Source organism: Rutilus rutilus, assembly GCF_951802725.1.
Source record: "Rutilus rutilus genome assembly, chromosome: 11".
Classification (NCBI taxonomy): Eukaryota; Metazoa; Chordata; class Actinopteri; order Cypriniformes; family Leuciscidae; genus Rutilus; species Rutilus rutilus.
The window spans coordinates 1,130,389-1,377,431 of record NC_140216.1 but is presented as its reverse complement, the minus strand read 5'-3'; the positions used below and the strand labels follow the sequence as shown (position 1 = coordinate 1,377,431).

The 247,043-nt window shown below is 40.4% G+C and overlaps 4 protein-coding genes across 4 annotated transcripts; all 4 read right to left on the bottom strand.

Annotated features, from left to right (window-relative positions):
- Window positions 1–5,765: 5,765 nt before the first annotated feature.
- On the bottom strand, window positions 5,766–193,031 carry LOC311300016 (uncharacterized protein). Its single transcript, XM_084424072.1, has 19 exons — window positions 192,908–193,031; window positions 192,327–192,389; window positions 190,577–190,641; window positions 142,775–142,807; window positions 141,677–141,962; window positions 141,375–141,511; window positions 141,262–141,288; window positions 133,832–134,111; window positions 106,025–106,161; window positions 105,912–105,938; window positions 59,698–59,977; window positions 59,426–59,562; window positions 41,474–41,506; window positions 14,573–14,852; window positions 14,255–14,391; window positions 14,141–14,173; window positions 7,471–7,750; window positions 6,241–6,377; window positions 5,766–6,139 (listed from the first exon to the last, which is right to left on the bottom strand). Exons 2-19 carry the CDS (start codon window positions 192,335–192,337, stop codon window positions 6,126–6,128), a joined length of 2,334 nt encoding a protein of 777 aa, XP_084280198.1. The 5' UTR covers window positions 192,338–192,389; window positions 192,908–193,031; the 3' UTR covers window positions 5,766–6,125.
- Window positions 38,991–47,722, bottom strand: LOC311300037 (fucolectin-1-like). The gene is made up of 8 exons (XM_084424111.1): window positions 47,619–47,722; window positions 47,095–47,157; window positions 44,899–44,963; window positions 44,691–44,723; window positions 42,314–42,442; window positions 41,903–42,182; window positions 41,591–41,727; window positions 38,991–39,061 (listed from the first exon to the last, which is right to left on the bottom strand). The coding sequence occupies exons 5-8, from the start codon at window positions 42,423–42,425 to the stop codon at window positions 39,057–39,059; spliced, it is 534 nt and encodes a 177-aa protein (XP_084280237.1). The 5' UTR covers window positions 42,426–42,442; window positions 44,691–44,723; window positions 44,899–44,963; window positions 47,095–47,157; window positions 47,619–47,722; the 3' UTR covers window positions 38,991–39,056.
- Window positions 59,212–69,123, bottom strand: LOC311300038 (fucolectin-1-like). Its single transcript, XM_084424112.1, has 7 exons — window positions 69,035–69,123; window positions 68,047–68,106; window positions 64,816–64,880; window positions 64,580–64,612; window positions 62,128–62,410; window positions 60,948–61,084; window positions 59,212–59,327 (listed from the first exon to the last, which is right to left on the bottom strand). The coding sequence occupies exons 2-7, from the start codon at window positions 68,055–68,057 to the stop codon at window positions 59,323–59,325; spliced, it is 534 nt and encodes a 177-aa protein (XP_084280238.1). The 5' UTR covers window positions 68,058–68,106; window positions 69,035–69,123; the 3' UTR covers window positions 59,212–59,322.
- LOC311300029 (fucolectin-like) lies at window positions 185,522–188,551 on the bottom strand. The gene is made up of 7 exons (XM_084424098.1): window positions 188,413–188,551; window positions 188,028–188,304; window positions 187,355–187,491; window positions 187,240–187,272; window positions 186,080–186,359; window positions 185,808–185,944; window positions 185,522–185,723 (listed from the first exon to the last, which is right to left on the bottom strand). The coding sequence occupies exons 2-7, from the start codon at window positions 188,180–188,182 to the stop codon at window positions 185,719–185,721; spliced, it is 747 nt and encodes a 248-aa protein (XP_084280224.1). The 5' UTR covers window positions 188,183–188,304; window positions 188,413–188,551; the 3' UTR covers window positions 185,522–185,718.
- Window positions 193,032–247,043: the final 54,012 nt, after the last annotated feature.

Sequence of the window (247,043 nt, the reverse complement as noted above, 5' to 3'; positions counted from 1 at the left end):
TGATTTCTGTTCTGAATTTCCTGAAAGAAAAGACAAGAAACAAAAAAGGTTTTATTTTTGTAAAAAAAAAAAAAATGTATATAAGTCAGATTATTTTTTAGATCCTTTACCCAGATGGCAGATATCAGGAGTGTTATGCAGAGCTCAGGAAAACACACACACACACACACACACACACACACACACACACACACACACACACACACACACTTGAGGGGCAAGAGCGTGAAACACATCACTCAAAACACCTCAGTATAAGCATTACTATTTACCAAGCTCAGTTGTGCAAACATCATCAGCATGGCTTTGACATTACTTCCTGTTGTTCAAACTAATTCAGTGCTTTGATAAAGCTGTTATTAATCAGAGCATTGGGATTTAACACTGTAAATGAGACAGGACCACAAAGACCTGCTGACTCTGATCTCATCTGTCCAGATGAATGAGAAGTGAATGAAAGAATACTATAAAAAAAAATAGTATGAAAATAAATGCGGCACATCAACTGTTTGGTGACCAACATTCTTCAAAATATCTTTTGTGTTTTCACAGAAGTTTCATTTTGAAGTGAACTAATCCTTTAACCCTCTGGGGTCTGAGCTGTTTTCTGGGCCCTGGAGGTGTTCTGACATGCTCTGACATTTGTGCTTATTTCTGTTACTTGTGACATTTTCATGGCTAAAGTCTGATTACACTCTATTCAGCACAAACGCTGCTACAATAATATATCAGCAGCATGTATGTAAAAGTTTGTAGTTTTGAGATAATGACATTTATGCGTGGTTTGTAAAAAAAAAAAAAAATTTGTCACTGAAATAAGGTCATGAAACCCATACTGATTATTTCTTCACACGACTTTTGAAAATTGTCTCATGTAGCCTAGAATATTTGCTCCAAAACTATGTGAAAATCATCCTGACTGCTCATTCAAATGAGACAATATACTGATTTAAAATTTGTAACACATGTTTTGTTTAAGAAAGCTTTATGCGAGGAGGCGTGAACACATCATGAATATTGATGGATTTCACACCTGAGAAAGACAAAGACCCTCCCCTAATGGCCCTATTAGGAGCTATCAGGCCCTATCATTCTGAGGAACCTTGCACAAAGAATGAGGAGATTTAAAAAATAATGGCTTTTTGATTGTTTGGATTTATTTATAACATAATCCAAAGATACACAACAAATGACAAAAAAGCACATTATTTAACACACTGATCTAAAGACAGAGACTTGAACAGTCACACACCTTTGTGCCATTCCTGAAACATAGTACATACCTGTCATTTCCAAGGTGTTTCCAAGATTTTTCATTTTACCATGTTCATGTACAGAGACTGTGAATGTTGAAGTCAGCAGGACTCATCAGTGGGGCATCTGGTCCCTGTAAAAACAACAGCAACAAAAACAGCTGTGAACATGCTGATATCAAGAGAAACTATAGGGCTGCACGATTTTGGGAATACATTTTAGATTTTTCTGGTTAAAATGGCTTTTTTAAAAATCACAAAATACACACACACACACACACACATACATACACACATACATACATACATACATATATACATATACAGTGGGGAGAAGAAGTATTTGATACACTGCCGATTTTGCAGGTTTTCCCACTTACAAAGCATGTAGAAGTCTGTCATTTTTATCATAGGTACTCTTCAACTGTGAGTGACAGTTGCAAAAATCAAAATCCAGAAAATCACATTGTATGATTTTTAAATAATTAATTTGCATTTTATTGCATGACATAAGTATTTGATACATCAGAAAAGCAGAACTTAATATTTGGTACAGAAATCTTTGTTTGCAATTACAGAGATCATAAGTTTCCTGTAGTTCTTGACCAGGTTTGCACACACTGCAGGGATTTTGGCCCACTCCTCCATACAGACCTTCTCCAGATCCTTCAGGTTTCGGGGCTGTCGCTGGGCAATATGGACTTTCAGCTCCCGCCAAAGATTTTCTATTGGGTTCAGGTCTGGAGACTGGCTAGGCCACTCCAGGACCTTGAGATGCTTCTTACGGAGCCACTCCTTAGTTGCCCTGGCTGTGTGTTTCAGGTCGTTGTCATGCTGGAAGACCCAGCCACGACCCATCTTCAATGCTCTTACTGAGGGAAGGAGGTTGTTGGCTAAGATCTTGCGATACATGGCCCCATCCATCCTCCCCTCGATACGGTGCAGTCGTCCTGTCCCCTTTGCAGAAAAGCATCCCCAAAGAATGATGTTTCCACCTCCATGCTTCAGGGTTGGGATGGTGTTCTTGGGGTTGTACTCATCCTTCTTCTTCCTCCAAACACGGCGAGTGGAGTTTAGACCAAAAAGCTCTATTTTTGTCTCATCAGACCACATGACCTTCTCCCACTCCTCCTCTGGATCATCCAGATGGTCACTGGCAAACTTCAGACGGGCCTGGACATGCGCTGGCTTGAGCAGGGGGACCTTGCGTGCGCTGCAGGATTTTAATCCATGACGGCGTAGTGTGTTACTAATGGTTTTCTCTGAGACTGTGGTCCCTGCTCTCTTCAGGTCATTGACCAGGTCCTGCCGTGTAGTTCTGGGCTGATTCCTCACCTTCCTCATGATCATTGATGCCCCATGAGGTGAGATCTTGCATGGTGCCCCAGACCGAGGGAGATTGACCGTAATTTTGAACTTCTTCCATTTTCTAATTGCGCCAACAGTTGTTGCCTTCTCACCAAGCTGCTTGCCTATTGTCCTGTAGCCCATCCCAGCCTTGTGCAAGTCTACAATTTTATCCCTGATGTCCTTACACAGATCTCTGGTCTTGGCCATTGTGGAGAGGTTGGAGTCTGTTTGATTGAGTGTGTGGACAGGTGTCTTTTATACAGGTAACGAGTTCAAACAGGTGCAGTTAATACAGGTAATGAGTGGAGAACAGGAGGGCTTCTTAAAGAAAAACTAACAGGTCTGCGAGAGCCGGAATTCTTACTGGTTGGTAGGTGATCAAATACTTATGTCATGCAATAAAATGCAAATTAATTATTTAAAAATCATACAATGTGATTTTCTGGATTTTTGTTTTAGATTCTGTCTCTCACAGTTGAAGTGTACCTATGATAAAAATTACAGACCTCTACATGCTTTCTAAGTAGGAAAACCTGCAAAATTGGCAGTGTATCAAATACTTGTTCTCCCCACTGTATATAGCTCAACATGATGAAATGTTAGAATATGATCAGTCTGTTATTCTAATGTTGATCTAGCTTACTGCTAGTCTCATACAGACAAACGATCACAGAATTTGCATTACCACACAAGTTTCATTTGTCAAATAAACTGACCTGTGTGAGTAGTAATAAAGCACTTTAGCAAGTTAGTTCGGTAGAATAAAATGTCCTTATTCTGTTATATTCGCGGGACTCGCGTGTGGCACTGATATCTGTCTCTTATTAGCAATCACGATCTGCTTCACACCACAGTAATGTTAAAAAACATCAGTGTATTCACTCATCCATAAACATTATTAGATCCTTTCTGCATTATCAATCTAGGCCTTTGTTATTGTAAGAGGTTAGCGACCCCTATCGGGGAAAAAAATTACATAATGTGGTTTCATTTTATAGAATTGTTTTCGGAATTGATTCATTATTTTTCGGAATGTTTACCTCAGCTGTTAGACACCAGACTGACTAGAAAGACATTTTATATTATATTGCTGGAAGGCCTACTTAAAAAAAAAAAAAAAAAAAAAAAAAAAAAAAATATATATATATATATATATATATATATATATATATATGAAGAGTTCAGATGCAAAAGCCTCTAAGTGCCATCTGAAATTTTCTTCTAGAATGATCATTTTTATAAAGCTTGTATATATATTTTTTTTATTATTATTGCAGCTTTTAGACATTTGCAGGGTTTAAACATTGTTGACACATCTGAGCTAATACAAATTGCCCAGGTACAAAATATACATTAACATACATTATTACCAAATACATCATTACAGAAAAAGAGAAGAACATAATAATAATAATAATAATAAATGAATAAAATAAAATAAAAATAAAATAAATAAATTTACATCACCGTTGGATTGTTATTCAGTCCTTCCACACCAGGTTCTGTAGACCCAGCGTAAATAGGTGTCTCTCTCCAGCCCCAAGATAAGAAAAGAAGGGGTCCCATACTTTATAGAATTTAAAAGGTTTGTCTTTTAATGCTGTTGAAAAAGCTTCAAATGGAATAAGACCTTTGATTGTGTTAATCCACTGTGCTATTGACGGGACTTGGTCTGTTATCCAGCATAGAAGTATACACTTACGGGCACAGTGGAGTAAGATTTGAAGAAGGTGGGTCCCTTGGAATCTGGACGGGAGTTCCTGGTTCATGCCAAGCAAACAAGTCATTGGTCCTATTTGTAATGAGCAACAAAAAATATTCTCTAGTTTCTTTAGGACGTCCCTCCAGAATTGTTGTATTTTTGAGCAGCTCCAGAAACAGTGGATGAGGGATCCTTCTAGACTTTTACATTTATTGCAGAGGTTGGAGAGTTTTGGGTTTACTTTATGTCTTTGGCCAGGAGTCACATGCAGACGATGAACAATTTTAAACTGCATTTCCCAGGCAGAGTTATTGGCAAGATAGGACGGCATCTCACATATGGTTTCCCAATCAGTTATCTGAATTTTTTCTCCAAAGTCCTTTTCCCATAGCACCCTAGTTTTGTCTGAGCTATCTGTATTTACCCTTATCAAAATACTATGGAAGATTTTGGATGCAGATCGAGATGAAGTAAGTTTATTTAATTGTTCCTCCACTGGACTATATTAGGACTTGGGCGCTAAGCTAGCGCCGACCCTGTCAAACTAAAACAATGCATGCACTGAGACAAAAATGCATTTGCCCACCTATCTAAATGTAGGAAAGAAGGTGAATAAGCCCTATTTCAAAAAACGGTGGAGTGTTCCTTTAAATGGCAATGCAAATTACCTATTAACTGTCATTTAAGTGAAATTACTTAACTTAAATATACAAGCTTTATCCCCAATCCCTATTAGGCCGTATTCACCTTGTTAAAATGAATATTCTTCCCCGCCTTCTTTACCCATTTCAAATGCTACCAGTTCTCATTCCTAACAAAGCACTAAAACAGTTACGTGGCTTCATTATTTCCTTTATTTGGCGGAAAAAAAGACCAAGACTGAGATATAACTTCTTAACACTACCGAGCAGATGTAGAGGCCTAGCAGGAATGCATGCTTCATGCCATTGCTTCGACCCTGCTTCGTTTGACTGCATTTATGCTTTACTGTTTGCTGCCTGCCCATCGACTACGATTGTGGACTGCCTTAGATATATCCTTTGCTGGTGATTGACCCCTGCCTGATTGTGTTACGTTTACTATTACCAATAAAGATACTGCAAATGGATCTCAAGGACACTGCCTCATCATTACACATAAGTTATTAATCACTTCATGCCATTGTTTCGATGTAGCCTTGTTTATAAAACGTATATAAATTTATATAAAGTAAGCAAAAGCAATATTTATATTGTTTTTGCTGATGTCCACTAAAAACCTTTATCTGCATTTATTTATTGGTCTGTTTTATTTTGTAAGAAATTCCTAGTTACATGGTGCCAGATGTTGGTCTCCATGCCCATACCGGGAAAAAATTGAAAAGCTAATATTGGTTGATTTGGTGGTTGTGTTGTTGATTCTGGGACAGAAGGTTGGAAATCCTCGTTCTCTCCATGGTTTTCTTTTTCTTTCTCTTTTTTACTTTGTTACCAGCTCTTCATCCCTAGATGGGTAGCTATGTAACACTATACCTCCTCCTCATTGTAAATATCCAAATTTTTTATCCAGAAACATACAATACAACATGCAATGCTGTAGTAATTTATTGATGTAGAAAGCAGAGAGATAAACAAAGATAAGTAAATACACAACCCCCTGGATCAAACTGGGGTTAAAAATCAGGTGCATTTAAAACCATTACTGAATGTGCACTGAAACGTATCATTTATCATTTATAGGTAACATGAAAACAATGAAAAAAGTGCAATATTAGTATTGCTCAGAAAACAGTAGTTTGGTATTTTGCTTGTAGGATCAGTGGACTGTGGCGTAACATCCTCTCATTCCACTTTATCTGGCAATGAAATCAGAAAAGAAAAATTATTAAGGCAACATACACATAGTATAAATAGTAAAAATGCCTACACATCATCTCTCTCTCCATTTATTGCTCACCTGAAAACACCTCAACCTCACACAGAGTGAGATATTCACTGCGCCCAGGTATATAAATGTTGACATATCGGCCCTTAATAGGCTTAAACTCAAATGTTTTTGTCTCTCCAGGTGGGATGGACACAACAGTCACAGCCCTGTGAAGACACAGAGTAACAGAGAAATAGAGAAGGGCGTTTCAAAACATCATGAAGCATATTAAATATACTTCTTTTCAGGCTACTATTGGTTGGTTGGGGTCTATTTAGTAAGCCTATGATGGCTAGAGGCAGAGCATATATACAGTAACTGCTTTGTGGTTAATCATATCACAGAGCTACTCCCTTTCCTTTCCGGTTCCATATGCCGATGCCGATATATATATATATATATGTGGTATATTTACAAAGGGAGTGTTTTGTTTTTGTTGTTTTCTTTTGTAATTGTATTTTGCCTTCAAATGCTTATTGGGTTTTCTTTTGTTGTAGTTTTGCTAATTCTTGTATATTTATGTTGACAACTTAAAGGATTATTTTGTGTGTTTGTTATTTTATATTTATGTAGGCTAGTGTTTTCTGTGAACTGTGTATTTAATGATTCTATGTATGTGGTTCTGTCACTTATTTTCCAAAAGTGTCCAAAAGCAAGGGGGCGGGACTTGACTCGGGGTTTATCTTGTGATGTGCTGTGTATGTGCACCGGTGTGTGTGAAGCTGATGTACTGATTTGGTTTTTCCTTTCTTTGTTTTTTTTCTACTTATTTGAGAGTTGTTGGTGCCCATTGAGTCTCCCCCTGCTGGCCACCTTCAGTCCTGTTGTCTGATTTATTTTTGTTTTTCTTGAGTGCTGCCCTCCTGATTAAGTACATTTCTTTTGTGTTATTATGTGAAGTTTGTACTAGTCGGCACTGTACTATTCTTTTAGTACATTGAACATCTTTTTCTTGCTTTATTTTTATGTTTTGAATTATTAATTATATTTTGGTCATTTAATAAAAGTATTATATATTTATTCATCTACATCTCTTATCCTTTTAAGGGAAAAATCTGTGCAACCTATTTATTGGGTTGATATTCCTGGGTTGATAATTCCCAGGTGGCGTAGTCATTACACTGGATCTTTAGTAATTCCTCTTTTTGCCACATTCTGTCAAAGGCAAGTTTTTATATTAAAAGAATTTTATTATCTTATGATCTTATTTAGTAATGTTCTAACCATTTGTGTAAGTATTAAGAGAGAGACAATACTTACAGCTCATTATTGTTGCCATTATTTCCCAGGCTGTTGCCGATACGGATCTGAGCTCCATTTATCCTTTCTGCACCAGCATCTCCACCATTAGTGATGCTAACCCTGGTTACCTTGAAGACTTCCCCCAAGTCAACTCTCCACCAGGGGTTCCAGTCTGCATTAGTCACACTGCATGACCCATGAATGAAATTTGAATCCCTGTTGCCATCGACAGCCTTTTGAGCTACTGCTTGAGAGTATGTGGAAGACTGGACAGCTGTGGCTCCAAGAGCAAGATTCCCTGTATAACATAAAATAATAAACAATAACTTTTCTTTTTTTTACTTTCATGTGCTAAGGTATAAACCCAATATAATGGGCAAAATAATGCTATATGTAATCCAAATGATTATTATACAGCTCTCTGGAATACTTGAATCTGATTGGTCAGTCGCCACATTCCGAGGTCTGATATTCCCAGATAATGACGTCATCAACAGCAACGCTGGATAACACACAGCTCATCCGGGTTTCTGGAGACGGCCTTATTTAATGTTTCTTGTATCAAATGGTGAAACCTGCTCTCGTTTCATATTGTTCATATAGTTATAGTTATTGATTGTATTCAAATACCAATATTGTATTGAATTATTTTTAGTATTAAGAGTACTGTAGTGTTCGTCTGGTTGCCCGAATGATTCTTTTTGTACACTGTAACAGATTTTTCAAGTTTATCAGTTTCATCAAGTCAATATATCCATGTAATTATTAATTTGTTGTACATGACTGTACATTATACCAAATGTTTGTTTTCTTTGAACTTGTTCGTTTGTCTTGCTAGGAATATTTTTTACCCCACGGAAGCTTTGTGTTTATTACAAGTGAGTTAATATACTCAAATTACTCAAATTATATTTTGTGTCCAAAATTATTTATTTGTGGTTAGTAGCCATTAGGGTTGGGCGATGTCCCCTAAATTGGCAGTTGACGATGTTTACAGTAAAATATTTGCGATGGACGATGATATCGTCGGGTTTCAATAAAATTTCAACGGTAGTAATTATTAGGTCCATAGACAACTAAAAACAAACAAATATTCAGCAAACAATAAATAAGTTGCAATATATAAATATAGCTTCGAGCAGCGATTACGGGCCCAAGCCGGTGGCACCGCAACCCCGGTGCCTTTGGCGGTGCCGTCGGCTTTGGCCCTTCATCACTGCTCGCAGCTATATTTATATATATAAGACAGAAAATATTACTTGTCTTACCTTATTCTGATTTTATGATATACTCAAAATATTCCACAACATTGATTAACGTTGATTAACCTGTTGATTAACCGGTGGTAAAATATTCTCACCGTCACATACCTAGTATATTTTTATATAGATACAATAGGCCTTACCTGATTTTGAACACAAGAGGGCAGTATAGCACTATGAATGACATGATTTATTTATTTTTTGGACTAAAAAAACATTCTGGCTGTTTTTAAACTTAAACAATTATTAAATTGAAAAAAAAAGTTTAGTTCTGATATTTGTATAATTTTATATAGAAACAAATGGTGTATAATTACAATTTTAGAAGATATGAGGCTTTTAGTGTTTCCATTTTTTGACATTATTTGAATCCCTCGCCATAGCAAAGCCGTTTGAGATATGTATTATCCGTTCACAATTTAGCATGTTTAATGTATTTTCATCATGTTGAAAAAGTTTGATGTGAATAAAATAAACCACTTAGGAGGAGTTGCTAAAAACTCAGAGTCTGAAATATCCAAAAAATCCACATTCAAACCAAAATATCTGACTTCCTGTTGGTCGGAGCTAATGACTGTAAATTAGAAAGTTGTCCGGCTCGATGAGACCAATATACGTACTGATTTTTGTAACTGTGGGTAAAACTAACCCCCCCATTTTTGTCAAAAGCATTTTGAAAGTGACACACTTCCTGCTACCAGTTGGTGGCGCTATAACTTTGACTCACAATAGTTACATCCATCTGATTGGCCTCTTACCACGAACACACTGGTGAAGTTTCATCAAGATCAGTTAATGTATGCAGAAGTTATACCACTTCGTGTTTCTCTTTTCTCGCCATAAATTCTTGTCCTCGCCACGGCCAAACCGTTCGAGATATCAAAAATCCTTCTGCAATTTAGCATCCTCAGTGTCTTGACTTCATGCACAACGAGTTTGATGGCGATTTAATTAATTCTCTAGGAGGAGTGTTTCAAATTCCACAGCAAGCGTTCTCCAAACAACCCATAATAGCTGACTTCCTGTTGGGCTGGCGTATAACTTAAGAGTGCGAAAGTTGTTCGGCCCGATGAGATCTATATGTGTGCTGAGTTTCATATTAATTTATGCAAGCTAGTTTGATCTATGGACCAAGTTTTTGGACCCCATTCAAGGGGGCGCTGTTGAGCCCCCCTGGCACGCCCGGGTACCAGCTTCAGCCTGGCCCTGATGGCCGCAGGTTCTGACCTGTGTGTAAAGTTTCAAGAGTTTTCGAACACGTTAAGGGCCCCAAAAGCCCCTGAAACCTTGAAAAACAATTATAAAAGCAAATCTCTCCTAACAGACAAATCCCCCACACCCCACACACACACACTGAGATACAGATACAGAGAGAGAGAGAGAGAATTCTCCAAAAAATCACATTCAAACCAAAATATCTGACTTCCTGTTGGTCGGAGTTAATAACTGTAAATTAGAAAGTTGTCCGGCTCGATGAAAACAATATACATACCGATTTTTGTGATTCTAAGAAAAACTAAGCCCCCATTTTTGACTAAAGGTGGCGCTACTGAGCCCCTCACCATGCCTATTTCTGAAACTTTGCCATGTCTACTGGATAATAAATGTGATGTGTCTGTCGAGTTTCATGCATTTTCAAGCATGTGAAGAGTCTCAAGCATCCGAAAAGAATATTAAAGTTTGATGCATTGCCACGGCAACAGTATCTAAGATATCAATAATCCTTTCACAGGTCTACATCTGCCATGTGTCTACATTATACACATAAAGTTTGAAGCAAATCGGGTAAAAATAAGAGAGTGATTTCAAAGCATTTTGAAAGTGACACACTTCCTGCTGCCAGTTGGTGGGGCTATAACTTTGACTCACAATAGTCATATCCATGTGATCGGCCTCTTACAACGAACACACTGCGGAAGTTTCATCAAGATCAGTTAAAGGCAGGGTAGGTAGGATTTTTCTAAAAAAAAAACATTCCAAATTTGTTTAAACTGTCTTTATATACCAATACATAATTAAAATGTAAGTACTCTGAAAAAGAGAATATAAAAATCGATTGACTGTAGACCTTTTAGTCTGCAATAAACACAGCTCATTATTTCCATTCACTCCCACCCCCTCCCTTCTGAGCTCCTTCCAAAGCCACGCCCCCAAAACACATGAACGCGCGACGCCAAACGCTCAGGCTCAGCTGAAAGACGCATTTATTACCTGAGACAAGTGGAGAGGAAGGAGCTCAGTACATACAGTGACATCATGTCAGAATCACATGTAATAAAATACCTAACTTTATCACTATGAATATAAACAAATAAGATTTCTTTTAGTACTCACTATCAAGCAAGCATATCGATACTGGTAAAGTTTGATTCGGTAACGAGCTATATTTATAGGTAACGAGCAATATTTATAAGGCAAAACTAAAAACAGGTTGCATTGATACACGTTTTCCCATTACCATCAGTTACACTGTGATGAAGGTGAATTTCGTGTAAGATTCATAACATATACGGTGTTTTGCATGTAAGAGTTTCCATGATGAAAACATTGTTGACTCTAATGAAGACTAACATACACTCCGAGTCCGGAGACAAGTACCGCATCGTCAGCTCGAGGACAGGTCCGGGGTTGAGGGCGAAGCAGAGGAGGTCGTTCAAGAGTGCGGGCAGGGTCCGAGGAAGTAGTTTTTGCCTTGTTTGCCTTCGCTGACTGCATATGCAGGTGCTTTGAGCTGAATATTTCCGGGAACGGTGACATGTGATGAGTGCACGCAGGGCAGCGCACGCAGTGGGGCACGGGCACGAGACATGAAGGCATCTGATTGGTTCTTTACACTCGGACCGAGTGGCAGTGATTGGTCAGAGTTTTTACTGTCCTGCAGCTGCTACAGAGGTCTGATTGTTTTCATTCCTTTTTCTGAACACATAATGTATTGACTACTCTTAGGATGGAAGGACCATTTCACCCAGTATAAAAAAAAGTGTTTCTGAACAGGATTACCTACCCTAGCTTTAATGTATGCAGAAGTTATAACACACTTCCTGTGTCCCATTATTCGCCATAAATTCGTTTCCTCACCACGGCCAAACCGTTCGAGATATCAAAAATCCGTTCGCAAGAATTCATCCTCATTGTCTTGACTTCATTCACACCGAGTTTGGTGGCGATCGGATGAATTCCCTAGGAGGAGTATTTCACATTCCATTGTATGTGTTTTCCAAAGAACATATAATAACCGACTTCCTGTTGGGCTGGCGTAAAACTTAGAGCACGAAAGTTGTTCGGCCCAATGGGATCTATATGTGTACTGAGTTTCATATTATTACATGCAAGCGTGAAAAATAATCCTTACGAAAACAATAGGGCCTTCGCCCTTTCAGGGCTTGGGCCCTAATTAATTGTCCAGGGCTTTCACTGTGAGGTTGAGTAACCAACTGATGAGCATAAAACATCTTTGTGTGTGTGTGTGTGTGTGAGAGAGAGAGAGAGATAGAGAGAGAGAGAATGCACACAGTACTTGCATCTACTGTCTTTACGGGAATACTCGACTTGGCATTTTGATATAATATTTCTCTGGTTATTTGGCCGTTTAGGCGTGCAACCGAAGACAAAGGCTACTATGCTTGTCCGTGTTGCGCTCGGAGCGCGCGCACAGCATCCTGTCAGTAGAATCCAGTTCTCTTTCGCGACTTATCGCGCTTTTAATATTTCTTTTCAATATAAAGCACATCCTGCTCTTTTCTCTCTCATTCATTCATGTTTTGTTATTAATAACTTTAAACAGAATTGTCAACTGAAATCTGGACGGATTATCACAAATACGACACATTTATAGGACATGAAGGGTCTCTGGGGCAAAAGTGAAAGTAGCCTACCAGCGGCCAGTGGGTGAAATGTTTCGAAATGTCTCTTTGCACAGCAAAGCACCCGTTTCAGTAAAATGATATATTAAAGTTTATATAGCCTACTTGTACATTTTTCGCTGCTGTTCTAAAATGGTTTTCACCATTACCTTAAACAAGCTGCTCTGCTTGAATCCCAGTGCAGGAGCTGTAGGTTACCACAGGAAAGTAAGCGGTTAGTTGATTGCTGTGGTGACTCGTGACACTCGCGAACAGCACTGAACACGCACTTTTGCCGGTACAATTTGAATATTATTATTATCAGAAACTTTTCATCAACTTCGGTAGGCTGTACAAAAAGGGAATTGTAACTGGCTGCTTTTTCTGCAGAGAGCTGATCTCTGTTGATGTGTCTTAATTATTTTATTGATCGTTTGTTGGTAAAGGGTGGGAAACCTTGCCATAGGTTTCCAACCATTGGTGTACACGAATCAGTAGAATAAATTACGTGACCATTTCACAAACTGCCGTGAGACTGGGCTGGTCTGACAGGGTGAGGCTCTCTATCGTGATGTCGGTCAGCCATCGTCCATCGGCACAACCCTAGTAGCCATGTAATAAGACAGGGTCCTAATCACCCTTTCAGGGTTTACTGTGCGATAACAACTGTGTTGATTCACACTATCCCTTAGGTCGGCGACACACTGGCTGCGTGGCGTGAGCGTGGCGTTTCTGTTGCGTGTCAGCTGCGTGGCGTTTTCTATGTCTTTGCACACCAGAAACGTGTCTGACGCGGCGCTGCTGCTGATAGGTGACATATGATAAGCTTCATTGGTGATATATTCGACATATGGGGAGAGTTGTGGAAGGCCTATACCATAGACAGTAAAATAAATGGACACAGCGACCCAATTGGATTCAACAGAGAAAAGTGAAGTCAATTAGAAGCACTCACTTCCTGATGGCTGAGCGTACTGCGCAGACTCAAACTGAGCTTGACGACGTATATGTGAAGTGAGCAACCCATCTGTCTTCTAGTAGCTGTGCCAAGAGAATATATAGAATATATATATTCTATATATAGAATATATAGAGAATAGAAATAAATATATAGCAGCAAAGACAACCTCGGCAGTATTGACGGTAAAATAGGCTACAGAATATTTCGTTCTGTATTGACAGGTGCAATATTTGAAAATCGATAATATATATATTTTTTATTACATTTATATCTGCATTTATGTCAAAACCTAAAATTTCAAACATCAAAATGTCATTTATTAATATGTATTCGTGTCAAAATGACATACAAACATCTTTTCCTATTCTATTTTGCCTGGAAACGCTTCCAAAATGCTTGCGTGTCGCGTGAAAAATAGGCGTCGGTTCTATTTCTAGCATGCATGCGTTTTCCAGACTCAACGCAGGCAGTGTGCAAGCTCTAACCTGTTAACATGGGAGCAGAAATAAAAACGGACACGCCACACAGCTGTGTCGCCGGCCTTATTGGTTATCAAATGTTCAGTAAGAATACTGTGTTATATTATGTTACTGACAACATTGAAAGTAATGAAGAACCCTTACTTGGAAAACAGGTGTGCGTTGATGTGTACATTTCTGTTAATAAAATAATAACAGTTATACACACATTAATAAGAACATTAACAAATGATAGTGTCTTCTCTCACTGTCCCTTACCTGCAAACACATCGACTTCACACAGTGTGAGATATTCATTGCGCCCAGGTATAATAATGTTGACATATCGGCCATTAAAAGGCTGAAACTTAAATGTTTGTGTGACTCCAGCTGGGATGGACACAACAGTTGCAGCCCTGCGAAGACAGAGTAACAGAGAAATAGAGAGGTGTGAATTAAAATGGCATGATGCATGCTAAATGTACTTATGTCAAAGGCAAGTTTTTATATATGAAAAGTATTTATTAAAAGTAATTTTATCTTATTTAATAATTTTCTAACAATTTGTGTAAGTATTAAAAGAGAGACAATACTTACAGCTCATTATTGTTGCCATTATTTTCCAGGCTGTTGCCGATACGGATCTGAGCTCCATTTATCCTCTCTGGACAACAATCTCCACGATTAGTGATGCTAACCCTGGTTACCTCGTAGGCTTTCCCCAAGTCAACTCTCCACCAGGGGTCCCTGTCCCCATTAGTATGAGTGCATGACCCACCACCCCAATTTGAATCCCAGTTGCCATCGACAGCCCTTTGAGCTTCTGCTCCAAATAATGTGGAAGACTGGACAGCTGTGGCTCCAAGAGCAAGATTCCCTGTTTAACATAAAATAATAAACAATAACTTTTTCTTTTTTTACTTTAATCTCCTGGAAGTATGATCCTAATAAAATGGGCAAAATAAAGGTATAAACTAGAGTTGTCAAAAAGTACCGACTTCAGTACCATACAGTAGGCTACTGAATCTTTTAAAATGTGACGGTTTGAGTGGAACCGAAAACACCTCTGATTGGCCATTGTACTCACGCACTTATCAAATGTGCCTGTGATTGGCTAAAATGAGCAGCGCTTCAAAAACATGCTATAAATATAGATCAATGACGCTCTTCACCGAGCACTTTACACAGAAACACACGGGAGTGTTTGAAAGCTGGCATCTATCAGCAGATCGGTCCCCTGATAGACGCTTGCTTGTGCTTTCAAACACTCCCGCTCCCGTTAAAAAAAAAAAAAAAAAAAAAAACCTTTTCAAACACTTCCGTGTGTTTATCATTGTAGCAAAACACAGACAAATCCGCTGATCGTGTGAGTACAATGGCCAGTCAGAGGTGTTTACGATTTTGCTCAACAGAGCTCAAAGCGTCACAATTTTTTTATTTCAGTATCGTTTGGTACCGAAGTCTGTACTTTTTGACAACTCTAGAGCAATGTAATCCAAATGATTATTACACGGCTCTCTGGAATACTTGATTCTGATTGGTCAGTCGCGACATTCAAGGTCTGATATTTGCAGAAAATGACTGTCATCAACAGCAACACTGGATACCACACAGCTCATCCGGGTTTCTGGAGCCAGCCTTTCTTTGTTTTCGAACCACACAGACACCAGATTTAACTTCATCCATCCTTTATCTCCACTTGTACGTAATGACGTTGATAACGTCACATCAACACACAACATCCCCCCTCTACTTGAATGTGAACTTACCCCAACTAAACAAGTTCTCATTCACATTTCAGTTCAGTTCAGAACATTCAATGTACATGTAACACTGTCTATCTTAATAGAACATCAGCAATGCTTTCTGAACAAGTGCACCACACCACAACATAACTCTTAATCTGATTTTTACTTGTTACATAGCCTAGCCTTTATCAATCACTCAACAACATAGTCTCTAAACCTTTCAGGCAATCTGATTCGTCTCTGGGGTCTGCAAGGTTTAGGAATCTGTTCCTCTCTCTGAAATGTTTCACAGTTCTCTTTGCATTCCTCTGAACTTCCCTTTTGCTCCTTATCATAACTCGGCTCTTGAGCACATATCATTTCACCATGCAATGTTGGTGTTTCCGCAGACAGAAACTTCTTGACTTAATGTCGTATTCCGTGCATACTTTGCTCCAGTGGGTGACTGAACGACAACGCTGTTACCTTCTCTGCCTAAAAACTTGTGAGGAGTGCTGTGAAATGTTGTTGAGAATTTGTCTGTTTTATCCTGTTTCACAAGTACTTGATCTCCAACCTCTATGTCTGATGTCTTGGCACCTCTGATCTTCCTCTGAAAAAGAAGTTCTGCTGGGCTTTTGCCCGTTGTGGCATGTTGTATGGACCTGTAGACAGTCACATATTTGCGTAGCTCTTTTTTCCAATCCTGGCCCTCAGCTTGGGCAATCCGTACTCGTTTCATCAGTGATGCGTTTTGTCTTTCCACTTCTCCATTTGCTTGCGCCCACTTTGGAGTTGTTTTGATGTGGTGTATTCCGTTCTCCTGACAAAAAGCCTGAAACAGACTGGACTTGAATTGTGGGCCACAATCTGACCTGATTGTTAAAGGAAGTCCGTGCCGACTGAAAATGTCTTCCAAATGGTCAATCACTTTTTCCGCCGTTGTTGACTTGAGGATTGCATATTCATAGTACCTGCTGTAATAGTCGACAACAACCAGAATCGAATGTCCATCCGGTAAAGGAGCAAGTAAATCTGTGGCTAAGTTTTGCCATAGCCCTTGAGGCATCACTGTGTGTGACAGTGGTTCAGGAACATCGTGTTTCGCTACTAACTGACAACCATGACATGTCCTCACAAGTCTTTCTGCTGCCCTGTCCATTCCTGGCCACCAAACCTTTGTTCTCAGGTGTTGTTTTGTTCCTACCACACCAAGATGACCCTCATGTGCCAACTGTAATGCTCTTCCTCGCAGCGACTGTGGCAAAACTATTCTTGTTCCCCTGAGTATTATTTGGCCAATGACACATAGCTCACCTGCAATATGTCTGTATGCAGGACAGTCATCAAAACAACCTGTTTGAATAGCAGTTCTCAGTCTCTGTAATTCCACATCATTTGCTGAGGTCTGCTCGACTTCCTTGGTTGTGAGGGCGCTGGGAGTCGCATAAACTGCTATAAACTGCTATAAACAGTTAGTATACGCACATACTCAGAGCTGCACCGACTCAGAACAGCATCCCTTATTTGTCTTTATCAGCTCCAAAATCACAATCTTTTGCCACTTGCCTTAAACATGTGGTAAACTGTTGCACGGTCTGTCCCGTTTTCTGCTTTAGCTGATAAAACGTCTGTCTTGCAAACGGCGTGTTTACCTGAGGCACAAAGTATGGGTTCAGTGCTGTTACTGCCTGTGCGTAGTCAGTTGGCCCTCCTGCGAGTGTGGAGAAAATATCCTGCACATCTGTCCCAGCGTGATGTAAGAGCAAGGCTCTCAGTCTTTGCTTTGTAGGGTCGGGTGCATCGTCAGTCAGGATCAAACCCTTTCCATCGGCAAAAAGTTCAAATGCATTTAACCATCTTGTCTACCGCGGACCCAACGTGGCTGGATCGCTGTAGCAGTTGAACTTGGGAACAGTACCGTCCATCTTTAAAGCGCGCCGCCTATCTCCACTAAACTTTTCAGTTAACTGAGATTAAAATCGTCGGCATGACGCACGTCTATCTCACTTTCAGATTTAACTAACGAGTGAGTCCTTGTTGCAACATCCTCGTCGCCAATGTTGTAACCTTTCTAGTTATTTCGGATCGAACCACACAGACACCAGATTTAACTTCATCCATTCTTTGTCTCCACTTGTACGTAATGACGTTAATGACGTCACATCAATACACAACACAACATACATTTTTCGTCGTAGTTTCTGTTAACGAAATGAACACTGCTATAACACATATATATACACTGCTCAAAAAAATAAAGGGAACACTTAAACAACACAATGTAACTCCAAGTCAATCACACTTCTGTGAAATCAAACTGTCCACTTAGGAAGCAACAGTGATTGACAATCAATTTCCCATGCTGTTGTGCAAATGGAATAGACAATAGGTGGAAATTATAGGCAATTAGCAAGACACCCCCAATAAAGGAGTGGTTCTGCAGGTGGTGACCACAAACCACTTCTCAGTTCCTATGCTTTCTGGCTGATGTTTTGGTCACTTTTGAATGCTGGCGGTGCTTTCACTCTAGTGGTAGCATGAGACGGAGTCTACAACCCACACAAGTGGCTCAGGTAGTGCAGCTCATCCAGGATGGCACATCAATGCGAGCTGTGGCAAGAAGGTTTGCTGTGTCTGTCAGCGTAGTGTCCAGAGCATGGAGGCGCTCCACCTCCACGTCTCCTGATGTACTGGCCTGTCTTCTTGCTGTATTTTAGTGTAATTTATTAAGAGAAAGCACCACCAACTAACTCTGACGAAAGTGACTTGAATGGATTTTCTGTCAGGATTTTCCCAGGAGGACTTGAACGCACCATTAGGCTAAATCATCAATTGGAATTATTTGGGATTAAATCAAACAAAAGGTGCATCATGTGCACAGCTAGTGAGACACATCTCATGCATTGTAGATGCGTACACAGAAGATAACTGTTTTTTTAATGTATCTTCCAAAAACAAGGTTGACACCAATAGAAACAAACTTTCCCATAAAGAGGTGATATTTCCACTACAAATGTATTTCCAGGGTCATTAAACCTTATTAAATATATGAATCATCATCATGTCAAAGTCTTAATTTTTATCGATCAATTCAGTTAGAATTATAAAGCACTACTATAGGGCTGTTACCAGTAAAATAAAATCCGTATCAACAAAATCTACATATTTTGATTGAAGTTGTGGTGGTGAGTTGTCTTCTGGTGCCAGACCATACTGGCTTAAATAACTGAAGGTGGTGGCAGAAAAATGTATTACAGTAGGTTTAGGATTAGTTGAGAGGGGGTGGGGTTAGGATTAGGCAATCAGGTACTGACGTCAACGAGGGGGGTAATGATTTGGCAGGGGGTTGAAATTCGGCACAAAAACCTGTACTGAGACTCGAAAAGCCTATTTTGTGTCCAAAATAATTTATTTGTGGCTAGCCATGGGTTATTTTGCAATAACAACTGTCTTGATGATGTACATTATCACTTATTGGTTACCAAATGTTCAGTAAGAATATTATTAATGTGTTACTGATAACATTGAAAGTAATGAAGAACACTCACTTGGAACCAAAGAGCACGATGGTGTGTCCATTACTGTTCATAAAACAATAACAGTTATACACACATTAATAAATCACAGTCTTCATAAATAAATAAATCACAGATTTTCGATTACCATATTTCAGCCTATAATTTAAATAAATGAATGTGATTAATATGTAATAATACACAATGATTACAGATTTTTAAATCCAGCTATTTTTACTTGTATTATTCTAAACGTACCTGTGGAATCAGCGACGCACATCCCAGTAAAAAGTGTCAGAAACAAAACCAGACGCATGTCCATCCTGATATAAGACATAACAACACATCTCATATCAGCATATGAAGGAATCATTTTCAATTTCTCCTCCTCATTTAAACAAAGAAATAAATTATATTGCTATTGTAATTGTAATTGTAATAGAATGGAAGAACCGCATGACTAAAAGTGAGTGTAATGTGACCTGACTCAGTTCTTTGGATTTGAAATGTCTTAGCGGAGTTTGCTCTACACCCATGATACTAAGACAATTTGGTAAAAGTTTACAACACTATTATTATAGTTAACTAAAATCATAAAAATCTTCTTTAGCTTTAATAAGGATTAATCTATATTTAATTTACACATTTTAGTATTTTGTACCTGAATATTACTGTAAGACCTGAAGAACTTGTTTGTTTAATTTGTATCTTTATTCTATTGTATTTATTTGTGTTGTTACTTGTAATTTAATTATTTCATATTTTTTAATTACAGACTGTTAACTTTTCTTTATTTAACATTACTTATCAAATACTTATTTTTCAATTTCATTTATGTTTCTCATAATTTATCTTTTGGCTGCATTATGATTTCATAATTCAAAATGTTATCAAAGTTTGCGTAAGCAGATGTAGCTCATGTGGACATCATAAATATTTATCATTTTGCCTTGCTTTGTTTTAAATGCAGGAAGTAATGCAGGACTAATGAGTAGTTCTACATGAACACTTCAGCTACTACTGTTAACTAATGTAGAAACAAGCAACTAATCAGTAAGTAATATTTTAGGTAAGTAAGTCAGTAAATAACGAATTTAGGACTAAGATAGTTACTTATTAGTTAATCAATAATTACTGAATGATAGTAAGAACTAATAGGTAATTATGACAAATGATAAAAAATTACTAATTAATTACTAATCACAACATTAACGTGTCTGAGACATTAGCGATTGTCCTTTTTTACTCTCAAACGTGGTCATAAAATGCATCACTAATTACTTAAGTACCTGGTCACTCTTATAGGACTAGCAGTGATCTGGACTGTTTATCACTTTAAAATAATTGCCCAGATCACAAGTAGTTCCTGCATAGTGACTAGGTAACACTTGAGTATTTAGTGATTTATTTTATGACTATATTCAGAGTAAAAATGATGACTTAATTTGTCAGTTAGTTAATAGTAATTAATGAGGCTAATCTCATTCATTAAATATTGATTACCTAATAAGGAAACTATCTCCTAAATTTGACATTACTTACTGATTAGTTGAGCTTGTTTCTACATTAGTTAATAGTAGTAGCTGTGTTAATGTACTACTCATTAGTCCTGCATGACTTCATGCATAGTTACTTAATTAATGAAGGACCATTATTATAGTGTTACCGGTGGAGTCTTGATATAAGGTGTTTAATTAGATCAGCATCACGAGAGGAATCAGGTGTACTAAGTTTTATTTTTCTAGATCAAATGGTTCAACAGTTCACTTCAATGTAAAAAGAATTAACTGTTTGGTGTCGCTATAGAGTTTGTCCTGGACACTCCAAAGTTCGTCCAATTACTGTTCTTTACCATCACTACAAGTGTGCCAAAGTGTATAATTTTCCTACTTACGGTTCATATGGCTGCCATTGACTCTCATTGGGGAAAAATAATAAGAAAACGTACTAATTTTACCATTTTGACCCCAGTGTAGAGAGTGCATAAACCTTCAACTCACCTGGAATTCGTCAGTGTATGAACCTCACAGAAGACCTTCACAAATCAGCCGGTATCTGCTTTTTTTTGTAAAAAAATACATACATTTTTATTTTAACAACAAAAACAATATTAATATTTGTTTATAAACAATTGCTATATATTTTTTTTTTATCCAATATATTACCATATGAGTTATATTATGCCCTGTCAAAACATTTCAAACAAAAAATGTCCTATTACACATAGATATAAATATTAATACGAACCAGCAGTCTGAAGATGGTCTAGTTGAATAAAATTGTGCTCAGAAATTATGCTCTATTTATTGTTGAATTAAGGCCCTCCCAACCAAATAAGTCTTATCTGATATCTGTAAAATAAACATCAAATGGACCATTACGGCCAGGGTTATGTTTGTTTTTGATCTGTTTCCCTGTTCTGGGGAGCGTTTCCGTACGTCGCTAACTCAGTAAGCTGAATTTGATTGTTGGTGATTTGGCATGATCTTGGATTGTTTGGTTCTTCGACTCATCCTGGACTTGCTGTCATAGCAACATGTGTGTAAGCTTAAACCTGCTTACGAGCAGCTTATTTCATGCCAACAAGATTAGATTGCGGCTTTATAAGCGGAGCTGATGCGGGAAGTCCTTTAGCGCAGCGCGATAGTACTTTTTGATAGATATTGTTTTTCTTGTGACTCGTGAGGGTCTCATTTACTTAATTTGTTGGAACAACACATTAAATGTTCGACTCGTCGGAACGGCACAAACTCTGCAGTTTTTTTGCAAGTGGCACTTTCCTTTACACTATTAGAGAGAACTTGGTGAAAAGTGCTGTCTGTCGTGCCATTCGCAGAGTTTACCTGGTGCTGAAGCAGTTTTTAGGGGTATTTCCAAGCCACTTAAGACCCATGGTTGTAAAGCAGATTTTTTATTTAGTTTTTTTGCCAACACAGCTAAACTATATTATAATTTTTAATTAAGATCATGCAATCATGACAATGCCAGTAAGTATGACTTACAGTATGTGTCCCTCAGGCTTCACTAATGTGATTGGTGCCAAAGACTGCACACACGAAAGGGGGTTCACAATGTAAATGTGCAGACAAGTTACTATTACGATTCTTAATATTCCAGATTAGTAATATTATATTCCATTTTTTTTAAAGGAATAGAATCAAAAAAGTATGCAGTGGACTGACCAAATTCTCTTAGATGGTGTGTAACCATATCACAAATGTGGAAGCAAAAGGATCTGTGCATGACTGTGCATGACTGAGTCATATTTATGCACATTATTTGAACGTGGTAAGGGAAAATATAAATATCAAGCTCACTGTATTACATACACTTGCTGATCCTAACAGAACTGCATTTTTCCATTATACAGGAGATTATGATGGGATCCTGTTTGGAGATAATGGCTATGCCTACAGGCAGTATTTTATGATGTATTCCCTGACCCAAACCCCGGACCACAAATCTGTTACAATGCAGCTCTAGCCAGGAGAAGGGCACGCTTTGAAATGACCTTTGGGCAACTAAAGGGAAGATTTCAGTGTCTGAAAAGCCTAAGGGGTTGCACCTGACAAGGCCTGTGACATTATTGTTGCATGTGCCATATTACACAACATTGCCACATCAGAAAGGAGAGGAGCCCTTTGGTGAGGGTGAAGCCTGATGATGACCTCCGATCATTCATTCCTTCTTTCTTGTGAACAGAATTTGCTTATGCAGGAACTTCTTATCATGTCATCAGATACTTAATGTGTGATCTTGTGATCAGGATGTGATCTGTGTAATTTGAGCTTTGTTTGCATTATGCCACGTGTTTTGCAGGAATAGCACGGACGCTTTGGTCTCAGAATTTTTGGCAAACTGACATAACTTTTAAGTCATAATCACCAGTTTAATTTATATTAAAATAAATAACATTGGCCTGCCATGTTTTGTCACTTTCTGTCTTTTTAGTGAAATAGTCTAGGACTGAAAATGCTACAGAGACAAACTTGTAGGCAAGTACAATTTTATAACATATTTGCCAGAACGAGACATTTAAAACACTCCAAACACTTTTGCTGCAAGTTCAGTTTACTTATTTGAAATGAGTTGCAACATTTGATTTCATTACACTCAATTTACTTAAAATTGTTAAAGAATCATGCTTTTGAGTTGGAATAAACTGAATCATTTTTTGTTGACAGCTGAAACACACAGTCAATTTTCCAGCATGCTCCGCATGGGATTTTGATACTAAACTGAAAACATCCTCCATTACATTCAAGTTTGTCAGTATATTATGATCTTACAATGCAAATTAACTTACAAAACACTTTGTTAGTGTGAAGTTCTTTCAACATGTACATGTTAACAGGATTTGAGTTAAATTCAGGTACAGTTCAGTACCATTTACTGATCACTGTAATAACTGTTATGCTAACATTTCAATTTTAAAACAATAATATCATTATTTATGTTCTTAAATCACAACACTTTTTCTGGCATACAAGGAAAAAAAATATTCAAATATTGTGTAGTTCTGTCATAAGAAAAGGATGTGTGCTCAGTGTAAACAGTACTCTTTTATTTGTGCAGTTCTGGTTGTCTGCTTTCTCATTCAATAAGGAAGAAATGTGGCGCTCAGTAAACATAACATCAGCACAATGTAAGCCTTTCAAGACTTTGGACATATGCAATTCAATCCTCCTTCAAAAAAGATCGTCAGCAACGGAAGATAATTGATTTTGAAAGGGCTGTTTTAAGCATTGTAATTTTTTCTACCATTGTTTTTTTAAATAATTATTATTACTGCCTTTAAGTGTATTGGTTCTGGAAAAGTATCAGTCACTGCTAATAGGTTTGGTTTTATTTTTCATTTTTTTGCCAGACTTCACTATATCCTGCAAAGTCTCCCCCTTTTTGGTGTTATAGAAATGGCCATTAGGGCTCTCTCTCTTCACTTCAATGTCCCCCTTCGCTGCTCCTCCACATGTACGTTTTACAGCTCTTACTTCATCGTATCGAAGAAAGGCAGGGGGTTACGGCCTTTTCTTGGATCTGCATGTCTTAAATCGGGCTTTTCACAAGCTTCCGTTTAAGATACTAAAGCATAAATGCATCCTCACTTGAGTTCGTCCCCAAGATTGGTTCGCACCAATAGACCTGAAGGACGTGTACTTTCACGTCTCGATTGTACCTCAACACAGACTGTTTCTTCGGTTTGCCTTTAAGGGTTGGAGTACCAGTACAAGATCCTCCCCGTTGGGCTCTTTACTAAAGTCCTGCCCTTTCCCCGTTCAGGGCCTTTGAACTCTCTCTCTAACATGTCCTCTTCTAACCTCTTTCGCATTTGAAACTATCTCGACGACTGGCTCATTCTAGCTTACTCTTGAGATCTGTTGTGCAAACACACGGACCAAGTTCTCCAGCCCCTCAGTCATCTGGGGCTTTAGGTCAACTGGGAAAAGAGCAAGTTCCCCACTGGGCAGAGAATCTCTTTTCTCTGTATGGAATTGGACTTGGTCAATATGACAGCGCGTCTCACCAAAGAGTGTGCTCAGTCAGTGCTGGACCACCCGAATACATGCAGGGAGAAAACAGCGGTTCCACTTAAATAAAATTGTGAAGTTAACGTATCATGCTTTTGAGTTGGGATAACATGAATATGTTTTTGTTGACAGCTGAAACTGTACAGTCGATTTCCCAGCATGCTCCGCATGGGATTGGATTGGGATGCTAAACTCGGGATCACAAACTCAAAACATCCTCCATTACATTCATGTTTGTCAGTATATTATGATCTTCCAATTATTTTTTTTTATTTTTTTTGTTAACTTTTTGTTTGTTAGTGTGAAGTTCTTTCAACATGTACATGTTAACATGATTTGAGTTAAATTCAGGTACAGTTCAGTACCATTTACTGATCACTGTAATAACTGTTATGCTAACATTTCAATTTTAAAACAATAATATCATTATGTATGTTCTTATATCACAACACTTTTTCTGGCATACAAGGAAAAAAATGATTCAAATATTGTGTAGTTCTGTCATAAGAAAAGGATGTGTGCTCAGTGTAAACAGTACTCTTTTATTTGTGCAGTTCTGGTTGTCTGCTTTCTCATTCAATAAGGAAGAAATGTGGCGCTCAGTAAACATAACATCAGCACAATGTAAGCCTTTCAAGACTTTGGACATATGCAATTCAATCCTCCTTCAGAAAAGATCGTCAGCAACGGAAGATAATTGATTTTGAAAGGGCTGTTTTAAGCATTGTAATTTTTTCTACCATTGTTTTTTTAAATAATTATTATTACTGCCTTTAAGTGTATTGGTTCTGGAAAAGTATCAGTCACTGCTAATAGGTTTGGTTTTATTTTTCATTTTTTTGCCAGACTTCACTATATCCTGCAAAGTCTCCCCCTTTTTGGTGTTATAGAAATGGCCATTAGGGCTCTCTCTCTTCACTTCAATGTCCCCCTTCGCTGCTCCTCCACATGTACGTTTTACAGCTCTTACTTCATCGTATCGAAGAAAGGCAGGGGGTTACGGCCTTTTCTTGGATCTGCATGTCTTAAATCGGGCTTTTCACAAGCTTCCGTTTAAGATACTAAAGCATAAACGCATCCTCACTTGAGTTCGTCCCCAAGATTGGTTCGCACCAATAGACCTGAAGGACGTGTACTTTCACGTCTCGATTGTACCTCAACACAGACTGCTTCTTCGGTTTGCCTTTAACCCTCTGGGGTCTGAGAGGTTTTTGGGGTCCTTGAGATGTTCTGACATGCCCTGACATTTGTGCTTTTTTCAGTTGCTTATAAACATATTAATGGCAAAGGTGTAAATTCACTCTATTTAGCACAAACAGGGCTACCATAATATGTGAACAACTTGCATGTACATGTTTGTATTTTTGAGAGAATAATGTCATGATGCATGGTTTTTTTTAAAACAAAAAACTAAAGTTTCTGAAATAAGGCCATAAAACACATTCTAAATATATGTAAATAAGACTTTTGACTAATGGATGTCATTGCCTACTGTTTTTTCTTCAGAATTATGTGAAAATCATCCTGCCTAATCATTCACATAACACAATACATTGATTTAAATCTTGTAAAACACTTTTTGTTTGGAAAGGCCATATGCGGGTGGGCGTGATTCACACCTGCAGAGTCAATGGAGCCCGCATAATGAGGCTGCATACGTAATGAGCCTTTCATTCAGGTGTGTGACTGAGCCACAAGAATGCAAGGACAATATATAACTGGTTTGTTGTTTTTTCCACAAATTTTGCTTGCAAATTGTACAATATCCAAGGTAAACATTTCTAGTAATTGTGCAGTTAATTGTTCTCATACTGTCAGATTTGGAATATATTCTCTTCCCAAATGTGTCACTAATAAAGCATAATAAAATTATTTAAAGAGAAGGCTTATAATGACCTTTTAAGATTTTGTTTACATCTATCCTTATATAGGCCTATATATACGTATACGTATATATATATATTAAGGTTATACAATTACAACAACATTTAAAATTGTAACAGTATTTCCAGTGTAATCTTTCTTTGTATTCGCGATTCATATTAAAACAGTATTTTTGCCAGCTGTAGTAGCTCCACAACAGCGCGCATCTGTGCGTTCATTCATTCCGATTAGAACAAAGCAAACAGAACTGACCTATTCCTCAGCGGGATCCGTTTGCTCCTCGAAATGATACTTCCAGAACTTCTGAGGTACATTTTTGCAGGATTATTATCAAGATAGTATTATTCCTCACAGCATCGTAAAGTACATACGTCTGAAAGTGAACTCGCGGTGTGTGTTATCCAGCTGATGTGGGCGTTTCACAGGTTTGTTTGGATCGCCTCACATTTGCGTTTGAATAGCGCGCGCTCTCCGTGGGCGGAGCACATTATAACGTAATTAGCTGAGATGAGAACGACTGACATCTCTCTCTTTGCATACATATTACATAAACTGTGAATATTTGTTTTTTATAAAAATTACTTCATTTAAAAGGAGAGAATTCAAGCTTCATGTCTGTATGCCTGTATGCCTGTTTGACTGAGTATTCGCTGAGTTATGGTTCATTTTCGGACGCGTTTCAGAATGGACTACACTGAAAGAGAGGAGGCAGAACTCGCTTCGTTTTTATTTTTCTTTATTTGGCAAAAAGCACAACACTTTGTTTTTATTGTGAGTATACACAAAAATAATACACATTTAACAGAATCTATTGATGTATGAAACTCCAATGAAAAATCTAAGTCAACAGAGTATTCATGAGTTTCTTTTACACTGCTAAAAAAAAAGCGAGCTGGTATCGCCGGCGATACCGCCGACCTCAGGGGGTTAAGGGTTGGAGTACCAGTACAAGGTCCTCCCCGTTGGGCTCTTTACTAAAGTCCTGCCCTTTCCCCGTTCAGGGCCTTTGAACTCTCTCTCTAACATGTCCTCTTCTAACCTCTTTCGCATTTGAAACTATCTCGACGACTGGCTCATTCTAGCTTTTCAGGAGACACAGGCGTAGAGTCAGCCATCTTGTCTGGAGACGCAGGCGTAGACTGAGGGACGGTGGACGCCTTCTTCCTCCTCTCCCTCCGTTTATGATGGTGAGGCGGTGGCATCAAACTTACCGCCTCTGGGGGCACTGCAGCATCTTCGGCCTCCTCTGGGGGTACTACAGTCTCTTGCAAGGGCATGGCGGCCATCTTGCCTGGAGAGACGGGCGTAGCTGGTGTTGCCCATTGGCTACGATGATGTAGATACATAGTGAAACCCCAAAAGTCCAGGATTTCAAGCCCCTTCATCTCCCACCAAGGCAAAGGGTCATCAAGGCAGTTATTAAAAAGATCCTTCAGTGCTGCATCATTATAACCCATGCCTCTCGAGAGAGTCCAAAATGCCTGAGACAGACAACCCACCGTCTGGCCCTGCTGATGTAGGGTCGCTAAATTACAGAGTCGTCCCCTCCTCTCCTTCTCAGTGGTTGGGGGACGGACACGAAAACCCGTACTGCTGGATCTATACATTCTGATGGAGTCCTTCTGTCACGAGATGCACACAAAAAGGTAAGATCCATGTGCAATTTAATGGGGTAATCCTTAATCATAAACCAGCCAGGCAAAGGGTCAAAATCCACACAAAGACAGTCCAAAAACAAGAAACAAAACAGGAATGGAACTCAGAAGTGCAATCAAACAAGGACTCCATGACAATAACTGAAACAGACAGGGAATAAATAGACAGATACAAACAATGTGAGTGGGAACAGCTGTGTGCAATGATCAGTGATGAGTTCAGACAAAGGATTATGGGAAATGCAGTTCATGAAATGGTGGTGACGGAATGGGGAAGAGACCTCTACTGGACACCTAGGTTACACCAACCAGACACTGTGACAGTTTTAGATGTGTCTGCTTTCTCATTCAATAAGGAAGAAAGGGAGACAACAGCAGTTCCTCTTATATATTTCACATCGATCTGTCGCTGAACTTTTAAGCCCTTGGTCAGAAAAGTCACAAGTCCAATATAAGGAGAAAAATCCTGGAATGTTTTCCTCAAAAACCTTAATTTCTTTTCTTTTTGGGGGTGAGTAAATTATCAGGAAATTTTTATTTTGAAGTGAACTAATTCTTTAACAACACAGGTCGTGGCTAAAAGGAGAACTGAAAAATGGAAAGAGAAAAACCACTCTTCCCATACATGTCCAAGGAACAGTAGCTATGACGGTCTCCATGGTAAGCCCCGTCCCTTCCACCCCACCCCCAACTATCACTGTAAACTCGTGCTCGATCGGCCCAAAGTCCGGCATCCGACCAGCGCGGAAGGTCTCTACGTGTTACTGTCTTGTCTCGTGGCAAAGTATTTTTGATTAAATGCAATACATTTTCTCATATGTATTTTCTCGTTATTTTATCTGACTCCTAAATGAAAAGGTTTTAAAAGTGAGCGAATGTTTGACTATTCTTTTTAACTCTTTAATGAAAATAATGTCAAAGTCGGTTAGAATAATCAAATATAACAATTTATTATGTCAGGTAAATGTATCATGCCAATTACATAATCAGTTCAAAGATAATCGACACAAAACATCAAATGCTCTGGATTAAAGAGAAGAGATGCGAACCCAACATTAAGAAATACATGAAGCTGAGAGTCTCGGCCGCTCTCAGCCTCACGGGCTGATCTGAAGTACAGAATCGCGCCAAGCCCTGTGCTGCATTTCATTATATAGACATAACCTCTTTCACATGGAAACATCTGTTATCAATGGGAATTTGCATTCAGAGGTTACACCTTTTGGGGGTAGGAGACCATTTGCCAGGAGACCACCTTCCTTTGTGTGCCAGTTATCTCTAAACTCTTAAAAACATTATTACCTTTTGTTTTACTTATTTGGGAATGAGACACTTGTACCAGTCGCACTGAGACATTTCAAATGATACTAAACATGTATAATCCTCCAGGATAATCATTCACATTAAACCATTTAGATTCTTGGGTGAGTTTTTGGTGATCTTCGATCTTCGATCTTTGGGGGATGAGGGAAAGAAATGTAGATTAGGATGACTCGAAGGTGAGACTTTCGTCTCGATAGTGCACAAGGGTGAGTTCAAATGTTAATTTCCAGAGGGGTCCTTTGTCCTCTCAGAGCCTCAAGTAGACTGCCTGGCATTTAGGCATTTCAGTCTTACAGAAAACTATCACTGAGGGCTTATGTGGGGTGCTGGGTAAGTTACGTCTTAAGAGAGCAACTGCCAAAAGGGCACGTTCAACTTGCCAAGCATCTCTAACACTAGTAACACTGTTCAGTGGTTGTGGCACTTTTCATAGGGACCCCATTTGTCAGTGGACATAACGTAGTAGTTACTGACAGATGGGAAACATCTTGATCACTGACGTAACCCTCGTTCCCCTATGGAGAGAGTGAGATGCATGTCCCTCCTGCCACAACCCTAAACCACCCATCTGAATTACCAGGACCACGTCTCCAAAATCCTGAATGACTGGATGCAAGCCTTATATCCCAGTATGTACGGGGAGTGGCTTGTCATGCAAATTCCACTCTGCAATTTCATTGGCTTTTAGTCCCCATTTGTCAGTCAACACAACGTCTCTGTTTCCTCCATTGGGTAACAAGGGCCATGTCAGTTACCAAGACATTTTTAGTTATTAATAAAACCCCAGATTTCCACAATAATTAATTCAAATGTGCTGTTTTCTTTGAGCAATGTCATTCTGTATTAGACATCCACTCACTGTTGTATATACCTTGTCAATGAGAGTGTGTGCTGCTGTTATGCACATTAGAGATTCACGTTGCTCTTTAAGGTTTGCGTGCTACAGGACCGCAACACAAGCTCACACACTTCCGATTACCTGCTCACACACATACACACCGTCATAATCTCTCTGCCCAGGGCAAACCTCATCGATGCATTGATGATCAAGCTCCTCTTTCCTCCAACTCACACCATTATTAAGGGATAGAGCATGGAAGTCTTTTTTAATTAATAGTTTGCATTTGAAGAGCTGGTGTCCACGTGTTCTCACTCCTCACTGAATTCTGCTAAAAGAGGAGCTGCACTGATGGGTTGCCAGGTATTTGTCCCAGCCAAACAAAGAGAAAAATGTGGAGCAGTTTGAGAAACAACGTCACAATGACTCCATCTGCTGGTAAACGCCCAGTACTGTGACTTTAGCAGTCATTCTGCAACTGGTGAACAGTGTATCATTTAATTTATTAAAAAGATTTAAATATAAATATAAGCCATCCAGACTCCAAACTTTTGAACGGTATTTCAAATGTTCCATGTAGTGTCAACTTATAGTACACAATAATTATGCAATTGTTAAGAAATAACAAAAGTAATTTTTACATAATTCAGTTTCTTTTTTAGATGATCCTTTACCCAGAAGGCAGATGTAAATGAGGCAGGAGCTGAGGCTGATCTCACCTGTCCAGGTGAACGAAAGACAGTCTGCCGTCCGCTGCCATCCGTGTGAGAAGATGCACGTAGGAAAAAAATAATACTATGGAAGTAAATGGGGTACATCAACTGTTTGGTGACCGACATTCTTCAAAATATCTTTTGTGTTAAGCAGAAGAAAGAAATTCACACAGGTTTGAAACAACTTGAGGATGAGTTAATGATGACAGAATTTTCATTTTGAAGTGAACTAATCCTTTAATGAAACCCCCGCTCCCTGAAGAAGGGAACGGAGACATCACGTCAGAACTGATTGACACATTGAGATCTTGCCTGAGAGCCCAATCACCTTCAATTAGTAACAAAAACAAGCCAATGTACACTGGCGAGCGAGATTTGGTGGTAAGCCACTCCCTTCACATATGGGTATATAAGGCAGCATGCAACTAGCTCATTCAAGTTTGCTGAGGGGGTCCCAGCCATTCAGCAGTAGTACAGGGGTTGTGGCAGGCGGGACGTAACTCTTCAGGGAACGGGGGTTACATAGGCTAGTTGCATGTGGCCGCCATGTTGGATTTCTGATCAGTGAGTGTGGGGGTAGACACTTCCGGTTTCGCATTACACCCGGTGCAGGGAGCCGGAGAAAGCTGAAAATGATCTCTTATAGTTGTTGATATAATCAATTATATCACTTAAAATACTACTAAGATCCATATTACTATCACACGAGCCAATGGCAATTAAATGCACGGATGCATAGTCAAATTAATTAATGAAATACAACTGTTCACGAACAGAAGATTGTATTTGACTCATGCTGCATATGCATACTCAATGACATTTATGCCTACTGTAAATATAGTTACAACTACGATTAGAGTTGTTTGCATAAAATGCACTGTGAACATTCACACGTTTGCCCTGTGATAGGCTACAATTTATCTCCATAAATACTATTTTCTCAATTCTGCGCATATATTTGCACTTACATCAATTGCTCAATCAATATTATCATCACATATTTTACATTTACATTTTTAACTGTAGGTACCACAAACAATTTAATATAGCTAAGTTTGTGTATATTTTACACGTAGTAAAATACTGTATGTGCTGCTTATAAACACCAGACAGATAATGATTCATGAAAAAGATGGTCTTTACTCATCTCACTTGCACAAAATAAATGGAGTAATAGAAAGCATACACTGTTAGACTTTTCTGTAATATATATATATATATATATATATATATATATATTAATATATATCAGAAATATAACGGCGCATCACTATACACTGTTTGAGATTTGTCGTGTCGAGCCGGAGCATCCAGTGTAATATCACTGGGTTCTGACTGTCTTTTGTTGGACCGCGCCGTTCGTGTCTGGCCCGGGGAAGAGATGAAATTCACTTCACCGAGAGAGAGACCAGCAAGCAAGGTAAAAAAAAAAAAAAAAAAACATTCTGTGTGTGTTGACAGGATTGTTCTCAGTTTAACCTATGTTATAACGTTAGCCTAACGTTACTTGTCAAAATGGCAGTAACGAACTTTACCACGGTAAACTGCGCTAACGTTTCATTTTACAGACTTTGTTAGATTATTGAATTGTCGAGTTTAAATATGCCAACGAGCAACGCTTAGTTTACATTAGCAATAAATTAACTAATGTGAAATTCTGTTTAGGTTGTGGATAATGTTGGACTACTGATGAGAACCTTTATAGTTTTAGCATTAGTTTGCAAACTATAATATTATATATATATTTTTTTATTTTTTTTTATGGGATTTAATATTTACTTCCATTTTTGTAGTGTTTAAAGGCAACTGCAACAAAGCGCCAATTCGCGCCAGTGACTTCTAGCAAGATTCCGGAGGTAGGCCATTTGTAATATATATTGAGATAAGTTTGCTGAAATGATTAGCAATATGTGAAAAGTGCTTTGAAGCCACTGGTGCAGACTAGGTAGCTTACAATATCTTATCAAATCTCTATAAAATTGGCTAACTTTATATCAAATAAGTGACCTTTGCATCATGTCTAACTTTATATTTATTACACAGCAAATGAACCAATCAGAAGATGGACCATTTTCTGTGTTCAGTCTAACCAGATTAAATGTATCCAGGTAAGCACTGCAGTAAAACTCTCAATAAGTCATTCATACCAAATCTAGCATTCTAAACAACTTAAGTTTATATTTTTGCATTATTTTGATATTTTATTAGGCAGAAGACTCTCTACCATTGCAGTCCCACCTGAACAGGAAGGTCCTAATATCAGCGTACAGGTGTGTTAACTACTGTAGGAAGGAGAACGATCATCACACAGTGATTTCTTGCATGTGTCTTACTGTGTATTTGTCTCAAACAGGAACCCCTTCACTGCAGACAAGCTGAAATGGGCTAAAATCATCGATTTCAGTCTTTCTCTCTATGGATCTCAGCATTTTTGGACAGAATTTAGGATTTGTAAGTATTAAAATTTAATCTGGCATAATTTAATTTAGTTCTTTTGTATGCTATTTATTGACAAAAGCTGTTTACAAATATATATTCTTAAGTTTTTGTGAAAATAATAATAATTTTTTTTTAAAAGGAGGTTTAAAATAATTTGACACTAATATTTTCTCTCTCTCTCTCTGTGTTTTATATAGTGTTGGAACCAGGATCTCCTCTGAAGGACAGAGTACATTTGTGTTTGTGGACACGCATACAGACCAGGGAACATTCTGATGTTGCCAGTCAAGTTCTGAACAGGAACCAATCTTTGGAGAAGTTCATTTATTCACAAAGGTGGACAAAAACATTGTGTTGGCTTTTTAAAGATTATTTTGATGATGATTTTTACTCCTATGCTGTAAAGATGGAGGACTAGACAGTCAGACATTGATAATAATAAGAAATGTTTCTTGAGCATCAAATAGACTTCTTTCAAAAACATTAAGACACTTAAATTCTTCTTTTGGCCACCAGTGTACATGAATCCAACACATTTTTGTAAATAAGTGAATTTATTTTGAAGGTGGGGTTATGTGTCATGTATTGTGAAAAGAACTGTGTTTTGTCCTGTGTTGGACATTTCCTTTTTGACTGCTTAAAAATGTATTTATATTCTGCAGTTTTATGAATGTAATGGTTGATATTTCATTATAATATAAGCTAAACAACCAATGACTCTACATTCATTTTGTCAAATGCTAACGTTTTGTTTATGGTTTTATGTATGTTTTTAACAATGTGTGCAGTGAAGGACAGCACATAATGTGTTAATTTAACACGTTTACACATCTTTGTGCTAACCTTTCTGACAAATTTACTTTGTTAAAATCATTAACACAATGAATGAGTTAAAATTAACACAAAAAACGTTATCCCTAAACTCACCCATTCATGTGTAAAAATTTCACACATCATTTCCAGCATTGGCATGTTTATTTTGTGATATATATGAAATGTTTTAAATAAAAAAATGGTATTTTGTGATAACTTTGTCTAATTGGTTTGTATGTCAGTAGTACTTATGTAGGATAAAAATAAAATTAATCATATATCAAAATTATGAAATCTAATTTATGTTTAGTACAAATAAAAAAAAAAATTACAGTAGTGTACTGATTGGCTTCGTTTTTACAGTAATGCACTGTATTACACAATTACAGTACCATAATGTAAAACTGAAATACGGTTTGTTACTGTAAATCTTAATGCCAGTAAGTTACTGTAAAAAAACCTTGAAAAGTCTAACAGTGTAGAAACGCACAGGTGAAATACACTGAAAATTATATGCATTTAAAAATTTGGTCGGGTTGAAGTCATCCCTCCGGATCTTCTGCATCCACTCAGCCCGTATCGCAGCGTCAACGGGGAATGCATGAAAGCTGACTTCTTTGTTGTAACGTGACGAAACGGTACATAACGGCCAGTGGTGTAGTGGTAAAAAAAGAGGTGGGTAAACTATAAATTCTGGTGGACCACGATGTGGTCACCCGGTAAGGTGGGCCACTGCCTACCGGTGTATGTGCATCCTGATGACATCGCTATATCATTTGATGGTATCACTGGTTGTTCCCTCATCATAGGTCACACAATCACTATTCAATTCATACATTAATCTAAGTTCTTGTTAAAGAGACTCAAGAAGGAATAATATGGTTGGAATCTATAAAGTTAATTGACAAAACAGAGAGAACAAAAATATTTAAGAGAGATCGAGAGGGAGGCTTATATCCAGGGCCTCCAATGCAATGCACTTGTGCATAATGATTAGGGATTTGGGATTATTTTCATAGTTGATTAATCTGTTGAATATTTCCTCGATTAATTGATTAGTTGTTTGGTCTATCAGAAAAATGTGGATCAGTGTTTCCCTGTAGAGGGAAAAGTCTTTAACCTGGTGCAGGCTTGATTCCCTCTGAATCTCTTGTACAGTTGGGTTTTGACATGCTCCCTACATTAAACCAGCTGCCTGTAATGAATAAAAAAAATCACTTTTTTTTTGCATCGTTTTAATGATTTCCTGTTGCGGCTGCGATCAAGTTTCATTCTCGCGCAGCTTGTTTAGTAACTTCACGAGCGTGTGTTTTCTGCTACGTGTGTGCGCCGTTCTCTTTGTTCCGTGTGTGTGTGTCGGCGAGCTGCGCGTTCTGCTCTGTAGTTAACGGCCCAAATGCTCGTATCATGTGCCGATCGGCGATCACACACTGGAAAAGCAAAGTCCGCTCAAATAATGTGAAATTTAGAGGTGGATAAATGCAATGTAGAGGTGGATAAACGCACTTTGGAGGTGGGCAAACGCTATTTCAAAATTTTGGGAGGTGCGTAAACGGCGTTTACGTGCGTTTAGCCTCTACTACATCCCTGAAACGGCACACAACAATGAAGTGCTGAGGCTGTCACCCTCTGAAAGGCAAGTCGCCTCTCTTGAATCCTAAAAACACTCATTGTGAAAAATTATCTCTCTGGTAACACAGAACGTTCCCCTAATGTTATTTTTTGGTTATTTTTTTGGGAACCATAAACTAACATTCTGAGAATGTTCTGGGTACCAAAAACTAACGTTATGGGAACCAAAAATTGTTAGCTGGGGAACTCGGTCGCTGTTGTCTCTCGCTCTCGCTGTCTCCCGCTCTCGCTGTCAGATCACCAGAAGTTTTCACCGGAAGTACTGGCCCACACACTCAAGTTTGAACGTCAACGGCCGCCATATTGTGTACGGAGCGACATAGTAACTGAGACATTCCCTATCACTCAGTCACGTTCAACGTTACTTCAGAACTGACTGAAGCATCTATGGATAGCGGCACAACCGCTGACCCTTCCCATGTAAGTCGCATAGACCTCCATACCCGTTGGGACGGAAGAACATGACTTTCCAAGGGGAAGATCGATGGCTGCTGTTCCTTTCTGTTTACCCTATACAGCCACGACTGGTTGGATAACACTGGGGAAGCGTGCCGAATCCAGATGGAGAGGGACACAACAGAGACCACATCCTCCCCATAGGAAGGCAACATGTGGAAATACACATATGGACTGACCCTGGGGGCAATGCTTAATACGGAAGATCTCTAGGTATCTCGGTAGGTCCTGCCTAGACAAAACAACATACAGTGAAAGAATACACGACCAAGAGGGAATCACAGCATATGGGGTAAATAGCCCATACAGGGGCTGATCGACTGGGCATGCACACGAGTACTAGGCCTAGCGTCGGATGCCCCACTGCATCTAACTCCCGAAGGATGCTTGGAGGAACTCCATCCAGGGTTCGACAGGTGATGAACTCACCTGTAGAGTAAATTAGACTCTTGTATCCCCATGAGAGGGGAATGGCGCTGCAGGCAGGACACCAAGCCAGCCTTTCCACATATTACCTGTTTGTACCTCACACATGGGAAAAAAACGGCTCCAACATGAGATTGTAGAATTTTGCGAATGTGTTGGGTGTTGCCCAGCCCGCAGATCTGCAGATGTTTGACAGAGAAACACCACACACCAACACTCAGGAGGAGGCAAAACTCCCAGTCAACTGAGCTCTCACCCCAAGAGGACATGGTCACCCTGGGACTGAGTGGCATCCACTATCCAGTGGCCAACCTCTGTTTGGAGACAGCCTTTCCCTTCTGCTGATCTCCAAGTCAAACGAAGAGCTGTTCAGAACTTCTGAAGCTCTGTGTGCGGTCCACGTAAATATGCAGTGCTCGAACAGGACACAGCAATGCAAGGTCTGGGTCTGCCTCCTCCATGGGTGGCGCTTGCAAGTTCACCACCTGGTCCTGGAAGGGGGTTGTGGGAACTTTGGGCACATATCCGGGTCGGGGTCTCAGGATTAAGGGAGAGTCAGCCAGTCCAAATTCCGGGCATGTTTCGCTGACTGAAACTGACTGCAGGACCCACATCCACTTGGTACATGTGAGCGCAGTCAGGAGTGCCGTCTTGAGAGACCGGGTTGTAATGGTGACTTGATAGCTAGGACGGTAACTGTAGCTAGTTGAGAATAAGTGACCACTGTGGTGCATCAGTAAGAATGCAATCGAATGCTCGAATGCTCTTCCATGGATTTATTGACAGCCAGCAGATGATTATCTGTCTTCGTGAGTGTACAGTATGTGTGGTTCTACACAATAGTAGTGTGACACTAGTAATACTAGGCATTAGCATGCTGCTAGCGAACTTTATGCTAACATACAGCATTTCAACTGTGTATCCCAGAATAGACAACACTCATAAAAAACCTAAGGCACCAAAAATACACATATGTAAACATTTACACCAGGGTACGCACATGTCTCTGAAAGCACACATGCACAGATAGCGACACAGACGACAACTATTCACTTCAGAAATATCTACAATGTGCTTCCCGGCCACTCTCACTAGTACTAACTCAAAAACGAAACTTATCAGTCAGCGCAAACAGGTGTCCTCTCTGTGACCCCAAAACGAAAGCGCTGATTGGCTGATCCCCGTTACCCCGAACATAAGGAGAGTCCTAAGAGGGGATGAGGCGTGGTCGAGGAGGATTCAGTCTCCTCGCCTCTCAGTAAATATGTTTTGACTCTCTTTGATATTTTATGTATGTTGTAATTAGCTTGTTTCTCCAATATTCTTATTTCTTACTTGTTTTGGGGAATTTAGGAGGAGGGTGCAACTTTTGTTTGTACTCCTGATTTTCTCCAGTTTATGGTTAAACAGGGAGAGAGGGAACAGTTATGTAAATTATTATTCTGGATTATCTTTCTCCAGGTAATTTAGAGAGATTTCTGGGGTAGTTCGTTTTTTGTATTGTTTGTTATTTTGGCCCGGCTCTCCCCTGAAGCTATTGCCCCTATTTTCATTATTATTCTTTTTAATATTTCTGGTTTGGTTATTGTTGCTTTTCTGCCTTTTTTACCATTTATAACAGAAAATTAAAAGTTATTATTTGTTGAATTGGTGGTTGTGTTGTTGATTCTGGGACAGAAGGTTGGAAATCCTCGTTCTCTCCATGGTTTTCTTTTTCTTTCTCTTTTTTACTTTGTCACCAGCTCCTCAACCCTAGATGGGTAGCTATGTAACACTATACCTCCTCCTCATTGTAAATATCCACATTTTTGATCCAGAAACATGAAATACAACATGCAATGCTGAAGTAATTTATTGATGTAGAAAGCAGAAAGATAAGGAAAGATGGGTAAATACACAAATCCCTCAAACTGGGGTTAAGAATCAGGTGCATTTTAAAAACCATTTCAAACCTTTACTGAATGTGCACTGAGACTTATCATTTATCTTATAGACAAAAGGTGCATAGTCAAAAAGAAAACAATGAAAAAAGTGCAATATTAGTATTGCTCAGAAGAAAAAAAAAAAACGTAGTTTGGTATTTTGCTTGTAGGATCAGTGGACTGTGGCGTAACATCCTCTCATTCCACTTAATCTGGCAATGAAATCAGAAAAGAACAATTATTAAGGCAACATACAAATAATATAAATAGTACAAATGTCTAACACACCATCTCTCTCACTGTAAAATCCAGCAGTGATTCTAACTAACACTTTTTAGTTAACTTACTTAATGTCTAAACTTAATTGTAAAAATCTAGTAATATGTACTATTCACATACTATGCCTTTTTGTACTCAGAAAACCCAAGTAAAGATTAATTGATTGGTTTGAGTTTGGCTTTTGAGGAGGGGAAAGTATTAATGGACTTTTCACTATAATTTCCTCCACTTCTGCAGTTTATTTTTCTCTGCTTGCATTCACTCATTTCCCAAAGTCACACAGACTTAAACATTCAGCATGCAAAACACAACAATCGTAACAATTATATTTTATTTAAAGTAAATTATCAAGTACTCTCTACAGTTATTTTTTAGTTACTAGAACTCTTGTGTAAGTGAACTATACTAACTAAGCATTTGTCAGTGCCACATACTATTCCTATTTCACTTTACTTGTTTTTTTTTTTAAGGCAATCAGTTTGCACTACAGTGCTCCTTTTATTGCTCACCTGCAAACACCTCAACCTCACACAGATGCAGACATTCACTGCGCCCAGGTATAATAATGTTCACATATCGGCCATTAATGGGCTTAAACTTAAATGTTTTTGTGACTCCAGCTGGGATGGACACAACAGTTGCAGCCCTGTGAAGACACACAGAGAAATAGAGAGGGGCATATCAAAACTGCATGAAACATGTCAAATATACTTATGTCAAAGGCAAATTTTTATATTAAAAGGATTTATAGTAAGTAATTTTATCTTATTCAGTAATTTTCTAACCATTAGAGTAATTATTAAGAGAGAGACAATACTTACAGCTCATTATTGTTGCCATTATTGTCCAGGCTGTTGCCGATACGGATCTGAGCTCCATTTATCCTCTCTGCAGAACAATCTCCACGATTAGTGATGCTAACCCTGGTTACCTCGAAGGCTTCCCCCAAGTCAACTCTCCACCAGGGGTTCCTGTCCGCATTAGTGTGACTGCATGACCCATGATCGTAATTTGAATCCCTGTTGCCATCGACAGGCCTTTGAGCTCCTGCTCCACCGTATGTGGTAGACTGGACAGCTGTGGCTCCAAGAGCAAGATTCCCTGTTTAACATAAAATAATAAACAATAGCTTTTCTTTTTTTACTTTACATTTAGAGGAAACAGGCAATGACTGTATAACATCAGATTGATCAGAGATGCATCAGAAGAAGGGAGGCAGATGGCATAAAACATAGTACATTACAGTATGTATGCCATGTGATACTGTAAACAGATTACCATGGTAGAGACTGACACATTACTGTAACTCACCCTTCATCTGTAAAGGTCAACTACAGAAGAGATTCAATCATATGTGTGTGTGTGTGTGTGTGCACACAGTGAAAACATTTACTGTATTGCCAGCAAACTCTGTTCTAGCACAAAACCTCATGGCAGTTTTATAACTTCATCACACCTTTTGATAACACACTAGATAGATACTATTACAAATGTAGCGGGTCCCGGCTAGGTCTCCGCTGGCAGATATATATATAATCCTCCTCTAGGAGTGCTCTGGAAATATATTAAATATTAAAGAGAAATCAGTGACGCAGGAACACAGTTGCTCATTCTCCATTGACTTGGATTATTCTGATTGGTCAGTCGCCACATTCCGAGGTCTGATATTCCCAGATAATGACGTCATCAACAGCAACGCTGGATAACACACAGCTCATCCGGGTTTCTGGAGCCGGCCTTTCTTTAATGTTTCTTGTATCACACTGTGGACCCGCTCTCTCTCGTTTCATACAAACACAACTGGTACCAGTTGCGTCTCTGTTATAGTTATTGATTGTGTTCAAATATTTAGATTATATTGAAGTATTTTTAGTATTAAGAGTACTGTAGTGTTCGTCTTGTTGCCCGAATGACTGTTTTTCACACTGTAATTGATTCTAAGATAATAAACAGGCATGAATTTAAAACTGTTTCATCAAGTCAATATGTTCATGTAATTATTAATTTGTTGTACATGACTTTACATTACCCCTTAAATGTTTGTCTTGTTTGAACTTGTTCGTTTGTCTTGCTAGGAATATTTTTTTTTCCTCACGGAAGCTTTGCATTTATTTAAGTGAGCTAATATAATATTTAAACTCAAATTAATATTTTGAGTCCAAATGTATTTATTTGTGGTTAGTAGCCATGTACTAAGACGGGGTCCTGATCACCCTTTCAGGGTTTACTTTGCGATAACAACTGTGTTGATTCACATTATCCCTTATTGTTATCAAATGTTCAGTAAGAATATTGTGTTATATTATGTGTTACTGACAACATTGAAAGTAATGAAGAACACTCACTTGGAAAACAGTAGTACGTTGATGTGTACTTTTCTGTTAATAAAATAATAACAGTTATACACACATTAATAAGAACAGACAAATTCTATCACAGAGTCTTCTCTCTCTGTCCCTTACCTGCAAACACCTCGACTTCACACAGAGTGAGATATTCATTGCGCCCAGGTATAATAATGTTGACATATCGCCCATTAATAGGCTTAAACGTAAATGTTTTTGTGACTCCAGGTGGGATGGACACAACAGTTTCAACCCTGTGAAGACACACAGAGAAATAGAGAGGGGCGGATCAAAACTGCATGAAGCATATTAAATATACTCCTGTCAAAGGCAAGTTTTTATATTAAAAGGATTTATTCAACGTAATTTTATCTTATTCAGTAATTTTCTAACCATTAGAGTAAGTATTAAGAGAGAGACAATACTTACAGCTCATTATTGTTGCCATTATTTTCCAGGCTGTTGCCGATACGGATCTGAGCTTCATTTATCCTCTCTGTAGAACCATCTCCACGATTAGTGATGCTAACCCTGGTTACCTCGTAGGCTTCCATCAAGTCAACTCTCCACCAGGGGTCTCTGTCCGCATTAGTATGACTGCATGACCCATGATCGTAATTTGAATCCCTGTTGCCATCGACAGCATTTTGAGCTCCTGCTCCACCGTATGTGGAAGACTGGACAGCTGTGGCTCCAAGAGCAAGATTCCCTGTTTAACATAAAATAAACAGTAACTTTTCTTTTTTTACTTTTATGTGCTAAAGTATAATCCCAATATAATGGGCAAAATTAAGGTAAAGTATGTAATCCAAATGATTACTACATGACTCTCTGGAATACTTGATTCTGATTGGTCAGTCGTGACATTCCGAGGTCTGATATTCCCAGATAATGACGTCATCAACAGCAACGCTGTTTTAATTGTAATTGCAGACAGAGTAAATGCATTCATGGCTCCTCTGCATTATTCTGTGAAAATAAAATCTAATGTCATTCACATCTGCAGTGCGAAGATGGATTTTGTTGATACGGATTTTATTTTACTGGTATAGCAGTGCTTTATTATTCTAGCTGAATTGAACGATCAAAATTAAGACCGTGACATACATGATGATTCATATATTTCATAAGGTGTAAAAAAAAATGCCCCGAAAATCTATTTATAGCGGAAATATCACCTCTTTATGGGAAAGTTTGTTTCTATTGCTGTCAGCATTGTTTTTGGAAGATACATTAAAAATGAAGTTAGCTTCTGTGTACGCATCTACAATACATAGGATGCGATGTGTGTCTCACTAGCTGCGCTTACATGATGCACCTTTTGTTTGATTTAATCCCGAATAATTCCAATAGATGATTTAGCCTGTTAATCAGTCTCTAAGAGCAGCATCTTTGGAATATGCGTTATATTTTTAAGCATTTGAATTGTCACGTTGCGCATGCAAAATATGGAAACGTGAATGTGAACTGAATTTGCAGTCGTGTTTCAAACGCATTGATCAATATGCTTGCGTAGACTTCAGTGAAATGTGCGCTGGTTTCTCTCCTCGTTCTGAGTTGGTGAGCGAGTCTCATCGACAATAAACAGCAAACCCAGCACATTTACATGAAATGTGTTTAAATAGTTCAGTTGATAATTTCACGTTCTTCCGTGTCAAAGTGTTTGTTATCAGCTGCTTCTGTTCATGTGTGCCAAGGCATTTTAGGATGTTTTACGGCCATGTCCAGAATAAAGAGTATAGGCCTATGTATGGTAACCCTATATGCATACAATTAGGATGATATTAAAGGACATAAACCGTGATTTAAGATTTTGGCCGTATTGCCCATCTCTAATTAATTCATTCCCTGTTTAACCTGTACAGGCACATCCACAAACCTCTTGCGTATCGTTTGGTCACACCACTAGGTGTCACTGTGGCCTTAAATCTTCAGCACTGCCACTCTGAGCTCTATTGCTATGTCTGAGGTAAAACACACTCCATAGACTCCCATTCATTTTGCACTCATGGGCGATCGCCCCCAGTGGAACTCTGGTGGAACTACAACCAACATTTGGTACAATAGGACTTAATAGGGAGTGGGCAGGCTCTCCGTAGACGGGCTCTGATAAGAGCAGCAATAACCCCCCTTAGGGTAAACAGAACAGAACCAACATGAATGTATGCAGATATCATTCATTCAAGATTTTAAAGTACAACATAATTCGAGAATGTATTCTGATTCAAGGGGAATCAGAATGCCAAATCCTGACTGACTGAGAGGAGGAGCTGGGGATGAAGGAGGGTAATTCGCTCCTGAGAAACACGATATCAGCTGATAATACTGAAGGAGCTTGTATACAGTGATAGGTGTCGTATTCCTATGGGTAGAAGTGAATCAGCTGAGAGTCAGCTGATGCGAGCTTGACTAACGTGACCTGCCAGAACTAACGCTATGCTTGATTTACATGCGTTTCTCAAAAATGCACTTGACATGAACGCGCAAGTACGCGCTGAAGTGCTGGAAAGTCCATTACTCAGCACTGTTACCTCATTACATCCTATAACTTTTGGCGTGATGTTATTTACCTGACCATAAGATGTTTCAAGTTTATTTTAATCAATGATGACGGCTCTCGTTGAAACGGTAGGCAAAAATGTGCGGGGCAGCAGAGGTGCGGATTCAGAGAGAACTTAGAAAAAGTGAGATAATAATGTTGGCAGAAAATTTAGATAATAAACTTTTGAACCCAAATTTTGAACTTGGACCCGCTCGGGTCGGACCTCGGGTTTTCGGATCCAAGTGGACCCATGAAAACATCTACTGTAGTGTTCGTCTTGTTGGCCGATTGTTTTTTTTTACACCGTTTAATAAATCGGTAAGAATTTAAAACGGTTTATCTCAAATCAATATGTCCATGTAATAATTAATTTGATGTAGGCTACTTGACTGTACCCATTAAATGTGTGTCTTGTTTGAATTTGTTCGTTTGTCTTAATAGGAATATTTTTTCGTCACGGAAGATTTGCATTCATTACAACAAGTGAGCTAATATTTAAACTCAAATCAAGCCTATTTTGTGTCCAAAATTATTTATTTGTGGCTAGCCATGGGTTATTTTGCGATAACAACTGTCTTGATGATGTAGACATTATCCTTTAATGGTTACTAAATGTTCAGTAAGAATATTATTTATGTGTTACTGCCAACATTCAAATGAATGAAGAATACTCACTTGGAATACAAGAGCACGATGGTGTGTCCATTACTGTTAATACAACAATAACAGTTAAACAAATGAAAAATTCAATCACAGTCTTCATAAATAAATAAGTAAATAATAGATTTTTGATAACTATATTTCAGCCTATAATTAATGATTAAAATGTAATTAATCAGATTTTTTAATCCAGACATTTTTACTTGTATTATTCTAAACGTACCTGTGGAATCAGCGACGCACATCCCAGTAAAAAGTGTTAGAAATAAAACCACACGCATGTCCATCCTGATATAAGACATAACAACACATCTCATATATCAGCATATGAAGAAATCATTTTCAATTTCTCATCCTCATTTAAACAAAGAAACATATATATTGGTATTGTAATGAAAAAATTGTATATGCTCGGAGACGGAGAGGATGGACCAGGGCCGGAGTGGGGCCACTTTTCAGCCCGGCCCACTTTTTCCATGGTGGAATTCCAAATTAGCACTTTTTCCAAATTGGATAAATGAAGCAACAGTTCAGCTCTTACTATTGTGTAGTTTGTATTAATAGGCTACCATGGTTCAACAAAAAATGTAAAGGTTAAATAATAATTCACTTAGACTTTATAAGAAGCAATTGCGACTTTATTTCACACAATTCTGACTTTATATCTCGCAATTCTGACTTTATTTCACGCAATTCTGACTTTATATCTCGCAATTCTGACTTTATTTCACACAATTCTGACTTTATATCTCGCAATTCTGACTTTATTTCACACAATTCTGACTTTATTTCACGCAATTCTGACTTTATATCTCGCAATTCTGACTTTATTTCACGCAATTCTGACTTTATATCTCACAATTCTGACTTTATATCTCGCAATTCTGACTTTATATCTTGCAATTCTGACTTTATTTCACACAATTCTGACTTTATATCTCGCAATTCTGACTTTATTTCACGCAATTCTGACTTTATATCTCGCAATTCTGACTTTATATCTTGCAATTCTGACTTTATTTCACGCAATTCTGACTTTATATCTCGCAATTCTGACTTTATATCTTGCAATTCTGACTTTATTTCACGCAATTCTGACTTTATATCTCGCAATTCTGACTTTATTTCACGCAATTCTGACTTTATATCTCGAAATTCTGACTTTATTTCACGCAATTCTGACTTTATATCTCGAAATTCTGACTTTATATCTCGAAATTCTGACTTTATTTCACGCAATTCTGACTTTATATCTCGAAATTCTGACTTTATATCTCGCAATTCTGACTTAATTTCACGCAATTCTGACTTTATATCTCGCAATTCTGACTTTATTTCACGCAATTCTGACTTTATTTCACGCAATTCTGACTTTATATCTCGCAATTCTGACTTTATTTCACGCAATTCTGACTTTATTTCACGCAATTCTGACTTTATCTCACAATTCTGACTTTATATCACGCAATTCTGACTTTATATAATGCAATTACGACTTTATATCACGCAATTCTGACTTTATATCACGCAATTCTGACTTTATAAAGTATAAATTGTAAACTCGCAATTGTGAGATAAAAACTCGAAATTATCTTTTAAAATGTTTTATTCTGTGGCGGAAACAAGCTTCCATACCTCCTATATAATATTAGCCTATATAATAGACTAGGCTATATAATATTTGTTTGCCATCTTCACATATTCTTTATTGTATATAATTGTAATTAATTATACTTAATATAAAGGAAAGAGATGTATTATCCAGCTACCGTTCCTCTTCTGTCTGTTTTTTTTTTTGTATGTTTATTTGTTTGTTTTTCTAGACCAATTGTGCAAAAGGGAGAGCGCGCGAAACTTGCCACTTGAAAGCGAAAAACTGTGTTTGAGACTCGTCGCAGCAGATTCAAGCAGTTGTAGTTTCGTAGCCTACTTGTGTTTGTCCAAGAAAAACATCAAAGACATTTGTGAGAAAATATTCTACAAGTGTGCAACTCTCATTGGATGAATTCACAAACTGATTTGAGGATGTGCAAAATTCCTCCGTGACTTCACATTTTTTGACGCGGGTGTGTGAATGCGTTTTGCACCATATTCACTGCAGCAACAGCAGCAAAAATGTGAGCGTACGGGTTTCTTAATTTGTGATTTGTAGATTAGGATTTGTGCACCTGTAATGAAGAATTTGAGAAGGTGTAACTGTTGTGTTTGTGGGAGAGAGAAAAAAATATACAAGTTTGAAACATTACTCTCTGTGACGTAAAATTTTCTGATACACATGTGGCTATTCTCTACAACTACAAATTCCACTGTCACAGGTGTTCAGTTGATTTGCACCAAAAATACCTTCATAATAATGGACATCTCCAATAGTCCACACTACAGAAAAACATGCATGAAAGTGCATAAACATTAAACTCACCTGAATTTCATCAATGTATCAACCGCAGTCACAGAAGACCTTCACAATTCAGCAATTTTTTTTCTTTTAAACAAAACATTTTAATACATATATGGAATTGATCATATTTTTATAACAATTGCTATATTTATAATGTATCCATTATATTATTCATATGAGGAATATTATGACCACTCATACGAATAATATTCAATTTCATAATTATATCACACAAACTCGCCAAAAAGAGACATCAAAACATCAAATTAAAGCTTTCTTAAGAATATCACTGTGTTATTTCACCGATCTAATATTTAACAATAGCATATATTATCAAAAGAATCACGAAGATGGAAGTGACTCCTGCGTCACACTCCTGCTCCGATCACTTCTAGCCTCAAACGCACCTCTTTCTTTAGGTTTTCTTCATCAAAATGAGACGATTTTCACTTGTCTGTGAGCATGCATGGCCAAACCACACTGTAATATGTCTCAGATGCGCAGATCAAAACATGCGATGCGAAGCAGCCAAAAACTTGTATTACCTGCCCGTAGTTAGTGATGAGCGATTTCGAAACACTGCTTCTTGAAGCTTCGAAACCTACGGATCTTTTGTTTTCGAATCAGTGGTTCAGAGCTTTTTAATAAAACTACCAAAGTCATGTGATTTCAGTAAACTTGGCTTCTTTACATCATAACTGTTCCAAAAAGTCAGTTTCTCAATACCATGAGGCCTACGCAAAGTTGGGTCTTGCGACCGTGGTAGTGTGGACTTGCCAAGTTGGACAAACGAACTCCCGAGGACTGAAGTCCGGTTATCTCTTTACGAAATATGTTACAAAACACCACTCTGCCTAATTACAGCTAGATTAAATTACATTAAAAACATCACAATTACTCATTGCACAATGAGTTTCATTAGGTGGCAATTCAGTCTATCGAATGGATCAGTTATACATATCATTAAATTGACAATTAAATAAATTTGTAATTTAATGCAACATGTGCTATAAATAGTACAAATGATTATATCAATCCGTTTTTATTAATAAAAAAAATAAATACTGTTCTGACAAAGAAGGCCTTTAGTGAAGAAGCTGTTAGTTGTGTTTCTTGGAGAGCATGATATGCAATGGAGGTTTCCAACACTCTTAAATGATCTTATGTCTGCTTGTAGATTTCATTAATCTTCAAAACAAAAAAAGGGGCAAAGTTAATTATTTGTGAAAAAAAAAAAAACATTCAGTCATCCATACAGCAAACAGAGAGACAGCATTGGTACATTTGTTCAGGGCTTGTGAATATAAACAAAGCAACACAGCAAAAGGATGATTAAACAAACATGTTCTTCAGTTCTTTCCAGGTAGGGGCAGAGTGGGGGCGGTTGCAACACTTTTTACATTTCCTTCAGTTTCTCAGCGATTGTTTGTATTAGAAAGACAAAACATATATATAAAACCCATATATGTCACCTACCTGCCCATACTGTTGCAACATGTGTACATATGATAATATGAAAGTAATTTTGTAATTAAATGGACCCTGACATTTTTTGCAACAGTCATTTAGATGTAATAAAACTCATACTTCGGCATCATTTTTCAAATCTTTTTTTAGTTTATTTGAGACCAGAGTTCATTGAGTTAACTTATTAAAGTAAAAAACAAGTACACAACCATGTAACACCTTTGTCAAAATCCCACAAACTGATTTATGTAGGCCCTAAGTAGGGCTGAACGATTAATCGCAATATTGTAATATTAATGCGCAGCTTGTCAGTGGAGTGCGGCTGATTGGTAATAAACACTGCCCCATCTGAACGCCAGAGGGCGCTCTCATGCAAACACGATAAATATGCCCCGCCGCAGAAGTACAATTATGCGCATCATTCCAGGACATCCCTATCGCTGTAGCTGAATAAACAGAAGATGAAAAACGCTTTGATTAAACATGACTTATAAATACACAACTGCCTTATTCTGTGTAAGAATCATCCAGTGCATGCTGGGACTTCTGCTTCTTCTGCAGTTCCTCCAGTGCATGCTGGGAGTTCTGCTTCTTCTGCAGTTCCTCCAGTGCATGCTGGGAGTTCTGCTGCTTCTGCAGTTCCTCTAGTGCATGCTGGGACTTCTGCTTCTTCTGCAGTTCCTCTAGTGCATGCTGGGACTTCTGCTTCTTCTGCAGTTCCTCCAGTGCATGCTGGGAGTTCTGCTGCTTCTGCAGTTCCTCCAGTGCATGCTGGGAGTTCTGCTTCTTCTGCAGTTCCTCCAGTGCATGCTGGGAGTTCTGCTGCTTCTGCAGTTCCTCTAGTGCATGCTGGGACTTCTGCTTCTTCTGCAGTTCCTCTAGTGCATGCTGGGACTTCTGCTTCTTCTGCAGTTCCTCCAGTGCATGCTGGGAGTTCTGCTTCTTCTGCAGTTCCTCCAGTGCATGCCTGGAGTTCTGCTTCTTCTGCAGTTCCTCCAGTGCATGCTGGGAGTTCTTCTGCTTCTGCAGTTCCTCCAGTGCATGCTGGGAGTTCTGCTTCTACTACAGTTCCTCCAGTGCAAGCTCAGTTCTCACCTGAGACTGTTAGACCCCACCCCAGAGCAGGACCACGGAAGATAACGAAAGCAAACGGTAGGAAAAAATGGAAATCGTCCATCTTGACAGACACCCCTGAAAAGGAGGCTTTGGAGAGTGAAAAAGCAAAAGTTAAGAGAAAGCTGACAAAAAACACACTGGAAACAAGCCAACAAACCAAAATTGAGAAGAAAAAGCATACAGAGAAGGACAGTGACTTTAAGAAAGAAGAAGATTTTTGCCTTGTCTGTTTGGAGAGCTACTCCAGACCGAGAGAGGTGTGGCTTCAATGTTGGCAGTGCAAGGCATGGGCTCATGAAGCCTGCACTGATGGTGGTTCCATTTACATTTGCCACAATTGTGAGTCAGATGCAGCCTGGAAATCCAGACCTAAATCTAAAAGATTAATGGTCTGGCGTCGACTAATGAAAATCGCCCAACTCGAGGGGCGGCACCAAGCATGCATTTGAAAATCTCACTGCACGCAATTGGATAACACTACGACCAATCACAACAATAAACCCCATACGCTTAGCTAGTAGCTACCAGCGGAGCTAACTGCTAGATTATACTCTTACCGTATCCGGTCGGCAAAACAGCAAAAACGTCCTTCTTGCAAAGTAACGATTCGAGCGCCGTCTTCTGTTCCTGTTTTAGATTAAAAGCCAAGTCTAACTCGTTCATTGTAGCGGCCAAAGCCGTTTCAAACAACTGGTATTCATCCAGAGCCATCTTGCAATGTTTACTAATGACTTCGACGTCACAGCGCTGTCGTCTTCTGTTTAGCTCGCCTCTGGCCCGCCTATATCAGATAACCCGATGTGATTGGTGCAGCTCAGATCGAGGGGCATATTTAATGAGCATCATTATTCGACACCAGAGTAACTCGCTGAGCAAATTCAACTTGTGCTCTCGCGAGAACTCTGGATTACCAGGGTAAGTCAGAGGGGCAATTGTGAATACTTGATGCTATGAAATAATCAGTTTGTGTGCTTTTGGTGGTGTTATGAAATTGTTACTGCTTGTTACTACAGTTGTAAACTTTAATATTTTGCCTTTTAAATATTGTTATAAGTCAATGAACTCTGTCTGGTCTAAGATAAATAATAGATGTGACAAATGAGTGATCCCATGATCCTTTATTTTAAGTGATTTTAAATTTTAAATAATCCCTTAGGGCTAGGGCTGAACGATTAATCGCACTTTACATGTAATTGCACTTAAATCGAGATGGCTTTTTAATCGCAAAGGCTGCGATTATTTTTTATGTGCAGCTTGTCATTGATGTACGGCTCTGTAAACGCTGCTCCATCTGAAAGCACTGTGAGTTTGAGTCACTTATAACATGCATTTGAAAAAACAACACGCGTCAAACATCTTTCCAAACATGAGAAGCATTTATGAACCTCTTGTCCAACAACAGACAACATTTAATAACATGCATTTACTCCAAACTCACTTGCTCATACTCCAGCTCCTCCTTCTGTGAGATGATGATGAGCATGCACTGGAGGAACTGCAGAAGAAGCAGAAGTCCCAGCATGCACTGGAGGAACTGCAGAAGAAGCAGAAGTCCCAGCATGCACTGGAGGAACTGCAGAAGAAGTAGAAGTCCCAGCATGCACTGGAGGAACTGCAGAAGAAGCAGAAGTCCCAGCATGCACTAGAGGAACTGCAGAAGAAGCAGAAGTCCCAGCATGCACTAGAGGAACTGCAGAAGAAGCAGAAGTCCCAGCATGCACTGGAGGAACTGCAGAAGAAGCAGAAGTCCCAGCATGCAGTGGAGGAACTGCAGAAGAAGCAGAAGTCCCAGCATGCACTGGAGGAACTGCAGAAGAAGCAGAAGTCCCAGCATGCACTGGAGGAACTGCAGAAGAAGCAGAAGTCCCAGCATGCACTGGAGGAACTGCAGAAGAAGCAGAAGTCCCAGCATGCACTGGAGGAACTGCAGAAGAAGCAGAAGTCCCAGCATGCACTAGAGGAACTGCAGAAGAATGCACTGGAGGAACTGCTGAAGAAGCAGAAGTCCCAGCATGCACTGGAGGAACTGCAGAAGAAGCAGAAGTCCCAGCATGCACTAGAGGAACTGCAGAAGAATGCACTGGAGGAACTGCAGAGGAAGCAGAAGTCCCAGCATGCACTGGAGGAACTGCTGAAGAAGCAGAAGTCCCAGCATGCACTAGAGGAACTGCAGAAGAATGCACTGGAGGAACTGCAGAGGAAGCAGAAGTCCCAGCATGCACTGGAGGAACTGCAGAAGAAGCAGAACTCCCAGCATGCACTAGAGGAACTGCAGAAGAATGCACTGGAGGAACTGCAGAGGAAGCAGAAGTCCCAGCATGCACTGGAGGAACTGCAGAAGAAGCAGAAGTCCCAGCATGCACTAGAGGAACTGCAGAAGAATGCACTGGAGGAACTGCTGAAGAAGCAGAAGTCCCAGCATGCACTGGAGGAACTGCAGAAGAAGCAGAACTCCCAGCATGCACTAGAGGAACTGCAGAAGAATGCACTGGAGGAACTGCAGAGGAAGCAGAAGTCCCAGCATGCACTGGAGGAACTGCAGAAGAAGCAGAACTCCCAGCATGCACTGGAGGAACTGCAGAAGAAGCAGAAGTCCCAGCATGCACTAGAGGAACTGCAGAAGAATGCACTGGAGGAACTGCAGAAGAAGCAGAAGTCCCAGCATGCACTGGAGGAACTGCAGAAGAAGCAGAAGTCCCAGCATGCACTAGAGGAACTGCAGAAGAAGCAGAAGTCCCAGCATGCACTGGAGGAACTGCAGAAGAAGCAGAAGTCCCAGCATGCACTGGAGGAACTGCAGAACAAGCAGAAGTCCCAGCATGCACTGGAGGAACTGCAGAACAAGCAGAAGTCCCAGCATGCACTGGAGGAACTGCAGAAGAAGCAGAAGTCCCAGCATGCACTGGAGGAACTGCAGAACAAGCAGAAGTCCCAGCATGCACTGGAGGAACTGCAGAAGAAGCAGAAGTCCCAGCATGCACTGGAGGAACTGCAGAAGAAGCAGAAGTCCCAGCATGCACTGGAGGAACTGCAGAAGAAGCAGAAGTCCCAGCATGCACTGGAGGAACTGCAGAAGAAGCAGAAGTCCCAGCATGCACTGGAGGAACTGCAGAAGAAGCAGAAGTCCCAGCATGCACTGGAGGAACTGCAGAAGAAGCAGAAGTCCCAGCATGCACTAGAGGAACTGCAGAAGAAGCAGAAGTCCCAGCATGCACTGGAGGAACTGCAGAAGAAGCAGAAGTCCCAGCATGCACTGGAGGAACTGCAGAAGAAGCAGAAGTCCCAGCATGCACTAGAGGAACTGCAGAAGAATGCACTGGAGGAACTGCTGAAGAAGCAGAAGTCCCAGCATGCACTGGAGGAACTGCAGAAGAAGCAGAACTCCCAGCATGCACTAGAGGAACTGCAGAAGAATGCACTGGAGGAACTGCAGAGGAAGCAGAAGTCCCAGCATGCACTGGATGAACTGCAGAAGAAGCAGAAGTCCCAGCTTGCACTGGATGAACTGCAGAAGAAGCAGAAGTCCCAGCATGCACTGGAGGAACTGCAGAAGAAGCAGAAGTCCCAGTGTGCACTGGAGGAACTTCCAAATGAGCAGAAGTCCCAGCTTGCACTGGAAGAACTGATGGTGGCGGCCGGTCTGTCACCAAAGATGGTGCAAAGTCACTGTCTTTGAATTTATCACGGTTATAAGACCAAATTCCAGTGCTGCTAAAGCCATTCTGCACATTGCCTGGTGTTCCAGCCAATGGGAGGGCCAACCTAACAATTCCAGGAATGTCGTAGATGGACATCGTCAGGCCTGGGTGACTTCTCATCTAGGTATCGCAAACAAGCTTGTGTTCCGTGTGAGACTGGTAGCTTGAGGGCACCGTATAGACAGACTGGGCTGTCTTTTCATGAACCCCATAAACCAATCCCGGCCAGCCAGGGAGCACTCATTCCAGGTTTCAGGGTAGGAGCACTTGTAGTAGACAGCCAGTTGGAAGGCCAATTGACGAACCTGCGAAATGGATGGTAAATGAAAATGGAGGTAGAATGGTAATTTCTCTTATCTTATTATTTCACACTCTCAATATTCTTATTTAATTCTCCCTACCAGCCCTCCCTTTAATCCATACACTGCTTTAATACCTTCCTCATGCTTACCTCTTTAGCGCTGAGACCATAGAAAAGATCAGCTGCTCTTTTTAGGTATTCTGCCAGGCTATCTTCCAGTTGGACTGAGAAGACCCTCCTCGGGGTCCAGTAACCTGTCCTCATCTCCTCTCCTGGACTTAGCCTCTCTCTCTTTTTAATAAAGCGGTAATATATATCTATCTATATATATATATATATAGGACCAAAAACCTCAACATGTAATAACCCAGAATACTGTCTAATATTACAGATTTTCTTCTCCACTGGAAATGTCATAGGCCCTTAATTTAACCTTGTTTGGGAGTCACACTTGTTATCTTCACGGTCATAAGTGACCGGACACCTGAAAATGAAACTTCCTCCACACCAGTAAAACCAATTTAATATATTTTTGTTCAATAATATTTTTTCTTTTGTATTTTGAGAGGATTTGATGGTACTTATTAATATTTATCCAATAATATGGTACATTTTTGGCATTGAAAATGTTTTTTTTTTTCAATTAATGCAGTATTTCAGATCAACATAGAGACTAGGCCTTTTAAATCAAGATGCCTGTATTGCTCTCTATGGAGAGGCTTGTGAATTCACTAGTCGTTTTTGGACAAAGTTACTTACTTTTAAGAAGTGGATTTGAACATATTTTTTTAGAAATTCTCAAATAATGGGGGGGGGGGGGGGGGGGGGGGGGCTACACTTTGAATAAATCCTTTTAATATGAACTTTGACATTTTTTTATATGCTTCATGCTGTTTTGATATGCCCCTCTCTATTTCTCTGTTTCTCTGTGTGTCTTCACAGGGCTGCAACTGTTGTGTCCATCCCAGCTGGAGAGACAAAAACATTCGAGTTTAAGCCTATTAATGGACGATATATCAACATTATTATACCTGGGCGCAATGAATATCTCACTCTGTGTGAGGTTGAGGTGTTTGCAGGTGAGCAATAAAAGTAGAGAGACATGGTGTGTAGACATTTGTACTATTTATACTGTGTATGTGTATGTTGCCTTAATAATTGTTTCCTGATTTCATTGCCAGATTAAGTTGAATGAAAGGATGTTACGCCACAGTCCACTGATCCTACAAACAAAATATCAAACTACGTTTTTTTTTTTTTCTGAGCAATACTAATATTGCATTTTTCATGTTTTTTCTTTTCATTTTACCTATATGCACCTTTTATCCTTAGAAGCATAGTTTCTAGTTTGCATGACATTTGGACTTATCTTGATCCTTGATCCTTATCTTCATCCTTATCTTGAGCAAAATAAGCAAGCTGACATTCAGTACAATCTCTATCTTTTATTTAGAATGCATACAAATGTCATTTACGTCTTTTAGTTTGTCAAGAGATTTAAAGCACCGTTTTTGAAGAGTGCGCATGTGTGAACGAGCTCTAGTGCGTAAGAACGAGTCTATGATTGAATCTGGAAATAAAGCAAAATATCTGAGAAAAATTTGAAATATTCCTCAGATGCCATGTCTGTAATTTATATCAAAACATCTAGCGTTACTTCGATTTCAAACAGTTTCATTAAAATAAGTTATTACTCCACCACGTGCGTGACGTCATAAACTAAGGTGGTTGAACGACCACTTTGCGATAATATGGTTTCCGGAAACAGTCGTGACGAGCTAGTTGATTTCTTCAATGATGCATCGTACTATGGTAGTGAATCAGCGAGCTACGTCGTTGTAGGGGAAACGCATCCCAGGTCGTGCTTTCCAAGTGACTAACCGTGAATTGCATTGTGATGTGCTGTGATGGAGACAACATTCACCTTCAAGATGGAGGGGGACAGCCTCCGCTCCAACCTCTCTTTCACAAAAGAAAGCACAGAGCTGATAAGGCTTTTCCTGGAGTCTTCCCTGTCTAACACAACTCAACGAACAGACTCTACTTCAAAGCATAAGCGTACCTAGTAGGGGGCTCTAACTTGAGTGATAGTGTGTACCACTGCTGGTAGTAGGCCACTTAAGTCCTACCCGTCTAGTCCAGAGACCACATGTGGAGGCTCCAGAGGTCTGGACACAGGTGCCATATGGTGCCTCGTTCCTGAGAAAGCAGGTTCTTCCAGAGGAATCCGTCAAGGAGGGGCCATCAAGACCTGCTCCTCATTTGCCCTCACTGGAGGAAACACATATTTGCTTCGACCCCGGGGCCAGCTGTGTGCCAGTGCATTTGTGCCGAGGGTCCCATCTCACAGGGAATAGAACAGCTGGCAATGGGAGGACTCCAGAGAGGTAAACAGGTCTACCTACGTGTCTCCGAATCGACTCCAGATCAGCTGGACCACCTGGGTTTGAGTTTGCATGGCTCTCGGAAGTGTAAGCTGTCGTGAGAACACGTCGGCTGCACGATTGAGCTTGCCCGGAATAGAAATGGTGTTCTTCAACACTGTCAAACCAAGCATTTTGTTTTTCTTGTTTTTCTTGTTCTTCAGGTGGGAGCATAGGAACCACAACACCATGAAGATGACTTGCTTCTCTAAACAAGCTCGATATATTTTCAAGACATATTTTTTCAGCATTATCAGCACTTTGCATTAGGTCTTTAATTTCTTTTATTGCACCTTTAATCTTTTTTATTTTTGCTTGCCGTTCTTCTTGGAGCTTTTCCAATTTATATTCAAAGACCCTGGGTGTAAGTGTTATTTGTCTTTTCTCATTAGACCTGGTACCATTCAACTCTTTTCATTTACAAAATAATCCAATAATCACAAAAAAATATCTGCTAATGACACTAAACACAGCGCCCTTTTATGACTTGTGTTTCCACTTGAACAAGGTACAATGCTTTTTCTTTGATTCCCCCTAACTTTCACCATGGCTAGGCTAAACTCAACCAATCATCAGTCTTCTGTGCATACTAGCGGTGGGTATTTATGTACCTCAATACTGATAGTCTCGAACCAGACTAACCGTCTTAGAACCAGAACTACGGCGGCACTCCCAAGCGCAATGCTTCACCCGCTTGACGCACGAACCAAAACACTACAAAAAGTCCCTGTGCCGGATGCGGTGCGGAGCTCACCTATGAGTGCACGGTCTGGGCTACGCTCGTGCATGTCCATGAGAGCCCTGGCCTGATGGACCTATAGCAGCGCCATGCACTCTCTCACTCACTCACTCACTCACTCACCCACTCTCTCTCTCTCTCTCTTTCTCACACACACTGTCTCATTCTCTCTCACTCACTCACACACACTCATATGGATATACGTGGATTTGCTTAGAGACAAATGCAACCTCACCTCTCCCCAGTTCGCCCCTCTTACCCACTCTCACTCACTCTCTCATTCATTCACTCAGACACACACACAAACACTTACCCTGTCATACCCTGTATCCTGTATATGGGGCCCTAACTACTTGTCTACTATATGACCCTAACTACTTGTCTTGCTGGTTATATTGATATTGATTTGATCTAAAATAAAAAAGAATAAACAGTGCTGGTTTGACTGGCATTTTGGCAAAAACAGGTGTTATCTGAAACCTTATTCTCTGTTGGATTCCATCGTGACTATTAGTTTGTGTAGTGCTACACTTTGTGTGTTCTCTGCTTTCCATCTTCATTTTGGAGTAAGGAAGTGTATGAAGGGTTTAAAGGGGAAGTTTTTTTTCTCCTCTCCAACCTTTACTTCCCCATGGATTAGCTTTACCCACCTATCCACCATTCAGTCTGTACATTTTTTTTTCGTTCTCTTTTAAAGATCGGATGGGGGGGCCCCTTACATACCTTCGCCCTTGGGCCCCCAATTTCCTAAATCCGCCACTGATATGGACTGGCCCTGGGGGAAGTGCTTCTTATGGAAGATCCCTGCGGTAGGTCCTGCCAAGACAGGGATGGAACCGTTACCAATGCAGAGACGGGACAGATTGGAATCCGCCCAAGGAAAGACACAGGTTTACCAACAGGGAAACCGTACAGTGGAAGAATACACATATGGGATTACCAAGAGGGAATCACAGCATATGGGGCATATAGGCCATACAGGGGCTGACTGACTGGGCATGCACACTAGTACTACGCCTGGTGTCGGATGCCCCACCACGTCTAACTCCCAAAGGATGCTTGGAGGATGCTTCGAACTCCATCCAGGGTTCGCCAGGCGGGGAACTCACCAGTAGAGTAAATTAGACTCCTGTATCCCCCATGAGAGGGGAATGGCGCTGCAGGCAGGACACCAATCCAGGCTTTCCACATATTACCTGTTTGTACCTCACACATGGGAAGAAACCGGCTCTACCATGAGATTGTAGAATTTTGAGTATGTGTTGGGCGTTGGCCAGCGCGCAGCTCTGCAGATGTTTCTGACAGAGAAACACCACACAGCAAAAAAAGTGCTGAAGTCATCAAAAAATGAATTGTGAAAAAAATTTATGTGGTTTCATTTTACTTTTTTTAACTTTTTTCTGAATGTTTACCTCAGCTGCTAGACACCAGGATGACTAGAAACACATTTTATATTATATTGCTGCTAGGCCTACTTGAAAAATTTTTTTTTATATTATTTTATTAATTTGTTATTAATTGCTTCATGCTATTGTTTCGATGTAGCCTTGTGTTTATAAAACGTTGTATCTAAATGTATATAAAGTAAGCAAAAGCAATATTTATATTGTTGTTGCTGATGTCCACTAAAAACCTTTATTTGCATTTATTTATTGGTCTGTTTTATTTTGTAAGAAATTCCTAGTTACATGGTGCCAGATGTTGGTCTCCAAGCCCATACCGGGACATTTTTGTTTGTAATCCTGATTTTCTCCAGTTTATGGTTAAACAGGGAGAGAGGGAAGAGTTATGTAAATTATTATTCTGGATTATCTTTCTCCAGGTAATTTAGAGAGATTTCTGGGGTAGTTAGTTTTTTGTATTGTTTGTTATTTTGGCCAGGCTCTCCCCTGAAGCTATTGCCCCTATTTTCATTATTATTCTTTTTTATATTAATATTTCTGGTTTGGTTATTGTTGATGTATACCTTTTTTCTCTCTTTATAACAGAAAATGAAAAGTTAATATTGGTTGATTTGGTGGTTGTTGTTGATTCTGGGACAGAAGGTTGGAAATCTTCGTTCTCTCCATGGTTTTCTTTTTCTTTCTCTTTTTTGTAAAATGTAATTCTTTACTTTGTTATCAGCTCCTCAACACTAGATGGGTAGCACTATACCTCCTCCTCATTGTAAATATCCAAATAAGCCTCTTTTTTTTTTTGACCCAGAAACATACAATACAACATGCAATGCTGTAGTAATTTATTGATGTAGAAAGCAGAAAGATAAGGAAAGATGGGTAAACTCCTGGATCAAACTGGGGTTAAGAATCAGGTGCATTTTAAAAACCATTTCAAACCTTTACTGAATGTGCACTGAGACTTATCATTTATCTTAAGGATAAAATGTGCATACAAGTAAAATTAAAACAATGAACAAAGTGCAATATTAGTATTGCTCAGAAAACAGTAGTTTGGTATTTTGCTTGTAGGATCAGTGGACTGTGGCGTAACATCCTCTCATTCCACTTAATCTGGAAATGAAATCAGAAAACCATTATTAAGGCAACATACACATAGTATAAATAGAAAAAATGTCTACACACCATCTCTCTCTCCATTTATTGCTCACCTGCAAACACCTCAACCTCACACAGAGTGAGATATTCATTGCGCCCAGGTATATAAATGTTGACATATCGCCCCTTAATAGGCTTAATCTGAAATGTTTTTGTGACTCCAGGTGGGATGGACTCAACAGTTGCAGCCCTGTGAAAACACAGAGTAACCGATAAATATTAAATGTACTTCTGTCAAATTAAAAGGATTTATTCGAAGTAATATTATCTTATTTACTCGTTTTTCAACCATTTGTGTAAGTATTAAGAGAGAGACAATACTTACAGCTCATTATTGTTGCCATTATTTTCCAGGCTGTTGCCGATACGGATCTGAGCTCCATTTATCCTCCATTCACAACAATCTCCACGATTAGTGATGCTAACCCTGGTTACCTCGTAGACTTCCCCCAAGTCAACTCTCCACCAGGGGTCCCTGTCCGCATTAGTGTGAGTGCATGACCCACCACTCAAAATTGAATTCCTGTTGCCATCGACAGCCCTTTGAGCTTCTTCTTGATCGTATGTGGAAGACTGGACAGCTGTGGCTCCATGAGCAAGATTCACTGTTTAAAATAAAATAATAAACAATAGCTTTTCTTGTTTTCACTTTAATGTGCTAAAGTATAATCCTAATATAATGGCCAAAATAATTCTAAAATATTTAATCCAAATGATTATTACACGGCTCTCTGGAATACTTGAATCTGATTGGTCACTCGTGACAGATATCTCCAGATAATGACCGTCATCAACAGTAACGCTGGATAACACACAGCTCATCCGGGTTTCTGGAGCCGCATCACACTGTGGACTCGCTCTCTCTCGTTTCACACAAACACAACTGGTGCCAGTTGAGTCTCTGTTATAGTTATTGGTTGTGTTCAAATATTAAGATTGTATTGAAGTATAATAGTATTAAGAGTACAGTAGTGTTCGTCTTATTGCCTGAATGATTGTTTTTGTACACCATAATGGATTCTAAGATAATAAACGGCCAAGAATTTAAAACAGTTTCATCTCAAATCAATATGTTCATGTAATTATTAATTTGTTGTACATGACTGTACATTATCCCTTAAATATTTGTCTTGTTTGAACTTGTAGGTTTGTCTTGCTAGGGATATTCTTTCTTCACAGAAGCTTTACGTTTATTACAAGTGAGCTAATATAATATTTCAACTCTTTTTCAAATACTTTGTGTCCAAAAAAAATTTATTTGTGGTTAGTAGCAATTTAATAAGACGGGGTCCTGATCACCCTTTCAGGGTTTACTTTGCAATAACAACTGTGTTGATTCACATTATCCCTTATTGGTTATCACATTTTCAGTAAGAATATTATGTGTAAGAATATATTAAGTAACAACATAATATTATATTATTTGTTACTGACAACATTCAAAGTAATGAAGAACACTCACTTGGAACACAATTGTACGTTGATGAGTCTGTTAATAAAATAAAAACAGTTATACACACATTAATAAGAACATAAACAAATTCTATCACAGAGTCTTCTCTCTCTGTCCCTTACCTGCAAACACCTCGACTTCACACAGAGTGAGATATTCACTGCGCCCAGGAATAAAAATGTTGACATATCGCCCCCTAATAGGCTTAAACTCAAATGTTCTTGTGACTCCAGCTGGGATTGACTCAATACTTGCAGCCCTGTGAAGACACACAGAGAAATAGAGAGGGGCGAATCAAAACTGCATGAAACATGTTAAATATTAGGGCAGCACAATTAATCGCACTGAAACCGCACACGATTTGGTAAAGGCTGCGATTATTTTATGCACAGTTTGTCAGTGCAGCGGATGATCGGTAGTAAATACTCCCTCTGAACACCAGAGGGCGTCTCACACACACTCCATCTGAACACCAGAGGGAGTCTCACACACACTACATCTGAACACCAGAGGGAGTCTCACACACACTCCATCTGAACACCAGAGGGAGTCTCACACACACACACACACACACACACACACCACATATCCATCTGAACACCAGAGGGAGTCTCACACACACACACACACACACACCACATATCCATCTGAACACCAGAGGGCGTCTCACACACACACACACACACACACACGCCAAATATGCCCCACAGAAGTATGATAACACACATCATTCCAGGAAATCCCTATCGGTCATCATCGCTGTTGCTGAATAAACAGAAGATTGAAACGCTTTGATTGATTAAACATGACTAATAAACACACGACTGCCTTATTCTGTGTAAGAAGCTCATCATCTCACAGAAGGAGGAGCTCAACTGTCGTTATGAAGTGAGTTTGGAGTAAAAGCATGTTATTAAATGTTGTCTGTTGTTGGACAAGAGGTTCATAAATGCTTCTCATGTTTGGAAAGATGTTTGACACGTGTTGCTTTTTCAAATGCACGTTATAAGTGACTCAAACTCACAGTGCTTTCAGATGGAGCAGCTCAGCGTTTACTGAGCCGTACGTCACTGACAAGCTGCACATAACAAACAATCACAGCCTTTCAGTTTTTAAAATCGTGATAAGCCAACTCGATTTAAGTGCGATTACATGGAAATTGCGATTAATCGTGCAGCCCTATTAAATATACTTCTGTCAAAGGCAAGCTTTTATATTAAAAGGATTTATTCAAAGTAATGTTATCATATTTAGTAATGTTCTAACTATTTGTGTAATTATTAAGAGAGAGACAATACTTACAGCTCATTATTGTTGCCATTATTTTCCAGGCTGTTGCCGATACGGATCTGAGCTCCATTGATCCTCTCTGGACAACAATCTCCACGATTAGTGATGCTAACCCTGGTTACCTTGTAGGCTTTCCCCAAGTCAACTCTCCACCAGGGGTCACTGTCCCCATTAGTGTGACTGCATGACCCACCACCCCAAAATGAATCCCTGTTGCCATCGACAGCCCTTTGAGCTACTGCTGCATCACCGAATGTGGAAGACTGGACAGCTGTGGCTCCAAGAGCAAGATTCCCTGTATAACAAAAATAATAAACAACTTTTTTTTTTTTTTACTTCAATGTGCTAAAGCATAATCCCAATATAATGGGCAAAATAAAGCTAAGCACTCTCTGGAATACTTGAATCTGATTGGTCAGTCGTGACATTCCGAGGTCTGATATTCCCAGATAATGACGTCATCAACAGCAACGCTGGATAACACACAGCTGGACACACAACACTGGAGCCGCATCACACTGTGGCCCTGCTCTCTCTCGTTTCATACAAACACTACTGGTGCCAGTTGCGTCTCTGTTATAGTTATTGTGTTCAAATATTCAGATTGCATTGAAATATTTTTAGTATTAAGAGTACTGTAGTGTTCGTCTTATTGCCCGAATGATTGCTTTTTACACCGTAATGGTCGGTGTTTCCTGAAACCATATTTCCAATGAACATTCGCTAACAACATCGCAAAGTTGAGTGGTTAGAAGCAGTTTCTTGTTTGCATGACATAATAAATACTTTTGAGACAAATAAGCAAGCTGACATTCAGGACAACCTACAGTATATATTTTATTTAAAAAACATACAAATGTCATTTACATCTTTTAGTTTGTCAAGAGTTTTAAAGCGTCGTTTTTGAAGAGTGCGCATGTGTGAACGAGCTCTAGTGTAAGAACGAGTCTATGATTGAATCGGGAAATAAAGCAAAATAACTGAGAAAAATAAGAGATATTCCTCAGATGCCATGTCTGTAATTTATAGCAAAACATCTACACTGTAAAAAAAATCTGTAGAAATTACAGTATTACTGGCAGCTGCTTGCCAGTAACTTACTGTAGATTTAAATTGATGTTATTTACTGGCAACAGTTTGTTCAAAGTTAAATGAACATTAAACATTAACAAGTCTGTATCTTTACAGAATAAAACTAAAATAACAGCCTCATGCAAAGCATTCTGGGAACCAAAATCTGAAGAAAAAAACCAGAAAAAGGTTGATGAAGATTTCTGGTTCCCAGAATGCTTTGCATTAGGTTGTTATTTTATAGTTTTTTTTCTGTAAAGACAAAGACTTGTTAATGTTTAATGTTCATTTAACTTTGAACAAATTGTTGCCAGTAAATAACATCAATTTAAATCTACAGTAAGTTACTGGCAAACAGCTGCATAACTACAGCAAATTTTTTACAGTGTAGCATTAATTCGATCATTAAAAGTAGTTATTACTCCACCACCTGTATGACATCTTTAACCAACGTGGTTGAACGACCAATTTACGACAATATGGTTTCGGGAAACAGACGTGACTAGCTAGTTGATTTCTTCAACGACGCATCGTACTACAGTAGTGAAGCAGCGAGTCAGGACTGATTAGTGACGGGAAACACAGTCCTGATTAGTGGGCAGACATTTCTGCTGCGGAGCGATTGGGGGTTCGGTGTCTTGCTCAAGGGCTCCTCAGTCGTGGCAAATGGAAGATAAGAGGTTAGATAAGTTCTGTTCATTCACTCCCACTTACATTTCCTGCCGGTACTGAGACTCGAACCTGCGACCTCCGAATTATTAGTATTAAGAGTACTGTAGTGTTCGTCTTGTTGCCCGAATGATTGTTTTTCACACTGTAATGGATTCTAAGATAATAAACAGACACAAATTTAAAACGGTTTTATCTCAAATCAATATGTCCATGTAATTATTCATTTGGGGCTTGGATCATTTACTGCCTTATGTAAAAAAAAATGTCACGGAAAGAGATGTGTAGGGGAGTCACTTGGCGATAGGTCCTTGCTTGTGTAGAGTTTGTTCTGTGTTCAGAATAAAACGAGAAAGAAGCCGGCACTGCGTCCTACTGATTTGTTTTACCGAAGCTCTAGCTACTTGAAGAGACAAGACATTCATGATCGTGCGTTGTTAGGGACATGAGTTCTCGTATTTCGCGCTAGCAATTAACTTAATGAAAGTACAATAGCGTAGTTTTGCTCCGGTCAGCCCCCACGCTCTACCGGATAACTGTCAGTTAGTACAATATTTTAACTCAAATCAATATTTCGTGTCCAAAATTATTTATTTGTGGCTAGCCATGTAGCCAACAACTGTCTTGATGATGTACATTATCCCTTATTGGTTACCAAATGTTCAGTAAGAATATAATAAGCTATGTGTTACTGACAACATTCAAATTAATGAAGAACACTCACTTTGATCACAAGAAGCTGATGGTGTGTCCATTACTGTTAATAAAATATTAACAGTTATACACACATTATTCAATACAAAAACAAATTATATCACAGAGTCTTCATAAATAAATAAATCACTGATTTTTAATAACCATATTTCAGCCTATAATTTTAATAAATTAATCTGATTAATATGTAATGATACACAATGATTACAGATTTTCAAATCCAGGCATTTTTACTTCTAAACGTACCTGTGGAATCAGCGACGCACATCCCAGTAAAAAGTGTTAGAAACAAAACCACACGCATGTCCATCCTGATATAAGACATAACAACACATCTCATATCAGCATATGAAGGAATCATTTTCAATTTCTCATCCTCATTTAAACAAAGAAACATTTATATTGGTATTGTAATGATAAAATGGTATATGCTCGGAGACAGGGCCGGATTAACCATTAGGGCAACTGGTCACTTGTCCAGGGGTACATGACATCTAAGGGGCCCTGACAGGGGCAGAGCTCAGTCAGATCCAGGTAAATAAAAATGTTTTTGATACGTTAAACAATTCTTCAATAATTAGCCTATTGTAAATGTGATTTGTTTTTGTTTTTTCATGCATTAAAACTCTATCCTAATAATATTAATAAGAACATGCTAATTCGTCTCTTCAGTTACGTCACGCCAGCGCCCAGAAGGCTAGTAATTTTCTTCTTCGCGCAAATATTCGGATTTTAACTAACAGCGCCCTTTTTATGTTATTACAAAAATTGCTTAACCGCTATCTATGATGCATTTAATAAAGAAAAACGTCTTGACAAAGATGACGGGACGCCTTAACAACTTGACACTTTTGTTGTTTGAAAAGAAAACTAACAGATAGGCTAAGTTTATAACGATGTGAACATGTTCAATTCAAAACCCAAACATCAGCCATACAAGCTATGGGTTTTTAGTCTGGCCCGCCGTGGCATGGTCATGCAATATTTTTTGCAGTATAATTGAAAGCTATCAATTTTAAAATCTATTAGGCTCCAAAAAATATAACAACTTTTCATTTAATTGAACTTAAAACAATCTTCACATAAGCCCATAATAATAAATGTCATACTGACCTGTGCTGTGCCCAACTGTCTACAGGTAGGAAATACACAGAAATTGTTATCAAACACTTTACAGTCTTCACTGCATAAAGTGCATCTACGCGGGTTCACGCAGACAAAGTCTGTCCTCCCTCCCCGCTGAACGCCATCGATTACTAATTCGTGAAATGCACTCCCGCTGGTTGAGCGCGTAAAGTTCGTTTTAGGTTCGATATTAGCCAGACATTTGTTCTATAGGGTCGGAAGTTAGTTTTAACCTTATGTGACCATTGTATATCGACATGATGAAATATTCATTCAAAATCATTCACGAGTTCACATGTTAATGAAATCTGATATAAAATGTATAATGCGTATTTGGCTTGCTGTCCGGGGGGAGGGCTCCGAGCTCGGAATTCGGGCCGACCCCAGAGAACTCCCCCTATGAATGTATAGATCGTAGGTATCTATGAGTAGACCCAGCCGAGTGTGAGGTGATGGGGTGGAGGCGGGATGCTGAGAAATTAGTCATGAGACAGGAGGTAAGGGAAGGCTTTATTTATACTGGCTTCTTCTTGTGCTGATTGGATGATTACCTGAACATGCTCCTCAGGTATAATTATGCAGCATTAATGCACGAAATGAAGTTTTATGTAACAAAGTTCGGGAGGAGCATGTTCAGGTAATCATCCAATCAGCACAAGAAGAAGCCAGTATAAATAAAGTAGTATTATGTAGTATTATGAAAATTTGACGCGTTTCCACAGCGCACAATGCTTAAGGGAACGTCTGCCAATTCCACCAACTGCGGTAAACGTAGCCTATAATTTGTTTTGTTTTTGTTTTTATTACTTTTAACATTTAAAAAGAGACGTTTTCAAATTCCAAAGCTTGCAGAAGATTCCTAATGGCAATACTGACTTAGGCTACAGCTTTAGCCTTGAGTAAATTAACTTGTCTAAGAAAATGATTCAAACGTATAAATATCAGCATGTTTAAATATCAAAGCCTATATTTACTTTCGTCACTGACAGACGAAAATGAAAAGACTATCAGTCAAAGTTCAGCTTTAGGAGGGGAAGAAATAGGCCAGGATAAGAAGACTGAGAGAATAAGAAATATGAAGATGGGGAGAGAGCAGGTATTGACAAATAATCTAATGACAAAGTTTTAAAGCTATTTCTTATAATTGTTTGGCCTTCAAAAGTCCTAAATTGCAGAGAAATCCAAATTTTCTCGGGGGAGCATGCACTCCGAACTCCCCTAACTACAGGGGGCCTTGAGTCTTGTTAATCTGGCCCTGCTCGGAGAGGATGACATGGCAGCCAAACTAGCTGCTAAATATGAATAGCCGGTATTCATATGTTACAGAACACATTCACAAAACCACACAGGCAAAAACCTCTTTAACATTTATATGTCTTTGTTAAACATGTATTTTCATAATACTACTTCTATTAATAATATTAGTAAATAAGGAATAACTCAATTAAGTTTTGTATAACTGTTCATTAGTTACTTCTTAGTTATTTTTCTTAAACCTTAAATAATAGATAATTAATAGTAGTTCTTGAGGAGGTATGACAGAATTCATTAGTTATTGATTAACTGATACTTAACACAATCATAAAATTCTATTACATACTGATTAGTTAACACACCTTCCTTAGTAGTTAACAGTAGTGAAGAAGTAGTTAATGAAGAATTACCTATTAGTTCTTCAATAATTCCTTATTAGTTATGCAGTAAGTAAGAAACAGTATTCTAAAGTGTTACCGAATAGGCTTTATCTTACACACCATACTAATATTTGTTTGCTATATACTTCACATATTCTTTATTGTAAATAGGCTAATTGTAAGGAATTATAATTAATATAAGGAAAGAGATATTTGAATGTTTATTTGTTTGTTTTTCTATTGTGGTGCAATTCTATTCTGTATTTAAATCTAATTAAAATATATATAGGCAATAGGCTACTATATTACACATATCAGGCCAATAAAGCAACAAACCTATCAGTAGACAAGCTGAACAGAATATTTAGATTAGTTTTGATGAGTTATTGTAATGAAAAAATGAAATAAGAGTGTTGGGAAAGTATTAAATGTTCAGTGTTATTTAATGCTATTTAGAATAATTAGCAAAAAACTGTATTTTCTAGCCATATTTGTAATTTGTTTAAATCTTAATTAGCGATAAATTGTCAATATAACTGGTTGTTGAATGTTCTTTTGTCATTATTGTATTTCTCTGAGTGCAACAAGACGCTTCTAGACTACTATATATTATATCTTTACACACTGACTTGAATTGTCCAAACAAAAGTTTAGTTTTATTAGTAAAACCTCCAATTTATATCATGCTCTATAGAAAGTGCATAAACATTCAACTCACCTGAATTTCATCAATGTATCACCCTCAGTCACAGAAGACCTTCACAATTCAGCAATAGATCTGCTTTTAAACAAAATACATTTTTATATAATAGGCTTCATAAATGGAATTAATTATATTTTTATAAACAATTACTATATTTATTATTTATCCAATATATTATTCATATGAGGACTATTATGACCAATCATACGAATAATATTCAATTTCACATTTATATCACACAAACACACCAAAAAGAGACAAATATCAAATTAAAGTTTTCTTAAGAGTATCACTGTGTTATTTCACTGATCTAACACATTACAGTAACATAATTATCAAAAGAATCATGAAGATGGAAATGACTCCTACGTCACACTCCAGCTCTGATCACTACTAGCCTCAAACGCTACTCCAGCTCTGATCACTACTAGCCTCAAACGCTACTCCAGCTCTGATCACTACTAGCCTCAAACGCTACTCCAGCTCTGATCACTACTAGCCTCAAACGCTACTCCAGCTCTGATCACTACTAGCCTCAAACGCTACTCCTGCTCTGATCACTACTAGCCTCAAACGCTACTCCTGCTCTGATCACTACTAGCCTCAAACGCTACTCCAGCTCTGATCACTACTAGCCTCAAACGCTACTCCTGCTCTGATCACTACTAGCCTCAAACGCCACTCCAGCTCTGATCACTACTAGCCTCAAACGCTACTCCTGCTCTGATCACTACTAGCCTCAAACGCTACTCCAGCTCTGATCACTACTAGCCTCAAACGCTACTCCAGCTCTGATCACTACTAGCCTCAAACGCTACTCCAGCTCTGATCACTACTAGCCTCAAACGCTACTCCAGCTCTGATCACTACTAGCCTCAAACGCTACTCCAGCTCTTTCTTCAGGTTTTTTGCTTCAGAACTAGACCCTTTTCACTGGTCTGTGTGTGTCTACGTCTCAGATGCGCAGATCAAAACATGCGATGGAGTCAAAAACCTTTGTTACCTGTAGTTGGTGATGAGCGATTTCGAAACACTGATTCTTCAGATTCTTCAAATCTTTGGTTTCGAATCAGTGGTTCAGAGCGTTTATAAAACTGCCAAAGTCACATGATTTCAGTAATCTAGGCTTCGTTACATCATAACTGTGTCGAAATGTTTCAAATGTCCGTTTCTCAATACCAAACTAGTTCGGTCTTGACCACTCTGCCTCTAATATAATACATACTAAATATAATATTAACACATAAATCACAGTCTTGTCTCTCTTTGTTAAATGTCAGTTTTAATGATCAATAATAGCCATTATAAAAGTATAAGTAAAAGGTATCAGAAGCTATACAATAAGAAATAATAATAATAATTTGTTACATTTATATTGCCCTTTTCTGGGTACTCAAAGCGCTTCACATATGAAGAGGGAATCTCCTCAACCACCAGCAATGTGCAGCATCCACCTGGACACCAGAACACACACACACACACACACACACACACACATACACACACACACACACACACACACACACACACACACACACACACACCAGCTTACTGGTGGAGAGGAGACAGTGAATGAAGCCAATTAGTTTATGGGGATGATTAGGAGGCCATAATGGATCAATCATATGCATCTATTCATGGATAGATTCACTTTTATGATGGATAGATGCACTTTTATGATGGATAGATGCACTTATGATGGATAGATGCACTTTTATCATGGATAGATTCACTTTTATGATGGATAGATGCACTTTTATGATGGATAGATGCACTTATGATGGATAGATGCACTTTTATGATGGATAGATGCACTTTTATCATGGATAGATGCACTTTTATCATGGATAGATGCACTTTTATCATGGATAGATGCACTTATGATGGATAGATGCACTTTTATCATGGATAGATGCACTTTTATGATGGATAGATGCACTTTTATCATGGATAGATGCACTTATGATGGATAGATGCACTTTTATCATGGATAGATGCACTTATGATGGATAGATGCACTTTTATCATGGATAGATTCACTTTTATGATGGATGCACTTTTATGATGGATAGATTCACTTTTATGATGGATAGATGCACTTATGATGGATAGATGCACTTTTATCATGGATAGATGCACTTTTATGATGGATAGATGCACTTTTATCATGGATAGATGCACTTATGATGGATAGATGCACTTTTATCATGGATAGATGCACTTTTATGATGGATAGATGCACTTTTATCATGGATAGATGCACTTTTATGATGGATAGATGCACTTTTATGATGGATAGATGCACTTTTATCATGGATAGATGCACTTTTATGATGGATAGATGCACTTTTATGATGGATAGATGCACTTTTATGATGGATGCACTTTTATGATGGATAGATTCACTTTTATGATGGATAGATTCACTTTTATGATGGATGCACTTTTATGATGGATAGATTCACTTTTATCATGGATAGATGCACTTATGATGGATAGATGCACTTTTATCATGGATAGATTCACTTTTATGATGGATGCACTTTTATGATGGATAGATTCACTTTTATGATGGATAGATTCACTTTTATGATGGATGCACTTTTATGATGGATAGATTCACTTTTATCATGGATAGATGCACTTATGATGGATAGATGCACTTTTATCATGGATAGATTCACTTTTATGATGGATAGATGCACTTATGATGGATAGATGCACTTTTATGATGGATAGATTCACTTTTATGATGGATAGATGCACTTTTATCATGGATAGATTCACTTTTATGATGGATAGATTCACTTTTATCATGGATAGATGCACTTTTATGATGGATAGATGTACTTTTATCATGGATAGATTCACTTTTATCATGGATAGATGCACTTATGATGGATAGATGCACTTTTATCATGGATAGATTCACTTTTATGATGGATGCACTTTTATGATGGATAGATTCACTTTTATGATGGATAGATTCACTTTTATGATGGATGCACTTTTATGATGGATAGATTCACTTTTATCATGGATAGATGCACTTATGATGGATAGATGCACTTTTATCATGGATAGATTCACTTTTATGATGGATAGATGCACTTATGATGGATAGATGCACTTTTATGATGGATAGATTCACTTTTATGATGGATAGATGCACTTTTATCATGGATAGATTCACTTTTATGATGGATAGATTCACTTTTATCATGGATAGATGCACTTTTATGATGGATAGATGTACTTTTATCATGGATAGATTCACTTTTATCATGGATAGATGCACTTTTATCATGGATAGATGCACTTTTATCATGGATAGATGCACTTTTATGATGGATAGATGCACTTTTATCATGGATAGATGCACTTATGATGGATAGATGCACTTTTATCATGGATAGATGCACTTATGATGGATAGATGCACTTTTATCATGGATAGATTCACTTTTATGATGGATAGATGCACTTATGATGGATAGATGCACTTTTATCATGGATAGATGCACTTTTATGATGGATAGATGTACTTTTATCATGGATAGATTCACTTTTATCATGGATAGATGCACTTTTATCATGGATAGATGCACTTTTATGATGGATAGATTCACTTTTATGATGGATAGATTCACTTTTATCATGGATAGATGCACTTTTATCATGGATAGATGCACTTTTATGATGGATAGATTCACTTTTATCATGGATAGATGCACTTTTATCATGGATAGATGCACTTTTATGATGGATAGATTCACTTTTATGATGGATAGATGCACTTTTATCATGGATAGATGCACTTTTATGATGGATAGATTCACTTTTATCATGGATAGATGCACGTTTTTCATGGATAGATGCACTTTTATGATGGACAGATGCACTTCAAAAAATATACAGCCATTCACTACCATTATAAAGCTCGGAAGAGCCAGGACATTTTTTAATATAACTATTAAAATAACCACTGGTTTATATATTCTTCTGAAAGAAGAATGTCATATACACCTAGGATGATTTGAGGCTGAGTAAATCATGGGCTAATTTTCATTTTTGGGTAAACTATCCCTTTAATTCATGAACATATGAAAAGAAGAAAGAAGCCAAGAAAAGGAGAAGGGAAGGTCCTCATCAGGAATCAGCCGTCTCCAAAGCAAGAGAGATTATGCGAATCATTAGACAACAAGAGTGATTGAATAAATGATTGTTGAGACTTATAAAACAGTCATTTGGGGAAAAACATATTGAGGAAAGTTGTTGGAAATATAAAGTGGAAAAATTGGCAGAGGGTGTAACACTTCAGCTGAAGTTTGACAACGCCTGTTGAGTATGTTTCTGCTAAGTCATGAAGTAAGTGTGATGTTTAACTCAGATAGGTATGAATAGGAATAGGGCAACATATCTTTTACATATATCCTGTTGCTTAAAAGAGATAAAGCTTGCAAAACTGCTGTTTTTGCAGGTCAGTCAAGGTGCATATTGAGCAAACGAGACACGTATAACTTCTGCTTTGCTATGATGTACTGAAGTGTGAAGGTAAAAACTGTTGCTGTAGCATTCCCGGCTGAACAGATGCAATTTACTCTCAGGAACTGATGTTTATAAAGGATTTCATTTCCAAAAACACTGTAAGAGCTGAATAAAAGCAAACAAACAAATAAACATTAGACATCTGACTGCAAATTGAATATAAATGTCCATAACAAATGTATAAACTAATGAATAGGCCTACACATTTGCAATCTAACTGGCTACACCATGTGACAATAAATCAAGTTTTTAGTATGCAGGCTAATGTAATAACCTTGCCTTACTGTACTGCAGTAAACCTGAATAATATGAATTACTTTTGATAGAGCTGATGATTTCAGTTTAGAGAGAATAACATAAAATATATAAAATGACCAAATAAAGACAGTAATTTACTGTAAATAATCAGAAGTGCAAATCAAGAGAAACGAAGCAATAATACACTGTGTTCTGCATGTGACAGTAACAATGAATCACACACACTCTCTACAGAACATCATAAGCAAATGAAATGGTCATCACTAGCCATCACATACTATGGTTATTCCATTGCCCTTCAAATGCCCAAATCGAAATTGCGAATTGAAAATACGCCCAATGGAAACACGTCAATTTCGCAAAAAACTCCCATATATCGCAAAAAAGTTGTTATGCTCGCATGAGGTGGTTTTTCATGCAATTCGTAAAAAGGAATATTTTGCAAAACTGCAATGGATATGTTTTTTTCGCATGGAGGTTAACAGGTAATTACGTAATTACGGGAATATAAGATTCCAAGCAACAGAGAAATGCCATCATTTATCGAGACTTGGAAGCAGACGTAAAGGACAAGGGCTTTGACAAGCCATGCCAAATCTTACGGTCCAAATGGAAAACTCTAAAACAAAAATATCTTTCAGAGAAGAGAAATCTTTGCAAAAGAGGTGCTGGTGGGAAAGGGAAAGTAAAATTCAAGTATTTCGACTTAATGGACTAAATACTTGGCCAGAGACCTATTGTGACGTCGATGAACACAGTTCTAGGTAAGCATAGGTAAGGCAAACATTCTTTTCTTTCTTGTTTTGGCATGAACTGATATAATATGAATTAGCCTGGTGTATTTTAGTTTTACAAGAATGGCTGTTATCCTCGGCTTTGTTCACGTAAAACTTTGATTGTTCCAATCATAATTCTTAAGCTAAAAAGGTTATTGCTTATCATGTCAATTTATGCGACCTTAAAGCTATACATGTGTTTGATGATATACTCTTGTTAATAATATAGGTTCTTAGTTCCTACATGTAAACAAATTAACATTAGATGACGAGAATGAAGATTCAGAGATGGCTGCCTGTTCCATGGATCCATCGTCGGATTCATCAGGTAAGTCACCGCATGTTTCAGTCATGTACACACACACACGCATATGTGTAGGCCTATGTATCTAAAATACTCAAAACACATATCCAATCTTTTGTATAAAATTTGTATATGTTTTCATTGTTTCATATTTCATACATCAGGTTTTTATGGCTCATATATGCAATACAACTGATTGAAAAACAAATAAACCTTTCATATTTAACATTTCCTTTTTAATATGAGAAAAATTAATTACTTATTTTCTATATTAAAAAAGAACTATCAATCAGAAGGGAACAGACAAAGAAGATGATCATGTTCATATTTCATAGTCTGAAGATAATAGATCATTTATAAGCGGTAGAAATTTGAGTATAAAATGATACATTAGGCTAATACATACATCCATTACATACACAACTCATAAGAAATATGCCTTTCTGTTCAAATCACTCACTCTCTCACACACACACACACACACACACACAATAGAAAAATGTGTTTCCTATAGTTATGTTTAATGGCAAGTTACGGTTGATTTTTTTTTATTCATTTTTATTTATTTATTTACTGTTTTTGTGTTGTGAGTGTTGTAAACAGGCTTACAGCAAACCGCAAGTTTATAGATGCTATGTACAAAAACATACTATTTGGTCATTGTTCTTATGTTCATTTTAATGGCAAATGTACAAGTCATTTAAAGCCATGCCATGTTCTGGTAAGATACAGAAATGTAACATCTGTACCTTTTTTTGTTTTTCATTTGGCACAGTGGCAAATGACTTAAGGCCATTTATTGTTATACTTCAAAATAACTGACAATTTGTAAACTTTGTATTCTAGAACTTTTAAATAAAGGAGGTATTTGAAAGAACAAAAATCTCTTACTGTGCTCCCCAAATTGCAACAACAGAAATAAATATAAAGACAGGTGTTTTAAGCATGTTTTTACACAGGTGGGTAACCTAATGTTGCCTGAGCAGGTGATTCACCAGAGCCTGCCTGATTTCAAGAGCCGGAGCATCAGGTTCACCCCGGGTGTGTTCCTGAGGCTGTTGAGGAGCTGGATGTACCTGTAATGCTGCAGGTGGTAGCTGCTGTTCCCTTTCGAAAGGGAACTCTACACTACGTCAGAATGACGCTATGGGGAACGCCTCAGGCGTGACAGGTGTCTGAAATCAAATATCATCTCACAGCAATCATGCTGACCGGCGACAGCCCATGAATCATTAGGGTGAATGATTAACGTGCAACCTGCAAGTATAAAAGGGGCGCTTTGCAAACATGACAACATCCTTTTCGTCTTCAGGGACTGTTTTTGTCTGTAAATTAAAAACGTCTACTCCAGCAAGGAAATGAAACGCACGTCCAAGGCAAGTCCTAAGGAATTTGTCAAATGTGTTGACCCGTGCCCAAGATATTTGTCGCCGGGTGACACTCACGAGATGTGCGTGTACTGTCTGGGTGAAGAGCACGCACGGGATGTTCTCGAGGGAGCATCCTGTGCAAACTGTGAGTGTTTTCCTATGAGAACGCTCCGCTCTCGTCTGGCTCTCTTCTCGAGGGGAGAGAGTTCAGCATCTGGTCCTCGCGGATCGGGTCCCGCTCGTGCCGAGGCAGAGCGGCGACGCGCTTCATGGGGCTCCCAGATGGAGCTCGCTGACAGTCTCGAGAGGGTTGTTCACCTCTCGGACGAGTCATCGACTGACGAGAGTGAGCTGCAGGTGGATGACGGAGAAGATTCTCCTACTGATACTGCAGCGAGTGCTCTTCAGGCTGGGCAAGAGATGGCTGAGGAGGATGAATCAGATCCTCAACCTCGTCAGCCATCCTGCCCCATGTACGCTGAGTTGGTGGAAGTTATGGAGCGCGCCACTGACAAGCTTCAGTTGCCATGGAAACAGCGCGCTCAGGGAGAGATCGCTCGCGGCCGGTTAGACGATCGATTTCTCCCTGAACATAGACCACCAGCTCAACGGAGCCTCCCATTCCTTCCGGATCTTCATTCTGAGATCGAGAGGGCATGGGAGAAACCATACTCGGCCCGTATTCATCGACATCAGCGGGGTAATTTCGCTGATGTTGAGGGGATCGGGGAGTATGGTTATGTGTCGATGCCGCCCATTGACGAGACGTTTGCGAACTATCTCGTATCTGGGCGGGCGTCGACACTAAAAGCTCCGACTCTGCCATCCAAGCCTCTTAAAGTCACGACTCGCTTGAATGGCAGAGCGTACATGGCAGCAGGTCAGGCTGGTGCTGCCCTTCACACCATGGCAGTGCTCCAAGCCTACCAAGCTGATCTGCTGCGGGATCTCGACCAGGGGACGGGGCTGTCCCCTGAGGCGGTCGCTGAGTTGCGCCGGACCACAGATTTGTCTCTCCGGGCCACTAAACAGACTGCTGCCGCGATCGGCCGGTCGATGGCGGCGATGGTGGCCACGGAGAGGCATCTGTGGCTCAACTTGGCTGATATCGGGGAGAAGGAAAAGGCCCTTCTCCTTGATTCACCAGTTTCGCCCACTAAACTTTTCGGCACCTCCGTTGAGGCGGTGGTTGGAAAGTTTAGGGAGGCGAAGGCGCGCTCAGCCGCATTTAAAACTTGTATACCGCTGAGATCCGGGCCCCGGCCCAGGCAGGCGGGAGGACCTGGTCCGTCTTGGTCCGAGGACCATAGACAGGGCCAGAGGTCTAGTGTTGCCTCTCGTGCGCCCCCTCCAGGGAGGAGTAGGACGCAGAGAAGGCGAGCCTCCCGCAAGAAGAGGGACTTAAGGGAGGTCATTCAGCGCAAGCGGAGCAGCGCTCAGCGGAAGTAAGGGTATGACCTCCCTGGAGGGCTTTTTCTACCAGCCCTCTCCCTCTTCTTTACTCCCCAGGCGTTTGCGTTACACCAGTCCTGGGGTTGGGCCTATGATGAGAACTATGTTCTGATGGCCCGCCGTAGCAACTGGTTGATGTGAGTGCCTCTTTTAGGCATGTAAAAGTGGTGGACCCCAGGTTCGTTGAGACCTTTCTGGTGAAGTCTTCACTCCGCACGCCGCAGGTGAACTTTTTTGGTTTTTGGAGAATTTGTGTGTATAACTAACACTTATTTGTATCTCTCTACAGAAGCCTTGTTCCCTGTATAGACCTAGGGGTCATTCTTAGAATAAAAAGGTAAAGTATGGAACTTCAGGGCCCTGAAGCCTCCCCAGTTGGTGGCTGGAACGATCTAACGAGAAGCTCAAGGAAAATTGGTTTCCGTTTTGAGTATGTGATGGCCTTCCTGTCATAACATTTTTTATGCGTGGTGGGCCACCGCTCATTTCTTTTTAGCCGCAGGGCTGTTAGCCACCCTGGGGTAGAGTAGTTGGTCTTCCTAAAAAAAAAAAAAAAAAAAAAAAAAATTTTTTGCTTTAGGTTTAGACTGACGCTGGCGCTTCAGATAGATCTTATGTCTTACCTATTGGTTTGTGACATTGGTATCCTGAGTACTTCGCTCCCCTGAGCTCTGTAAGGTGTCAGTAGGTGAGTGTTTTACAGCCTCTCAATTAAGTAGGCTGTGGCTCCTCCGAGCTCTCAGGTAGATCTATGCTTGTAGGTCGGCCCTAACCCGGGCCGCCTCTGTAGCTGGCCTAGGCTAGGTTTGGGATGTTGGAGGCGTTCTGCTAAGTATAGCTGCCACATTCATTATGTGTTAGGCTTCCTCCCCTAGATTTCAGCCTCCTCCCTTAAATGGGAGTTGTTGGCCAAGGCCCGCCCCTTTCACTGCATTCAGGGGTGGTAGAGTAATGCAGGGTGGTAGTTGAGGTATGATCCTTCAGGCAGGGTTAGGCTGTCTTTCGCTCTGCGATGTGATAGTTTGCCAGACCCTGCCGAACAGAGCTACTTGGATTAGGCCTCTAGAGCTGGCTCCACTCAGCCCGTTGAGCTGAACCACTCGAACGAGGGGTGAAGGTTGGTTGGCTTGCAAGCAAGCCCCGCTTCCCCAGGCTGGGCACAGGACAAATCCTTGTTACCCTTTGGAGCCACTTGCAGGCCCGCTCCCTGTCTAACATTTCAGGGGCATATGGTGTTACTCCCCCACTAAACGCGGGGTAGTTTTGAGTAATCCATTCTCAGCTCTGTGTTATCTACCTCACACCACGATGGCTCCGGTTGAGCAGGGAGTTCTAACTACATTTCATTCCGGTTTTTGAACTGCGCTCCCTTGAAGCCAGAGCATTGCCATGAGCTGACGCCCATGCATTTAGTAGGTAGGCCCTTAAAATGGGGCCTCCACTAGGCAGAGTGACGTATGTTGTACTCCCCTGCTATGAGGGTTTTTGCTTTGTGCTGAGTACACTGCCTTTGGCGATGTGGTTAGGTACCAGGATGCTGTAAGCGCTGTAGTAACAGTTTTTCTGCCTTGAAGGCTGCACAGTTAGGTAGTAGGCCCCAGCAGGCCTCCTTGACCGGGTAGCCCCTAAGATAGGGCTCCTAGGCCAGCTCACCTTCGTTGGTTGGCCCTGGTAGTTCGGGCAGAAGATTCACTACCGAGTAGTAGGTCTTAACAGGCCTCCTCGGAGGTGGGTCACAACATTGTGGAGCATACACTAGGTCAAAACTTTAGGAAAGTTTTTTATTAGTATGATTCCAGCAGTGTTCATTAAAGTAGCAGAAAGACTCGCTATCAGCTAGTAGGCTCGACCGGGCCTCCCTGTTAGGCGAGTCCCCAGCAGCAGTACACATCCAGCTGATTAGACCGTTTCAGGAAGTAGGCCTCTTCAGGCCTCCCTGAAGATGGGCTCCCACATTTTTTTGTGGGGATCAGGTAGTAGGCTTTACTAGGCCTCCCTGAGGGCTGAATCCCTCATACTGTGGTACTAAGTGGCCCTGAGGTTGAACTATCAGGTAGTAGGCCTCACAAGGCCTCCCTGAAGGCAAATCCCCATAGACTGGACTGCCAGTCTGGCCCATTGTCAGCTGTGGTCTTCAGGTAGTAGGCCTCTCCAGGCCTCCCTGAAAGTAAGCTCCTTCATGTCATGGTTCTCTGGTAGTAGGCCTCACCAGGCTTCCCTGGAGTTGAGTTCCATCATACTTTGAGTTTCCACTTAATGTGGTTTTTCTTGAGCTCCCACGTTCTGTGGTTATCAGATAGTAGGCTTCACCAGGCCTCTCTGAAGGAGAGCTCCCACATACTGTGGTTGTCAGGTAGTAGGCCTCTCCAGGCCTCTCTGAAAGTGAGCTTCCACGTTCTGTGGTTATCAGATAGTAGGCTTCATCAGGCCTCTCTGAAGGTGAGCTCCCACATACTGTGGTTGTCAGGTAGTAGGCCTCTCCAGGCCTCTCTGATAGTGAGCTTCCACGTTCTGTGGTTATCAGATAGTAGGCTTCACCAAGCCTCTCTGAAGATGAGCTCCCACATATTGTGGTTGTCAGGTAGTAGGCCTCTCCAGGCCTCTCTGTAAGTGAACTCCCATGCACTGGTTATCAGGTAGTAGGCCTCACTAGGCCTCCCTTAAGTTGAGCTCCCACGTTTTGTGGTTGTCATGTAGCAGGCCTCTCTAGGCCTCTTTGTAAGTGAACTCCCATGCACTGTGGTTATCAGGTAGTAGGCCTCACTAGGCCTCCCTGAAGTCGAGCTCCCACATACTGTGGTTGTCATGTAGTAGGCCCTACCAGGCCTCCCTGGAGGGTTAGCTCCCACTTACTGTGCGTTTCCACTTAGCATGGTCTTTAAGGTAGTAGGCCTCTTCAGGCCTCCCTGAAAGTGAGCTCTCACGTTTTGTGGTTATCAGATAGTAGGCTTCACCAGGCCTCTCTGAAGGTGAGCTCCCACGTACTGTGGTTGTCAGGTAGTAGGCCTCCCCAGGCCTCTCTGAAAGCAAGCTCCCACGTTCTGTGGCTATCAGATAGTAGGCTTCACCAGGCCTCTCTGAAAGTGAGCTCCCACATACTGTGGTTGTCAGGTAGTAAGGCCTCTCCAGGTCTCCCTGAGAGTAGTTTCACAGTGGTGCTGGGTTTTTGTAAGCTAGTGGCCGCTTACTTTCAGTTTAGCAGACCTTATCAGGCAGCTAGCGAAGGTGAGCTTGCGCCCTGGCTCGACTCAAGTTTTTATTCTCTGCTACGGGTTCCCTCCTGGAACCTCTTTTTCCTGCTACAGCCTGGTTGCCTACCAGGTAGATCTAATGCTCCCCTCACTGAGGGTCAGTATGAGTATGTGGTCTCCTGAGTCTGGTCAGTCGGTCGTAGGCCTCTCTTGAGGCCTCCCAGTTAGATCAGCCCTTAGGCCCTCACAGGCCTCCTCAGTGTTTTGAAACAAACACTGAGTTGATCCGTGGATTGAGTAGAGAAACTCCCCTCGCTGGCAAGGGTTGTAAAGCACTATGCTGAGTCATACTCTCCAGGATATCCCGTCTCTGAGATCCGGTCCGAGTGGTTCACTGCCTGCTTCACAGTCCCTCGGGTTGGATGCCTTCCTAAAGGCAAGTGTCCAGAGGCTCTGTCTTCGGACAGACAGGAAGTGGCCAGACTGTAGTGTCTTATATAGTGACACCAGGTCAGGCCTGCCTGGTGGCGTTTCAGGCGGCACGTTCCCCTGAATAGTGACTGGCTGGGGTTCCTCAGGTTCCCTAGCCACATTCCCTAGAAGGGACCCCTTCTAAGAAGTTGAAGTTGTGGTCCTTGGCCCTTGAGCAGGCCCAGGTAGACCTTTCACTAAACTATGTTTATGGAGGTTTTCTGTGGTGTCATTTAGCTTGGGCTATGACCGTAGGGAGTGCTGTCACTGACAGCTCAGTGTGACCTGGGGGTGAGTGGTACTAGCGTTCATTTGAATTGCCGGTTCTGACAGTTGTCACTGCCTTTTGGCATGCACTCCCCTTAGCATGGTGGCGTTGGTATATCGTTCCCCATAGCGTCATTCTGACGTAGTGTAGAGTTCCCTTTCGAAAGGGAACGTCTCAGGTTACGACTGTAACCTATGTTCCCTGAGAACAGGGAACGAGACACTACGTCTTCCTGCCATGCCTCGGGGCCTGCCTGCAACAGTCCCTTCAGACGATAGGATGTTGTCATGTTTGCAAAGCGCCCCTTTTATACTTGCAGGTTGCACGTTAATCATTCACCCTAATGATTCATGGGCTGTCGCCGGTCAGCATGATTGCTGTGAGATGATATTTGATTTCAGACACCTGTCACGCCTGAGGCGTTCCCCATAGCGTCATTCTGACGTAGTGTCTCGTTCCCTGTTCTCAGGGAACATAGGTTACAGTCGTAACCTGAGACGTTTTTCCCCTTCACATATATTCTGGAGAATGCAGCTATACTGTGTAGGTCACACATTTTGGCCAGGACACGTCATCTGGTTTTTAGGTGTCCAAATGTATGTTCACCTTCACACGGATGGTGCTGAGCTGCTCATTGAAAAATGTTTGTGCTTCTGTCAAATTCTGATATATTTTTAAGATGGAAAAATGCGGTTTTACAGATACTAGACACGTGACTTTCAAATGAAAGATTGGTATCAAAGAGCACACCCAGGTTCCTAACCGAGGACGAAGACTTGACAGAGCAGCTATCAAGTGTTAGACAGTATTCTAGGTTATTACGTGAGGAAGTTTTTTGTCCAATAATTAGAATCTCAGTTTTTTTCAGAATTAAGGAGTAGGAAATGGGGTGAAGAAATATACAGCTGAGTATCATCAGCATAACAGTGAAAACTAATGCCATGCTTCCTAATGATATCTCCTAATGGTAGCATGTACAGAGTGAACAGCAACGGTCCTAGTACTGAGCCTTGTGGTACGCCATACTGAACTTGTGATCGATAAGACATCTCTTCATTTACTGCTACAAACTGATAACGGTCAGATAAGTATGATTTAAACCATGCTAGTGCAATTCCACTAATGCCAACATAATGTTTGAGTCTATTTAAAAGAATGTTGTGGTCAATAGTATTAAATGCAGCACTAAGATCGAGTAACACTAATAGCGAGATACAACCACGATTGGATGATAAGAGCAAATCATTTGTGACTCTAATGAGAGCAGTCTCAGTACTATGGTACGGTCTAAATCCTGACTGGAAATCCTCGCAGATATCATTTCTTTCTAAAAATGAACACAGTTGTGAGGATACTGCCTTTTCTAGTATCTTTGACAGAAAGGCAGATTTGAGATCGGCCTGTAATTGACTAATTCTGTAGGTCAAGTTGCGTTTTTTTAACAAGCGGTTTAATCATAGCCAGCTTAAATGTTTTTGGTGTGTATCCTAGAGACAAAGATGAATTAATGATATTAAGAAGAGGATCTATGACCTCTGGAAGCATCTCTTTCAGTAGCTTAGTCGGTATAGGGTCTAACATACACGTTGTCGATTTAGATGATTTAACGAGTTTAGAAAATTCTTCGATTGCATCTATCCATCTATGATCTATTACACCTATATGGCTTGAGGGAAAAATTGGCAGAGGGTGTTAAACTTCAGTTGAAGTTTGACAACGCCTGTTGAGTACGTTTCTGCAAAGTCATGAAGTACGTGTGATGTGTAACTCAGATAGGTATGAATAGGAATAGGGCAACATCTTTTACATATATCCTGTTGCTTAAGAGAGATAAAGCTTGCAAAACTGCCGTTTTTGCAGGTCAGTCAAGGTGCATATTGAGCAAATGAGACACGTATAACTTCTGCTTTGCTATGATGTACTGAAGTGTGAAGGTAAAAACTGTTGCTGTAGCATTCCCGGCTGAACAGATGCAATTTACTCTCAGGAACTGATGTTTATAAAGGATTTCATTTCCAAAATCACCGTAAGAGCTGAATAAAAGCAAACAAACAAATAAACATTAGACATCTGACAGCAAATTGTGTCCATAACAATAAACTAGTGAATACACATTTGCAATCTAATTGGCTACACCATAAATACTGTGATAATAAATCAAATTTTTAGTATGCAGGCTAATACAATGCACTGTGTTCTGCATGTGACAGTAACAATGAATCACACACACTCTCTACATAACATCATAAGCAAATGCAGCACTAAGATCGAGTAACACTAATAGAGAGATATAACCCCGATCGGATGATAAGAGCAAATCATTTGTGACTGAAATGAGAGCTGTCTCGGTACTAAAAGAGAGGTGTCTTGGATAAAAGCGTCTGCTAAATGAATAAATGTAATGTAATGTAATGTACTATGGTACGGTCTAAATCCAGATTGGAAATCCTCACAGATATTATTTATTTCTATAAAGGAACACAGTTGTGAGGATACTGCCTTTTATCTTTGACAGAAAGGCAGATTCGAAATCGGCCTGCAATTAACTAATTCTGGAGGATCAAGTTGCGTTTTTTTAACAAGTGTTTTATCATAGCCAGCTTAAAGGTTTTTGGTACGTATCCTAGAGACAACGATGAATTAATGATATTAAGAAGAGGATCAATTGTAACAGATTGACCTAATTAATTGGGGTGCCAAGCAGGTGATTAAACCTACTAAATTTATTTGAGTCAGTCAACCATACAAAGGATTCAAACATTAAAAAAAAATGAACCCTTAATATGTGGATGAAGAATTAACACAAATATCAACAGGCTCAATTCATAGAAACTGTTATTCGGGTTTTTTTTTTTTTAGCAAAATAATATTCAGTGAGGGGAAAGCATTAATGATTCACAAAATGCAAAGTTCAACAAAAAAAAAAAAACAAGAAACCAAAAAATTATTCAATTTATAAGGAAAGGATCCCAGAAATTAAAATACTCAATTCCCAATTCTGGGCCCACTTAACATGACAAAATATTTAAACAAAAAGAAATCAGTTCATTCAAAAATTAAATTCAGTTCATTCCTTTTCAACTCATTTGGGGTGCAACCCACCAGTTTCACAAGTTCACATTAACAGTTCTTAACTGAGTTCTCAATCCAGCATAGTAGCTTAGAGTTCATATGTTCTTAGACCATTAAGTCCATTCAGACCAGCACTGAGCAACCAGTCCACTGTGCAGTTCAGAAAGAGGTTTTTTTTAGCACTTCAAACAATATTTACACAGTCCCATGGACACTCAACTGGCAAACCCAACATAAGAATATAAGAAAAAAAACAATACTAGTTTGGTTTTGTCCCGTCAGTCAGTCAGACAAATGATCTGTCCTCCATTGTCGTTTGTACCATTGGTAATTTCCCTGAACATCCAGCAACTTCCAAAAGGTCCATAAATCCCAAGGCAAGCAATGAAAGGTTCCTTTTACCTCACAGGTTTTTTGGAGATATGCAGGGATTAACTTCCTACTGCACAAGGCATTACCCTCTAACTGCCATCTGCCAACTCTCTTAAGCCATGTGCTCCCCACATCATGTGACTCAGTGCATCATCTGAATCAGTGCATCATGTTCGTTACACAATGACAGCTGGCATCTCTTTCATTAGCTTAGTCCAGGGTTCACCAATCTCGGTCCTGGAAGGCCGCTGTCCTGCAGAGTTTAGCTCCAACCCCAATTAAACACACCTGAACCAGCTAATCAAGGTCTCAATAGGTATACTAGAAACTTTCAAACAGGTGTGTTGGAGCTGGTTGGAGTTAAACTCTGCAGGACAGCGGCCCTCCAGGACTGAGATTGGTGAACCCTGGCTTAGTCGGTATAGGGTCTAACATACAAGTTGTCGGTTCCTCTCCTATAGCAATAAATTAATCGATTTTTCCTCAGGGAGACTACAATGCACTCTCTGATGCGATACTGTTGTAGACGGTTGCATAGTTATAATTTTCTCCCTGATATTATCAATCTTGTAAGTAAAGAAGTTCATAAAGTCATTACTGCTGTGTTGCTTGGAAACTTCTATACACTCTTGTAAAACAAATAAGAATGTCCACATTAAGTATTCAGCGAGAAACATTAATCAACTAAAGCAGCGGTCCCCAACCTTTTTTGCACCACGGACCGGTTTAATATCAGACAATATTTTCACGGGCCGACCTTTAAGGTGTGGCGGATAAATACAACAAAATAAAATGATACGACCGGCATAAAAACTGGGGTATTTTTTAAATATAATAATAAACGTGAATCCAATGTGTAGGCCTACTCACAACTTTATTAGCAGTGTCCTCGTAACATCGCGCCTAAAGACAACTGAGAAAGTCTGAACACAAACAAAATGCATCTCCATGTTTTGTTCTCCATGTCATGTGCTGATGCGTTCATGTAACATGTAAGGGTGGCGCTGCCAATAAAGCACCTAAAAGCTGTCACAAAGAACCGGCAAAATTAATGATTATGAATATGTAAAATATAGCAGGAGACATTTTAATTGTTTACTAATAAACAAGTGTTTTCTGTGTCAGTGTCGGCTGCAAAGTTGAAGTTGACGATGCTGACTCGCGATCTTCGCAGTAGTGAACGCGCCAGAGAGAATTTCATACGAATTACATAAGCAAAGAACAGTCAGTTTTCTTTCGTTTTGAATTGTTCTGTTTAAAAGTAGACATTTCAAGCTTTCTATATATGTCTCAGGTCTGTGAGGCAAGTAGGCTACCTTACCACTGAGTTTCGGTTCATTTATGAGACGAGCTCCAGGTTCACGTGCCGGCGCCTCCGTGGTTCAACCGTGCGTCGACAGTCGAGAGCGTTGAGGAGATGGAAGGCTTCAGAAGAGCTGAATGCGGCGCTTTCCATGACTTCGTTAGCTCGTCGTGAACTTCAGGAAATAAAGGAGCAGGCCTCTTCTGAGGGGCCTGTCGGCGCCTCTGCAGAAACCACTCATCCAATCTGATACGCGCGTGCTCTTCGGGCGAAGACCACTCGAGCCTGAGGTCTTCAACGGTCCTAGTCAGCACGTGGAGAAGCGAGAGAAAGGCTGTCATCCTTGTCATCCTCCTCGTCATGTACCAAACGAGAAGAGACCGGCTGCTCGCTGAGAGGGGCACTGGTCCAACTGTGTAAACAGGACCGGCGAGGAGGTTTCTCTGGGAGAGAGCGAGGCATGCGGGGACTGGGCCGGCGTGTGCTCGCTCGTATTCATCCGCTCCGGTATCCTCTGTGCGCGACATCTCACCATCACACACCCTTAGAGAGGGCAGCTTCCGCATGGTCACGGCCCAAACCGGAAGCGCAGAGGATGAGACGTCTCCGCCGACGAGAGGGCCTCTGCATGAGGCGCAGGTGACCATAGGCATTTGAAACAACGCCTAGAAATTTGCTCTTTTAAAAAGTGAGTCGGAGCGGCGAACACACTTAAATCTTAAAAGGATATAGTGTGCCGTATGGAGATTAAAGGAGATTAAAATCTGATTATATGCCGAAAATGGGGGCTTAAAGGCGAGACAGGGCAGGCAAAAACATCAGGGTTTTTTTACTGGTCAATTTTGAGATTTTTGGATATTTGTCTTCAATAACATGTCTTCTCTCAGACTTGTGGTGAAAAAAAGTCTGAAATACACATTTAGGTCTTTATTTTACTACACTTTGTCTGTTTGCGTCTGTAGATTTTTCATAAATTCAACAAAAGTTGGCGTTCTTAATCAACATGCTGCTCCGCGATCGCTGTCTGCTCCCTGTCATCACACACACCGCTGGAAAGCTCTCTCTCTCCTGTACAATGCTGTCAGATCCAAATATGGTCATTTTCTTTTTATCAGCAACCAATCGTGAAAGTAAAAGGGCTGAATAAAGCCCGTTTTCTCAAAATGATTTTTCTCTCATTCCCCAAGTCCGAAATCTCCACTTCAGCAGCACCGATATACACCAAACTTTCCAGTCTTGTACCTAGTTATTTTATGAAGACATTTACAGAGGGATTTGTAAATATATTATTCCTAGCCTGATTTATATAGCTCAATCCACTCATTGTTGTAACTTATATACCTTGATAATGAGTGTGTGTGCTGCTGTTATGCTCATTAGAGATGCTCTTTAAGTTCTGCGTGCTACAGGAACGCAACACAAGATCACACACACTTCTGATTACCTGCTCACACACACACACACCGACATACACTCTCGTCGATGCATTGATGATCAAGCTCCTCTTCATACTCACAGCATTATTAAGGGATAGAGCAGGGAGTCTTTTTTAAATTAATAGTTAGCATTTGAAGAGCTGGTATCCCCGTGTTCTCACTCCTCACTCAATTCTGCTAAAAGAGGAGCTGCACTGATGGGTTGCCAGGTATTTGTCCCAGTCAAACAAAGAAAAAAATGTGGAGCAGTTTGAGAAACAACATCACAATGACTCCATCTGCTGGTAAACGCCCAGTACTGTGACTTTAGCAGTCATTCTGCAACTGGTGAACAGTGTTATTATCGTTTAAATTATTAAAAAGATTTAAATATAAATATAAACCACCCAGACTATAGACACCCAAACAGTATTGCAAATGTTCCATGTAGTGTCAACTAATACTAATACAATAATTACGCAATTGGTAAGAAATCCGGATATGTGATTTCTGTTCTGTATTCCCTTAAAAAAAACAAGAGACAAAAGTTGTTTTTATTTTTGTATAAAAAAAATTACAAAAAAAATGAGGCTTCTTCACCCAGAAGGCAGATATCAGGAGTGTAATGCAGAGCTCACCATAGTATATAAGCACTATTATTTACCTCGTGCAAACATCATCATCATGGTTTTGACATTACTTACTCAAAACTGATGCTAATTCAGTGCTTTGATAAAGCTGTTATTAATCAGAGCATTGGGATTTAACCCCGTAAATGAGGCAGGAGCTGCTGAGTCTGATCTCCTCTGTCCAGATGAACGAGCCGTGAACGAAACACAGTCTGGACTGAAGATGGTGAGGTGTTTAATAGGAAGCGTGGTCATTTCCTCATGGTGAGCATGGCATTGACGTCCCACAGGAGGTTCCTCATCTGGTTACAGAAGTATAATTCCTGGAGCTCATGGATTTAATCCACAAGCTGGTTCACCCATGGTTATATGCACGTTTAAAACCAAAACAAAGGAAAAGTGTGATGTATTGCAGTGCACTAGTGTGTTCAGAGATGGCAATGAATAGGGGCTTTCGCACAGGGTAGTTCTAGGAACTCAGATATAGGAACTGGCCATCAGGACGGTTCCCCGAGAACTAATGGTTCCCTTAGGAACGTTTTCCTGGGTCCATTCGCACCGCCAGTAGGAACTCTGGAGTGAACCTGCTAATTTAGTCATAAATCGAGATTTTGAAAGATTCACAACATTAAATGATGTTTTATTAACAAGGTTCGGGAGGAGCACGTTCAGATAATTAACACAAGTGGAGAGCACTCAGCAATCAATGGTAAGAGGTGCATATATACTCAGCAGTCTCACCTCATTCCATTGACAGTTTTGCAGCATACTAGCAGCTATGTCTCAAACAAGCTCCTCTTCCGACGAAGACGTAAACATCACCAGGGATGCACCTTCGCACTCCGCCGATCCCTCGGTCATCCCTCCTACGCCGGTCGTCGCACTTGAGCCCCCCGGCTTCTCCTCGCGGCCGCACACCGGCCCGAACAGCCCGGCGCTCAACAAGACGACCAGTCTTCGCCGCCCCCAGCAAAACTCCCATCTTCTTCCCCAGCTTCCTCCTACCGCTCGGCCGTCCCGACGATCCCACCCATCGGGAAATGGACCGTAGCTGGACTGAGGCAAGCGCTGGGTAACTCAGACTTACAAGCTTCGAGGAAAATGAGTAAAGCGGAGCTGTATGCTCTGTATGTCTCCCTTCAGTCAACTCCCGAGACAACCCACAGGCAGAGCAAAGCCCGCAGGGCTCAAAATTCGCCTGCCCAGTCACCACCGTCGTCTTCCCGCACAGGACGCGGCTCGCTTCGGCCATCGAGTCGCCGCAGCAACAGGCCCTCAGCGAGCCTGGGCCAAGCTCCAGATTTCGCCATGGCAGGTCCACTACCACCTTTCGATGAGGCACAGCCCTCCACCTCTGCTTCCGCTGCCGCAGCGCCGCATGCAGCCGGGCCCAGCGGCCTCCCCACAGCCGCTCAGTTTTATTCTCCCGCTGTTCATAACCCTTTTCCTTTTCAGTGGCCTCCAGCTCCAGTGGCAGACACTAGGCAAGGCAAGGCAAGTTTATTTATATAGCACATTTCATACACAGTGGCAATTCAAAGTGCTTTACATAGAAGAAATTAAAATAAAAAGAAATAAGAATAATTAAAACAGTTTAGAAAAAAAATAAAAAATAAAATACAGTACAGTACAAGCAGTCGGACGAACATTGGCACAGTGCTCATTCATTAAATGCATAGTTAACAGAAGTGTTTTGAGTCTGGATTTGAATGTGACTACTGTAGGAGCACGTCTGATCTCCTCTGGAAGCTGGTTCCAGCTGCGGCTGGCATAATAGCTAAAAGCGGACTCGCCATGCTTAGAGTGAACCCTTGGTATTTCAAGCTGATATGATCCTAATGATCTGAGTGATCTGTTGGGTTTATATTCTGTGAGCATATCTGCAATGTATTGAGGTCCTAGGCCATTAAATGATTTATATACCAGTAATAATACTTTAAAGGAGTCATAATGTTGTTTTAACTTTGGTACCCAATGCTCTATTATAGTCTTTCAGGCACTTCTAAAAAAGAAAAGTGGGAAAAAAATCAACACAGAGCCCCTCAGACCCTTATTTCTAAAGGCATTATTGTCTCGCGAGATCTGATGCGATGTTTTGGCTGTCGTGGACGGTCATTATAATAATGCAAATGAGGGGCGCGTTGATTGGTTGCAGGAAGGAGGGGGGTTGAGCATCATTACAAACTGACATGGCGCAAGTTGTCAATGAACCCGACCCGGCCGCGACATATGGGATTCAACCGTAAGTTACATGTTTGAGCCGGACTCTGAACCAGAGCTGGAAAGGGAAGATGTAGAGTTGTTGGATGCACGTCTACATCAAGATGTCTCTGAATGGTAAAGACAATCATTTTGACTGAGACATACATTAACATCAGTTCGAGCAAAAACGTGTGTTGCTATTTTCTCCCACATAAATTTACCTTTTATTTAATGTAGATTAGCTACATTAACGGAGATGTAGTTTTTTTTTTTTTATCAGCTTACAGTGGTTTTGAGATTTTTACTATCATGTGGTGTTTTTGCCTTGTTTCACGTTGTGGTTATTTAGACATTCAATATGTTTCTTCTTTAGACATGCAACGTGATGTTATACTTGCATTTAAACAGTTTTAGCCACTGAGCATGGACTCCTGTACCGTCACTACTGTAGCTGCTAGTGTAAAACAAAGTGGAAAGATGTGGCTAGCATTCGTAGAGTCCATTCCCCGTGTTTACCTCGAAGGTAACGTTACATACAATAGCCGCATTAGCAGTTAGCTGGTATTTGTTAACCACAGTAGAGCAATAAAAACACAGTCTTACCTTTTCAATTTCTGGCAAGTCCCTGATGGTTGGGATGACACCTTTTCCCAAACGGAGCTTCGAGGCCAAGTTCGCCTGATATTGCCCCAAATTTGTAAATGATTCCGGTGTAAAATGTTTAGCGCACACACCTAACGATACGCCACTTGAAAGAGTTGTTGGGACAGCGTCATTAAAAATGAATTTCCTCCACTGTTCCCTGATAGTTTCGTCCGTTTTTGGTAGATAAAACACATTTGCATGTTGTTTGTGGCAGTCAACCACAGAGCATCTCAAGTGTAGGCTACACTCGGTTTCTCCATTTTTCTCGAGTCGACTAAACTGAATCTGAGGGGGAGAGGGGGAGAGGGGCGGGCTTCCCGCGGCATAGGTTTGCGGTGTCCATATTTGGTATATCCTCCCCCGTCTTGACGTCAAGAGGGGGAAGAAATCAAAATCTCGTTTTTTCGTGCGCGTGCACGTGGCCTATTTTACAAACCCTGAGGTAAACAAACGCTTCACTTTTAAATATCGGCTTCCCGGCCAGTGTACAATCATTATGCAATCATAACATACATTGATTCTCGTGGAAAAGTGAAATTTCTACATTATGACTCCTTTAAAATCAATCCTAAATTTAACTGGGAGCCAGTGTAAAGACCTGAGGACTGGTGTGATGTGTTCATATGTTCTGGTTCTGCTCAGCGTTCTGTATGAGCTGCAACTGTCTTATGGTCTTTTTGGGAAGGCCAGTGAGGAGTCCATTACAATAATCCACCCTGCTGGTGATGAAAGCATGAACAAGTTTCTCTAAGTCTTGTCTGGAAACAAAGCATCTAATTCTTGCAATATTTTTTAGATGATAGTATGCTGATTTAGTTATTGCTTTGACATGACTACTGAAACTAAGGTCTGACTCTAGTGTCACACCAAGATTCCTGACTTGATTTTTAGTTGTTTGACCCCTAGAGTGAAGGTATGCGTTCACCTTGAGAACTTCATCTTTGTTTCCAAATGCAATGACTTCAGTTTTGTCTTTGTTTAACTGAAGAAAGTTTTGACACATCCAACTGTTGACTTCATCAATGCATTGGCACAGGGAGTCAATGGGGCTATAATCGTTGGGCGATAGGGCTAAGTAGAGCTGTGTGTCGTCTGCATAGCTGTGGTAAGCAATTTGGTTCTTTCTCATTATTTGGCTCATTGGGAGCATATACAGGTTGAACAGGAGTGGCGCAAGAATTGAGCCTTGAGGGACTCCGCATGTCATGGATGTCCACTCAGACTTATGGTCTCCTATACTCACATAATAACCTCTCCCATCTAAGTATGACCTGAACCATTTTAGGACTATCCCAGAAAGCCCCACCCAGTTTTCCAGCCTGTCCAGAAGTATGTTATGATCGACAGTGTCAAATGCAGCACTGAGGTCGAGTAGTACCAGCACTGATAATTTGCCTGAATCAGTATTTAAGCGAATATCGTTTATTATCTTTATGAGCGCTGTCTCTGTGCTGTGGTGCGGTCGGAAACCAGATTGAAAATTGTCAAAGTATCCATTCGAGCATAAGAATTTGTTCAGCTGATTGAAGACAACTTTTTCAATGATCTTGCCTATGAAAGGAAGATTTGAGATCGGCCTATAGTTGCTTAATATGGTCTTATCCAGATTGCTCTTTTTCAGGAGGGGCTTGACAACTGCAGTTTTCAGGGAGTTTGGAAAACTCCCAGAGAGTAGTGAGGCATTTACCACTTCTAGAAGATCTGCTTCTAAACTGTTTAACACACTTTTGAAAAATGATGTGGGAAGTGTGTCAAGAGCACAGGTTGATGTTTTAAGGTGCTGTACGGTTTCTTCCAAAATTTTGCCATCAATTTCTTTGAAGTCAGACATAGTAACTACTTTCTCAGGTGGTTTGATGGTCTGTCTAACCCCAGGGCAACTCAAGGATGTGCTGATCACCTTTCTGATATTATTGATTTTCTCAGAGAAGTAAGAGGCAAACTCACTGCACTTGTTGTCTGAGAGCATTTCACTGGGAATCTGGCTTGGGGGGTTTGTCAGTCTCTCTACAGTAGCAAAAAGAGTGCGTGTGTTGTTTAAATTACTTTTTATAATATTTGAGAAGAAAGTCTGTCTAGCTTTGCCTAGTTCCATATTAAAAGCATGGATGCAGTCTTTGTAGATGTTATAATGGACTACAAGTTTTGTCTTCCGCCACATGCGCTCTACTTTTCTGCATTGTCTTTTCATATTTTGCACTGTTGTTGAGTTTCTCCAAGGTGCTTTTTGTCTGCCACTCTTCTTCCTGACTTTAACAGGAGCAATATCATCAAATACACTTTTAACTTTTGAGTTAAAAGAATCAAGGAGAAAATCAACAGAGTCAGCAGATATGCTTGGTGTTAAGGATATCCTTCATAAATAGTACACTAGTGTTCTCATTTAAGCATCTCTTCTTGACAGACACAAATCTAGCTTCAGTGGCAGGAGAGATCAATATATCAAAGAAAATACAGAAATGATCAGACAGCGCTACATCCTTAATAACAATCGATTAAATGTTTAGACCCTTACTGATAAGTAAATCTAGAGTGTGTCCACGATTGTGTGTGGGTCCATGTACATGCTGAGTCAGATCAAAAGTTTTTAAAACACTTTTGATTTCTTTTGCCATATTGTTTTCTGCACTATCTATGTGGATGTTAAAATCTCCAGCAATGGCAAAACAGTCAAACTCTGAGGTAATTGTTGATAACAGTTCTGTAAAGTCCTCAGCAAAGGCTGGAGAGTATTTTGGAGGCCTGTAAATAATGATAAGTAAAATGCGTGGAGCACCTTTTAACACAATACCCAGATATTCAAAAGACGGGTAATTCCCAAATGATATTTGCTTACATTGATAGATATCTTTAAAAAGAGCAGCTAGACCCCCACCTCTCTTAACAGCTCTGCAGACACTCATAAAAGTAAAGTTAGGAGGGGCTGCTTCATTGAGGATTGTTGCACTGCAGCTGTCTTCTAGCCAGGTTTCATTCAGAAGCATAAAATCCAGATTATTTGTGGTTAAGTCGTTGACTAGAAGTGATTTATTTTTAAGTGAGTGGATGTTAAAGAGTGCTAACTTAACAGACTTTCTTTTCCCCACAGCAATATTAGTTTGACGTGTAATAGGCACCAGATTAGTTTGGTTTGCTCTATGGCTATTGAAGGCCTTAGACTTTCTATCTTGTAATAGAACAGCAATAGAGAAAGATACAGGCACACTGGGTTCCCGCTTGTTCTGTAAACATTTGAGAAAGTTACTGTTATCATAACGGGGACCCGACACATATCACTGAGAGCTGGTATCAGTTGTTTTTGGTTCACCTCGAGCAGATGGAGGAGGGTGTGGGCCCTGACGTTGTGGCAGAGGCCAAAGAGCTCTCACAGGAGGGGGAGGGCGAGCTGGGCCCGCAGGCTTTGGTGGTAATGGTGCCCGTCTTTTTTGGTTGGTATCTGGGGGCTTGCAGCAAAAGAGTGGGATAGTCTGGTTCCAGCATACACCAGTTCTTCCATTTTCTGTGGGAAGCACAGAAGTGGCGATGCTGGAGAGAGGGAAAAAGTGTCTGGTGAAAGGGGCTGTTGCTCTGGTGTTATCGGAGGCTGTGATATGCGGTCCTGGCTTCCCTGGCTGTTTTCCAGGAAGTCGTCCTTGGGTGCTGAATCTTCAAGCAGTTCTGATATGTCTGTCTGTGGTGAGCTCTGTGGGCAGGGTTCAGCTGAGATTGAGTCCGTGAGCAGAGGTTGTTGTGGCGGAGTGGTGTTATGTCCATTTTGCTGCTGAAGTGAAGTCCCGTGGTCATTCATACTGTGTCCAGGTGTGTGTGTGCCGTTCAGATTGAGTGGATTGGCACACACTGCAGAAGGATGATTGAGGGAGAAGTAGATATTGTCCTTTAGCACTCTTGAACCAAGTTTGTTTGGGTGATGGCCATCCCGATGAAAAAGTTGTCTCTGACTCCAGAAAAGATTGAAATTGTCAATGAAGTTTACTGCTTTTATATTGCAGGTTTTTTTGCAGCCACGTATTAAGCCCAAGTAACCGTGAAAACCTGTTTGTTCCTCTTGCTGGGAGAGGTCCACTGATGAATGTTTGAACTTTCAGTCTTTTAAGTGTTTCAGAAAGTTCATGGAAATCCTTCTTAAGGAGTTCTGACTGCTCTTTATGAATATCATTCTTCCCCACATGTATGATGAGTCGATTAGCAGTCTTATGTTTCATCAGAATGTTCTGAAGTTCCCCGTTTACATCAGAAGTTGTTGCTTGTGGAAGGCAGCACGTAGTTGTATCCCTGCTGCTAATGTTTCTGATTATGGAGTCCCCCACTATCAGAGTCCTGGGCTCGGCTGCGCTCTGAGCTGAGTGCCGCTGTCTGTTCGACCTTGAGCGCCAGTTAGCATCAGTGTTAGCTACTGGCCTATTCAGTCTGTGTTCGATCACATTCATCACATTTGTGGATTCCTCATTTACATTCCTTAGTACTTCAAATCTGTTCTCAAGATGTATAGGCGGTGGTAGGAGACCAGTGTTTGCAATCCTTGTCAGAGCTGTATCTGGGGTAGAGGATGCTACTGCAGCAATATGTGAGGCTCGTGACAATCTGATGTCTCGAGTGCCTTTGGGTCTCGCTCCCTGTTTGTGCCATCGATTAGTAAGTTGATCGGCTTGTTTCTCTACCTGTCGACGAGCACTACTGTAGTTTCATGGGACTCACCGGCTATGCTGAGGGTGTCCATGACGAAGCTCTGTTGTGTGCTCCGTCTGGTTTGGTGGTTTCGTAAGTAATTTTGTTTCAAGAACTGCAATCCTTTGTAAAAGTCTGTGGCAGTTGGTGCAGCAAGTAGATTCCAGAAGAGGCATTTTCTCTTATCCTTGAGGCAATTGCGTTTTCCTTTCCCCGGAATGTAAGCTGGTCGGGTAAAAGAATTCTCAGTTTTTGTAGTAATCCAAACTTTGTCGTATGAGCACTGTGCTGATTTGCTGAAGTTCAAATTAGGTGATAAAAGGAAATAAAATAAAGGAAATAAAATATTAAAAAATAGGAGATAAAATGTAAAAGCAATAGAGCAAAGCGCGGAGCAGTAAGCAAGAGCGTCCGAACAGTAGCTGAGCAGGAAGCATGTGTAAAGCTGCTTTGAAATGGTGTATTGTGAAAAGCACTATACAAATAAACGATTTGGACAAAATTGGACAATTTTAAGGAGTAGCGAAAAAACTTAATCCTGTACTTCTCAAAAATGCCGCTACTGTAATGTGATCAGCATCATAAGAGGAATCAGGTGTACTGCGTTTTATTTTCTAGATCAAATGGTTCAAAAGTTAGAACCATTTCAATGCAACATTTGAACTGGTGGTGGCGCTATAGGGTTTGTCCTGGATACTCCAAAGTTTGTCAAATTACTCTGCTTTACCATCACAAGTTTGCCAAGTTTCATAATTTTCCTACTTCATATGGTTCATATACTTCAAATGGCTGCCATTGACTCCCATCAGGGAAAAATAATAAGAAAACTAATGGATTTGAATTATAATGTTAGAGTGTAGAGTGAAGAGTGAATAAACATTCAACTCACCTGGAATCCATCAATGTATCAACCTCACAGAGGACCTTCACAATTCAGCAGTTATCTGCTTTTAAACAAAATATTACTGTCACAGAGTGGTACAGGCAGAAGAAGTGGAAGAGGAGTCAAAAGTTCCATTACAAACTTTTACTAACAGTTAGTGATGAGAATCTCATTCACTGCGTCTGTCACATGACAAATGAACAAAAGGCTAGGAAGGTAAAGTAATTATGTTCCCTGTAAATTATTTTTATCTGCATTATAATGATTTCTTAATTCAGAATATGATCACGATTGTGCAAGTGGATGTGTTCAGGGAATTTGCCTGTTATAAGTATAACACTTAAAGCCCCTTAAATGAACAAAATGACTCAGAGATTCGCTAATTTTGATGAACAAGATAGTCAGTAAAATGATCCAAACTTCCCATCACTACTAACAATATAGTGCAAACAGGTACAGACAGGCAGAAGGTACACACACCTTAAATACAACAGAGATCAGACCAGGACTGACAGAACAGACAGAACTTAAATACAAACACAGATTACACTGATTAACAGAACACAGGTGAGACAGATGACACTAATGACTAAACAGGTGATACAACTGAACTGATAATGACGGTAACCGTAGAAACAAAGGAGTGGCGGGAAAAGAACAAAGGCAAACAGGAACCAATCAAAACTCAAACTGAAAGTCCAAACAAACACTGACACGTTCACAATTGTGTTTTTATATAAACAACTAATAGCAATTGTTTATAAACTATTGCTATATTTATTTGTTATCCAATATATTATTCATTTGAGAAATATGATTCCCTGTCAAAACATTTCAAACCAAAAATGTGCTATTAAACATAGATATGAATATTGATACGAACCAGCAGTCTGAAGAAGGTTTAGTTGAATAATATTTTGCTCAGAAATTATGCTCCATTTATTGTTGAATTAAGGCCCTCCCAACCAAATAAATTAATCTGATATCTGTCAAATAAACTTCAAATGGATCCATTACAAAAGAGTCCCCATTTTAATAAGCTGTAACCCTAACCTTTACATGTCCTCCTACAATATTAGTCTTGGTTAAACATGGAAATGATCACGTCATAATTGTCTAAATAAATTTATAATTCATAAATTAATAACCTTAATTACAGACTTTTGTGATTTTCTCCATTAAATATAAAGACTTAATATATGCAAACAAAGTTAACTTTATAGTAAGAAACACACAAACATATTAGTCCATTATTGCATCTGCAGAAAATGTCCGTTACACACAGTGTTCGAATTGTGTCAAAGCTCTTGGGGGTAAAAAACCCCCCCCCCCCAAAAAAAAAAAAAAAAAAAAACTAATAATATACATATTTTCATTTATTTATTTCATATAATAAAGTATAAAGTATTTGTGTGGATTGAGCTCGGTACCTCTAGGGGGGTCCGGGGGGTTACCCCCCGTAAGAAAATTTTGTACATTTTAAAGATAAATTCATTAATCTGGTGCACTTTGAGTCCCCAGAATCTGCTGTTAAAACTAAATAATCCACCCGCCAACCTCCCGAACCTATGATATTCTCTGATTTAGATATCTGCATCTGATCATCACATTTCAATTATTCAAATTCTCAGTGTTAAGCATGATAATATGATGAAATATCACAATGTAGGCTGATTTAAAATTAAGATTTATTTAAAATAAAAGTTCTTCTTTTGTCAAAATTACATTTCCAGCCTAAACAGAGGCTTTACTCCCTTCAAACTTAAATTGTCAATGTGTCATTACATCAGTGTTGGAAAACACTCTTATCAGAATAATTTTTTTAGCTTTATAAAGGGCATTTCTTTCCCTAATTTGTACTCTCTATACTCTTTCCCTACTCTCAGGGAACTGAGGTTACGTTAGTAGCCTAACCGAGTAGGCCTACGTTATTTCTTATTTTATTTTTTTGATATTGAAAATTGTTTTAATCAGGGCATTTGTCCGGTTGGGCAAGTAGGCTACAATTCTCTTTCACTTGTCCCTTAAAAAACACACGCACATGTCCCGGACAACCGTTAATGTCGAAATTCTATTCAGATCAGTAAATTACCAAACAATCATAAAAGAAAGAAATATTATCTTACTGTCATCGTGAGGTGAAAATGAGGATCCACTCTGCCAGACTCTCGTGAAAGTGCTTATCTATAGCACAAAATTTATTTCTCGTACCATTTATTCGCCAAAAATAGTTTTTGCGTGCATTTGATATGCACTTTATGGCGTGTAATACGCACGTACTCCACACCCCTAATCCTACCCAAGGGGTTTGCAGTGTGTATCATTTACACGCAAACAAAACAAAACAAAAAAAAACAATTTTTGGCATATAAATGGCACGATCAATAAAATGTATCTGTTTATAAATTTGAGCGTCTTTTCAGACGCAAATCTAATTTGAATTACTTTCTAATAGGAGCGTACTTTCTAATATTACCTAATAAATTATGTTTCTATTATTTTAGTTTTAATGAAAAACCAGGGGACCCCCCGAGGTAATTTTTTTGGGCCTTATGGGGGGTCCCTTGATGCTTATGGGGGGTCCCGGACCCCCCCAGCCCCCCCTCAATTCGAACACTGGTTACACATTCCCTGTGTGTTATATCAATATTTATGACATGTCGGACTTCTTGTCTAATGGATAGATTTTCACTGTTTGTCCTTTCACTATTTTCTCGTCTTGTACCATATATTAACCTTAACACAACAACCTGACACAAACGCTTGTGCTTTCTGTTTTTTGCACAATGATTACAAAGTAATTAAAAAAATCCAGAGCATTTTTTCACTGTATTGTGCATCTAAGCAAAAAAGTTATAATGTAAATTATTATCACCTAGTAACTGTATGATGTAAATCACTTTATTGTCATATTGGTTATTGTGTTGGTTTTATTTACAGTGTTTTACTTGTGTGTAATCGTATTAAACATTTTCGGAAACATCACTTAAAGAATTCTGACTGTCATTTTAGTGGGGTACCAACAGACGAATATTCATCTGTCCCTCACATAAAGCAATGCCTCAAGATTTAGTTTTTTTAGTTTAGAGCTTTATTTATCCCGTGGGGCAATTCGTTTGAGCTTACATGGTGCCTCACATAAAACACTGATCACATACATTCAAAGACATAAATACTTAAAAAAGAAAAAAAAAGTACAATTGCAAGTACAATCTATTTCCTGAAAGTAAAGTGATGTAAAAAAATTTTTTTATACAAGTCAGATTATTTTTAGATCCTTTACCCAGAAGGCAGATATCAGGAGTGTAATCAGAGTTCAGGGAAACACAGACACACACTCTAGTTGAGGGGCAAGAGCGTGAAACACATCACTCAAAATACCTCAGTAAAAGCATTATTATTTACCAAGCTCAGTCGTGCAAACATCATCAGCATGGCTTTGACATTACTTACTCAAACTGATGCTAATTCAGTGCTTTGATAAAGCTGTTATTAATCAGAGCATTGTGATTTAACCCTGTAAATGAGGCAGGAGCTGAGTCTGATCTCATCTGTCCAGATGAACGAGCAGTGAACGAAAGACAGTCTGCCGTCCGCTGCCATCCGTGTGAGAAGATACAAGTAGGAAAAAAAATACTATGAAAGTCAATGGGGTACATCAACTGTTTGGTGACCAACATTCTTCAAAATATCTTATTTTGTGTTAAGCAGAATAAAAAGAAATTCATACAGGTCTGAAACAACTTGAGGGTGATTTAATGATGAAAAAAAAAAAGTCATTTTAAGTGAACTAATCCTTTAATGGATCCCTGAAGGAGGGAACGGAGACATCACGTCAGAACTGATTGACACATTGAGATCTCGCATGAGAGCCCAATCACCTTCAATCAATTAGTAACAAAAACAAGCCAATGTACACTGGTGAACGAGATTTGGTGGTAAGCCACTCCCTGTACATACGGGTAAATAAGGCAGCATGCAACTAGCTCATTCAAGTTTGCGCAGAGGAGCTGAGACAGGGGTCCTGGCCATTTAGCAGTAGTACAGTGGTTGTGGCAGGCGGGAAGTAACGTAACATGAGTAATGGGGAGATTCCCTATCAGTCAGTGACGTTCTACGTTACATCAGAACAGACTGAAGCATTGGGATCCCTATGGATAGCGGCACAACCGTTGATCCTTCCTTTTTTAGTCGCATAGACCTCCATACCCGGTGGGACAGAAGAACATAACTGTCCGAGGGGAAGGACGATGGCTGCTGTTCCTTTCTGTTTACCCTATACAGCCATGGATGGTTGGATAATACTGGGGAAGCTTGCCGAATCCAGATGGAAAGGGACACGACTGACCCTCGGGGCAATGCTTATAATGGAAGATCCCTGCGGTAGGTCCTGCCTAGACAGGGATGGAACCATTACCAATGCAGAAACGGGACAGATTTGAATCTGCCCAAGGAAAGACACACGGCACACCTTGGGACTGATATGCCAAGACGATGGCATCAACTATCTAGTGGCCAACCTCTGTTTGGAGACACCCTTTCCCTTCTGCTGACCTCCAAAGCAAGCAAAGAGTTGTTCAGAACTGGGCCCGTGTTTATCAAGCCTCTGAGAATTACTCGCAAGAACACTGCTTAGAAGTGACTTAACCCTCAGACGGTCTTCGTTTCGGAGTCACATCCTGGGCCTTCCCAGTCAGAAGTGACCGGAGGCCTAAAAATGAAACTTCCTCCATCCCAGTAAAACCAATGCAATTTATTTTTGTTCTATAATATTTATTCTTTTTCATTTTGTATTTTGAGATCATTTTATTGAATTTATTAATATTTATGCAATATTTATGGTCTATTTTTGCCATTGAAATTAATTAAAAAAAAATATATATATATGTATTTTTTTATTTTTTATTTATTCAGTATTTTAGTTTAATATAGAGTCTAGGGGTGCTTCTCAATTCTTATTTGTGCATCCTCGTTTCCTCTCCTCGCTTCCTTTCCTCGCGTCTCAGCTCCGCCCCCTGTAGGATGCGAGGGAAGGCTGCAAGGAAAAGACACGAGGACGGAGGGATCGAATGAAAGCTTTTTTTATACATTGGAATCCTTGATCACTCGAGCGTCACTTCATCGCGTCATCAGCAGCGCTCAGATGATCTGCCCTCATGTTGTTGAAATTTGTTTATTTAAGAAATTCATAATAAATAATAATAAAGAAAGATACCCTGTTGAAATATGTGAGGTGTGTGGTTTATATAAACTGCAAAAGTAAAGTATAAATCAAAATGATTGTGACCGATGTGAAGGGGGAGGAGAATTTATACGTGCGTCACGTTTTAGTCGATAAAACTCTTCCGCAAAGGATACACCTGTGTATCCTCGCTCATGACTCCTCTGGAAGCCTCCTCACTCCTCGATCCTCGACTCCTCGCGGTGCAATTAGAGAATTGAGATGTCCTTCAAGATGGCTGTGCTCGATTGGTTTCCGGGTCATAGGATGGAGGACGGAGGAGAGAGGAGACGAGGAGGGATATTGAGAAGCACCCTAGGCCTTCAAAAAAAAAAATGTTTGAAGCAGATTAGCACCATCTGGTGAGAGTATGGAGAGAAAGCGTAGGAGCATGGTGTAACCACTAGATGGCATCTACAGTTCTCTATGGAGAGGCATGTGAATTCCCCAGCTGTTTATGGACACATTTACTTTTTTTTTGTACAGAATTTGTAACAAAAAATGCAATTCATTCAATTATAACACTTTTTGTAAAATAATAATAAAAAATTTTTTTTCTTTTTTTTTTTTTTTTTTTTTCAATTTCCCATTCATTTTCTATGGGGGTCATTTTTGACCGAAGACCACAAGTGTGACTATTTTTTTTTTACGACCACTTAGCATGCTCGAATCATGACCTCAATTTTTTTGTGTGTGCACATACCTAATGCCATACAAGTCACCAAGTTTCGTAACATTCCAATGAAGCTGTGATTTCTAAAAATTCAAAACAGATTTTTTGTAATCAAAATTTATTGGTGTTTATGTGTATAAAAGTGTGTGTGTATGTGTGTGTGGGTGGGTGGGTGTGTCTTTTTGTACTCTTGATGTTGTAGAGTGTCACCCCTTTACAGCGGTGTACTTTTTTTTAGGATTGAGGCCGATTTGTAGATTGTACACACAAAAATTCTGAGAAATTATTTTTTTTTGTCAATTTCCCATTTATTTCCTATGGGTCGGTCATTTTTGACCAAAGACCAAAATCGTCACTATTTTTTTTACGACCACTTAGCATGCTCGGATCATGACCTCAATTTTTTTTTTGTATTCACATACCTAATGCCATAAAAGTCACCAAGTTTCATAACATTCCGATGAAGCTGTGATTTTTAGAAATTCAAAACAGAAAATGTTTCGGTCAGAAATGACCGAGGACCGTCTAAGGGTTAAGAGTAAAACAATTATTGGCTCAAAGCTGTGTTTAAAAGTATGTTATCAAGCATCTCAGTCATAATTCAAGTGAAGTGTAGGACTAAATCTTAAGTGTCAGTCTTAGAGATGATTCACGACACTTTGCTGTGCCACAAACAGGATTTTCTATGATGACATAGGCATGGACCAATCACTTAATACATTTCCTTATTTAAGAATATTATCAGATAAATTCACATTGAATGGTGAAATTCCTAAGAGGAGTTTACATCCAACACACATTTTACAATACATCATTTTCAACAGAATACATTATGATATACACATTGGAAATGAAAGATAAGTATGTTTTTCACCATGTCTTAATTACACATTTTTAACCGGTGTGCTGTTAACTGACCATAACTATAGATTTTATGATATAATCAGCCACTTTGGATTCCAAAAGAAAACCGAACTGGAGAGAGGAAGAAGCGCTACTGCTTGCTGAACTAGTCGAACAGCGGAAACATGTTATAAAAGGCAAGTTCAGCCCAACAATTAACCAGCGCTTACAAAGATGATGCCTGCTCTGTCCAAACGATACCGTTTGATTAACTGCTCGTCATTAAACATTTATAAAACATTCTTCCTCTCCTGAAAGATTTGCGCACTTCTCTGTCTCTTTAGTGCATCACAAGCCCCTACTGGCAACTCCTAACCACTTGAGAGACCTCTCGAGCTGTCTTAAATAACTGGGAGAGTAAGAGTGATTCTTAGCTTTAAGAAATTTGTTAACTTGCTTGCGGTTCCCTAATAATGTTGCGGGTATAGGACAAAAAGCTGCTGTCCTCTCACCGGAACTGTACATCTCATCACTGTATACCGGCGCACACCGCCCGAAGGATTACACACTCGAAGTCCCAGTCTTTTTATGATATTATGTAGTTTGTTGGTTTGTATAACTTGCAGAAAAATGTATACGAGTGTCACACAAGAATATTATTTTTATCAAAAATTAAGCCAATAAAAAATGTATGTTTACCTCAGCTGTTAGACGCCAAACTGACTAGAAACACATTTTATATTATATTGCTGGTAGGCCTACTTAAAATGTTTCTTTTGTTATGTCATTAGTTTGTCTCAAAACACTGTTTGATGACTTTATGCTTCATAAGAAGTTATTAATCGCTTCATGCCATTGTTTCGATGTAGCCCTGTGTTTATAAAACGTATATAAATTTATATAAAATAAGCCATAGCAATATTTATATTGTTTTTGCTGATGTCCAATAAAAACCTTTATCTGCATTTTTTATGTTGGTCTCCATGCCCATACCGGGCAATTTTTGTTTGTAATCCTGATTTTCTCCGGTTTATGGTTAAGCAGGGAGAGAGGGAACAGTTATGTAAATTATAATTCTGAATTATCTTTCTCCAGGTAATTTAGAGAGATTTCTGGGGTAGTTAGTTTTGTGTTTTGTTTGTTATTTTGACCAGACTTCCCCCTGAAGCTATTGCCCCTAATTTCATTATTATTCTTTTTGATATTTCTGGTTTGGTTATTGTTGCTTTTGTGCCTTTTTTACATATAACAGAAAATTGAAAGTTAATATTGGTTGAATTGGTGGTTGTGTTGTTGATTCTGGGACAGAAGGTTGGAAATCCTCGTTCTCTCCATGGTTTTCTTTTTCTTTCTCTTTTTTGTAAAATGTCATTCTTATTTACTTTGTTATCAGCTCCTCAACCCTAGATGGGTAGCTATGTAACACTATACCTCATCCTCATTGTAAATATCCAAATATGCCTCTTTTTTGACCCAGAAACATACAATACAACATGCAATGCTGTAGTATTTTATTGATGTAGAAAGCAGAAAGATAAGGAAAGATGGGTAAATACACAAACCCCTGGATCAAACGAGTTAAGAATCAGGTGCATTTAAAACCATTTAAAACCTTTACTGAATGTGCACTGAAACTTATTTATCTTAAGGATAAAAGGTGCATATAGGTAAAATGAAAACAATGAAAAAAGTGCAATATTAGTATTGCTCAGAAAACAGAAGTTTGGCATTTTGCTTGTAGGATCAGTGGACTGTGGCGTAACATCCTCTCATTCCACTTAATCTGGCAATGAAATCAGAAAACCATTATTAAGGCAACATACACATAGTGTAAATAGTACAAATGTCTACACATCATCTCTCTCTCCTTTTATTGCTCACCTGAAAACACCTCAACTTCACACAGAGTGAGATATTCATTGCGCCCAGGTATAAAAATGTTGACATATCGCCCCTTAATAGGCTTAAACTCGAATGTTTTTGTGACTCCAACTGGGATGGACTCAACAGTTGCAGCCCTGTGAAGACACAGAGTAACAGAGAAATATTAAATGTACTTCTGTCAAATTAAAAGAATTTATTTGAAGTAATGTTATCTTATTTACTTGTTTTTCAACCACTTGTGTAAGTATTAAGAGAGAGACAATACTTACAGCTCATTATTGTTGCCATTATTTTCCAGGCTGTTGCCGATACGGATCTGAGCTCCATTTATCCTCTCTGCACAACAATCTCCACGATTAGTGATGCTAACCCTGGTTACCTCGTAGGCTTCCCCCAAGTCAACTCTCCACCAGGGGTCTCTGTCCGCATTAGTGTGAGTGCATGACCCACCACTCAAAATTGAATTCCTGTTGCCATCGACAGCATTTTTAGCTTCTTCTTGATCGTATGTGGAAGACTGGACAGATGTGGCTCCAAGAGCAAGATTCACTGTTTAAAATAAAATAATAAACAATAGCTTTTCTTGTTTTCACTTTAATGTGCTAAAGTATAATCCCAATATAATGGGCAAAATAATTCTAAAATATGTAATCCAAATGATTATTACACGGCTCTCTGGAATACTTGAATCTGATTGGTCAGTCGCCACATTCCGAGGTCTGATATTCCCAGATAATGACGTCATCAACAGCAACGCTGGATAACACACAGCTCATCCGGGTTTCTGGAGCCGGCCTTTCTTTAATGTTTCTTATATCACACTGTGGACCCGCTCTCTCTCGTTTCACACAAACACAACTGGTGCCAGTTGAGTCTCTGTTATAGTTATTAATTGTGTTCAAATATTAAAATTGTATTGAGGTATAATAGTATTAAGAGTACAGTAGTGTTCGTCTTATTGCCTGAATGATTGTTTTTGTACACCATAATGGATTCTAAGATAATAAACGGCCAAGAATTTAAAACAGTTTCATCTCAAATCAATATGTTCATGTAATTATTAATTTGTTGTACATGACTGTACATTATCCCTTAAATATTTGTCTTGTTTGAACTTGTAGGTTTGTCTTGCTAGGGATATTCTTTCTTCACAGAAGCTTTACGTTTATTACAAGTGAGCTAATATAATATTTCAACTCTTTTTCAAATACTTTGTGTCCAAAAAATATTATTTGTGGTTAGTAGCAGTTTAATAAGACGGGGTCCTGATCAGCCTTTCAGGGTTTACTTTACAATAACAACTGTGTTGATTCACATTATCCCTTATTGGTTATCACATTTTCAGTAAGAATATTATATGTAAGAATATATTAAGTAACAACATAATATTATATTATTTGTTACTGACAACATTCAAAGTAATGAAGAACACTCACTTGGAACACAAGTGTACGCTGGTGTGTCTGTTAATAAAATAATAACAGTTATACACACATTAATAAGAACATAAACAAATTCTATCACAGAGTCTTCTCTCTCTGTCCCTTACCTGCAAACACCTCGACTTCACACAGTGTGAGATATTCACTGCGCCCCGGTATAAAAATGTTGACATATCGCCCCCTAATAGGCTTAAACTCAAATGTTTTTGTCTCTCCAGCTGGGATTGACTCAATACTTGCAGCCCTGTGAAGACACACAGAGAAATAGAGAGGGGCTTATCAAAACTGCATGAAACATGTTAAATATTAGGGCAGCACAATTAATCGCACTGAAACCGCACACGATTTGGTAAAGGCTGCGATTATTTTATGCGCAGTTTGTCAGTGCAGCAGATGATTGGTAGTAAATGCTCCCTCTGAACACCAGAGGGCGTCTCACACACACTCCGTCTGAACACCAGAGGGAGTCTCACACACACACACACACACACACACCACATATCCATCTGAACACCAGAGGGAGTCTCACACACACACACACACACACACACACACACACACACCACATATCCATCTGAACACCAGAGGGCGTCTCACACACACACACACACACACACGCCAAATATGCCCCACAGAAGTATGATAACACACATCATTCCAGGAAATCCCTATCGGTCATCATCGCTGTTGCTGAATAAACAGAAGATTGAAACGCTTTGATTGATTAAACATGACTAATAAACACACGACTGCCTTATTCTGTGTAAGAAGCTCATCATCTCACAGAAGGAGGAGCTCAACTGTCGTTATGAAGTGAGTTTGGAGTAAATGCATGTTATTAAATGTTGTCTGTTGTTGGACAAGGGATTCATAAATGCTTCTCATGTTTGGAAAGATGTTTGACACGTGTTGCTTTTTCAAATGCACGTTATAAGTGACTCAAACTCACAGTGCTTTCAGAGTGAGCAGCGTTTACTGAGCCGTACGTCACTGACAAGCTGCACATAACAAACAATCACAGCCTTTCCGTTTTTAAAATCGCGATAAGCCAACTCGATTTAAGTGCGATTACATGGAAATTGCGATTAATCGTGCAGCCCTATTAAATATACTTCTGTCAAAGGCAAGCTTTTATATTAAAAGGATTTATTCAAAGTAATGTTATCATATTTAGTAATTTTCTAACTATTTGTGTAATTATTAAGAGAGAGACAATACTTACAGCTCATTATTGTTGCCATTATTTTCCAGGCTGCTGCCGATACGGATCTGAGCTCCATTTATCCTCTCTGGACAACAATCTCCACGATTAGTGATGCTAACCCTGGTTACCTTGTAGGCTTTCCCCAAGTCAACTCTCCACCAGGTGTTCCTGTCCCCATTAGTGTGACTGCATGACCCACCACCCCAAAATGAATCCCTGTTGCCATCAACAGCCCTTTGAGCTACTGCTGCATCACCGAATGTGGTAGACTGAACAGCTTTGGCTCCAAAAGCAAGATTCCCTGTATAACAAAAATAATAAACAACTTTTTTTTTTTTTACTTCAATGTGCTAAACTATAATCCCAATATAATGGGCAAAATAAAGCTAAGCACTCTCTGGAATACTTGAATCTGATTGGTCAGTCGTGACATTCCGAGGTCTGATATTCCCAGATAATGACGTCATCAACAGCAACGCTGGATAACACACAGCTGGACACACAACACTGGAGCCGCATCACACTGTGGACCCGCTCTCTCTCGTTTCATACAAACACTACTGGTGCCAGTTGCGTCTCTGTTATAGTTATTGATTGTGTAAGAACTGATTTTCCTGCTAAAACAAAACGCACCCTGCAATAAAGCCATAAAATGCACCCTGGACAGCAGATAGCAAAGACAGAGCACAGAACCTTGTCCTGCCCAAACTTATCTCCTTGTCCCCTTGTTTGACTTCAACTCATCCCCCCTCTCCTTCCTCAAGGCACTGAAAGTTCATTAAGAATGTCTATATAACACATATGGTGTATCTTGTGAATATGTTGTTTTTCCTTTTCATGTTTGGTATCATTTTAAGTGTCGCAGTGCGATTGGTAAAATGGTCTTAATTTCATTGCAGTCATTGGTTTAATGAGAAAGATTGAGAACTTAGGATAATCCTGTATCTCTCTGGCTGATATCTCTTTACGATATCCCAAGAAACCAGGTGCTACCCCCCTCGGGTACATGGATTGGCCCAAACAACTCTAAACAACATTTGTTTAACCCCTGTTGTTCTGGTCTGATATTTAAGGTGAGGTAACAGAGCAACCTTTGGGACTCTTTTACCAGGATCATCCCCCATAGTGATGTTTCAGTGCTTTCCGGTTGGAAAGCCCTGACACATTACTGTGTCTTTGTCAGGAAAACATTGCTTACTTTTAGAGTCATCTTTGAGTAAATGATGTCATATATTTTTGAATTGGCTTTTAATAATTTACTTCTGTAATTGGCATGATATATTTTTACCTGACAAATAAATGTTACATCTTGATTTATTCTGCATTCTTCTGAAATGTTGAAGGTGTTTCCGCAAAACTTTGTCCAGAATAGATCAAACTGGAGGCACTTTGAATGGACCATGGGGCACATCTTAGGAAGACCTCCTGATTTCTGACTATTCCCTGACTTAGCATGTTGTACGCTGCAAATATTATAAAAAATTACGCCTATGGGTCTGCAGTGAGCGGCTGCATAGGGTAAAATACTTGCACTGCACCCTCTGACTATTTCAGGACTGGCTAGTTTGTGATCGTGAGCGCGCAGTCGCGACGTGACGTCTCAAAGCGACACTAGGTCCGTGATGAACGAATAATTGAAAGTATGGGATAATCAGAATAATCAAAGATCTAAATTAATTCATAATCAATATTTATGATTATTTTCTAATCAGAAATACGATCTAAATTTGATTATCATTTGAAATTGGAGTCAGATTACGCATAGAGCTAAAGTAATACTAAAACTAAGTTCCAATAAATTAAGTGAACATCACTGGAGCGCTGAAAAGACATACACGCTTTAAACCTTCGCCAGGCCGTTGGATTCCGTCATTGGGCTAATGGATGGTCCTTACAATTGTATTGAAATATTCAGATTGCATTGAAGTATTTTTAGTATTAAGAGTACAGTAGTGTTCGTCTTGTTGCCCGAATGATTGCTTTTTACACCGTAATGGTCGGTGTTTCCTGAAACCATATTTCCAATGAACATTCGCTACAGCATCGCAAAGTTGAGGTTAGAAGCAGTTTCTTGTTTGCATGACATAATAAATACTTTTGAGACAAATAAGCAAGCTGACATTCAGGACAACCTACAGTATATATTTTATTTAAAAAAACATACAAATGTCATTTACATCTTTTAGTTTGTCAAGAGTTTTAAAGCGTCGCTTTTGAAGAGTGCGCATGTGTGAACGAGCTCTAGTGTAAGAACGAGTCTATGATTGAATCGGGAAATAAAGCAAAATAACTGAGAAAAATAAGAGATAGTCCTCTGATGCCATGTCTGTAATTTATAGCAAAACATCTACACTGTAAAAAAAAATCTGTAGAAATTACAGTATTACTGGCAGCTGCTTGCCAGTAACTTACTGTAGTATTAAATTGATGTTATTTACTGGCAACAGTTTGTTCAAAGTTAAATGAACATTAAACATTAACAAGTCTGTATCTTTACAGAATAAAACTAAAATAACAGCCTCATGCAAAGCATTCTGGGAACCAAAATCTGAAGGAAAAAAACAGAAAAAGGTTGATGAAGATTTCTGGTTCCCAGAATGCTTTGCATTAGGTTGTTATTTTATAGTTTTTTTTCTGTAAAGACAAAGACTTGTTAATGTTTAATGTTCATTTAACTTTGAACAAATTGTTGCCAGTAAATAACATCAATTTAAATCTACAGTAAGTTACTGGCAAACAGCTGCATAACTACAGCAAATTTTTTACAGTGTAGCATTAATTCGATCATTAAAAGTAGTTATTACTCCACCACCTGTATGACATCTTTAACCAACGTGGTTGAACGACCAATTTACGACAATATGGTTTCGGGAAACAGACGTGACTAGCTAGTTGATTTCTTCAACGACGCATCGTACTACAGTAGTGAAGCAGCGAGTTAGGACTGATTAGTGACGGGAAACACAGTCCTGATTAGTGGGCAGACATTTCTGCTGCGGAGCGATTGGGGGTTCGGTGTCTTGCTCAAGGGCTCCTCAGTCGTGGCAAATGGAAGATAAGAGGTTAGATAAGTTCTGTTCATTCACTCCCACTTACATTTCCTGCCGGTACTGAGACTCGAACCTGCGACCTCCGAATTATTAGTATTAAGAGTACTGTAGTGTTCGTCTTGTTGCCCGAATGATTGTTTTTCACACTGTAATGGATTCTAAGATAATAAACAGACACAAATTTAAAACGGTTTTATCTCAAATCAATATGTCCATGTAATTATTCATTTGGGGCTTGGATCATTTACTGCCTTATGTAAAAAAAAATGTCACGGAAAGAGATGTGTAGGGGAGTCACTTGGCGATAGGTCCTTGCTTGTGTAGAGTTTGTTCTGTGTTCAGAATAAAACGAGAAAGAAGCCGGCACTGCGTCCTACTGATTTGTTTTACCGAAGCTCTAGCTACTTGAAGAGACAAGACATTCATGATCGTGCGTTGTTAGGGACATGAGTTCTCGTATTTCGCGCTAGCAATTAACTTAATGAAAGTACAATAGCGTAGTTTTGCTCCGGTCAGCCCCCACGCTCTACCGGATAACTGTCAGTTAGTACAATATTTTAACTCAAATCAATATTTCGTGTCCAAAATTATTTATTTGTGGCTAGCCATGTAGCCAACAACTGTCTTGATGATGTACATTATCCCTTATTGGTTACCAAATGTTCAGTAAGAATATAATAAGCTATGTGTTACTGACAACATTCAAATTAATGAAGAACACTCACTTTGATCACAAGAAGCTGATGGTGTGTCCATTACTGTTAATAAAATATTAACAGTTATACACACATTATTCAATACAAAAACAAATTATATCACAGAGTCTTCATAAATAAATAAATCACTGATTTTTAATAACCATATTTCAGCCTATAATTTTAATAAATTAATCTGATTAATATGTAATGATACACAATGATTACAGATTTTCAAATCCAGGCATTTTTACTTCTAAACGTACCTGTGGAATCAGCGACGCACATCCCAGTAAAAAGTGTTAGAAACAAAACCACACGCATGGCCATCCTGATATAAGACATAACAACACATCTCATATCAGCATATGAAGGAATCATTTTCAATTTCTCATCCTCATTTAAACAAAGAAACATTTATATTGGTATTGTAATGATAAAATGGTATATGCTCGGAGACAGGGCCGGATTAACCATTAGGGCAACTGGTCACTTGTCCAGGGGTACATGACATCTAAGGGGCCCTGACAGGGGCAGAGCTCAGTCAGATCCAGGTAAATAAAAATGTTTTTGATACGTTAAACAATTCTTCAATAATTAGCCTATTGTAAATGTGATTTGTTTTTGTTTTTTCATGCATTAAAACTCTATCCTAATAATATTAATAAGAACATGCTAATTCGTCTCTTCAGTTACGTCACGCCAGCGCCCAGAAGGCTAGTAATTTTCTTCTTCGCGCAAATATTCGGATTTTAACTAACAGCGCCCTTTTTATGTTATTACAAAAATTGCTTAACCGCTATCTATGATGCATTTAATAAAGAAAAACGTCTTGACAAAGATGACGGGACGCCTTAACAACTTGACACTTTTGTTGTTTGAAAAGAAAACTAACAGATAGGCTAAGTTTATAACGATGTGAACATGTTCAATTCAAAACCCAAACATCAGCCATACAAGCTATGGGTTTTTAGTCTGGCCCGCCGTGGCATGGTCATGCAATATTTTTTGCAGTATAATTGAAAGCTATCAATTTTAAAATCTATTAGGCTCCAAAAAATATAACAACTTTTCATTTAATTGAACTTAAAACAATCTTCACATAAGCCCATAATAATAAATGTCATACTGACCTGTGCTGTGCCCAACTGTCTACAGGTAGGAAATACACAGAAATTGTTATCAAACACTTTACAGTCTTCACTGCATAAAGTGCATCTACGCGGGTTCACGCAGACAAAGTCTGTCCTCCCTCCCCGCTGAACGCCATCGATTACTAATTCGTGAAATGCACTCCCGCTGGTTGAGCGCGTAAAGTTCGTTTTAGGTTCGATATTAGCCAGACATTTGTTCTATAGGGTCGGAAGTTAGTTTTAACCTTATGTGACCATTGTATATCGACATGATGAAATATTCATTCAAAATCATTCACGAGTTCACATGTTAATGAAATCTGATATAAAATGTATAATGCGTATTTGGCTTGCTGTCCGGGGGGAGGGCTCCGAGCTCGGAATTCGGGCCGACCCCAGAGAACTCCCCCTATGAATGTATAGATCGTAGGTATCTATGAGTAGACCCAGCCGAGTGTGAGGTGATGGGGTGGAGGCGGGATGCTGAGAAATTAGTCATGAGACAGGAGGTAAGGGAAGGCTTTATTTATACTGGCTTCTTCTTGTGCTGATTGGATGATTACCTGAACATGCTCCTCCCGAACTTTGTTACATAAAACTTCATTTCGTGCATTAATGCTGCATAATTATACCTGAGAATGCTTTGACGCGTTTCCACAGCGCACAATGCTTAAGGGAACGTCTGCCAATTCCACCAACTGCGGTAAACGTAGCCTATAATTTGTTTTGTTTTTGTTTTTATTACTTTTAACATTTAAAAAGAGACGTTTTCAAATTCCAAAGCTTGCAGAAGGTTCCTAATGGCAATACTGACTTAGGCTACAGCTTTAGCCTTGAGTAAATTAACTTGTCTAAGAAAATGATTCAAACGTATAAATATCAGCATGTTTAAATATCAAAGCCTATATTTACTTTCGTCACTGACAGACGAAAATGAAAAGACTATCAGTCAAAGTTCAGCTTTAGGAGGGGAAGAAATAGGCCAGGATAAGAAGACTGAGAGAATAAGAAATATGAAGATGGGGAGAGAGCAGGTATTGACAAATAATCTAATGACAAAGTTTTAAAGCTATTTCTTATAATTGTTTGGCCTTCAAAAGTCCTAAATTGCAGAGAAATCCAAATTTTCTCGGGGGAGCATGCACCCCGAACTCCCCTAACTACAGGGGGCCTTGAGTCTTGTTAATCTGGCCCTGCTCGGAGAGGATGACATGGCAGCCAAACTAGCTGCTAAATATGAATAGCCGGTATTCATATGTTACAGAACACATTCACAAAACCACACAGGCAAAAACCTCTTTAACATTTATATGTCTTTGTTAAACATGTATTTTCATAATACTACTTCTATTAATAATATTAGTAAATAAGGAATAACTCAATTAAGTTTTGTATAACTGTTCATTAGTTACTTCTTAGTTATTTTTCTTAAACCTTAAATAATAGATAATTAATAGTAGTTCTTGGGGAGGTATGACAGAATTCATTAGTTATTGATTAACTGATACTTAACACAATCATAAAATTCTATTACATACTGATTAGTTAACACACCTTCCTTAGTAGTTAACAGTAGTGAAGAAGTAGTTAATGAAGAATTACCTATTAGTTCTTCAATAATTCCTTATTAGTTATGCAGTAAGTAAGAAACAGTATTCTAAAGTGTTACCGAATAGGCTTTATCTTACACACCATACTAATATTTGTTTGCTATATACTTCACATATTCTTTATTGTAAATAGGCTAATTGTAAGGAATTATAATTAATATAAGGAAAGAGATATTTGAATGTTTATTTGTTTGTTTTTCTATTGTGGTGTAATTCTATTCTGTATTTAAATCTAATTAAAATATATATAGGTAATAGGCTACTATATTACACATATCAGGCCAATAAAGCAACAAACCTATCAGTAGACAAGCTGAACAGAATATTTAGATTAGTTTTGATGAGTTATTGTAATGAAAAAATGAAATAAGAGTGTTGGGAAAGTATTAAATGTTCAGTGTTATTTAATGCTATTTAGAATAATTAGCAAAAAACAGTATTTTCTAGCCATATTTGTAATTTGTTTAAATCTTAATTAGTGATACATTGTCAATATAACTGGTTGTTGAATGTTCTTTTGTCATTATTGTATTGCTCTGAGTGCAACAAGACGCTTCTAGACTACTATATATTATATCTTTACACACTGACTTGAATTGTCCAAACAAAAGTTTAGTTTTATTAGTAAAACCTCCAATTTATATCATGCTCTATAGAAAGTGCATAAACATTCAACTCACCTGAATTTCATCAATGCATCAACTTCAGTCACAGAAGACCTTCACAATTCAGCAATAGATCTGCTTTTAAACAAAATACATTTTTATATAATAGGCTTCATAAATGGAATTAATAATATTTTTATAAACAATTACTATATTTATTATTTATCCAATATATTATTCATATGAGGACTATTATGACCAATCATACGAATAATATTCAATTTCACATTTATATCACACAAACACACCAAAAAGAGACATACATCAAATTAAAGCTTTCTTAAGAGTATCACTGTGTTATTTCACTGATCTAACACATTACAGTAACATAATTATCAAAAGAATCACGAAGATGGAAATGACTCCTACAGTACGTCACACTCCAGCTCTGATCACTACTAGCCTCAAACACTACTCCTGCTCTGATCACTACTAGCCTCAAACGCTACTCCTGCTCTGATCACTACTAGCCTCAAACGCTACTCCAGCTCTGATCACTACTAGCCTCAAACGCTACTCCTGCTCTGATCACTACTAGCCTCAAACGCTACTCCAGCTCTGATCACTACTAGCCTCAAACGCTACTCCAGCTCTTTCTTCAGGTTTTTTGCTTCAAAATGAGACCCTTTTCACTGGTCTGTGTGTGTCTACGTCTCAGATGCACAGATCAAAACATGCGATGGAGTCAAAAACCTTTGTTACCTGTAGTTGGTGATGAGCGATTTCGAAACACTGATTCTTCAGATTCTTCAAATCTTTGGTTTCGAATCAGTGGATCAGAGCGTTTATAAAACTGCCAAAGTCACATGATTTCAGTAATCTAGGCTTCGTTACATCATAACTGTGTCGAAATGTTTCAAATGTCCGTTTCTCAATACCAAACTAGTTCGGTCTTGACCACTCTGCCTCTAATATAATACATACTAAATATAATATTAACACATAAATCACAGTCTTGTCTCTCTTTGTTAAATGTCAGTTTTAATGATCAATAATAGCCATTATAAAAGTATAAGTAAAAGGTATCAGAAGCTATACAATAAGAAATAATAATAATAATTTGTTACATTTATATTGCCCTTTTCTGGGTACTCAAAGCGCTTCACATATGAAGAGGGAATCTCCTTAACCACGAGCAATGTGCAGCATCCACCTGGACACCAGAACATACACACACACACACACACACACACACACACACACACACACACACACACACACACACACACACACACACACACACACACACACACACATACACACACACACACACACACACACACACCAGCTTACTGGTGGAGAGGAGACAGTGAATGAAGCCAATAAGTTTATGGGGATGATTAGGAGGCCATAATGGATCAATCATATGCATCTATTCATGGATAGATTCACTTTTATGATGGATAGATGCACTTTTATGATGGATAGATGCACTTATGATGGATAGATGCACTTTTATCATGGATAGATTCACTTTTATGATGGATGCACTTTTATCATGGATAGATGCACTTTTATGATGGATAGATGCACTTTTATCATGGATAGATGCACTTATGATGGATAGATGCACTTTTATCATGGATAGATGCACTTTTATGATGGATAGATGCACTTATGATGGATAGATGCACTTTTATCATGGATAGATTCACTTTTATGATGGATGCACTTTTATGATGGATAGATTCACTTTTATGATGGATAGATGCACTTATGATGGATATATGCACTTTTATCATGGATAGATGCACTTATGATGGATAGATGCACTTTTATCATGGATAGATTCACTTTTATGATGGATAGATGCACTTATGATGGATAGATGCACTTTTATGATGGATAGATTCACTTTTATGATGGATAGATTCACTTTTATCATGGATAGATGCACTTTTATGATGGATAGATGTACTTTTATCATGGATAGATTCACTTTTATCATGGATAGATGCACTTTTATCATGGATAGATGCACTTTTATGATGGATAGATTCACTTTTATGATGGATAGATTCACTTTTATCATGGATAGATGCACTTTTATCATGGATAGATGCACTTTTATGATGGATAGATGCACTTTTATCATGGATAGATGCACTTATGATGGATAGATGCACTTTTATCATGGATAGATGCACTTATGATGGATAGATTCACTTTTATGGATAGATGCACTTATGATGGATAGATGCACTTTTATCATGGATAGATGCACTTATGATGGATAGATGCACTTTTATCATGGATAGATTCACTTTTATGATGGATAGATGCACTTATGATGGATAGATGCACTTTTATGATGGATAGATTCACTTTTATGATGGATAGATGCACTTATGATGGATAGATGCACTTTTATCATGGATAGATTCACTTTTATGATGGATAGATGCACTTATGATGGATAGATGCACTTTTATCATGGATAGATTCACTTTTATGATGGATAGATGCACTTTTATCATGGATAGATTCACTTTTATGATGGATAGATGCACTTTTATCATGGATAGATGCACTTTTATGATGGATAGATGTACTTTTATCATGGATAGATTCACTTTTATCATGGATAGATGCACTTTTATCATGGATAGATGCACTTTTATGATGGATAGATGCACTTTTATCATGGATAGATGCACTTATGATGGATAGATGCACTTTTATCATGGATAGATGCACTTATGATGGATAGATGCACTTTTATCATGGATAGATTCACTTTTATGATGGATAGATGCACTTATGATGGATAGATGCACTTTTATCATGGATAGATGCACTTATGATGGATAGATGCACTTTTATCATGGATAGATTCACTTTTATGATGGATAGATGCACTTATGATGGATAGATGCACTTTTATGATGGATAGATTCACTTTTATGATGGATAGATGCACTTTTATCATGGATAGATTCACTTTTATGATGGATAGATGCACTTTTATCATGGATAGATTCACTTTTATGATGGATAGATGCACTTTTATCATGGATAGATGCACTTTTATGATGGATAGATTCACTTTTATGATGGATAGATGCACTTTTATCATGGATAGATTCACTTTTATGATGGATAGATGCACTTTTATCATGGATAGATGCACTTTTATGATGGATAGATGTACTTTTATCATGGATAGATTCACTTTTATCATGGATAGATGCACTTTTATGATGGATAGATGTACTTTTATCATGGATAGATTCACTTTTATCATGGATAGATGCACTTTTATCATGGATAGATGCACTTTTATGATGGATAGATTCACTTTTATGATGGATAGATTCACTTTTATCATGGATAGATGCACTTTTATCATGGATAGATGCACTTTTATCATGGATAGATTCACTTTTATCATGGATAGATGCACTTTTATCATGGATAGATGCACTTTTATGATGGATAGATGCACTTTTATCATGGATAGATGCACTTTTATCATGGATAGATGCACTTTTATCATGGATAGATGCACTTTTATGATGGATAGATTCACTTTTATCATGGATAGATGCACTTTTTTCATGGATAGATGCACTTTTATGATGGACAGATGCACTTTTATCATGGATAGATGCACTTTTTTCATGGATAGATGCACTTTTATGATGGATAGATTCACTTTTATGATGGATAGATGCACTTTTATGATGGATAGATTCACTTTTATGATGGATAGATTCACTTTTATCATGGATAGATGCACTTTTTTCATGGATAGATGCACTTTTATGATGGATAGATTCACTTTTATCATGGATAGATGCACTTTTTTCATGGATAGATGCACTTTTATGATGGATAGATTCACTTTTATCATGGATAGATGCACTTTTTTCATGGATAGATGCACTTTTATGATGGATAGATTCACTTTTATGATGGATAGATTCACTTTTATCATGGATAGATGCACTTTTATCATGGATAGATGCACTTTTATCATGGATAGATTCACTTTTATCATGGATAGATGCACTTTTATCATGGATAGATGCACTTTTATGATGGATAGATGCACTTTTATCATGGATAGATGCACTTTTATCATGGATAGATGCACTTTTATCATGGATAGATGCACTTTTATGATGGATAGATTCACTTTTATCATGGATAGATGCACTTTTTTCATGGATAGATGCACTTTTATGATGGACAGATGCACTTCAAAAAATATACAGCCATTCACTACCATTATAAAGCTTGGAAGAGCCAGGACATTTTTTAATATAACTATTAAAATAACCATTGGTTTATATATTCTTCTGAAAGAAGAATGTCATATACACCTAGGATGATTTGAGGCTGAGTAAATCATGGGCTAATTTTCATTTTTGGGTAAACTATCCCTTTAATTCATGAACATATGAAAAGAAGAAAGAAGCCAAGAAAAGGAGAAGGGAAGGTCCTCATCAGGAATCAGCCGTCTCCAAAGCAAGAGAGATTATGCGAATCATTAGACAACAAGAGTGATTGAATAAATGATTGTTGAGACTTATAAAACAGTCATTTGGGGAAAAACATATTGAGGAAAGTTGTTGGAAATATAAAGTGGAAAAATTGGCAGAGGGTGTAACACTTCAGCTGAAGTTTGACAACGCCTGTTGAGTATGTTTCTGCTAAGTCATGAAGTAAGTGTGATGTTTAACTCAGATAGGTATGAATAGGAATAGGGCAACATATCTTTTACATATATCCTGTTGCTTAAAAGAGATAAAGCTTGCAAAACTGCTGTTTTTGCAGGTCAGTCAAGGTGCATATTGAGCAAACGAGACACGTATAACTTCTGCTTTGCTATGATGTACTGAAGTGTGAAGGTAAAAACTGTTGCTGTAGCATTCCCGGCTGAACAGATGCAATTTACTCTCAGGAACTGATGTTTATAAAGGATTTCATTTCCAAAAACACTGTAAGAGCTGAATAAAAGCAAACAAACAAATAAACATTAGACATCTGACTGCAAATTGAATATAAATGTCCATAACAAATGTATAAACTAATGAATAGGCCTACACATTTGCAATCTAACTGGCTACACCATGTGACAATAAATCAAGTTTTTAGTATGCAGGCTAATGTAATAACCTTGCCTTACTGTACTGCAGTAAACCTGAATAATATGAATTACTTTTGATAGAGCTGATGATTTCAGTTTAGAGAGAATAACATAAAATATATAAAATGACCAAATAAAGACAGTAATTTACTGTAAATAATCAGAAGTGCAAATCAAGAGAAACGAAGCAATAATACACTGTGTTCTGCATGTGACAGTAACAATGAATCACACACACTCTCTACAGAACATCATAAGCAAATGAAATGGTCATCACTAGCCATCACATACTATGGTTATTCCATTGCCCTTCAAATGCACAAATCGAAATTGCGAATTGAAAATACGCCCAATGGAAACACGTCAATTTCGCAAAAAAACTCCCATATATCGCAAAAAAGTTGTTATGCTCGCATGAGGTGGTTTTTCATGCAATTCGTAAAAAGGAATATTTCGCAAAACTGCAATGGATATGTTTTTTTCGTATAGGTGGGTTAACAGGTAATTACGTAATTACTGGAATATTAGATTCCAAGCAAAAGAGAAATGCCATAATTTATCGAGACTTGGAAGCAGACGTAAAGGACAAGGGCTTTGACAAGCCATGCCAAATCTTACGGTCCAAATGGAAAACTCTAAAACAAAAATATCTTTCAGAGAAGAGAAATCTTTGCAAAAGAGGTGCTGGTGGGAAAGGGAAAGTAAAATTCAAGTATTTCGACTTAATGGACTAAATACTTGGCCAGAGACCTATTGTGACGTCGATGAACACAGTTCTAGGTAAGCATAGGTAAGGCAAACATTCTTTTCTTTCTTGTTTTGGCATGAACTGATATAATATGAATTAGCCTGGTGTATTTTAGTTTTACAAGAATGGCTGTTATCCTCGGCTTTGTTTACGTAAAACTTTGATTGTTCCAATCATAATTCTTAAGCTAAAAAGGTTATTGCTTATCATGTCAATTTATGCGACCTTAAAGCTATACATGCGTTCGATGATATACTCTTGTTAATAATATAGGTTCTTAGTTCTTACATGTAAACAAATTAACATTAGATGACGAAAATGAAGATTCAGAGATGGCTGCCTGTTCCATGGATCCATCATCGGATTCATCAGGTAAGTCATCACATGTTTCAGTCATACACACACACGCATATGTGTAGGCCTATGTATCTAAAATACTCAAAACACATATCCAATCTTTTGTATAAAATTTGTATATGTTTTCATTGTTTCATATTTCATACATCAGGTTTTTATGGCTCATATATGCAATACAACTGATTGAAAAACAAATAAACCTTCTTTCATATTTAACATTTCCTTTTTAATATGAGAAAAATTAATGACTTATTTTCTATATTAAAAAAGAACTATCAATCAGAAGGGAACAGACAAAGAAGATGATCATGTTCATATTTCATAGTCTGAAGATAATAGATCATTTATAAGCGGTAGAAATTTGAGTATAAAATGATACATTAGGCTAATACATACATCCATTACATACACAACTCATAAGAAATATGCCTTTCTGTTCAAATCACTCACTCTCTCTCACACACACACACAATAGAAAAATGTGTTTCCTATAGTTATGTTTAATGGCAAGTTACGGTTGATTTTTATTTATTTATTTACTGTTTGTGTATTCTGAGTGTTGTAAACAGGCTTACAGCAAACCGCAAGTTTATAGATGCTATGTACAAAAACATACTATTTGGTCATTGTTCTTATGTTCATTTTAATGGCAAATGTACAAGTCATTTAAAGCCATGCCATGTTCTGGTAAGATACAGAAATGTAACATCTGTACCTTTTTTTGTTTTTCATTTGGCACAGTGGCAAATGACTTAAGGCCATTTATTGTTATACTTCAAAATAACTGACAATTTGTAAACTTTGTATTCTAGAACTTTTAAATAAAGGAGGTATTTGAAAGAACATAAATCTCTTACTGTGCTCCCCAAATTGCAACAACAGAAATAAATGTAAAGACAGGTGTTTTAAGCATGTTTTTACACAGGTGGGTAACCTAATGTTGCCTGAGCAGGTGATTCACCAGAGCCTGCCTGATTTCAAGAGCCGGAGCATCAGGTTCACCTCGGGTGTGGTCCTGAGGCTGTTGAGGAGCTGGATGTACCTGTAATGCTGCAGGTGGTAGCTGCTGTTTTTCCCCTTCACATATATTGTGGAGAATGCAGCTATACTGTAGGCATGAAATCATGGTCTATGTCACACATTTTGGCCAGGACACGCCATCTGGTTTTTAGGTGTCCAAATGTATGTTCACCTTCACACGGATGGTGCTGAGCTGCTCATTGAAAAATGTTTGTGCTTCTGTCAAATTCTGAAATATTTTTAAGATGGAAAAATGCGGTTTTACAGATACTAGACACGTGACTTTCAAATGAAAGATTGGTATCAAAGAGCACACCCAGGTTCCTAACCGACGACGAAGACTTAACAGAGCAGCCATCAAGTGTTAGACAGTATTCTAGATTATTACGTGAGGAAGTTTTTTGTCCAATAATTAGAATCTCAGTTTTTTTCAGAATTAAGGAGTAGGAAATGGGGTGAAGAAATATACAGCTGAGTATCATCAGCATAACAGTGAAAACTAATGCCATGCTTCCTAATGATATCTCCTAATGGTAGCATGTACAGAGTGAACAGCAACGGTCCTAGTACTGAGCCCTGTGGTACGCCATACTGAACTTGTGATCGATGAGACATCTCTTCATTTACTGCTACAAACTGATAACGGTCAGATAAGTATGATTTAAACCATGCTAGTGCAATTCCACTAATGCCAACATAATGTTTGAGTCTATTTAAAAGAATGTTGTGGTCAATAGTATTAAATGCAGCACTAAGATCGAGTAACACTAATAGCGAGATACAACCACGATTGGATGATAAGGGCAAATCATTTGTGACTCTAATGAGAGCAGTCTCAGTACTATGGTACGGTCTAAATCCTGACTGGAAATCCTCGCAGATATCATTTCTTTCTAAAAATGAACACAGTTGTGAGGATACTGCCTTTTCTAGTATCTTTGACAGAAAGGCAGATTCGAGATCGGCCTGTAATTGACTAATTCTGTAGGTCAAGTTGCGTTTTTTTAACAAGCGGTTTAATCATAGCCAGCTTAAATGTTTTTGGTGTGTATCCTAGAGACAAAGATGAATTAATGATATTAAGAAGAGGATCTATGACCTCTGGAAGCATCTCTTTCAGTAGCTTAGTCGGTATAGGGTCTAACATACACGTTGTCGATTTAGATGATTTAACGAGTTTAGAAAATTATTCGATTGCATCTATCCATCTATGATCTATTACACCTATATGGCTTGAGGGAAAAATTGGCAGAGGGTGTTAAACTTCAGTTGAAGTTTGACAATGCCTGTTGAGTACGTTTCTGCAAAGTCATGAAGTACGTGTGATGTGTAACTCAGATAGGTATGAATAGGAATAGGGCAACATCTTTTACATATATCCTGTTGCTTAAGAGAGATAAAGCTTGCAAAACTGCCGTTTTTGCAGGTCAGTCAAGGTGCATATCGAGCAAACGAGACACGTATAACTTCTGCTTTGCTATGATGTATTGAAGTGTGAAGGTAAAAACTGTTGCTGTAGCATTCCCGGCTGAACAGATGCAATTCACTCTCAGGAACTGATGTTTATAAAGGATTTCATTTCCAAAATCACCGTAAGAGCTGAATAAAAGCAAACAAACAAATAAACATTAGACATCTGACAGCAAATTGTGTCCATAACAATAAACTAGTGAATACACATTTGCAATCTAATTGGCTACACCATAAATACTGTGATAATAAATCAAATTTTTAGTATGCAGGCTAATACAATGCACTGTGTTCTGCATGTGACAGTAACAATGAATCACACACACTCTCTACATAACATCATAAGCAAATGCAGCACTAAGATCGAGTAACACTAATAGAGAGATATAACCCCGATCGGATGATAAGAGCAAATCATTTGTGACTGAAATGAGAGCTGTCTCGGTACTAAAAGAGAGGTGTCTTGGATAAAAGCGTCTGCTAAATGAATAAATGTAATGTAATGTAATGTACTATGGTACGGTCTAAATCCAGATTGGAAATCCTCACAGATATTATTTATTTCTATAAAGGAACACAGTTGTGAGGATACTGCCTTTTATCTTTGACAGAAAGGCAGATTTGAAATCCTAGAGACAACGATGAATTAATGATACTAAGAAGAGGATCAATTGTAACAGATTGACCTAATTAATTGGGGTGCCAAGCAGGTGATTAAACCTACTAAATTTATTTGAGTCAGTCAACCATACAAAGGATTCAAACATTTAAAAAAATGAACCCTTAATATGTGGATGAAGAATTAACACAAATATCAACAGGCTCAATTCATAGAAACTGTTATTCGTTTTTTTTTTTTTTTAGCAAAATAATATTCAGTGAGGGGAAAGCATTAATGATTCACAAAATGCAAAGTTCAAAAAAAAAAAAAAAAAAACAAGAAACCAAAAAATTATTCAATTTATAAGGAAAGGATCCCAGAAATTAAAATACTCAATTCCCAATTCTGGGCCCACTTAACATGACAAAATATTTAAACAAAAAGAAATCAGTTCATTCAAAAATTAAATTCAGTTCATTCCTTTTCAACTCATTTGGGGTGCAACCCACCAGTTTCACAAGTTCACATTAACAGTTCTTAACTGAGTTCTCAATCCAGCATAGTAGCTTAGAGTTCATATGTTCTTAGACCATTAAGTCCATTCAGACCAGCACTGAGCAACCAGTCCACTGTGCAGTTCAGAAAGAGGTTTTTTTTTAGCACTTCAAACAATATTTACACAGTCCCATGGACATTCAACTGGCAAACCCAACATAAGAATATAAGAAAAAAAACAATACTAGTTTGGTTTTGTCCCGTCAGTCAGTCAGACAAATGATCTGTCCTCCATTGTCGTTTGTACCATTGGTAATTTCCCTGAACATCCAGCAACTTCCAAAAGGTCCATAAATCCCAAGGCAAGCAATGAAAGGTTCCTTTTACCTCACAGGTTTTTTGGAGATATGCAGGGATTAACTTCCCACTGCACAAGGCATTACCCTCTAACTGCCATCTGCCAACTCTCTTAAGCCATGTGCTCCCCACATCATGTGACTCAGTGCATCATCTGAATCAGTGCATCATGTTCGTTACACAATGACAGCTGGCATCTCTTTCATTAGCTTAGTCCAGGGTTCACCAATCTCGGTCCTGGAAGGCCGCTGTCCTGCAGAGTTTAGCTCCAACCCCAATTAAACACACCTGAACCAGCTAATCAAGGTCTCAATAGGTATACTAGAAACTTTCAAACAGGTGTGTTGGAGCTGGTTGGAGCTAAACTCTGCAGGACAGCGGCCCTCCAGGACTGAGATTGGTGAACCCTGGCTTAGTCGGTATAGGGTCTAACATACAAGTTGTCGGTTCCTCTCCTATAGTAATAAATTAATCGATTTTTCCTCAGGGAGACTACAATGCACTCTCTGATGCGATACTGTTGTAGACGGTTGCATAGTTATAATTTTCTCCCTGATATTATCAATCTTGTAAGTAAAGAAGTTCATAAAGTCATTACTGCTGTGTTGCTTGGAAACTTCTATACACTCTTGTAAAACAAATAAGAATGTCCACATTAAGTATTCAGCGAGAAACATTAATCAACTAAAGCAGCGGTCCCCAACCTTTTTTGCACCACGGACCGGTTTAATATCAGACAATATTTTCACGGGCCGGCCTTTAAGGTGTGGCAGATAAATACAACAAAATAAAATGATACGACCGGCATAAAAACTGGGGTATTTTTTAAATATAATAATAAACGTGAATCCAATGTGTAGGCCTACTCACAACTTTATTAGCAGTGTCCTCGTAACATCTCGCCTAAAGACAACTGAGAAAGTCTGAACACAAACAAAATGCATCTCCATGTTTTCGGTGCTGATGCGTTCATGTAACATGTAAGGGTGGCACTGCCAATAAAGCACCTAAAAGCTGTCACAAAGAACCGGCAAAATTAATGATTATGAATATGTAAAATATAGCAGGAGACATTTTAATTGTTTACTAATAAACAAGTGTTTTCTGTGTCAGTGTCGGCTGCAAAGTTGAAGTTGACGATGCTGACTCGCGATCTTCGCAGTAGTGAACGCGCCAGAGAGAATTTCATACGAATTACATAAGCAAAGAACAGTCAGTTTTCTTTCGTTTTGAATTGTTCTGTTTAAAAGTAGACATTTCAAGCTTTCTATATATGTCTCAGGTCTGTGAGGCAAGTAGGCTACCTTACCACTGAGTTTCGGTTCATTTATGAGACGAGCTCCAGGTTCACGTGCCGGCGCCTCCGTGGTTCAACCGTGCGTCGACAGTCGAGAGCGTTGAGGAGATGGAAGGCTTCAGAAGAGCTGAATGCGGCGCTTTCCATGACTTCGTTAGCTCGTCGTGAACTTCAGGAAATAAAGGAGCAGGCCTCTTCTGAGGGGCCTGTCGGCGCCTCTGCAGAAACCACTCATCCAATCTGATACGCGCGTGCTCTTCGGGCGAAGACCACTCGAGCCTGAGGTCTTCAACGGCCCTAGTCAGCACGTGGAGAAGCGAGAGAAAGGCTGTCATCCTTGTCATCCTCCTCGTCATGTACCAAACGAGAAGAGACCGGCTGCTCGCTGAGAGGGGCACTGGTCCAACTGTGTAAACAGGACCGGCGAGGAGGTTTCTCTGGGAGAGAGCGAGGCATGCGGGGACTGGGCCGGCGTGTGCTCGCTCGTATTCATCCGCTCCGGTATCCTCTGTGCGCGACATCTCACCATCACACACCCTTAGAGAGGGCAGCTTCCGCATGGTCACGGCCCAAACCGGAAGCGCAGAGGATGAGACGTCTCCGCCGACGAGAGGGCCTCTGCATGAGGCGCAGGTGACCAGAGGCATTTGAAACAACGCCTAGAAATTTGCTCTTTTAAAAAGTGAGTCGGAGCGGCGAACACACTTAAATCTTAAAAGGATATAGTGTGCCGTATGGAGATTAAAGGAGATTAAAATCTGATTATATGCCGAAAATGGGGGCTTAAAGGCGAGACAGGGCAGGCAAAAACATCAGGGTTTTTTTACTGGTCAATTTTGAGATTTTTGGATATTTGTCTTCAATAACATGTCTTCTCTCAGACTTGTGGTGAAAAAAAGTCTGAAATACACATTTAGGTCTTTATTTTACTACACTTTGTCTGTTTGTGTCTGTAGATTTTTCATAAATTCAACAAAAGTTGGCGTTCTTAATCAACATGCTGCTCCGCGATCGCTGTCTGCTCCCTGTCATCACACACACCGCTGGAAAGCTCTCTCTCTCCTGTACAATGCTGTCAGATCCAAATATGGTCATTTTCTTTTTATCAGCAACCAATCGTGAAAGTAAAAGGGCTGAATAAAGCCCGTTTTCTCAAAATGATTTTTCTCTCATTCCCCAAGTCCGAAATCTCCACTTCAGCAGCACCGATATACACCAAACTTTCCAGTCTTGTACCTAGTTATTTTATGAAGACATTTACAGAGGGATTTGTAAATATATTATTCCTAGCCTGATTTATATAACATTTTATTCCAAAAAACAATGGCGAAAATAATTTTTCTAAGGCTATTGACAGTATATTCTGATTTACAGGATAACAAAAGTAGATATCCATAAATCCCTCTGTGATTTTTCTCCCCATCTAATATGTGAACACAATGAAAAAATATTTTTTAACCTGGCTTTATCCAATACTCAGATTTCGTTTTTTCGTTTTTAATTAGATATTGCCTAATTTGCATATTTAAACATTAAATTACAGAAAACTTGTAATAATTTTTTTTTCTCATCTTAATGTAGGTAATCAACTGGGAAAGTTTCATGGTGATATCTGCTAGTTAAAAATGTTACCCTATTCACGTGTAGTGTCTCGCCTTAAATAGGTATAAGGTTCAGGTTCAAGCCATGGGTTCGTGCAGTTGCCGCAGCCAGTGACCGCGCTAGACGTCTGCTGTGCAGCTGCACTGTGCTTAAAAACAAACTGGCTACAATAATCTCGAGAAAAGGAGTTTTTCCATAGTGTAAGCTCCTCACGCAATACGAGACCTCTCGAAAGAGAACTGTACATTTTAGATAAAATTAACTGTTGGATTTTTAGTCAACTATTTTGGTATGTTTAACTCAAACAATCAGGTAAATGATATTCAGAGATTTTATTAAGTTAATAAAGTTAAATATTACTGTGATATTTACTAAGCAACAGAATTGTTTTATAGGGCATATAAGGGCGCCTCCATTTCCATATGTGGATTGAGTGATCTGAACCACTATTTCCACGATTTTTATACAATTTATGAAGTAGACATCCTATTCAGAAGTAGTACTGGCAGTTTTATATGAATTCAACCTCAGAAACAGATATGTGCGTTATAGCTCGCTGACACATCCCAAATAGTGAATCTATTTTTTCTTTTTCTTTATATTAAAACATTTTTAGACCTTTTAAATAAATAAAAAAACATTGAATGGATGCTATCTTTTGAACTCTTGGCATGAAAACAAACTGAGGTTTCTACCAATCTTTCATGATTTTTCATGTTCATATTTCAAAATAAAGGTCACCGTGAACATATTCTTGTTGCAAATTGATAAATTATGCCTCCTCTGTAATTTATTTAGGAAATCAGTCACCCAAGAGATTGAGATTGTAAGCTTTCAAGCTCTGAGATTGTTTTGTCAAGATTAGTTCAGGTTTAGTCTAGGATATTACTGTTTTAAATATGCAATGGGAATGGGCCGGTGACACCGTGTTTTAAGCATTGTAATTTTTTTCTACCATTGTTTCAGTTTTTTGTCATTATTATTGCCTTTAAGTGTGAAAGCACCATCAGGTTCTTGAGAGGGGGTTAAATCCTCCTAGGTCATGCCTGTGATCTCTCTGAACAGTTGAGCTTAAAATCCTGTCTGTTAAGACAGAAGTGGCTCCTGACTGCGTTCACTTCCACTTGCATTTTCGGTCAACGATTCATGCCTTGAATTTGGGCCAGCTTCATCACATGTGATCCTGAGAATCTGTCCTGAATATATGCCCAAAGTTCCCACCACTCCCAATGTAACCAAGACATTTTTAGTTGGTTATTAAACCCAGTATCCACAAGAATTCATTTAAATGTGCTGTTTTCTGTGAGCCATCTCATTCTGTATTAGACCGGCATCATGAAACATCCACTCATTGTTGTAACTTATATACCTTGATAATGAGTGTGTGTGCTGCTGTTATGCTCATTAGAGATGCTCTTTAAGTTCTGCGTGCTACAGGAACGCAACACAAGATCACACACACTTCTGATTACCTGCTCACACACACACACACCGTCATACACTCTCGTCGATGCATTGATGATCAAGCTTCTCTTCAGCATTATTAAGGGATAGAGCAGGGAGTCTTTTTAAATTAATAGTTAGCATTTGAAGAGCTGGTATCCCCGTGTTCTCACTTCTCACTCAATTCTGCTAAAAGCTGCACTGATGGGTTGCCAGGTATTTGTCCCAGTCAAACAAAGAAAAAAATGTGGAGCAGTTTGAGAAACAACATCACAATGACTCCATCTGCTGGTAAACGCCCAGTACTGTGACTTTAGCAGTCATTCTGCAACTGGTGAACAGTGTTATTATCATTTAAATTATTAAAAAGATTTAAATATAAATATAAGCCATCCAGACTCCAAACTTTTGAACGGTATTGCAAATGTTCCATGTAGTATCAACTTATAATAATACAATAATTATGCAATTGTTAAGAGACAAAAAAGTTTTTATTTTTGTATAAAAAAATGTACATAATTCAGATTCTTTTTTTAGATGATCCTTTACCCAGAAGGCAGATGTAAATGAGGCCGGAGCTGAGTCTGATCTCACCTGTCCAGGTGAACGAGAAGTGAATGAAAGACAGTCTGTCGTCCGCTGCCATCTGTGTGAGAAGATGCACGTAGGAAAAAAAATACTATGGAAGTAAATGGGGTACAACAACTGTTTGGTGACCGACATTCTTCAAAATATCTTCTTTTGTGTTAAGCAGAAGTAAGAAATTCATACAGGTCTGAAACAACTTGAGGATGAGTTAATGATGACAGAATTTTCATTTTGAAGTGAACTAATCCTTTAATGAAACCCCACTCCATGAAGGAGGGAACGGAGACATTATATATGTCAGAACTGATTGACACATTGAGATCTTGCCTGAGAGCTCAATCAAAAACAAGCCAATGTACACTGGCGAGCGAGATTTGGTGGTAAGCCACTCCCTGTACATACGGGTATATAAGGCAGCATGCAACTAGCTCATTCAAGTTTGCTGAGGAGGTCCGGGCCATTCAGCAGTAGTACAGGGGTTGTGGCAGGCGGGACGTAACTCTTCAGGGAACAGGGGTTACATTAGTAACTGAGACATTCCCTATCAGTCAGTCACATTCTACGTTACGTCAGAACTGACTGAAGCATCGGGATCCCTATGGATAGCGGCACAACCGCTGATCCTTCCCATGTCGCATAGACCTCCATACCCGGTGGGACGGAAGAACATAACTTTCCAAGGGGAAGGTCGATGGCTGCTGTTCCTTTAACCCTCTGGGGACCACAAACGCGCCCGCGCGTTTTGCTCGTTTTTTTTTTTAGCAATGAAAATAAACACTAAATGCTCTGTTAATTTTGATCTTTCATTTTCGTGTAATACATCAATCGATCCTGTTCAAGTTTCTATTTTTTTTCTGTATCTGTATCTGTTTTGCTTTTTGACAAATAAAGAAAAATTAAGATGATGCGATTTCTGCCTTCTCTCTGTCAGTAAACTCCCATTTGAAACGCGTTCGAAAATGATCTATAACTCCGCGAAAATTCAGTCAAACAGGCAAACAGACCCACGGGCATAAAGCTTGAGATCGCATCTTTTAAATGAAGTCATTTATATAAAAAACTAATATTCTCAGCTTCTGTAATCTGTATAAAAAGAGAGCGACTCCAGTCGAGCTCATTACGAGCTAATTCACAGTAATGTGACCACTCCCCGGAGAGCGCGTGCTATTCAAACGCAAATTCTGAGAACTATTTCAGAGCTGTGAAATGCCCACATTAGCTGTAAACAAAGCGCGTCGCGACTCCTCGCGAGTGAGACATTATAGCCTACCTTATGGAGAAAAGATTCCTCAGAACAGTGCTGATGAGGAGCAATATCTCCTGAAATGAGGAGCAGATTCCGCTGAGGAGTGAGGTAGGCTGTTTTCTTTTCTCACGTGTGGAATAACGTTATGGAATAACGTTAGTGTAGGCCTATGTAAACCGCAAAAAGATGAATCGCATTTCTATAATATGACTCGCCTTTCTGTGAGATGAATGAAGGGGACATATTTGTAAAGACTGTTTAGCCTAAATATGAATCGCGCGTCTGTGTGTGAAAGAATAAACTGCTTTGCTATAGTCTACTGAGATGAGTAAAAATCAACTGGAATATGTTGAAATAAAATGTATTTGTATAAGCAACGTATTAAACTGCAAAAAAAATACTATTTTTGTCAAAAATAAATTCATAGACTAAGATGTTAGATGTTCCAATGTTGGCTATATTCAAACTAATGAATACATATGATAAAATGTAGGCCTATAATCTTTTTTTTTTTTTTTTTTACAAAGAAAGAGTACACTTGAAATATTGTTGAAATTGTAATTATTGTTGTAATTGTAACATTTTTAATAAAATAGCAAAACATATTTACAAGAGAGATGTAAGCGAAATCTTAAATGGTCAATATAAGTCTTCTTCTAAATATATCTTTTGTCCTTGCATTGTGGCTCAGTCAGTGTCACACCTGAATGAATGGCTCATTATGCAGAGTGGGTGGGACATTCATAATCTAAGGTGTAAACTACTCCTCCCCCTCGCATATTGGCTTTCCAAGCAAAACCTGTTTTACACCATTTAAATCAATGTATTTTTTTTTTGTGAACGATAAAGCAAGACTATTTTTACATCATTTTGAAGCCAGTACTCAAAGGTACAACATCAATTAGACAAAAGTCTTGTGGACACATATTTAATATGTATTTTGTGGTCTTAATTCAGCAACTTTCATTTTAATTTTTTCCAATAACCACGCATAAACATTATTCTCTTAAAAATACAAACATCTACATACACGTTGCTCGCATATTATGGTAGCCCTGTTTGTGCTATATAGAGTGAATTTACACCTTTGCCATTAACATGTTTATAAATAACTGAAAAAAGCACAAATGTCAAGGCATGTCAGAACATCTCAAGGACCCCAAAAACAGCTTGGTCCCCAGAGGGTTAACCTATACAGCCACGACTGGTTGGATAACACTGGGGAAACGTGCCGAATCCAGATGGAAAGGGACACAACAGAGACCACATCCTCCCTATAGGAAGGCAACATGTGGAAATACACATATGGACTGACCCTGGGGGCAATGCTTAATACGGAAGATCTCTAGGTATCTCGGTAGGTCCTGCCTAGACAAAACAATGTACAGTGGAAGAATACACGACCAAGAGGGAATCACAGCATATGGGGTATATAACTCCCAGTCGACTGAGCTCTCACACCAAGGGGACACGGCTCACCCTGGGACTGATACGCCAAGATGATGGCATCCACTATCCAGTGGCCAACCTCTGTTTGGAGACAGCCTTTCCCTTCTGCTGATCTCCAAAGCAAACGAAGAGCTGTTCAGATCTTCTGAAGCTCTGTGTGCGGTCCACACACGGTGCGCAGTGCTGGAATGCAATGCAAGGTTTGGGTCTGCCTCCTCCATGGGTGGCACTTTCAAGTTCACCACCTGGTCTAGGAAGGGGGTTGTGGGAACTTTGGGCACATATCCGGGTCGGGGTCTCAGGATTAAGTGAGAGTCAGCCAGTCCAAATTCCAGGCATGTTTCACTGACTGAAAATGCCTGCATGTCCACCACCCTCTTGGTACATGTGAGGGCAGTCAGGAGTGCCGTCTTGAGAGACCGGGTCTTGCAATGGCTCAAAGGGCGCTCTCTGTAGGGCTGTTCATACCACAGAGAGTCCTAAGAGGGGATGAGGCATGGCTGAGGAGGATTCAGTCTCCTCGCCTCTCAGTAAATATGTTTTGACTCTCTTTGATATTTTACATATGTTGTAAACAGCTTGTTTCTCCAGTATTCTTATTTCTTACTTGTTTTGGGGAATTTAGGGGGAGGGTGCAATTTTTGTCTGTAATCCTGATTTTCTCTGGTTTATGGTTAAGCAGGGAGAGAGGGAACAGTTATGTAAATTATTTTCCTGGATTATCTTTCTCCAGGTAATTTAGAGAGATTTTGGCCAGACTCTCCCCTAAAGCTATTGCCCCAATTTTCATTATTATTCTTTTTGATATTTCTGGTCTGGTTATTGTTGCTTTTGTGCCTTTTTTACTCTTTATAACAGAAAATTGAAAGTTAATATTGCTTGAATTGGTGGTTGTGTTGTCGATTCTGGGACAGAAGGTTGGAAATCCTCGTTCTCTCCATGGTTTTCTTTTTCTTTCTCTTTTTTTGTAAAATGTAATTCTTTACTTTGTTACCAGCTCCTCAACCCTAGATGGGTAGCTATGTAACACTATACCTCCTCCTCATTGTAAATATCCAAATACGCCTCTTTTTTTGATCCAGAAACATACAATACAACATGCAATGCTGTAGTAATTTATTGATGTAGAAAGCAGAAAGATAAGGAAAGATGGGTAAATACACAAACCCTGGATCAAACTGGGGTTAAGAATCAGGTGCATTTTAAAAACCATTTGAAACCTTTACTGAATGTGCACTGAAACTTATTTATCTTAAGGATAAAAGGTGCATACAGGTAAAATTAAAACAATGAAAAAGTGCAATATTAGTATTGCTCAGAAAAAAAACAGAAGTTTGGTATTTTGCTTGTAGGGTCAGTGGACTGTGGCGTAACATCCTCTCATTCCACTTAATCTGGCAATGAAATCAGAAAACAATTATTAAGGCAACATACACATAGTATAAATACTTCAAATGTCTACACACCAGCTCTCTCTCCATTTATTGCTCACCTGCAAACACCTCAACCTCACACAGTGTGAGATATTCATTGCGCCCAGGTATAAAAATGTTGACATATCTCCCATTAATAGGCTTAAACTTAAACGTTGCTGTGACTCCATTTGAGATGGACTCAACAGTCGCAGCCCTGTGAAGACACAGAGAAATAGAGAGGGGCGAATCAAAACGGCAAGAAGCATATTAAATATACTTCTGTCAAAGGCAAGTTTTTACATTAAAATTATTTTTTCAAAGTAATGTTATTTAATTTAATAAATGTCTAAGGGTATTAAGAGAGAGACAATACTTACAGCTCATTATTGTTGCCATTATTTTCCAGGCTGTTGCCGATACGGATCTGAGCTCCATTTATCCTCCATTCACAACAATCTCCACGATTAGTGATGCTAACCCTGGTTATCTTGTAGACTACCCCCAAGTCAACTCTCCACCAGGGGTCTTTGTCCGCATTAGTGTGAGTGCATGACCCACCACTCAAAATTGAATTCCTGTTGCCATCGACAGCATTTTGAGCTTCTTCTTGATCGTATGTGGAAGACTGGTTAGCTGTGGCTCCAAGAGCAAGATTCCCTGTTTAACATAAAATAATAAACAATAGCTTTTCTTGTTTTCACTTTAATGTGCTAAAGTATAATTCCAATATAATGGGCAAAATAATTCTAAACTATGTAATCCAAATGATTATTACACGGCTCTCTGGAATACTTGAATCTGATTGGTCAGTCGTGACATTCCCAGGTCTGATATTCACAGATAATGACGTCATCAACAGTAACGCTGGATAACACACAGCTCATCCGGGTTTCTGGAGCCGGCCTTTCTTTAATGTTTCTTGTATCACACTGTGGACCCGCTCTCTCTCGTTTCACACAAACACAACTGGTGCCAGTTGAGTCTCTGTTATAGTTATTAATTGTGTTCAAATATTAAGATTGTATTGAAGTATAATAGTATTAAGAGTACAGTAGTGTTCGTCTTATTGCCTGAATGATTGTTTTTATACACCATAATGGATTCTAAGATAATAAACGGCCAAGAATTTAAAACAGTTTCATCTCAAATCAATATTTTCATGTAATTATTAATTTGTTGTACATGACTGTACATTATCCCTTAAATATTTGTCTTGTTTGAACTTGTAGGTTTGTCTTGCTAGAGATATTCTTTCTTCACAGAAGCTTTACGTTTATTACAAGTGAGCTAATATAATATTTCAACTCTTTTTCAAATACTTTGTGTCCAAAAAAAAATATTTGTGGTTAGTAGCGATTTAATAAGACGGGGTCCTGATCAGCCTTTCAGGGTTTACTTTGCAATAACAACTGTGTTGATTCACATTATCCCTTATTGGTTATCACATTTTCAGTAAGAATATTATGTGTAATGCTGCGTTCACACCAGGCACGTGCACAGGTAGGGCTCAACCTGTGCAGAGCACATGCCCTTTTTGCCCTTACACTCCGAAGTGCCCTTTTTTGGGTGGTGTTTTTTTTTTTTTTTTTTTTTTTTTTTTTACATCAATGCTATTGGTTACCATTTACGTCTGTCTGTCTGTTTTACAAATATTTAGCAAATGAAAGTTCTTAAAATGACCTCGTGTAAATCGTATTCGATCCTCAAGCTGTCAGTATGCTGATAACTCCGCCCCCTCTATATTCACTGAATCCTGAAGTTCCACAGCAGCCGCACAGTAGACAGCAGCTGAACGAAGTTTTGCGAAGGGTAAATAAATATCTTGTTGTTTGAATAAGTAGGCTACTACTAAACACTATGTCTATAAAGGCTAGTATTTTATTTATTTTATATATAAATCAATAACTCACTGAGACTCACTGAGACATGTGGGACGTCGCCTGAGACTGAGAGGTACGGCTAGCATTTGCCATCTAGTCATAGCCAATAATACATTGACACTTAAATAGCCTGTGCATACAGTAGCATTTCATCTTTTATAAAATGCGATTTTGGCCAAATTTATTTTACAGCAGGAAAAACTGAGCGCCCATATAGGTACAACAAACTAGTTTGTAACCTGTTGATGAAAATGTAATGTGATACCGCCGGCGCCGTTTTAATGACGGACAAAAAATGCACATTTGCACACATTCGCTGGTCAAAAACTATATACTGATGATAAGTAATACAACAACATATAATTTGTTTTTACCATCGGAAAAATAACATGTGCGCCCCCGCGCTGTTTCGTACTGGAACTTACACAAAGCTACGAGTGATCCTCGTCACCTAGGTAACATATATTTCTAAGAAATTTCTTCTTTGATTTATGATTGCTGATACACTTAATTTATTAACATTTAGACTAATCATGTTATGGTTAATTCAAGGCTGTTAATATGCACGTATTATCTAGCTAATTTTTTAATCTATAGCCTATTCTATACTCTCCGCTCGTCCTCACATGGTTTTACTACAGTAATATTGTAGTAGTGACTTAAAAAAAAAAAACATTACAGAAGATCACTGTGAAATCTTTATATTGTATCATGCACAATGTAATTCATGATTTAATTCATTCCAAGGCTTCATTTATTTGATCCAAAATACAGCAAAAACAGTAATATTGTTAAATATTTTTTACAATTTAAAATAACTGTTTTCTATTTTAATATATTTTAAAATGTAATTTATTTCTGTGATCAAAGCTGCATTTTCAGCATCATTACTCCAGTTCAGTACTCTTCAGTGTCACGTGATCCTTCAGAAATGCTTTTCACTGCAACTGTAGGCCTACTTTTCACACTATTTTTTATTTTATTTTTTTATTGCTGGCTTTCCATTGCTACACCACAACTCCATTGCTAGACAATAATATTTTGGACCATTGCTACACCACAACAAAGGATGCATATCGCTCCGTCGCCAGAGCAGCTCTAGGACTTTCCGATCACTGCCTGGTTCATCTTCTACCAACTTACAGGCAAAAACTTAAAACTGCTAAGCCAGTAATAAGGACTGTAAAGAGATGGACCAACGACACAGAGCAGGTCTTACAAGCCTGTTTTGAATGCACTGACTGGAGTGTTTTTGAAGCTGCTGCTAGCGATCTGGACGAGCTCACAGAGACTGTAACATCATACATTAGTTTCTGTGAGGATTTATGCATCCCTACCAGGACTTACTTATCATTCAACAATGATAAACCATGGTTCACACCAAAACTCAGACAGCTTCGTCAGGTCAAAGAAGATGCCTACAGGAGTGGGGATAGGATCTTGTATAATCAGGCCAGGAACACATTGACAAAGGAGATTGAAGTGGCTAAGAAGAGCTATGCCAAAAAGCTGGAAAACCAGTTTTCCTCCAACGACCCTGCATCAGTGTGGAAAGGCCTGAAAGACATTACCAACTACAAGACACCATCCCCCAGCATCGACAGCAATAAGCATCTTGCGAACGAGCTGAATGTCTTTTACTGTAGATTTGAGACCCCCGATCAGACACCCCATACCCGCCCTGACCATCTCTCTACACAGCCATCAACACCTCCAGCCATCCCCCTCCCCTCCCCCCCTGCACTTCAGATCAGTGAGGATAATGTGCGTCAGATCTTCAGGAAACAGAAGAGAAGGAAAGCACCAGGCCCAGACGGTGTTTCACCAGCCTGTCTGAAAACCTGCGCTGACCAGCTGGCCTCTATCTTCTCACTGATCTTCAACAGATCACTGGAGCAGTGCAAAGTCCCTTTCTGCTTTAAACGCTCCACCATCATCCCAATCCCGAAGAAACCAAAGATCACAGGACTCAATGACTACAGACCTGTTGCCTTAACATCTGTGGCCATGAAGTCATTCGAAAGACTGGTGTTAGCATATCTGAAGGACATCACTGGACCCTTGCTGGACCCCCTGCAGTTTGCCTACAGAGCAAACCGGTCTGTGGATGATGTGGTCAATATGGGACTGCATTACACCCTACAACATCTGGACAAACCAGGGACCTATGCAAGGATTCTGTTCGTGGACTTTAGTTCTGCCTTCAACACCATCGTCCCATCACTGCTCCAGACCAAACTGACCCAGCTCTCTGTCCCTAGCTCCATCTGTCAATGGATCACCAGCTTTCTGACAGACAGACAACAGCTAGTCAGAATGGGCAAAATCACGTCCGACAGCCGCACCATCAGCACCGGTGCTCCACAGGGATGTGTTCTCTCACCACTGCTCTTCTCCCTGTACACAAATGACTGCACCTCTAAAGACACCTCTGTCAAGCTCCTGAAGTTTGCGGACGACACTACTGTTATCGGACTCATCCGGAACGGTGACGAGTCTGCGTACAGACAGGAGGTGGAGCAGCTGGCTCTTTGGTGCAGTTATAACAACCTGGAGCTGAACACGCTCAAAACAGTGGAGATGATCGTGGACTTCAGGAGAAACCCCCCTGCACTCCCTTCACTCACCATCACGGACAGCACTGTGACTGCAGTAGAGTCATTCAGGTTCCTGGGCACCACCATCTCTCAGGATCTGAAGTGGGACACTCACATAGACTCTATTGTGAAGAAAGCCCAACAGAGACTGTACTTCCTGCGTCAGCTGAGGAAATTCAACCTGCCACAGGAGCTGCTCGTACAGTTCTACTCAGCTGTCATCCAGTCCATCCTCTGCACTTCCATCACCGTCTGGTTCGGCTCTGCTACCAAAACCGACCTCCGTAGACTACAGCGGATAGTTCGGACTGCTGAGCGAATTACTGGCACTACCCTTCCCACACTCAAAGTACTGCACTCATCCAGAGTGAGTAAAAGGGCTCGCAAAATCACTCTGGACCCGTCACACCCAGCACACTTTCTGTTTGAACTGTTACCGTCTGGTCGACGCTACAGAGCACCGAGCACAAAAACAACCAGACACAGGAAAAGTTTCTTTCCCCAGGCCATCTACCTCATGAACACTTAAATGTTCCGCTACTGTGGAACAAACATGTGCAATACTTCCCTTAGACATTTCATTATAGCACCTTATAACTTTATATATATTTATAATTTATAATCTTTTTATTTTTATTTTATTTTTATTTTTTCTATTTTTTTATTTATACCTATGTTACTTGTCTTGTCACTTTATATTGTATGTGTACTGGAAGCTACTGTCACCAAGACAAATTCCTCGTATGCGCAAGCATACTTGGCAATAAAGCTCTTTCTGATTCTGATTCTTCTGATTCTGATTATTTTAGAGAAAGTGTAGTGAATAAGAGACCAACATCCCTGGCTCACAGAAGGTTGCTGTTAGGTTTAAAGAAGCCCTTAAAACATGTTTATCTATATTATCTATATTATTATTATTATGGTTGTTATTAATCGTGAATAAATCTAAAGCTTTATTTTGTGTTATTGAAAATGGGAGGTGGGGTGCCCTTTTTTTAGTTTCAGCACATGCCCCTCAAAAGGTCTGTGCACGGCCCTGGTTCACACCAAACGCGAATATGCGTCTGGCGCGAGTGATTTCAATGTTAAGTCAATGGTAAGACGCGTTTACCCGCGTCTGGAGATCTTGCGGCGCGAATGAGGCGTTTAGCGCGGCGCGGTAGACGCGAATTCGCCTCATTCGCGCGAATGACGCGAATTGAGCGTTTGGGGCGTTACGCGCGTTAAAGTAACAACATGTAGTTTTTCAACCTTCATAATATATTTCCAAGACCCTTGTGATGGTACATCGACTTACAATAGGTTGAATGAGACGTCTGCCAGAGCCTGGCGGGGTCTGTATCGCTTTTACTGGCACTATGTAACTTCGGGGTGCGGGTAGTAACCAGAGCTCAAAAAGAACTACAAAATTCGACTGCTTTACGGCATACGTCACTTCGCCGTGACAGGCCAACCAGCGCGTTTGTTTTCGTGCGTCTGTTTTCGTCATGGCTGAAGCAGCAGCGAAGAAGTCCAAGGTTTTGTCGGAGTAGAGTCGGAAGAGGAAAAGGGAGAGTGATAAACTGAAAGGCAGGACGAGGATCAATATTGGTCGAGCGTTTGCTCGCTGGCGTGAGCTTATCGTCAGACCGATGCTGACTTGGCCGTCATGCTGTTGAACTAGTAAGTAAATTGCTTGCATACTATCTTTAGTTTTTCTAATCTGTTGTCTGCCTGGCTACGTTACGGAAACTATCTGGTCCTCCATTTATCTTCATGAATCAGCTAACGTTAGTAGATGAGCGAATTATCAATCTGGTAGCTAGTAAACACTAACATGCTAGTTTTAGATGGTTAGGATGCTATCGCTATCATTCTCGTTCAGATTTGAGCATTGCAATCGACATGCAAATCGCAAATGTTTGAGTTAAAATGTTTAGTCTACTAAACATGTATAAATTATGAAAGGAGGAAGATTAATAATATTATCATTGCCCATATGAAAAAAAAACCTGCATGCTTCATATACAGTAACAGCCCGTTCTCATCCCAAGTCGTCATATACTGACGCTTTCAAAATTTCTTCAATATCTGACGCACAAAGCACCCTTTAGCGTCCATATGAGACGCATAACCCTACCACAGACCTAAACCTACCCATAACCGAAGCGTCTCATATTGACGCTAAGGGTGCTTTGTGCGTCGGATATTGAAGAATGTTTGAAAGTGACGATTTGGGGATGAGAATGCGTTGACAGTAACCGTAAATCATTTTACGACAGCGGTAATGGACAATTCCGCTTCCAACCTGTAGGGCGACCGCAGAGGAAAAGTTCCATGTTGTTGCTTTAAGCGCGAATTGTGCTTTTTGTGCATTCACGCGTTTGACGCGAATTTGCGTCTGCCGCCCGAGTTGAAAAATCTGAACTTCTGCGTCAATTCGCGCCGCGTTAACCAATCAGGAGCCTGCTTGCTGCTGTCACGTGGTGAACTGACAGTTTATAATGTTATTTTATGTTTGGCCTCAATAAATTATTTTGTAATATGACTAAAATGCACAACAAAGCACATAAAAACTCGATTTCAATATATGAGAGATACTCATTTTGTATTGAATGCTATTTATTCCATATTCTAGATTATATGAAACTTTATTAATCTAATGTAAAGACAACAAACACAATATAAAAACTTTTCAAAAAATCACAGGACAGGTTTCACTTTTGGAGGCTGGCTCCATTTATTATCAAAACAAAAATAAATGACAGATTAGGTGCGTGAGAGGGTGAACCTCGCGCCGGGCTGTACAGCGCGGGCTCGTCAGGCAGCGACCACTCGAGGCCGAGGCTTTATACGGCCTACGCTGTCCTCGTCAGCGTCCTCACCGTTAGGTCCACCAAACCTACCTCCTGAAGCAAATTGTGAAACTCCTGAAACCCTCCGGAGGGTTTGGTGGACCCGAGTACTGCGACGATGTCCCCTACGCAGCTGTTTCTGCTCTCCAGAGCATATACGAGCGGTGACTCTCTCGATTAATGCTATTGCTAATGCTCGATAAACATCTAAAAAAGATGGCCGCCAACAGGTTTCGAAACTTTCGCCCCCGGACTTCGCCTTTGACGCGCGTGACGCGCGTAAATTTCGCTTCAAACTTTTGATTTTACGCGCGTCAATTTCGCTCTTGACGCGCGAATGCACACAAAGTGGTCACGCGTATAACTAGACGCGGCAGGCGCGAATTTTGACGCAGATTCGCGTTTGGTGTGAACGCAGCATAAGAATATGTTCAGTAAGAATATTATGTTATATTATGTGTTACTGACAACATTCAAAGTAATGAAGAACACTCACTTGGAAAACAACTGTACGTTGATGTGTCTGTTAATAAAATAATAACAGTTATACACACATTAATAAGAACATAAACAAATTCTATCACAGAGTCTTCTCTCTCTGTCCCTTACCTGAAAACACCTGGACTTCACACAGAAGGAGATAATCACTGCGCCCAGGTATAATAATGTTGACATATCGCCCATTAATAGGCTTAAACGTAAATGTTTTTGTTTCTCCAGCTGAGATGGACTCAACAGTCGCAGCCCTGTGAAGACACACAGAGAAATAGAGAGGGGCGAATCAAAACGGCAAGAAGCATATTAAATATACTCCTGTCAAAGGCAAGTTTTTATATTAAAATTATTTTTTCAAAGTAATGTTATTTAATTTAGTAAATGTCTAAGGGTATTAAGAGAGAGACAATACTTACAGCTCATTATTGTTGCCATTATTTTCCAGGCTGTTGCCGATACGGATCTGAGAACCATTTATATACTCTGAATAACCTATATAATCACTATTAGTGATGCTAACCCTGGTTACATCGTAGCTTTTCCCCAAGTCAACTCTCCACCAGGGACTCTGCTCCCAAACAGTACAACTGCAATACCCATCTTTGTAACTTGAATTCATGTTGCCATCGACAGCCTTTTGAGCTCCTGCGTTTGCATTGTGTGTGGTAGACTGGACAGCTGTGGCTCCAAGAGCAAGATTCCCTGTATAACACAAAATAATAAATAACTTTTCTTTTTTTACTTTAATGTGTTTTTCCCAATTAAATGGGCAAAATAATTCTAAACAATGTAATCCAAATGATTATTACACGGCTCTCTGGAATACTTGATTCTGATTGGTCAGTCGTGACATTCCCAGGTCTGATATTCCCAGATAATGACGTCATCAACAGTAACGCTGGATAACACACAGCTCATCCGGGTTTCTGGAGCCGCATCACACTGTGGACCCGCTCTCTCTCGTTTCACACAAACACAACTGGTGCCAGTTGCGTCTCTGTTATAGTTATTAATTGTGTTCAAATATTCAGATTGCATTAAAGTATTTTTAGTATTAAGAGTACAGTAGTGTTCGTCTTGTTGCCCGAATGATTGCTTTTTACACCGTAATGGTCGGTGTTTCTTGAAACCATGTTTCCAATGAACATTCGCTACAGCATCGCAGAGTTGAGGTTAGAAGCAGTTTCTTGTTTGCATGACATATGGACTCAATAAATACTTTTGAGACAAATAAGTGTAAAAATTGTGTAAATGACTGTACATTATCCCTTAAATGTTTGCTTTGATAGGAATATTTTTTTCATCAAAGAAGATTTGCATTTTTTACAAGTGAGCTAATATAATATTTAAACTCAAATCAATATTTTGTGTCCAAAATAATTTATTTGTGGCTAGTAGCCATGGGTTATTTTGCGATAACTGTCTTGATGATGTACATTATCCCTTACCAAATATTCAGTAAGAATATTATATACGTGTTACTGACAACATTCAAATTAATGAAGAACACTCACTTGAATCATCAGAGCAAGATGATGTGTCCTTTACTGTTAATACAATAATAACATATATACAGACATTATTAGATACAAAAAAACAATTATACCATTGAGTCTTTATAAATAAATAAATAACACATTTTCAATAACCATTTTTCATCCTATAATTTTAATAATTTAATCTGATTATGATACACAATAATTACAGATTTTCAAATCCAGGCATTTTTACCTGTATTAATCTAAACGTACCTGTGGAATCAGCGACACACATCCCAGTAAAAAGTGTTAGAAACAAAACCACACGCATGTCCATCCTGATATAAGACATAACAACACATCTCATATCAGCATATGAAGGAATCATTTTCAATTTCTCATCCTCATTTAAACAAAGAAACATATATTGGTATTGTAATGATAAAATGGTATATGCTCAGAGAGGATGGCATGGCAGCCAAACTACAAAATATGAATAGCCTATACCTTACACACCATACTAATATTGGTTTGAAATACTTCACACATTCTTTATTGTAAATAATTGTAATTAATTATAATTAATATAAAGAAAGTGATATTATCGGCTGTTTTTTGTATTATCAACTGTTCCTCTTCCGTTTGTTTGTTTGAATGTTTATTTGTTTGTTTTTCTATTGTGGTGTAATTCTATTCTGTATTTAAATATAATTAAAATGAACAGAAAAGCTGAACAGAATATCTGACACACTCGGTCTCTCTTAGTGTGTTTATTAGTTGCCGTATCAACACTATATAGAGAAAAAATTGCAATTGCAAAAGTGAATTTCTTACTTAGCCTATGTAAATTTTTCATCTCTGTTTTTTGTGTTTATTTAAAATTAGACAAATCTGATATTATTTTAATCTTATATCTGTTAATTAACAGTTGAGATAGTTCATTAATGCTGATCTAACAGCAGAAACACTCGTCATGTTTAAACCCCAGTTGCTCAGGCGGGGCATGTTGTCACACTGCGTTACAATGAGCCGCTATTAGAACTATGATATTCTATTCTACACTTTTATATAATAGGCTTCATAAATGGAATTAATAATATTTTTATAAACAATTAATATATTTATTATTTATCCAATATATTATTCATATGAGGAATATTATGACCAATCATACGAATAATAATATATTCAATTTTACATTTATATCATACAAACACGTCAAAAAGAGACATACATCAAATTAAAGCTTTGTTAAGAGTATCACTGTGTTATTTCACTGATCTAACACATTACAGTAACATAATTATCAAAAGAATCACGAAGATGGAAATGACTCCTACGTCACACTCCAGCTCTGATCACTACTAGCCTCAAACGCTACTCCAGCTCTGATCACTACTAGCCTCAAACACTACTCCAGCTCTGATCACTACTAGCCTCAAACGCTACTCCAGCTCTGATCACTACTAGCCTCAAACGCTACTCCAGCTCTGATCACTACTAGCCTCAAACGCTACTCCAGCTCTGATCACTAATAGCCTCAAACGCTACTCCTGCTCTGATCACTACTAGCCTCAAACGCTACTCCTGCTCTGATCACTACTAGCCTCAAACGCTACTCCTGCTCTGATCACTACTAGCCTCAAACGCTACTCCAGCTCTGATCACTACTAGCCTCAAACGCTACTCCAGCTCTGATCACTGCTAGCCTCAAACGCTACTCCAGCTCTGATCACTACTAGCCTCAAACGCTACTCCAGCTCTGATCACTACTAGCCTCAAACGCTACTCCAGCTCTGATCACTGCTAGCCTCAAACGCTACTCCAGCTCTGATCACTACTAGCCTCAAACGCTACTCCAGCTCTGATCACTAATAGCCTCAAACGCTACTCCAGCTCTGATCACTACTAGCCTCAAACGCTACTCCAGCTCTGATCACTTCTAGCCTCAAACGCTACTCCAGCTCTTTCTTCAGGTTTTTTGCTTCAGAACGAGACCCTTTTCACTGGTCTGTGTGTGTCTACGTCTCAGATGCACAGATCAAAACATGCGATGGAGTCAAAAACCTTTGTTACCTGTAGTTGGTGATGAGCGATTTCGAAACACTGATTCTTCAGATTCTTCAAATCTTTGGTTTCGAATCAGTGGTTCAGAGCGTTTATAAAACTGCCAAAGTCACGTGATCTCAGTAATCTAGGCTTCGTTACATCATAACTGTGTCGAAATGTTTCAAATGTCAATTTCTCAATACCAAACTAGTTCGGTCTTGACCTCTCTGCCTCTAATATAATACATACTAAATATAATATTAACACATAAAACACAATCTTGTCTCTCTTTGTTAAATGTCAGTTTTAATGATCAATAATAGCCATTATAAAAGTATAAGTAAAAAGTATCAGAAGCTACAATAAGAAATAATAATTTGTTACATTTATATTGCCCTTTTCTGGGTACTCAAAGCGCTTCACATATGGAAGAGGGAATCTCCTCAACCACCAGCAATGTGCAGCATCCACCTGGACACCAGAACACACACACACACACACACACACACACACACACACACGCTTACTGGTGGAGAGGAGACAGTGAATGAAGCCAATTAGTTTATGGGGATGATTAGGAGGCCATAATGGATCAATCATATGCATCTATTCATGGATAGATGCACTTTTATCATGGATAGATGCACTTATGATAAAGAGATGCACTTTTATGATGGATAGATGTACTTTTATGATGGATAGATGTACTTTTATGATGGATAGATGCACTTTTATGATGGATAGATGCACTTTTATGATGGATAGATGCACTTTTATGATGGATAGATGCACTTATGATAAAGAGATGCACTTTTATGATGGATAGATGCACTTTTATGATGGATAGATGCACTTTTATGATGATAGATGCACTTTTATGATGGATAGATGCACTTTTATCATGGATAGATGCACTTATGATAAAGAGATGCACTTTTATGATGGATAGATGTACTTTTATGATGGATAGATGCACTTTTATGATGGATAGATGCACTTTTATCATGGAAAGATGCACTTCTATGATGGATAGATGCACTTCTATGATGGACAGATGCACTTTTATGATGGACAGATGCACTTTTATGATGGATAGATGCACTTCTATGATGGATAGATGCACTTCTATGATGGATAGATGCACTTCTATGATGGACAGATGCACTTTTATGATGGATAGATGCACTTTTATAATAATAATAATAATAAATTTATTTTATAATGCGCCTTTCTCAAACTCAAAGCGCTACAGGATACAAAGCAAAATAATCAAACAATCAACATTGCATCAGAACAAGTGTATATAAAAAAAAAAAAAAAAAAAAAAAACATAATAATAATAATTTATAAATTAAAAGCAGTAGTAAAAAGATGAGTCTTAAGAAATTTCTTAAAACAATCCACAGAAGGAGCATTTCTGATGGGTGCAGGTAAAGTATTCCATAACTTTGGCGCAATACAGGAAAAGGCTCTTCCCCCCATAGTTTTTAATTTAAAACGAGGCTGAAACAGACAGAGAGAGACAGCAGAGCGGAGAGAACGAGCAGGAATGGATGGTGTAACCAAATCACAGATGTAATCCGGAGCCAACCCATGTACAGCTTTACAAGTTAAAATCAGAATTTTAAAATCAATACGTGACTGAACTGGAAGCCAATGTAATTGCTGGAGCACTGGTGTAATGTGATGGCGTGAGGATGTGTGAGTCAAGACGCGTGCGGCTGAGTTTTGGATATATTGCAACCTCTTAATAGAGTTTGCTGGTAGACCCACAAAAAGAGAATTACAATAATCAAGTCTCGATGTGATAAAGGCATGGATAAGCCTCTCTGCATCAGGCCTAGAGAGAAACGGTCTAATACGTGCAATGTTCCTCAGGTGAAAAAAAGCCACCTTCGTTATATTTTTAAAATGTGAATTGAAAGTAAGCTGGGCATCAAAGATCACACCCAGATTACGAACCTGGTCAGAAGGGGACAGCTGGATATTGTCAACTGAGATTCTAAAATCCTTACATTTACCAACATTCACTGAAGTTCCAATTAATAAGACTTCCGTTTTGGAGCAGTTTAGTTTTAAAAAATTGAGTTTCATCCACCCTTTGATTTCCAGCAAACAATCAGACAGTTTCGAAGAGGAAGAATTAAAATCAGGTTGAGAGCTGATATAAATCTGGGTGTCGTCTGCGTAACAATGATAGCTTAGGCCATACTTCTGAATGATCTGCCCGAGAGGCAGCATATAGATACTGAATAAAACAGGACCCAAAACTGACCCCTGAGGGACACCCTGACACAAAGGAATAGTTTGAGACCTGTTAGAACCCAGGTAGACAAATTGGGAGCGATCTGAGAGGTAAGATCTGAACCAGTTCAAAACAGTTCCAGACAGACCAGTCCACTTTTGCAGTCTGTCCAATAATATACCGTGACATATGGTATCGAATGCAGCAGTAAGGTCTAGCATGACCAAAATGCCACAAGCCCCAGAGTCAGCTATAACGAGGAGATCATTCAGAACCCTGACAAGAGCAGTCTCTGTACTGTGTCCAGATCTAAACCCGGATTGAAATCTTTCTAAAAGACTATTTGTACGGAGATGAATATGGAGTTGGCCAGCAACCACACGCTCGAGCACTTTTGCCAGAAAAGGTAAATTAGAGATCGGTCGATAATTTGACATATCGGTGATGTCACTCCCAGCTTTTTTAAGAACAGGTGTAATCGCAGCCATTTTTAAAGCAGAAGAGACAATCCCTGTATTGAGCGAAGCATTAACAATAACAGTGATGTGTGGTAAAATGACAGGAAGACAATGTTTTAAAACAGTTGTAGGTAGTGGATCAAGTATGCAAGTAGTAGAGTTCATTGACAAGACAAGTTTAGAGATTGAATCAAAGTCAACAGCATTAAAACTTGAAAAAGCTGGACTAGAGAGATTAGGAGGATGCACCTCAGCAAGCTCAGGAGCATCCTCACAGGAAATAACATTATGAATATTCTCAATTTTAGTTGAAAAAAAATTGAGAAATTCATTACACTGCTCAATGGTGGAACAGTTGAAGTCACTGGGTGGTTTAGTTAGATTATTGACTGTTCTAAACAGAACACGGGGATTTGAAATGTTGCTACTAATAATAGTAGAATAATATGCACCTTTTGCAGCTTTGAGAGCATTGTAATACTCAATCTGATGTTGATCAAACATCAATCTATGAACTGTCAGACCCGATTTTTTATATTTCCGCTCCAGTTGCCTGCCTAACGCCTTCAATTTGCGCAACTCAGATGTGTACCAAGGAGATGATCTTTTAAAAGACACAGCACGTTTTTTTAAAGGAGCAAACTCATCCAGAATAGATGTAAAAGCAGCATTATACTGGTCGGTAGAGGCCGCAACTGGTAAGTCAGCCACAGTATGACTAAGAAGATCAAGATCAATATCACGGATTTTCCTGAAGCAGATAACACGATCTTTCACAGTCTGCAAAGAAGGAGGAGTCAAATTGAACGTGAGGAGCTTGTGATCACTTATACATACATCAGTACACTCAAGTTGATCAATGGATACTCCTGAAGTGCAGACCAAATCTAATATATGACCGTGTTTATGTGTCGGGAAGTTAACATGCTGAGTGAAGTTAAAGCATTCTAGTGCATCCATGAGGCACACAGCATTATTGCAAGCCAGATTGTCAACATGAACATTTAGATCACCAGTTAAAAGAATTGCCGGACAGAGTGCACTGGCAAGTGTCAAACACTCAGTGAATTCAGAGAAAAATTCAGAGTTAAGTTTGGGAGGACGATAGATAATCAACACAAGAACTGATGAAAGACCAGTCAGCTTGAAAGCCAAGCATTCAAATGATGAAAAGCAAGGCAGTGAAATCTCAGTTACTATGACATCAGACCTATAAATGACCGCAAGACCGCCACCGCGGCCAGTGAAGCGCGGCCGGTCAAGAAAAGTGTAGCCAGGCAGAGCACTCATATTTAGATTGAGATAGTCATTAGGCTGATGCCAAGTTTCACAAAGGCAGAAAAAGTCAAGTTTTTTGTCCAACACAATGTCACAAAGTGAAGCCGCTTTGTTGTTTATGGAGCGAGTGTTCAGATGAGCAAACCTGATTGACTCAAGGCGGACATCACAACTGGGTGAAGTCGTCTTGTGAAGGTAGGAGAAGTTAGCAGAGCAGACATGACGCGCAGATAAATGGCGACGATCCAAACGCCTCTGAGACCAAACTGTGTTTATATCTGCTCCGCTTGAATTCAGATTTCGGCGGGAGCCACGATGAATGTACTTAGGTCGCCGGAGAAGTTGTAGCGATCGCAAATGTACTTGCGAAACACCAGTGACCGGAGTCACAGAGTGACGGAGTTGTAAAAGTTCAGTGGCAGAGTATTTGAGCATGCTGCTCTCCGGAAGGTTGAAGTGAATAGTGCTGTAGACTCCAAGTAATGCCAGTAAAAAAATAAATAAAATACTGCAAGGCATAAATGATGGACAGATGTACTTTTATCATGGACAGATGCACTTATGATAAAGAGATGCACTTTTATGATGGATAGATGTACTTTTATGGTGAATATATGCACTTTTATGATGGATAGATGCACTTTTATGATGGATAGATGCACTTTTATGATGGATAGATGCACTTTTATCATGGAAAGATGCACTTCTATGATGGATAGATGCACTTTTATGATGGATAGATGCACTTTTATGATGGACAGATGTACTTTTATCATGGACAGATGCACTTATGATAAAGAGATGCACTTTTATGATGATAGATGTACTTTTATGGTGAATATATGCACTTTTATGATGGATAGATGCACTTTTATGATGGATAGATGCACTTTTATGATGGATAGATGCACTTTTATCATGGATAGATGCACTTCTATGATGGATAGATGCACTTCTATGATGGACAGATGCACTTTTATGATGGATAGATGCACTTTTATGATGGACAGATGTACTTTTATCATGGACAGATGCACTTATGATAAAGAGATGCACTTTTATGATGGATAGATGTACTTTTATGGTGAATATATGCACTTTTATGATGGATAGATGCACTTTTATGATGGATAGATGCACTTTTATCATGGAAAGATGCACTTTTATGATGGATAGATGCACTTTTATGATGGATAGATGCACTTTTATGATGGATAGATGCACTTTTATGATGGATAGATGCACTTTTATGATGGACAGATGTACTTTTATCATGGACAGATGCACTTATGATAAAGAGATGCACTTTTATGATGGATAGATGTACTTTTATGGTGAATATATGCACTTTTATGATGGATAGATGCACTTTTATGATGGATAGATGCACTTTTATGATGGATAGATGCACTTTTATCATGGATAGATGCACTTTTATCATGGATAGATGCACTTCTATGATGGATAGATGCACTTCTATGATGGACAGATGCACTTTTATGATGGATAGATGCACTTTTATGATGGACAGATGTACTTTTATCATGGACAGATGCACTTATGATAAAGAGATGCACTTTTATGATAGATAGATGTACTTTTATGGTGAATATATGCACTTCTATGATGGATAGATGCACTTCTATGATGGACAGATGCACTTTTATGATGGATAGATGCACTTTTATGATGGATAGATGCACTTTTATGATGGATAGATGCACTTTTATGATAGATAGATGCACTTATGATAAATAGATGCACTTATGATAAATAGATGCACTTTTATGATGGATAGATGCACTTTTATGATGGACAGATGCACTTTGATGAACTTAAAAAAATATACAGCCATTCACTACCATTATAAAGCTCGGAAGAGCCAGGACATTTTTTAATATAACTATTAAAATAACTATTTTTTAATATATTCGTCTGAAAGAAGAATGTCATATACACCTAGGATGATTTGAGGCTGAGTAAATCATGGGCTAATTTTTATTTTTGGGTAAACTATCCCTTTAATTCATGAACATATCCTACATATAAATTCAATGTAATGCATTAATGTGTTTGTTATTAGTCTACAGCCGAAACTTATTATTATCATAAATAGATCTATAATTAATTTTCAATCTGTACAAAACCACTTTTACCTTTAATTTTTTGTGATGGCTGTTTCTACATTTAAAGTTTTTATACAGTATGTCGTCCTAGATGACACATTAATGTGTACTTCCATTTTAAATTCCCTGGGCGAAGAACAACAACCAAAAACATTGAAACAAATGTAACAAACAAGCTTGAGATTAACATGGATGATATGCTTGTAGACAGTATTTTAAAGAAACAAAACAAAGAAGAGAAAAGAAGAAAGAAGCCAAGAAAAGGAGAAGACAGAAGAAGGGAAGGTCCTCATCAGGAATCAACCATCTCCAAAGCAAGAGAGATTATGTGAATCATTAGACAACAAGAGTGATTGAATAAATGATTGTTGAGACTTAAAAAACTGTCAATTGGGGAAAAACATTTGTTGAAAAAGTTGTTGGAAATATAAAGTGGAAAAATTGGCAGAGGGTGTAACACTTCAGTTGAAGTTTGACAACGCCTGTTGAGTGTGTTTCTGCTAAGTCATGAAGTACGTGTGATGTTTAACTCAGATATGTATGAATAGGAATAGGGCAACATCTTTTACATATATCCTGTTGCTTAAGAGAGATAAAGCTTGCAAAACTGCCGTTTTTGCAGGTCAGTCAAGGTGCATATTGAGCAAACGAGACACGTATAACTTCTGCTTTGCTATGATGTACTGAAGTGTGAAGGTAAAAACTGTTGCTGTAGCATTCCCGGCTGAACAGATGCAATTTACTCTCAGGAACTGATGTTTATAAAGGATTTAATTTCCAAAAACACTGTAAGAGCTGAATAAAAGCAAACAAACAAATAAACATTAGACATCTGACTGCAAATTGAATATAAATGTCCATAACAAATGCATAAACTAATGAATAGGCCTACACATTTGCAATATAATTGGCTACACCATGTGACAATAAATCAAGTGTATAGTATGCAGACTAATGTAATAACCTTGCCTTACTGTACTGTAGTAAACCTGAATAATATGAAATACTTTTGGTACAGCTGATGACTTCAGTTTATAGAATAGAATAGAATGAGGCATTTATATAGCGCTTTCATATGTACTACTGTACACCCAAAGCGCTTTACAATCATATCAGGGAATCTCTCCTCAACCACCACCAGTGTGTAGCATCCACTCAGATGATGCGACGGCAGCCACAGTACAACGGCGCCAGTGCGCTCACCACACACCAGCTATAGGTGGAGAGGAGAGAGAGTTTATAGAAAATAACATAAAATATATAAAATGACCAAATAAAGACAGTAATTTACTGTAAACAATCTATCAGAAGTGCAAATCAAGAGAAACGAAGCAATAATACACTGTGTTCTGCATGTGACAGTAACAATGAATCACACACACTCTCTACATAACATCATAAGCAAATGAAACGGTCATCACTAGCCATCACATACTGTACTATGGTTATTCCATTGCCCTTCAAATGCACAAATCGAAATTGCGAATTGAAAATACGCCGAATGGGGAAGCGAACCATTATCACATTTTTTGGGGGTGTCAGAAATTGAATCAGTACTGGCATGAGATTATAGGAGCTCTGACGGCTGTCTTTGGGGTAGAGATTGACTTTACCTGTGAATTTTTATACTTGGGTAATATCCCCTCAGAGAGGTGGAACAGAAATGATAAGAAGTAATTGTTAATTCTCTTAGCAGCCAGTAAAAAAGTAATTACCAGAAAATGGTTAAAACCAGAGTCACCCACGGTGAAGGAGTGGATTGATATAACACATAATATATACGTGATGGAAAAATTATCTTTCTCCTTAAGAGCATTAAGGGAAGACTTCCTCCAAATATGGAGTAAATGGATTGATTACATTAAACCAGTACGCCCAGACCTCTTTTGAAAGGTTAATTTTTTTTTTTTTTTTATGTTTTTAACTATTGGAATACGGCAATTTTTGGAATCTTCTGTAAGTAATAGCTCCCCATGTTCTATTGTATATAGTTACTGTTAAGAGGCCTGAGAGAATACACTCTGTATTGATAATTGTTTTTATGTGTATATGAGTATGTATGTACAGTATATGTTTATTTTTCATTATTATTAATACTGTTTTGATATATATGTAATTGCATAAACTTTCAAGTGTCTTTGATTTAGGAATATATTGAAGGCCTGCTTTCTGTATTTCTCCTTGAAAAATTAAAAATTAAAAAAAAAAAAAAAAAAAAAAAAAAAATACGCCGAATGGAAACGCGTCAATTTCGCAAAAAACTCCCATATATCGCTAAAAAGTTTTTACGCTCGCATGAGGTGTTTTTTTAGGCAATTCGTAAAAAGGAATATTTCGCAAAACCGCAATGGATATTTTTTTTTTTTCGCATGGAGGTTCACAGGTAATTACGTAATATTAGATTCTGAGAAACAGGGAAAAATGCCATCATTTATCAAGACTTGGAAGCAGACATAAAGGACAAGGGCTTTGACAAGCCATGCCAAATCTTTCGGTCCAAATGGAAAACTCTAAAACAAAAATATCTTTCAGAGAAGAGAAATCTTTGCAAAAGAGGTGCTGGTGGGAAAGGGAAAGTAAAATTCAAGTATTTCGACTTAATGGACTAAATACTTGGCCAGAGACCTATTGTGACGTCGATGAACACAGTTCTAGGTAAGCATAGGTAAGGCAAACATTCTTTTCTTTCTTTTTTTGGCATGAACTGATATAATATCAATTAGCCTGGTGTATTTTAGTCTTACAAGAATGGCTGTTATCCTTGGCTTTGTTCACGTGAAACTTTGATTGTTCCAATCATAATTCTTAAGCTAAAAAGGTTATTGCTTATCATAATGAGAACATTTTCTAATTACTAATTTTCTATATTAAAAAAGAACTATCAATCAGAATGTAACAGATAAAGAAGAGGATCATGTTCATATTTCATAGTCTGAAGATAATTTATAAGCGGTAGAAATTTGAGTATAAAATGATACATTAGGCTAATACATACATCCATTACATACACAACTCATAAGAAAAATGCCTTTCTGTTCAAATCACTCACTCTCTCTCACACACACACACACACACACACAATAGAAAAATGTGTTTCCTTTTCCATTGTTCCCTATAGTTATGTTTAATGGCAAGTTACGGTTGATTTTTATTTATTCATTTTTATTTATTTATTTACTGTTTTTGTATTCTGAGTGTTGTAAACAGGCTTACAGCAAACCGCAAGTGTATAGATGCTATGTACAAAAACATACTATTTGGTCATTGTTCTTATGTTCATTTTAATGGCAAGTGTACAAGTCATTTAAAGCCATGCCATGTTCTGGTAAGATACATAAATGTAACATCTGTACTGGTTTTTGTTTTTCATTTGGCACACTGGCAAATGACTTAAGGCCATTTATTGTTATAATTTCAAAATAACTGACAATTCATAAACTTTGTATTCTAGAACTTTTAAATAAAGGAGTTATTTGAAAGAACATAAATCTCTTACTGTACTCTTACTGTAAACAGGTGTTTTAAGCATGTTTTTACACAGGTGGGTAACCTAATGTTGCCTGAGCAGGTGATTCACCAGAGCCTGCCTGATTTCAAGAGCCGGAGCATCAGGTTCACCTCGGGTGTGGTCCTGAGGCTGTTGAGGAGCTGGATGTACCTGTAATGCTGCAGGTGGTAGCTGCTGTTTTTCCCCTTCACATATATTGTGGAGAATGCAGCTATACTGTAGGCATGAAATCATGGTCTATGTCACACATTTTGGCCAGGACACGCCATCTGGTTTTTAGGTGTCCAAATGTATGTTCACCTTCACACGGATGGTGCTGAGCTGCACATTGAAAAATGTTTGTGCTTCTGTCAAATTCTGATATATTTTTAAGATGGAAAAATGCAGTTTTACAGATACTAGACACGTGACTTTCAAATTAAAGATTGGTATCAAAGAGCACACCCAGGTTCCTAACCGAGGACGAAGACTTGACAGAGCAGCCATCAAGTGTTAGACAGTATTCTAGGTTATTACGTGAGGGAGTTTTTTGTCCAATAATTAGAATCTCTGTTTTTTCAGAATTAAGTTGTAGGAAATTACTAGTCATCCAGTTTTCTATATCAGCTGTGCATTCCGTTAATTTTGTGAATTGTAAGTTTCGTCAGGTCGTGAAGAAATATAGAGCTGAGTATCATCAGCATAACAGTGAAAGCTAATGCCATGTTTCCTAATGATATCTCCTAATGGTAGCATGTACAGAGTGAACAGCAACGGTCTTAGTACTGAGCCTTGTGGTACATCATACTGAACTTGTAATCGATGAGACATCTCTTAATTTACTGCTTCAAACTGATAATGATATTAAGAAGAGGATCTATGACCTCTGGAAGCATCTCTTTCAGTAGCTTAGTCAGTATAGGGTCTAACATACATGTTGTGGATCTAGATGATTTAACGAGTTTAGAAAATTCTTTGATTGTATCTATCCATCTATGAGCTTTTATGATGGATAGATGCACTTGTATCATGGATAGATGCACTTTTATCATGGATAGATGTACTTTCATCTACGACATATTTTAATATAACTCCTATTGTGTTTGTCTGAAAGAAGAATGTCACTTACACCTATATGGCTTGATGGAAAAATTGGCAGAGGGTGTAACACTTCATCTGAAGTTTGACAACGCCTGTTGAGTATGTTTCTGCTAGGTCATGAAGTAAGTGTGATGTTTAACTCAGATAGGTATGAATAGGAATAGGGCAACATATCTTTTACATATATCCTGTTGCTTAAGAGAGATAAAGCTTGCAAAACTGCCGTTTTTGCATGTCAGTCAAGGTGCATATTGAGCAAACGAGACACGTATAACTCCAGCTTTGCTATGATGTACTGAAGTGTGAAGGTAAAAACTGTTGCTGTAGCATTCCCGGCTGAACAGATGCAATTTACTCTCAGGAACTGATGTTTATAAAGGATTTCATTTCCAAAATCATCGTAAGAGCTGAATAAAAGCAAACAAACAAATAAACATTAGACATCTGACAGCAAATTGTATATACAGTAAATGTCCATAACAATAAACTAATGAATACACATTTGCAATCTAATTGGCTACACCATAAATAGTGTGACAATATATCAAGTTTTTAGTATGCAGGCTAATGTAATAACTTTGAAGTTGTTTAGATTAATGATATTAAGAAGAGGATCTGTGACCTCTGGAAGCATCTCTTTCAGTAGTTTAGTCGGTATAGGGTCTAACATACATGTTATCGATTTAGATGATTTAATGAGTTTAGTAAAATCTTCCTCTCCTATAGCAATGAATGAATCGAATTTCTCCTCAGGGACACCTCTCTGCCGCGCACCACCCGAAGGATTACGCACTCTGAGTCCCAGTCTTTTTGCGCTATTATGTAGTTTGTTGGTTTGTATAACATGCAGATAAATGTGTCACAAGGATATTATCTTCATCAAAAATTAAGGCAATAAAAAATGTATGTGGTTTCATTTTAAATTTTTTCCCGGAATGTTTACCTCAGCTGTTAGATGCCAGACTGACTAGTTAGACATTTTATATTATATTGCTGGTAGGCCTACATAAAAAAATATATTATTTTTTTTTTTTATTAATATCTTGTCTTTTGTTGTTATTTTATTAGTACGACCTTTTCAGTCGCTCACATTCGATCGACTGATTGGGATCACGCTTAGGGAGCCTGTCATCTTCCAGTATTGATAACATGAGCCAATGCACATATTTGCGATGTGAGCTTTGCATCCACACTCCGCCCCGCAGCGTGGGTATAAATACGGAAGTGGATGCATGCACCACTTGTCTTTCGTTTTGGAGCCGATCGTTCTTTATGACGGTGTCTCTGAAGAGTGTTGATTTATTCAACAAGCGAGTGTGTCGGTGCTTCTTCTGGAAGTCTCTCCCGGTGCTGGTGGTTCTACAGAGCGAGTGCAGCGGTGGTCGTGAGCCTTCTGAGCTCTCAATTGCTGTTTTAACAGCATTCCTTTTTCTGTTTGTTTGTCTGAAGGCTGGTTGAGGGCGAAGAAAGTGAGCGTTTCTCTGGAACAGGCTGCACACAGGACAGGACATCCCTGACAGGGATGTGTTGGCGCGATCATTCCCCCTGTGTGCTCCGGCACTGGTGAGAGTTTTTATTTCCTCAAAGAGCAACTTTCTTTTTCAAGATGTCATTCCACCCGTGCGTTTCTGGATGCGGTCGTTCCCTGTCCCCCCTCTGAAGGTCACAATAGTTGCATCACGTGTTTGTGCTTACAGCACGCTGAAGCAGCTTTTGTGGATGGTTCATGTTCCCATTGCAGGAATATGACCATCTCGGTGTTGAGTTCGAGACTCGCCTTAGTCCGCGAAGGTGGAGTTCCTATTACCACGCCCCACCCTAGGGTGCCGTGTGGGATGGGGGATCGGAGGGTCATAGTGATGGCTTCCCATTCCGGTAACCAATCCCTGTGGGCCCATCACTCCTCTATAACTCCGCAGCTGGTGGACTCCCCCGTTGAGTGCACTGGTCCCACTGTAATGGATCGATCAGCCGTTTCATTCGGGGCCCCTCCAGAGGACAGGATGCCGATTGCAGCATCGGAGGGTGAGCTGAGCTCTGGAGATGACGACTCAGCTGCGTTATCCACTTCGGGGAGTGTAGCGCAGTGACTTCCCTGGCCTAAGCCCTGTCCCATATCCGCCCCAATAATGTGGGGGGATCAAAAGGCTTTTGTCTAGGCACTGGAAGGTGGCAGCACTAGTGGCGTTTTAACAGGGATCCCAATCAGTTGACACATCGGCTACGTCGAACGTGAGCAACTGAAAGGGAACGTCTCGGTTACGTATGTAACCCTCGTTCCCTGAAGGAGGGAACGGAGACGTAGTTCAGTCGCTACTATTGCTGGACCACCGCTGACTCCGGGCTCCGCTCGGCTCCTCAGCAAAGACAAGTGGTGCGTGCATCCACTTCTGTATTTATACCTGCGCTGCGGGGCGGAGCGTGGATGCAAAGCTCACACGCCAATGTGTGCATTGGCTCGTTTTATCAATACTGGAAGATGACAGGCTCCCTAAGCGTGATCCCAATCAGTCAACACGTCGACAAAGTCTCTGTTCCCTCCTTCAGGGAACGAGGGTTACATTCGTAACTGAGACTTCACATGGTGCCAGATGTTGGTCTCCATGCCCATATCGGGCAATTTTTGTTTGTAATCATGAATCATGAGGGAGAGAGGGAAGAGTTATGTAAATTATTATACTGAATTATCTTTCTCCAGGTAATTTAGAGAGATTTCGGGGGTAGTTAGTTTTTTGTTTGTTTTGTTTGGTATTTTTGGCCAGGCTCTCCCCTGAAGCTATTGCCCCTATTTTCATTATTATTCTTTTTCATATTAATATTTCTGGTTTGGTTATTGTTGATTTTGTGCCTTTTTTCTCTTTATAACAGAAAGTTAATATTGGTTGATTTGGTGGTTGTTGTTGATTCTGGGACAGAAGGTTGGAAATCTTCATTCTCTCTATGTTTTCTTTTTCTTTCTCTTTTTTGTAAAACGTAATTCTTCTTTACTTTGTTACCAGCTCCTCAACCCTAAATGGGTAGCTATGTAACACTATACCTCCTCCTCATTGAGCCCAAATGAGCCTTTTTTGATTCAGAAACATACAATACAACATGCAACGCTGTAGTAATTTATTTTTTATTGACATAAAAAAGATAAGTAAATAAATACACAAACCCCTGGATCAAACTGGGGTTAAGAATCAGGTGCATTTTAAAAAACATTTCAAACCTTTACTGAATGTGCACTGAAACTTATCTTTTATCTTAAGGATAAAAGGTGTATAAGTAAAATGAAAACAACGAAAAAAGTGCAATATTAGTATTGCTCAGAAAACAGAAGGTTGGTATTTTGCTTGTAGGATCAGTGGACTGTGGCGTAACATCCTCACATTGCCTCACACACACTCCATCTGAACATCAGAGGGCATCTCACACACACACACACAACATATATCCCTCTGAACACCAGAGGGCATCTCACACACACTCCTTCTGAACACCAGAGGGTGTCTCACACACACTCCTTCTGAACACCAGAGGGCGTCTCACACACACTCCATCTGAACACCAGATTGGGTCTCACACACACTCCATCTGAACACCAGAGGGCATCTCACACACACTCCTTCTGAACATCAGAGGGCATCTCACACACACTTCACCAGAACACCAGAGGGCGTTTCACACACACTCCATCTGAACACCTGAGGGCATCTCACACACACTTCACCTGAACACCTGAGGCCAACTCACACACACTCCATCTGAACACCAGAGGGCATTTCACACACACTCCATCTGAACACCAGAGGGCATCTCACACATACTCCATCTGAACACCAGTGGGCATCTCACACACACTCCCTCTGAACACCAGAGGGCGTCTCACACACACTCCATCTGAACACCAGTGGGCATCTCACACACACTCCCTCTGAACACCAGAGGGCATCTCACACATACTCCATCTGAACACCAGTGGGCATCTCACACACACTCCCTCTGAACACCAGAGGGTGTCTCACACACACTCCTTCTGAACACCAGAGGGCGTCTCACACACACTCCATCTGAACACCAGATTGGGTCTCACACACACTCCATCTGAACACCAGAGGGCATCTCACACACACTCCTTCTGAACATCAGAGGGCATCTCACACACACTTCACCAGAACACCAGAGGGCGTTTCACACACAGTCCCTCTAAACACCAGAGGGTGTCTCACACACACTCCATCTGAACACCAGAGGGCGTCTCACACATACTCCCTCTGAAGACCAGAGGGCGTCTCACACACACTCCATCTGAACACCAGAGGGCGTCTCACACACACTCCATCTGAACACATGAGGGTGTCTCACACACACTTCACCTGAACACCTGAGGGCGTCTCACACACACACAACATATATCCGTCTGAACACCAGAGGGCGTCTCACAGACACACTCCATCTGAACACCAGAGGGCGTCTCACACACACTCCCTCTGAACACCAGAGGGCGTCTCACACACACTCCATCTGAACACCAGAGGGCGTCTCACACACACTCCATCTGAACACCAGAGGGCGTCTCACACACACTCCATCTGAACACCAGAGGGCGTCTCACACACACTTCACCAGAACACCAGAGGGTGTCTCACACACACTCCCTCTGAACACCAGAGGGCGTCTCACACACACTCCCTCTGAACACCAGAGGGCATCTCACACACACTTCACCTGAACACCTGAGGCCATCTCACACACACTCCCTCTGAACACCAGAGGGCGTCTCACACACACGTCACCTTAACATCTGAGGCCAACTCACACACACTCCATCTGAACACCAGAGGGCATCACATACACACTCCCTCTGAACACCAGAGGGCGTCTCACACACACTTCACCAGAACACCAGAGGGCATCTCACACACACTTCACCAGAACACCAGAGGGTGTCTCACACACACTCCCTCTGAACACCAGAGGGCGTCTCACACACACTCCCTCTGAACACCAGAGGGCATCTCACACACACTTCACCTGAACACCTGAGGCCATCTTACACACACTCCATCTGAACACCAGAGGGCATCTCACACACACTCCCTCTGAACACCAGAGGGCATCTCACACACACTCCTCACACACACTCCCTCTGAACACCAGAGGGCATCTCACACACACTTCACCTGAACACCTGCGGCCATCTCACACACACTCCATCTGAACACCAGAGGGCATCTCACACATACTTCACCTGAACACCTGAGGCCATCTCACACACACTCCAAGGCAAGGCAAGTTTATTTATATAGCACATTTCATACACAATGGCAATTCAAAGTGCTTTACATAGAAGAAATTAAAATAATAAAAAGAAATAAGAATAATTAAAACAGTTTAGAAAAATACAAAATAAAATACAGTACAAACAGTCGGACGAACATTGGCACAGTGCTCATTCATTAAATGCATAGTTAAACAGATGTGTTTTGAGTCTGGATTTGAATGTGACTACTGTAGGAGCACATCTGATCTCCTCTGGAAGCTGGTTCCAGCTGCGGCTGGCATAATAGCTAAAAGCGGACTCGCCATGCTTAGAGTGAACCCTTGGTATTTCTAGCTGATATGATCCTAATGATCTGAGTGATCTGTTGGGTTTATATTCAGTGAGCATATCTGCAATGTATTGAGGTCCTAGGCCATTGAATGATTTATATACCAGTAATAATACTTTAAAATCAATCCTAAATTTAACTGGGAGCCAGTGTAAAGACCTGAGGACTGGTGTGATATGTTCATATTTTCTGGTTCTGCTCAGAATCCTGGCGGCAGCGTTCTGTATGAGCTGCAACTGTCTTATGGTCTTTTTGGGAAGGCCAGTGAGGAGTCCATTACAATAATCCACCCTGCTGGTGATGAAAGCATGAACAAGTTTCTCTAAGTCTTGTCTGGAAACAAAGCATCTAATTCTTGCAATATTTTTCAGATGATAGTATGCTGATTTAGTTATTGCTTTGACATGACTACTGAAACAAAGGTCTGACTCTAGTGTCACACCAAGATTCCTGACTTGATGTTTAGTTGTTTGACCCCTAGAGTGAAGGTATGCATTCACCTTGAGAACTTCATCTTTGTTTCCAAACGCAATGACTTCAGTTTTGTCTTTGTTTAACTGAAGAAAGTTTTGACACATCCAACTGTTAACTTCATCAATGCATTGGCACAGGGAGTCAATGGGGCTATAATCGTTAGGGGATAGGGCTAAGTAGAGCTGTGTGTCGTCTGCATAGCTGTGGTAAGCAATTTGGTTCTTTCTCATTATTTGGCTCATTGGGAGCATATACAGGTTGAACAGGAGTGGCGCAAGAATTGAGCCTTGAGGGACTCCGCATGTCATGGATGTCCACTCAGACTTATGGTCTCCTATACTCACATAATAACCTCTCCCATCTAAGTATGACCTGAACCATTTTAGGACTATCCCAGAAAGCCCCACCCAGTTTTCCAGCCTGTCCAGAAGTATGTTGTGATCGACAGTGTCAAATGCAGCACTGAGGTCGAGTAGTACCAGCACTGATAATTTGCCTGAATCCGTATTTAAGCGAATATCGTTTATTATCTTTATGAGCGCTGTCTCTGTGCTGTGGTGCGGTCGGAAACCAGATTGAAAATTGTCAAAGTATCCATTCGAGCATAAGAATTTGTTCAGCTGATTGAAGACAACTTTTTCAATGATCTTACCTATGAAAGGAAGATTTGAGATCGGTCTATAGTTGCTTAATATGGTCTTATCTAGATTGCTCTTTTTCAGGAGGGGCTTGACAACTGCAGTTTTCAGGGAGTTTGGAAAACTCCCAGAGAGAAGTGAGGCATTTACCACTTCTAGAAGATCTGCTTCTAAACTGTTTAACACACTTTTGAAAAACGATGTGGGAAGTGTGTCAAGAGCGCAGGTTGATGTTTTAAGGTGCTGTACGGTTTCTTCCAAAATTTTCCCATCAATTTCTTTGAAATCAGACATAGTAACTACTTTCTCAGGTGGTTTGATCTGTCTGACCCCAGCGCAAGTCAAGGATGTGCTGATCACCTTTCTGATATTATTGATTTTCTCAGAGAAGAAAGAAGCAAACTCACTGCACTTGCTGTCTGAGAGCATTTCACTGGGAATCTGGCTTGGGGGATTTGTCAGTCTCTCTACAGTGGCAAAAAGAGTGCGTGTGTTGTTTAAATTGCTGTTTATAATATTTGAGAAGAAAGTCTGTCTAGCTTTGCCTAGTTCCATATTGAAAGCATGAAGGCTGTCTCTGTAGATGTTATAATGGACTACAAGTTTTGTCTTCCGCCACATGCGCTCTGCTTTTCTGCATTGTCTTTTCATATTTTGCACTGCTGTTGAGTTTCTCCAAGGTGCTTTTTGTCTGCCACTCTTCTTCCTGACTTTAACAGGAGCAATATCATCAATTACACCTTTAACTTTTGAGTTAAAAGAATCAAGGAGAAAATCAACAGAGTCAGCAGATATGCTTGGTGTTAAGGATATAGCCTTCATAAATAGGACACTAGTGTTCTCATTTAAGCATCTCTTCTTGACAGACACAGATCTAGCTTCAGTGGCAGGAGAGATCAATATATCAAAGAAAATACAGAAATGATCAGACAGTGCTACATCCTTAATAACAATCGATGAAATGTTTAGACCCTTACTGATAAGTAAATCTAAAGTGTGTCCACGATTGTGTGTGGGTCCATGTACATGCTGAGTCAGATCAAAAGTTTTTAAAACACTTTTGATTTCTTTTGCCATATTGTTTTCTGCATTATCTATATGGATGTTAAAATCTCCAGTAATGGCAAAACAGTCAAACTCTGAGGTAATTGTTGATAACAGTTCTGTAAAGTCCTCAGCAAAGGCTGGAGAGTATTTTGGAGGCCTGTAAATAATGAAAAGTAAAATGCGTGGAGCACCTTTTAACACAATACCCAGATATTCGAAAGACAAGTAATTCCCAAATGATATTTGCTTACATTGATAGATATCTTTAAAAAGAGCAGCTAGACCCCCACCTCTCTTAACAGCTCTGCAGACACTCATAAAAGTAAAGTTAGGAGGGGCTGCTTCATTGAGGATTGTTGCACTGTAGCTGTCTTCTAGCCAGGTTTCATTTAGAAGCATAAAATCCAGGTTGTTTGTGGTTATTAAGTCGTTGACTAGAAGTGATTTATTTTTAAGTGAGCGAATGTTTAAAATAGCTAACTTAACAGACTTACTTTTCCTCACAGCAATATTAGTTTGACGTGTAATAGGCACCAGATTAGTTGGGTTTGCTGTACGGCTATTGAAGGCTTTAGACTTTCTATCATGTAATAGAACAGCAATAGAGAAAGATACAGGCACACTGGGTTCCCGCTTGTTTTGTAAACATTTGAGAAAGTTACTGTTATCAAAACGGGGACCCGACACATATCACTGAGAGCTCCATCTGAACACCAGAGGGCATCTCACACACACTCCCTCTGAACACCAGAGAGCGTCTCACACACACTTCACCTGAACACCAGAGGGCGTCTCACACACACAACATATATTCCTCTGAACACCAGAGGGCATCTCACACACACTTCACCTGAACACCTGAGGCCATCTCACACACACTCCATCTGAACACCAGAGGGCATCTCACACACACTCCATCTGAACACCAGAGGGCATCTCACACACACTCCTCACACACACTCCCTCTGAACACCAGAGGACATCTCACACACACTTCACCTGAACACCTGAGGCCATCTCACACACACTCCATCTGAACACCAGAGGGCATCTCACACACACTCCCTCTGAACACCAGAGGGCGTCTCACACACACAACATATATTCCTCTGAACACCAGAGGGCGTCTCACACACACAACATATATTCCTCTGAACACCAAAGGGCGTCTCACAAACACTCCATCTGAACACCAGAGGGCATCTCACACACACTTTACCTGAACACCAGAGGGCATCTCACACACACTTCATCAGAACACCTGAGAGCGTCTCACACACACACAACATATATCCCTCTGAACACCAGAGGGCGTCTCACACACACTCCATCTGAACACCAGAGGGCGTCTCACACACACTTTTCACCTGAACATCTGAGGCCATCTCACACACACTTCACCTGAACACCTGAGGGCATCTCACACACACTCCCTTTGAACACCAGAGGGCATCTCACAAACACTCCCTCTGAATACCAGAGGGCATCTCACACACACTCCATCTGAACACCAGAGGGCATCTCACACACACTCCCTCTGAACACCAGAGGGCGTCTCACACACACTTCACATGAACACCATAGGGCGTCTCATACACACAACATATATTCCTCTGAACACCAGAGGGCATCTCACACACACTCCATCTGAACACCAGAGGGCATCTCACACACACTTCACCTGAACACCTGAGGCCATCTCACACACACTTCACCTGAACACCTGAGGGCATCTCACACACTCCCTCTGAACACCAGAGGGCATCTCACGCACACTTTACCTGAACACCTGAGAGCATCTCACACACACTTTACCTGAACACCAGAGGGCATCTCACACACATAACATACATTTCTCTGAACACCAGAGGGCATCTCACACACACTTTACCTGAACACCTGAGAGCATCTCACACACACTTTACCTGAACACCAGAGGGCATCTCACACACACTTCACCAGAACACCAGAGGGCGTCTCACACACACTTTACCTGAACACCAGAGGGCATCTCACACACACTCCATCTGAACACCAGAGGGCGTCTCACACACACTCCCTCTGAACACCAGTGGGCGTCTCACACACACTTTACCTGAACACCAGAGGGCGTCTCACACACACTCCATCTGAACACCAAAGTGCGTCTCACACACACTCCCTCTGAACACCAGAGGGCGTCTCACACACACTCCATCTGAACACCAGAGGGCGTCTCACACACACTCCCTCTGAACACCAGAGGGCGTCTCACACACACTCCATCTGAACACCTGAGGGCATCTCACACAAACTTCATCTGAACACCAGAGGGCGTCTCACACACACTTCACCTGAACACCTGAGGCCAACTCACACACACTCCATCTGAACACCAGAGGGCGTCTCACACACACTCCATCTGAACACCAGAGGACATCTCACACACACTCCCTCTGAACACCAGAGGGCATCTCACACACACTTTACCTGAAAACCAGAGGGCATCTCACACACACTTCACCAGAATACCTGAGGGCGTCTCACACACACACAACATATATCCCTCTGAACACCAGAGGGCGTCTCACACACACTCCATCTGAACAACAGAGGACATCCCTCACACACACAACATACATCCCTCTGAACACAAGAGGGCATCTTACACACACTTCACCTGAACACCAGAGGGCATCTCACACACACTCCATCTGAACACCAGAGGGCATATCACACACTTTACCTGAACACCAGAGGGCATCTCACGTACACTTCACCAGAACACCAGAGGGCGTCTCACACACACTTTACCTGAACACCAGAGGGCGTCTCACACACACTCCATCTGAACACCAGAGGGCATCTCACACACACTCCCTCTGAACACCAGAGGGCATCTCACACACACTCCTCACACACACTCCCTCTGAACACCAGAGGGCATCTCACACACACTTCACCTGAACACCTGCGGCCATCTCACACACACTCCATCTGAACACCAGAGGGCATCTCACACATACTTCACCTGAACACCTGAGGCCATCTCACACACACTCCATCTGAACACCAGAGGGCATCTCACACACACTCCCTCTGAACACCAGAGAGCGTCTCACACACACAACATATATTCCTCTGAACACCAGAGGGCATCTCACACACACTCCATCTGAACACCAGAGGGCATCTCACACACACAACATATATTCCTCTGAACACCAGAGGGCATCTCACACACACTCCATCTGAACACCAGAGGGCATCTCACACACACTCCATCTGAACACCAGAGGGCATCTCACACACACTCCTCACACACACTCCCTCTGAACACCAGAGGACATCTCACACACACTTCACCTGAACACCTGAGGCCATCTCACACACACTCCATCTGAACACCAGAGGGCATCTCACACATACTTCACCTGAACACCTGAGGCCATCTCACACACACTCCATCTGAACACCAGAGGGCATCTCACACACACTCCCTCTGAACACCAGAGAGCGTCTCACACACACAACATATATTCCTCTGAACACCAGAGGGCATCTCACACACACTCCATCTGAACACCAGAGGGCGTCTCACACACACAACATATATTCCTCTGAACACCAGAGGGCATCTCACACACACTCCATCTGAACACCAGAGGGCATCTCACACACACTCCATCTGAACACCAGAGGGCATCTCACACACACTCCTCACACACACTCCCTCTGAACACCAGAGGACATCTCACACACACTTCACCTGAACACCTGAGGCCATCTCACACACACTCCATCTGAACACCAGAGGACATCTCACACACACTCCCTCTGAACACCAGAGGGCGTCTCACACACACAACATATATTCCTCTGAACACCAGAGGGCGTCTCACACACACAACATATATTCCTCTGAACAGCAAAGGGCGTTTCACACACACTCCATCTGAACACCAGAGGGCATCTCACACACACTTTACCTGAACACCAGAGGGCATCTCACACACACTTCATCAGAACACCTGAGAGCGTCTCACACACACACAACATATATCCCTCTGAACACCAGAGGGCGTCTCACACACACTCCATCTGAACACCAGAGGGCGTCTCACACACACTTTTCACCTGAACATCTGAGGCCATCTCACACACACTTCACCTGAACACCTGAGGGCATCTCACACACACTCCCTTTGAACACCAGAGGGCATCTCACAAACACTCCCTCTGAATACCAGAGGGCATCTCACACACACTCCATCTGAACACCAGAGGGCATCTCACACACACTCCCTCTGAACACCAGAGGGCGTCTCACACACACTTCACATGAACACCATAGGGCGTCTCATACACACAACATATATTCCTCTGAACACCAGAGGGCATCTCACACACACTCCATCTGAACACCAGAGGGCATCTCACACACACTTCACCTGAACACCTGAGGCCATCTCACACACACTTCACCTGAACACCTGAGGGCATCTCACACACTCCCTCTGAACACCAGAGGGCATCTCACACACACTTTACCTGAACACCTGAGAGCATCTCACACACACTTTACCTGAACACCAGAGGGCATCTCACACACATAACATACATTTCTCTGAACACCAGAGGGCATCTCACACACACTTTACCTGAACACCTGAGAGCATCTCACACACACTTTACCTGAACACCAGAGGGCATCTCACACACACTTCACCAGAACACCAGAGGGCGTCTCACACACACTTTACCTGAACACCAGAGGGCATCTCACACACACTCCATCTGAACACCAGAGGGCGTCTCACACACACTCCCTCTGAACACCAGTGGGCGTCTCACACACACTTTACCTGAACACCAGAGGGTGTCTCACACACACTCCATCTGAACACCAAAGTGCGTCTCACACACACTCCCTCTGAACACCAGAGGGCGTCTCACACACACTCCATCTGAACACCAGAGGGCGTCTCACACACACTCCCTCTGAACACCAGAGGGCGTCTCACACACACTCCATCTGAACACCTGAGGGCATCTCACACAAACTTCATCTGAACACCAGAGGGCGTCTCACACACACTTCACCTGAACACCTGAGGCCAACTCACACACACTCCATCTGAACACCAGAGGGCGTCTCACACACACTCCATCTGAACACCAGAGGGCATCTCACACACACTCCCTCTGAACACCAGAGGGCATCTCACACACACTTTACCTGAAAACCAGAGGGCATCTCACACACACTTCACCAGAATACCTGAGGGCGTCTCACACACACACAACATATATCCCTCTGAACACCAGAGGGCGTCTCACACACACTCCATCTGAACAACAGAGGGCATCTCTCACACACACAACATACATCCCTCTGAACACAAGAGGGCATCTTACACACACTTCACCTGAACACCAGAGGGCATCTCACACACACTCCATCTGAACACCAGAGGGCATATCACACACACTTTACCTGAACACCAGAGGGCATCTCACGTACACTTCACCAGAACACCAGAGGGCGTCTCACACACACTTTACCTGAACACCAGAGGGCGTCTCACACACACTCCATCTGAACACCAGAGGGCATCTCACACACACTCCCTCTGAACACCAGAGGGCATCTCACACACACTCCTCACACACACTCCCTCTGAACACCAGAGGGCATCTCACACACACTTCACCTGAACACCTGCGGCCATCTCACACACACTCCATCTGAACACCAGAGGGCATCTCACACATACTTCACCTGAACACCTGAGGCCATCTCACACACACTCCATCTGAACACCAGAGGGCATCTCACACACACTCCCTCTGAACACCAGAGAGCGTCTCACACACACTTCACCTGAACACCAGAGGGCGTCTCACACACACAACATATATTCCTCTGAACACCAGAGGGCATCTCACACACACTCCATCTGAACACCAGAGGGCATCTCACACACACTCCCTCTGAACACCAGAGAGCGTCTCACACACACTTCACCTGAACACCAGAGGGCGTCTCACACACACAACATATATTCCTCTGAACACCAGAGGGCGTCTCACACACACTCCATCTGAACACCAGAGGGCATCTCACACACACTCCATCTGAACACCAGAGGGCATCTCACACACACTCCTCACACACACTCCCTCTGAACACCAGAGGACATCTCACACACACTTCACCTGAACACCTGAGGCCATCTCACACACACTCCATCTGAACACCAGAGGACATCTCACACACACTCCCTCTGAACACCAGAGGGCGTCTCACACACACAACATATATTCCTCTGAACACCAGAGGGCGTCTCACACACACAACATATATTCCTCTGAACACCAAAGGGCGTTTCACACACACTCCATCTGAACACCAGAGGGCATCTCACACACACTTTACCTGAACACCAGAGGGCATCTCACACACACTTCATCAGAACACCTGAGAGCGTCTCACACACACACAACATATATCCCTCTGAACACCAGAGGGCGTCTCACACACACTCCATCTGAACACCAGAGGGCGTCTCACACACACTTTTCACCTGAACATCTGAGGCCATCTCACACACACTTCACCTGAACACCTGAGGGCATCTCACACACACTCCCTTTGAACACCAGAGGGCATCTCACAAACACTCCCTCTGAATACCAGAGGGCATCTCACACACACTCCATCTGAACACCAGAGGGCATCTCACACACACTCCCTCTGAACACCAGAGGGCGTCTCACACACACTTCACATGAACACCATAGGGCGTCTCATACACACAACATATATTCCTCTGAACACCAGAGGGCATCTCACACACACTCCATCTGAACACCAGAGGGCATCTCACACACACTTCACCTGAACACCTGAGGCCATCTCACACACACTTCACCTGAACACCTGAGGGCATCTCACACACTCCCTCTGAACACCAGAGGGCATCTCACACACACTTTACCTGAACACCTGAGAGCATCTCACACACACTTTACCTGAACACCAGAGGGCATCTCACACACATAACATACATTTCTCTGAACACCAGAGGGCATCTCACACACACTTTACCTGAACACCTGAGAGCATCTCACACACACTTTACCTGAACACCAGAGGGCATCTCACACACACTTCACCAGAACACCAGAGGGCGTCTCACACACACTTTACCTGAACACCAGAGGGCATCTCACACACACTCCATCTGAACACCAGAGGGCGTCTCACACACACTCCCTCTGAACACCAGTGGGCGTCTCACACACACTTTACCTGAACACCAGAGGGCGTCTCACACACACTCCATCTGAACACCAAAGTGCGTCTCACACACACTCCCTCTGAACACCAGAGGGCGTCTCACACACACTCCATCTGAACACCAGAGGGCGTCTCACACACACTCCCTCTGAACACCAGAGGGCGTCTCACACACACTCCATCTGAACACCTGAGGGCATCTCACACACACTTCATCTGAACACCAGAGGGCGTCTCACACACACTTCACCTGAACACCTGAGGCCAACTCACACACACTCCATCTGAACACCAGAGGGCGTCTCACACACACTCCATCTGAACACCAGAGGGCATCTCACACACACTCCCTCTGAACACCAGAGGGCATCTCACACACACTTTACCTGAAAACCAGAGGGCATCTCACACACACTTCACCAGAATACCTGAGGGCGTCTCACACACACACAACATATATCCCTCTGAACACCAGAGGGCGTCTCACACACACTCCATCTGAACAACAGAGGGCGTCTCTCACACACACAACATACATCCCTCTGAACACAAGAGGGCATCTTACACACACTTCACCTGAACACCAGAGGGCATCTCACACACACTCCATCTGAACACCAGAGGGCATATCACACACACTTTACCTGAACACCAGAGGGCATCTCACGTACACTTCACCAGAACACCAGAGGGCGTCTCACACACACTTTACCTGAACACCAGAGGGCGTCTCACACACACTCCATCTGAACACCAGAGGGCGTCTCACACACACTCCCTCTGAACACCAGAGGGCGTCTCACACACACACACTCCCTCTGAACACCAGAGGGCGTCTCACACACACTTTACCTGAACACCAGAGGGCATCTCACACACACTCCATCTGAACACCAGAGGGAGTCTCACACACACTTTACCTGAACACCAGAGGGCGTCTCACACACACTCCATCTGAACACCAGAGGGCGTCTCACACACACTCCCTCTGAACACCAGAGGGCGTCTCACACACTTTACCTGAACACCAGAGGGCATCTCACACACACTCCCTCTGAACACCAGAGGGCTTCTCACACACACTCCCTCTGAACACCAGAGGGCGTCTCACACACACTTTACCTGAACACCAGAGGGCGTCTCACACACACTCCATCTGAACACCAGAGGGCGTCTCACACACACTCCCTCTGAACACCAGAGGGCGTCTCACACACACTTTACCTGAACACCAGAGGTTATCTCACACACACTCCATCTGAACACCAGAGGGTGTTTCACACACACTTTACCTGAACACCAGAGGGCATCTCACACACACTTCACCTGAACACCAGAGGGCGTCTCACACACACTCCCTCTGAACACCAGAGGGCGTCTCACACACACTCCATCTGAACACCAGAGGGCATCTCACACACACTCCATCTGAACACCTGAGGGCATCTCACACACACTCCATCTGAACACCAGAGGGCGTCTCACACACACTTCACCTGAACACCTGAGGCCAACTCACACACACTCCATCTGAACACCAGAGGGCGTCTCACACACACTCCATCTGAACACCAGAAGGCATCTCACACACACTCCCTCTGAACACCAGAGGGCATCTCACACACACTTCACCTGAACAACTGAGGCCATCTCACACACACTCTATCTGAACACCAGAGGGCATCTCACACACACTTTACCTGAACACCAGAGGGCATCTCACACACACTTCACCAGAACACCAGAGGGCGTCTCACACACACACACAACATATATCCCTCTGAACTCCAGAGGGCGTCTCACACACACAACATATATTCCTCTGAACACTAGAGGGCGTCTCACACACACTCCCTCTGAACACCAGAGGGCGTCTCACACACACAACATGTATTCCTCTGAACACCAGAGGGCGTCTCACACACACTCCCTCTGAACACCAGAGGGCGTCTCACACACACAACATATATTCCTCTGAACACCAGAGGGCGTCTCACACACACAACATATATTCCTCTGAACACTAGAGGGCGTCGTTTCTTTGTGAAAAAAACAAAAACAATTGTCACTGAAATAAGGTCAAGGTCAATAATGGTTGCTGTAATGAATGATACTAATCTGTGATCTTTACATTGTGACAGTGGGTCAAGTTCACTGTACAGAGTGCCTGTGAGACGTAATTATAATATTCTTTTCAAAGGCATACTGTCACATCATATATCAACTGTACTGTGGCTTGCCTCTAGACTGGAGTTTTAAATCAATATTGACATACTCTTGGCAAATTACCTGAAGAAATAACTGTCTAGTGCACATCATCTCTCAAAAGGCTATTATATTTTGTATATGTGGTAGTGTACTTGTGTCTGTGTGTATTCATATTAAGATATTAATTAATCTATTAATCTAATTAATCACAAATTAATTGCACAACAGATTAAGAGATGCATTATTGTGTTAAATGAGAAAAGCATCAAATTGACATTACAAAAGTAGCTTTAGAAATAAATATTTGATTTGATTCAACATAAAATGTATTACACAATTTTTTTAGGCTACAGCGACCATGATCTTTCTTTTTTTCAGAGACTACATCTGAATTGGTATTTATATATATATTTGCAGTTTGGTTACCAACATTCTTCAAAATATCTTTTTATGTTCCACAAAAGAAAGAAAGTCATGCAGGTTTGAAACAACATGAGGTTGAGTTAATGCAAATAAACCTAGCCCCAAAACATGAAAGTATTTTTTGGAATGAAATGAAACTCTAAATAAGAAACTAAAACTGCCAGTAGGTGACGGTAAATGTCTAAATGAGTAACGCCTGGTTCACACCGGATGCGGAAGCGTCGCGGAACGGAAAATCACGCGCGGTCCGGCGCCTGCCTGTTCACACTAGAGGCGTATTCTCCGCGGCGGTCGACAAGCGCTTCTGCTCAGTTGTTGTTTATTCAGAGCTATTTTTTTACATCATGGGTAAGTAAATAACCTCATAAAATGAATACACCATGTTTCTGTAACCAAGAAGTTTGTACACTTCTTGTATTAATACTTTTTGTTAATACTCGCGGTATTTTAATTTGAAAATTGCTTATATTTTGACAATTGACCGGATGTCTCGTGTTTCTTGGTGTGACTTCCTGCCGGAATGGACGCGAATCACTCGCGGCTCGCGCAAAAAATAGACCAGACGCCGAAACTGGCGCATCACGGCGCGGGCCGGCCGCGGCATGCCGCGGCGCTCCGTGTCTGGTGTGAACGACACCATAGGTTAACATGGGCGCCGAAAGGAAGCGGCCTCCGTTCCGCGCCGCTTTGGCGTCGCTTCGGCGTCCGGTGTGAATGGGCCTTAAGTCATCAATGCTGAATTTGGAACCGCATACTCTTACTACTTTTACCCAGGGGCATCATGCAAGCCAAAATTCTGGGGGGGGCACAATCTGAGACGTTGCAATTGTTTTCTGACGGGTGATATGGATCATGTTAGGAGGGGTTCAGGGGGTTTCTCTCCCTGAATTTTTTTTAATTCTGGCTGCTAAACATACCATTTCAATGCAGTTTGGGAGGGACAGAAATACCTTAACGGAGCTAGCAGCAACCCTCCTCTATCTGAGGACTAAGTTAAAGTATCTATTTTGTAAGTTTATGTAAAAGACAGGTTGATGAAAGAACTGTAAGCTCAAATTCAAAAGCTTTTGAAGTCTACTTCATTAAAGCATGTTTACACACACACTTACTGTACACTTAGGCCTACTACACATGATTTTAAAAACAGTACCATTGCAGTTTTTATGTTATGATTTTAAATTGGTATGTGACCTAAGAACGATCTTACATTAAAGGTACATAAAGGTGCTGAGGTCTGACTTTGTGGTGCTCTGAATCCTACATCACGGTCATAGCGATCTGTATAACAACTATGCTGTAGCTTTCGAACGGGTAGCCTATCTTTTTTCACTGCATTTGAATTAGCTGCCTGATCCGTGAAGAACCGTGAATAACATTCTATGGGAGAAACATCAAGTCGATGCCTTGATAATGTTAGGTTGGATTTTGCAGTTAGCCTACAACAAATTTAACACCCTCGTTTCTATGAAACTGAAAACAATTGAACCAGCTGGAGACTTTGACACAAGGCAAAACAGAACAGATGTTTCAAAACCGATCAGATAACGTTACTATGGCTTTGTATGGCAGTAACGTTAGCCAACTAGTTTACGGTTAGACTAGGCTAGCTATCGATAACGTTACACTGACACAACTTAAAGGTGCATTGCGCAAGTCTCTGAGTTTTTGCAGAACTATGCCCCCTTCTGGCGACACGCGAAACTGCAACCAGAGTTGTGCACGCGGTTACGTGGAGTTTGCGTTGGGGTTTGGGATGAACTAGAAGCCGGTCTCTTTGAATCCATCTTCTACTTTTGCAAAAGTCGCTTGAGTTGTCTTCGCTGATGCGGATAATGGCAGCGAATACACAAACCTGCCAGACATAGCCAGGTGAGCGTGAACGCGCATGACGTCACGCCCAGTCGATTCCGACCCGAATCCCTCTTATTTATTTTACTGTACAGGATTATAGAGGCAATCGCAGTGATCATAGAAGGGCTCATTCAGCCCATCAGGCAATTGTTTAAGCATGTATGGGTTAGAAAAACGGGTATTTTTAACATGAAATGTTGCGCAATGCACCTTTAAGTTAATGCTCTGAATTCGCAGCTAATATCAAATCCATAACTTTTTGATCAAGTTAAAATTTCCAGGTCAACCACAAATAATCCCACTACCTTTTAATATCATCCGATAACTAATTCAATGCTGATTTGTTGCTTTGCCCATTTACCACTTCAAGACCATCTGTAAAACGTTGCCAGCTCAACGTGCGTGACGAGTGAGTTGCTTGAACATACACAGCAAAGATTCTAGATTTGATACACAGACACCATATTAGGAAAAAGGGCTGATGCTGACCGATTTATTACACATCCAGAAGAATACATTTGAGTCGTTATAGGCTCTGGTATATTATGGAGCATAATAGGAATAAAGTTGTGACAAAAAAATTATCAGGGAGGAAAAATCTGAGGGGGCACGTGCCCCCTCACTTTGAATGGGCATGACGCCACTGCTTTTACCATATCTTTCTATATCAGAAATATCCATAAATAACCCATACTGATTATTTCTTCACACGAATTTTAAAAATTGTATCACGTAGCATAGAATATTTGCTCCAAAACTATGTGAAAATCATCTTGACTACTCATTCAGATAAGACAATATACTGATTTAAAATGTGTAAGACATGTTTTGTGTAAGAAAGCTTTATGCGAGGATGTGGGTTTTTTGTCATTTGTTGTGTATCTTTTGATTATGTTATAAATAAATCCAAACAATCAAAAAGCCATTCTTTTTTTAATCTCCTCATTCTTTGTGCAAGGTTGCTCAGAATGTTAGGGCCTGATAGCATTAATATTGATGGCTTTCACACCTGAGAGAGACAAAGTGTCACGGTTCATGGATTCATTGACTCTCTCTCGCTATGTGTGTGCGTGTTGAGTGAATGGGCGCGGCTCATCAGCTGGCTCGTTATCCACTGATGAGCCGATCAGCGCCAGCTGTTCTGAATGAGGATGTACTATATATTGTTTGCTCACTCGTCTTGTCTTTGTCAGATGGTTGTGGAGGTTCTCCTGGGCCTGTGCTATTGTTCTCCTGTTCCAGTCCGTTTTCTACGACGCTTCGCTGAGGATCCTCGTTTCCACGTGGATCTGCATTCCGCCCGCTGAGTCCCTGCGTTACCGAGTCTGCCCGAGTTTGCCTGAGGATTATCTGCCACTCCGACTCTGAGTTTGCCTGAGGATCATCTGTTGTTTCTTCACTGTGCTTACTTGAGAATTATCTGCTATTTCTACACTGAGTGATTCCTGTGCATGCTGCCTGTCAAATTGAGCCTCTTGTCTTCTCTTTTTGACGATAATAAATACTTATTCACTCGCATCTGAATCCTTGACTATTTTCCAGCGCACCATGACAGAACCATCTGACCATCTTCTCATGGATTCAGCGAGTGCTCCCGGAATTGAGCAGATGTTCGCCGGAAACCACGCCCGGATGGATCGCCAGGACGAGCAGATCGGAGCTTCGGGACGGGCGATACAGGCTTTGGTAACACAGGTGTCCGAGCTCACCTCTCAATTCCAACGCCTGAGAGCTCCCACTGCGCCAGCACCTCCCCCGCCTGTTCCCCAAGGGATTTTCCATCAATCCGAGCCGCGCACCCTCGCACCAGAGCCGCGCATCCCAGCACCAGAGAGGTATTCGGGAGAACCCAATCTTTGCAGAACGTTTCTAACCAAGTGCTCAATTTATTTCTCGCTTCAACCTGTGACATTTGCTTCTGAGGAGTCAAAGGTAGCCCTGGTGATGACACTACTTTCTGGTCGCGCGGCTCAGTGGGGAACAGTGGTGTGGTAGAACAAACATCAGTGCTGCTCCTCGTTCCAGGCACTCGAGCTAGAGATGACACGAGTGTTTGACCGCGCCGTCGCTGGACGCGAGGACCAACAGTCAGTCTCTGACTATTCCATAGAGTTCCGGACATTGGCGGCCGAGTGCAAATGGAACGAGGAGACACTCCTTCAGCTGCCAAGCGTTGGTGGATTCGGGAGCGGAGGGAAACCTTATGGACTTCTCACTGGCACGTAAACTTCACCTCCCCATCACTGCTTTAGAGAACACTATCACAATCAACGCACTCAATGGGCAAGAACTCCCGGGTATCACTCACTCCACTGGACTTATCACACTGATCACCTCGGGGAATCACACTGAAAGGACTTCACTCTACCTCACGCAGTCACCCCACGCTCCTATTGTCCTGGGTCACCCGTTGTTGGTGATGCACGGACCCAGGATAGAGTGGGGTCAAAACTCTGTTTCAGCTTGGAGTGATGACTGTTATGCCTCATGTCTTTCGTCTGCCGTTCCGTCTGTTTCTCGTTCTGTGTTGCAGGAGGAGTCAGTGAATCTGTCTAACATGCCACCGGAGTACCACGACCTGAAGGAGGTGTTCAGTAAGCCTCGGGCTGCTTCTCTCCCTCCTCATCGTCCCTATGACTGTGCAATAGATTTACTGCCAGGTACGTCTCCGCTTAAGGGCAAGTTATATTCACTTTCTGCTCCAGAAAGGGAGGCTATGGAGAAATATATTTCTGATTCCCTAGCTACTGGGTTCATCCGCCCTTCCTCTTCTCCAGCGGGGGCGGGATTCTTTTTTGTGGGGAAGAAGGATGGTTCTCTGCGACCTTGTATTGATTACCGGGAGTTGAATAACATCACGGTAAAGAATACTTATCCTTTGCTGTTGATGTCTTCAGCCTTCGAGAGGTTGCAGGGAGCATCAATCTTCACAAAATTGGATTTACGTAATGCATATCATTTGGTTCGCATCAGGAAGGGGGATGAATGGAAGACCGCGTTCAACACCCCCAGGGGGAACTTTGAATATTTGGTTATGCCGTTCGGGCTTTCCAACTCCCCAGCGGTCTTCCAGGCACTCGTCAATGATGTGTTGAGAGACACGGTAGACCAGTTCATATATGTTTACCTGGATGACATATTGATTTTTTCTTCGTCTCTCCAGGAGCACGTTCAACACGTCAGACGAGTGCTCCAGAGGTTGCTAGAGAACGGGCTTTTTGTCAAGGCGGAGAAATGCGCTTTTCATGCACAGTCTGTTCCTTTCCTAGGGTACACCATTTCGTCTGAGGGAGTACGCATGGATCCTGAGAAGGTTAAGGCTGTGGTGGAGTGGCCAAGTCCAGATTCCCGTAAGGCCCTACAGAGGTTTCTGGGGTTCGCCAACTTCTACCGGCGTTTCATTCGCAATTTCAGCCAACTAGCCGCACCTCTGACCGCCTTGACCTCCCCCAGAACTGCGTTCAGGTGGTCAGACACAGCTGAGGCTGTGTTTGCCAAACTGAAAGGCTGCTTTGTTTCAGCTCCCATCTTGATAGCCCCTGATTCTTCACGTCAGTTTGTGGTGGAGGTCGACGCATCAGAGGTGGGGGTAGGAGCAGTGCTTTCCCAGCGTTCTCTCACGGACGACAAGATGCATCCCTGCGCGTTTTTGTCTCGTCGTTTATCTCCTGCCGAACGTAACTATGACATTGGTAACAGAGAATTGTTGGCAGTGAAGTTAGCATTGGAAGAATGGCGTCATTGGTTAGAAGGGTCGGGGGTACCTTTTATCGTCTGGACCGATCACAAGAACCTGGAATATATCAGAACCGCCAAAAGATTGAACTCCAGGCAGGCTCGGTGGGCACTTTTTTTCGGACGTTTTGATTTTTCTCTCTCGTACCGCCCGGGTTCCAAAAACATCAAACCCGATTCTTTGTCGCATATTTTTGACCGTTCCGAACGCCCGTCTACTCCCGAGTGCATTTTACCCGAGACCCTGTTTGTCTCCACACTCACATGGGAGGTCGAGTCAAAGGTCAAGACGGCCTTAGAAGGGGTAACGCCTCCGCCCGGTTGCCCACCGAATCGTTTTTGTGCCGGAGGGATTACGGTCAGACGTTATTCAGTGGGGGCATTGTTCCAACGTAGCTTGCCATCCAGGAGTTAAGCCATCCACCAGTTTTATGGTCAAGCAACGATTTTTGTGGCCACTTATGGCACGCGACATTCACAGTTTTGTTTTGGCTTGCTCTGTCTGTGCCACTGGTAAGACTTCCAATCGACCCCCAGATGGGTTACTCCAACCGCTGCCTGTCCCTTCGAGACCCTGGTCCCACATTGCGCTAGATTTTATCACCGCCCTCCCACCCTCTCAAGGGTACACGGTAGTTTTGACCGTGGTGGACCGATTCTCGAAGGCGGCTCACTTTATTCCCTTGCCCAAATTACCCTCAGCCAAGGAGACAGCGGTGACCGTTGTAGATCACGTCATTCGCTTACATGGCCTCCCGATAGACGTAGTTTCTGACAGAGGACCCCAATTTGTGTCCAAATTTTGGCGAGAGTTTTGTAGATTACTGGGAGCAACCATTAGTCTGTCCTCAGGGTTTCACCCCCAGAGCAATGGCCAGACCGAGAGAGCCAACCAGGATTTGGAGAGAGTGTTGCGTTGTTTGGCTGCCAGGAATCCTTCCTCTTGGAGCCAACATATCTCTATGGTGGAGTACGCTTGTTTTTCTTCTTCCTGCTCAGCTACTGTTCGGACGCTCTTGCTTACTGCTCCGCGCTTTGCTCTATCGCTTTTACATTTTATCTCCTATATTTTTATATTTTATTTCCTTTTATCACCTAATTTTATCTTCAGCAAACAGCACAGTGCTCAGACAACAAAGTTTGGATTACTACAAAAACACAGAATTCTTTTACCCGACCAGCTTACATTCCGGGAAAGGAAAACACAACTGCCTACATTCAGGATAAGAGAGAAAATGCCTCTTCAGGTTCAAGAATCTACTTGCTGCACTAACTGCCACAGACTTTTACAAAGGATTGCAGTTCTTGAAACAAAGTTACTTACGGGACCACCAAACCAGACGGAGCACACAACAGAGTCCCATGAAACTAGTGCTCCTCGACAGGTAGAGAAACAAGCCGATCGACTTACAAATCGATGGCACAAACAGGGAGCGAGACCCAAAGGCACTCGAGACATCAGATTGTCACGAGCATCACATATTGCCGTAGTAGCATCCTCTACCCCAGATACAGCTCTGACAAGGATTGCAAACACTGGTCTGCTACCACCGCCTATACATCTTGAGAACAGGTTTGAAGTACTAATGAATGTAAATGAGGAATCCCCAAATGTGATGAATGTGATCGAAAACAGACTGAATGGGCCAGTAGCTAACACTGATGCTAACTGGCGCTCAAGGTCGAGCAGACAGCGGCACTCAGCTCAGGGCGCTGCCGAGCCCAGGACTCTGATAGTGGGGGACTCCATAATCAGAAACATTAGCAGCAGGGATACAACTACGTGCTGCCTTCCACAAGCAACAACTTCTGATATAAACAGGGAACTTCAGAACATTCTGATGAAACATAAGACTGTAAATCGACTCATCATTCATGTGGGGAAGAATGATATTCATAAAGAGCAGTCAGAACTCCTTAAGAAGGATTTCAATGAACTTTTTGAAACACTTAAAAGACTGAAAGTTCAAACATTCATCAGTGGACCACTCCCAGTAAGAGGAACAAACAGGTTTTCACGGTTGCTTGGGCTAAATACATGGCTGCAAAAAACCTGCAATATAAAAGGAGTAAACTTCATTGTTTCTCTCTAATAAGTTAGCTTCTAAATTCATTGGCCCGTTCACTATCACCAAGATTATTAGTCCGGTGACAGTCCGCCTCAAGAGAATTCATCCCGCCTTTCATGTCTCCAAAATTAAACCCGTCTTTCGATCGCATCTTAATCCGCCTGCTCCGGTCCACCCCCCCCCCCCCCCCCCCCCCCCGCCGCGACTCGTAGATGGGGAGCCTACTTATTCGGTTAACCGTATCCTGGACTCGAGACGGAGGGGACGCGGATTCCAGTACTTGGTGGACTGGGAAGGTTACGGTCCGGAGGAGAGGAGTTGGGTTCCTGCCAGGGACATTCTGGATCACTCCCTTATCGATGATTACAATCGACAGGTAAGGGTGTCTGGGAACGCCAGGCGGCTTTCCTAGGAGGGGGGGTACTGTCACGGTTCATGGATTCATTGACTCTCTCTTGCTATGTGTGTGCGTGTTGAGTGAATGGGCGCGGCTCATCAGCTGGCTCGTTATCCACTGATGAGCCGATCAGCGCCAGCTGTTCTGAATGAGGATGTACTATATATTGTTTGCTCACTCGTCTTGTCTTTGTCAGATTGTTGTGGAGGTTCTCCTGGGCCTGTGCTATTGTTATCCTGTTCCAGTCCTTTTTCTACGACGCTTCGCCGAGGATCCTCGTTTCCACGTGGATCTGCATTCCGCCCGCTGAGTCCCTGCGTTACCGAGTCTGCCCGAGTTTGCCTGAGGATTATCTGCCACTCCGACTCTGAGTTTGCCTGAGGATCATCTGTTGTTTCTTCACTGTGCTCACTTGAGAATTATCTGCTATTTCTACACTGAGTGATTCCTGTGCATGCTGCCTGTCAAATTGAGCCTCTTGTCTTCTCTTTTTGACGATAATAAATACTTATTCACTCGCATCTGAATCCTTGACTATTTTCCAGCGCACCATGACACAAAGCCCCTCCCCTAATGGCCCTATCAGGTGCTAAGAAAATCCAGCAAAATGCGCCGGCATGTTTGCCGACCCCAGAGGGTTAAACAGAAGAAAAAGAAAATGATATAGGTTTGAAAAACCTTGAGGGTGAGTTAATGATGACAGAATTTTAAGTGAACTAATCCTTTAATGGTACCCCGCTCCCTGAAGGAGGGAATGGGGACATTATGTCAGAACTGATTGACACATTGAGATCTCGCCTGAGAGCCCAATCACCTTTAATTAATAACAAAAACTAACATGTACACTGGCGAGCGAGATTTGGTGGTAAGCCACTCCCTTTACATATGGGTATATAAGGCAGCATGCAACTCACTCATTCAAGTTTGCTGAGGGGGTCCCGGCCATTCAGCAGTAGTACAGGGGTTGTGGCAGGCGGGACGTAACACTTCAGGAAACGGAGGTTACATTAGTAACTGAGACATTCCCTATCAGTCGGTCACGTTCTACGTCACGTCAGAACTGACTGAAGCATCGGGATCTCTATGGATAGCGGCACAACCGTTGAGCCTTCCTATGTAAGTCGCATAGACCTCCATACCCGGTGGAACGGAAGAACATAACTTTCCAAGGGGAAGATCGATAGCTGCTGTTCCTTTACCCTATACAGCCACGACTTAACCTTTTGTCTTTATGCACCTCCTGACCATTGGGCAGGGTCCCAGGTTAAGCTCAAAGCACAGCTGTGCCTTTATCTCTAAGATAATGTGAAGGTATGGGCGATACTGTCGCCCTGATTGGATCAGCATATATGCATTTGAATGACCATGTTATGCTGAGATCAGGGCCGGGGAAATTCCAGTAACGGGTTGATTCCTGTACTGCATTTGCATGCTTTGTTTAGATTGTCTCCACCTCTATGTATCCCTCCCCCTTGAAAGGTATAAACTCTACTGTGCTGAGCTATAGTCAGACTTGGAGGACTACAGCGATGCACAGCGAGTCCTCAATAAAGAGTAACTTCTGCTTGAAAGATATCCCAACATCTCCTGGTCTCTGCTTCGTCAAAGAAAGTTCACAACATTTTTTTTGTAATCCTGATATTGAAACATACAGTGGTGGTCAAAATTGATGGCACCCCTGATAAATATGATAAAAAATGGCTGTAAAAAATAAATCTGCATTGTTTATCCTTTTGATCTTTCATTAAAAAAATTCACAAAAATCTAACCTTTCATTGAAGTAAAAGAATTGATAGTGGGGGTAAATCACATTATAAAATAAATGTTTTTCTCCAAAACACGCTGGCCATAATTGATGGCACCCTGTTATTAAATACTTTTTGCAACCTCCTTTTGCCAAGATAACAGATCTGAGTTTTCTTCTATAATGCCTGATGAGTTTGGACAACACCTGACAAGAGATCAGAGAGCATTCCTCCATACAGGATCTCTCCAGATCCTTCAGATTCACAAGTTCATGTTGGTGTTTCTTCTGTTCAGTTCACTCCACTCATCAGGTCAGGGAACTGGGACGGTCATGGCAGAAGCTTCATTTTGTGCTCAGTTACCCATTTTTGTGTTGATTTTGATGTTTGTTTTGGACCGTTGTCCTGATGGAAGATCCAACCACGCCCCTTAAGATTTCTAGCAGAGGCCGTCAGGTTGTGATTTTTTATCTGTTGGTATTTGCTAGAATCCATAATACCATGTATCTGAACAAGATGTCCAGGACCTCCAGCAAATAAATAGGCCCACAACATATAAGATCCAGCAGTATATTTAACCGTAGGCATGGGGTACTCTTCATCCCTGTTTGCACCAAACACATCTGCTGGGTTTGTTGCCAAAAAGCCCTTTTTTTTGTTTCATCTGACCACAGAATCCGGTCCCTTTTGAAGATCCAGTCGTGTCTGACCACTGAATATGCTGGAGTTTATTTTTGGAGGAGTGAGGAGGATTTTTCTTGAAACCCTCCCAAACAACATGTGGTGATGTAGGGGTTTGTTTGATTATTTTTTTTTTTTAGGCTTTCTGACCCCCAAGACTCAACTAATCTCTGCAATTCTCCATCTGTGATCCTTGGAGAGTCTTTGCAGGGCCATTTGAAGGAATTTGGGGGCCCCAAGCAAAATAGACATGGAGCTTTCTTCAAAACAAAACTTAACAAACTTGAAACTAAATGTGCTTATTTAATGGCTAAAACACATAGGCTACAGACTCTCTTTTTGTACAAATTGCAGCACATTGATTTAATTCTGATTTTGCACATGTAAGCTGAAAGGCATTTGTTTGTGCATAGTAAAACATATCTGTAACATTTATCAAGTTCATAATTGTGCGTGCATTTATTAATTATTGTCTTAATGAATAATGCGACAAGGAAGAAGCATGTAAACTGCGTTGTTTGTTTATTCAGAAATAACTGAATGGATCGGAAAAGTAACAAAAGAGGACATTGAGGGCTGAGGCTGACTACTATCATCATTTCTGTCATGGCAAGACTGCTTCATGTGTTTGTTCGTCGTCGAAGATTTTTTTTTTTTTGCTGTCATAGGCGAGCAGCGTGCCGCATTTAATGCACGAGACAAAGCCAACACATATGTTGTCACCCACGACTAGTTTAAAATGTTTCCATACCTCCGATTTTCCTCCAAACTTGCTCAAAGTTAATTCTCAACAATGCTCAACAATCTTTTGCTGCACATCAGAACTATATTCTTTGGTTTTACTCATTGTGATGGATGATTAAGGGAATTTGGCCTTTGTGTTTCCTCATATTTAAACTCCTGTGAAACAAGAAGTCATAGCTGGACAATTTCATGTTCCTAGTCACCCTGGTGTGCTAAAAAAGGTAAATATTAATGGGAATATACTTCAGAGATATTTTTCTCATAAAAAATTCTGGGGGTGCCAACAATTATGGCCAGCGTGTTTTGGAGAAAAACATTTCATAATGTGATTTACCCCCCAATTTCAATTATTTTACTTCAATGAAAGGTTAGATTTGTGTGAATTTTTGAAGGAAAGATCAAAAGGATAAATAATGCAGATTTATTTTTTACAGCCATTTTTTATCATATTTATCAGGGGTGCCATCAATTTTGACCACCACTGTACATGCAATGCTGTAGTAATTTATTGATGTAGAAAACAGAGAAAAACAAAGATAAGTAAATACACAAACCCCTGGATCAAACAGGTTAAGAATCAGGTGCATTAAAACCATTACTGAACTTGCAACAGTTATATATAGTGTGTGTGTCTCCACTTGCTAAAAATGATCGTTAAATATTCACACTGAAAGACTGGATAGAATAAGGGTTAACAGAGTTTCCTATTGGCTGGTTCTCTGTGTAGCAACTCAGTTTACATGTGTAAGGCCAGCAGTAAGTCGTGTGATTGAGAGCTCTGTAATTCTGGCTGTAATGATCGGTCAATGAAATGTGATATATCATGAGCAACAGCATATTTAGTCGAGACCAAGAAAAGCGTTATATATATTGATGAAGAGTGTGAAAAATGTGTTTTATTATAGCACCAGCATGAGGAGTGTCGTATGCTGAATTATTTCAACTTACTGTTACACAATGTTTTCTCAGGTACATGTTATGTTTTGATTGTGAAAATGCATTGTTTTAAACCATGGTTTATATGTTTTAATTTGTTCAACTGTGTTGCAACTATCAGTTCACGTGTGCAAGGCCAGCACAAGGAGTGTCGTATGCTGAATTATTTCAACTGTTACAATGTTTTCTCAGTGAATAATTTTGATGGGAGAAGATTTGAAGCAAGCATTTTATTGAAACAACGCAGAGAGGACAAGAGACCAGTTACACACTGAAACTTATCTTAAGGATAAAAGGTGCATAGGTAAGATGAAAACAATGAAAGTGCAATATTAGTATTGCTCAGAAAACAGTAGTTTGGTATTTTGCTTGTAGGATCAGTGGACTGTGGCGTAACATCCTCTCATTCCACTTAACCTGGCAATGAAATCAGAAAACCATTATTAAGGCAACATACACATAGTATAAATAGTACAAATGTCTACACATCTTATATCTCACCTGAAAACACCTCAACCTCACACAGTGTGAGATATTCACTGCGCCCAGGAATAAAAATGTTGACATATCGGCCATTAATAGGCTTAAACTTAAATGATTTTGTGACTCCAGCTGGGATGGACTCAACAGTTGCAGCCCTGTGAAGACACAGAGTAACCGCTAAATATTAAATGTACTTCTGTCAAATTAAAAGGATTTATTCGAAGTAATATTATCTTATTTACTTGTTTTTCAACCACTTGTGTAAGTATTAAGAGAGAGACAATACTTACAGCTCATTATTGTTGCCATTATTTTCCAGGCTGTTGCCGATACGGATCTGAGCTCCATTTATCCTCTCTGCACAACAATCTCCACGATTAGTGATGCTAACCCTGGTTACCTTGTAGGCTTTCCCCAAGTCAACTCTCCACCAGGGGTCCCTGTCCCCATTAGTGTGAGTGCATGTCCCACCACTCAAAATTGAATTCCTGTTGCCATCGACAGCATTTTTAGCTTCTTCTTGATCGTATGTGGAAGACTGGACAGCTTTGGCTCCATGAGCAAGATTCACTGTTTAACATAAAATAAACAATAGCTTTTCTTGTTTTCACTTTAATGTGCTAAAGTATAATCCCAATATAATGGGCAAAATAATTCTAAAATATGTAATCCAAATAATTATTACACGGCTCTCTGGAATACTTGAATCTGATTGGTCAGTCGTGACATTCCCAGGTCTGATATTCCCAGATAATGACGTCATCAACAGTAACGCTGGATAACACACAGCTCATCCGGGTTTCTGGAGCCGGCCTTTCTTTAATGTTTCTTGTATCACACTGTGGACCCGCTCTCTCTCGTTTCACACAAACACAACTGGTGCCAGTTGAGTCTCTGTTATAGTTATTGATTGTGTTCAAATATTAAGATTATATTGAAGTATAATAGTATTAAGAGTACAGTAGTGTTCGTCTTATTGCCTGAATGATTGTTTTTGTACACCATAATGGATTCTAAGATAATAAACGGCCAAGAATTTAAAACAGTTTAATCTCAAATCAATATGTTCATGTAATTATTAATTTGGTGTACATGACTGTACATTATCCCTTAAATATTTGTCTTGTTTGAACTTGTTCGCTTGTCTTGCTAGGGATATTCTTTCTTCACAGAAGCTTTACATTTATTACAAGTGAGCTAATATAATATTTCAACTCTTTTTCAAATACTTTGTGTCCAAAAAAAAAAATTTGTGGTTAGTAGCGATTCAATAAGACGGGGTCCTGATCAGCCTTTCAGGGTTTACTTTGCAATAACAACTGTGTTGATTCACATTATCCCTTATTGGTTATCACATTTTCAGTAAGAATATTATATGTAAGAATGTAGTAACAATATTATGTTTTATTATGTGTTACTGACAACATTCAAAGTAATGAAGAACACTCACTTGGAACACACGTGTGCGTTGATGTGTACTTTTCTGTTAATAAAATAATAACAGTTATACACACATTAATAAGAACATAAATTATATCACAGAGTCTTCTCTCACTGTCCCTTACCTTCAAACACCTCAACCTCACACAGAGTGAAAGTTCCAATGTTCCCAGTTGCAATAATGTTGACATATCGCCCATTAATAGGCTTAAACTCAAATGTTTTTGTCTCTCCAGCTGGGATGGCCTCAACAGTCGCAGCCCTGTGAAGACACAGAGTAACAGAGTAGTAGAGAGGGGCGAATCAAAACGGCAAGAAGCATATTAAATATACTTCTGTCAAAGGCAAGTTTGTATATTAAAATGATTTTTTTAAAGTAATGTTATTTAATGTAGTAAATGTCTAAGGGTATTACGTAAGGGATAATGTATAGCGAGGCGGTTGTTATAGCGAATCAGCCTGAAGGGGTTGTTATTCGCTATAACAACCGCCTCGCTCTACATTATCCCGCTTATTACATGGCTACCTACAAAATAAAATAAAAATTTGACACAAAATATTGATTTAAAAAGGAGTTTATTGATTTAAAAATGATTGTATTGCTTCCACTAAAGAAAATAGCCCGTTCCGCATCCATAGCAACGCTCTGTTTTTCATGGCAACGGTGTGTTATACTTCGCAGCGGTCTGATATCAAGAAATAACAGTCCGCATTCAAATAATTAAATAAATTCTGTTATGAAATAACAGACCATTGGAATTCAACCAAGCCATGTATTAAGAGAGAGACAATACTTACAGCTCATTATTGTTGCCATTATTTTCCAGGCTGTTGCCGATACGGATCTGAGCTCTATTTACACTCAATGAATTATCTCCACTATTAGTGATGATAACCCTGGCTACCTCGTAGACTTTTCCCAAGTCAACTCTCCACCAGGGGTCTCTGTCCATACCAGTCAAAGTGCATGACCCACGAGCCAAATATGGATTCCTGTTGCCATCGACAGCATTTTGAGCTACGTTTCCTAAGTATGTGGAAGACTGGACAGCTGTGGCTCCAAGAGCAAGATTCCCTGTTTAACACAAAATAATAAATAACTTTTCTTTTTTTTACTTTAATGTGTTTTTCCCAATAAAATGGGCATAATAATGCTAAACTATGTAATCCAAATGGTTATTACACAACTCTCTGGAATACTTGAATCTGATTGGTCAATCGCAACATTCCCAGGTCTGATATTCCCAGATAATGACGTCATCAACGCTGGATAACACACAGCTCATCCGGGTTTCTGGAGCCGGCCTTTCCTTAATAGGCTTGTTTGAGATGAGCAAAATCTGCACAGAACCATCATAGATATCATATATAAACGCTAGATGTCTTATGGCGCAGTCACTTCCGGCATCATCGTTCGGCCATCTTGTGTCAGTGCTCTGTGCATTAAGGTGAATGATCAGCACGCACACAAATCCTCTTATCTCGCTGAAATCTTGACGGATTTACAAACGGTTTGGTTTCTTACAAACGTTATTAACGTGGCTATAATTCCGAATGCTTGAACATGTATGTTATAATTTTTCATATGTATGCAGTGTATGTATGCAGTGTCATAACTACATCTCTGACGTTTATAACAAACCAAACCGTTTGAAAATCGGTAGAAAAATGTGCAAGTTATGGTTATTTAAAAGTACATGCACCATTGAAGTAGTGAGCGAGTACACTGTAGCAAGATGGCCGCCACGTGCGGACGTCGACCTCCATTGGCCAGCAGTGCGCACGAGACATTTAGCCTTTATATATGATATCTATGAGAACCATCACCAGTGATCAGCGCGAGATGCATGGCGGTTAGAAATGTGTCCGAGTGCGGTCTGCCTAGCTCTGATGTCATGCTGACCTATGTCAAAAAACTCTCGCGACCGCAAGGCGCACGTGTCGGATTCTGCAGTCGAGCGCAGTTGCTCTCCACCGACTGCGCTGATCAAAAGCACGATGGGAAACGACTTACTGACGACACAGCTTAATGTTCATTTGTTTTAACAACCGTGATGTATTGTTCTCTTTTAAAATGTTTGATTTTAAAACTCTAATATCATGTTTTATGTGTATGTTATGTGTGAATATTCTCAAACTATCTGACAGTGCGATCTCTTTGGGTTATGCAATTTAATTTTTATAAAAATAAATAAATTAATAAAAACACATATGTCTGTATTAAAAAAAAAAAAAAGATCTTTGGAATGGAATTAAATAATAAGTACTTTGGGTCTCTTGTTCATTTTATTTATTTTAAAAGCAACAGAACTTGAATTACATCCAGTTTATTAGCAGCACTGTGCACGAGCGTGAATCCCGCGATATCCATCTTTGATCTCACAGGTGTCAGATCCACTACGAGAAGAGAGAACTGTCCGGCTTGCCTGCACTTTTTTCACTCCTCTTCTCACTGCAGCCGCCTACTTTTCAGGTGAGGCAAGGCGCATCTCAAACAAGCCTAATGTTTCTTGTATCACACTGTGGACCCGCTCTCTCTCGTTTCATACAAACACTACGGGTGCCAGTTGCGTCTCTGTTATAGTTATTGATTGTATTGAAATATTCCGATTGCATTGAAGTATTTTTAGTATTAAGAGTACAGTAGTGTTCGTCTTGTTGCCCGAATGATTGCGTTTTACACCGTAATGGTCGGTGTTTCCTGAAACCATATTTCCAATGAACATTCGCTGACAGCATCGCAGAGTTGAGGTTAGAAGCAGTTTCTTGTTTGCATGACATATGGACTCAATAAATACTTTTGAGACAAATAAGTGTAAAAATTGTGTAAATGACTGTTCATTATCCCTTAAATGTTTGCCTTGCTAGGAATATTTTTTCATCAAAGAAGATTTGCATTTTTTACAAGTGAGCTAATATATGTTAAATATAATACTTAAATACTTATAATAATAATAATACTTATAATACTTAATAATTTATTTCTGGCTAGTAGCCATGGGTTATTTTGCGATAACTGTCTTGATGATGTACATTATCCCTTACCAAATATTCAGTAAGAATATTATATATGTGTTACTGACAACATTCAAATTAATGAAGAACACTCACTTGAATCACAAGAGCACGATGGTGTGTCCTTTACTGTTAATACAATAATAACAGTTATAAACACATTACCAAGTACAAAAAACAATTATACCATAGAGTCTTTATAAATAAATAAATAACACATTTTCAATAACCATTTTTCATCCTATAATTTTAATAAATTAATCTGATTATGATACACAATAATTACAGATTTTCAAATCCAGGCATTTTTACTTGTATTATTCTAAACGTACCTGTGGAATCAGCGACACACATCCCAGTAAAAAGTGTTAGAAACAAAACCACACGCATGTCCATCCTGATATAAGACATAACAACACATCTCATATCAGCATATGAAGGAATCATTTTAAATTTCTCCTCCTCATTTAAACTAAGAAACATATATTGGTATTGTAATGATAAAATGGTATATGCTTGGAAAGGATGGCATGGCAGCCAAGCTGCAAAATATGAATAGCCTATACCTTACACACCATACTAATATTGGTTTGCAATACTTCACATATTCTTTATTGTAAATAATTGTAATTAATATAAGGAAAGTGATATTATCGGCTGTTCCTCTTCTGTTTGTTTGTTTGTTTGTTTGAATGTTTATTTGTTTGTTTTTCTATGGTGGTGTAATTCTATTCTGTATTTAAATCTAATTAAAATGCTTTGGCAATAGGCTACTATATTCCACATATCAGGCCAATAAAGCAACAAACCTATCAGTGGACAAGCTGAACAGAATATCTGACACACTCGGTCTCTCTTAGTGTATTTATTAGTTGCCGTATCAACACTATATAGAGAAAAAATTGCAAAAGTAAATTTCTTACTTAGCCTATGTTAATTTTTCATCTCTGTTTTTTGTGTTTATTTAAAATTAGACAAATCTGATATTAATTTAATCTTATATCTGTTAATTAACAGTTGAGATAGTTCATTAATGCTGATTTAACCAGCAGAAACACTCATCATGTTTAAACCCCAGTTGCTCAGGCGGGGCATGTTGTCACACTGCGTTACAATGAGCCGCTATTAGAACTATGATATTCTATTCTATACTTTTATGAATTCTATTGAGAAACCATGAGAAAAAGGAGAATACAGACTGAGAGTCAATGTTCATAAATGATTCATTATTATTTTGTTTTGAACTATGCTGTATAGCTGTGTTTGTTGTCAAACTCAAAAATATTTTATTTTTAATTATTTAAAAAATGCCATTATTTTATATGAAAAAGTTAATAATTGTATTTTATTGAGAAAATATTTGTGTTTGTCTTATATCTATATCAGATAACATTTGAATCTGTCATATGGTCACGTTATAATGAACCCCACCTATGGGGCATGTTGTCACATTTCACTTCCATTCTTTCGGGGTAAATCAAGATAAAAATACACTGTGAAACAAAACACATTATTGTACTAGACAAGTGTGCTCCCCTAATCATTATTTTGCTGTTTAGCTTCGTTTTACATTCACAAACCCTGAACAAATGTACCAATGCTGTCTGTCTGTTTGCTGTATGTTTCTTTCTTTTAGATTTGTATTGATATGTTGTTGTGCTTAAGTAATTGCACATAATTAACTTCCTACTTTCAGATTCCTTAGATTAGTTTTGTTTGGAGAAACCGAGGTATTGTAAGGAAATCAGACAATCATAAGATCAATTTAAGAGTGTTGCAAAGTATTAAATGTTCAGTGTTATTTAATGCTATTTAGAATAATTAGCAAAAAACAGTATTTTCTAGCCATATTTCTACTTTTTTTAAAATCTTAATTAGCGATAAATTGTCAATATAACTGGTTCTTGTTGAATGTTCTTTTGTCATTATTGTATTGCTCTGAGTGCAACAAGACGCTTCTAGACTACTATATATTATATCTTTACACACTGACTTGAATTGTCCAAACAAAAGTTTAGTTTTATTAGTAAAACCTCCAATTTATATCATGCTCTATAGAAAGTGCATAAACATTCAACTCACCTGAATTTCATCAATGCATCAACTTCAGTCACAGAAGACCTTCACAATTCAGCAATAGATCTGCTTTTAAACAAAATACATTTTTATATAATAGGCTTCATAAATGAAATTAATAATATTTTTTATAAACAATTACTATACTTATTATTTATCCAATATATTATTCATATGAGGAATATTATGACCAATCATTCGAATAATATTCAATTTCACATTTATATCACACAAACACGCCAAAAAGAGACAAATATCAAATTAAAGTTTTCTTAAGAGTATCACTGTGTTATTTCACTGATCTAACACATTACAGTAACATAATTATCAAAAGAATCACGAAGATGGAAATGACTCCTACGTCACACTCCAGCTCTGATCACTACTAGCCTCAAACGCTACTCCAGCTCTGATCACTACTAGCCTCAAACGCTACTCCAGCTCTGATCACTACTAGCCTCAAACGCTACTCCAGCTCTTTCTTCAGGTTTTTTGCTTCAGAACGAGACCCTTTTCACTGGTCTGTGTGTGTCTACGTCTCAGATGTGCAGATCAAAACATGCGATGGAGTCAAAAACCTTTGTTACCTGTAGTTGGTGATGAGCGATTTCGAAACACTGATTCTTCAGATTCTTCAAATCTTTGGTTTCGAATCAGTGGTTCAGAGCGTTTATAAAACTGCCAAAGTCACATGATTTCAGTAATCTAGGCTTCGTTACATCATAACAGTGTCGAAATGTTTCAAATGTCCGTTTCTCAATACCAAACTAGTTCGGTCTTGACCACTCTGCCTCTAATATAATACATACTAAATATAATATTAACACATTGTTAAGACATTGTTAAATGTCAGTTTTAATGATCAATAATAGCCATTATAAAAGTATAAGTAAAAGGTATCAGAAGCTATACAATAAGAAATAATAATAATAATTTGTTACATTTATATTGCCCTTTTCTGGGTACTCAAAGTGCTTCACATATGCAAGAGGGAATCTCCTCAACCACCAGCAATGTGCAGCATCCACCTGGACACCAGAACACACACACACACACACACACACACACACACACACACACACACACACACACACACACACACATACACACACACACACACACACACACACACACACACACACACACACACACACACACACACACACACACACACACACCAGCTTACTGGTGGAGAGGAGACAGTGAATGAAGCCAATTAGTTTATGGGGATGATTAGGAGGCCATAATGGATCAATCATATGCATCTATTCATGGATAGATTCACTTTTATCATGGATAGATGTACCTTTATCATGGATAGATGCACTTTTATCATGGATAGATGTACTTTTATCATGGATAGATGTACCTTTATCATGGATAGATGCACTTTTATCATGGATAGATGCACTTTTATCATGGATAGATGCACTTTTATGACGGATAGATGCACTTTTATCATGGATAGATGCACTTTTATGACGGATAGATGCACTTTTATCATGGATAGATGCACTTTTATGATGGACAGATGCACTTTAATGGACTTCAAAAAATATACAGCCATTCACCATTCACAGAAACACTCGTCATGTTTAAACCCCAGTTGCTCAGGTGGGGCATGTTGTCACACTGCATTACAATGAGCCGCTATTAGAACTATGATATTCTATTCTATACTTTTATGAATTCTATTGAGAAACCATGAGAAAAAGGAGAATAAAGACTGAGAGTCAATGTTCAGAAAAGATTAATTATTATTTTGTTTTGAACTATGCTGTAGGCTATAGCTGTGTTTGTTGTCAAACTCAAAACATATTTTATTTTTAATTATTTAAAAAATGACATTATTTTATATGAAAAAGTTAATAATTGTATTTTATTGAGAAAATATTTGCGTTTGTCTTATATCTATATCAGATAACATTTGAATCTGTCATATGGTCACGTTATAATGAACCCCACCTATGGGGCATGTTGTCACATTTCACTTCCATTCTTTCGGGGTAAATCAAGATAAAAATACACTGTGAAACAAAACCACATTATTGTACTAGACAAGTGTGCTCCCCTAATCATTATTTTGCTGTTTAGCTTCGTTTTACATTCACAAACCCTGAACAAATGTACCAATGCTGTCTGTCTGTTTGCTGTATGTTTCTTTCTTTTAGATTTGTATTGATATGTTGTTGTGCTTAAGTAACTGCACATAATTAACTTCCTACTTTCAGATTCCTTAGATTAGTTTTGTTTGGAGAAACCGAGGTATTGTAAGGAAATCAGACAATCATAAGATCAATTTAAGAGTGTTGCAAAGTATTAAATGTTCAGTGTTATTTAATGCTATTTAGAATAATTGACAATAAACAGTATTTTCTAGCCATATTTGTATTTTTTAAAGAAACAAAACAAAGAAGAGAAAAGAAGAAAGAAGCCAAGGAAAGGAGAAGACAGAAGAAGGGAAGGTCCTCATCAGGAATCAACCGTCTCCAAAGCAAGAGAGATTATGTGAATCATTAGACAACAAGAGTGATTGAATAAATGATAGTTGAGACTTATAAAACAGTCAATTGGGGAAAAACATATTGAGTTGTTGGAAATATAAAGTGGAAAAACTGGCAGAGGGTGTAACACTTCAGTTAAAGTTTGACAACGCCTGTTGTTTCTGCTAAGTCATGAAGTAAGTGTGATGTTTAACTCAGATAGGTATGAATAGGAATAGGGCAACATCTTTTACATATATCCTGTTGCTTAAGCGAGATAAAGCTTGCAAAACTGCCGCTTTTGCATGTCAGTCAAGGTGCATATTGAGCAAACGAGACACGTATAACTTCTGCTTTGCTACGTGAGGTAAGTGGTATGAAGTGTGAAGGTAAAAACTGTTGCTGTAGCATTCCCGGCTGAACACATGCAATTCACTCTCAAGAACTGATGTTTATAAAGGATTTAATTTCCAAAAACATGGTACAGCTGATGATTTCAGTTTAGAGAGAATAAAATAAAATATATAAAATGACCAAATAAAGACAGTAATTTACTGTAAATAATCTATCAGAAGTGCAAATCAAGAGAAACGAAGCAATAATACACTGTGTTCTGCATGTGACAGTAACAATGAATCACACACACTCTCTACAGAACATCATAAGCAAATGAAATGGTCATCACTAGCCATCACATACTATGGTTCTCTTATGAGAGTACTCTCGTGTTGCGCAAGTTTAGCTTACGCTACGGGAAAACTCCTTTTCTCGAGAATACTGAAGCCATAAAATTATCCTTAATTTTCCAAAATGTAAAACGCATTTGCTGCAGCAGGCAGACATAGGTGAGACAGCTTGTGTGCCTATTGGCTGCTCTGCAGCAACTGCTGCAACCTATCAGCGCGTCTTGGAATGACTCCAGCGCCAATGGGAAGCCTTTCAGCGCTACGTCATGAAGCGTCAAAATAGGCGTGGCCAAGCGCTTATAAATATGCGCCACGCAGGTTGCTCAATGATTTCATCTCCTTCAGCGAGTGACTTCACATCGCTGGACCTCCGGAAAGAAGCCACGCCATCGAAAAAGCCTTCAGCGGGACGAGCTTGAGTTCGAGGACGCCGGCCGGATTGCCGCCTTCACTCGCCGTATCTGCTGCGCTATCCGGCACCTATATCCTTTTCCGCTGCGACACACGCATTTTTCAGTAAAAGAGCAAAGGCTTTTTTAAATGCCATCCATGTCCTGCAGCGACGGCGACCGCCATTTGCTTTGCGCTCTCTGCCTGAGGAAGGACCACGCGGACCACCCGCTCGCTGATGGCGGCTGCCAGGAATGCAAGTCTCTGCCTCTCTCGACCCTGCAGGCTCGACAGGCTTTGTTTCGCGTGAAGTCCGCCTCTCCTATGCCTTCTGTTGGGCCGCGCCGGAAAAAGCGCCGCTCTCAGAGGCCACCAGAACCTTCAGTGAAGGAGAACTTGCCGGCGATGTCCCCGCGAGCCTCCTTCTCGGAGTCCCCCGTCTCTTTCCTCGACGGCCAGCGCCCGAGACGCTTTAGCATCTCGTACTGCGGTCGAGACGACAGAGCGGGATGGTATGGAGGAAGACAGCTGCTCTCTCCTGGTGTGCGGGAGCGAAGAATGGTCGGGCTCTATCCCTGATCCCGCCCCGTCGACACAGGATTCCAGCGTAAGGGTGTCGGTCGTCGCTGAACTTCTCCGCCTTCTCTCGAAGGCCGTCGAGGGCCTCGGCCTTGACTGGACCCCCCCATAAGAGCCTGCGCCTAACAGGTTTGACGGCTGTTTTCTCTCTGGACACCGCTCTGCACCTGCTTCTAGGCCCGCTCCCTTCCTCCCTGAACTTCACTATGAGCTCTCCAAGTCGTGGGGAGCTCCGTACTCGGCCAGGCTGAAATCCTCTGTCTCTTCCACGTTCGCTGCGGTCGACAACGCGAAGGACAAGGGATATTTATTCGTTCCTCCGGTTGAGGAAGCAGTGGCGACGCACTTGTGTCCCCCATCCGCTGGATGGCGGGCCAAGTCTACCCTGCCCACCAAAGCCTGCCGGACCACCTCAGCTTTGATCGGCCGCGCTTATTCTGCCGGCGGTTAAGCTGCATCTGGACTACACGCCATGGCTGTTCTGCAGATCCACCAGGCCAACCTCCTGCACTCTCTGGACGAGGCTGGGCCAACTAAGGAGTGTGTGACGGAATTAAGGAGCACGACAGACTTGGTTCTCAGAGCTACTAAAGCCGCCGCCCAGGCCATTGGCCGCACCATGGCCTCTATTAAGTCAAGTCAAGTCAAGTATATTTGTATAGCGCTTTTCACAATACAGATTGTATCAAAGCAGCTTCACAGTATTAAATTAAAATAATACAACAAGGTTTGTTTCTAGTGGAATTTATTGATTGATAAAATCAAATTAAATATCCCCAAAATATCCCCAACTGAGCAAGCCAAAGGCAACAGTGGCAAGGAACCGAAAAACTCCATCAAGTGACCTAATGGTGTCCTAAAACTCCATCAGGTGACCCAATGGAGAAAAAAAAACCTTGGGAGAACCCAGGCTCAGTCGGGGGCCAGTTCTCCTCTGGCGTTTATTAACTAGAGGCCGGATTGTAGTTTGAACTGTAAGATTAAAAATATTATATGAATGCCTGGCTGAAGAGATGCGACTTTTATCTAGTTTTAAACTGGGAGAGCGAGTCTGAGCAACGAACAGTATCAGGAAGGCTATTCCAGAGTTTTGGAGCTAAATGTGAAAATGCTCTCCCTCCTTTGGTGGTTCTGGATATCCTAGGTATGACCAAAAGCCTTGAATTAAGTGATCTTAAAGAGCGCGATGGATTATAGGGTGTCATTATAGGGATTATAGGGTGGATTATATTACCGTCACGGAGCATCACTTGTGGCTTAACTTCAGAAAACGTCTCAGGCTGAGAAATTTTCTGCCGCGGCGTTCCAGTTCTGCAGCAGCCCGTGCTAAGAAGCAGCCGCCCACTAGGAGAACAGCCCCTCCACCGCCTCCGCCCCCCGCTCAGCAACAACATCAGGCCCGGGATGCACGCCAGCGCTCGCGCTCGTCGAGTCGTCGCAGACCACCGCCTACCCGGGGACCAAGACCCAGGCTCGCGCCCAGCTTTGAGCCTCCAGTCCGCTGCCCAGTGTCCACCCACGCACATAAACACTACCCTCTCTATGTGTCACACTCATCCAGAGTCGAATGCAATAAGGCGAGCTCAGGCCGCTCGACCACTAAGTGTAGGAAAAGTGCCCACTACTCAGTGTTCACCCCTACACACAAGCACTAACCATGCAGTGTCTCACACCACCACAGGGTTCATATCGTTCAAACCGGCTCACACCGTTCATGTTTTAGGTATAGGGAAAGTGCCCGCTATACAGCGCCCACTCCTGCCTATGACAATGACTGTATCTGCGTTATGCACACACATACCAGCACGACCTGGCGATGTTTCGAGTGCAGCTCATGTGTCGGTCTCTCGATGCACACACTTTGTGAAAAACTCTCAGCGTCCCGCGCCGCGAGCTCACATTGCTGTGTCTGTGATGCAGCATCTCCCTGTTCATACGACCGGAGGGCTAGCTACAGAGACACCACACATAACACGGTCTGTCCCATCCCATATAAACATGACGAACAAACTGTCTCATCATGGTCTGATCCCCGGGTCCTCGAACGTGAGCAACCGGAAACCAGACTTCATTCTGCCCCTGTCAATTCACGCAAAAGCATGGGAATTGATTCCAGGAGTGTCAGATTGGGTGTTAAAGACTGTGAAACAGGGCTACTCCCTGCAATTCGCTCGCAGACCACCACGCTTCACAGCACGGGTCGAGACATCAGTGAGTCAAGAAGTAGCACATCTACTTATGTGAGATAGAGAGATAGCGAATCTGCTGAAAAAGGGACAGTGGAACGCGTTCCTTTTGCCCAAAGCAAGTCAGGGTTTTACAGCCGTTATTCCTTAGTTCCAAAGAAAGACGGCGGACTCCACCCTATATTAGACCTCAGACGTTTGAACAAAGCGCTGATGATACGCTTGTTCAAAATGATCACGACCAGACAAATCCTCGCTCGAATCCAACCGGGGGACTGGTTTATATCAGTGGATCTGAAAGACGCTTTCTTTCAGATTCAAATAGCAACCCGTCACAGGCAACTCTTGAGATTCGTCTTCGAGAGCCAGGCATATCAGTACACCGTCCTTCCTTTCGGCCTGTCTTTAGCATCTCGTACATTTGCGAAATGCATGGACACAGCGCTCGCGCCCCTCAGAAGACGGGGCGTGAGAGTCTTGAATTATCTGGACGACTGGCTTATATTAGCCCAGTCAAAGGAGGAACTGGTGGCACACAAGTCATTACTGTTGACCCATCTGGATCAGCTGGGCCTCAGAGTCAACTGGACCAAGAGCATGGACACGAGGGCATGGACAAGTGGGGTGTCACTTCATGATATTTGTATGGCAGCAGGCTGGGCCTTGCTGTCTACATTTATAAGGCACCCTAGAAGTGCCTGCCTTACAGGCCAGACTGTTCTCAGTCTGAGCATACCATATTAACACTGTCTACCCAAACTCGGTTGATTAGACTGTTGATATGCTGCAACGGCCTGTGGGCTTATGCAGTTAAAGTTGAGGTACTGCACAGCTGAGGTATTGCACAGACTTTGTTGAGGTACTGCACAGACTTAAATTTGAGGTACTGCACAGACTGAAAGTTGAGGTACTGCACAGACTGTGTATGTGCGCGCACCTATCACATTCACCGAGTCGTCCCTCCCCGTCTGTCGCTCTGTGTGTATCCCACTGATATGAGCCCCGGGCACACTGTCCTTGGAACATTAGTGTTGGACATTCGCACGCACAGCGTTTTACATGGGGTTCCCGTCATGAGAGTACTCTCGTAAGAGAACGACACTCGGTTACTAACGTAACCTCGGTTCTCTCTAGAGAGAACAAGTGTTGCGTACGCTGCCTTGCTTGTGCTCACTTGTTTTCGCCTCAGTCGATTGAAATCATTGAGCAACCTGCGCGCCGCATATTTATAGGCGCTTGGCCACGCCTATTTTGGCGCTTCATGACGTTGCACGGGAAGGCTTCCCATTGGCGCTGGAGTCATGCCAAAACGCGCTGATAGGTTGCAGCAGTTGCTGCAGAGCAGCCAATAGGCATGCGAGCTGTCTCACTTATGTCTGCCTGCTGCAGCAAATGCGTTTTACATTTTGGAAAATTAAGGTTAATTTTCTGGCTTCAGTATTCTCGAGAAAAGGAGATTCCCATAGCGTAAGCTAAACTTACGCAACACTCGTTCCCTCTCTAGAGAGAACCGAGGTTACGTTAGTAACCGAGTGTCTTTATTCCATTACCCTTCAAATGCGCGAATCGAAATTGCAAATTGAAAATACGCCCAATGGAAACACGTCAATTTTGCAAAAAACTCCCATATATCGCAAAAAAGTTTTTATGCTCGCATGAGTTGGTTTTTCAGGCAATTCGTAAAAAGGAATATTTTGCAAAACTGCAATGGATATGTTTTTTTTTGTATAGGTGGGTTAACAGGTAATTACGTAATTACTGGAATATTAGATTCCAAGCAACAGAGAAATGCCATAATTTATCAAGACTTGGAAGCAGACATAAATGACAAGGCCTTTGACAAGCCATGCCAAATCTTACGGTCCAAATGGAAAACTCTAAAACAAAAATATCTTTCAGAGAAGAGAAATCTTTGCAAAAGAGGTGCTGGTGGGAAAGGGAAAGTAAAATTCAAGTATTTTGACTTAATGGACTAAATACTTGGCCAGAGACCTATTGTGACGTCGATGAACACAGTTCTAGGTAAGCATAGGTAAGGCAAACATTCTTTTCTTTCTTGTTTTGGCATGAACTGATATAATATGAATTAGCCTGGTGTATTTTTGTTTTACAAGAATGGCTGTTATCCTCGGCTTTGTTTACGTAAAACTTTGATTGTTCCAATCATAATTCTTAAGCTAAAAAGGTTATTGCTTATCATGTCAATTTATGCGACCTTAAAGCTATACATGTGTTTGATGATATACTCTTGTTAATAATATAGGTTCTTAGTTCTTACATGTAAACAAATTAACATTAGATGACGAAAATGAAGATTCAGAGATGGCTGCCTGTTCCATGGATCCATCATCGGATTCATCAGGTAAGTCACCGCATGTTTCAGTCATGTACACTCACACGCATATGTGTAGGCCTATGTATCTAAAATACTCAAAACACATATCCAATCTTTTGTATAAAAATTGTATATGTTTTCATTATTTCATTTTTCATACATCAGGTTTTTATGGCTCATATATGCAATACAACTGATTGAAAGACAAATAAACCTTTCATATTTAACATTTCCTTTTTAACATGAGAAAAATTAAGAATGACTCATTTTCTATATTAAAAAAGAACTATCAATCAGAAGGGAACAGACAAAGATGATCATGTTCATATGTCAGTCTGAAGATAATTTATAAGCGGTAGAAATTTGAGTATAAAATGATACATTAGGCTAATACATACATCCATTACATTCACAACTCATAAGAAATATGCCTTTCTGTTCAAATCACTCAATCTCTCTCACACACACACACACACACACACACACACACACACACACAATAGAAAAATGTGTTTCCTTTTCCATTGTTCCCTATAATTATGTTTAATGGCAAGTTACGGTTGATTTTTATTTATTAATTTTTATTTATTTATTTACTGTTTTTGTATTCTGAGTGTTGTAAACAGGCTTACAGCAAACCACAAGTTTATAGATGCTATGTACAAAAACATACTATTTGGTCATTGTTCTTATGTTCATTTTAATGGCAAATGTACAAGTCATTTAAAGCCATGCCATGTTCTGGTAAGATACAGAAATGTAACATCTGTACTGTTTTTTGTTTTTCATTTGGCACAGTGGCAAATGACTTAAGGCCATTTATTGTTATAATTCAAAATAACTGACAATTCGTAAACTTTGTATTCTAGAACTTTTAAATAAAGGAGTTCGTTGAAAGAACATAAATCTCTTACTGTGCTCCCCAAATTGCAACAACAGAAATAAATGTAAAGACAGGTGTTTTAAGCATGTTTTTACACAGGTGGGTAACCTAATGTTGCCTGAGCAGGTGATTCACCAGAGGCTGCCTGATTTCAAGAGCCGGAGCATCAGGTTCACCCCGGGTGTGTTCCTGAGGCTGTTGAGGAGCTGGATGTACATGTAATGCTGCAGGTGGTAGCTGCTGTTTTTCCCCTTCACATACATTGTGGAGAATGCAGCTATACTGTAGGCATGAAATCATGGTCTATGTCACACATTTTGGCCAGGACACGCCATCTGGTTTTTAGGTGTCCAAATGTATGTTCACCTTCACACGGATAGTGCTGAGCTGCTCAATGAAAAATGAAAAATGTTTGTGCTTCTGTCAAATTCTGATATATTTTTAAGATGGAAAAATGTGGTTTTACAGATACTAGACACGTGACTTTCAAATGAAAGATTGGTATCAAACGGCACACCCAGGTTCCTAACCGACGACGAAGACTTGACAGAGCAGCCATCAAGTGTTAGACAGTATTCTAGATTATTACGTGAGGAAGTTTTTTGTCCAATAATTACAATCTCTGTTTTTTCAGAATTAAGAAGTAGGAAATTACTAGTCATCCAGTTTTTTATATCAGCTATGCATTCCGTTAATTTTGTGAATTGGTAAGTTTCGTCAGGGCGTGAATAAATATACAGCTGAGTATCGTCAGCATAACAGTGAAAACTAATGCCATGTTTCCTAATGATATCTCCTAATGGTAGCATGTACAGAGTGAACAGCAACGGTCATAGTACTGAGCCTTGTGGTACGCTATACTGAACTTGTGATCGATGAGACATCTCTTCATTTACTGCTACAAACTGATAACGGTCAGATAAGTATGATTTAAACCATGCTAGTGCAATTCCACTAATGCCAACATAATGTTTGAGTCTATTTAAAAGAATGTTGTGGTTAATAGTATTAAATGCAGCACTAAGATCGAGTAACACTAATAGAGAGATAAAACGTCCTAGGTTACTAAACGTAACCTCTGTTCTCTCTAGAGAGGGAACGAGTATTGCGTAAGTAGCTTACGCTGCGGGAAAGTCTCCTTTCTCGAGATACTGAAGCCAAAAAATTATCCTTAATTTTTAATAATCTTGTCAACGCAGTGCGGCAGCCTGCAGACCTAGGGCAGGCTACTAGCGTGCCCATTGGCTGCCCTGCGGCAACTGCAGCAGCCTATCGCTGAGCCCTTGGCGTGACGTCACGACCAATGAGCGCGCTTGGCGCGCTTAATGCGTCACAGCCCGTCATTAGGGGTGTGGCTTAGCGTATATAAGCAGGGCTCAGAGGTTGCTTCACTGGTTTCTGTCGCATGAAGCGAATGAGCTCGTGGCGCGAGCACAGCGGGTTACGCAATACTCGTTCCCTCTCTAGAGAGAACAGAGGTTACGTTTAGTAACCGAGTACGTTCTCTTACGAGAGGTTCTCTCGTATTGCGTAAGTAGCTTACGCTGCGGGAACTCCCTTGTCAACGCCGTGCGCGTGCCCAACATCCACTGAATGAATCCCAGGGAGAGCCCGGGGAACGTGATAGCGGAGCCGGGCGGCCAACAGAGGGCTAGCGCAGTACACAAGCACATACTATGGGGGCATGGAGCGGCACAGCCGGTCCGAACTGACACTTCCCACGTAGTGCAGCTGAACCAGTAGAGCTAAATCACACAACGTAGCCCGCGCACAGACAGTGGGCTGGCTACGCGAGACTTAGACTGATAACACTTTTGCCTGCAAGGCGGGAACTTCCAGGTTGTAAAACCCAACAAATGTGGAGGGGGAGGCCCAGCCTGCCGCTGCACAAATGTCATGAATGGGAATCCCGCTGGACCACGCCCACGATGAGGCCATGCCTCTGGTGGAGTGCGCTCGAATGCCCAGTGGGCACTGCAGGTTTTTAGACGCATAAGCAGCCGCAATAGCGTCCACTATCCATCTGGACAGGGTGTGTTTCGAGGCAGCGAGACCCTTGGTGCGCCCACCAATTGAAACAAAAAGCTGCTCTGAGCGCCTGAAGGTGGCGGAGCGTGAAATATAGTTTCTCAACGCCCTAACCGGGCAGAGGAGATTACTATCTGCCTCGCTGCCAGAATTCGGCAGGGCTGAGAGAGAAATGACCTGCGCTCTGAAGGGAGTGCCCAATATTTTGGGAACATACCCATGCCTCGGTCTGAGAATAACTATAGAGTCATTGGGTCTGAACTCGAGGCACGCGGCATTAATAGATAACGCGTGAAGGTCTCCCACTCGTTTGACTGAAGACAGCGCTATCAGAAAAACGGTTTTGAGCGTGAGGTATTTCATATCCACAGTTTCCACGGGTTCAAAGGGATGCGCTTTCAGGGCTTCCAAGACCAGTGCCCGCGCATTAGGAAGGAACGAGTTCGTCATCCGCTTCCTTAGAGGAGCTAGGAGGATGAACCCCCCGCGACCCCCCTCGGTTCCTATGTGGGATCTTTCACCACAGCTCTGAGACAGAGACAGCTCCGAGACAGAGAACGCTGAAATGGCCGCGACATAAACTTTGAGCGTGGAGGGGGACCTGCCCGCGTCCAGTAGCTCTTGAAGGAAGCACAATACTTGCGATACCCCACATGTCTGTGGATCGAGCCCCTTGGCAGTGCACCATCTGTTAAACACCGACCATTTAGACGTGTAGAGCCGCCTCGTAGAGGGAGCTCTGGATTGTATGATCGTGTTCATGACCCCTTCTGGCAGATCAGCATGTAATCGTTGAGGCTCCATGCATGCAGAGACCAGCACTCTGGATGGGGATGCCAGATCGAGCCGCGGGCTTGAGAGAGAAGGTCTCTCCGCACCGGAATCGGCCAAGGGGCTGAATCTGCCAATTGTATGAGTTCCGGGAACCAAGCTTGGTTCTCCCAGTACGGGGCTATGAGGAGCACTGTGTGGCGCGCTTCCCTGACTCTCTTGATGACCTGAGGCAGCAGAGAGACCTGGGGAAAAGCATATAGCGGGCCGCTGGGCCAGGTCTGGGCCAGCGCGTCCTCGTTCTTCGAGAAGAACTCTGGGCAGTGAGCGTTGTCTTTTGACGCAAAGAGGTCGACCTTCGCTTTGCCGAAGCGGCGACCACAGTGACTGAACTGTTTGGGGGTGTAGAGACCACTCCCCAGGGGGAACGTTGTCCCTGGACAGTCTGTCGGGGCCCTCGTTCAGGTGGCCAGGCACATGCGCTGCTCTCAGTGAGCGCAGAGAGTGCTGAGCCCACACGAGGAGGCGTTCCGCCAGGGTACAGAGCGTCTTTGATCTGACACCGCCCTGGCGATTCACATAGGCCACCACCGATGTATTGTCCGTGCGGACTAGAACATGGTGACCATGGAGGAATGGGAGGAAGTTTTTGAGCGCTTTCTCGACCGCGAGCATCTCTAGACAGTTTATGTGTAGGAGATTCTCCTGGTCTGACCAGCGGCCACAGACCGGTCTGCCTTCGAAGAGCGCTCCCCAACTTAGGTTGGAAGCGTCTGTCGAGACAACTTTCCGGTGTGAGATCACCCCCATAATCACTCCTGTGTGATACCATTCGGCTGCTAGCCAGGGCTGCAGGGCTGAAACGCAGCCCTGAGTCACTCTGATTAGCGAGCCGCCGGCCGCCCAGGCTCGATGGGGCACGCGCGCTCTCAGCCAGCGTTGAAGCGGGCGCATGCGCAGTAAGCCCAGCTGAAGCACTGCCGCAGCTGAGGCCATATGCCCCAGGATACGCTGGAATGCTTTCAGCGGAACCCGGCTGCCTTTTTTGAAGGATACGGCGAGGAGACGGATGCGGCGCGCGCGCTGCTCCGACAATCTGGCCGTCATAGCCACCGAGTCTAGTTCTATTCCAAGAAAGGAAATTGACTGACGGGGCGAGAGCGAGCTCTTGGTCCAATTGACCGAGAGACCCAGACTTTCCAGATGGCTGAGAAGCGCTGTTCTGTGAGACACAAGTTCTGTCTCTGACTGCGCTAGGACAAGCCAGTCATCCAGATAGTTCAGTATTCGCATTCCCTGTCTTCTCAGGGGAGCGAGAGCCGTGTCCATGCATTTCGTAAATGTACGGGGTGCTAAAGACAGGCCGAACGGCAGGACTGTGTATTGATATACTCGACCGTCGAAGGCGAATCTCAAGAATGGCCTGTGACGGGGAGTTATCTGGATCTGGAAATACGCGTCTTTCAGATCGAGAGAGATAAACCAGTCTCCTGGGCGGATCTGCGCAAGGATCTGTCTGGTTGTAATCATCTTGAACGGCCGTCTCATGAGGGCCTTGTTCAGATGTCTCAGATCTAAAATAGGTCTTAACGCTCCGTCCTTCTTGGGAACGAGGAAGTAACGGCTGTAAAAGCCTGACTCGCTCAGGGAAGGATGAACCTGTTCTATGGCCCCTTTGCGCAGCAGCTTCGCTATTTCTGCTTGAAGCAGGTGCGCTGCTTCCAAACTCACTTTCGTCTCCGTCTGCGCTAGAAAGCGCGGGGGGCGACGAGCGAATTGAAGCGAATAGCCGTGTCTTATAGTGTTCAACACCCATTCTGACGCGCCCTGAATAGCTTCCCATGCTTTTGCACGCATAGCTAGGGGTCGAATGGTCTCTGGGTTCAGATCGCCGCACTGCGCGGGATGGGGAACCTGTGTCAGAGAGGATGGGGCGGCGCGCGCTCCATCAGCCCGGTGCTCGAACACGGGGGCTGATAAACAGTATTGGCCGGCTGTACAGCGTTCAGTAGCTCGGTCCCGGAGGATGGAGCGCGTTTTGCTGTCAAACACCCCTGGCGCGAGAGCGGCGTGGGGGTTATAGTGTCTGAAAGTGAGTGCGCGTGCTTGTGAGCGGGCGCAGGGTTTACACTTATAACACGGCCAGTGTTTGGGAGCTTTAGAGGGTCTGTAACCCGTATGGCAGAGCGGGCAGCGGGTAGGTGTGAGCACAGAGTTGTGGGCACATTTACTACACTTAATACTCGAGCGGTGTGTTTCCGCTCTATGAGAGAGCGCTATGAGCGCGTTATCATGGGGGACGTGCTTGTGTGAAGCAGTGAGCACATGGGAGTGGGCACATTTTCTACACTTAAGGCACCTTCGGCCGGAGCCGGAAAACCCGAACTTATACTATTTTTGATATTTATTTGGGTCGCCGTGAAAACGGCGTTGGTGTGCAGGCGAGCGAGTGGTATTACTGGCTCGTTGGCTGCGGTGTAAGCTGCTGCAGTAGCCTGAATCGAATGATGAGGGGTCGAATGATCCGAATGATGGTCGCTTTGATGGCGGTCCGGCCGTAGCGGGACTCAACCATCTCTTCCTCCTTGTCGATGCTAGGAGGACTTCGCGGGCTCAGACTTCAACGTAATCTTGGGCCGCGGACCCCGGGGGGGCGGCGGTCTGTGACGGCTGGTCGAGCGCGATCTAGGGCTGACGTCGCTGCGAAGTGTTGGGTGGCCGAGACGAGCGCTGTGTGAAGCTGCGCACAGGAGGCTGAGCTTGAGAGCGGCCTGTGGCTGGGCTCGAGCGGCGGGGCAGGAAGAGGTGCATAGCCTGCGACGCCTTTTGCACTTCGGAGAAGCGATCCACTATCCCGCTGACCGCAGGGCCGAAGAGGCCGGTGGGCGAGAGTGTACATTTACATTTACATTTATTCATTTAGCTGACGCTTTTATCCAAAGCGACTTACAATTGCTATATATGTCAGAGGTCGCACGCCTCTGGAGCAACTAGGGGTTAAGTGTCTTGCTCAGGGACACATTGGTGTCTCACAGTGGATTCGAACCCGGGTCTCTCACACCAAAGGCATGTGTCTTATCCATTGCGCCACCACCACCCCCACATTTAGAAACACAGAGCGCTCTGACTCACTCATATCCGCAAGCGTCAACCAAAGGTGCCTGTCGATGACAGTGAGCGTGGCCATAGATCTGCCGATGGCTTGTGCAGCGGTCTTAGTAGCACGTAGCGCAAGGTCCGTAGCGCTGCGCAGATCCGTTAAGGCTGAGTGATCCGAGCCCTTCTCGTCCAATTCACGGAGGAGGTCGGCTTGTAGGATCTGAAGTATAGCCATCGAGTGCAGGGCGGAAGCAGCCTGGCCGGAGGCGGCGAAAGCATCCTTTCGACCACTTGAGTGAGGAGGCGGAGAAGCTCCGCGTCGACACTGGCGCGGGATCTGCCAGACTCTAAAGTCGAGGAGGCGGAGCGGTGAGAGCCTGACCATTCCTCGCTGTCAGACGCAAGCAGAGAGCAGCTGTCAGCGCCGTCATCTGCATCATCTCCCAGGACGACGGCATTGCGGGCAGAAGCCGGCCGCTGCGCGTCGGTGAAGGGCGGGGGAGAATGAAAGAGCGAGGCTCGCGGGAGAGGTTCCGGCGAGCACTCAGCTGTAGCGTCCGGTTCAGGCGGCTTTTGAGAGCGACGTTTCTTTTTACGTGGCCCGGAAGAGGCGGCCGGAGAAGGTGGAGGATCCTCAAACTTAGCGAGTCGAGCCCGTAGGGTCGACATCGGTAACTCCTCACACTGTTCGCAGCCGCCCTCAGAGAGAGCGCGGGCTGCGTGGTCGAAGCCCAGGCAGAGAGCGCACACCACGTGGCGGTCTCCGTCGCTGAGCGCGGCTCTGCACGAGCCACAGGATGAGCGAGGCATTTGCAACAACGCCTCGCGCTCTTTTAGATGCAAGTGTGTCGCGGGGCGAACACACAAACACAGAGCAAGAAAGGATATATTCGCCGGATAGCGAAGCAGGCAGGGAAAGCTGAAGGCGGCGAAGGCGGCCGGCTTCCTCAGTCTGAGATCCTCGGCGTCCTGGTCGCTTGATTCGACGGCGGCTTCCTCAGAGTTCAGCGATGCGAAGAGCTTCGCTGAAGAGACAGAAATCAGTGAAGCAACCTCTGAGCCCTGCTTATATACGTTAAGCGCGCTCATTGGTCGTGACGTCACGCCAAGGGCTCAGCGATAGGCTGCTGCAGTTGCCGCAGGGCAGCCGCAGGGCACGCTAGTAGCCTGCCCTAGGTCTGCAGGCTGCCTCACTGCGTTGACAAGATTATTAAAAATTAAGGATAATTTTTTGGCTTCAGTATCTCGAGAAAGGAGACTTTCCCGCAGCGTAACCTCTCGTAACCTCTCGTAAGAGAACCACGATTGGATGATAAGAGCAAATCATTTGTAACTCTAATGAGAGCAGTCTCAGTACTATGGTACGGTCTAAATCCTGACTGGAAATCCTCGCTGATACCATTTCTTTCTAAAAAGGAACACAGTTGTGAGGATACTGCCTTTAGTATCTTTGACAGAAAGGCAGATTCGAGATCGGCCTGTAATTGACTAATTCTGTAGGATCAAGTTGCGTTTTTTTAACAAGTGGTTTAATCATAGCCAGCTTAAAACTTTTTGGTACGTATCCTAGAGACAAAGATGAATTAATATATTGAGAAGAGGATCTATGACCTCTGGAAGCATCTCTTTCAATACATGTTGTCGATTTAGATGATTTAACGAGTTTAGAAAATTCTTCGATTGTATCTATCCATCTATGATGGATAGATGAGCTTTTATGAGGGATAGATGCACTTTTATCATGGATAGATGCACTTGTATGATGGATAGATGCACTTGTATGATGGATAGATGCTCTTTTATCATGGATAGATGCACTTTTATCATGGATAGATGCACTTTTATCATGGATAGATACACTTCCATCTACGACATATTTTAATATAACTCCTATTGTATTTGTCTGAAAGAAGAATGTCACTTACACCTATATGGCTTGATGGAAAAATTGGCAGAGGGTGTAACACTTCAGTTGAAGTTTGACAACGCCTGTTGAGTATGTTTCTGCTAAGTCATGAAGTAAGTGTGATGTGTAACTCAGTTAGGTATGAATAGGAATAGGGCAACATCTTTTACATATATCTTTTTGCTTAAGAGAGATAAAGCTTGCAAAACTGCCGTTTTTGCATGTCAGTCAAGCAAACGAGACACATATAACTCCAGCTTTGCTATGAAGTATAAGTGTGAAGGTAAAAACTGTTGCTGTAGCATTCCCGGCTGAACAGATGCAATTTACTCTCAGGAACTGATGTTTATAAAGGATTTCATTTCCAAAATCACCGTAAGAGCTGAATAAAAGCAAACAAACAAATAAACATTAGACATCTGACTGCAAATTGTATATAAATGTCCATAACAATAAACTAATGAATACACATTTGCAATCTAATTGGCTACACCATAAATAGTGTGACAATATATCAAGTGTTTAGTATGCAGGCTAATATAATAACTTTGAAGCTGTTTAGATTGAATGATATTAAGAAGAGGATCTATGACCTCTGGAAGCATCTCTTTCAGTAGTTTACTCGGTATAGGGTCTAACATACCCAGCTGGCACACAACATCATATGACGTTGATATTCGGTTGAATTTTGGTTGCGACGTCGGATGAATAGAATCCAACATCACCTCAACGTCTAATGTCAACGTTAAGCTGACGTCCAATACCGACGTCAGCTGAAGTTGATATTTTGTTGTATTTAGGTTGTGTTGTAAAGTTACCAAAATCCAACGTCTCTATGACGTCACAATGGTAACGTCCACACAACGTCAAATTCTAACATCATTAGACGTAGAAGTTGTGTTGGTTTTAGGTTGTGGTATTTACTAACCAAAATACAACGTCAAGCCAACGTCTCCTGACAACGTCACATTTGCGTCAAACACTGACATTTAGTCTGAGGTATGGTGACCAAACCCCAACGTCATCTTAACGCCGTAATGGCAACGTCCAGACAACATAAAATTCTAACACCATTAGACGTTGATATTTTGTTGGTTTTAGGTTGTGGTATTAACTAACCAAAATACAACGTCAAGCCAACGTCTCCTGACAACGTCAGATTTGCGTCAAACACTGACATTTAGTCTGAGGTATGGTGACCAAACCCCAACGTCATCTTAACGTCGTAATGGCAACGTCCACACAACATCAAATTCTAACACCATTAGACGTTGATATTTTGTTGGTTTTAGGTTGTAGTATTAACTAACCAAAAAACAACGTCAAGCCAACGTCTCCTGACAACGTCATATTTCCGTCAAACACTGACATTCAGTCTGAGGTATGGTGACCAAACCGCAACGTCATCTTAACGCCGTAATGGCAACGTCCAGACAACATCAAATTCTAACATCATTAGACGTTGATATTTTGTTGGTTTTAGGTTGTGGTATTAACTAACCAAAATACAACGTCAAGCCAACGTCTCCTGACAACGTCAGATTTGCGTCAAACACTGACATTTAGTCTGAGGTATGGTGACCAAACCCCAACGTCATCTTAACGTCGTAATGGCAACGTCCAGACAACATCAAATTCTAACACCATTAGACGTTGATATTTTGTTGGTTTTAGGTTGTAGTATTAACTAACCAAAAAACAACGTCAAGCCAACGTCTCCTGACAACGTCATATTTCCGTCAAACACTGACATTCAGTCTGAGGTATGGTGACCAAACCGCAACGTCATCTTAACGCCGTAATGGCAACGTCCAGACAACATCAAATTCTAACATCATTAGACGTTGATATTTTGTTGGTTTTAGGTTGTGGTATTAACTAACCAAAATACAACGTCAAGCCAACGTCTCCTGACAACGTCAGATTTGCGTCAAACACTGACATTTAGTCTGAGGTATGGTGACCAAACCCCAACGTCATCTTAACGTCGTAATGGCAACGTCCACACAACATCAAATTCTAACATCATTAGACGTTGATATTTTGTTGGTTTTAGGTTGTAGTATTAACTAACCAAAAAACAACGTCAAGCCAACGTCTCCTGACAACGTCATATTTCCATCAAACACTGACATTCAGTCATGAGGTATGGTGACCAAACCCCAACGTCATCTTAACGCCGTAATGGCAACGTCCAGACAACATCAAATTCTAACATCATTAGATGTTGATATTTTGTTGGTTTTAGGTTGTGGTATTAACTAACCAAAATACAACGTCAAGCCAACGTCTCCTGACAACGTCAGATTTGCGTCAAACACTGACATTTAGTCGTGAGGTATGGTGACCAAACCCCAACATCATCTTAACGTCGTAATGGCAACGTCCAGACAACATCAAATTCTAACACCATTAGACGTTGATATTTTGTTGGTTTTAGGTTGTAGTATTAACTAACCAAAATACAACGTCAAGCCAACGTCTCCTGACTACGTCAGATTTGCGTCAAACACTGACATTTAGTCTGAGGTATGGTGACCAAACCCCAACGTCATCTTAACGTCGTAATGGCAACGTCCAGACAACATCAAATTCTAACATCATTAGACGTTGATATTTTGTTGGTTTTAGGTTGTGGTATTAACTAACCAAAATACTACGTCAAGCCAACGTCTCCTGACAACGTCATATTTCCGTCAAACACTGACATTCAGTCTGAGGTATGGTGACCAAACCCCAACGTCATCTTAACGTCGTAATGGCAACGTCCAGACAACATCAAATTCTAACATCATTAGACGTTGATATTTTGTTGGTTTTAGGTTGTGGTATTAACTAACCAAAATACTACGTCAAGCCAACGTCTCCTGACAACGTCATATTTCCGTCAAACACTGACATTCAGTCTGAGGTATGGTGACCAAACCCCAACGTCATCTTAACGTCGTAATGGCAACGTCCAGACAACATCAAATTCTAACATCATTAGACGTTGATATTTTGTTGGTTTTAGGTTGTGGTATTAACTAACCAAAATACTACGTCAAGCCAACGTCTCCTGACAACGTCATATTTCCGTCAAACACTGACATTTAGTCGTGAGGTATGGTGACCAAACCCCAACGTCATCTTAACGTCGTAATGGCAACGTCCAGACAACATCAAATTCTAACATCATTAGACGTTGATATTTTGTTGGTTTTAGATTGTGGTATTAACTAACCAAAATACTACGTCAAGCCAACGTCTCCTGACAACGTCATATTTCCGTCAAACACTGACATTCAGTCTGAGGTATGGTGACCAAACCCCAACGTCATCTTAACGTCGTAATGGCAACGTCCAGACAACATCAAATTCTAACATCATTAGACGTTGATATTTTGTTGGTTTTAGGTTGTGGTATTAACTAACCAAAATACTACGTCAAGCCAACGTCTCCTGACAACGTCATATTTCCGTCAAACACTGACATTCAGTCTGAGGTATGGTGACCAAACCCCAACGTCATCTTAACGTCGTAATGGCAACGTCCAGACAACATCACATTCTAACATCATTAGACGTTGATATTTTGTTGGTTTTAGGTTGTGGTATTAACTAACCAAAATACAACGTCAAGCCAACGTCTCCTGACAACGTCATATTTCCGTCAAACACTGACATTCAGTCATGAGGTATGGTGACCAAACCCCAACGTCATCTTAACGTCGTAATGGCAACGTCCAGACAACATCACATTCTAACATCATTAGACGTTGATATTTTGTTGGTTTTAGGTTGTGGTATTAACTAACCAAAATACAACGTCAAGCCAACGTCTCCTGACAACGTCATATTTCCGTCAAACACTGACATTCAGTCATGAGGTATGGTGACCAAACCCCAACGTCATCTTAACGTCGTAATGGCAACGTCCAGACAACATCACATTCTAACATCATTAGACGTTGATATTTTGTTGGTTTTAGGTTGTGGTATTAACTAACCAAAATACAACGTCAAGCCAACGTCTCCTGACAACGTCATATTTCCGTCAAACACTGACATTCAGTCATGAGGTATGGTGACCAAACCCCAACGTCATCTTAACGTCGTAATGGCAACGTCCAGACAACATCACATTCTAACATCATTAGACGTTGATATTTTGTTGGTTTTAGGTTGTGGTATTAACTAACCAAAATTCAACGTCAAGCCAACGTCTCCTGACAACGTCATATTTGCGTCAAACACTGACATTCAGTCATGAGGTATGGTGACCAAACCCCAACGTCACATTGACGTCATAATGTTGACGTCCGCACAACGTCAAATTCTAACATCAATAGACGTTGATATTTTGTTGATTTTAGGTTGGGGGGTTTTCTAACCAAAATTCAACGTCAAGCCAATTGTTCCAAGACAACGTCAGATTGACGTAAAAAACACTGGAATTTAGTTGTGAGGTTTGGTGTAGAGGTCTTCTTGGATCCTAAAATCTGTACCCGACCCAAATCACTTCTTACCCGAACCTGACGTGCATAAATAATTTTATTTATTATTTGGCCAGCATCCTGGCCAAATTTGCCCCTTGGCCCCTGTCCATCATGGCCTCCTAATCATCCCCATATACTGATTGGCTTCATCACTGTCTCCTCTCCACCAGTAAGCTGGTGTGTGGTGGGCGTTCTGGCGCAATATGGCTGCCGTCGCATCATCCAAGTGGATGCTGCACATTGGTGGTGGTTGAGGAGATTCCCCCCTTCTATGTAAAGCGCTTTGAGGTCTCAGAAAAAGCACTATAAAAATGTAACGAATTATTATTATTATTATTATTATTTAAAGAAAAACACAACCCGAGTCAGATCCGAGTCCGACCCAACCCGACAGCATTTCTTTCCTAACCTGACTGGACCCAAACATAAATGGCACTGACGTGTACACAGCAAAGTCTGTCAAGAAGAATCCCAGTGTCTTGCTGACTTATTTGGCCGCTGCTCCATTATTCATATATTTATTTGAATCCCTACATGAACACGCAGTGTAATGAAGCGAGTGCCTTTGCCTGATGGATCTCATAGTTACAATGGATTTCTGTGTTCAAGGTTACAAACATTTGTTCCTTTTCTATACACATTTCTCAAAATTGCACTTGACATGAACGCACAAGTACGTGCAAAGTGCTGAAATGTCAATTATTCATCACTGTAACTTCAGTACATCCTATAACTTAATTGTATCTTATACCTGACCTTATGATGATCGTTGGAACGGTAGGCAAAAAAGTGGAGCAACGTCTAAATGCGCAAGCAACCTTACGTAGAGTCCATTGCATGTAGAAGTGCGGATTCAGAACTTAATAACGCTGTAATAGAATTGTTTTAAATAGCTAATAAAGTTTTGTTAAATGCCTGACAGTTTAAAAGGATTCGGGTCTTCTCAGGTCCATATTGAAAAAGCACATTTAGATGCCAGAGACCCGAGGCCACTAATACCGAACCCGACCTGTGTCCAAGGCACTCGTTTAAGTTTTAGACCCAAACTCGAGTTTTCGAATCAAAGTGCACCCGTGAAGACCTCTAGCATGGTAACCAAAACCCAACGTCTCCTTAACGTTGTAATGGTAACGTCCACACAAGGTCAAATTCGAACATCATTAGACGTTGAAGTTTTGTTGGTTTTAGGTTGTGATATTAACTAATCAAAATCCAACAGATATCCAAAATCCTCAAGATAACGTCCTACTGACGTCAAAAACTGACAGTTAGTCATGAGGTATATGATGACCAAAACCCAAGGTCTCCTTAACATCATATTGACATCAAATACTGACATTTAGTCGTGAGGTATGTTGACCAAACCGCAACGCCTTCTTGATGTCATTATGGTAACATCCACACAGCATCAAATTCTAACATTATTAGATGTGACATTTTACGGTAACACTTTACAATAATAGTACATGAATAATCATGTACTAATACCTGAATTAATAATTACTTTACTATGAACTAATGATGAGTTAAGACATGTATTAATGAGGTACTAACCTTAATTACGACATGAGTATCATGAATTCCTACATGAATATACCATCTTAACTACGCGTTAGTACATGCTTGTTAATTAATGTATTAATTAACATTTCGAGGTAAAGTAAATCAAACATGCTCTAGATCAGAAGAAAGATGTACTAAAAGGGCACAATGCTAAATTGTTCATAAATTTGACACCATCAACTGTCACATACATCAGTGAATGACACAAGATGTCTTGAAATATTTATATTAAACCTACTCATTGAACACACAATGATGCATTCTTAATTAAAACTATCTCATTCCGTTTTAAGTGATTCCACTGCTGCCTTCAAGTGTAAAATACCTACTACACTAGCATATTCATTAAACAGATGCAATTTTCAAAATTAAAATCAGTGATAGCACAGATGATGGTTATTTTCTGGATTTGTTTACTGTCTTTATATCATAATGTAGTCGGATGTTAGTCTTGTTTGCTGGCTCTTCTTTGGGGCCACTATTGCCCCTTCAAAATTTGTCCACTTTTTTCCTACCGTTCAGTTCCTTCTCCATCTAAATTCAGGCACAGCACCTCTGCTCTTCCACTTCTTTACAAACCACCGACAAGCACCAAATGATATCTGATTTAGAAGAGCTGAATATGTATAAAACATGTGTAATTGATACATTTTTGAAGATTTACTCTTGGAGGGCCAAGACAAGAAATTACATGATACATTAACAAATCATGAATTCATGTTACTTTCCAAGTAATTAATGATGAGTTAGTAATGATGTGCCCCTCCAAGTAAAGTCATGACATTATGATACATTAACAAGTCATGAATTCATGTTAGGGTTAGGGTTTAACATTGTGCCCTTTTAGTACATCTTTCTTTTGATCTAGAGCATGTTTGATTTACTTTACCTCGAAATGTTAATTAATACATTAATTAACAAGCATGTACTAACGCGTAGTTAAGATGGTATATTCATGTAGGAATTCATGATACTCATGTCGTATAAGGTTAGTACCTCATTAATACATGTCTTAACTCATCATTAGTTCATAGTAAAGTAATTATTAATTCAGGTATTAGTACATGATTATTCATGTACTATTATTGTAAAGTGTTACCCATTTTACAATTTACTTGTGACATTAACTTACCAAAATCAAACGTCAAGCCAACGTCATATTCACGTCAAACACTGAAATTTCGTCATGAGGTATGGTGACCAAAACCCAACGTCACCTAAACAACAATGTTAACATCCACACAACATGAAATTCTGACATCATTAGACACTGATATTTTTGGGGTTTTTAAGTTGTGTTGTAAAGTAACATATATTCAACATCTTTCCAACATCAACATCTGCTACATACACCTAGATATTTTCTTGGTTTTAAGTTGTGTTGTAAAATACAACACAGTGCCAACGTCTCAAGCTAACGTCATATTTATGTCAAACACTAAATGTGAATGAATGTGTTGTTGGGTCACAATCTCACTTCTAAATTGTTGTGAGGTGTGGTGGTCTAAACCCAGCTATGTCACAATGTTAACATCTAGACAAACAACATTCCATTATTAGATGTTGTTGTTTTGTTGACTGCACATCATGGTTACTAACCAAAACAAAAACGTCAGCATGCTAATGTATATACATCTAAAATAGGATACAGGCAACATTAGACATATTTGATATGATTTCAGTTGTGGTGTTGGGTAAGATAAATCTCATACTTATGTATAATACAGACTGAAGTCTTTGTGACCTAGTAAACGTCAAACTTCCTGTAAGCATGGCTCTTTATTTTATTTAAGGTGATAGTTCAGATTATCCATAGATTTTCTGGTCCATGCAAGTGTAATAGATCAAGTTGACCAGTGGCGCCTCCAAGGGGGGGCCAGGGGGGGCCACGGCCACCCCCAAAATGACACTGGCCACCCCATTGGCCCCCCCAACCAGAAAGAGTGGAGTTTTTAGTATAGTGATTTTATTTTATAAATTAACATAGTTATTAATGAAACACTATATTAAAAAATTAAAATAATAAACTTGTATTATATGAGCTGTATAATACGCTCTCAACCCCTCCCCCCTCTTTACGTGCATTGCGGCAACTTCGCGCACTTTACACGTGCAGCCGCCATAGCCGCAATACCGCGAAGCATGCAGCACATGGACATGGTTCGTTCAAGTTCAGGAGGATCAAGCAACGCAGGAGAGGAAACTTAATGTAAGTAAAACTTGGTTTTCGTATGTCATATAAAAATTCTGTCATTAATTGCTCATATTCGTGTCATTTCTAAACGTGTAAGACCTCCGTTCATCTCCAGAATGCAAATTAAGACAGCAGAGTATGACGTTCAAGGCCCAGAAAAGTTCCTAGATGATCGAAAAGGTAGTCTATGTGACATCAGTGGTTAAACTGTAATTTTACGAAGCTACGAGAATACTTGTGCAAATAAAACAAAAATAACAGCTTTATTCCACATTTTCATCTCTGTCTGCGTCACTTGTGTTGGTGGTGGCGCTGACCGACTCGATAGATTTCATACAGCGTGAGTCTTTCAATTAAATTTAAACAGCTTAGTTAAACAACAAGTTTTAATTTTATTAAATTGAACAAGCGCAACATTCAGCATTCAATCAAATAGGCCTATTCTAAAAGATGTAGGCTATTATTAATAATAATTTTATTTCAACACAATATCTAGTTATTTCGAAATAATATGTGTGCATGCATCTGTAAATCCGGTGACGCGTGTATTGATTTTTATTAATAAACAAGTGTTTTCTCTAAAAGTGTCGACTCGGCTGCAAAGATGAAGTTGACGATCGCCATCTCTGTGTGAACGCGCCTATAGAGAGAAATGCACATAAATAAGCCTAATGGATTACATAATCAGAGAGTAGCCTTTTTCTTTTTTCGTTTTGAATTATTTCGTTTAAAGACATTTCAAGCTTTGTGTATTTGATTTATTTGTCATGTCTGTGTGAGGCATACACCGAGTTTCGTTAAGTTAGGATGTGCTAGTTCACGTACAATGCAACAATGCAAGTGAGCGCGCAGGCGCCTCCGTTATATTTGTTTCGTAGCCTATTCATTAAATACAGGCAATTGGTTGATGAAAAATTGATTAAAATTAAGATACAATTTATACAAAACGAAATTAACTTTAAAGAAAGGCTTTTCTACAAAACAACTTCAACTTCAACGGTCAAAATCATGTCTGACCCGCTCCATGTCTCATATTGCACATCCTTACTCGCTCGTGTTGTTCTGTTCACTTTTCATAAATCAACATAAATGGAAAAAAAAATAACATTACAATATTTTAACAAATATGAAACCAAATGCGTTTTTTAATGGCTACAACATTATAGTAGGCCTACATACCCTCTAGTTGTACAAATTTCTGCACATTCATTTAATTCTGAATTTTGCACAAGTTGAAAGGTATTTGTTCAAATCAAGTTCACGGATGCATTTATTAATCATTATGATACTAAAATCCTAACAAATAGGCTATGCTATGTACAAAAAATCGAGCTTGCCCTCGATGTTGTTATTCAACAGATGAGCCCATAATATGAACGCATTTACACGTTAAGCATTTTCCTCCCATATAAAACCAATGTGGCTTAATGCAGATTAGAATGTCCCCTTATTTTTTCGAAATAACGAGATATTATGTCGATACTAGGCTGTGTCCACCGCGTGGTCTCCTTTTTGATCAGCGGAAACGATTTTTGCTTGTTTCGGATCTGACTGTCCAGCGTATTTGAAAAAGTTAAGCAAACGTTCCTGTCTTTTTTACATTTTTCCTCTGAGTGAAACGATCGAGGCTATACAGCAATCTCGACTCGTACAACAAGCGCGCACGTCACAAATATTGAACACTACACAAAAAGTAAAAAATTTTTTTTTTCATTTAGGCATTTAATTTTAGTGACACGGGAGGTGCCGGATGATGGATCCAATAAAAAAGTTTCCGGATCCAATGTCGGAGGTGACGGAACGTGTTCCGGCTCAAATTAAGCGCTGGTATTGTGCCACCCTAACATTTTTGCTGGCCCCTTTCGGCCACCCTATGAAAAAAATCCTGGAGGCGCCACTGAAGTTGACCCAGTGTGTTCCCTGTCAGAAGAACAAGCTCGACTTCACCAGGAGTGTGCTGATCTAAAACGAATCAACTACCTGCAAGCAAGCAACTAAAAGACTGTTGTGCGCACAACAACACACATTTGGGTTTTATTAATGGTTTATACTTATTTCTACAATTATTTAATGAATCCTAAACCACCTTGGTTGTTTTGCATTTTTTTAATATAAATATATCAGCTGGGTTGCTGCTCAAAATTATGTTGTTTCCAGGTGTATATTCATTTTGGAGCAGCACATTCCCAGTAAGGTGTTCTCACAAGAGAAAATACTTTATGGTTCAAATTGGGATGATCTACATTATGGAACAGCAAAAACATTGTGTGGGTGAAATGTGAACTACCTCTTTATGTGCCTTTGGGTAATGATCAAAATCTCCTAAGTCACAATACAGCAGTTTGTCAGCGACTAATGAATAGTGACAGCATAACAGTAATCAACATCTGTATAGCATACGTCAACCACCTGACAATAGCTGTTTTATCAGCACATTGATGTTAGAATTGTATATGCTTCATAACAGTGCAGCTGTCAGACAAACGCAGTAATTATTATTAGTATACAATAATGATGATAATATGAACAACAATAATAATAAAATCAATTTAGCCTAGTGACCTGTGTAAAAAAAAATTGCAGGCAACCCAAGAAATTTGAAATGAATTCCTAACCAATCACAGTTAGGCATCAATTTGAAATTAATTCCTAACCAATCACAGTTATAGGCATCAATTTGAAATTAATTCCTAACCAATCACAGTTAGGCATCAAACCTCACGTTTCCTCTCCAGCTGTTGTACTGCGCGGGCTGGGCAGTGGGCACTGCATAGTGCACACATTTCAACATCCTGACACACCTTCTGTGGACGATGAGTGAACACAGGTAAGGAAAATATAAATAGATATTGGTGTTTATTAGTTTTTTTGTTGATTTTTTTCTCGTTTTTTTTTTCTTTCTGTTGGGCAGCAATGGATTTTTGTGAACTGGCACGATTTTCCACCTAGCCTACTATTTAACTACCAGAGTACCTTTAATAATGTAGTTAAAAGTGACTTAAATATAATAACTATATAGTACAAGTAGTGAGGAATGTCGCCTCAGCGCACATTTTTTCTGACTGAACTGCACGTGCGCCGGCTGTCCGGTTAGGCCGCTGTTGTTGGGGGAGTCGGGGAAACGTGACTAGCACGTGAAATAAATGCATTCATTTATCAATTTTACGGAGCCCTCCACATGACACGCATAATAGTGGCCATACGTGTCCTTTGCCGTGGATTCTAGATCACTTTATTGTGTAAAATGTGCTAGTCACTAGTGGGTCAATTTAAAGGGTCAAAAGATTTTCGACTTGCCAATTTTAAAATACAAAAAATAATAATATCTATTACAATTGTTCTAACATTAAGACTGTTGTGTACATATAAATACTGAGTGTTTATTCATATAGATGAATTGGTCCTTAAAAATGTCATGTGGTGCGAACGTGATAATCTTATTTTATTTCCTTAACATGTTTAATAATTTATTTTTTTACAAGTTCTGGTAACACTTTACAATACGGGTGCACTAAGAGGCATTAATTCATTCTTAACTAATGCACAGATAATCATGAGTTAATGTATGACACAATTATTAGTGCATCAGCAACTAATAGTCTAAATGATTAATAGATGAATTAATATAATAGTAATTAATTAAAACTGGCATAATGTATTCATTCCATAATAATATATTTGATTAACTAATAGTGTCAATTAATGTGTTCATTACCACAGGTCAAAGCTAATGATTTGCAAAGATATCATTATGTGTCCATTAACTAATTGTTAAGTAATATGGCATAGTAAAATCCATAGTGTGGATGTCAAAACCAAAATGACATATTACAATTAGTTAATCATTTGTCTTAAGCTGTAAATTTACTCTCTGATTCTTGTAGCCCCCCGGCAAATTCAGGAGCTCATCTCAGAAAAGCAGACCAGACCACCTTCTCAGGGAGGACCATCTCTCCAAACAAAACAAAGTCGAAGATCAGGTTCACCTGTTGATCAGCAATCTACGCAAAGTCAACCAACACATGGGAAACATTCCCCGTACCCAATCCCAGAAGCAAGTAAGTATATAGTAGTAGTTGTGTGTGTGTGTGTGTGTGTGTGTGTGTGTGTGTGTGTGTGTGTGTGTGTGTGTGTGTGTAGAAATGTCAAATCATTTGAATGGGTTAGTGTTAAAAACTTAGACCCACTTAAGGGCCCATGTCATCCTCAGTTATAAAATAAGGGAAAAATATGATTTGTGCATTTTACTTTTGCTTTCAAATTGGCAGCAATTGCTTGAATGGTGGGTTCATTATTGATCTTAATGTAAAACAAAACAATACAGTACAATGAAAAACTTGCTTAAATAGGCACTTTTACATTTCGTTTTCAAACCTAGATCTACCGCCATCATCTCGTCAGTCAGCTCCTCACTAACGCTGCATTGAGCAGACAATTTCAGGTTTTAAGTGTAGCGTCTGTTCTCTAACTTTTTCAACCTTTTAGGACCCACACTAAAACGTTGTGTTTTTGCTCACCCCCGAAAGTGTCAATTTTAACATGTTATAAAACCAGTGTGACATCAAGATATGACAAACCTACTAAACTAACAACCGCTTCATAATGTGTTGTATATAATTAATTATTTGGACATTTAAATCCTCTTTCTTTTGTATCCACAGGATGATGACAAATGAGGTAATGGCCAGTTTCAATATGAAGTGTGGGAAGGAGAAGCTTGCCTTCACCAAGCTCCATCTTTACAATGTTATCACAGGTAAAAAAAAAAAAAAAACAGTAACCTCATAGTACCTTTCCGTTTGATATGTTTAATTTTTCAGAACTCTAATGTAGGGGTGGGCAATCTGACAATTTTATATCCTGATCGATCTTGAAGTCGTCCACGTTCTACTTTTCAAGCGAGTCTTAGAGATCGCAAACTTGTCCTCATAACAGCAGGACTTTTATTTTGACGATAATGTGTCCCCAGTGAAGCTGACATTTATTTTTACGGGCAACCCTGAGCACACAGCGCTCCTATTCTTCGTCTTCATTAGTTTATGGTCTCTGTTTAACAGTTTTGTCTAATACTTGGACCCCAGGAAGACTAGCTGTCGTCTCGGCGTCAGCTAATGGGGATCCTTTTAAATAAACAAATAAACGTTACTGGATAGAACCTGTTGTTGGATAGAACAAAAAGTAAACTGTATACGAAAAAGTATTATAGTGTATGCTTTTATATTATTTGTAACAGAAATGCAAACACTATTAATACTTTCTCATTTACCATGAGCATTCAGCAAATATACGCATTTATATCATTTAAACAAATCTTTGAATATTTAAAAAACATTTAATTTCACAATCCTTGCAGACTTAGTCGAATCCAGCTGTCAAATATTCTGAAGTGTGCATAGACGGTCAGTCCGTGTGAATTAGTTCAGCTTCACTGGGGACTCATGATCGACAAACTTTAAACCCTTGATTTCAAACTATGCTGGGGCTATATTCAGTTTCCCTCTGTCATATTCATGTCATTTACACTGTGTGCTAAATATAAAATGAGTGTCACCATGTCTTTATTTGAAAAAATATGATTCCTAGTGCGCACAAACTTACTTGAGTGCCCAGTTAAAGGGCAAGTTCGGTATTTTACACTTAAAGCCCTGTTTTCAGATCGTTTCTGATGAAATAGAACGGTTAGGATTGAAATTTGGACACATACTGCTGGCCCGAGAATTTTCGGTGTCTGTGGTAGCACACCCCCACCTCCACAATGGCTGCATAGGTGCACTGGAACAATCCTTCCTAAAATGCATTAAACCTTCGTTTACAAAGATGTGAAACTCACCGAGTGGTCAGGGGTGTTCAATGGAAGCGTCAGCGTAAGTTCTACCAGAAAGACTCTATTGCCACGTCATTAATATGTAATTTCGCACCACCAATCACAGTTCAACATCAGATATAAAAGACTGACCTTACCTTCCCCTTTCGTTGCTGTAGGTGTCGTAGAAAAGTTATCGCTTGTACACGCATCTTTCACGCAGCTCAATATGTCCCAAATTGCAATCGTGGATTTCGATTCCTCCGATTCAGACGACAATCTAATACCACCTTCTCCTCAATCAGTTCGTAGGAGCAGCCGTATCCAAACCCGGGATTCCCCGTGGGCTCAACTGACCTCCGAGAGAATCGTTGCTCTCCTGGAAGAAAGCGGGTTGCCGGTCAGTAACGATCTTTCACGTAACGACCTAATACTCTTGGCTTCAAACACTCTGGGCACCACCGCTGCCCCACCCGACGAGGATACTCCAGCCATCGCGGCTCCAGCCCCTCAACCCAAACCAACAGGCAGAAAGCGCACTGCTAAGTCTTCTCCACCAGTCCAAGCCAAAAAGGCTAAGTCATCTGCACCAACGCCATTATCTTCACCTAAATCAGGATCAGAAGGTTTCAACACTCAGCTCTTAAAATCTATCCAAGGTCTTACGGAGACAGTCAAAGGATTTGAATCAAGGCTAGGAGTATTCGAAACTGCTTTTGCCTCGAAAAATACTGGTTCAACTATGCCATCAACATCTTCAGGATTATTTTCTGCTTACCCCACTTTTCCGGGTGTGGTAGATCAGCCTACGGGCCTCGCCACGTCAGCAGCTCAGGCCTCTTCCTCATCAAATCAACCGCCATTCCTGAACGCGGCCACGTCAGCATCTACACCGAGCTTCAGTCTTTCCACGGCTACTCCAGCTCAAAATTTCGGTAGGCGCTTCGTCCCTCCCGCTGCAGTCACCGTGTCTCAAAAAATGAGATCCGATATCATCTTAGGTAAGGATATTAATTTAGCTGCCTTACTGCTACCATCGCCTGCAGCTGATCGTCAAATGGTTGACTGCGGTGACGTGGCAGTCTTCCTGAAATCTTCTGATCCCAGACTGCAATGCAACCTATCATTTGGCGAATTCGTCATTGCGTTCGGCATTTTCAGAGATATCTTATGCCAAGCTTTCCCCGAACGCAGGGAAGAATTAGATCTTTACCTTGCCATGTTGGCCGATTTTAATCAAAGATACGGAGGCACGCTCTTTTACGAGTATCACAAATCCTTTTCCGCGAAATCAGCCTCTTTCACCACCCTGTTCAACACTAGACTGGACTGGTCTGTTGCCGACTCCGAACTTCTGGTTCGTCATTTCGCTGGTCAACGAGCTCTGGCTTGCGTTTTGTGCAGCTCGCACGGTCACTCGGCCGCCTTTTGCCCCAAAGGATTAGCAACAAAGGAGTCTGCCGCTGTCCATGGTGCTGATCCTGCACACGCGACTTTTGATGTAAAAGGAAGACCTATAATCGCTTTCAATGGCATTCCTCTATGCAATAACTTTAACGAATCTGTTTGTAATTATGCTAAATGTAAATTTTCGCATATTTGCAGTTTCTGCAGAGACCCACATCCAAAATCGGTCTGCCCACGACGCTTCAGACCAGCGGCCAGAGGAAGAGTGGCGGCTCAGAAAAAATTCTAAATGGTCACCCTTCTACACCTATCAACATCGCTTCACTCTCCAGCTACCTTTCTTCCCATCCCGATTACTCTTTCGTTGACTACTTAATTACTGGACTTTCTCAAGGATTTCGGGTCGGTGTTTGTTCTTCCCTCTCCACCTCCTACGTCGCAAAAAACCTTCAGTCTGCTTTAGCAGAACCTGAAACAGTTTCAAGCCTGCTAGACAAGGAGCTAAATAAAGGCTACTTAATCGGCCCTTTCAGTGCATCTCCTTTTTCCCTGTATCGTGTAAACTCTATAGGCATTGCGACACGCAAATACTCGGGGAAAAAGCGCCTGATATTCGACATGTCTTCTCCCCATTCTGATAGCCTCGCGAGCGTTAACGAATGCATTCCTTCAGAGCCTTTTTCTCTGTACTACGCTTCGATCGACGACGCTATCCATCTAATCAAAATAGCAGGGTATGGTGCTTGGCTAGCCAAAGCAGACATTACCGATGCTTTCAAGATCATGCCTATCCACCCGTCCGACTGGCATCTTTTCGGCGTCAAATGGGAATCTCTGTTCTATTTTGCTGTAAGACTCACGTTCGGCTGTAAAAGTAGTCCTAATATTTTTAATTGTTTTTCCGAGGCTTTGTGTTGGATCCTGTTGAACGTTTGCAAACTTCCATTTGTATTACATTTACTCGACGATTTTTTACTAATAGATTTTCCCTCACCACACAGCTCAGCACTCGACTCGCTCAAATCATTATTCAGCGACGTAGGCGTGCCCCTTTCTATCGAGAAAACCATAGGTCCTGCTACTTCCCTCGAATTTCTGGGTATCGTTCTCGACTCAGTTCTGATGCAAGCCTCTCTTCCTAACGATAAACTTTCCAGAATAAGAGCGTTTCTGGAATCTTTTCTCGCAGCCAGCACGGTCTCTAAACGCGACATGCTCTCCCTACTCGGGCATCTCAATTTCGCCATGAGAATTATTCCCCAAGGTCGTTCCTTTATTTCTCGCCTCCTTACGCTCGCCCATTCCGTCGACCGCCTGCACGATGTAATCCTCCTAGATGACGGGTGCCGATCAGACCTTAGGTTTTGGTCTCACCTGCTTAACAATTGGAACGGCATCTCTTTTTTTTATAACGATCTTCCCGTATCATCCGTCGCACTCGAGCTATATACTGACGCAGCCCCTTCTAAAGGTTTTGGGGGATTTTTTCAAGGGCATTGGTTCTCAGAAAAATGGTCGGATGCTTTTCATTCATTTAGCGCGAATTCGTCCTCAATTGCTCTTCACGAATTATACCCCATCGTCGTAGCGTGCGTCCTCTGGGGCTCCGCTTGGTCCCGCAAACGTATAGAAATGAATTGCGACAACCAAGCCACAGTTGATATAATAAATAAAGGGCGTTCGAAATGCCCATCAATTATGTCTCTACTTCGACGCCTAACTTGGCAAGCCGTCACACACAACTTCATCCTTAAAGCCGTACATATACCAGGACAATCTAACATCATTGCTGATGCTCTCTCTCGCTCTCGTTTGCAGGCTTTCCGACGTCTCTGCCCAGCAGCAAACCAGAATCCTACACCATGTCCGGACCTAGCCGAGCTGATCCTAGACTAAACTCTCATTACGATAACCTATTAAATTCTGCCAGGTTCTATATCACCAAAGGAGTCTCATCATTAACACTTAAATCATATAATTCTGCTTGGTCCCGGTTTATCATCTTTTGTTTTTCGTTCGGCATCCCTGTTCTGCCTATCTTAATTTCGACTATATGCGCGTTTCTAGTTCATTGCTCCGATTCTCGGCATCTAAAGATTGCCACAATTCGTAAATTGCTCGCCGGCATTCAGTTCCACGCACGATTTCATAATCCCAATTTCCCCAGTCTTTTTTCTACACCCACTATCCGGCTTTTACTGAAAGGCATAGAAAGATCTAATCAAAAGACTCCAGACAAACGCCTCCCCATTACTCTACCTCTTCTGCACAAGCTCGTCTCTTCATTACGCTATGGCCTATTTTGCGAATACATTAACATCCTTTTAGAAGCTGTGTTCTTAACCGCTTTTTACGGGTTTCTACGATCAGGGGAATTTGCGTCCGACTCAAATAATTTTAATTCTGCTCGTGGCTTGGCTATTTCCGATTTACGCTTTTATCCTACGTTTTTTAATCTATTTCTTAAGTTTTCGAAAACAGACTCTTCCGGATCGGGCGTTAGCATTTCTGTTTCTAAAATAAATAATTCATATTGTCCTTTTTCTTCTATGGTTAGATATCTCAAAGCACGACCGCGCCTTCCACTAAATTCCCCTTTATTCATCTTACCTAACGGGCTTCCCATGTCAAAGCCCTGGTTCAGATCTCATCTAGCTTCCGTCCTAAAGCATTGCGGACTTCCTCCACGGCTATACACTGGGCACTCCTTTCGCATCGGAGCCGCAACAACGGCAGCTGAATGCGGAGTTCCCGACTCCACAATCCAAATGCTCGGCAGATGGTCTTCCACGGCTTACAAGACATATATCAGATCCGATGTAGACGTCCTTCTTAATGCTCAACAAGCCCTCTCAACCTACATTCAAGGTAATATTATTCGCTAGCTACTGGTGGTGGTTACTGCATTCGAACATCTAGACCGAGTCCATTATAATGAACTGGACCTTTTATTAATAGCTCCTAAAAACAGTTAATCCTTGACGGAGACTCAAAGTTTATTCGTATCCACGACTGCTTGCGTTCATCGTGTCTCTCATAGCAACGCAATATTCTCTAGCCTCCGCGGCTTCTATTTCAATATCAATTAATTTAAGATATCGAAGCACTGATATTGCCCTCGATGAGCAAAATTGCCTATCGTGACCCTATCGAACGAATTAATCGAACTGCAAATTCGTCCCGGCTGCAGTAAACGCAAGGTTATCACGAACCTGTTTCATCACATTCACATTGGTTCACGGCTTATCGAAGCCTTTACAGTAATGCTATCGAGATTCTGTATTTCGTTCATACACGCTTATTCGGCCTATCGAGGCATTAATATTAGCGAGCGTACACGTAGTTCTATTAAGTTATACTTCACGCCGATCACGGGCACCTGTCACAAAGCAATTCTAGCTTTAAGAATATCAATATTTCATTCTCACATCTCTGCTTATCGAAGCGCCCGGGAACGTCACATTGATAGCAGATTAGTAACACTTAAACAGAAGGTTATCTCGGACCTACTTTTAACTTTCCCATCTATGGTTTAATTTTTTATAGCCATACTAAGATATTAATACTCATGCTCATTCACGGCCTATCGAGGCATCGCACACGCTTGTACTCGGCCTATCGAGGCATCGCACATGCTTGTTCTCGGCCTATCGAGGCTTCGCACATGCTCGTTCTCGGCCAATCGAGGCATCGCACATGCTTGTCCTCGTCCTATTGAGGCATCGCAATCTATCGAGATTTACGATTAAGCTTAAAGTTCTGAGGCCAACCGTGGCCGCCGACGTTAAAGCATAGGCCTATCAAAGATTCATTTCTGCCTTTATTTTATTTATTTATTTATTTTTTATATTTTCTTTTAATGCGCAGCTCCTCTATTTAAGCCTATCGAGGCTCAGATTAGAATCTTCACTTTCTTTTGCCAAAGTTGCTCCGTTTAGGAGTTGTAACATACCGAAGCACAGTGTGCTATTAACTGCATCTTTCACTCTCCCTATTTATTTTAAGGCTACATCATCGTTATAATCAAACGTTAGTTTCATATTAAGCCTTATCTAGATGACGTTTATCAGCTTTTCTCATGTTGTCTAATGACCCTGCATACTTTCCAGAGTCATCTTAGGTACGTAAGGAATCCATCATATATTCCTTATTTTGGGGGTTTAGGCTCCGCCCCTGTCCAGACTATCAGGCAGGACCTACCGGCTAACTCACCGACCCAGACGGAGGACAGAGCCCCCGCCAAAGAACCGAGACGGAGCTTGTCGAGCATCAATTTTATTCCGTCTGTAATCTTACACAAATAAATATATTGCATTCAATAATTCTCTCCTGAGTCTTTTTGGTAGAAATGGAAGCGTCAGCGTAAGTTCTACCAGAAAGACTCTATTGCCACGTCATTAATATGTAATTTCGCACCACCAATCACAGTTCAACATCAGATATAAAAGACTGACCTTACCTTCCCCTTTCGTTGCTGTAGGTGTCGTAGAAAAGTTATCCCCCATCCTCCCCACCACCACCAGGTATAGGCTCCTGTCCAACCGTCAGGGGGGTTTAGGCTCCGCCCCTGTCCAGACCATCAGGCAGGACCTACCGGCTAACTAACCGACCCAGACGGAGGACAGAGCCCCCGCCAAAGAACCGAGACGGAGCTTGTCGAGCATCAATTTTATTCCGTCTGTAATCTTACACAAATAAATATATTGCATTCAATAATTCTCTCCTGAGTCTTTTTGGTAGAACTGATATGCTCACACAAAAATCGCTGCAAAAGATGCTTTCCAACAGGTTTTATAGTAGTTTTTGTCCAACTCCATTGACTTGTTTTGGATGTGCTGTGAGGTACGGTATTACTCCACTGGGCTGGAGTGTCTATTAGTCAAGCTCTCAACGGAAGAATGTACGGGTATGAGGCGTTTGGAAAAATAGGTCCACAGCTTTACAACGAATGGTAAAACACCTGTTGGAAAGCATCTTTTGTAGCGATTTTTGTGTGAGCATATCAGTGAACACCCCTGACCACTCGGTGAGTTTCACGTCTTTGTAAATTAAAGTTTAATGCGTTTTAGGAAGGATTGTTCTGTGCACCTATGCAGCCATTGTGTGTGGGGGGGGGGGGGGCTACCACAGAAACCGAAAATTCTTGGGCCAGCAGCATGTGTCCAAATTTCAATCTTAGTCGTTCTATTTCATCAGAAACGATCTGAAAACAGAACTTGTCCTTTAATTACACTCTTTATTCACATTTTTTTAAAGCAATTTCTTTTATATGTGAAAAATTCGGTAATAGCCTATAATTACAGAATCAAGAATTATGATCATTGATTATGATTATTATGATCATGGATCGTGATTGTTTCTTATAAGATCGTGATATGAAATTTTTGTAAGATCCCCCACCCCTACTCTAACTGCTGTTTTTACTTTCCTTCTGATGTTCATTCAGCTTAAGACACTCTGCAAAAACACTTAGGCTTTGCACCTGTGCATTCACATCTTTCTGTGAACAGCATCAAAAGTTAAAATTTCTCTCTTTTGATGAGTTACAGCATGAATGCAAGAATGTTACATGTGTATGGCCCTTAAAGCTAGGGTAGAATTTTTTTCCAGAAACTGGTTGAAAGTGTGTTCCTATCTTGGTATATATATATATATATATATATATATATATATATATATATATATATATATATAGGATGTCCTACCGTTTGTCAATATATACATTTGCATACCTCTACGCAACTTGTTTGCAAAAACAAACATGTCATCAGCGTGTTCATTGTGCAGAGAAAGTGAGAATAGATGCCAAATTCATTTTCATTATTCACATTCATTATTATTGTTATGTCTCACCAGTGAATAAGACATGAGGTAATCTAAAAGCGTTTATTCCTCCACCAACTCTGTCTCTCCTCCTGGCTCTTTGCAGAGGAGGCATGGCTTTGGAGACACTCTGAAGGGAGGGTGGGATCGTATGCTTTCAAAGCTAGCTTGCTATTGCTAGCCTCTGTGAAATTTCCCACCCTAGCTTTAAGACTGTTTGCAATATTTATTGTTTTAATGCTTACTGTAGTGCATCATATCCTATATTCCCCATACATTTTATTTTTCTAATATTTCTTACAGAGAGTGTCCAGAGGACTTCAAAGGAGATGGAGGCAAACATTGGAGCGGTTGTCGCCTTATGTTTAAAATATGCCCCAGACAGGGTGGGCGGAGGAGGCAGGAAAAATAATTGTACGATTTTAGAATAAGGATAATGTTAAATATAAATGGTTATTGTTGAAATCCTGTTAAAATAATGTAAATAAAATAAAATAAAAGGTTATTTTATAATCCATTTAATTTCTTTGTCATTTATCTAATAAACAACATTTGTGGATTCCAGTTTCACTACGATTTTTAAGTTACTTTTCTGTTTGCTCTTGTCTTAAGATAAATACTTTTGGGTTGTCTTGACCTTAAAAATCTTGACCTCTGTTCGATCTTGTTGTTACATCGAAGTTTCTTTGTATGTTGATTTTTATTTTACAACGAAAACCTGGCTTTGCTAAAAGTTCGATGTCATGCCAACAAAATAACCATATATTTCTTTAAGTTGGAATTTGACAGCTGATGTTGTGTTTTGAATGATATCTGGCCCAACATGTGAGTTTGGATGTCTAGCTTAACATTGGGTTCTGACGTCAAACTGATTTCCATTTTCAACCAAAATGCAACATCCAACATGGGAGGTTTACCCAACATTGAGTTGACGTTATAATCCAACGTCAGACTGACGTTTACTTTCAGTGTTGGACAGACATTGCATTTTGGTTGAAAATGATAATCGGCTTGACATCATAACCCAACGTTAGATTGACGTCTACATCAAACGTTGGATAGACGTTGCATTTTGGTTGAAAATGATAATCGGCTTGACATCATAACCCAACGTTAGATTGACGTCTAAATCAAACGTTGGACAGACGTTGCATTTTGGTTGAAAATGAAAATCGGGTTGACGTCATAACCAAAAGTCAGAATGACGTCAATATCCAACGTAGGAAAGACGTTGCATTTTAGTTGGATATGAAAATCGGGTTGACGTCATAACCAAACGTCAGAATGACGTCAATATCCAACGTAGGAAAGACGTTGCATTTTAGTTGGAAATGAAAATCGGGTTGACGTCATAACCAAACGTCAGAATGACGTCAATATCCAACGTAGGAAAGACGTTGCATTTTAGTTGGATATGAAAATCGGGTTGACGTCATAACCAAACGTCAGAATGACGTCAATATCCAACGTAGGAAAGACGTTGCATTTTAGTTGGATATGAAAATCGGGTTGACGTCATAACCAAACGTCAGAATGACGTCAATATCCAACGTAGGAAAGACGTTGCATTTTAGTTGGATATGAAAATCGGGTTGACGTCATAACCAAACGTCAGAATGACGTCAATATCCAACGTAGGAAAGACGTTGCATTTTAGTTGGATATGAAAATCGGGTTGACGTCATAACCAAACGTCAGAGTGACGTCAATATCCAACGTAGGAAAGACGTTGCATTTTAGTTGGATATGAAAATCGGGTTGACGTCATAACCAAACGTCAGAATGACGTCAATATCCAACGTAGGAAAGACGTTGCATTTTAGTTGGATATGAAAATCGGGTTGACGTCATAACCAAACGTCAGAATGACGTCAACTTCCAACGTTGGACAGATGTTGGATATTGACTTTAGACTGACGTTGGGTTTTGACGTCAACCCGATTTTCATATCCAACTAAAATCAAACGTCTGTCCAACGTTGGAGTCCAACGTCAAAATGATGTTGAACTGACGTCCGGTGCCAGCTGGGTACATGTTATCGATTTGATTTAAAGGGGACATATCATGCTAAATGCACTTTTTTAGCCCTTAAATGCATTTTGTTGTATATTTGGAGTGTTTAGAAGTACAGAAAAGATGAAATTATTCTCTTCAGGAGCTTCGTTGATATCTTTATATTCTGTTTTGGTCATATTTTTCAACCTGTTCCGATTTTTCTGTTATCTATGACGTTTTTTTTAACTATTACGTCACAGTATTTGCAGCGGAACTGCCAAATAAGGACATTGACTTCCGGCCCAACACTTCGAGCAATCCGCCATTTTTATTTCTCGCTGCAATTTTGTAGTCCAAGCTAAAGGGTGCAGAAGTTACGAGAGGGTAAGTTAAAATGTTCGGTTGTTGGATGTAGTAACCCACACGCTTCATTACACCGTCTAATGTAGATGAACTGCCGTGCTTGTGGCGCATGTTTAACTGAAAGAACGGGCAGAGACCCGGTTGCGCGCGCGCGCACTCTCTCTCGGAGCCAGGCGAAAGTGTAAACAAGACTTCACCGTCTCCAAACTAGACGCTGTCTTGCTCTCTCTCCCTCGCACATATTAATCAAAATAAATCGACACGGTGGTAAAAGGTCGGAAGACCAAAGTTTCATGTGTAAATACAGTAACACACCATTGCGATACATCCATATGAAGACATTGTTCTGCAGGTTCGTCGTCTTCATTTTCATCTCGCTCCTGCTCCGACTCTGGCTCGAACATGTAAGGCTGGATGGACAAGTCTTCCGTTGTTGACATTTTGTTAATAACGTGTGAATAAAAAGTTTCTGTGCCGCTAGATAATCGTTTCTCTGCTATCAGACTACAAAAATGGCCGAACGGGGTGGAGTTGAACCTCTGCAACCTGGAGAGGGGGCGGGGTATGAAGTGTCTCAATTGTATTTAAAGAGACCGCACCAAAACGAGTTGCTCTCAGACGCACATCAGAAAAGGGGTAGAAAAGGGGCCTGTGGAGCTATAATAATGAGGAATTCAGACCCAAGCATTGCAGTTCCGCTTTATATAGACTACAAATGTATGATTTATATGTAAAAAGGAACAATTTAAAAGCTTGATATGTCTCCTTTAATGAGTTTAGTAAAATCTTCCTCTCTTATAGAAATGAATGAATCAAATTTGTCCTCAGGGACACTTCTCTCTGGTGCGCACCATCCGAAGGATTACGCACTCTGAGTCCCAGTCTTTTTGCGCTATTATGTAGTTTGTTGGTTTGTATAACACACAGAAAAATGTGTCACAAGGATATTATCTTCATCAAAAATGAAGGCAATAAAAAATTTATGTGGTTTCATTTTACATTTTTTTTCTGAATGTTTACCTCAGCTGTTAGACGCCAGACTGACGCTATAAAGACGGAAGTGGATGCACGCACCACTTGTCTTTCGTTTCGGAGCCGATCGTTCTTTATGACAGTGTCTCTGAAGAGTGTTGATTTATTCAACAAGCGAGTGTGTCGGTGCTTCTTCTGGAAGTCTCTTCCGGTGCTGGTGTTTCTACAGCACGAGTGCAGCGGTGGTCGTGAGCCTTCTGAGCTCTCAATTGCTGTTTTAACAGCATTCCTTTTGTGTTTGTCTGAAGGCTGGTTGAGGGCGAAGAAAGTGAGTGCTTATCTGGTACAGGCTGCACACAGGACAGGACATCCCTGACAGGAATGTGTTGCCGCGATCATTCCCCCTGTGTGCTCCGGCATCAAAAATGAAGATTTTTTATCGAGTTTTTATTTCCTCAAAGAGCAACACGGGTGCATTTGCGCCTTTTTCAAGATGTCATTCCACCTGTGCGTTTCTGGATGCGGTCGTCCATACCCATATCAGGCAATTTTTGTTTGTAATCCTGATTTTCTCCTGTTTATGGCATTATCTTACAGCTAAAAGGTGTATAGGTAAAATGAAAACAATGAAAAAAGTGCAATATTAGTATTGCTCAGAAAACAGAAGGTTGGTATTTTGCTTGTAGGATCAGTGGACTGTGGCATAACATCCTCACATTGCCTCACACACACTCCATCTGAACACCAGAGGGCGTCTCACACACACTCCATCTGAACACCAGAGGGCATCTCACACACACACAACATATATCCCTCTGAACACCAGAGGGCATCTCACACACACTCCATTTGAACACCAGAGGGCATCTCACACACACTCCATCTGAACACCAGAAGGCATCTCACACACACTCCCTCTGAATACCAGAGGGTGTCTCACACACACTCCCTCTGAACACCAGAGGGCGTCTCACACACACTCCTTCTGAACACCAGAGGGCATCTCACACACACTCCTTCTGAATACAAGAAGGGCATCTCACACACACACAACATATATCCCTCTGAACACCTGAGGACATCTCACACACACACACAACATATATCCCTCTGAACACCAGAGGGCATCTCACACACACTCCATCTGAACACCAGAGGGCATCTCACACACACTCCATCTGAACACCAGAGGGCATCTCACACACACTCCATCTGAACACCAGAGGGCATCTCACACACACTCCATCTGAACACCAGAGGGCATCTCACACACACTCCTTCTGAACACCAGAGGGCGTCTCACACACACTCCATCTGAACACCAGAGGGCATCTCACACACTAGAGATGCGCGGATGGGCTATTATTTCATCCGCAACCGCATCACAAAACTCAACATCCGTCCGCCATCCATCCGCACCAACGTTTTTGACCAATTTTCAAAACCGCACCCGCCCGCCATCCGCTGATTGGTGTATACATAATATTTTTCATTTGTTTGGTTCAACCGCCCGCCACCCGCCCGAATTTAATTCAAATATTATTTTTCGTCACGTCATCCGCCCGATCCGCGGTTTATCCGTGGAGTCCGCGGCTGTAACCGCCAACCGCGCATCTCTATCACACACACTCCTTCTGAACACCAGAGGGCGTCTCACACACACTGTAATACATCAATCGATCCTGTTCAGTTTCTATTTTTTTTCTGTATACTCACAATAAAAATAAAGTGTTTTGCTTTTTGACAAATAAAGAAATATTACCATGATGCGATTTCTGCCTTCTCTCTGTCAGTAAACTCCCATTTGAAACGCGTTCGAAAATGATCTATAACTCCGCGAAAATTCTGTCAAACAGGCAAACAGACCCACGGGCATAAAGCTTGAGATCGCATCTTTTAAATGAAGTAATTTATATAAAAAACAAATATTCTCAGCTTCTGTAATCTGTACAAAAAGAGAGCGACTCCAGTCGAGCTCATTACGAGCCATTCAAAAGTAATTTGACCACTCCCCGGAGGGCGCGTGCTATTCAAATGCAAATTCTGAGAACCATTTCAGTCTGTGAAACGCCCCCACATCAGCTGTAAACAAAGCGCTTTGCAATCGAGTGAGGCATAATAAAGCCTACCTTATGGAGAAAAGTTTCCTTTAGAACAGTGCTGATATGAGGAGCAATATCTCCTGATATGAGGAGCAGATCCCGCTGAGGAGTGAGGTAGGCTGTTTTCTTTTCTCAAGTGTTGATGTGGAATAACGTTATGGAATAACGTTAGTGTAGGCCTATGCAAACCGCAAAAAGATGAATCGCATTTCTATAATATGACTCGCCTTTCTGTGAGATGAATGAAGGGTACATATTTGTAAAGACTGTTTAGCCTAAATATGAATCGCGCGTCTGTGTGTGAAAGAATAAACTGCTTTGCTATAGTCTACTGAGATGAGTAAAAATCGACTGGAATATGTTGAAATAAAATGTATTTGTATAAGCAACGTATTAAACTGCAAATTAGCATTTATATGCCCTAATATTTCATAAAAACAACGTTACAGTCAGTCACTTGTTGACTAGATTTGGGTACAGTTTTTAGGCTACTGTAGAATATACTGCCACATCAAATAAGCTTTTGTTTAGCAATTTCTGCTCATATCTAACGTTATATATATATATATATATATAACTATATATAACTATATTATTTATATATATTATATATATTTATATATATTATATATATTTGCTATATTCAAACTAATGAATACATATGATAAAATGTAGGCCTATAATCTTTTTTCTTTTTCTTTTTTACAAAGAAAGAGTACACTTGAAATATCGTTGAAATTGTAATTATTGTTGTAATTGTAACATTTTTAATAAAATAGCAAAACATATTTACAAGATAGATGTAAGTGAAATCTTAAATGGTCAATATAAGTCTTCTTCTAAATACATCTTTTGTCCTTGCATTGTGGCTCAGTCAGTGTCACACCTGAATGAATGGCTAATTATGCAGAGTCATTATGCAGAGTGGGTGGGACATTGTAATCTCAGGTGTAAACTACTCCTCCCCCTCGCATATTGGCTTTCCAAGCAAAACCTGTTTTACACCATTTAAATCAATGTATTTTTTTTTGTGAACGATAAAGCAAGACTATTTTCAAATAATTTTGAAGCTAGAACTCAAAGGGACAACATCCATTAGTCAAAAGTCTTGTGGACACATATTTAATATGTGTTTTGTGGTCTTAATTCAGCAACTTTCATTTAATTTTTTTCCAATAACCACGCATAAACATTATTCTCTTAAAAATACAAACATCTACATACACGTTGCTCACATATTATGGTAGCCCTGTTTGTGCTATATAGAGTGAATTTACACCTTTGCCATTAACATGTTTATAAATAACTGAAAAAAGCACAAATGTCAGAGCATGTCAGAACATCTCAAGGACCCCAAAAACAGCTTGGTCCCCAGAGGGTTAACCCCTAGTTGCTCCAGAGGCGTGCGACCTCTGACATATACACTCACCTAAAGGATTATTAGGAACACCATACTAATACTGTGTTTGACCCCCTTTCGCCTTCAGAACTGCCTTAATTCTACGTGGCATTGAATCAACAAGGTGCTGAAAGCATTCTTTAGAAATGTTGGCCCATATTGATAGGATAGCATCTTGCAGTTGATGGAGATTTGTGGGATGCACATCCAGGGCACGAAGCTCCCGTTCCACCACATCCCAAAGATGCTCTATTGGGTTGAGATCTGGTGACTGTGGAGGCCATTTTAGTACAGTGAACTCATTGTCATGTTCAAGAAACCAATTTGAAATGATTCGAGCTTTGTGACTTGGTGCATTATCCTGCTGGAAGTAGCCATCAGAGGATGGGTACATGGTGGTCATAAAGGGATGGACATGGTCAGAAACAATGCTCAGGTAGGCCGTGGCATTTAAACGATGCCCAATTGGCACTAAGGGGCCTAAAGTGTGCCAAGAAAACATCCCCCACACCATTACACCACCACCACCAGCCTGCACAGTGGTAACAAGGCATGATGGATCCATGTTCTCATTCTGTTTACGCCAAATTCTGACTCTACCATCTGAATGTCTCAACAGAAATCGAGACTCATCAGACCAGGCAACATTTTTCCAGTCTTCAACTGTCCAATTTTGGTGAGCTCGTGCAAATTGTAGCCTCTTTTTCCTATTTGTCGTGAAGAGAGTGGTACCCGGTGGGGTCTTCTGCCGTTGTAGCCCATCCGCCTCAAGGTTGTGCGTGTTGTGACTTCACAAATGCTTTGCTGCATACCTCGGTTGTAACTAGTGGTTATTTCAGTCAAAGTTGCTCTTCTATCAGCTTGAATCAGTCGGCCCATTCTCCTCTGACCTCTAGCATCAACAAGGCATTTTCTCCCACAGGACTGCCGCATACTGGATGTTTTTCCCTTTTCACACCATTCTTTGTAAACCCTAGAAATGGTTGTGTGTGAAAATCCCAGTAACCTAGCAGATTGTGAAATACTCAGACCGGCCCGTCTGGCACCAACAACCATGCCACGCTCAAAATTGCTTAAATCACCTTTCTTTCCCATTCTGACATTCAGTTTGGAGTTCAGGAGATTGTCTTGACCAGGACCACACCCCTAAATGCATTGAAGCAACTGCCATGTGATTGGTTGATTAGATAATTGCATTAATGAGAAATTGAACAGGTGTTCCTAATAATCCTTTAGGTGAGTGTATAGCAATTGTAAGTCGCTTTGGATAAAAGCGTCAGCTAAATAAAAAAAAAAATAAAAAATAAAAAAAGACCGGATTGGTTCCTGCAGTCTGATTGGTGCCACGCCCTGATTGATCAGCTGACTCCTGGACGTGTATAAATGCCTCCTTTGTTGTTGCTTCATTAGCCCTTTTGTGCTCACTTGCTGTTTTGCTTGCCTGACTTTGTTATCTGCTGCTAGAGTGTAAAGATTTGAGAGTGTTTGTCTTTGGATTGTTCATTTGAGTGTTTGGACCAACGCCTGTTTAATTTTTTTGGACGGTAGGGAGACCGATGCCACTTTTTTAATTTGATATATTTCTGTGCCTGTTTTGGATTAGGGAGTTAGGGAAGTAACTGTATTTTTCTTTTCTTTTCTTTTATGGATTAGGGCAGGAAGAGGTATATTCCAAATTAGTTGTTTTTGTTTGTTATTTTGGCCTTGTCGGCTCCTGAGGTAAAATCCCATGGTAACATAAATCTGTTAATTTACTCAATAAATACTGTTTCATACACTTTTCTATAACCGCACTGTTGTTGTTGTTTTTTTTCATGTTAAGTCCTTTACCCTAGACGGGGCGTAACATGAAATTGGGGGCTCGTCCGATTTTTTTCTAAATCGAAATTACAAACTTGTCGTTTTTCATCAGTAAAACAGATCGATTTAGGTATTATTCAACTTGTTGTTTGCCTGGGGTTTTACATTGTGTGGGAGGAAACGTAGGCTGCGTGATGGCGTCAAAATTTGAATTGGACAAATTTACGATCGCGCCCACACATGAATAATTTGATAAGTGCCGCAAAGACGATTTATTAGTGATTGCAGATTTCTTTGATATTTATGTACCTCGTCACGCACTTAAAAAGGAAATAAAGGATATGTTGCGCATTGAGCTTGTAAAACAAAAGGTCTTACCGGAAGAGGGTGTGGCTCCGGGTGTTGCTTTTAACTTAGAACTATCCGAAGGTTTGGGTGCTGTTGAGGCGGAACACAAATCTGGCGAAGTTGATGGCATAGATCCCGTTGTCCCTTCACCAGATGAGAAACAGTTGGAAATCCGTTTAAAAGAATTAGACCTGGAACTAAGTTGGCAACAGTATCAAAGTCAGCTGCTAAATGTCCGGGCACTTGAGCTTGAGACGCGGCGTGATATCCGACTGAAAGAGCTGGAGGTCGAGTTAAAGGCCCAAGTTCAGCGCACTTCTCCAGAGACAAAGGAGAACGTTATTCCAGGATCAGTAAGTGCCTCATCTGGTGCAACATCTCCTCTACCTACAGCATCTCGAACTGCGCCGGTAAGTTCTTCTGAATTTGATATTAGTAAACAAATTTCGCTTGTTCCGTTGTTCAGAGAGAGTGAAGTAGACACATACTTCACTGTTTTTGAACGCATCGCGACCACATTGAAGTGGCCTAGAAATATTTGGCCTTTGCTTTACAGTGCAAATTGGTAGGAAAGGCACAGGGAGTGTGCTCTTCTCTGACGTTAGAACAAAGTTTGGAATATGATGCGATTAAAGCGGCAGTGTTACGTGCGTATGAGTTAGTTCCGGAGGCTTACCGTCAGAAATTTAGAAGACATGTAAAAATCCCCAGCCAAACATTTGTTGAGTTCGCTCGCGAGAAGACCACTTTATTTGAGAAATGGTGTACTGCGAGTAAAATCACGACTTTTGAACAGTTGAAAGAGTTGATTTTGGTTGAGGAGTTTAAAAACTGTATATCTGAAAAAATTGTGGTCTATTTGAACGAACAGAAAGTTTCATCTCTTGCTGATGCGGCTATCTTTGCAGATGAGTTTGTGCTCACTCACAAAGTTGTTTTTTCGTCATCACGTCATTCGCAACACACCTCCCACTCTTCGCAACACACTTCAGTAGATCGTTCTCACGGTTCTAAGCATGCTGTAGTTACTCAAAGGGATGATCCATTGCTTGACACCTCTTTGGTAGATCGAGAATGTTTCTACTGCCATGAGAAGGGTCATCTAATTGCTGTTTGTCCAGTACTGCAGCGGAAAAAACTGCGGAAAAGTCACAATGTATCTAAGAGTGTAGCTTTCGTTCGTATACCGTATTCTGAGTCCTTAAATTCTGTTGACCCTACGTTTGAACCATTTGTATGTGATGGAGCAGTTGCTTTGTCTCACTGGTCTGCAGACACTGGGGCTGCACAGTCGTTTATTTTAGCAAGTACGCTATCATTCTCACCTCAGTCCAGTTGTGGATGGGATGTGTTGGTTCAAGGAATTGAACTGGGAGTACTGAGAGTTCCTTTACATACCATTTACTTGCGTTCTGGCCTTGTGACCGGTGTAGTTAAGGTTGCTGTACGTTCTCAATTGCCAGTAAAAGGGATTTCTCTCATTCTTGGAAATGATCTTGCTGGAAGTAGAGTTAATGCTCTACCAGAGGTTACAGATATACCGTGTGTATCAGGGGAAGATAATGTGTTAATGCAGGAATTTCCCAATGTATTTCAGTCATGTGTTGTTACTCGAGCGCAAGCCCGAAGATTTGAGAGTAAGATTGATCTGTCCAACTCATTTACTGTATGTGTTCAGAGGTGTCAGAGGTGAAAGCTAATGATGAAAATGATAGTTCCTCGGATGTGATTGTTGGGCTTAATTTTGATTTTCCTTTTGGCAAGCCACAGCTAATCAGTGCTCAGAAAGCTGATGAAATCCTGTTGACATGCAGTTCCTCTGTGGTAGACAAGACTGATTTACCTAAACATGCAATTGCATATTTTCTAGATGACGGCGTACTCATGCAAAAGTGGAGCCCTGAGAAAGTGAAACATGATTGGAGCACCGTATTTCAGGTAGTCGTTCCACAATCTTATCGTGGGTATGTACTGAAGCTAGCCCATGACCATGAACTTTCTGGACATCTAGGAGTTAGGAAAACCTATCATAACCTCTTGAAACATTTTTATTGGCCAGGAATCAAATCCTCTGTGTCACAATATTGCCGTTCATGTCATGATTGCCAAATTGCAGGAAAGCCTAATCAGGTTATTTCTCCTGCACCTTTAAAGCCAGCTCCTGTGTTAAGTGAACCATTTGAAAAGCTTGTGATAGATTGTGTAGGACCTCTGCCTAAGACTAAGTCAGGACATGCGTATTTGTTGACTATGATGTGTTCCGCTACTAGATTTCCTGAGGCCATCCCACTCCGTTCATTGAAGACCCCCAACATTGTGAAAGCCCTTGTGAAATTTTGCACTACTTTTGGTCTACCGAAGGTTATACAATCGGATCAAGGAACAAATTTCACCTTGCGCTTGTTTCGTAAGGTAATGAAGGAACTGAATGTTACCCACGCTGTGTCTAGTGCCTACCATCCTCAGTCCCAAGGTGTCCTCGAAAGGTTTCACCAGACTCTAAAATCCATGATTCGTACTTATTGTTTACAACATCAGAAAGATTGGGATGAGGAGGTACCGCTTTTGCTGTTTGCAGTTCGTAACACAGTGCAAGAGTCGTTGGGATTTAGCCCAGCTGAGTTAGTCTTTGGACACTCACTGCGTGGACCATTAAAGTTGCTTCAAGAGCATCTCCTCTCCGAAATCCGCTCATCAAAACCTTCCTCCAATGTGTTAGATTATGTCAGTTCATTTCGCGAACGTCTACATTCTGCATGGAAGCTCGCACGTCAGTCGTTAGACTCATCACAATCCTGAATGAAGGATAAATATGACAAAAAGTCTGTCAAACGCTCTTTTGAGGTTGGTGATAAAGTGCTTGTGTTATTACCTATACTGGGATCCTCACTGCAAGCAAAGTTTACAGGCCCATTTGAAATCGAAGAGAAACTAAGTGATACAGACTATATTGTACAAACCCCTGAGAGACATCGAAAGTCTTGTGTTTGTCACATAAACATGTTGAAATTGTATGTTGCACGTTCAAACTCAGAAAATTCTAAAGATGCTCCGATGACTTCTCCTACTGTTGCTGTTCCTGTGGATGTAGTTTTGTCCGCTGATTCTCCTGGTGTAGATGGTCTTAGTTTGGGCAGTGCTGCCATATCTGGTGCTCGTTTACAAAATTCAGAAGCCCTTACAACACTTAGTTCAAAACTCTCCCATTTACCCGAGTCATCTCAAGACGAATTGTTACAGTTAGTTGAAAGATTTTCCTCACTTTTCTCAGATGTGCCAACTGTAACTAATGTGCTAAAGCATGATATTGATGTTGCTGATCATCGCCCAATTAAGCAAAATGCTTATCGTGTAAACCCTACCAAACGCGAAATAATGAAACAAGAGACTGAATACCTTGTGAAGCATGGTTTAGCTTTGCCTAGTTCTAGCCCCTGGTGCTCTCCATGTTTGCTGGTTCCGAAAACCGATGGGTCCTCACGCTTCTGTACAGACTACAGAAAGGTTAACCAGGTCACTAAATCAGATTCCGCTTCCACGGATAGAAGATTGTATTGACAGGATTGGGAAGTCTAAGTTCGTAACCAAACTAGACTTACTCAAGGGGTACTGGCAAGTGCCACTCACGGAGCGTGCATCTGAGATTTCAGCCTTTGCTACTCCAGATGCCTTCTTACAGTATAAGGTCTTAGCTTTCGGCCTTAAAAATGCTCCAGCAACGTTTCAGCGTTTGATGTGTAAAGTACTGTCTAATGTGAAAAATTGTGAGGCATATCTTGACGATGTTGTGTGTTATTCAGAGACCTGGGAGAGTCATTTGAAGGTATTAGAGGAAGTATTTGTTAGATTTCAAGAAGCTAATCTAACCCTCAATCTTACTAAATGTGAATTTTGTCATGCTACTATTAAGTACTTAGGAAAGGAAGTAGGTCAGGGCACTGTACGACCGATAGAAGCCAAAGTCAATGCCATTGTTAATTTCCCTATACCACAGACAAAAAGAGAGCTCCGAGGTTTCCTTGGCATGGCTGGGTACTACAGAAGTTTCTGTAGGAATTTTTCTGATGTAGTGAAACCTCTTACTGATAACCTCCGAAAAACAATTCCTTTTTTGTGGTCTCCTCAGTGTCAGATTGCTTTTGATTCTTTGAAGAGTTTGTTATGTAGCGCTCCTGTCTTGGCTACTCCAAACCGTTTAAACTTGAGGTTGATGCGAGCGGAACTGGTGCAGGTGCTGTACTGTTACAAGAAGATGAAAATGGAATTGATCACCCATTGTGTTTTTTTTTTCTAAGAAGTTTAATCGCCATCAATATAACTACAGTACCATTGAGAAAGAAACACTCGCCCTTCTGCTAGCTTTACAACAGTTCGAAGTTTATATTGGTTCAAGCTCACAACCTGTTGAAGTTTTTACTGATCACAACCCTCTTGTATTTTTGCAAAAGTTCTGTAACAAGAATCAAAGACTCATGCGCTGGGCTTTAATTTGTCAAGATTTTAACCTGCACATCCAGTACAAGAAGGGTACAGATAATGTTATTGCAGATTCTTTATCTAGATCTTGTCTATAAACATGTTTTCATGTTTATTTTTGTGTATGGGGGTGTTACGTCCCTTTTGGTCTGTCTGTGTTTTATGCTGTTGTGGGAGGTCAAGTCAAGTCAAGTCAAGTCATCTTCATTTATATAGCGCTTTTAACAACGTAGATTGTTTCAAAGCAGCTTCACAGAGATAAGCGTATAATTTAAGGTAACAGAGATTGTTTTGGCTTTATAGCAGAGTTAAGTTATTTTCCATCTAAAGTTAGTTTTGATTGATTTGCTTCCGTCGCAACGATCATTTGTTATTAAATTAGGGGCCGCTAAGACGACACCATTCCCTCTACACAGACTTTAAACGCAAACCTGTGAGAAACGCTGATGGCGTTCACATGCGCATTTAGAATGGGTTTTATAGTTATGTGCATTTGAAAATACGCAGGTTTGGAATTCCCTACAAGCCAAGCCTAAACAAAGTACTTGTCTTTCCTTATAAATTTTGATAAAGAATTTTATTTTATTTTGTTGCTTTGGGGTAGGAACGCGAAACGGATTTTCCCGACAACGCCTTATCTGTATAGTGGTAGAGGGATCCTCCATAGGGAGAGACTAGTTGGCACTTCAGCACTGCGTTGTCATCGGTCCAGGCGAAGGTCCTTCGTCAGATCTGGATACGGCCTGGATCCGGCAGGCTGCAGGAAAACCTCGGGATAAACACAGCCACTAAAATTAGCGTAGATGCCATTCTTCTCATGATGTAACGAGTACATCAGGATTTATGGGAAGTGTTCCCGGTTCCAGCTGACCTAATCTATGCAGCCTAACATTAAATTATAGAAGTCTATAATGTATTATGTGAATGCTAGGTCAAAGAGATGTGTCTTTAATCTGGCTTTGAACTGACAGAGTGTGTCTGCTTCCCGGACAATGGTTGGAAGACTGTTCCAGAGTTTTGGTGCTAAATAGGAAAAGGATCTACCGCCAGCAGTCGATTTTGATATTCTATGTATTAGTAACTGGCCGGAATTTTGAGATCGCAATAGACGTGATGGACTATAGTGCGTTAAGAGCTCGCTCAAGTACTGCGGAGCTAAACCATTTAGTGCTTTGTAAGTAATCAGCAATATTTAAAAATTTATGCGATGTTTAATAGGGAGCCAATGCAGTTTTGACAGAACTGGCCTAATATGGTCATACTTCCTGGTTCTGGTAAGAACTCGAGCTGCTGCGTTTTGAACCAGCTGTAGTTTGTTTATTAAGCGTGCAGGGCAACCACCCAGTAGAGCATTACAATAATCTAGCCTTGAGGTCATGAACGCATGAACTAATTGTTCCGCATTTGTCAATGAGAGCATATGGCGTAATTTAGATATATTTTTAAGATCGAAAAATGCAGTTTTACAGATACTAGACACGTGATTTTCAAATGAAAGATTGGTATCAAAGAGCACACCCAGGTTCCTAACCAACGATGAAGACTTAACAGAGCAGCCATCGAGTGTTAGACAGTATTCTAGGTTATTACGTGAGGAAGTTTTTTGTCCAATAATTAGAAACTCAGTTTTTTCAGAATTTAGAAGTAGGAAATTACAAGTCATCCAATTTTTTATATCCGCTATGCATTCCGTTAATTTTGTGAATTGATAAGTTTCGTTAATATACAGCTGAGTATCGTCAGCATAACAGTGAAAGCTAATTTCATGTTTCCTAATGATATCTCCTAATGGTAACATGTACAGAGTGAACAGCAGCGGTCCTAGTACTGAGCCTTGTGGTACGCCATACTGAACTTGTGATCGATGAGACATCTCATCATTTACTGCTACAAACTGATAACGGTCAGATAAGTATGATTTAAACCATGCTAGTGCATTTCCCGTAATGCCAACATAATGTTTTAATCTATTTAAAAGAACGTTGTGGTCAATGGTGTCAAATGCAGCACTAAGATCGAGTACTAATAGCGAGATACAACCACGATCGGATGATAAGAGCAAATCATTTGTGACTCTAACGAGAGCAGTCTCAGTACTATGGTACGGTCTAAATCCGGACTGGAAATCCTCGCAGATATAATTTCTTTCTAAAAAGGAACACAGTTGTGAGGATACTGCCTTTTCTAATATCTTTGACAGAAAAGGTAGATTCGAGATCGGCCTGTAATTGACTAATTCTGTAGGATCAAGTTGTGTTTTTTTAACAAGCGGTTTAATCATAGCCAGCTTAAAGTTTTTTGGTACGTATCCTAGAGACAAAGACGAATTAATGATATTAAGAAGAGGATCTATGACCTCTGGAAGCATCTCTTTCAGTAGCTTAGTCGGTATAGGGTCTAACATACATGTTGTCGATTTAGATGATTTAACGAGTTTAGTAAATTCTTCCTCTCCTATAGCAACGAATGAATCAAATTTTTCCTCAGGGAGACTACAATGCACTGCCTGATGCAATACTGTAGTAGACGGTTGCATAGTTATAATTTTGTCCCTGATATTATCAATCTTATAAGTGAAGAAGCTCATAAAATCATTACTGCTGTGTTGCTTGGAAACTTCTGGGCTTGAAGCTTTATTTTTCGTTAGTTAACCA

Bases quoted from the DNA above. Each gene is read 5' to 3' on its own strand.
- LOC311300037 (XM_084424111.1), bottom strand. From the start codon at position 42,425: ATGAATGCATTTACTCTGTCTGCAATTACAATTAAAACAGCGTTGCTG. The intron at 42,183-42,313 runs GTATTCCAGAGA...TATGTTAAACAG, and splicing joins GACTGACCAATCAGAATCAA to GGAATCTTGCTCTTGGAGCC. The intron at 41,728-41,902 runs GTAAGTATTGTC...GTGTCTTCACAG, and splicing joins AATGGCAACAATAATGAGCT to GGTTGAAACTGTTGTGTCCA.
- LOC311300038 (XM_084424112.1), bottom strand. The intron at 62,411-64,579 runs GTGAGTGTTCTT...TTTGTTATACAG, and splicing joins ATCAGCTTCTTGTGATCAAA to GGAATCTTGCTCTTGGAGCC. The intron at 61,085-62,127 runs GTAAGTATTGTC...GTGTCTTCACAG, and splicing joins AATGGCAACAATAATGAGCT to GGCTGCAAGTATTGAGTCAA.
- LOC311300029 (XM_084424098.1), bottom strand. From the start codon at position 188,182: ATGGACAGAGACCCCTGGTGGAGAGTTGACTTGGGAAAAGTCTACGAG. The intron at 187,492-188,027 runs GTAAGTATTGTC...GTGTCTTCACAG, and splicing joins AATGGCAACAATAATGAGCT to GGCTGCGACTGTTGAGGCCA. The intron at 187,273-187,354 runs GTAAGGGACAGT...TTTTATTAACAG, and splicing joins TGAGGTTGAGGTGTTTGAAG to AAAAGTACACATCAACGCAC.
- LOC311300016 (XM_084424072.1), bottom strand. The intron at 142,808-190,576 runs GTACGTTTAGAA...TTGTATTAACAG, and splicing joins GTGTGTCGCTGATTCCACAG to TAAAGGACACATCATCTTGC. The intron at 105,939-106,024 runs GTAAGGGACAGA...TTTTATTAACAG, and splicing joins TGAAGTCGAGGTGTTTGCAG to ACACACCAGCGTACACTTGT.